Source organism: Macrotis lagotis, chromosome 1, assembly GCF_037893015.1.
Source record: "Macrotis lagotis isolate mMagLag1 chromosome 1, bilby.v1.9.chrom.fasta, whole genome shotgun sequence".
Classification (NCBI taxonomy): domain Eukaryota; kingdom Metazoa; phylum Chordata; class Mammalia; order Peramelemorphia; family Peramelidae; genus Macrotis; species Macrotis lagotis.
In genome coordinates, this window is record NC_133658.1 from 244,776,228 (window position 1) to 245,064,585 (window position 288,358).

The 288,358-nt window shown below is 37.9% G+C and overlaps 3 protein-coding genes and 2 pseudogenes across 18 annotated transcripts in view; 3 read left to right on the forward strand and 2 right to left on the reverse strand.

The window, feature by feature from the left end:
- Positions 1-12,864: 12,864 nt before the first annotated feature.
- On the reverse strand, positions 12,865-173,379 carry LOC141504764 (KAT8 regulatory NSL complex subunit 3). 15 transcript variants are annotated; one of them, XM_074210022.1, is made up of 24 exons: positions 173,288-173,379; positions 171,564-171,831; positions 168,548-168,718; positions 159,479-159,568; positions 159,089-159,179; positions 158,668-158,853; positions 147,786-147,917; positions 147,305-147,421; positions 146,919-147,020; positions 146,753-146,824; positions 146,003-146,077; positions 145,669-145,826; positions 144,715-144,778; positions 144,149-144,349; positions 143,524-143,680; positions 142,168-142,245; positions 140,381-140,572; positions 139,184-139,262; positions 138,351-138,442; positions 136,189-136,298; positions 135,661-135,883; positions 135,187-135,320; positions 96,494-96,603; positions 93,272-93,359 (listed from the first exon to the last, which is right to left on the reverse strand). In XM_074210022.1, exons 2-23 carry the CDS (start codon positions 171,776-171,778, stop codon positions 96,538-96,540), a joined length of 2,805 nt encoding a protein of 934 aa, XP_074066123.1. In that variant the 5' UTR covers positions 171,779-171,831; positions 173,288-173,379; the 3' UTR covers positions 93,272-93,359; positions 96,494-96,537. The 15 variants fall into 15 exon arrangements, with proteins under 15 accessions (XP_074066130.1, XP_074066131.1, XP_074066123.1 ...); XM_074210017.1 differs by having other exon boundaries at positions 138,351-138,505; XM_074210018.1 differs by lacking the exon at positions 173,288-173,379 and adding an exon at positions 173,175-173,278 and having other exon boundaries at positions 138,351-138,505.
- A 12,563-nt stretch (positions 173,380-185,942) lies between these two features.
- Positions 185,943-187,069, forward strand: LOC141515576 (developmentally-regulated GTP-binding protein 2 pseudogene; annotated as a pseudogene).
- A 10,027-nt stretch (positions 187,070-197,096) lies between these two features.
- On the forward strand, positions 197,097-261,160 carry FER1L5 (fer-1 like family member 5). Its single transcript, XM_074210034.1, has 53 exons — positions 197,097-197,235; positions 205,256-205,311; positions 207,043-207,134; positions 207,457-207,565; positions 210,226-210,280; positions 211,483-211,592; positions 214,894-215,022; positions 215,562-215,627; positions 221,276-221,326; positions 222,800-222,830; positions 223,624-223,739; positions 223,930-224,053; positions 224,426-224,520; positions 226,278-226,346; positions 229,540-229,583; positions 230,059-230,141; positions 230,248-230,342; positions 230,713-230,838; positions 231,707-231,884; positions 233,950-234,074; positions 234,774-234,874; positions 237,752-237,935; positions 239,061-239,216; positions 242,221-242,379; positions 243,508-243,671; positions 244,323-244,437; positions 244,626-244,728; positions 246,284-246,426; positions 246,956-247,126; positions 247,496-247,640; positions 247,781-247,858; positions 248,233-248,414; positions 248,669-248,830; positions 249,195-249,299; positions 250,891-251,037; positions 251,204-251,366; positions 251,939-251,961; positions 252,583-252,636; positions 252,852-252,953; positions 253,947-254,066; positions 254,831-254,992; positions 255,321-255,412; positions 256,044-256,214; positions 256,843-256,988; positions 257,258-257,397; positions 257,719-257,807; positions 258,157-258,252; positions 258,536-258,677; positions 259,603-259,702; positions 259,784-259,977; positions 260,159-260,268; positions 260,536-260,683; positions 260,839-261,160. Exons 1-53 carry the CDS (start codon positions 197,151-197,153, stop codon positions 261,031-261,033), a joined length of 6,201 nt encoding a protein of 2,066 aa, XP_074066135.1. The 5' UTR covers positions 197,097-197,150; the 3' UTR covers positions 261,034-261,160.
- The window catches only part of LMAN2L (lectin, mannose binding 2 like), a 48,832-nt gene continuing 16,450 nt past the window's right edge, over positions 255,977-288,358 (reverse strand). Inside the window, exons 5-9 of one of the 2 annotated variants that reach the window (XM_074210033.1) lie at positions 281,776-281,808; positions 280,499-280,660; positions 280,263-280,377; positions 264,023-264,142; positions 255,977-263,661 (exon numbers count right to left, since the gene is read on the reverse strand). In XM_074210033.1, coding sequence (XP_074066134.1) covers positions 263,519-263,661; positions 264,023-264,142; positions 280,263-280,377; positions 280,499-280,660; positions 281,776-281,808 — 573 coding nt within the window. In that variant the 3' untranslated portion in view covers positions 255,977-263,518. The remainder of the gene's footprint in view (positions 263,662-264,022; positions 264,143-280,262; positions 280,378-280,498; positions 280,661-281,775; positions 281,809-288,358) is intronic. The other variant, XM_074210032.1, reaches the window with a different exon arrangement.
- On the forward strand, positions 268,736-269,268 carry LOC141504766 (small nuclear ribonucleoprotein Sm D3 pseudogene; annotated as a pseudogene).

Genomic DNA, 288,358 nt, shown 5'->3' on the forward strand with positions numbered 1-288,358 from the left:
CATCAAACATAAGACAGATTTTATTTATACTACAAAGATCATGGAAAGGATCTAAAATCATAGAATAAAGAACATTCATTTCTCTCTTCTGGCGAATATACTTTGCCCTCCATCTCAGAGAAAAACTACTCTCTCTGTGACTAAAAGTATTGCCCTAGATGGAGATCCAGCTGGCATGAAAGATCAGAAGCTCACCACTTGGTTCCACTTCCCAGTCACACACTGCTGGTTGGCCCTCTTTCGGCAAATACACTTGTTTCTTCTTTTGGGGGGATATCCATGTTAAATCTGTATTTTGCAACAGATGCACTCCAACAGTTGCTTCTTCTCAGGAAGTGGAGCCAGCACTTAAGCGGCTGAAACAAAAAAATGAACTAAAATAATTACAACCCTTAATAGCCAGGACAAAAAGGTTTAGGGCTAGTTGTTTTTGTTGGTGTTCTTCAAAGTCAATTTCCACAGAGTCAGACAAAAGCAAAGGCCTGCTCAAAAACTATAGAAACCACCTTTCTAGATTGTCTATATTTTTCTACTCTAAAAGGTGTTGGGTTGAATTTTCTCATGTGCTCTTCTTGGTAGAGTGCTTCTCCCATAATCAATAAACACTTCAGACTCTAATAGTTGATAAACATTTATAAAGTGCCCACTACTTAACATTATTCTAAGTCTTGGGGGATACAAATAAAGGTAAAAAAAATCCCTACTCTCAAAGAATTCACTTTATTGGGGGAGTCAACATAAAAACAACTATATCCAAACAGGCTACATACAGAATAAATTGTAAATAACTGACAGAGGGAAAGCATTAGAATTAAGAAACTTAGAAAAAGTTTACTACCTAAGTTGGAATTTTAGTCGGAACTTGAAAGAATTGAGAAAATAAAGAAGAAGGAAAACATAAGGAACAGCCAAGGAAAATGTCCAGAATTTTGTGGTAGAGTGCCTTCTTTGAAGAACAGCAAGTAGATCGACAAAGTACATGAGTAGAAGCGGGGGGGGGGGGGCTAAATGTTAGATGTAAAATGACTGGTGGGGGAGGTGGGGAGGAGATCTTGACAGTTTTGAATGCCAAACAGAGGATTTTGTATTTTGTCCTGGAGGTGATAGGGAACCACTGAAGTATATTAAGTAGGGTGGTGACATGGTTTTGACAGTAGAGATGAGTCAGGGAGGCTCCCCAGAAGACTATGACAATAATCCAGGTGTGAGATGATATGGGCCTACCACTAAATAGTGGCAGTCTCAGAAAAGAAAAAAGGTTATATTGAAGAGATGTTACAAAAGTAAAATCAACACATGTTAGCAAGGGAATGGATCTGGGGAAGTAAGAGAGAGTGAGGAGTTGTAAATTGCAATTAATTGCAAGTCAGAGGGACTAGGAAAACTTGGAAAAGAGAAAAGTTGGGAGAGATAAGATAATGAATTCAGTTTAGGAAGTGTTGGGCTTAAGATATCTATAGAACATCCAGTCAAGATGTTCAATAGACAGTTGGGAATTTGAGACTGGAGGTCAGCAGAAAGGCAAGGGCTCAACCAATAGATCTATCAGTGGCATAGAGATGATCATTGAATTTATGGGAGCTGATGAGGTTATTAAATGAAATAATAAGGAAGAAGAGAAGAGAGGCCAAGACAGAGTCCTGTGGGATACCTATAGTTATCAGGTGGGACCTAGATGAAGAACTCACATAGGGCAAGCACTCAGAGGGGATCAGAAGATGAGTGAGATACAGGGACACTCTTGAAGGTCTTTCTTAAGAACTGGAAAACACTGGCACTGTTCAGCATGGCGTGACTTCATCAGAAAGGGTGCTGTGCTCTATAAGCAAGGCAGAATGAAAGCAGCTCAAAGGAAATGTGAGATGTGTTAGTTTAGAATATCCACCCCAGGAATTCACATGAACTATTTGTGCCTGACCTGTTATAGACCATTCCATGCTCGTATTGGTCCAATCAGTCAGTCAAACACACTATAACTTGTCTCTTTCATAGTGATGTCATTTTGGTCTTTTTTGATAAAGAGGGACAAGAACCAACCAACCAGATGCAGATCCATCAAAGGAAGCAAAGAAGGAGTGGTCAGATTGGTGGGAGAAGTAGGAGTCAGGAAAGCCTAGAGAGAAAAGTATCAAGGAGAATAGGGAGCTAGATAATGACCAAGGTGCAGAGAGATGAGGTTTGAGAAAAAGGTATTCGATTTGGCAGTTAAAGACCATTAGTAATTTTAAAGAAAGAAGTTTCAGTTATCTGATGAGATCTGAAATCATCATATATAAAATCCTCATCTGTAAGTATTCAAAGTGCTTCTTAACCTTCCTAACCTACACCACCACCACCCCCTGCCACACACACACACACACATTTATTCTATGGCCTAGTGACACTGCCTTGCTGTTCCTCAAAAGACACTTCATCTCCTAAAATCAGTTGTTTACTGGCTGTCTATTGTTGTTTGTCCTTTGTTCTCAAAGATCAGTGGCTGTCCACCATGCTTTAGATATTTTCCTCCTGATTTCTCCATATTCCTTTAAGTCTCTGTTAAAATCACACTTTTAAGAAGCCTTTCCTGGTCCCCCTTTAATTCTAGTGCATTTTCTCTATCTTGTGTATAGTTTGATTGTACATGGTTGTTTTCATGTTGTCTCTTGCATTTGACTGTGAGCTACTTAAGAGCGGGGACTATTTTTTTGCTTCCCATGGAACCCCCAGGGTTTAGCATAATGTCTGGGTCATGGTAGGTACTTAATAAATGCTTATGGACTGACTGACTTAGTGTCTTCCATTCTTGATATTTCACCCCTTCTTGTCTCCCTTCATCTTCTCATTCCTTCATTTTTTAAGCAGGCGATAAGCATACACTTTGTAAACTGGACTATCTCCTATTCCTCAATATGTCATTCATTTCCCCACCTGCTAGTGCAGAGCTTGCCCCTCACCCCCTGCCTAAATACATTCCCTCTTCTTCATCTCTGTACCGCTAGTTTCCATTGACTCAGTTCAATTACATTCTACAAGAAATCCTTCCTGATTCCCCCAGGGTTACTCTCCAAAATTATTTTATGCTCCTTTTTATATATTTTGTATCTAATTAATGTGTGTGTTTATAAAAACTGTGTGCATTGTTTCCCCAGTAGAAAATAATGAACTCAAGGAGAGAGACTGTTTCGTTTTTTAATCATATCCCTAGCACTGATCACATGGTTCTTGTCCCTGCTTTCCAATCATAAAGCAAATACTTAATAAACACTCAGTGGATTAAATTCAAGATACAAGGCATTGTGTTAGACACTGAGTTACAAAGACAAGAAAAAAAGTAATTATCCTTACTGTCAAGGAGCTTACATTCTGCTAGGAAGAAGCAACATCTACACAGATAAGCCTAGACAAAATAAACCAATGCCAATACCAAGAAATTAAGGAGAAATCATTATAAACTGGGAAGATTAAAGAAAGTCTTGAACCAAGCTTTGAAGGGATCTAGGGATTCCAAAAGGCAGAGTTCAAGAAGTTGTAAATTCTAAGCTTAACCTGTACAAAAACTGTACTATGGATATGAAGAACAGGAAGTAGGCTAGTTTATGTAGAAGGCATATCACAAATGCTTGTTGAATTAATGAATCAAAGATGGAATAAAGAAACAAATGAGGACAAGTAAAATCTACATATAGCAAGACTAAATGATAAGTCATGGAGGTAGAACATGTAATAACCTATATAAGAAATAAAAAAGATCAGTTTGTTTAAAACACAGTTTATGTATTTCATATCCACTAATGTGAAATTAATCTAAAAATGGGCTTCAGCAAACCCTGAAAGACTTTAAGTGATAGAATTTAAATTTTATTCTATATGCAATAGGAAGACAATAAATCATCTTGAGCAAGGGAGTTTGGTCTTTTATCAGTTGCTAGCAGTATAGGATGAATTGGAGTCAGGGGAAATTAGAAAACAAGGAGATCAATTAAGAGGCTATTATACAAGTTCTACTGAGGTAGTGTGAGATAGTGCAAAGAAAGTTGATCTATAAGTCAGGAAGAATTCAAATCCTGTCTTTATAATATGACTTTATATCCATGGGCTACTTGTAACCATAGGCAAGACCCCTAATCTCACAGTGCCAAGTAACTCCCTAAGACTATAAGTGGAAAAGGAGGTACAGATTTGCCTTGATAGAAGGTGTTTCCTCATCTAAGCGTTCCCTTTATCAATAAAATTACATGGTCTGGAATCTATCCATATCCTATACTGGAAATACAGATGACACAATGGATCAGAATGTCAGCTTTAGAGTCAAGATTTGAGTTCAAATTTTTCTTCAGACACTTTCTAGCTGTGTGACCCTAGGAAAGTCACCTAACTTTACTGTTTTTCTGTCTGTAAAATAAGGGTGCTAATAGAATATCATCCACCTCATAACATCATGAGATCAAAAAAGATATTGCATATCAAGTGCTATATAAATGCTTGCCATTATTATAATAATCTAGATGGAAAATAATGGCAGACTAAATCAGGTGGTGGGTAAGTGAACTGAAGAGAAGAGAAAAGAGGGAAGAGATATTGAGAGGGCAAAATCAACAAGATTTACCAACTGACTGGATACAGAAGATAAGGAAGAATGGTCAGATAAAAGTATGATTCTGAGAGTGGAAGCCTAGTTGGTTGGATCAATAGTGGTGCCTTCCATAGAAATAGATAAATTCAGAAAAGGGAGGAGGTTGGGAGAAAAGACAAAAGTTCAGTTTGGTCACATAGAGTTTGAGATGCCTACTGGACATCCATTGGAATCATCCAACAGACAGGATGAGAAGTTCTCAGAAGAGAAGTCCATAAAGCAAAAAGGGAGGGAGAAGAAGAGGGAAACAAACAGCTGCCTGGGACACACATATGGCAAGGATAAGGAGTAGGTTTAGAAGCAATTTCTTGTTATATAAAAATTGTATTTGTAAATTTTCTCTTCCTCTCTATTTCCCTTAATCCACCCCACTGATCCTAACCCCTCTGTTCCTTGAGTTGAGTCATCAGACCTTGGAACTAAATGGATCCTCTGAAGACTCTTTTGGCCTCATCAAGAATTCTGAAATTCCTAAGGCTCAGCCAGCTCTTCTGTGCTCCTCTCAAACTCTCCCCACCCCCGCCCGAAGACACATGCCAGTGTTCAAAGAGAATGGGTTAGACTGATTCTCACCTACACCTCATCCTGTGTTAGGTAACGGGACTGTCCAATCCTGGTTACAAAAAGCATGTAATCCATGAATAGGGAGAAGTGATGAATAGTTGAGGATAAACTCATCCTGGGATGAGAAGGTGATGAGTAGACAGTGGTGGGAAGTGCTAGAAGGAAGGCATGTTACTAATCATTCCATCATCCACCCCAGTTCCCCTCCATGCGTGGGTAGTAGGTTCTAGAATCTTTCCCTTTTCTTCCCTTGTTCAAATCACTGAAATGATTAAATACTGTTCACAAATGAAGGCTTGTATAGTGATTGGTAGGAGTTGGTAACTGAATTGTTGTTTAGTTGTTTCAGTCATGTCCAACTCTTCTTGATCTTATTCGAGGTTTTCTTGGCATAGATACTGGACTGGTTTGTCATTTTCTTTTCCAGTGTGTCTCCATTTTACAGATGAGAAACTGAGACAAAAGGGTTAAGTGACTTGCCCAGAGCCACACAGTTACTAAGTATCTGAGGCCATATTTGAACTCAGGAAGAGGAGTTTTCCTGACTTTAAACCTGGTGCTCTATGCACTATGGTGCCACCCAGCTGCTCAGAAACTGTTGGTGTCCTTCATTCTCAAAGAAGGTCAAACTGGCAATGCAATGTTAGAGTCAGGTTATAGTGTGTTCATCTGTGGCTGATCAGATCAATATGAGTTCCAAATGCACTATCATGGGCCAGGTACAAGTGGTCCTTGTGAACATTTGGGGTGGAGATGTCTCCAAATTTGTACATCTCATGTTTTTTTTTGAACTACATCAATTCTGCCTTGCTCAAAGAGCACAATCCCTTCTCTTGTGAGGGCAATCCATGCTGGGTAGTCCTGTGCCACATTCTCCCTTGCTGTTCAATCAATTCCAGAGTTCTTAAGAAAAACCTTGAGAATGCTAGTCTACTATATGCTAAACTTGATTGGATCTATATGCTAAAGGATTGTAAGTATTTTCAGCATCCTGTAAATCAGTACTCTGAGGGAAAGCTTCCACTTCCCTTTCTGGTTGTGGTTCTAGAAGCAAGAAAGAGCTTCCCTCAAAGAAATCATCAAATTCAGGACTGGAAATGACTTGGAGATGTATAGATCTGAGATCTTGGTTTTGTTTTCCTTGTTCTTTTAATAAAACTTCCTCCTATAATATCACAAGCTACTAATTTACAAATGGTAAGTCAGTCTCAGAATTCTGGGTCTTAACATATTCTCCTAGGTTTCTAGGGTGAGGGTATTTTAGTTAAAAATTTCATTTACTAAATGCTTAACGCATGAAAAGCAGCTTGGGAAATAGTTAAACAGCAGACCACAGAATCAGAATCACAGACTCCAAGATTTAAAATTGAAAGAGACCTTAGAGATCAGTGAGTTCAGCCCCTCATTTTATGGATGAGGCAACTGAGTCCCAGAGAGGTCATACAGATTGATTTTCCCAGGATTGCAAAGCTACTAAATGTTCAAGGCAGCATTCAAAGACAAACCTTTCTAACTCCACATACTATGTTCTATCCACTCCACTGTCAAGTCTCTCTTCTGACACACATTGGCTATGTGACCCTAGGAAAGTCATTTAATTTTTGAAAATTTTCTGAGACTAGATTATGGAATAGGTGCTGATCTGCACTGATACAGTCTCCTATGTATTCCTTACACCAATGAAATGACAGGTCTTGATTTTGTTTTTTTTTTAATGTGAAAAGCACTTTTCTAGGTGCCCAGGAAGCATAGAGAAAAACAAAACAGACCCTTTACATAATGAGCTTACATTTTCAAAAGAATGAGGAAAATTCCCCCAAATATTGTTTTGCTCACTTTCATCATCAGTGTTTCTGACACTTAATCTTCAAGGGAAAAGGAGACATCCTGAATCTCTTCCTTCTCCTTTCCTCCCTATTACCCAGGTAAATATTATCCAATATCTTCTCATAGCTCCTGCAGATAAAACTCAAGCTGAGGAAGGACAAAGAAAGATCAAATATTTAGTGTATAATTCCTTGCAACCAAGAGAAGTTTAGTTGAGTCCTGGCCCTGGAGTCAGGAGTTCAAATCCAGCCTCCGACACTTAAAAGGCAAGACACTTAACCCCATTGCCTTGCAAAAAAAGCTCCCCCTCCCAAAAAAAAGAGGTTTGATCTCCTAACTTGTAGACCAATATATGTTCTTCACCCTGTCTTACTGAAACAATCTTCTCTTCTTCCCTTATGTCAGACTGAGGTAATGATAGTCACAAGGCATTGGGATCTACCAACTCTTTTGCATATGTGTGTTTTTAGAGTTTTGAAGATTATAATTAAGATATTTCCATATCACTAGTCAGCTCTCATTCCCTTGTTACTGTCTCAACTAGCTACTGAGAAAGGACAGAGATGATTTTCCCCCTATATAGAGTTGGGATAATAAAATAGAAGAGTTCTCCTGCCTCCTCTTGTAGTTATGTCTTCCCTCTTACCATCCAAAAGTTTCTTTCAAATAATCCTAAATGAATCCTTGCTAATTGTAAATAACACTGTGATCAGCTGATAAACTGCCACAAAAGATTGTCAAACTCTGGATTTGAATGAGATGTTTCCTTCAACTCACCCTGAATCCTCTTACTCCATAGTGTCATCAGAGATTTAAGAACACCACCAACTGGCAAGGCTTACCCATTACCCTGTCTTTTCCTTTGCTTAACTTTCCTAAAGAACAAGTGTCATTGGATTGCCCTACCAGCAGGGGCCTAGGACAATTGCTCCAATTTAACACTCTTCTCCTCACCTTTCTTTTCCTGTCACCTGGCACAGGTAACAATTGACTGCTGCTGCCAGGAGAGGAAGATCACAGTCACGTAGCAAGACCCTTCTCCAGCATCATGAACTTAAATGTTCTTACACCAATAAAACATTTCTAAACAACTTTTGTACAAAAATTTTAACAAGGGTTTTAAAGCAGAGACTTAAAGTAGTTTCATCGCAAGTGAAATCTGGTGAATAGTTCTGTCCAGATTTCATGGATTAGTTGGTTTTCCTTTTTGGCAAAGATCAGAGGAAAATGAAGGGAGAAAGTCATGGTGTCACATAGTTTATAAAGAGGAGCAACAGAAAAAGTCAGAACACATGTATGCAATTCAAAAGGAGAGGAAAGAGTTGAAAAAGAAATGAGTTGAAGGTCAGTGAGCATAAGCTTTACTAAGCAAAACAGAAAGACTTGAGAACTCTTATGGAAGGAGTGAGTTGACTTTTTGCCAACATAATTAAGCAAGTGTAGTTTGAAATACAATGGTAGTATGTTTTAGTGATAGAGGAAAGGAAGAGGTTTCATGCAAAGTCACCAAAACTTTTTAAAAAACTAGATCTCTTGTCAAATGTATTGTTGCTTACTGATAGCTATCACTGCCTTCTTAAACTCTACTGTACAGTAATGCTTTCAAAGACAATTGAGTAGTATAGATTCTTTGCATAGGAATTGAATGACCCCAGATGATCATGTTCTTATATCTATTTTCATAGTTTTATAGTCATTCTGTCCTCCCCCCCCACCTCAAGGTTTTCTACTGTTTTTTCTGTCTTACCATCAAGTGACAGACCTGGGAAACTACATTTCAAGAAAGACACTTTAACTAGGGCAAGGCCAGGGGAAAGGAATGTGGTCAAGAAAACTGGAGATGCCACCATATAAGGATTGATTCAAGGAACTAGGGATGTTTAGTCTACAGAAGAGAAGACCTAAGGTAACATGACAGTTGCGGAAAGATTCAACTGGGCAAAATAATGTAACGGATGGAAGCTGCAAAAAGACAACATTAAATATATTGTCAGGAAAAACTTCCTAGTAAATAAAAGTATTCATCAGGAGACTGGGTTGCCTTGGGAGTAGTGAGTTCCCCCTCATTTTAGTTATTTAAGCAATAGACTGGATGTCCACTTTCTGGGGGATGTTATAGCAGGAATTTTTTTTGGTATGGTTTGGACTAGATATTGCAACTGAACAGCTTCCAAACCCATGATTCTTGTAGAACAGATTTAAAGGGAGGGGTGAAATATTTGAAGAACTACTTGGGCTTCTTGATTGTGGTTGTCATTGTTATAACTTTTTTTATTATGTAAATATTTTGTTTTCCAATTATTTACAATAGTAATTTCTATCATTTTTTGTAATGTTTTGAATTTTACTATTTTTCTCCCCCCTCCCTTTCACCCCCCCACAGAAGGCAGTCTGATAATCTTTACATGGTTTCCATGCTATATATACATTGATCAAAATTGAATGTGTTGAGAGAAAAATCATATCTTTGAAGAAGAAATAAAATATTAGAGATAGCAAAATTATGTAGTACATAAGACACCTTTTTTTAAAAAAAAATTGAAGGTAATAATCTTTGATCTTTGTTTAAACATAGTTCTTTCTCTGGATACAAATGGTATTCTCCATCACAAATCCCCTAAAATTGCCCCTGATTATTGCACTGATAGAGTGAGCAGATCCATTAAGGTTGATCATTACCCCCATGTTGCTGTTAGGGTGTATTATGTTCTTCTGGTTCTGCTCATCTCACTCAGCATCAGTTCATGCAAGTCTTTCCAGGCTTCTCTGAATTCCCATCCCTTCTTGTTTCTAATAGAATAATGGTGTTGCAGAATGTGTATATACCACAATTTGTTCAACCATTCCTCAATTGATGGACATTCATTTGATTTCCAATTCTTTGCCTCTACAAACAGATATGCTATGAATATTTTTGTACAAGTGATGTTTTTACCCTTTTTCATGATCTCTTTTTAGTGTATAGACCCAGTAGAGGTATTGCTGGATCAAAGGGTATGCGTGTTTTTATTGCCCTTTGGGCATAATATTGTTATTACTTTTGAGACTATTGAGGTCAAGTGACTTGCCCAGGGTCACACAGCTAGCAAGTATCTGAAGTTGAATTTGAACTCGGGTCCTCCTGACTCCAATATCTACTATACCACCTTGCTGTCTCAGACTACTTATAACAGGAATTAGAATTATTCTGCTTTATTCTCTAAGGCAGATTTAGGAGCAATGGATGGAAATTATAGAAAGTGGCAGATTTAAGGAGCTAGCTCTATTAAGAAAAACTTCCTAATAGTCAGAGCTGTGCAGATGTAAAATGGGACTATCTTAGGAGATAATGAGTTCCCTGTCACTAAGAGATCATCATGTGAAGATTGACCACCTTGGCAAGGATATTGTAATGGGCATTCCTGCTCTGGTTTGGTTTGGACATTTTGGTCTCAGATGTCTTTCTACTTTGAGATGCTATGATTCTTTGAGTTTGTACACATTTCTTTCTAACTTGTTACTTCTAATATGGGTCAGCCAGGTGAACAGAGCACTAGGCCTGAAGTCAGGGAGACCCAAATCTAAATCTGACATCCAACACTTACTGACTGTGTAATCCTGGGCAAGTCATTTAACCCTAGGTGGTTCAGTAGATAGATCTCTCGCCCTAGTGTCAGAAGACCTGAATTAAAATTTTTCCTCAGACATGCATTAGCTGTGTGACACTAGGCAAAACCTTTGTTTGCTTTAATCCACTGTAGGAGAAAATGGAAAACATCCAGCATCATCATGGGTCACCAAAAGTTGAATATGACTGAACATAACAACAATGCTTCACTGTAAATTAGAAAATTAAATCATTACTTCTGATGGAGCCCTTTAGAAAGTAAGCTACCTAAGGGCAGATTCTGGTTCACTTTCGTCTTTGTATTCCCAAAGTTTAGTAAAAGTTCTGGCTTAATAAATACTTGTTTGAGTGATTGTTTGTGTTCTAGCAGGCTGATTTTTTGCCAGAAATTCATGTCTCTTGTAAGTGGGGAATTGTTGGGGTTTTTTTTAATTGCCCAGATTTGTGATCTCATCATTATAGGGACATCCCATGGAGAAGACTCCTTTTACCAACATCAACAGCTGTGTTGTAATTTGTAGAGTTGCTCTGGACACTGAGAAGTAATTGTCCTTTGCCCAGGGTTCCATAGCCAGATGGGTCAGAAGTGAACTTTGAATTTCCTGCCTTGAAAACTAGGACCTCCTTACTCTTAAAGCTCCCTAGTCATTACCCCAAACTGCCTGTCATATTTTGAAATATTTTATTGAACAGTTAGAATGAGTAACACCAGTCATCTTATTTCTCAACTATTTCGATGAACCATTCTTATCTCTGAAATTTCTTTCCAAATCCCTGAACTGAGCCTTGGTAATACTATGGTCTGGAAATTTTAAAATATTCTCTAGGGAATTTGGCTTAGTTTCCAGAATGTTCTATATAGTGTCTATTGCTAGACTGCAGAGCAACATATACTTCCAAAGAAAAGAGAAAGGTTTTTGCTCCTGATTGTTACAAATTGAAGCCTTGAGTAAAAGGGAGAGGCTATTTGAAACATACCTATGGAGTGATGCAGAGTGAAGAAAGCAGACCCTAGATAACAATAAATACAGTGATTCAACTAAGTCAGCATCATTGGGCAGGAAACCACTGATAAATTGCAACAGTCAAAATGTGTGACATGGGTATAAAGGATACAAAGTCCAAGAGAAACAATCTGGCAACAATCACCAACCTTACGTTTTTTAAAAAAAATGTGCTTTGTTTAGAGGATTGAATATTTATGGGAAAGTGCTGGTTTTGTCAAAACAAAATATCAATATTTTATTTAAACAGAAAGAGAACACAAAGAACTTTGATAACAAAGTCTTTATTTGCAACAGTGATTTCCAGCATTTCTGGAGCTGTGTGCTTCACTCCATCTTCATCAACTAATCCTTGGCATTCTCTTTTCCTCCTACTCAAAGTGCTAGATGGCATGTTTATACTAAATACAAAAACTAGTTCAAATTCATCTTGTTCAGAGATCTCATTTTCTGATGCCAACTATGGTCACGTTGGAGACTTGTTGAAGGGTCCATATAACTAGACATGGTGCTTGCAGGTCTGTATGATGCTAAAACAAAATGGTTGATTCAATCAGTTCTGCATCCCCGTTGTCTGGCTCAATGCAGCCAAAAACAAGAAAGAGATGAATAATTTTTGTTTGGAATGATAGACCTATCAGTTATTTTGATTTCATGTTAACACAGCCCAAGTGACACAGACAACTGGACTCAAAATAAAAACTTCTCACACTTTATAATTTCACCAAAAGGCATTCCATCTCCTATCACCATATCATTTTTCCAGACTCCTGGAATACTCCATCTTTAGCTGCACTTTTTGAAATCTCTAATTTCCTTCAAAATTCTGATCAAATACCACTTCCTTCATGAAGCCTTTCACCATCCCCCAATTGCTAATATATCCCCCAATAAATTATTTTGTTTGTGTTTCTATGTATACATATTACCTAGCCTGTTAGAGACTTTTAAGAGTATGTCAGATATTTAATAAATGTTTGTTGATTGGTTAATTGTAGTATCTTTTCGAAGTAATTGTTTCATAATCCATCTTCAGAGCAACAAAAAACCCAAATATTGCATAAGCAAAAAATTCTTGAAATAGATATTAAGAAATAAACAAGTTATTAAACATACTAGAGTCACAAAGACAAAAAAAAGAACCCCAACAAGTGTCCTTGCTCTCAGGAAGCTTACATTCTATTGGATTATGCCACTTCAATTATAAAGAACTGATAGAAATCAGTCATTTTGTTTTGGCATCATATAGACTAGAGATCACCCATGTCTAATTATGTAGACACCCCAATTGTATGTATACCCTAAGAATTCTCCAGTACCCTTACTGGCATCAGAAAATGGGATCTCTAAACAAGATGAAGTCAAACTAACTTTAATATTCAAGATAAACATTCCATTTAACACCTTAAGCAGGAGCAAAGGGAAGTGCCAAAAGGGACTGCCTTCATCTGGCTAACTAGGGTAAGCATATCCATCAGTCTCCCTGACCAATTGAGAAACCTCTGAACAAAGTTTGCTGCCTCTTTCCTTTTATCTTCTACCTCTACTCACCAGGATTTCAAAACTAAATTGAGATTAAGAACAGATATCTCCCTTAGGCTATTCTGAAAACAGATACCCAATCACACATACTCACACAAAAATGGAAATAACTTTTATTGAAAAGTCAGTGCTGGACAGATCTGCCTCCACAGAGCTAATAAAGAATATTTTCACCTGGGATAGAGATAAGAGCAGAACAAAAGACATCCTACTTTGGATGCCATTAATCCAGGAGAGGTCAAAGTCTACTGATGAGGCTTTGCATAGGGGGTGGAAAGGGAGGAAAGGGAGGAACCAAGTCCAAAAGAGGGGCATCATGGTGATAAGAACTTTAAAAATCATGATTTAAGTTAGCACAGCGATTGAGATGGAGCTAAAATTCATATTCCTCAAAAGGAAACATCTTCCCACATACTAAGAGGCATCTCTGCCAGATATTGGCACCTGGACTAAAGTCCCATTCATCCTATACTAGCTACTACTCTGCCTTTCCTAATCCAAATCTATCAGTTAATTTGGTACCATGTATGAGGGCAAGAAAAGGAAATAAAGTTATTTTATAGACCACTATTTTAACTGTAGTGGTTTGGACAAGAAATCAGACCATTTAGTCAATGGTACTTCTTTGCTCTCCTACCCTCTTCATGCTATATTCCTGTGCTGCCTGCTCTGCCCCGCCATAGCACCTGCCCTGGGACCCTGAGGGTCTTTGAATTGATGAACCTTCATCATATTTAACCTGACCCGGACCCACCACATCATTCCCCAAACAGGTTCATGCACTGTACCTCTAAGCTACCCTTCCCACAAATCCTAAAAAAGACATACCAGTCAACTGCTCTATGATTCCACTCACCATTCCTGTGATTTCCCTGACCAAAACATCCCTCTTTGACCACCATTCTTTCATATGTATTGTCCTTCCTTTCAGGATGAAAGATTCTTGAGAGCAAGGACTATTTTGCTTTTTGTCCCCAGATCTGGATCATAGTGCCTAAGACATAACAAATATTTAACAAATGCTTTTTCATTCTTTAAAGAAGCTGACCATCAGTCACCTTATGTCTAGAACTATTGTAATCACCTCCCAATTGGTTTCCCTGCCTAGGTCTCTTCTTTCTCTAGTCCATCCTCTACCACAGCTTCCAAAGAATTTTTCCAAAAGTGCACATATAATCATGTCACTTCAGGGGTGTATTTCCTGATTCCTTCTTACCTCTAAGATCAAAAATAAATTCTTCTGTTTGGCAGTTGAAGCTATTTACAATCTGTTCCCTACCTACATTTCCAACCTTCTTGCATAAATAAGAATGCACTACCTAGCTGCCTCAGCATTCAAAGTTCAATGCAATCACAGAACTATTCCAAAGTTGAGGAATCTGTGAGTACACATAATGATAGAAAAGGAAGTCTTGGGAACAATTAAGGACATGAAGGTCTCAGCAGTCAAAGGCTAGACAATTCTAGGGAACACTGTCTTTTCTTATTTTCCTTTCCCCCTATCCTTATATTTTCCAAAGGTAGAAACCTCTTAGCCCTATCATCCCAATAAAAATTACAATTCTCTAAATATTAGTTCAATTCTATTAAGAGTAATTGATTAAAAAAAAGTATAAATGACCAATTGGTTGGAACTTCCCTGGGATAGAGCTTATTAATCTTTGATTGGTGGAGTAAATGAGCTAGCCACTTTAAGTTTTCCAATGTTATAGGGGCCAACCTAACACAGCACACCCCTTCTCCCTTTATCTATTCCCTCTACCTACCCACAAAGAACTATTCCCACAGAAATAAATTTCAAGTGGCTTCATCCACATGGGGTTATCAATGAAAGTAGAGGTGAAGCAGGTCAGGTGAATGGTTGAAACATTGCTCTCAGAGTCCAGTCTGCCAAACATCTGCAGAGAACATCACAGATTCAGCAGCATATGGAAAACATTGACTGCCAGGAAATATGTGCTGATGAGATCCCACCATGAGGCTGAACATGCCTGTACTTCAATGTATAAGAAGACTGCCTGTAGGAGCCCAAGGCATTTTTTGACTTTAAAATGATGGTTTTGTTTTTCAAAATCAAATACTAGAAATTTTAACCATGGTTTTACCTTCCTCCACCCCCCAAAAGTATATTTAAAATCATAGATTTAGAGCCAGAAGATACCTGAGAGGTCATTTAGCCCAATATCTTTATTTTTCAGATGAGAAAACTGAGACCCTTAGAGATAAAGTAATTTGTCCAAAGTCAAGTAGCAAGGAGCAAAGTCAAGATTTAAATCGAGGTCCTCTTGATCCAAATTCAATCCTTCTAATGTAAAAATCCAACATTCTTTCTCTTGTACCATGCTGCCTCTATCACTTGTTTATTGTCTAAGACCTGGAGGCAGAAACAAAAACAACCTAGAACCTCCAAGAATTGTAGAGTTGGAAAAGACCTTAGCAGTCATTAGTCTAGCCATGGCTAGGAAAGAATCCTTGGCTCTAAGCTACGCAGCAAATTGTCATCCAGGTTTTGGTTGAAGACAATCGTCTTCAAATCTTTCAGACAGTTCTAATTCAGTAAGTCTTTCCTGACATGAAATCTAAACTTGTTTCTTTGCAACTTGCTCTAAGAAGTGATTCCTAATTCTACTTGCTGAGGCCAAGGAAAAAAAGTTTAATCTTTCTTTCACACCCGAAGCCTTGATGATTGCTATCATGTCCCTCTCCCGATTCTCTACCCCTATTCTCCCCCTATTCTCTTCTTCAGGCTTAAAAATGACAATTTCTTCAACCCATCCCCTTAAGATGTGATGCTAAACCACACAGTTTTCCAGGGCCTCAGTAAAAAGAGTCATCTAGTCTTTCACAGCTATGTTTATTTAAAAAAGAACTTTATAATCAGGTTCCTCACCCACCCTGGTGAGGTAGATAAGAACCTTTATAGAAGGAGAATAACATAAAGCACTGAGGGGAGGAATTTTGGGATAGTTGTAGGTCAGAGCTGGAAAGTATCCTGAGGATAACTTAATCAGTTCAGGACTTTAAATTTCAGTGGTTGCCCCCAAGTGAAGATTTCCCTAAGTTCATCAGTGACAAAGCTAGGAGCAGAACTCTGCTCCCCACAATACTCAGGTCAGTCCCCATCTTATCATACAACCTTGACTCTTTTTCACTGGTGCTTGATCATCCTTACCCAACATCTGCCAATGTCAAAGGTGGAACAAAGAGCGGATACCAGAAGTTGCACCCTATCCACAGGGATGCAGGACATCTGGTTTAGTTACAGACTCAAAACAAAATCATGTTCATCAGAGAACAAAGACATCCCAGATTATCCCAATGGTCAAAAGATATCTTGACTGGAAGTCGGAAAAGTTCTGTTCTGATATTTCAGTATACAAAAATCAATGTTTCTTTTGTTTCAGCCTCGATTTCTAAATCCTGCAGCCTAATCACAAAGGACAAGAGTTGAGTTTTTTGGAGAGCCAGTTTTTCTAGGTGATACTTTCATGAGAAACTCTTGCATTCCCCTCCTCATCACAGCATTCTCTGCAATTTCTCTTAGGCTCTTATACAACTTTTCCATTTCTCTGTATTCGCTCTTGACATCTACAAAAGAACAGAACATATGAGAGTTAGGTATTTTCAGAGTTTAATTTTGTCACAGATGACCACAAAGAACATGTATGAAGGAATGAATATACTGGTTCATTTCTGGCTATTGTATTGTAGGATTTTGAAAATCCTGGCTCTTATACTTACTAATTGTATAACCATGACCAAGTCACTTAACTTGTACAAGGCTATTTCTTCATCTGTAGAATGAGGTTGGACTAGATGATTCTGAGTTCCCTAAAATCTAAACTCTAAATCCATGATACTTGTCATCTCCCAGGGCTTATCTTCTCTAGTCTAAACATTCTTGAGTCCTATTCCCTCATCTGTAAGGTGAAAGGATTTGAAAACATCTATTCTGAGTCCAAATCCAATATACTTTTCGCTGTTTGAAGCTTATGCCTATTATTCATTCAATTTTCAATATTCTCAACTTGATAATTCACAATGAGTCAATTATATAAGCCAGGGTTCCTAGCTCTTCATCTGTTAACTCCTCCTCCATGGATTTAGTCATACTTTGAATCATATTCTGTCTTTAGAAACATAGCAATTGCATATAGCAATTGCATGGTTTAACATAATGGAATTGTCTTTAATTTTGCATCCTTACATAAGAGTATGTTGTGATAAATCATGAATAAAAAAATTAGATGGGAGAACTGAAGCAAAGAATTTCACCTAAGAATGATTGAGAGGGAATTTAAGCTAGTCACATGGAGGGAGCAAGGATAACTGATGGAAAACCTGTCGGATCCATTGGAATCCTTATGATGACCAGAGAGAATAAAGAAGGCCCTAACACATGGGGAGGAATGTCTCTGTGGCACTTAATATGGGAGAATATATGGACAAGAATCATACCAGAGGAGCAGGCAGGAGTTCTGAAGAGAGTTCTCTGAGATTACTTCTCAAAGATATTATGTTGAATTGAGCTTAGGAGAACATAGTTAATTACATATCGTCTCCTCCATTAAATTTTGAGCTCCATGTTTTTGTCTTTCTTTGTCTCCACAGTGACTGCTACATAGGAAGAATATAGTAAGCACTTAATAAAGGCCTGTTGAATGACTTCCTGACTGACTTCTTGAGGTAATTGTAGAATAATGGGAGAGTAGAATAATTGCTTTAGATTGACATATGAGAATTAAATTCAAATAAAATTAAATACAAATCAAAAGAAATAAACTTTAGGGCCATGATGCAAATGTAGCAGCATCTTTGGAGTTGAATGAGGAAAAAAGAACATGAGTTTCATATCTATCTATGAACTCCTTATCCCAGAACATGAGAAAGCCACTAGTGGTTTTCTGACCAACATAAAGGTTTCTCAAAGAAGGTTTCAGGAGCAGTAAAAATAATAATAGCCAACAGATCCTGGTCTACCTGGCCTAACATTGGTAACTGATTTCATTAAAAACACAACATCAGGGAAAAACCTGTCAAAAGAAAATGACTCTGCTTCTTCCTTTCCTTTCCTTCTGGTTACATTGGTCTGAAGAGGAGTCAACGACACATGCGTCTGAGTAAGCAAAAGCTCTGATCAGGGACTTATAGGGGAACATGACCACAAGGAAATAAACGTCATGTGGAAAAGTGGTCATGAGCAATGAGAGATGTAAGCAGCACAGACATTGGAGTCTGAGGCAATGAAGATCCCAGAGGAAATGAAAGGAAAGTTGACAGCATCCAGTCTCAACAACACGTGAGCTGGAGAATCGACTAGTTAGTATTGTGAAGCTCTATCTATTTCCTCTCTAATGGGGTTTGGTAATGAGTCCCTTTTCTGATTTTTCCATGCCTTGTTCTTTGTTTATTGCTTACTTTTAGCCTAGAGTATTTTCAGGGGCCTGCAGGAGAACCCAGAAGGAACGCATAAGCCAAAATCAGAAGTTCCCAAGGTCTGAGTCGTGGGAGAAGGTAAAATGAGCCAAAGAGTTCTCATTATTATAATTATAATTATTATTATTATTATCACTTATAATAACTATTAATAAGACTTGCCCACAGTAACAAGTTAATAAGGGAAAAAGTCAGTATTGAACCCAAGTCTTTTGATTTCAAATCAGTATTTTTTCCAGAAGAAACTGGAAATTGTATGATTTTCAAGGCACCTAGGGATCAGTCTATCAATAAGCATTTGTTAAATGACCAGCACTAACCTAGGTGCAGGAGATTCAAAGACAAAAGTGATATAGTCCCTGTTCTCAAGAAACTTATATTTTCTCAGGTGAAATAACCTATATATCTGTAGGCAAATAAAAAGTATATACCAGGTTAACATAAAATTACAGGAGTCACTACTAGGCAGGGGTCTCTTGTAGTAGATGATTCTTGGGCTGAGCACTGAAAGGAGTAGGGATCCTAAGAAGCAAAGAAAGGGAAGAAACAAACATTTATTAATTTATTACTATGGTCCAGAAACTCTGCTAAGTACTTTAATAAATATTAACTCATTTAATCTTCACAGGTGGGTGCCATTTTACAGTTGAAAAAACTGAAGCAAATAGATCTTAAGTGGCTTGCCTAGGGTTACATAGCTAGTAAATATCTGAAACCAAATTTGAACTCGGGTCTCCCTGACTCTAGGACCAGCACTCTATCAAATGTAGCACCCAACTGCTCAGAGATAAGAAAGAATTCATCCTACATAGGCAGCTTAAGCAAAGGTATGGATACAGGAAACAGAATGTTGTATATGAGGAACAACAGGGAGAGGAATTTGGTTGAATTGTAGAGAGGATGAAGGGGAATAATGTGGAACAAGTCTAGAAAAGTAGACTGGAACCAGGCTATGAAATGTTTTACTTGCCAAACAGAGGGATGAATTTTCAACATAACTTAAAAGGATGGAAAAGTTCTTCAATATTATTAAACAAACCAAAAATACATCAACTACTGATCTATATACCCAATTTCTCATGTCTATAAAATTTTTCCTTTAATTTTACACATTTTAATTCCTTCCCTTCACAAGTTGAAGAATTCAAATAACTGTAATCTTTGTTGCAGAAGATGAGAGCTATATGGTTTTTTTCCCCTCTATATTTTTGTTCTTTAGGTATTAAAGACAAATTCAAGTATAAGCTGGCATAGTTTTGGCACAATTGCCAAAGATCTTGCTGATATCATACCTAAACTGGAAGAACTTTTCAAAGACAGACACAGTATTTTGCAGTGTTCATTTTAGTTCAATCTTTCTAAAGTGAAGCCATAATACTGGAGAGTTTTCAAGCATCTAACAACTTGAGCAACCAGGGTGGGGAGGTAAGGATAGAATTTCACAAAACTAGCCCATGAAAGTACTAAATAGCTGATTCACTCTCAAACTTCCAAGCATATCAAAAACATTTTGGGAGCTGAAGTCAAGAAAGGAAGTGGCCCACATGGGAAATTCCCAGCCTTAATAATAATTTTCCCAGGGCCAGTGGTTAAAGTGTAAGACTATAGGTTTTACTTGACTAATGATTTTCACTGCCCATGTGTGATGGTGGGAAGAGATGGTACAAAGTCAAAGGGCTTCCCCCTTCCCCTGGTAATTTTAATATCAAGAATACTTGGTAATGCCTATCCACTAAGAAAGTCCTGATGGATCGTTCATACTTCCTCCCTATACAAAAGCAAAGAATCCTGGGTCAAGTCAGTGGACAAGTCAACTATGCTGGGATCAACTTTGGTCCACCACTTTGGAACATATTACAATGCCTTATTTTCTTTTTTCCCTATGGTAAAAGCATTTTGTCTATATGTTGATTGAGGAAATTCTTTGGGAGCTACACAGAGAAGGGAAGCAAGATTGGAATCTATAATGGTCAGGGAACAAATCAAGAGTATTGATAGTTATTGTTGGAATTTATCCATTGGCTTAGATTTAAAACATAAAATACAGAAGTACACAGAAGGCTGGACTGGTTTGCTAACTTTCTGTACACATACAGTAGGAAGTTCAACCTTCAAGTGCCACCTGCTGGCTTTCACCAATAGAGCACCCCAAGAAAGGACTTGAAGACACATCAACTACAACAGGCAGAAACATTGCCTTGTGGGACAGAACACTTACTACTTTCTTCAAACAAAATGAGTCCTTTATAATATCCCTAACAAATGATCTTGAAATACCTATTTGAAAATCTTGAATGATGAGGAACCTACTACCTCCTGAGGCAGCACATTCTATTTTTAGATTAAGCTCCAATTATTTAGAAGCTTTCCCCTACATTTTGTTTAAATCTCTTTCTGTAATTTTCATCCATTGATTCTAGCACCACCCTCTAGAGTCAAACAGCCACAGAATCTACCACCCATAGAGCTGTCTGTCCTTTCATCTCAATCCTTTCCCACCCCAAGTATTCTTTTCTCCAGCTAAGATTCTCCATTTCCTTCCATTGATATTCATTTCACAAGTTCTCTATTTTTTTTATCATCTGATCAAGTTCTTCAGGAACTTGAACACTCTAGTTTCTCAAAGATGAGATGCCCAGAATTGAACACAAAGTAGTTAAATACAAGAGTCATCATAATTAGGTTGTGACCTGATGGGGCTACACAGCCACAATACACTTTGAAGGAAGGATGTGAACCTAGATCTTCCTAATATTAAGGAAAGCTGGTTTTTTCTCCACTCTGCCATGTTGCCTTTCTTATTAAATTCATGCTGATTGATTGTTTATATCATGACAAAATGGTAATTATATTAATATACCATAATTAAGTTAAATTTTTGAGAATTTATCAATATCTAACACTTTATTTATGCTTCTAGAGATATTTTTGCAGAAATAAATCATTTCCCCCTTATAATAATTTCCTTTGAATATAATTCTAGTATGAATATTTTTTATAATTCTCATTTTCAAATTTGATACTGTTTTTAAAAAAGTGGAGATTATTTGCTAATATATACAACCATATTCATGTGCCTCATTTATCACAGTCAATATTTGATTTATTATTCTTTGCTTATAAATTCTTTGTGAGAAGTATATATGCATGGACTGAGACTATCCTTGCTGAAAATGTAAGAAGGAAACATGCAGACTTTTACAGATGGTTTTCTTCAGGATTATATATCTACACATTCTTACAAAGGATTGGAAAATGTAGGGAATGCAAGAAGCCACTGTATATATAATTTGTTCATTTCTAGAGAAAAAAATTATTTGGCAGAGTAAAAAAGAAGTTTTAAATCAATGCCATTAAATTTAAATAGAAACAGGACCCACTAATCTGTACATAAGGATCTTTGTGAGCTACAAATTAAGCTTAAAATGTAATATTATCTTTGTTTTATTGTATTTCTATTTATTTTTTAAAATATTTCCCAATTATGTCCAAAGCATATGCAATAAAATTGCATACTCTTTGATCCAGAACACCACAACTGAACTAGGTCTGTATCCTGAAGAGTTCACCAAAAAGGGTAAAAATCCCACATGTACAAAAATATTCATAGCAATTCTTTTCATAGTGGTAAGGAATTGGAAATTGAGGGAATATCCATCAATTGAGGAATGACAACAAATTGTGGTATATGAATGTGATGGAACAATATTGTTCCATAAGAAATCATGAGGGACAGACCACAGAAAAGCCTGGAAAGACTTGCATGAACTGATGCTAACTAAAATAAGCTAACAACAACTTGGGTGATGATCAAGATTTGTGATGGAAAATACCATCCATATTCAGAGAAGGAACTGTGGAATGTAAATGCAGACCAGAACTTACTATCTTCAATTTTTAAAAGTTGTCATATTATGTCATTTTTTCTCTAATTTTTTTCTTTTGATTCTTCTTTAACAACATGATTAATATGAATGCATGTTTAGTATAGTTACACAAGTAGAACCTATATTCAATTGTTTTGTGTCAGGGAAGAGAGGAGGGAAGGGAGGAGGGAGAAAAATGTAAAACTCAAAACCTTGCCAAAAAAATGATTGGTGAAAACTACTATTGCATGTAGTTGGAAAAGCAAATAAATCAAATATTTAAAATTTTAAAAATGTTTCCCATACATTTTAATCTGGTTCAGACCCTATGGACCACATATTTGACACCTCTACTTGAAAGGGTTTACTCCAATAATGTTCCATTTCTATGTTAAGATCATTAAAAAAAATTCCAAGACATATGGGACTATTGAAATGATTCTGTTAAATCATCCATTGATTATGATTGTCAAGAACATTATTCAACAGGGAGACATGGACCGACCAGAGGCATTCACCAGCATCTTGGAGGATGTCCTGCATCAAGTTCAACAGAAGAGGGATTCCCTAGGGAAGAGCTTCTCCAGATGCTCCTGTTGACAGGGAGCCTTATGCCATTAACAACAAGCCTCAGAACACTGTACAATCTTCTCATTGAGATCTACATATATACAGAAAGGATAAAGCTGATGAGGAATCTATGTTGTTGTTACATGCAGTGGGATGGACAGCCTATTGAAGTAGTCCACCAGTACATTTTTTTTTTTCAGGTTTTTGCAAGGCAAATGGGGTTAAGTGGCTTGCCCAAGGCCACACAGCTAGGTAATTATTAAGTGTCTGAGACTGGATTTGAACCCAGGATTTGACTCCAAGGCTGGTGCTTTATCCACTATGCCACCTAGCCATTCCAGTACATTTCTATTGAATAGGCACTGCAGATGGAACATGAACTGAGTCCAACATTTAATAGTAGGAGGAAATCAGGCTGGATCCCATTTGGGAAATTGTGCAATATTTTTAATGATCCAAAGCCACTTCCTGATGAAAAAAAAACAACACCATCTTTTTAACACTAGCTTTTCCCACTGGTATTATATTCTCCAAAGAATCAGAATGGCAGATGATCTAGACAGCAATGGAAAGACATATATGGTGGGTGAAAGTAGAGTACTGCACTTTCGTAACAATGATTTGCATGGGAAATATTTAACTCTTGTTAAACATGTAAAACATGCATGACTTGGAATTGGGGTGGACTTGTCACATGACAAGGATAAGCTATGACAGATGAACCATCTAAAACCTACTGAAAACTATAGAATTTCAAAAGAATGAAAGGAAGTTCTCTGAAATGCCACAGACCCTCTATGGAAAACTGATGAAAAGAAGAGGGTAAGAATCTTATGTCATGGAACTCCATGTTTCCTGGACCCTCCCTCTCTCTCTCCCAGAGAAAACAGATCTTTTCTCCCAACGACTCCTTTCACACTGTACCAACTCACAAACCACCTCATCATAATTATAGTTCTTTTGCCCCAGGCACCAATTTCTCATACTCTCATTTCTAACCAATATTACTATGATAACATCTCTTAAATGAGCCAGAGGAAGAACTGGAACCCATAAGCAACATTTTTCACACACATACACACATCCCTCCCTTTGGGGGAGTGGGTGGGGTTGATTTTCCCTGACCATAAGCATCTCCACCCACGGGGGCCAGCTCAGAGCATGACTTTCTCATGAGGGCTCTACCAATTACCCAGTCCCTCCCCAACAATACCTAAGCATGGTAGTGGAGAAGACTCAAAAGCTCCTGGTAGGGAGGGAGTTACCTATCTGTTGAGAGACAAAGAAATTCACTGATGATAGTTTTAATCTAGGACAAAGATTCTTAGAATGGGGCATATTAGCCCCTAAGAGGTATATGAACTTGGATGGAGGAAAAAATATTGCATCTTAGTAGTTCCTTAGTAATTCTATGTATTTTTATACATTTAAAAACATTCTTAGAAGGGTTCTATGGGTTTCATGAGGCTGCCAAAGGAATTCATGGTACAAAAAAGTTGAGGAATCCCTGACCTAGGGGTGGCTAGGTGGCGCAGTGGATAATCCACTGGCCTTGAAGTCAGGAGTACCTGGGTTCAAATCCGGTCTCAGACACTTAATAATTACCTAGCTGTGTGGCCTTGGGCAAGCCACTTAACCCCATTTGCCTTGCCAAAAAAAAAAACCAACTAAAAAAAAAAGAATCCCTGACCTAGCAAGGGTTTGAATCCAGGGCAACCTAATCATCTCTTATCGCAAACAGGGTGAAGTAAATTAAGTGCTTCGTAAGTATTAGTTTGTTGTTGTATACCTGATAAGAAAAAGAATCAGGTAGGAAAGAACCATTTATAGATCTGCATCCCTGAGTCATTTCCTTCAGCAAGAGTAGGAAGGGGATATGACTTCCACCCACCACCATATCTGCCTCAAGTTGATTTTTTGCAATAATTACCAAATTATTCCCTTCATGTTATTTTCCCATTATTGTTTTGTATGAACTAGATCTATCAAGCTTGGAGTTGGACTCATCATTCCTAAACTCATCTCATATGTTTCCACCTATTGGATTGCACCTGGCAGCTCATAAATTTTTGTCCTTAACTGTGCTACCAATTAGTCATCTGATTCCTTACTGCCTTGGTATGATGTCTGCTTCGTTTCCACAGGCCAGGTAACTCTCACTTGTTCATTTCCCACATATGCACACATTAATTCTCTACTATAAGGGTGAGGGCAGAGGGTAGGAAGTGCCCTAATGAAATGTGCACAGCTGGTATAACTGTACATGGGAGAACAAGCCATCAGACTATGGATTGTAGGCTATGTTTTTAAGGGTTTATTATCCCTTAAAAGCATCCAATTTCCTGGACTTTAACTCAACTCACCAAGCAACCTTCTAATTCATTTGGTTCCCAGGAAATCTCTCCTGCCAGAAAGAGTAAGCATTGACCAGACAACAGCTGTATTCCAGTTTGTTTGTATTAATTTACACTGAGAAACAGCTGATAAGATGGGAATTTGACTGAATGAATCTGTTTGCAGTGAGTTTAGCTTTAATGAATCAATCCTTCACGTGCCTGTTTGCTTCTGCGAGAACTTGTCAAGTTCCAAAGTCCACAAAAGTGAGGAACCAGACTTTGGACCTGAAGTGACCCCACCTATCAAGAAGGCAAAAAAGGCTCAGACTGCAAGAATTCCTTTGTCACCTCTTAAATGTAACATCAAGGCAGTTTTAACACCACTGGGCAATTAAGTGCCTGAGGTTGGATTTGAACTCAGTTCCACTGCGCCACCTAGCTGCCCCTAAGGCAGTTAATTTCTGAACCAACTTTGAATTTCCTTTATTCTATTTCTCTGAACTGTAAAAAATTTATATAAAATGTAAGCTCCTTGAGGGCAGGGACTATCTCACTTTTGTATTTGTATCCCTGGTTCATCACTGGTGCTTGTTGATTGAATGAATTACTGATTATGAGAAATAGTAATAGACCATGAGATGTGGAGTCATTTGGGTTCTAGTCCCAACTTTGTTACTACCTTTTGTGATACTGAATAAATATATACAAAAATGAAAGAATAATTCTTGTATTGTCTACTTCATAGATGACACAGACCATTCACACACACTAATTTTTTTTTCTAGGCAGAGTTAAGTGACTTGCTCAGGGTCACCCAGCTAGTGTCAAGTGACTGAGAACAAATTTGAACTCGAGTCCTCCTGACACCAGGGTTGGTGCTCTATACACCGCATCACCTTCCTCCCACTCCACCCCCTATTTTCCTCCCACCCCTCCTTCATTCTCCCTCTATCTCTTCCTCCCTCCTCCCTCCTCCCTCTCCCTGGTATATTCTCTCTCTCTCTCTCTCTCTCTCTCTCTCTCTCTCTCTCTCTCTCTCTCTCTCTCTCTCTCTCTCTTCACACACACACACACACACACACACACACACACACACACACACACACACACACACACATTGTTAAATCTTCTTTCATCCTTCTCCCTCACTTTTTTTTCCCTCCTAAGAGACTAAAGTGGGTCCAATACTGAACCATTCTGATCTCATCTCTGACAAGGCTTGTCATCCTTATCTGCATATATAAGAATTATTCAATGGGGATTGACATTAGGACTCAATTTAAGGCCAAGGACATTCTGGATGCTAAATTTAGGTTTCTAGTATCTTATTAGGGCAAACCCAACTCCAGAAATCTGTACCCCAAACTGCCAGAGATCCTCAGCCAAACAATACTTATGAGGAGCTTTAAAAGTCAGAGGATTTTGTTTTATTGTTTTTCAGAACTGCCCAACTCTTTGTGATCCCATTTGGGATTTCCTTGACAAAGATACCACTAGAGTGGTTTGTCATTTCCTTGTCCATCATTTTACAGCAGAGGAAACTGAGGCAAGTAGGATCAAGTCTACTATATCAACCAACTGCCCCAGAGGATTTTGAATTTTATACCAATCACAATGGAGTTATAATTGGAGTAGTTGACTTTGGTTTGAATTCCATCTCAGAGTAACTGTGTGATCCTGGACAAGTCACTTAATTTTTCTGCATTTTTCTCAGTTCTCCATAACTGAAATACACTCCCTCCTATTTCCCCCTTTCTTTCCCCCCCTACTTAATTAAAAACCATCTTCTGCATGAAACCTTTCCTGATCCCCAAACTGTTAGTGGACTCCCCCCCCCAGTAGTCTCTCTGTGTGTATGTATGTGTGTGTGTATGTGTGTATAGACTTTCCCATGATGCTCCATGCATTTTTTATTTTTGTGAAGAAATGGGGTTAAGGGACTTGTCCAAGATCACACAGCTAATATCAAGTGTTTGAGCTCAGATCTATCCACTGTGCCACCTAATTGCCCCCATATGTATTTTTATATACAGTTTTGTTTCCCCCTCCCCACATTAGAATGTAGGCTAATTGTAAGTAGGGATCATTTCATATTTGTACTTGTAATATAATAGGCATTTAATATAAATACTCCTTAATTGATCTCTAAAATGAAATCTTTAAAATCTCTAAAATAACAGCACCTGTATTATAGGGTTGTTATGTAGAGCAGATGAAGATAATGAGTATACAGTATTTTGTAAACTTTACAGCACTACCTAAATGACAGTTTCTTCTACCTTTCACTTAAGGAAGACACTACAGAGCTAGGTGTGCCCCAAAGAGGCAAGAGTATGCTAAAGTCAACTCTCCATTCCATTGTAAGCATTGACACCTAAGGAATCAGCAAATAATTACAAATCAGGGCTTGATCTATTGTTTGTTTAGACTCAAATGATTAGATTAAATTCTAATGCATATTCTATATACCTACCCCTGGAGTTGCTAAAACATTTATTAGAACACCCTTGGGTGGGAGGATCACCCATTTTTAGAAAATTCCATGTCTTTACCTGATAGCTCCTTGTAGAGGCTTTCTCCTCTGGGCGAAGCAAGGATCAACATGGTGGACACACTTCCCTTCACTTTTTCTATGATTCCATTCTAAGGGATATGGAGCATTCTGTTAGAAAATTTCTGTTCAAAGGGAAGGAAAGCCTTCCAGATGATCTGTCTCCATTTCTAGACATGAGGATGAATGTGCTGACTGGCACCTGGTAAACCTTTTAATGTCTATAAAAGTCATGGTCCATTCAGAAGTGGATCCTCAAAAATGTAGAGTAAATGGAACTTCCCAGACTAAGAAAGGTGTAGGTTACTGAAGGAAATCTACTGAAACTAGGTAGGTCCAGGATATTGTCTGAGGTGGAAAACAACTATTAAGAATGATGTCTTAAAGCCAAGAGAATATAAATTCCTAGAGGGTGAAAATAATTTCATATTTGTATTTCTACCTCAAGCAATTAATACTGTTCCTACTACAGTTGTTTTTTAATCATTTCATTCATGTCTGACTTTTTGTGACACTTTATGAGGTTTTCTTGACAAAGATAGCAGAGTGGTTTGCCATTTCCTTTTCTAGCTTATTTTACAGAAACAGGGGCAGACAGGGTTAAGTGACTTGCCCAGGGTCACACAACTAGTAAGTATCTGTGGCCAGATTTGAACTCAGGAAGAGGAGCCTTCCTGACTCCAGGTCTGGTGCTCTACCCACCTACATGCTCATCTAGGACACAGCAGGCACTTAAAAAATGCCCACTGAAAAATAAATAAATAAGTGCTTATTGAATAAATGCATGTTGGACAAGCCAGACTCCTATATGCAATTAGCACAGTGTCTGGCATAGAATAGGAGCTTAATGAATGTATGTTGAAAGAATGTGTGCTGAATGAATGACAAGGCTAGACTCTATAATACCTGTGCTATCTACAATAATAATTGGTAGCCAAATGCTTGTGATCATTATACACAGACTAACTTCTATTCTACCTTAGGATGTGCCTAGAGTCATCATTTAAAAAGAGCCAGGTAAGTAAGCAGGGTTGATGAGTTATGTTCCTGAGATTATTGTCACAAGAACACTCAAAACATGGTTGTGGTGGCAATGAGAGAAGAGATCAGGTACCATGGAAATTTGCTCTTGGAAGCTATTCAGGCCAAAATATCAACCTTTCACTCTCCCACTTCCCCAGAATTAGGATGGAATACCTTCAATTGCTGGAATTGATTCTTCATCTTTTCTTGTGCTCTTTCAAATAAACCTTCAACCACTTGTCTGTCCACACCTCTTCTGACTGCATCTTTCATTCGCTCACAAGCTTTCTGGCCAGTTATATGTGCTGCTTCTAGTAAAAATAATAACCACAGTTATATACCAGAAGAAGAAAGTATTTATGGGTTGTCTTGTGTGTTAGAGAAAAAATACTGTTTCTATGACAGTAAAAATAGATTATAAAATAGAGGGGATCATAATTTGTTATTTGTATAATGATAGTCACCAAGGGAATCTTTGTTAATAGCAAGAGTCAGATTAATCAGGATCCTTAGCACTTAACAGTCTGACACATTATACAAGGTTAATAAAAATTTATTGATAATCTCACTCAATCTGGTCCTATAATAGGAAGGGCTGAGAAATATTCTTTTCATAATTAAGACAAATTTAGTCCTTTTCATTTTTTTAACTTTTATAATAGTTATTCTGGCAAGGCTTAAGACTAGCTACTTTCCAAAATTGATAAATGGTCAAAGGATATGAACCAAAAGTTTTCAGGTGAAGAAATTAAGGCTATCCATATACATATGAAAAAATGCTCTAAGTCACTATTAGAGGTATACAAATTAAAACAACTCTGTGGTACCACCTCAAATTGACTAATATGACAGAAAATGGAAATAATCGATGTTGGAGGGGATATGGGAAAACTAGGACACTAATGGACAGTGAGTGAAGTTGTGAACTGACACAAACATTCTAGAGAACAATGTAGAATTATGTCCAAAGGGCAATAAAACTGTGTATGCCCTTTGATCCAACAATAGTACTACTGAGTCTATATTCCAAAGAGATCACAGATAAAGGGGAAAGACCCACATGTATAAAAATATTCAGTGCAGCTTTTTTGGTAGTAGCAAAGAATTGGAAAATAAGGGGATGCCCATCAATTGGAGAATGGCTGAACAAGTAATGGTACAAGAATGTGATGTAATATTATTATTCTATAAGAAATGAGCAGGCAGGCTTCAGAAAAACTTGGAAAGATTGAACTAATACTGAGTGAAGTGATCAGAACAAGAACACTTTTAACAGCAATATTGTGTGATCAACTGATAGACTTAGTATTTCTTAGTCATACAGTGATCAAAGACAATTCTAAAAGATCTGTGATGGAAAATGCTATCCCCATCTAGAAAAAGAACTATAGAATCTGAAGGCAAATAAATGCACACTATTTTCACTTTTTAAAATTTTTTGGTTTTTCCTTCTATGATTTCCCTTTTGTTCTAATTCTTCTTTCACAGAGTAATTAATATTAAAATATGTTAACACAATTGTAAATGTATTACTTGCTATCTTTAAGGTGGGGGAGGGAAAGGTGGGAGGGAGATAACTTTATTAAAAAATTGAAAATTAGGGGCAGCCAGGTGGCGCAGTGGATAGAGCACCGGCCCTGGAGTCAGGAGGACCTGAGTTCAAATCCAACTTCAGACACAATAATTGTCTGTGTGACCTTGGGCAAATCATTTAACCCCATTGCCTGCTTAAAAAAAACTATCTGCTTTGTAAATGGATCTAGGTTACTAAAGACCTTGAGGGTTATATTTCTTTCCAACTCAGGAAGAGATTTGTGTGCTATCACAAGTTCAGAACTGGAGAACAGAGCTTTCTGTTACAACAGCAGTTTTTAATTCCCTCTGGAGAGGGGAGAGGAAAGTTGGAGAGAGTGAAGGATGACAGTGGGAGCTATAATTGTCAAACCCAGGGTCTATGGGACACATTGGGACTTACAATATTTCCTAGTTCAGTCAGAATCAGATTAAAATGCAATCAGGAAATATTTACAAAATAAATGAAACTATAATAGAATATAGATAAGGTTAATATGTGGTTTTCTAAGTCAATATACAGCCCTCAGCAGTTCTCTTTTCTACTTGAGTTTGAGCTTTAAGCCACTTGACTGGTAGGAACAGACAATTATGCCTACTTGAGAAACCACAAGAATAAATATCAATTTATCTCATTTCTGTTTTATTTAGATATGAAATAGGCAATATGGCTTATTGCTAAATATTTCACTGGTATTTGGTATTTTGTCCCCCCCCTTTTTTAATAATTGCTTTCTAGAAAGAGAGATCATTATAAGTGTATTCTAAGTTTGTGTGCTTGTTACAAAGAATGAGATAAGGAGAGAGAGGGATGATGTGGAAAGCTGTGGATAATTGATTACACCAAATTCAACTAGCTAAAAATTTTCTAGCCTGGTAATCAAAAAGATTATCTGGGAGCTCAGAATCTTACGAATTTTTTAATATCTACTTTGAAGTTTTCTAACTTTGCAGAGATGAAAACCTCTGAGGAACTGGGTCCCTTGTCAGACTAAAACTCTCACAAACTAAGATCATTAAGTCTAAGTTGGCAGATAACTCTATTTGCAATATTATCTACTTTCCCTACCCCACTCTCAGGTAAGAAACAGAAGGAATAAAAAAAAAAGGAAATATCAAGATGGGGAAAGGGAAAAGAAAAAAAAAGGAAAAAATACAGATGGTAAATTATATATTTAAAAGGAATATCAATTTATATATAATAGATTTATAATTTCATGAGTAATCACCTTTTTATTATTCTATTAATGTTATAGAAATGTTTGTTTTACTTCATAAATTTAAAAAATTTTTTAAAGAGTAAAAGAGATAGATCATGCCTTAAACCAGCGCCTAGAGGATGGAGAGGAGAGAGATGAAGGAACATCAATTTCACCTACTCTACATGGTGGGGTATGTAGATGAAAAGTGCTTCTATTGCTAAATTTGCTGGCATCACTTCTCAAGTGGTGGGTAACCTGCTGTTTACATTTAAATTACTGTGTTTTAAATAATTAAAGCACAAAACTGTGGGAAAGGCAAGCATAATATCAGCAGAGCAAGATCATGCATAAATAGAGAATTACTAGGAATTATTTTGTTCAAGACAAGTATCACAAATTACCACATCAAGGATAGGCTCATTACAGGAGGTGGCTAGGTGGCGTAGTGGATAAAGCACCAGTCTTGGAGTCAGGAGTACCTGGGTTCAAATCCGGTCTCACACACTTAATAATTACCTAGCTATGTGGCCTTGGGCAAGCCACTTAACCACATTTGCCTTGCAAAAAAAAAAAAAAAAAAACCTAAAAAAAAAAGGATAGGCTCATTTGTAGGAAGAAAAGGAATACTTGGAAGACTGTCATCTTTTAGCCTACTATTCAAATTGTTCTTGGAAAATAGGTGCTATGTTGTCATTCCTATCCTGCTGAAGGACTGAAGATGCCTTCAATGCCCCCCTAAATTCAAGCAACCTAGTTACAGTTCTTGTGAAAAATTTTCTTAAAATTAGAAAGGCAATTAAGCAGGACCAAAAGACAAGATAGATGATTCATCTGTTAATTTCTTCCTCTTTCTAAATGGTCCTTATTTGTGAAATAAGCTGTCATGGTGATCTGGGAAGGAGATAGAAATTTAATCTTGGGGTAGTTGATGGAAAAAAAAAAGCACAAAAGAACACTAGGCTCCCACAAGCTTTTACCTTCATAACATATCTTCAAATCATTCTGAACAGAGTTGCAGAGGGATTCATATATTTTTTTCTTTTTTCTGAGAATGTGTCCTTCCAGGCCTCCCAAGATAGCATTTATCTATGAAAATTAAGGTTCAGAAAACATGAATAAATCATACATTCAACCAAGTGCTAGACATCATCTTCCTTAAGATCAAAAGTCAAGATTTGGAAGGGTCCTCAGAGGTCAACTAGTTTAACCACTTTATTTAAAGAAATGAGGATGAAAAGGGATAAAAACCTTACATGTACAAAAATATTCATAGCCGCTCTTTTCATGGTGATAAAGAATTCGAGATTGAGAGGATACTCATCAATTGGGGAATAGTTGAACAAATTGTGGTATATGTATGTGATGGAACAATACTGTTCTGTTAGAAATCATGAGGGATGAGATTTCAGAAAAACCTGGAAAGACTTGCATGAATTGATGCTGAGTGAAATGAGTAGAACCGAAGAATACTGTACACACTAACAACATGGGGTCATGATCAATCATGATGGACTTGCTCATTTTAGCAGCAGAATGATCAAAGACAATTTTAAAAGACCTGTGATGGAAAAATACCATACAGATCTAGAGAAGAAACTGTGAAGTTTCAGCTTATTATTTTCAATTTTTTAAAAGTTGTCTTATGTATTATGTAATTTTGTTATTTCAGATGTTTTCTTTCTTCCATTTGGATCTGATTCTTCTCTCACAGCTCATTCAATTTTGATCTATGTTTACCATGGTTACAGATGTAAAGCCTGTATCAGATTGCTTTTGGTCAGGGCAGGGGAGAGGGAAGGGAGGGAGGCAAAAAAATTGTAAAACTCCAAGTCTTGCAAAAAAAATGGTTAGTAAAAACTACCATTGTATGTAGTTGGAAAAATGAATAAAATATTTATTAAGAGATGAGGAAACTGATGTTTAGAGTAATAAAAGGACCTGGCCAGTAGCACATCAACTATAAGTAACACATCACAGAGTCAAAGCCATCATTGCTCCTCCAAAATACAACAAGCATCATGAGAGGTCCTTTCAAAATTAGACTTTTAGAGGGGGCAGAGCCAAGATGGCAACAAGAGAGGATCATGTCTTAGGTGCTCTCTCATAACTTATAAACTAAGGACTCTAACTAAATTTTTGAGAGACAGAACCCACAGAGGGACCCAGTGAGGCAGTTCTCCTACTCAAGGTAACCTGGAAAAGAGCAGAAAGGCTCTGCTCCCTGGGGTTGGAGGGGCAGCCCGCCAGAGGGGTGGCCCGCCACAGCAAAAGAAGCAGGAGAGTTTCCTGATCTACACTCTGGGGAGCATCAGGCACAACTTGGGGGAACAGGGGGGGACCTCTGCCAGAGTGAGCACGTGAAGCCCAGCCCTCAGAGCACACAACAAGCAGCAAAAAGCACAGCAGCGTGGCCAAGGCAGTCCAGATCCAGGAAACAGAAGCAGGCAGAGCCAGTAAGCAAGAGCCCCCAGGGCATGAGCCCATTGAACCCAGGGAGGGGAGTGAAGAGAGACAGAAGGGTTCTGTCCTTTGCCCCTGGAACAGAAGGCTGGGGTTCTGACAACATTCAGATCCTGCTTACAGTCTAGGCCCCCCCATAGAACAGCAGGGCCCCCCCACCACTTCAGCCCTGTGGCAGAGGGGGGTGCTTATGGTCATTCACAGACCAGGAGGGAGGACAGAGGACAGAGCCTCACACACTGAGACCCTTGTGGGAGTGTCCCAAAAGCTCAGGAAGCACCCCAAAAAACAGGCTTAGGCTGGTAAAATGAACAAGCAGAGGAAAAAAGAGGAATGCCATTGAGAAATATTTTGCCTATGAGCCCAAGAAGGATCAAAATACTCAGTCTGAAGATGAGGAAGCACAAGCTCCTGCATCTAAAGACTCCAAGAAAAACAGAAATTGGGCTCAGGCCATGACAGAGCTAAAAAAAAAGACTTTGAAAAACAAATGAGGGAGATAGAAGAAAAATTGGGAAAAGAAATGAGAGAGATGCAGGAAAAACATGAAAATGAAGTCAGCAGCCTAGTCAAGGAAATCCAAAAAAATGTTAAAGAAAATAGCATGCTAAAACCTAGCTTAGGTCAAATGGATAAAACAGTTCAAAAAGTTATTGAGGAGAAGAATGCTTTAAAAAGCAGAATTGGCCAGATGGAAAAAGAAATAAGAAAGCTCTCTGAGAAAAATAAATACTTCAGAAAAAGAACAGAACTCAAGGAGATTGCTGAATTTACAAGAAATCAGGACTCAATACTTCAAAACCAAAAGAATGAAAAATTAGAAGAAAATGTGAAACATCTCATTGAAAAAACAACTGATATGGAAAACAGATTTAGGAAAGATAATTTAAAAATTATTGGAATAACTGAAAGTCATGATCAGGAAAAGAGCCTTGACATCATTTCCAAAGAATTACTACAGGAAAATTGCCCTGATATCCTAGAAGCAGAGGGCAAAATAGAAATGGAGAGAATCCACCAATCCTCCTGAGAAAGAGATCCCAAAAAACCAACCCCCAGGAATATTATAGCCAAGTTCCAGAACTCCCAAGTCAAAGAGAAAATATTACAAGCAACCAGAAGGACACAATTCAAATACCGTGGAGCTGCAATCAGGATCTCACAGGACTTAGCAGCAACTACATTTGGAAGCTCGTAGGGTTTGGAATATAATATACCGGCAGGCAAAAGAGCTTAGAATGCAACTGAGAATCAACTACCCAGCCAAACTGAATGTCCTCTTCCAGGGAAAAAGATGGACTTTCAATGAACCAGGGGAATTTCAAATGTTCCTGTAGGAATGACCAGAGCTGAACAGAAGGTTTGATCTATAAATACAGGACTTAGGTGAAGCATAGAGATTGGAGAAGGAAAAAATATGAGGGACTTAATGATGATGAAGTGCCATGTATTCCTGTATAGAAAAATGACACTAATAATACTCATATGAACCTTCTTAATTAACAGAGCAGTTAGAAGGAGCTTTTATAGATGAAGCACAGGAGAAAGCTGAATTTGAAGATAAAATATGGTGTAAAAATAGAGTCAATAGAAAAAAGGGAAATATAATGGGAGAAAGAAAAAGGAGAGGGGGAAATAGGCCAAGATATTTCATATAATAAGATTTTTCTTTATTACAATGAGCTATTGCAATGATATGGAAGGGGGGAAGGCAGGGGGAATGAGGGAATCTTTGCCCTCATCAGAGGTGACTAAGAGAGGAAACAGCATATATACTCAATGGGGTATAGACATCTGGAGTAAGGGATGGGGGAAGGAGTGGGGATGTGAATGAAGGAGGAGAGGATGGACCATGGGGGAGAGTGGTCAGATATAACACATTTTCTTTTTTACTTCTTGCAAGGGTCTGGGATTGGATGGCCTGTCCGGGACCAGAGGGCCAGGTGGATTCTGGGCCTAAGGGGTGGTATGGGGGCTCAGGGCCTCTTGGCCCCAGGGCCAGGGATCTGTCTGCTGCGCCACTCAGATACCCTACAGCAGAGTCAGAGTGAAAGGAGAGAGAAAATATAGTACATGGTAGTGGAGAAGTAAGAATGGAAGGAGATGTGATCAGCAATGGCAACGGTGGAAAAATGTGGAAGTAACTTTTGCGATGGACTTATCATAAAGAATGTGATCCACCCATGACAGAGTTGGTGGTGTTGGAACACAGACTGAAGCACATTTATTATTATTATTATTATTTGGGGGGGGGGTGCAGGGTAAATGGGGCTGGGCGGCCTGCCTGGGGCCGCATAGCAGGGTGATCATTGGGTGTCTGAGGCCAGATTTGGACCTGGGTGCTCCTGGCTAAAGAGCCAGTGCTCTGTCCACCACCTGGCCGCCCCTACTATTATTACTATTTTATTTTATTTTGGGTCTTTTTTTTTCTTTTTTTGGTTTTTGCAGGGCAGTGGAGTTGGGGTGGCTTGCATGTCACACAGCTGGGTGATTGTTGGGTGTATGGGGCCAGATATGGGCTTGGGTGCTCCTGGCTGCAGGGCTGGTGCTCCGTCCACTGTGCTACCTGGCCATACCTACAATTATTACTATTTTTTAAATTTAAATTTAAATTTTTTTCTCTCCCCTTTACTTTATCGCTCAAGCGAGTCTATAATTTTTTTAGGGGAGGGGGTATTTTGTTTACTCTTAAACAAGAATATTTTATTAACGTATAAAAAACATTATTTGTACAAAATGAGAATAAATAAATATAAATTAAAAAATAAATAAAAATAAAAAAATTAGCCTTTTAAAACTTTTGCAGCCTTAAAGGGGAAAGAGAGAGAGAGAGAGAGAGAGAGAGAGAGAGAGAGAGAGAGAGAGAGAGAGAGAAGAAAGGAAAGGAAGAAAGAGGAGACCTTGGTTTAAATAGGTAAATAGGTATTAAACGGTATACTCTGTTTCTTTTTTTCCATTTACTTATTTAATGCAGGCTTAGAATAATTGGGGCTGAGTCTAAAAAAAAAAGCTAGATTTGAGCAATAACTAAGCTCTTATGCCCAGCAAGTTCTTCCACTGGGGAAAAGAATGATTGTAAAAACTTTGCAAAGTCAGGTCAAAGATGACCCAGCAAATTCCAAATCAGAATGTATGGAACTTCCCAGGTTAGGAAGAATACAAAGCCTGTTGTTCAATTGTGTTTGATTCTTTGTGACCATGTGAACCAATTGTCCATGGGGTTTTCTTAGCAAAAAACCAAAAAATAGGAGTGGATTGTCATTTCCTTCTCCAGATTTATGCAGCAGAGATTAAATGATTTGCCCAAGATCATATAGCTAGTAAACATCTGAGGTCATATTTGAACTCTGGTCTTTCTGACTCCAGGTCAGTACTCTATCCTATCCACTGTGCAAAGCCTAGTACCCCTTTTAGGTTACACATTACTCTTCTCTATATGACCCAATCAGAATCTAAGAGCCAGAATCAGAGAATCAGAATCCTTGGGCTAAAAGGAATTTTAGATATCATCTAATCAACTTCTGCAACAGTGTTGTCAAACTCAAATAGAAACAGAAGACAATAAATTACACACAAGGATCAATCAATCTATCTTATATTTATGTTTTTAAAGCACCTCTATCTCCTGATTCTCCTCCCAATCTGAACATTCCTCCTCTTTTCTCCCTGTTCCATTCAATCACTATGAAATCCCCAGTGGCTTCTTATTGCCTTCAGGATTAAGTAACAAATGCTCTGTTTAGCTCTCTCAAAACCCTTCATAACCTATCTTCCTCCTACTTTTCTAGTCTTTTTACACCATCTCCCTGATAAGTACTTTTTAATGCAGTTATATTGGTGACATGGCTGTTCCATGAACAAGACATTCTATCTCTTGGCCCCAGGCATTCTCCTTCCATACCTGAAACTCTCTTCCACTCTGATCACTGATCTCCTATCTTCCTTGACGTCCCAACTAAATCTCATCTTTTAATTCTCACTCTTAATTCTAGTGCCTTCTCTCTATTATTTCCTATTTATCAGGTATATAGTTTGCTGTGCAGGTATTGTTTTCATGTTTTCTTCCCTATTATATTGTAAACTTTTATTTTTGCTTGTTTTGTGTCCCTTGCAATAATGGCACATGGTAGATACTTAATAAATATTGATTAATTGATTGATTGCCTTCTGACCTACAACATTTCTAACAAATGGTCATCCCATCCATTTTATTTTTGCTGTTTGCTGTTGTTTTCTTGTTTTTCAGAGTTTTTCAGAATTCTATGAGTTCTTTGGGAGTTTTCTTGGAAGAGATACTAGAATAGTTTACCATTTCCTTCTCCAGTACATTTTATAAGATGAGGAAACTGAGGTAAACAAAGTTAAGTGACCTGTCCACTTGACTTTCACAATTGTTAAGTGTCTGAGGCCAGATTTGAACTCAGGAAAATGAGTCTTCCTGACTCTAGGTCTGGCACTCTAACTATACCACCCAGTATTTCATTTGTTTAGTATTTCATTAATTTCTCTTCTCCCTTCCTTTGAAACACTGGCTAACTCCAAGGGAGCAAGGTATCAGTTTGAAAAGCCAATTTACATAGCAGATTGAGCAACATGGAATCATAAGCTCTCACCTCCTGGATCAGAAAATTATGCTTGCAAGTGTTCGAATTCCACCCTCTTTTTGTCACCACTTCTGTTATTTTCTCCTGCAGAGAGTGCTTGAAAGAATCAATGTGAAGGATCAGTGCAGAACTGGAGTCCTTCCCATTCCTACAGAGGGATGCCAAATCAGATGTTAAGAGAGAGTTAACAATGTATGGACCTGAGAACAGACATGGTATAATAAGAATGGTCTACTCACTGGCAATAATCAGCAAAAACAAGTGTGGCCTCCTTTCTATTCTATTTTATTCCTTATACTACAATTACTATTATAATATAATTATATAGTATTTTTGTTTAGCTATTATGCTATAATTTCTCATACTTTAACATACTAGAAATTTGTTGTGTTCAATCATTTCAGACATGGCTAATTCCAGTCATATCCCCATTGGGGTTTTCTTGGAAAGAGACTGGATCATTTGTCATTTCTTCCTCCAGTTTATTTTACAGAAGAGGAAATTGAAACAGTTAGGTGGCTTGCCTAAGGTCTCAAGCTATTAAGTGTCTGAAACTAAATTTGCATTCAGGTCTTCCTGACTCCAGGCCAGGTGCTCTATCCATTGTACCACCTAGCTGCCTCCATACTATAAATGCTATCATGAAATAATACAAAAACTGCACTTTTCTGCTTACTCTATGCTTAGAATGTTCTCTTTCCCTCTCTCCACCTTTTAAAAATCTAACTCAAATGTCAAGGGCTGAGGAAGTATTCCCAGATTCTTATTGTCTTGGTAATAGGTTTAAAAGATTCCTATGGTATAAAGGAACATACTTAACATTCATTTGCTGCCATTGAGAGAGCTTTAAACTAATAATGGTTAGCATTTATATAGCCCTATAAGACTTGTAAAGTGCTTTACACATCATCTCATTTAATTTTTACAACTGATGATAATGATATTTGTCCTTCATTCTTGAAGAAGACCATAACATCAGGGAGATGATGTCATGACAAGCACATGACTTGGATTTGAGTGAGGGGATGTTGTACTAAATCACCAGCCTTACTTTCTCCTCCAGAGTCATCCAGATCCAGTGGCCAGATATGGATCAGGACGATTAGAGATGGTCCTGCATGTGAGGCAATCAGGTTAAGTGACTTGTCCAAGGTCACAGTTAGTAAACTCAAATGTCTGAGGTTGGATTCAAACTGCCATCCTCCTGACTCCAAGGCCAGTGCTCTATCCACTGTGCCATCTAGCTGCCCTTAATTTTTATAACAATCCTGTGAAGTAGTATGAAAAAATAATTCATTGGATTCCTACCCTATTCCAATCAGTATTAATCAGTTTGCTATGATTCCATAAGGGTAGTGATTATAAGTTCTGTTTATTAGGCCCCAGATCTGTGAGCTGCAGACTGTAAATTCACTTGATTAATCATAAAAAGCTAACTAGAGGCCCTTTTACCCCTGTTTTCCTTTTTATAGTGACCCAAGCCCAGCATGGTATAGATGACTCAATTATATGGAAAGTCCCTCAACTAATTTTTATACCTTTGGACCATTCGCTCTTGTCCAACCTGAGCATGTGAGCATCTTACGACCACTTAGGGGGAGACAACCCAAGACATGCCCCCCTCCTCACCCTCACCCCTGATAGTTGATGCATCATTCTTTTGGCCTGCAAAGCAAAATCTATCAATTAATGAGATACTGTACTTTGAATTGCCTGTTTAGAATGTTCAGTTTTCAAGCCCTATAAAAATAAGGCCCTGGAAGAAGGGAGCATATAAAATTGTGAAGAAGAGCTGAGGTCTACTTCCTTAGAAGGTCTATGAACCCTTTAATAAAGTGTCATTGGCTCAGAGTTCTGCCTCAGTCCCTTTTATTGTAGTTGTAAATTTTAATATCCACATTAGGTGCTATTATTATTCCCATTTCACATATGAGAAAACTGAGGCTAACAGAGATTAAGTGATGTGCCCAGGGTCATGTTACTAATAAATATAGAAGGCAAGATTTGAACTCAGATCTTTGGGATTCCAAGTCCTGCACTCTCTCCACTGTACCACAGAGAAGTAAACAGTCTAAAGTCTAAAGTCTAAAATAGTCAAGGCTGCCCCATACAATTAGTTCCCCAGCCCAGAAATGTCCTGAGACATCCAATGACAGGACCTAGTTCCACACAGGATTTCTTTTAAAGATAAGGAATCTACTCTTGTGGGAGGGGGGAACTTACATAGGGTTTCTAAACAGAGAAGATTCATGAAGTGAATTTGGCTTAAACTCAGCCTAATACAAGTATTTTCTTCATGGAGGGTAAGGTGTAGGATGTTTAGGACCAAATATGTTCCCAGAGCTAGGTGATAGAATCACTGAGGTCCTGGTTTCAAAGCCACCTCAGACAATGACTACCTGTGCTACCCTAGACAAGTTGCCTAAGCTCTATGAGTCTCTTTCTTCACCTAAAAGATGAGGGAGGATGAATCCAATGATGCCCAATGTCTCTCCAAGCTCTTTGATCCATGATCTATAATCTATAATCTAAATCTATATACAGACCTGGAAAAAGTCAGCTTCTGCCTGAAACCTAGGTCTAAAAGCCCATAATAGAAAATGAACTTTCTCATCAGACTTCACATAGCACTTTGTTTTGCAAATCTCTATTACATTTATCAGTAACAATTCTCCATTACAATTATCTGTGTCTTTTGTCTTGGTCTTCTCTAGTAGGCTGTAAGCATCATGAGGGTACTATCATGTATCATATAAATTTTGTATCATTTTCAGGTTTCTGGCAATATTTAATAGATGTTGATATCACCCATCTCCAAGAGGTGAAATAATATATTTCTGCAAGAGGATTTCTAATTATAAAAAATTCTTTTGAATAGAAATCTGCTTAGCCTTGGTAAAGAAAAACAGAGTTATTATAAACAGTGATTGAAAATGGTTGAAGTAGGGGAGGCTAGGTGGCACAGTGGATAAAGCACCGGCCCTGGAGTCAGGAGTACCTGGGTTCAAATCCGGTCTCAGACACTTAATAATTACCTAGCTGTGTGGCCTTGGGCAAGCCACTTAACCCCATTTGCCTTGCAAAAACCAAAACCAAAAAAAAGAAAAAGAAAAGAAAATGGTTGAAGTAGATAAAAATTGTTGTACCTAAAATACAAAAAATATTGTACCTAGATATTCATATTTCCCAGAATCTTGCTCTTATTGGATAGACCTTTGTTTAAACACAGTAAAAATAGATACATAATGATAGTAATTGATTTTTAAAAGGTATTGATAATATAGAAACATGATTTAATATATTTTCCTAAATTTTATAGGAAAATACATTTGACTGAATTATATGACATTTTTGTCCTTTCTCTGTTGTCCATGAAAGCCTAGCTGGTTTGTTAAGGTTATCATAAGTGCCTATTTGGTCCATTTTGACTAAATGATTTGTAGAGCAAATGGGGATAGAAAAATTAATCAAATCATAATTCTCTGTTGACCATAAGCCATTCATATAGAAGAATGCTGAAGCCAGCTCAAACTGACTGTTGAGAGCTGGTTATTAAATATTCAGTGTGAGCCTTTAACCCTCAGAATCTCGTTACAAATCAGGATTTGATTATTGTTGTTTTTAATTATCTAGACTTGGGAACTTGATGGAAAAATGTTAACAATGAAGATTAAACTTAATAATGTGTTCTACATTTTTGGAGAGGTTGTTAAACATTTGTCAGCATCACCTTCACTTTTTTTGTAGGATAATGATTTATACAAATAGAATTTCTTTCCTAAACTTCTGCTAAGGGGTTCATTTCATTCTTCATAAAAAGACAGTGAGCTGTGGCCTACACAGAATCAAAACCCACTTCCCTTTCTATATTAATTTAGTTTGATTCAAAACCAGTGACCGTGTGTTTTCTTTTACTCCACTTTCTCCAAATGAAACATATTCTATTAGACTCAGATCCATAAAAAGCTAATCCTCTATAATTCTTACAAGATAATAAAAGGTTAAAATTTTCAGATCCATGTAGCATCGTAGCCTTCACACTAGTTCACCATAAGAAATTATTTAATAAATAAAATCAATAAGGAGGTCTAGTCAACTCAGGAGCTTTGACCTGACATTAGCTAACCTTTAAATGTACCAAAGCCTCTTAGTTAAAAAAAGACACACTCCAAGACCTGACCTAAACTAAAAATTCCTAAAGATGTATCTACTCCAATGTACCCAGTAAGTTTGCTTGCTAGAAGGAAGGAGGTATGCACCTACCTGAAAATGTTTCCAAAAACAGGGTCTACTCTGTCATAAATAGGCTGAGTAATGGCTTCATTCAGATCTATTCTGGCAAGAGTCCTGGAGGCATAGATGCCATCTTTTAGACAGACAGCTTTCAAAGTCTGGTGGAAACCTTGATTTCCCTTGCTCCTCTAAATAGGAAAGTGAAAAACAAGATGGCATGAAACAGCAGTTATTAAACACTTGCCATGTCCCAAGCACAGTGTTAAATATAGTACATATAAATTTTCAGAATGAATTAAATGTTGTCTTAGAAAAAAAGACAAATACAACAATGTAAGTAGAAAGAATGGAAAATTGAAACTGAATGCTGCATAATTATAGTTACCAAACTTTCTCCTTTCTGTTCAATTAAAAAAATACTATTGATGTTTTATTTTTACATAAATTTTATTTTTTAATATATACCCTGACTCTCCTTTACCCAACTCTTTTCTTTGCAGAGGATGAAGATTATGGGTGTGAACTGTTGCAAATGCTGTCAGAATCAGTTGCTGTTTTGATCAGTTTTGCTGAATTTTTTCTATTTTATTCTTAGCTACAAAATACAGCTCATTAGATAAAAAGGACATAGAGGTATGTGGACATAGAGAAGATGGCATGTCATGTGAAGAACAGAAAAACAGCCAGTTTGACTGGATTGAAGAGTGTAGGCAGAATATGGAACAGATTGTAAAAGACTTAAAACTAAACAAAGGAAATTTATGTTCTAGAGGCAACAGGAAGCCAATTGAATGAATGAGTAGGTGAGTCACATGGTCAGATTTTTGTTTAAGGAAAATTTGTTTTGGCAAGTTCCCTGGGCTAGAGTGGTGAGAGATGAGTGGTAGGATGACTGTTTGAGAAGCTTTTACAATAATCTAGGTAAGAGTTGATGAGAGCCTGAACTAAAGTGTGAGTGAAAAGAAGGGGTCAGATGCAAGAAATGTGAGAACAATAGGATTTGGCAGCTGATATATGGGCAAAAGGAAAGTGAAGAGTCCAGAACAATGCCAAGATTGAGAATCTAGAGATTGGAAAGATGGTAGTGTTTTCAACAGAACTAGAGACCTTTGGGGAAAGGGAGATGTTTTGGGGAAGAGAGTAGTTCATTTTGGGACATGTTGATTAATATGTCTTCAGGACATCAAGTTTGAAGTATCCATAGGCAACTGGTAGTGAGAGACTAAAGCTCTTGGAGATATTGGGGAGAGATAGATAGATTGGATATATGTAATTATGGATGGATGGATGGATGGATGGATGGATGGATGGATGCATGGAGGCATTTAAACTCAAGGAAGCCAAAGACAGGGACAAGTCTCAGATATAAGAAAATACTTTATAGCAGCACTCTTCACTGTAGCAAAAAACTAGAAACCAAGTGAGTTCCAGTGATAGGAAAATGAACACATTGTGGTATGTGAATGGTATAAAATTTTACCGAATTGTAAGAAATGGCAAACATGAGGAATCCAGAGAAACACAAGAGAACTTATGTGAAGTGATGCAAAGTGAAGAAAGGAGAACAAAAAATCAATATACAGAACTACAATAACATACACAATATGTTACACTATATATAATATATTGTACAATACATATAATAATATACAACAACATAAGAATTAAAGGCAGCTGACCTATGCTCAAATGCAATAAATAATTTTGTTCTGGAAGTATGTCATGGTAGAAATAATAGGGCATAGAAGTTAGGAAAAAAACTTTGGGACCCATAAAGTTGTGGAATGGACTATTTACAGAAGCAATGTGCTCCCCATTATAGGAAGTTTTCAGGTGAGGGTATTGTAGAAGTGATTACTGGTAAGTTTATGGTCCCTTCCAAATCTCAGATTCTATTTAATTCTAATTTTCTTGAATTTTTAAGCAACAGAACTCTGGCTATTATATCATAGGATCTTGAATTGAAAGGGACCTTAAAGATAATTTAGACCAATTGAATAGTGTTGGAACCAGCTCAAACTGTCAAGAGTTGATTATTAAATGATCAGTACGAGCATTTACACCTCAGAAATGAGCAACCTTTACAAATAAGGGCTTAATTTATTGTTATTTTGATTTTCTAGATTTAAGAAAGTGATGGAGAAGGTATTAACAATTCAGGATGAACTTAGAAGGGAGTCCAAAAAAATTTTTTTGGCAAGCTGGTTGTTAAATATTTAGCAGCATACACCTACCCCAATTCCTTTATTTTACAGATGAGGAAAACTAAGACCCACGAGAGTCTCCATGTTCTACAAAATGTTTTCTATTCATTCACTTCATTTTTCCTTTACTCCTTTGTTTTTCTCTTTTCATCTCCAACATCTGATAGACCATATTGCTGGGACAAGTCCCAATCTCTCTTAATCACTCTGCTCTTAGCTCATGCTCATCTGCATACTTAAACTATTTGTTGGCAAAAATGTATAGTTAGTATCCACTGTGCAAACCATTTGATTCAGCAATATCATTACTAGATCTATATCCCAAAAGTCTAGATCATAAATTGTTAAATAAAATAAGATCACTTTAAAAAGGAGGGTTAAGTACACACAAAAATAAAAATTTTGTAGTGGTAAAGAAATGGAAATTGAGAAGATGCCCATCAGTTGGGGAATGGCTGAACAAATTATGGTATATGAATGTGATATAATTCTATTGTTCTATAAGAAATCATGAGTGACTGGAGTTCAGAAAAGCCTGGAAAGTCTTTCATGAACCATTGCTGAGTGAGGTAAGCAGAACCAGGAGAACACTGTAAACATTAACAGCAACATTGTGAGATGATAAACCATGATGAAAGCAGCTCCTCTCAGCAGTTGAATGATCAAAGACAATCCTAAGGGACCTGTTCCTGAAAATGCTATCCACATCCATACAAAAATCTATGGAATCTAAACACAGAGTAAGGCACACTATGTTCACTTTTAAAAACTTCTTTGATTTTTTTCTTTCTTATGGTTTTTTGTTCCCTTTAGTTCTAATTCTTCTTTCACAACATGACTAATACGGAAATATGTTAAACATGATTGTACATGTACAACCTCTATTGGATTGTTCACTGCCTTTGGAAGGGGGGGGGAATAAGGAAGGTTGGTTGGAAAAATGGGAAACTAAAAAACTTGTAAAAAGATGAATGTTGAAAATTTTTGCATGTCATTGAAAAAAATTAAAATTTTAAAAATAAAATAGAGGCAATTTTCTGAAAAGGTATACGAATACAGGTCATTTCATGAAACCTTATGGTTGATAAGAATCTGAGGTTAGATTCAAACTTCCATCCTCCTGACTTCAAGGCCAGTGTTTTATCCACTGTGCCATCTAGCTGCATCAAAATATATACCATAGGGGCGACTAGGTGGCATAGTGGATAAAGCACCGGCGTTGGAGTCAGGAGTACCTGGGGTTCAAATCCGGTCTCAGACACTTAATAATTACCTAGCTGTGTGGCCTTGGGCAAGCCACTTAACCCCATTTGCCTTGCAAAAACATATATATATATATATACACACACACCATAATTTAGAGAATTACCTTCATCTTATCCATCTCATTGATACACAACCTCCTAGTCCATTTCTTTTACACAGACTATTTATTCACACTCTTTCTCCTATCTTTCTCCTTTCCTTTCAATTAAAAAATATTATTGATGTTTTATTTTTACATAAATTTTATTTTTTAATATATACCCTGACTCTCCTTTACCCAAAAAAACCATAAAAAGAGGAAAAAAGAGAAAGAAGTCAATTTGGCAAAACCAGTCAACACATCAAAATCATCTGAGAGATTATGTAATATTCTAAACCTATAGTCTCCCACTTTTACAAAGTGATAATGGTCTGTTTTCCTAATTCTTTTCCAGAGCGAATCTTGACCATTATGATTACATAGTTCATTTTTGTTTTGGTGGTTAGGAGTTTTTTATTCTTTCATCTACAGTATTATAATTACTGTTTATACTGTTTTCCTGAATCTGTTTATTTTGCTTTGCATATAAGCTTTCCCATACTTCTCTGAATTCTTCATATACATCGTTATATACATTGTAAATGTTGCATTTTTGAGTTGTTTTCATTTGTGTTCAACTCTTCATTATCCATTTTGGGAAAATACTAGAGTGGATTGCCATTTCTTTCTCCAGTTGATTTTATGGATGAGGAAACTGAGGAAACAGAATTAAGTGACTAGCCCAGGGTCACATTGTAAGCGTCTGAGTCAGTTTGGAACTCAGACCTAAAACTCTATCTGCTGCACCACCAAGTAATACCCTATTCTATTGGGTTTGGATACTTTTATACCTTTCTTTCCTTTCCTCATTTTCTATCTATCCTTATTCTCATTTTCCTTCTCATTTCTGTTCATTTTTCCCTAAAGCCTCTACCTCCTCAGCCATCCTAGCTAGTGAAGACTCAGAAAAGAAAGCTCTCAGTCTTAAAGTCCTTGATATTGTCCAATGTTTCATATGATTTTATTAGTGGAAATGATAATAGAGAAGATGCATTACCAACTTTGCCTTTTTACTGGCTATCTTCCATTCCTGGGATATTGTCCCTCCTCATCTTCACTTTCTGTTGCCTTGGCTTCCTTCCAGATCCAGTGTGTTTCCTTTTCTCAGTCCCACCCCCACCCCAGCCCAACTTGACAATGTCTTCCATCTGAAATTACCTCACATTTACAATATTAGTATTTATCCACACTATGGTTGTTGTTATGTTGCCTCCTTCATTAGACTTTAAGCTCCTGAGGACACAGTCTAGGTGTTGTTTTCCTTTGTGACTCAGAACTAAGGACATTGCTTTCTAAATGCTTGTTGTCTTGACTGTTTTTGCCATAAAGCTTGAGGACACTATCTGGCTTAAAGCTATAACATATGTAGTTTCATGTGAATTCCCTGAGAGGAGGGATTGTCTTGACTTTTCTGTTGGTATCATAATTTTTCTTCATTCATTCATTTATTCTCTTATTCATGTCCCATCCTCCAATTTATTCTTCAATTTCTCCTCCATCTCTCTTCTTCCAAGAAAAGTCTATTTGTTAACATATGAGTAAGTCTCTATATAACTAAGTCTAAAAGCTGACCTAAATTTCAAAAACATTCTACCAAAAAGGGGGAAAAAAGGAAAGCTACAAATTGATCTTCCTGCTTTCAGCTGACCTTATGTTTTCAATTCAATGAAAGGAGGGATGGGAACTTTGAGAGGGATGAACTTCCAAACTGCTTCTTGCCAGCCATGTGTAACTCAACAACCTTGCACCTTTTGAAGCGATGAAGCATCCTCTTGTTGGTCATTGAGCAAGAAAAGAAGATGATTGAGGTGGACCTTCAAAGAAGTAACTTTGTCTATGCTGCTTCTCTTTTCAACTGCTGAGCATCTGAGTCCCCTTTGGCCTCTTGCTGGAAAGGTGGGGACAAAAAGACTGCTGCCCTTCTTTCTTCCTTCCCCACCAGCAGCTTATACTTAAACCCTATCTGCCTTTTATGCTTTGTGAACTCCCTTTCCTAAGTAGACCACACATGATTATTGAGAAGCATGTTCAAGCTTATAAGTAACCTCATGAGTTTAAGAAATTCAAAACCTCTAAGTCCTTTGGGAAAAAACTGTCTGAATGCAAGGGGGTGATTCTTAACTAGAGAAAATGGTCACCAGTGGGGAGTTGTTTAGTTACACAGCACAGAGTTGATGGGCAATGGTAGAATGCCATTCAGTAGTTCCACAAATTGCTTCACATTCCAATGCTAATAACAACCTCCTAGAAGAATGTGACAGGAGTTATAAATTATCAATTACAGAAGTCTTGTCAATGTGGACTGTGAGTCTTTTGACATCTTTTGTGCACAGGATATCTGTCCCTTATCTGAGTCATACTGTATCTTGTGTCTTTCTCCTCACTCTTTTGGGAAAACCCTAGATATAAATCTCAACTTAAGTCTTAAGTAAATTTTCCCCTGGATGGCAAAATGGGATGCTTAACAAGTCAAAGAGTATGAGAAAAAGGAGCCCAATTCTTCTCTCTAGAGGTCAACAGTGCATGGCTTCATAGCAGGGGAAAAAACCCTTAGTGGAGTAAAGAGAGCCACCAGACTTCTCTGGTCCTAGCAGTTGGCTCTACAATGATAGATTTAGAAAGGGCTGTTGACAGGTTATATAGAAATTGCCCCCCTAAAAAATAGTAATATTCCTCTACATGCTAATTTCTGTATCTGTTGAAAGGAGAAAGAGAATGAGTAAATGGAGTGTTTAGCAAGTATGAATGTCAAAATAACTTTTTTCTCATTAAGGAAAAAAAAAGTCTGTCATGGGAAATGAGAGGAACAGAATATGATTGCTATTTATCCCCCATCTCTTTTCAGATAGTCACAGGGGCTTATTATAGTCAAGTCATGCATAAGAAAAAAGGAAATTTATTCCTCTCCATAAAATTTGGAGCAAGAAAAAGTCCTGGAGCATCAGAAAAAATGGAATATCGACCTTATTTGACAAGGATTACCAGAAAACTGGAGAGCAAAATGGCAGAAATTTGGTTTAGATCAGAGGTTCTTCACCTTGTTTGCATCATGGAGCCTATAAGGTAGTCTACTGGTCTTTGAATTCTTTTTCAGAATAAAGTCTATAAATGCATAAAATAAAATATGTAGGATTATGAAGAAACCCAATTATATTGAAATGACGTAATCAAAATATTATGAAGATAAGTTCATGGAAAAGTTAAGATTGCCTGCTTTAGACTAATTGCTAACAGACAAACTGATACACATCACAATAAGTTCCAAAGGAAACATGATCTAAGCAGCAAAGATTATGCCACAGGAAATCAAGAAGAGAAATAGATCAGGACTCTTTTATAACTATGACAAAGGGATGAATTCTTAAGAAATAGAGGAATACAGATGATTAGAAAAAAATAGATCATTTCAAATATAAGAAACTGAAAAACTTTTGCACAAAAAAAATTAATCCAACTAGGAGAAGAAGAAAAAAGGTCAACCAGGGAAGGTATTTGTATCAAAATCTCTGATCAAGGTCTGACATCCAAGATGAAAAAACAAATAATAGTAAAATAAAAGATCAAAAACCATTCCTCAATAGCTAAATGATCAACAACTATGTATAATTTTCAAGAGACTTACAATTAAAGACCAAATAAGAGAATACTTCCAAATGACTAATAATAAAATAAATGCAAATCAAAACAAATATGAGGCTTTACCTCCCTCAAAGCAAAATGGTAAAGATGCCAAAGGATGTAAATAGTCAATCTTGGAAGGCTTGTGGAAAGACTGAGAATGGTAATGCTTCTTAGTGAAGTTATGAATTGGTCTAAACATTCTGGAACCAATTTGGAATTACGCAAATAAAATGAGTAAAACATCCATACCCTTTGATAAAGAAATACCACAGTGAGGCACAAACCCCAAGGACGTCAGGGATAGAACAAAAGGCCCCATATACACCAAAATATTTATAACAGTATTTTTTATTGTAGCAAAGAACTAAAAACAAAGTAGATGCTCATCAATTGAAAAAACCAAACAAGTTGTGGTCCACAAATATAGAGAAATATTAGGAAGAGAAGATGAAAGAAAATGAAGAAAAAAGATGAAGAAAAATGAATATGATGATCACAGAAAAGTATGGGAAACCTATGAATTGTTATAAAGTGAAGTAAATAGAACTAGGAAAATAATATATACAACTATAATGTTATTTCTGTTTTTTGTTTTTTAGGTTTTTGCAAGGCAAGGTTAAGTGGCTTGCCCAAGGCCACACAGCTAAGGTAATCATTAAGTGTCTGAGACTGGAATTGAACCCAGGTACTCCTGACTCCAGGGCTGGTGCTTTATCCATTGTGCCACCTAGCCACCCCTATAATGTTATTTCTAAATAGAAAGGAAAGGAAAGGAAAATAAATGAAACCAAATGCTGTAAAATTATAATTACTAAGAAGTCTAATGAGAAGGTACCTTCCCCATTTCTTTGCAGAAGTGGGAAACTATGGATGTACAACACTGTAGAGAATATCAGACTCTTCTCATATCATTTTGGTTGAACTGTTGTTTTTCTCCTTTTTTTCAAATTTGTTACAAGGGATGACTCTTCCAAAGGGGAAAGAGGGATATATGGAAGAAAGTAAGTGATATAAAAAATAAGGTATAAATAAAAATTTATTTTAAAAAATACTAGTGTTAAAAAGGCAATTTTTTCACAAATACTTTTAACTATATAATTTATAACTATAGAAGTGCAAGGTAATAAATGAATAAAACATAAGTTAAAACTTTCTTCTTTAGGAAGATCAGAGTTAGAATTAACAGCAAAAGAAAAGATGTGAAAAGAGAGAGGTGGTATTCAACTTGTACCTAGGTGTTTGTATTTGTTTTTGAAATTCAACAATTGTTCTCTATTGTATTCTGATATATTTGCTATGGCACTGTTACTAATTAGTGAGTGGGTAAATAATTTATTCTATTCCTTTAATGGAAAGTTCTTTTTCATAGTGGAATCATAATTTGTGCTAGAGGCAGTTTGTTGTAATTAAACTAGTCCTAACCTTTGAAACATGACAGCTGTGTTCACAGTCCAGATCTGATATTTATTAACCATAGAAGATGTCTGAGGCTCTTTACCTCATCCATAAAATAAAGATTATAATACTTGCATTATCTAATGGAGCTATCATGAGTACAATTACCTTATAAACCTTAATATGTATTATGATTGTTATTCACCTATCTGGTGTCTCATTGGTAGTCTCCTTTGCTAAATTAGCATCCATATTTCACTCTACACTCACAATATCCATAAGACCTAGTCCCAGGCCTTCTTCTCTTCCTTCTCTGTAACTCTCATTTGGTGATATCATCTGCTGCAAAGGGTCAAATTATCATCTCTCTCTCTATGTAGATGATAATCGATATAGATAAATCTATTTATTTAGCCCTAATTTACTTTAAGCCCTTCTGCCCAATCACCAACTGCCCATTAAACATTTCCACCTGGCAGTTCCACAAGTAGCTCAAACTCACCATTTCCTAAATAGAACTCACCTACCTCAATGCTTTACACTTAATAAATATTTGCTCAGGGATGGCTTGGTGGCGCAGTGGATAAAGCACCAGCCCTAGAGTCAGGAGGACCTGGGTTCAAATCCACTGTCAGACACTTAGTGATTACCTAGTTGTGTGGCCTTGGGCAAGCCACTTAACCCCATATGCTTTGCAAAAAAAAAAACAAACAAAAAAACCCTTAATAAATAAATAAATATTTGTTCAACTATATGCAATCCATGCTAATTAAACTAATAATTGTTTGACCTCAGGGCCTAAATCCAGGAAACAACCATTCTCTTAGTAATAAATTCCTGAAATTGAGGACAGATCTTTTAGGGAGGAAGGATAAAGGAAGAGAACAAGCAAATATTTAATCTCCAAAATGGGCCAGTCCTTGTGCTAAATGCTTTTAAAGAGATATATTATTTCATTTAATCCTCAAAATAACCTTGTGAGGTAGGTGCTATTATTAGCTCCATTTTACAGTTGAGGAAACTGAGGCCTACAGCAGTTAAGTGACTTGACCAGGGTTACCCAACTAGTAAATGTCTGAGGTCACATTTGAATTTATATCTTCCTGATTCTACTGTATCTCCACTCCTTCTACTGTGCCACCTAGCTGCACCAAGAAGGAAGTAGTCTGGAAAACCAGACCCGTTAAGTTTCAGCAAGTATCACACTTTATACCGTTAAGTTGGCAGATTCAACACAACTCAAAGGAGGATCAAAGTGACCTTCTTCCAAGGGAGTACCTAGAATACATGCTGATAGGCAAATAGGATTTCTTCACCCCAAATTTTAATAACATCATGATTATTCTCTGGAAGATAGGGAAAAAGAAGTGTCACTCACTGTTAGACATCCACTGAGAATTCTTCGGTAGGAAGCCCTTGCATCTCTCACTCCTTCCTGCAAAGGCTCTTCAATCTGGGTAAAGCACTGGTCCACATCCTTCTCCAGTAACTGTATTCTCTCTTCCACAAATCTCCGGAGGCTACTCAAGTGAAAGTATTCATTCTGGACAGCAGAGATCACAAGAGATGTTACCCCCACAGCCCCAAGGGAAATCAACAGAAGTCTCCTATCCAGGGCATCCCCTCCTGGCTAATTAACAAAGCCATGATGGGGTCCAGAGTCTTAGGAAAAATTAGGATAACCAATATTTGGGAACCTTTTCCTTTTACATGCTGTCCCCTGACCCTAGACTTCAAAGGCTCTCATCACCCCATAATGTTTATCTGAGCACCTTGCTCCCTAAACTGGTTCTAGTCCACCAAGACCTGAAGGTCTAACACCATGGGGCCCTTTCCAAAGGCTTCCAATCCCCTGCCACCACAGTCCCTGCCTGTTGACACCTTCCCCTCCCCAGTTCCTCTTATTATTTGAGGAGTTAGGGGAACCCAGGCTATACCCAATTAGGGAGAAATGTGGTCCCCACCCCAATTCATCCCCTCAACTACATTTGTCCTGGTCATCAATTTTCCTAACTACAGACCTTCTACTCATCAGTTAATCGCAAAAAGATCTTGTAATTTTATTGGACTACAAATTCAACATGAGTTTACAATGTGATGTGATAGCCAAAAAAACTAATAGATCTTAGAAGACATTGAATCACATAATAAACTCATGGTGAACACAATGAGAATAGTGATTATTCTCTTGTACTCTCTGTCCTGGTCAGAACTTTTTGTTCAGTTCTGTATGGCACATTTTAGGAAGGATGTTGATCATCTGAGAAGGATGACCAAGATCATGTCATAGAAGATGAAGGGACTCAGAGTTTGTACCATTTAAGGGTCTCAAGAAAGAACTAGGATATTCCAGTTTGTAGGAGAGAAGATTTAGGGAACATGATTGGCTGTGTTCAAGCCTTTGAAAGGTCATCACCCAAAAGATAGATTGATTTTGTTCTGCTTAGACCTAGAGGGCAGGACCAGAAGTGGGGGTAGTAGCTACAAGAGGCAAACTGAAACATGTCAGGAAAAACCTTTGAATAATTCAAGAAGGAGTGGAAGAGGATGGGCTCCCTCTCATTGGAATTCTAAAAGCAAGGACCAGCTGATAATTTGCTAGATATATTAAAGAGTTATTGTTCCATTCATTTTACAAATGAAGAAACTGAGTCCAGAATGATAAAATGACCTTCTCAGGATCACACAGCTAATAAGTGTCTGAGAAAGAATTAGATTTCAGGTCTTCTTTGCTCTAAGTCCCACTTACCTTATAACAAAGTAGTTCAATTAAGTAAAATAAATCAGTACATTGATCTTGACTGACAATGGATGCCTCTTTTTCCACTGCCTCTCCATTAAGAAAAGGTAATTGTACTTAACCATCAGTCTTTGCTTGGTTTTTTCATTTTTTGTTAAATGAGGGAGTTGGACCAGGTGATCTCTAAGATCTCTCCCATTCTAAAGTTCAATGGTTCTACATACAAGACCCTAAGCATATAGAAATGGAAAAGAGAATGAGTTCTTAGTGCTCAAAAGAAAACAGTGAATAATTGGGAAGGGGCACTGTAATTTAAAAATCATTTATTGCCTAAACTCTCAATTTATCTGAGTTAGGTATTGCATTTTTTAATTAACCTTGCACAATTTTAGGGTTTTTCCAGATCTAAAAATAAATGACAAGATTCCCTTTCTAAACTTTTCAATAAAGGGTTGAGACCAATCATCCAAATCTAAGGCCAAGAAATTTTTGGAAAACTTATGGTTCACGTCAATCAGATGGCTACCCTAAAAGCTACATGGAACACTCATCTCCTTACCTTACCTCCTTACTATCACCACTTCTAACCTTCTACTTCTAATCACTCATTGTCTAGCAAGAAGATTAGAAATATGCCCTGGAACTTGGCTGCACTTCAAAATTAGGAGAGAATGGCATGCTATGCAGACCTTTCCCCATTTGTTTTGTGAGATACTTTCCCTTGTATTTGTAAAAATAAACCAGCCATGCAGGGGACCACAACTTCATGGTTTTCCAAAAATGTTTCCAAAAGCAATCTATTGCTGGTTGGAAAACCTGATTTCATCCCAAATGAAAATTTTTCCCAGAAAAAAAAGTTCAAATGTTCTTCCAGAAGCTACAGAGAACCAAGGGTAGATATAGAACATGCCCTTTCCCAAGGATTTCCCCTCCCCACAATTTATATTCAAAATAAAGATCACAAGAACTGAGGCAAAAAAAAAAAACACCAAAAGACTTAGTGCAGATTAAAGTTATTTAGGCTTAAAACTTCACTAAGGTTTTTGGAAAAATCCTGTACATTTTGCTATTTACTAAGCTATAAATCATGATTCATAGAATGTCAGTATACAAAGGGGCCTCATGGGTCATCTAACTCAATAATTATCTGAAGTATGAATTTTCTCTACTATGTTCCCAGCAAGTGGTCATCCAGTCTCTGCTTGAACACTCTGGTGACAGACAGCTTCCCTATATTGAGATGACATTTATCTCTCTGTGAGAGAAGACAAGCCCTTCTTATACAGGATAACTCTTCAAATATTTGTTGTTTTACCTATCTTGTCTAAATTCAATCTGTGATGTGGATGGGGGATGGGGGCAGATAGAAGATATGGATTTCCCCTTATGTGTTCCTCATGTTCACCTGTCTCTCTCTACACCAGTTTAAAAAAGTGAATATTTTACTAAACTGCAGAGTACATCTGCTTAGTTATTGTCACTTTTTATTGCCAGCTATGAGAGCTTGAACAAGTCATTTCAACCTCATGGACTAAATGTCATTATCAAATAAGGTACTCTTCTCCAGGCAATTCTCCAAAAGACTATGTTACAGGGAAGATAGCAGTCTGCACTGGTAGGAGGAAATTTCTCATCAGAAGTATTCCCAAACCAATTAATTCAAAGGTCAATTTTTACTGGACATAGACCCACATCTCACACACTACCAAAATAAGGTCAAAATGGGTATAGGATTTAGACATTTAAATATGAACAAGCAATTTTCAAAGGAAGAAATTAAAGCTATATAAAATAATATATATATAATGATAAAATGCTTCAAATCATTACTGGTTAGAGAATTGCATATTAAAACAACTATGAGGTACCTCTTCAAAACTATCAGATTGTCTAAGATGACAAAAAGGGAAAACGATCAATGTTGGAGAGGTTATGGGAGGATTGGGACATTGGTGGGGTTGTGAATTAATCCAATTATTCTGGAGACAATATGGAACCATGCCCAGAGAGAGAAATAAAACTGATCATACCCTTTAATTCCACAATTCCAATACTAGATCTATATCCAGAAAAAATCATAAGAAATGGGAAAAGTTCCACATGTTCCAAAATATTCATAGTGGCTCTTTTTGCAGTGACAAAGAACAGAAAATTGAGGGGATGCCTATCAACTGGGGAATGACTGAACAAATTATGGTATATGAAGATAATTGTTCTTATAGAACTATTGTTTTATAAGAAACCATGAATAGTCAGACCCTAGAGATGCATAGAAAGAATTACAGGAACTGATGCTGAGCAAAGGAAGCAGAACCAAAAGAACCTTGTACACATTAACAACATTGTGAGTTGATCATCTTTGATGGATGTAGTTCCTCTCAGCAGTTCAGAGAACTTGGACAAACCTGTTATGGACATCATCCACATCCAGATGAAGAAAACAAAACAAAAAAACTACAGAATCTGGATAACCACTATGTTCATATTTTAAAATTTTCTCTTATTTTTTTCTTCCTATTCCATGATTTTCTTTCTTTTCCCTTAGTCCTAATTCCTCATACAGAAAATAACTAATATGCAAAGATTAAGCATAAATGTATATGTACAATGTTCACTAGACTTTGTCATTGAGCAAGGTGGGAAGGAAGGGTGGAAGAAAATTGTGTAACATAAATATGCATGTGGATGAATGTTGAAAAACTTTCATAACATATAATTGGAAAAATAAAATAAAATATCAATAAAAAGGTCAACTTTTTAAGTTGAATTAAATAATGATCTCTCCCCATTATTAACATGCAGATAGTTAACATAGTGTGGGGGTCATTTTTACTCTCTTCCTCTCTTCACCCATCTCACCATCCTGGCCACACTCCTGAGGCCAGTCACCTCATTTGGTTTTAACACTTTCTTCAAACTTTACTACTTAGTAGTAACATAGCCAACTAAGATGTGAGTCTGAGGAGGAAAACGGAGGAGGAAGCAGCATGGTGGGTAAGAGGAGTCAAGCACTGAAACATGAATTTGAAGGACTCCTAGGCATCATTTCATCCAGTCATTTTATTTCATATGTACCATCTAGTTGCAGCAAATCTCTGATACACAATGTTTTCCTCTCCATTTTCCTGCTACCTCCAAAGAGAACCTAAAATGTGAGGGCTTAGGAGTTGAATTATCCATAACTTTTAATATTAAAAAGTTGCAAAAAATCTTGCAAAACATCAATTAAGAGACTTGCTCTAAGTCATAGATTAGGAGATAGCAGAGCTTTGGGTTCTATTCTCTCCTTTCAGTTTAGGACTCTTTCCACTCTGATCTCATCATCAAATTTCTCCTGTATTCTTTGAAATTCGTAATACCCTAGACCCCTTCTGACATCTAAAAAAGGATGGGAGATTTTTGGAAGGGTTAGCTACCCCAATCATAATGATTATTAGTGCACATAAGTCTACTGGTGCACAAAAATGAATGGGGAAAAAGAACAGATAATTTACAGGACAGTAATTGAATAAGGTAACAGTTTCCTGATTCTCCTGAAACTGTCTTCCCACTTCCTTTATCTCTCACTATGCAAAAAGGCATGCAACTTAAAAGTGTGCTACAGTAGAACCTTTAAAACCAATCACTTAGGTGGCGTAGTGAATAAAGCACTGGCCTTGGAGTCAGGGTACCTGGGTTCAAATCTAGTCTCAGACACTTAATAATTACCTAGCTGTGTGGCCTTGGGCAAGCCACTTAACCATTTGCCTTGCAAAAATCTAAAAAAACAAAAACAAAAAAACCAATCACTTGATTAGTTGGTAGAATTCCAGAAAGAAGAAAACATACATGAGATGAAACATGGGCAAGAGAACCTGCAGCATGGAGCAACTGGCCAGGAACCCCATGCCACAGTGATAGCACAGGGCAATGTGGGAGGAAATTTCCAGATTTCACCTGACTTTTGGTGAGGAAGGAGACACTATGCAAGATAGAGAGACTTTTCCCTTTTCCCTTTTGTGACTGATATGAGGCTCTGTGTGATAGTTTTCCTCTTGCAGATACCTTCTTGGAAGAAATTTTCTCACAGACTCAATCACTTAGGTACTTCAATGATGTATTTTTTGTTTTTTATTACATCTATTCAGTAACTATAATCTATTGAATGAAGATGTAGTATGTGAAGCTGGAAAGATGATAAGAATAAAAATGGGGGGGAAGGACTGAGCCTTTTCAATAAAATTATGAATTTTTGTTAATAATTCTACTTTTTTACAGCCCCTACCAAATAAGACAAGATAGACCCCCAAGAGGCTGAAAACCTGGGGAACCTCCAACTTACAGGGAGAGTCTAAGGTCAGTGACTCCCAGCCCAGCTTTCTTTCCAATACTAGACAACTAAAGCTCTTTCATATTCTTTAGGAGGTTTATAATGCCCTGGGACTCCTCATTTTATGGGGAAAAAATTCCCTTACTCAGAAAGAGTTTATCATCCAAGACATCTTATTACTTGAATTTGTCCAAGAAAAGAAATTAAAGAAGAGTAATTAAAGGAAAATCACTGACTGGTTATTTATTAAAAGAAAGTATCTGAATTATGTCCCCAAAGTCACTAAATTATGCATACCTTTTGACCCAGCAATGCCACTACTAGGCTTATACCCCAAGGAGATCAAAGGAAGAGTCTTACTGACCCATATATACAAAAATATTTCAAGCAATTATTTTTGCTACATCAAAGAACGGAAGCTAAGGGGGTCTCCATCAATTGGAAAATAGCTAAACAAATTGTGGTAGATGAATATAATGGAATATTATGGAATCATAAAAAATAACAAAAAAAGATGATTTCAAAGAAGTTTGTGACAATTAGTGTGAACTGAAGCAAAATGAAATGTACAGACCTAGGAGAAGAGTATATATTATAAAGAAAAATATCTTTGAAACACTTTTATCAATGTAATAACCATGATCCCAGAGAATTCCTGATAAAGCATGCTATTTACTCATGACAGAGAGATGATGGACTCAAGGTAACAAGCTGAGACATAAATTTTTGGACATGGCTAATGAAGGAATTTTCTTGGCTTAAGTATGTATATTTCTTAAAATGATTTTGTGGAGTTCTTTCCACCAGCTTGGTGAAGAGGTAGGGAAGTAAGGGAAGAAAATAATATTATGGTTATAAAAAAGGGGAAAGGAAAGAAAAGAGGGTCATTAAAGCATTTTTAATGTTCAGAAGAACAGAAACTTTGAAAATGGCCTGTAGAATTTATTTGCTTAAAAGGAAAAAGAATTGGGGCAGTTAGGTGACTCAGTGGATAGAGCACTGGCCCTGGAGTCAAGAGTACCTGAGTTCAAATCCAGCCTCAGACACTTAATAATTACCTAGCTGTGTGGCCTTGGGCAAGTCACTTAACCCCATTTGCCTTGCAAAAAAAAAAAACCAAACAAACCTAAAAAAGGAAAAAGAATCTACAAGTAATAGAGATTTCTAGTTTCATGCACAAGCTTCATTTTTCTATTCTATTTTATATGTAGAAATGCTGATTTTAATTTAAGTCCAAAAAAAAAAAAAAAGACTGTATATAGGTTATTTCCTCAAATGACCTTCCTCTTCCAATTGCTTCCTGTCACTTCTCTCCATCTCTCATTATTGGATGGCTTTGTCTCAGAATTACAAGAAAAATAAATTTTATTTTTCCCTGGTTCATTTTGGTTCCTTGGTTCGTTCATATTTTCCAAGCCTCTACTCATTTTTGTGACCTTCTGTTTGAATTTAACTTGGTCTTTGAAAGAGAAAGAAGAAAAGTATAAGAAGGTAGTTTTCAGTGGGCACTTAGCTCATGTAATAAATACAAACCCCTTAGCAGCAGGGGATAGCATCTAGATCTTTTCATACCATCAGACAATCCTGAGAGTTAAAAGTGTCTGTGAGTAACAGGATTCCAAAAGCTTCTGTAACATACTCAGTCACAGTCTTCCTTTTCTTCTCCAGAAACTTTTTCCTGATATAGTCTCTTAATTTTGATATTTCTAAAATTTACAGAAAACACAATTAGAAATAGCCACAAAATAAATAATAAACAAATAAATAAATGAATAAATAAATAAATAAATGGATGAATGAATGAATAAATAAATGGAAATAAATAAAAACAAACAAACAAAAAGGAATAGCAACAGAAGCACTAGCATAGTTTACCAAATAAAAAGCCTACCTTAAAACTAGGAATAAATAACAAGTATTTATCTAACATATTATGTTTTGCAAAGTGTTTTCCAAATATCTCATTTTATCCTCTCAATAACCCTAGGAGGTTAGTGTTATTTATGATCCTGTTTTTATAGTTTAAAGAGTAAGTAGGTTATATAAATAGTATATCCAAGGCTGAACATGAACTCAGCTCTTTCTGACTCCAGGCTAGGTGTTCTAGCCACTGTACCATTCAAAGAAACCAAGATTCTCTGGTTACAAACTTAACATTCTTTTCATGGAAACTGGAAGAACAGTTTGCCACAGAATGAGTCGGGATGGGAATAGCTTTTGTCTAGAGGTTACCAGGGGGTGACAACAATTACACTAATCTTGCAGAAAACAACAATTTTCCATACCTAAATTCTATAAGAGAACATGAGAGATCAACATATATAAAGTTCATCTTGTTTAACAAAATAAGAATACAACAGAACACAGATTATGTTAATATGTGCTTTTCTACAGGGATCCTAATGAACAGTTTAGTGGCTCCTGTCTCTAGTTCAGTTGGACAGTACTGGAATAAAGTATGGAGTTTAGGGAAAGAAGGTCATGTTCTAGATGGTGTGGATTAGCATTCATCAGTCAGGTTAGACCATAGGTACAGTATTTTGTTTGCTTTAATTATTATTTTTCCATATACTTGTGGCAATATAGACTCATAGGATATATAATATTATAGAATTCTAAGATCTTAGATTTAGGACTGGAAGGAACCTTAGCAACCATCTAACCTGCCTCCTTTATTTTATAGATGAAAATATTAGAGTCTGGGAGTAACTCAGTCAAGGTTACATAGGAGCTGAGTTTTGAATCCTAGTAGTCTGACTCCAATTTCAAAATAACCTCTGCCTGTCAAAGATAGGTGATGCAAAAATACATAGTCAGGAGGTTTCTAATTGAATCCTAAAACCTTAAAATTCATAAGATATTATATCCAATCTCATTTCAAAGGTGGCAACATGGTATAATAGAAAGTATTTTGGCTTTGGAGTCTTACAACCTGAATTCAAATTTCACCTTTGATACTTATCACTTCTGGGATCTTGAATAAGTAACAACTTCTCTGGATCTCAATTTCCTTATCTGTAAAATGAGTGGAATGGACAAGATGACCCCTGAGATTCCTTCCATATTTAAATCTATTATTCTAAGAAGTAGTAGAAAGGGTCACTTAGATTCTTCATGTACATGTCATTAGACTAACCCAACTGGTGAATATCAGCCTTACCTGCCTATTCTTTTTCCAAGCTAGGAATTTCATTATATACAGGTAAGCAGATAAGGTAACTCATTAATTTATCTATTTATTAAATGTCAACTTGTTCAGGGGCCTATCCTAGGCACTGGGGAAAACATTTTAAATTAGATTAAATTTAATTTAATCCTATTTAAATTTAATCTTATTAAATTGAAATTAAATTAATTAAATTTATATTAAATTAAAGTTTAGATTAGATATAGTCTTTACCTTCAAGCAGTTTATAATCTAGTACAGGAGTCAACATACCATTGTCCACAGACCAAATTCAGTCTGCTGCTTGTTTTTATCTAACCTAAGTGCTAACTAGTTCTCTTGATTCCAACAATGTTCTTTCCATTTTCTCATGTTGTCCTTACTTGTTAGATCCAAGTTACTGTGGGAACAGACACAACAGTCATGCTAAGATATTCATTTTTGTCAGTAGGTAAAGAAGTTAGGCCACAATAGGATGAGATACAGTTTATGCTTAGAAAAAACAAAACAAAACAAAACAAAACACTGAGTCAAGTTTAAACCTTGGTAGATTAAGCAGATGAAGAATAAGGAAGTGAAAAGCTCATGTTACTTACCAGTCTCTTCTTCATTAAGTAACTCCTGCCGCCAATACTCCTGAGCACTGACTGTGTACACCAGATCTGAGGCATCTAGAACCTTGGAGTCAGTAGGTAGTTTTCTCTAAAATGGAAGAAATATACACTGAATACAAAGACTCAACTATAGAAAGCAAGAAGCCAATGGATCTTACAAGACCTCTAGCAAATCCTAACAGGTTCACTACTAGCTCCTTAAAAACTCCCTGAGAGACAGGGTTGTAAAAGGATAGGGCAATTAGGGTTTTGTCCCACGGCAGGAAATTTTAGAGAGTGTTGTAACATCTTGGGAGTACATTCCTGATCCAGTTGCACCTGTGCCAGTAGTGACATGCTTCTTTCCCTCAATGGTTGTACTTCTAGTCTAAAAATTATGAGTTATCCCCAGGCTGCATTTCCTCTTCCAAGGAGAGAATGTATATACATTCTCTTGGGAGAGAGAATGAATATATATATATGTATGTCTATGTGTATGTATATCCTGGGGTGGGACAGAAAAAGTATGTGCCAAATACTCTTTCTCATACTACATGCCTAGGTACATGCTGGCGGACTTGTAGCTAGTTGGCAAAATGACCAGAGTGCTAGAGTTGCAGACAGGAAAACTGATCTTCCTAAGTTTGTCTGACCTCAGAAACTTTCTACCTTGGGCAAGTCACTTAGCCTCAGTTTCCCCATCTGTAAAATGAAATAGAGAAGAAAATGGCAAATCACTTCAGTATCTCCACCAAGAAAACACCAAATGGGGTCATGAGAAGTGAGACATAATGGAAAATGACTCAATAACCACAAGTTGAACTACTAGTCTTACAAAGTCATAAAATGGTGGTAAATCTCTCTCTAGAGACTTTAAGGTTATGTGACAAGAACAAATCTAGTATTTTGTACAGAATTGTTTGGAGATGATGCATCTCAATGAACAATTGCTAAGCCACGACATTCCCAGTGGACCACCATAGCTGTTGTAGATGATCGTACACAATACAAAGTTTTGGATAGGTTTTCATCAAGTTCCCTAAATTCATTTATAGTGCCCTCCCACCTTTTAAAACAATATTTTCTGGCTATAGAAAAATTGTGAGTCAATATGAGTCTAAAAGTCACAGTCAATCCTCCACAGCATGGGTGTCCAACCTTTTAGCCCTTCTGGGCTGCATCACTCATAAAAACTTGTCAAGCTCTGCATAAAGAATTTTACATTTATCTCTACAATCTCTTTTTACCAATGAGTATAATAATAAATACTATGAATGGGCTTTGAGAGTCTTATACAGCCCAGGTGCCATGAATTGGACACACCTACTCTAGAAGCTAGAGGACAAACTACAGTGATATGTTCCCTTGCCACTAACAAATAGGGCTATTCACTGTTTTTTCAATCATTTTCAATAATTCCTAGAAAAACTCTTGTTACTGCTAAGAGTAGCAACAGCCTTCTAAGAAACAGATTATTTTAAGAAAAAAATTAGAGATATCCTCAGGGATATCTCTAAAGGAGGGGAAGGAGGCATTGAAGAAAAATTAATTTACAAGAGTGACGATACACAGGGAGCATATGAATTCACCTTCAGTTTTTCCTTGAGAGTCCTGTTCTTTTGCAGATTCACAGTTTCATTTCTTTCTAAAATTGCCTCTCGCTGACTTTCAATCACCCGCTAGATGGATCAAAGAAATGAAAATCTGTTATTAATTATTTTTACAAATAACTATTGTTTATCCTATATAATGATGCTAATATAGTTTATCTTATATACAATATGCTACTGATATATAACATTATATTATTAATATCATTGTATTTATTATTATTAGGGCAGTTAGTTGGCACAGAGATTAGAATATTGGACCTATGGTCAGGAAGACCCGAGTTCAAATCTAGTCTCAGATACTAGCTGTGGACTCTGAACAAGTCATTTTATCCTGTTTGCTTCAGTTTTCTCATCTGTAAAGATGAACTAGAGAAGAAAATAGAAAATCACTCTAGTATCATTGCCAAAAAAAACTACAAATGGTATCACAAAGAGTTGAACATCCCTGAAACAACCAAAGAACAATATAATGTTATTAATGATTATATCATCATGCTATATATTTATAAGCAACTATGTTTATTATAACTTATTCTAGGCCATGCAACAAATAAGTATTAGAACACAAGATTTGAGCCCAGGATTACTAGATTCTTTTTCTAGTTTATCCTCTATACTATGCTGGCTCTCCAATAGCCTATTAAAAGCTAACTGAATATTCTCACAATCACAGCTGACAAGTAACTGATAAAGATGGGCTGTCAGACAAAAAGAACTTTACAAAGTTTATATTACATACTGTATTACATAAATGTATGACTTTATTATATATATTTACATATTATATACTATACTACCTATATCATATTTAAATATAATTTATATTATATAATATAATATAAAATAAATATAATTTATAACAGACTATGCAAAAAGACTAATTTAGATTCTGAAGTAAAATGTTAAGAATTAAGTAAAGGCCCTCAAAGAGAATTTAATTTGGCCTCTAGTCCAGTGCCTTTACAGAACCTCAGGGAGATGGTTGTTTAGTTGTTTTAGTCATGCCCTATTCTTCATGACCTTCATTTGGGGTTTTCTGGCAGACACTGAAGTGGCTTGCCATTTCCTTCTCCAGCTCACTTACAGATGTTGTTGTTTGTGATTCATTCTTGAAGAAGACTGACATCAGGGAGGTGATGCCATTATATATAAGAGAGTTGCTTTTAAATGAAGAGTGGCATGCAAAGTCACCATCCCCACTTTCTCCTCTGTGAGAAAATGAAGGCAAACACAATTAAGTTACTTGACTAGAGTCATATGGTTACTAAGTGTCTGAGGTTAAATTTGAAGTCAGATCTTCCTGACTCCACCTAGCATATCTACTGCAACATTTAACCTGAAATGGTCATCTAGCATCCGTTAGAATATTTCCCTTAGAAGAGAGTTCTTTGCTTCACAAAATAGCTGATACCATTGTTAAACAAATCTAATTTTTATAAGGTTCTTTCTTATAATGTACTGATATTTCATTTTTACTCAGCACTACTTCAATAATCCAGAACAAAATAAAACGTATCTACACTCTTCTCCAAGATATTTGAAAATATCTATCATTGGTCCCTGTAGTCTTAGGTCAAAATGAATGCTGTAAGAGTATGGTAGAGAGAAGTTGTCTTACTCTACCTTGCCTCAGCTTTAATTAAGCACCACTTTTATGTTAGGTATTATGAATACCAAGATAAAATTGAGTCTCTCATCTTAAAAAGTTTACAGTCTTTGAGGAGATATATATATATATATATATATATATATATATATATATATATATATATATATATATATACAGAAATGGTAAATAAGCAACCTAAGAAATCTAGCTGTTTCTATTTGAAGGTATAAGGAAAGATAAAGAGGCCAATGCTAGTTACAACTCTGTGTATATATGGACTCAGTAGTAATAGCTTTCTCAAACTAGGTCTTCTACCTTTCCTACCAGCCTTGCCAAGAACACTCTGGCACTATGCTCATGTACAGGTACTGCTGCCTAGAAATACAGAATTTTACTGCTTCTTCCTCTTTTATTTCTCTCTCAGGACTAGTAATTCCTAGGACCTCCAGACACATTATCATAGCTTTTGTTGTTGTTGCCCAACAATCATAGTAAGATTTTGAGCTATCTTCTTTACTGCCCTTCTTGGAATCTCTCTTCAATATTTAGCTCATATAGGAGTTCAAACTCAAATCCCTTTCAATTTCCCCATTTGCAAATGCTTCTCCCCATCTTCCCCACCCCTCTAAACAACTTTGTATATATTTTGTATTTGTTTATCTATATGAATAATTTCTTCCCAATAGACTCTAAGTTCTTTGAAAGCAAGGAATACTTTGTTTTTTACTTTGTATCTATTTCCTGAGCCCTAGTACAGTGTCTGGTACAAAATAGGCATTAATGATTGTTGAACTGCATCAAATTATAAAAAGGGTTTCATTTGAAAAGAAGTAATTTATACTCACATTTCCCCCTTTTCTTTCCCTAAAAAATAAGAAAAAACAAAAATCTATTTAGTAATATATTATACTTTTTAGAAGGTTTTTAAAATGTTAGAAAGTAATCATTTGACAGAAATTCTGAGTCCGGAATCAGAGAACCTGAGTTCAAATCATGCTTCTGTTACTAACAACTGCATAATCTTGGAATATCACTTAAAGTCTCTGTCTAGATTTCCTAATCTATAAAAATCTATAAAATTTCCTAAAAAGGGTTGGATTAGATGGCCTCTAAGCTTCCTTCCAGTTCTATATTTGTGATTCTAAAGAAAGAAGGCCAAATTCCCCTAGCAATAGGGACCTCAGGAGAGACAAAGCACTTCTTTATTCCCCATTTGGCTGTCAATAGGCCATGTAGCTTAGATTGTAAGCTCCTTGAGGGCAGGGGCTGCCTCTCTTTTTATTAATTGTATCCCCAGTTCTCAGCACAGTGTCAGGACCAGAGAAAGTGCTTTCTAAATGTTGCTGAATTGGACTGCATGTGTCCATACAAGATCTCTCTCTTCAAAATAAGGATCCAAGGTCTTGATGACTAATGAAAAGACAAGAGGTTTTGAAAGCTGAAAAATGATGTTGATTTAGGAAAGGGTGATTATGAAAAATAATGGAGTTGAAGGTTAGAAGGGAACATTCTCAAGAAAAATATTATCTAGAATGTGGAGTAATTTGACTCCAGTAGGGTAGTAGGATGAAGGAAAAATTTAAGTGCGATGCAACTTTCTCTCAGAAATAACTTCCCCATTTATGGCAATTACATGTCTGGTGTCCATGTTACCTAATTATAGGTTCCTGAAGTTGTCATTGTTTAGTCCTTTTCAGTCATGTCTGACTCTTTGTGACCCTTTTAGGGTTTTCTGTGGTAAAGATACTGGAGTGGTTTGTCATTTCCTTCTTCAGATCATCTTTATAAATGAGGAAACTGAAGTTAACAGGGTTACATGACTTGCCCAGGGTCACACAGCTAGTATTTTAAGGTTAGATTTGAACTCAAGTCTTCCTGATTCCAGGGTCAGAGTTCCACTTAGCTGCCCTGAAGAGCAGTCTATAAACATTGGTTGGAAAAAAATATTTCTATTGTGTCATATAAAATAGAAAGTCTGAAGAGTTCAAGAAAATTTAGCAAAGTGTATATGAATTGATGAAAAAAGTCCAAGGCTAGATTTGAGCTTAGGTCTTCCTAACTCTAAGACCAATGCTTTCTAGCAGAATCAGAAAAACAAATTGCATACCATGAGAACAATGACGTAAACAGAAAGAATAATTGAAACTGTATATATTGCTAAGATATAATGATTAAACTCGACCTCAAAGAAAAGAGAAGAAAATATATCTCCCTCTTTATTTGCAGATATGGGGGACTTTAGGTTTGGAATATTACATAGAACCATATTTATAATATATGCAACATATATTACTCACAGATTAGGATGATGTGACATTTGGTTTTATTTACAGTTCTTTTGTCTTTTTTTATTCTTTATTACAAAGCATAATGCTCTAGAAGGAGCATGGGAAAAGTTATGTTGGGAAAGGTAGGTGATATTAAAAAAAAAGCTATTAATTTTTTTTAAAAGACTGGGAATTCAAGGGAGACCTATACCTGGTATCTTAGACCTGAAACTGCAGAAGAGCAGACAGAGACCTTTTTCTTTGTCCAGTGGAGAGCTGAGGGAGGAAAAGACATCAAGACCCTGTAGTCCTGGAGATATGAGTTACCTTGGCCACAAGTATGCCTCACCACTACTGCACTCTATTTGCGCCCACAGATATTGTGTGTATTTTGTTAAAGAAAGTGCCCTGTGTTTATGGGGGGAAAGTTTTGAACACTATGTAGTTTTTTTGTTTTTGTTTTTGTTTTATACCATCTTAGTAAATGCCTCTGCTATGAGTTAATTGCATTTACTGGATGATTACATATACCAATTTAGGACTTTAGTTAACATTTTAGAAACAGGTACTTACAGTTAGCCCTAGAATTTCAATAAGTCATCCCACTGAGAATCCAACCTGCAAATCTTTAAGCACCAAATTGGAGAAGCAACCTATATGGTGTACTACATGAAGGATATAAGAGGTGGAAGGGGTCTTAGAGATCATTTAGTCCAGTATTCCTCATTTTGCAGATGAGGAAACTGAGACCCAATGAAATTTAAATGACTTATCCAAAGTTACAAAGTAAATTAGGAATAAAACAGCAACTAGAACCAGATCTTTATCTATTATATTTTTCATGCTTTAACAACTTTCATTTTCTTTCAAGGACTTAGAGCTTGAAGGGATCCTTAGAGATCATCTAATGCAACTTCCTCTTCCTCATTTTATAGGTGACAAAAATAAAACTCAGAGAAGTTAAGTCATTTACCAAAATCACACAGCCAGAAAATAGTAAAGGCAAGATTCAAATTCAGACCCTCTGACCCAAAACCCAGAGCTTTAATGCCATTGATTTGTTAAAGAATATAAATGAGCCACAAAGAGGGAAAGAAACCCAAGATCATACCTTAAATATTCTGTCAGGTAGAGTTTATCACACTTAGTGACCACCAGGGCAATATTTTGACAGACTCCTCGCTGGCAAGCTTTGATACTTTCACAGAGAAGCTCTTCATGAATTTTCTCCCCAGAAATCCTCTCAATATCACTGATCACCCAAATCACAGAACACTTATCGATCGTCTGGAAAGCACCAAGTAATACATACACTTGAATAACAAATGTAAAACACAAAGAGTTTATAGTTATAGGCAATATCCAGGAGTCCAGAAAACTGAGTTTGAGACCTCAATGTATCAGGTTCAGACCTACTGGAGAAGCAATTGTGAAATTTTAATTGTGAACATTCACACTTGGGAAATGGGCACATTAAGGCTTAGAAAGTGATAAGAGATCTTTCATGACATGACTAATATGTTGAACATGCACATATGTAATAACCTGTATATTAGATTACTTGCTTTTGGGGGGGGTGAGAGGAAGATAAAAAATACGGAACTCAAAATCTTTTTTTTAATTCTTTTTTTTAAGGTTTTTGCAAGGCAAACTGGGTTAAGTGACTTGCCCAAGGCCACACAGCTAGGTAATTATTAAGTGTCTGAGACCGGATTTGAACCCAGGTGCTCCTGACTCCAGGGCCAGTGCTTTATCCACTACGCCACATAGCCACCCCTGGAACTCAAAATCTTACAAAAAGATGAATGTTGAAAGCTATCTTTGTAGGTAATTGAAAAAAATAAAATAAAAAACATTTTTTAAAAAAGAAAGTGATATATGTCTAGCAAGATACAGCAGGAAGAGCTAGAAAGAGAAATCCCATTCAAAGTAACCTCAGACAATATAAAATACCTGGGAGTCTATTTGTCAAGACAGACTCAGAAACTTTTTGAAAACAATTCTAAAACATTTCTCACACAAATTAAATCAGATTTAAATAACTGGGCAAATATCAACTGCTCATGGATTGGTAGAGCTAATATAATAAAAATGACAATTCTATCAAAACTAAAGTACCTGTTTAGTGCCCTACTAATCAAAATTCCAAAAAATTAATTTATGAGTTTAAAAAAAGTTGTAAGTAAAATCATATGGAGAAATAAAAAGTCAAGAATTTCCAGGAATTTTAATGAAAAAAGTAGAAAAGAAGGGGCCTTAGCCCTACCTTATCTAAAATTATATTATAAAGCATCAGTCATCAAAACTTTTGGTATTGGCTAAGAAATAGAGTGGTGGATCAATGGAATAGACTAGGTGCTGGATCAATGGAATAGACTAGGTGCAATAGCAGGAAAAGATTATTGTAATATGCTGTTTGATAAACCCAAAGAGTCCACCTATTGGGATAAAAACTGCTGGGAAAATTGGAAGTTAGTATCGAAGAAACTTAGATTAGACCAACACCTCACACCCTTTACCAAGATAAGATCCAAATGGATACAGGATTTAGACATAAAAAAACAATACTATAAGCAAATTAGAAGATCAAGGTTTACCTGTCAGATCTATGGAAAGGGGAGCAGTTTATAACTAAGGAAGAGATGGAGAACATCACCAAAATCAAACTAGATGAATTCGATTACATTAAATTAAAAAGCTTTTGCACAGATAAAACCACTGTAACCAAGATCAAAAGAAATTTAGTAAGTTGGGAAACAATCTTTACAACTAATGATTCTGACAAATGACTCATTTCTAAAATATACAGAGAACTGAGTCATATTTTTAAAAAAAGCCATTCCCCAATTGACAAATGGTCAAAGGATATGCAAAGGCAATTTACAGATGAGGAGATCAAAGCAATCCATATGAAAAATTGCTCTGTCATCAATTATTAGAGAAATGCAAATTAAAGCTTCTCTGAGGTACCACCTCACACCTCTCAGACTGGCCAATATGACAAGAAAGGATAATAATCATTGTTGGAAGGGATGTGGGAAATCTGGGAACACTATTACATTGTTGGTGGAGCTTTGAACTCATCCAACCTTTCTGGAGGGAAATTTGGAACTATGCCCAAAGGGCAACAAAAATGAGCATACCCTTTAATCCAGCAATACCACTACTGGGTCTATACCCTGAAGAGATGATGAAAAAGGGTAAAAACATCACTTGTACAAAAATATTCATAGCAGTCCTGTTTGTGGTGGCAAAGAATTGGAAATCAAGTAAATGTCCTTCAATTGGGGAATGGCTTAGCAAACTGTGGTATATGTATGTCATGGAACACTATTGTTCTATTAGAAACCAGGAGGGATGGGATTTTCTGGGAAACCTGAAGGGATTTGCATGAACTGATACTGAATAAGATGAGCAGAACCAGAAAAACACTGTACACCCTAACAGCAACATGGGGGTGATGATCAACCTTGATGGACTTGCTCACTCCATCAGTGCAACAATCAGGGACAATTTTGGGCTGTTTGCAATGGAGAATACCATCTGTATCCAGATAAAGAACAGTGGAGTTTGAACAAACTATTCCCTTTAATTTAGAAAAAAAAACATATCTTATTGTCTGATCTTGTTATCTCATATACTTTTTGTTTCTTCCTTAAGGATGTGATTTCTCTCTCATCACACTCAATTTGGATCAATGTACAACATGGAAACAAATTAAAGACTGACAGATTGCTTTCCATGGGGGGGGGGAGTAAGATTGGGGGAAAATTGTAAAGCTCAAATAAAATCTTTAATAAAAAAAGAAGAAAGTGATAGAGAAAACGTTAATAATGCAGAACAAATTTTAGAATGTGTCATGCCAAGAGGAGAAATTTCAGAAAAACTTGAAAAAGTTTACATAACTGTTACAGAGTAAAGTGAGTAGAAGGAGAACATTGTATACAATATCAACATCATTGCACAATGATCAATTACAAAAGACTTAGCAGGTTTCAACAATACAATGATCCAAGAAATTTCAGAGGATTCATGATGGAATATGCCATCCATATTCAGAAAAAGAAATGATAATGTCTGAATAGAGATTAAAGCATATTATTTGCACTTTATTTATATGTGTGTGTGATTTTTTTTTTACTTTGGTCTATTTCTTCTTTAACTACATGACTAATATGGAATTGTGTTTTATATGATTGAACATATATAATACCAAATTGCTAACCATTTTAGGGAAAGGGTAAAGAAGGAGGGAAGGAGATATATTGGAAAATGTGCTTTGCATACTTTTGGGGGGTTTTGGAGAATTATGTTAAATAATATTTGATACACCTCTGTGTCTTTTTATATGCTTTCTGCATTTGTGCGTATGTTCTTGTGAGTCCTTCGTGTTGTATGTAAGATGAAAAAAAGACTATCCTATTATTTTTTGTTATGTGGTTAACTACTTGTCCAAGGTCACACAGCTAGGTAATTATTAAGTGTCTGTGGCTGGATTTGAACTCAGACCTTCCTGATTCCTATTCTTCTTAAGTATTTATTACCTTAAGTGCTGTTACCTACACTTATGGATACCTAGACACAAGTTAGACATATGCCACCACTCAAGATTTTCCTGAGAAAACTCTGGGTGAAATCATAAAGAGGCAAAGAAAGTAACATTTCTATGGGTGATATCAGGATTTGGGCACCCATCATGTTTGTGGGTGAGGGAGGTAGGAAGAATTACAGAATTTGAGAGTTGGAAGGGATCTCAGTAGCCAACTAGTCCAAACAATACATGAGAGGATTAAGGAATTATTTAGGTAAGACAGCAACGAGTCGCCTGAAATACATTATTGGACTAGTCTTCCCAAGTAAAATAAATAGACCTTAACTTAAAGATGAGGAAACTGGGATCCAGAAAGAAATGACTTTCTTAAGATCATCCTTCCAGATAATTAATGAAGAACTTAGAAAAATAGAAAAAAATAGAAAAATGGGGGTCCCAGAGAGTTGTTTGAGGGACTTGCCCAAGATCACATGGATAGTTTTATACTAGGGAGAAACCAGCAGAGATTAGCTGCAATTATGCCAGAACTCAGCAGGAGCTGATGAGGGAGAGATGATTGAGGCAGTTCATGCCTCAGTCTCAGATCACACTGTTCAAGGAAAAGCATTTTTTACCTCAACATGTAGATGATATCCCCAAACCACAAGTATGTTATGGAGCAGCAGTCCAAATGCAGTGTGGTCAGGGCTAGGGAGTTAGATCAAATTGTACTTGTTGGGGCTCTTTATATATTTTTTTCCATCTGGATCAGTTTATTTTTCCGTTATTAGTGGCCTCTGAAAATCTACCCAACTGAGTAAGGTAAGTGCTCCATCTGGCTGTTATAGATGGCTAAGTCAAAATAACTGCCACACGGGCATAGGCCAGGTGTCACCACTTCCCCATCCCCTCACTGCACCTCTTCCCCAGCCCACACCTCCACTGCCCATGGTAGAATTCTCAATCTCTCTCTCTCTCCTCTCTCTCTCTCTCTCTCTCTCTCTCTCTCTCTCTCTCCCCCCCCCCCAGCACCACCATCACCCTCCAAATTACATTGTATATAATTTGCATTTATTTAGCAAAGTAATTTGTTGGTACAATGGATAGAACAGTGGATCTGAAGTCAGGAGTTCAAATCCTTCCTCAGTCATTTATTGGCTGTGTGACTCCAGGCAAGTCAACTCACCCTCATCTTCCTCAGTTTCTTTAACTATAAAAAAGGAGAGAATAGCACTTACACCCTCTAGATTGAGGGGGAGATTGAGATAATATTAGTGAAGCACTTAGAATAGGGCTTAATAAGTGGTTGTTCCCTCCCTTACCTCTCCTCTCTGCTCCCCCAGTAGAATGTAAATTCCTTGTAAATTTTCTTTATATCCCCAAATAGCAACTTAGCAGAGTACCTAGACGTGGGAGGCATTTAATCAATACTTTTGAGATTTGAACTGAATTGAACTCAAAACGACTTATTCAGGGCTTGGACTTGAATGGGCAGAGATGCCATTTGGAACTAACTTCCTGAGTTCTTCCCCTAATGCAATAGGACTGGCTCAGCATCCCTCCTCTACTTAATTACCTATGTGACCTCGGACAAGTCATGTCACAGAATTCTCAGAGTCTCAGTTTCCTCAACTATAAAATAAAGATCCCAAGAGAGAACCTGGCTTGAAGAGAGAGGTCAAAGTTCCCTCCTCCAAATCAAAGCCAGTTTGGGCTGAATACAAATAAAAGCTGCACAGACCCACATTTTGCCCTAAATTCTAGAATCCAAATCATTCTAGGACTTCAATAACAATAACTCACATTTTTGTACTGCTTTCCTCACTACTACTTTAGGAGGTAGCAAAAATGTATAGTATTACCTCCAGTCTAGAGGTTAATAGATAGAAATAGAGTCAGGACTTAAACCTACATCTTCTGAATGCATGATGAGTATTCTTCCAACTTGCCATTTGTTAAGTCATCAAGTCAAGAGATGTTTATTAAGTACAACCTATGTACTAAGTATCATGCTAAGTAATGGGGACCCAAAGAAAGGTAAAAAACAGTCCCTGCCCTCAAGAAGCTCATCTTCTAATGGAGAAGATAACACACAAACACAAGCTCCTGACTAGGATATCCTGTCTAGGGTAAATTCAAAAGAATCAACAGAAGGAAGGCACCAACACTAAGGGGAACTGGGAGTGGCTTCCTTTAAAAGTTGAGATTTTAGCTGGGTCTTGAAGGAAGCCAGGGAAGCCAGCAGGAGGAGGAGGAGGAGGAGGAGGAGGAGGAAGCATTCCAGGGACAGTAAGAGAAAATGAATGGTCAGGAAATAGAATGTTATGCTCAAAGCACAGAAAGCTGGTCAATGCCACCATTGCTCTAGAATCATAGAATCTGAGAGCTAGAAGTCAGTATCAAATGGTTCCTCCCCACTTGTTTGAGAGTTAAGAAGACAAAGGAGCAGAGAAGTTAACTCACCTTGGACAAGTCACTTATCTCCAACCTTTCAGTGTCTTCATCTATAAAAATGATTACATTACACTATCTCCCTCCTAGAGCTGTTGTTGACCACACGACATACTGTATGTATGTTGTTTGGTAAACCATAAAGTCTTATGGTACTGTTTAAGCTAGGAGGCCTTATAAAGAGTCAGTCTCAAAATCAGGAAGACCTAGGACCTAAGTTAAGACTCTAAGTTGCAGAATAGATGCTCAAGTGCACTGATGGGGAACCTTACTCCCTGGGAGTTCTTTACAGAGGCTCAGGCCCTATCAGCAAATCTTACGGGTGTATCTACACATACTGGGTTATGTTATATAAATATATATATAAATATATATATATATATATATATTTCCAAAATATATGACATATAATGCTATCACATCAGATATATATATCCATATATGTCATAAAGGTGAGATATATATAATTAAATCACATATATCACTTAAAAAGATTATATATATATATATATATATATATATATATATATATATATACCAGGTACATATATGACACACACCCATATAGATCACATGTAAATGTGATTATATATGAAATTACATTAAAATAGTCAATCCTGACCTTCTGTCTAATGTAGACCATGGCCTGACCTTCAATTTGATTTAGATTGTGTTCTCTTCTGTTGTGCAGGTGCTGGAAACACACCTGAGACCATCCACACCAGAATCTGAGACCTTTCCACCCCTCTCAAAAAAAAAGGGAAAATGTCCAATGTGGAATTTGGACCACTCCCAAATCACCTCTTCCCAAGGACCCTGAGGGGGAATTTAAGGAGGGGCTCAGCCTCTTGATTTTCCAGACTTCTGCTGAGCCTGGCAGCTGGCTTGCCAAGACTAATTAGCAATCCACATGACTTTTCCTTAATCTCTTCATAACTTTCCTATAATTTCTTTTGTGTTGTAACTTCTTTTAATAACTCTCTATTTTCTTTTACATCTGTATTCCCTGGTCAAAAGAGTGATTCTTCACAGGCAGACAATCAAACAATTGGCAACATGAGACCAGACTTAGAATCAGAGTTGGGTTGAAGCCTCAGTAGAGACTTAATAAACTCTTGTTAGTCAACTGTTGACAGAAGACAAAAATAAGATAATACCATAAAGGGTTTTGAAACATGTATTATAATGGTATTACTTGAGTTTGCATATGCAGTTGGCATATGCAGGACTAAAACTGTCCAGGTTACGTATATGCTGGAGCCAACTCTTAACAGGTTAAAATGTCAATGTTTGAGGGCGGAGCCAAGATGGTGACATGAAGGGATTGAGTCTTAGGAGCTCTCTTATAAAAACTCATAAACTAAGAACTCTTACTAAACTTTCGAGAGACAGAACCCACAAAGGGACCCAGTGAGGCAGTTCTCCTACTCAAGGTAACCTGGAAAATTGCAGAAAGGCTCTGCTCCCCGGGGTCAGAGGGGTGGCCCACCTGAGGGGTGGTGACCCAGAGTGAAAGAACTTCAGCCTCCCGGAGGTAGCCCCAGGGCGCTGGGAGCCGAGGCTCACAGCAAAGGGGGAGTCTCCTGAGCTGCACCCCGGGAACAAAGTGGGGGAACAGCGGGGGACCTCTGCCAGAGCTAGCACAAGCACATGGAGCCCAGCCCCCAGGACACACAGCAAGCAGCTTGGTCTTTCAGCAGCCTAGACCCGGAAACAGAAGCAGGTGGAGCCAGTAAGCAGGAGCCCCCAGGGCATGAGGCCATATTGAGCTGAGGGAGGGGAGTGAAGAGAGAGAGACTGCCCAGCTCTGTCCTCTGCCTCTGAAACAGGACTCTGGGGCTCTGACCACATTCAGATCCTGATCTCAGTCTAGGCCCCCCAAAGAACAACAGGGCCCCCCCCACCTCGGCCCCATGGCAGAGGGGGGCGCTTATGGTCATTCACAGACCAGGAAGGAGGACAGAACCTCACACACTGAGACCCTTGTGGGAGTGTCCCAAAAGCTCAGGAAGCACCCCAAAAGACAGGCTTAGGCTGGTAAAATGAACAAGCAAAGAAACAAAAGGAAGACCATTGAGAAATATTTTGCAAATGAGCCCAAGAAGGATCAAAATACTCAGTCTGAAGATGAGGAAGCACAAGCTCCTACACCTAAAGACTCCAAGAAAAACAGAAATTGGGCTCAGGCTATGATAGAACTCAAAAAAGACTTTGAAAATCAAATGAGGGAATTAGAAGAAAAACTGGGAAAAGAAAGGAGAGAGATGCAGGAAAAACATGAAAATGAAGTCAGCAGCTTAGTCAAGGAAATCCAAAAAAATGCTGAAGAAAATGGAATGCTGAAAACCAGCTTAAGTCAAATGGATAAAACAGTTCAAAAAGTTATTGAGGAGAAGAATGCTTTAAAAAGCAAAATTGGCCAGATGGAAAAAGAGATAAGAAAACTCTGAGGAGAACAAATCCTTCAAAGAATAGAATTCAGGGAGATTGATGAATTTATGAGAAACCAGGAATCAATACTTCAAAACCAAAAAAATGAAAAATTAGAAGAAAATGTGAAATATCTCATTGAAAAAACAACTGATATGTAAAACAGACTTAGAAAAGATAATTTGAAAATTATTGGAATACCTGAAAGTCATGATCAGGAAAAGAGCCTTGACATCATTTTCAAAGAATTACTACAGGAAAATTGCCCTGATATTCTAGAAGCAGAGGGCAAAATAGAAATGGGAGAGAATCCACCGATCCCCCCACCCCGAGAAAAAGATCCCAAAAAACCAACCCCCAGGAATATTATAGCCAAGTTCCAGAACTCCCAAGTAAAAGAGAAAATATTATAAGCAGCCAGAAGGACACAGTTCAAATATCGTGGAGCTGCAGTCAGGATCACACAGGCCTTAGCAGCAACTACATTGGAAGCTTGTAGGGCTTGGAATACAATATACCGGAAGGCAAAAGAGCTTAGAATGCAGCCAAGAATGAACTACCCAGCAAAGCTGAATGGCCTCTTCCAGGGAAAAAGATGGGACTTTCAATGAACCAGGGGAATTTCAAAGGTTCCTTTTGGAATGGCCAGAGCTGAACAGAAGATTTGATCTTCAGATACAGGACTCAGGTGAAGCATAGAGATTGGAGGAGAGGGGGGAAATATGAGGGACTTAATGAAGATGAACTGCATGTATAGAAAAATGATACTGATAATACTCATAGGAACCTTCTCAATTAATAGAGCAGGTAGAGGGAGCTTTTATAGTTGAAGCACAGGAGAAAGCTGAATTTGAAGATAAAATATGGTGTAAAAATGGAGTCAATAGAAAAAAAGGGAAATGGAATGGGAGAAAGAAAAAGGAGAGGGAGTCAATAGAAAAAAAGGGAAATGGAATGGGAGAAAGAAAAAGGAGAGATATTTCACATAATAAGATTTTTTTTTATTACAATGAGCTATTGCAATGATATGGAAGGGGGGGAGGCAAGAGATGGCATCAGAGGCATCGGAGATGGCTAGGAGAGGAAACAGCAAATATACTCAATGGGGTATAGACAACTAGAGTAAGAAGGAGGGGGGAGCAGGGGGAAAGGGTGGGGATGTGAATAAAGGAGGAGAGGATGGACCATGGGAGGACAGTGGTCAGATATAACACATTTTCTTTTCTACTTCTTGCAAGGTGCTGGGATTGGATGGCCTGCCCAGGACTCATAGGGCCAGGTGGATTCTGGGCCTAAGGGGAGGTATTGGGCTCAGGGCTTCTTGGCCCCAGGACCAGGGATCTGTCTGCTGCACCACTCAGCGACCCTACAGCAGAGTCAGAGTGAAAGGAGAGAGAAAATAGAGTAGATGGTAGTGGAGAAATAAGAAAGGAGGGAGTTGCGATCAGCAATGGCAACGTTGGAAAAATATGGAAGTAACTTTTGTGATGGACTTATCATAAAGAATATGATCCACTCACAACAGAGTTGATGGTGTTGGAACAAAGACTGAAGCACATTTTTTGTTATTATTATTTGGGGGAGGGTGCTGGGCAGGTGGGTCTGGGTGGCCTGCCTGGGGCCACATAGCGGGGTGATCTTTGGGTGTCTGAGGCCAGATTTGGACCCAGGTACTCCTGGCTCAAGGGCCAATGCTCTGTCTGCCACCCAGCCACCCCTACTATTATTACTATTTTATTTTATTTTGGGTCTTTTTTTTTCTTCTTTCTGGTTTTTGCAGGGCAGTGGGGATCAGGTGGCTTGCATGTCACATGGCTGGGTGATTATTGGGTTTACGAGGCTGGATATGGACTCGGGTACTCATGGCTCCAGGGCAGGTGCTTCGTCCATTGTGCCACCTGGCCATACCTACAATTGTTACTATTATTTTTTTTAATTTTAATTTTTTTCTCTCCCCTTTACTTTTTCGCCCAAGCAAGTCTATCTATATTCATGGGGGGAGGGGTATTTTGTTTACTTGTAAACAAGTATATTTTATTAATGTAAAAAAAAAACATTTGTACAAAATGAGAATAAAAAAATAAATTAACCCCCCCCCCCAAAAAATGTCAATGTTATACCTTAGTAATCAGCTAAATATTGTTATAGGACTTGACTTATTTTGTTGATTGTCTAGACTAAAGAAAGATTAGGTTGTGTGTTTTTGCTAGACAACCCTCTTCCTTAGAATTCATCTGCCTCCTTATTCACTCTACTGCTAACTCCTAAACTCTTCTGCCTTTTACTAGCTGAGCTTATCCCACTGCTGGTGGTCCACTTCATCTCTGGTTTGTGGCATGTGTCCAACCCTACTGCTCCTAGCTCTTTTCTTTATATAATCCCTACCTTTAATCAACACTGGGCTTAGGACTCAGAGATCAGAATAAGAACATCACTTCATGAAATCATTAAAATTTCCAACATCAAAAGCAAGAGCGCTTTAAGATTTGAGGGAAGGGACATGATTGAAGAGGTTGAAAGAGTTGAAAAATAAGAAATTACCCTTTTCCACATTTCATCTCTTTTACTATTAAAGTCGCCTGCTCCAGGAATGTCCACGAGCACCACACCTTCAGGAATCACCCCTGATCTGGGAAGAATCACTTCTACATATTTGATCAAGGGCCAGATTTGGGTCCTAATTGATCCCCCATCTGTATTCCTCATCTGAGTCCGGATGTAAGGATCCAATTTTACAGAGAGCTCATTTGCCTGAAAAACAAAAAAGTATAACTGTCACATATCCCTGGAATTGATGGTTGCCTAGGTTTGTCAAAAGAATATTATGCTTTAACAAAAATTAATTAAAAAATATTATGCATAAATCTTGTGAGGCAAGCAAGAGAAATTTCACACTAGTCTAGCTATATGACCATGACCATGGAGATTTAATTTTTTTTATCATTCATTTTATTTTTCAGTTAAAAAACATTTTCTCTCCTTCCCACTCCACATCCAATTCAAAAGTAAAAAAAAGAAAATGATAACTATTATAACAACATATGCATAGGCAAGTAAAATGAATTTCTACACTGTTTAAGTCCTAAAAAGGTATGCTTCATTCTGCATGCTGAGTCTGTCTATCCATTCATTTTGATTAACCATTGAGTTGATCAGGTTATTAAAGTGGTTTTGCTTTACAAGGTTATTATATAAATTGTCCTTCTGGTTCTGCTCACTTCACTTTGTGTCAGTTCATACAAACCTTCCCAGGTTCTCTTAAACCCTTCTTTTCATAATTTTTGATAACACAGTAATAATATTCCATTGTATTTTATACCCTAATTTTTTCAACCACAGAATAGACATTCCCTTAATTTCTACTTTTTTTGCCACCATAAAAAGAGCTCAAGTCACTTAACCCAATATAGGCAGCCAGTTCTCTCCCTGAGCCTTGGTATTAGCCTTACCTACAAGTAGTAGAGTGGGTCAGACTAAATCATCTCTGAGAAATGCAAATTAAAGCATCTCTGAGGTACCACCTTCCACCTCTCAGATTGGCCAATATGACCAGAAAGGATAATGATCGATATTAGAGGAGAGGTGGGAAATCTGGGACACTATTACATTGTTGGTGGAGCTGTGAGCTGATCCAACCCTTCTGGAGAGCAATTGGAACTATGCCCAAAGGTCAATAAAAATATGCAAACCTTTTGATCAGCAATGCCACTACTGGTGCTGTATCCTGAAGAAATCATGAAAAAGGGTAAAAAACATCACTTGTGCAAAAATATTCATAGAAGCTCTGTTTGTGGTGGCAAAGAATTAGAAATTGAGGGGATATCAATCAACTGGGGAATGGTTGAACAAGTTGTGACATAAGTATGTGATGGAACACTATTGTTCTATAAGCAACCAGGAGGGATGGGACTTCAAAAGAACCTGGAAAGATTTGCATGAATTGATGCTGAATGAGATGAGTAGAACCAGAAGAACATTGTACTCCTTAACAACAACATGGACTTGCTCATTACATCAGTGCAACAATCAGGGACAATTTTAGGGGATTTTTGATGAAGAATACCATCTGTATCCAGAGAAGAAACTGCGGAGTTTAAACAAAGACCGAAGATTATTACCTTCCATTTAAAAAAAAAAGTTATCTTACATACTGCATAATCTTGCTATCTCTAATATTTTATTTCTTCCTCAAGGATATGTTTTTTCTCTCTCAGCACATTCAATTTTGATATAGGCATATCCTGGAAACAAATGTAAAAATTATGATTGCTTTCTTTTGCGGGGGGAGAGAAGGGAGGGTGGGGGAAAAATTGTAAAATTCAAAACCTTACAAAAAAGATTGGTAGAAACTACTATCTATATAATTGGAAAACAAAATATTTATATAATAAAAAAGAAATCATCTCTGACAGTATTTTAATTAGAGAAGCCTCTAGAAAATTCTAGAACCAGATGAAATAAACTATATGTTGCTGGTTAAAAATGGTATCACTGAGAGCATTCACACTGTAAGAAAAATGTGAAATTAATACCATGTGATATTTAGACTTGCCACAATTGAAGTCTTAAAGCAATTTGGTCATTTCCAGAAAACAATGTTGTTTAAGTAATTCTCTGGGAGCACTGTATATAAGGGTATGCTGGTATATGTTTTAGACCCAGGAATTCAGGGAGGAAAAAGTTTACACAATACACTTTTAAGTTTAAACTACATTATTAACATTTTAACATCTTAAATCCTTACAATCAACAAAACAATAATAAAACATTTATGTTATTTCTCTGGTGTTCTGACCAGGAGGAAGGATGCGGGGGAAGCTATATGTAACTGTGTTTCTCTCTCTCTCCAGTTGTCTGGTATCTGAGGGAGGGAATTTGGGAGGTTATTTGTAGGGATATGGCTTACTCTTTGATTACAAAGCATCTTTGAGCCAGGTGAGGCTACTTCCCTGATAAATTAATTATTTGATAATCTACCCAGTTACCTCAGAATAGGTTTGAGGGACTCTGTTATTCATTTTCAGTTATGTCTGGCTCTTCATGACACTATTTGGGGTTTTCTTGGCAAAGATACTGGAATGGCTTGCCATTTCCTTCTCCAGATCATTTTATAGATGAGGAAACTAAGGCAAACAGGGTGAAGTGATTTGCCCAGGGTTACACAGTTGGGAAGTGTCTGAGGCTGGATTTGAACTCGGGAAAATGAGTCTTCCTGACTCTAGGCCCAGCAGTCTGCTGTAACAGAATCCTAGAATCACTTCTAGTTTTATAATTCAATGATTTCATGATCTTGGGATCACAGAGCCCATCCTGAAAGGGAATTCAGGGTCACCTAATCCAATCTACTTATTTTGAAAACGAACCCAAAGGAAGTTGTTATTTGTCCAAGGTCACAAAAGTAGGAAGTATTACCAGAGAGATCTGAACCCAGTCTTCTTTAGAGAACTGTTTCACTTATTTAGGTTTCATACAAAGACTCTCCTTTCTGTCTATGGCTGATATGAAAATTCCAGTGACCAGAATGACACTGACAACTGGAGTTGGGGTATATTATTAGTCAAAAAGCATTTATTAAGCACCAACTCTGTCAGACATTGAGTTAAGCCCTGGGGATACAATGAAATGAAAAAGGCAATGTGTAAGTAACCTCGTACAAACAATGTAAGTACAGGATAAACAGGAAACAGTGAACAAAGGGACAATACTAGAATTAAAAAAGAATTGGGAAAAGCTTCCTATAGAAGGTGGAATTTTAACTGGAAATTGAAGAAAGTCAAAAAATGGAGATGAGGAGGGAGAGAGAGCACCAAGCAAGGGGAACAGCCCCAGAAAATGTTCAAAGCTGCGAGATGGAATGTTTTGTAGAACCACCAAGAGTCTATTGTCCCTGGATTAAAGAGAACATGTTGGGGTGACCCCACTTAGAATGGAGAAATAGAGTTCAAGTAACAGCAAGGATGCCAGAACCACTAGATGTTAAGAGTGAACAGGTAGTGTAAGGTATAAGAAGACTGGAAAGGTTGGGGGAAGAGACAGGTTATGAAGAGCTTTGGATATCAAAGATTTTACATTTGATCCAGGGGGTGATAGAAAGCCACTGGAGTTTATTGAATAGGGAAGAATAACATAGACAGACTTGTGCTTTAGGAGGTTCACTGGATCTCAATTTCCTCATATGTAAAATTGAAGCTGTGAAGTTATGACTACCTCACTGATTGTTAGAAAAATCTTCCATATATCAAATCTCAATTTGCTTTTTATTTTCCACATATTGCTCATAATTCTCCCTTCCCAGGATGAGTTTAATCCTTTGTGTCAAATACATATAGGAAGGTACCATGTCCTTCTCTTTTTTTTCCAAGTTAAACATCCCCAATTCAGTCAATCATTCATAAGCAGTTATTAAACATCATCTCTGTAACAAGTACTGTGGTAGGTGTGAAGAAGACAAAGACAAAAACAAAACACATATAAGTAAGTTCCTGCCCTCAAGGAAAGAATGATTCTATTAGGAGGAAACATCCTAGACTCTGACATACAGGAGGTGATGGATAGCCTCAGACATTTACCAGATGTGTAAAACTTGGTCAAGTCACTTAACTCATTCCTTTCCCACCCTCAAAAAAAGTGTTTCCCTCACAATATTCTTGTGGGGCAGTACAAGTATTTATTGTATTTTACTGATGAGTAAAAATGAATGACTAGGGGTGAAGTGGATGGAGCACTGATCCTGGAGTCAGGAGGATCTGAGTTCAAATCCGACCTCAGGCACTTAATTACTTAGCTGTGTGACCTTGGACAAGTTACTTAATGCCAGTGTCTTGAAAAAAAGGGGGGGGGAGAAAATAAATGACTAGTAAGCACTGGAGCTTGAAGAGTCTACTGAATTGATTCAGGTCTACTGAATCTTGGTCTTGGGACCAGTTCTTCTTGTCTACCATATCAATCTACCTTCCATAAAGATATAGATACATAAAACCAGGAGCTCTTGAACTAAAGAAGACCTCCACAGCTCTCCTCGGAGTGGCCAAACTGCAGGCAACCTAGGAACCAGGGCAGCCTCCCATAAACTATACCTTCAGAGATGGCCATTTAGGACCACCCCAAACTGTACCTCCTACCAAAGGTGCCTGACCCATCTGGTGAGGGAAAATAAAGATCTTTTGCCCTGTTGGCCAAATAGCATTTGATGCAGCATCCACGGGCATTCTGCATCCATTCTCAAGCCCTTCCTTTTACTGTTACATGTGCTAAGTATAGAGAGGCACAGCAGATAAAGGGCTGAACCTAGTATCAGGAAGATCCACAATCTAATCAGTTTCTTTATCTGTTAAAAAGAGATATTTGGGTGAGAGAGGCTCTAAGGTTCCATCCCAATTCTCAATATATTGATTCTATGATCTTATGACTTCTCTAGGCCTCAGTTTCTTCACTTGCAAAATGGGAATAATAACAGGAATTATTTCACAGGATTATCATGAGAATCAAAGGTGAAAATATTTGCAAAATGTCTTGCAAATCTTAAAATATTATATAATTGGGGTGGCTAGGTGGTACAGTGGATAAAGCACCGGCCCTGGAGTCAGGAGTACCTGGGTTCAAATCCGGTCTCAGACACTTAATAATTACCTAGCTGTGGGGCCTTGGGCAAGCCACTTAACCCCATTTGCTTTGCAAAAGAAAACTAAAAGAAAAATATTATATAATTGCTACCTATAATAATAGCTCCCACCTCAGGATTGTACAGAGGTTCATGTACAATCATGTACAAGAAGTATTTTGCACACTTTAATGTGCTATAAATAACTATTGAATTGAATTATTATTAAAATTTCTGTCATTACTTCAAGTTTTAAGGCTTCTAGAGTCCTTTCCTCCCTGCAAAACTGTAAAGTAATATAAGTATTATTATACCCATTTTACAGATGAAGAAACTAAGTTTCAGAGAAGTTAAATGACTTTTCCAGAGTCAGATAACGAGTGTCAAAATTAGATTTTTTAACTTAAATCTTCAGGCTTTCCAAACTAGCATACTTTTCACCTTAATATGCAGAAAGACAGTCAAAAAATCCACCTAAATGAGTTAAGTTAAAGTCAACCACTGAGAACTGATAATCATGCTCCCAGCGACATGATGAGTTGTGAGTGACAGCTTTTCTCAGCAATACAGTGATCCAAGACAATTCCAAAACACTCATGATAGAAAATGCTATTCCACATCTAGGGAAAGAACTGATAGAGTCTGAATGCAGATTGAAATATGCTATTTTCACTTTTTTATTTTTCTTTTCAAGTTTTTTTCCTTTTGTTCTGTTTCTTCTTTCATAACATGACTAATGTGGAAATATGTTTTACATGATTGCAAGTGAATGATCTATATCAGATTATTTGTGATCTTGGGGAAATTGAAAGGAGAAAAATTTAGAACTTGCAACATCTTATAAAAATTCAATGTTGAAAACTGTCTTTACATAAAATAAAAAAACTATTAAAAAAAGAAAAGGTCAGCCACTGAGAGATGAAAATCACATGCCTGGCTGGAGTGGCACACACATATGATGATATATAAGAAGATAAAGGAATTCAGAAATTACCTCTTCTCCCTTGAGGGCGATGATCCTGGAGGCAGGGATCTTTGCTCGAGGTTTTGCCCTCAGTAACTCCTCATAACTCTTCCGTTCTGCTCCATTTCCATACAGTACTTGCAATTTCCAAATAGCTTCTTCCACAGCATTATCCCTGTCCCAAGAGTCTTCTTCCCCATCCTCCTCCTCTGGCCTTTGCAAGAGTTTGGTGAGGTTCCGCAGCTCTTCCTTCCACTCCTATCAATGCAGACCAGGAGCACAGACCTCAGGATACATTCTCAGATCAGTAGAACACCTCCCTGCTTTGTGCCTACAATCTCATTTCCTTTCTGAAGAATCCTCCAGATCTCAAGGCCTAAGGAAGTCTAGGCTGTGCTATGTTCAATGTCAATGATGGTCCTCAAAGAATCACATAACTTTAAAGCTAGAAGGGAACTCAGAAGCTAATCCATATCTAAAGAGGAACCCCCTCTACAATATATTCACCAAATTGTCATACAGGCTATTCTTGAAAACTTCCAATAAAGAACAACTGATCACCTCCTAAGGCAACTTATTCTTACTTTGGGAAAATTCTGTTAGAACTTATTATGAATTTCAAAAAGATCTAATTGCAGAGACAAGATAGTGGAGTAATGGGAAAAAATATAAGTAAGGTCCCCACATAATACCTCCAAACAGTTCTAGAAAATGCATCAGAGTCCTGATTAGGAAATCCAATGGGGAGGGGGGAGTCATTTTTCTGCCCAGGTCATCATAAGGAGAGAGATCTGTGAACCCTAGGAACAGGAACTGCTGTAAAATATTCCATCATAGGGAAAGAACTGGCCCAAGGAAAGGTTTCCTTGTGCAGGGGAAGGAATAGATGCTACCAACATCTCTTGTTCATTATCCAATTCTGGGTCACAGACACCAAAGATTACTGAGGAGGGAATGGTACCTAGGGTTGTGTTCTTGGATGGGGCATAATCAAAGGTATTTAGGTGAGGTACCCAGCAGGGAGAAAATTGAGAAGCAAACAGTAGCTGTATAGTTCTGACCCCCAGAACAAAGCAAGGTCTTCGTTCCAGACTCCTGCCCAAGCTAAAATCAGCATTGTAATAATCAGGACAGGATTTCCAGACAAAGGTTTCCCTTTCAACCGGGGCAAGTCCACAGGTGTTTTTCTCAGATGCAAACCCAGTTTAGGAAGGGTCAGCCAGAGGTCCAGGGATCAGACTTTGTCCTGAATCAGACTATGTTGGGACTTCTGAAAGCCTGAAGACTACTGGCATGAATTGTCCCTGAGGTCCTAGAATAACACAACAACAAATTCCAGTCCTATTATCAAGTCCAAAATCTGGGGAAAAGAGGAAACAAACAAAAGCATACCACCATAAAAAGCTATTTTAGGGACAACTAGGTGGTGTAGTGAATAGAGCACCAACCCTGGAGTCAGGAGGACCGGAGTTCAAATCTGACCTCGGACACTTAATAATTGCCTGGCTGTGTGGCCTTGGGCAGCCACTTAACCCCACATTGCCTTGCAAAAAACCTAAAAAAAAAAAATAAGCTATTTTAGTGACAAGAACACCCAAGATATATGAGGGGAATTCTCTTTGCTTGTTTTTCTATACCACTTTCTGACTTTGAGAATTTGCAATGTATTCCAGAAGGCAAAAAATATAAGCTTAAAAACTAAAAATTACTTATTCAGCAAAACTGAGTATAACCCAATGGGGAGAAAAAGACAAACAGCTTTTAAAGGTTTAGAATTCTGGTCAATTGAATAACCAGTTGGGTCACATGGTGAAACATGCTCCCCTCATCCTGAGTAGCAGACTCAGAATGCAGTCCCATCACCTGTTTTTTGGACATGACCAAAACAGAAATCTGTTTAGGTTGACTATGGATGATTATAATAAGACTTTTGTTTTTTATTTCTTTCCCAGTTTGGGGGTGGAGGAAGGAGAGTAGATGGATTTTTGTTGACTGAAAAAACTCAATTTAATAAAATTAATAAATCAATTAATTAAAATAATTTTAAAGTATCTAGCAATTTTTTTGGACTGCAAGAACAATATGTGCTAACAATACAATTTTTTAAAATCAGACCTCATAACTCTTCTCCAGGATAGGGAGCTTCAAATGAAGAAACTCCTTCTAATCATATTCTGCGACTTAGGATTTTAGAGGCTTTCTTTGTAAGAGCATGAAAGCTGTCTGTCATTGATCCTTCTGATTTCAAAATATCCTCAGGAATACTGGAAGAGGAAGTGACTTGCCCAGTCTTTAGTGAGTAAGTATCAAAGGTGGGACTTGAGTTCAGGTCTTCCTGACTCCAGAATCAGTACTCTATCTGATAAGTTATTCTGTCTTTCACAAAAGCAGGTTATGACAGTCAAAAAAAGTTAATATGGGAACTAAAAATATAATAAAAATTTGAATTAAAATCAAAAGCTAATATGATCTAAGGGTGACATTATGAAAGTTGATGATTCCAAAAATAATAAAGTGATAGATCTTTCATATTCTTCCCTAGTCCAACCATATAGAGAGTACTGTGTTCCATTCGGGGAACCATATTTAAGAAAGCACAATGATAACTGGACAATATCCAGGGGAGAACAACCAAAATGGTGAGTTCCTTGAGTTCAAGTCCTTTGAAGATCAATTAAAGAAATAAAATATTTAGCCTGAAGGGACTATTATAACTGACTTAAAGCATTAGAAGTGCACATAGACAATGGATTAAACTTATTCTATTTGACCCCAGAGAACACAATGGTTGAAAGTTACAGAGGCAAAAATGAGTTAGATATTAAAAAAAAATCTTAATAGTAAAAACTCTCCTCAAATGAAAGGGATTACCATGGGAAAACATTTAGTGTTAGTTTTGAAGCAAATGGTCACTCATTGGGGTGTGTTGCAATAGGGATCCTTTTTCAGGTATGGATTGAACTTTTGGCTGCTGAGATCCCTTTCAACTTAGATTCTGTGTGGTTCTATGTGTGATCTTCTTGATCTATTCCATAAGTCCTCAGTTTCTTCACCTGTAAAATGGAGAAAGTCAGATTCCATGACCTCTAAATTCCCTTCCAGCTCTAAACATGGTATTCCTTAAATGGCTTGTACCATTCCCAAAATAATAACTCTCATTCAAGAAGACACAGACTCTTTTTTATAATAATTTAAAAGCCAACCACCATTTGTCCTTACAGTCTTCTAATTTCCCCTGGGAGATAAGAGTATCAGTATGAATAGGAGATGCTCAGAAGGGGAGGGTAGTGCTTACTTGGTCAGAAAGAAGATGGATCTTGGCTTCATATTGTTCACAGCTGCTGGAGCTCATTTGGACCAAGCAGGATGTACAGACGCTCTCTCCTGACACAGGCAGAAACATTGCCTGGTGGATGATGGCATTAAGCAGGGAACTCTTGCCTGCTCCAGGTGCTCCAAAGAGTCCAACATAGATGGGGTCCAAGGATGGCTTTTCAATCAGGGCAAGAAGTCGGTTTCTATAAGAATAAAACAGAAATTATGAGTGGCTGGACTTGAGAAAAGCCTGGAGAGACTTGTATGAACTGATACTGAGTGAACTGAGTGAACTGAACTACTGTGTGATGATCAATTATGATGAACTTGCTCTTCTCAGCAATACAATGTTCAAGGACAATTCTAAAGGATTTGGGTAGGAAAATACCATTCACATCCAGAAAAGGAACTGAAGTCTGAATGCAAATCAATGCATACTATTTTCAATTTTTACAATTTACATAAGTTTTATGGTTTTTCCCTCTCATGATTTTTCCCTTTTTGGTTTTGATTCTTCTTTTATAACATGATTAATATAGAAACAGACTTAACAGAATTATACAAGTGTAAACTATATTATATTACTCGCTGTCAAGGAAGAGGGGGGAGGGAAGGGAGAAAAATATGGAACTCAAAAATCTTACCAAAAAATGAATATAGAAAATTATCTTTGCAAGTAATTGGAAAAAATAAATTAATTAATTTTAAAAAATAAAACAAAAAGACTTTTTAATTTTTTTTTACATCATGAAATTTACCATCTCTAAGAGAAGGAAGGAAGGGAGGGAGGGAGGGAGGGGGGGGAAGAAAGAGAGAAAAGAAGGAGAGAGAGAGAGACAGAGAGACAGAGAGAGAGAGAGAGAAGGCAAGATTTTTTCCCCCAGGACATCTGTATTCTATATGCAATATGTAACATATTTCCCCATCTCTGCAAAAAAAGGGTAGGAGGTGCAACTTTTCTTTTTTTGAGGGGAGGGAATGTTCTATTTATATTATTATAGTTATTATGAAGCTACTGGAGACCTGAGAAAGAAAATTCTCACCCCCAAAGTCCTTGACACTGTCAAATGTCCTAATATCAGAAATAGATATGATTTTATTGGTGGAAATGCCATTAAGGATCATTTATCATCTGTTTTTTTTCACTGCACCATGAGAGCACCTACTTTCCAGGGCTGTTCTGAAGATAAAATAAGATAACATTTATAAAGCACTATACAAATTTTAAAATGCAAAATAATATCCAAAGATATCACCACTAGGGATATATCACTAGAAGTTCAAAAAGTAAATAAATGAGTTATTATTGCGAACAAGGGAGTTCCCCCTTATTTACAACTTTTCAAGCAAATGTCCAGTCAAGGGTGCTGTAGAAATAACTCCTGCATTGAGTTGAACTTGATACCTGAGAGCCCTTTCCAAATCTAAGTTTGTATGCATCTGTAATTTATTGCTTTGACTCATCTACATAGAGATAAAATGATAGTAACAATAACATAGTTTCCAGAGTAGAATGGCAGCAGAATGCCACCCCCTAAACCAACATCTGGGTAAAAACTCCTTGATTCCTCCTTCCTTCCTTCCTTCCTTCCTTCCTTAATATCTGATTTAAGGTTCCCTCCTCTCTCCCTTTCTCCCTCTTACATCCCCCTATTCCCAATCCTGTATAAAATACAAACAATTGATTTTAAACACATGGACTCACATGAGATACTTGACCCCACCAGGGATACCATCATCCAGGAAAGCAGATTGGATAAGTTTCTGGTAAGTGTTACTCAGAACCCTCCTGGTTCTTATCTCCAACTTTTCATCTAGAATAAGAAAAGAATATACTTACCATCTGGTATCCATGGTCAAGGACCAAACTCTGGCTCCCTAGGAGTCAAGGTTGAGAGTGAAGGTAGGGGCAAAGGATGAGTTTTCCTGAATATTATTGTAATTCTAGATTAAAGACCCCCTTCTTAAAAAAATAAAATATTGGCTTTTAAGAACTCTGACAATTTGTCATTCTTTGAGGTCTCTGTGAAAAGACTGTAAGAGTTAATTGTCATCTTATAAGAATCTGAGGCAGAGGTAAGTGTCATCTTTGAGAGACTATGGAGGAACATCCTAGGAATAAAAGAAATTCTGAGATTTCCTGGAAGATTTTGACTATTATCCTGAGAGTTGCATTGTTATAGACAATGATTCCTATCCTAAGGAAAAGTCAGAAGGTTAACTAAACTTGTTGGAGGTGACTCTAGCTATATTCTTTTTCACAATTGATACATAACTAAATGTTTTTGTGATTTTTATTATGCTGCTAATAAATTATTTAGCTAATAGTTTCTCTAATCCTATAAGACTGAGATTGGATATTGAAAGAGAGGTTATAGGAGCTCAGCTTAGATTAGTAGTTAAGCCTTTCACAGGAAAAGTTAGCTAAGTATCTGGGCACTGAACTGCAGATCTAGTTAACTATAAAGAGTAAATAAAAAATATAATTCTATACAATAGTAAAAAATTAAAATAATAATAATAATAATAATAGCTAGCATTTCTATAGTGCCTTATAATTTGTAAAGCAGGTTACAAATATTATGTAATTTTATCCTTACAACTTTCCAGAGAGTTAGATGTAATTGTTTACCCATTTTACAAATAAGAGAAACTGGAAAAAAATAGAGGTTAAATGACTTGTCCAGGGTCAATCACTTAATCAATAACCAATTATTAAGCACCTATGTTCCAAACACTATACTAAGACCTGGGATTATTTAAAAAAAAAGGCAAAAAACTCCCTGCCCTCAAGGAGATTACAATCGATTAAAGGAGATTAATGTATACACAATATGCAAACAAATATATACAAAGCAAGCTTTATTTAGGAATAAAGGAAATAGGAAAATAGTAAATAATTAACAGAAGGAAGGCTCTGAAATTAAGATGGTTGGGGGTTCCTGTAGAAGGTTCCTGTAGAAGATAGAATTTTTGTTGGGACTTGAAGCCAGGGATACCCAGCTAGGACATGTCTGAGACTGGATTTAAATTCAGATCTTCCTAGCTCAAGATCCGGCTCTCGATCCACTGTGTACCTGGCTACTTACAATTTAGTAAAATTTGCATTAAAAAAATAAGATAAAACTTAGAGAAAATTCTAAAGAAATACAAACCCTTAAGTACAAGGTGTAGAACGAAACTTCCTAAACTTTAGCTGTTGTCAATGACTATTTAATCTTTTCTTAGGTTAACTTACCAGGCTAAAATAGAGTTCAGTTCCCTCTCCTCCTTTTCTTAGGGTGGCATTCTTTAGATATTTGACACAGCTCTGCCTACAAAGCTGCTGAAGGCAACCTAGCCTTATCTCCTTTTGGAGACTGATTTGAAGTATTAATCTTCTCTGAAACTCTCAGGATAAAAAACATGCTGAGAGAAGAGTTTTAAAAGGTTACCCAGAACTAAGTTCTTTTACATAAAAAGACATAAAGAAAATCTTTTGCAATGTAGTGGAAGTGGGGAAGGTGAGGGAGAGTGAGTGAGCCTTCATTCTCAACTGAAGTGGCTCAGAGAGGAAACAACATGCACACTTAATTGGGTATAGAAATCTATCTTACCTTAGAAGCAAATAGGAGAAAAAAGAGATTGGGAGAAAGGGGTTAGGGGAAGAGGGGGGGTGTAGGAGATAGAAGAGAGGGAAGATCATGGGAGAGGGTACTCAAATGCAACACACTTTTGAGGAGGAACAGGGAGAAAGGAGAGAAAATAGAATAAATGGGAAAGGGGAGGAATAGGATGGAGGGAAATATAGCTAGCAATAGCAACTGTGGGAAAAAATATTTAAGCAATTTCTCTAATAGATTTATGATAAAGAATGAGATCCATCCCAAAGACAGAGCTATAGACAGAATATGGACTGAAGCACACTTTTTTTTCTTTCACTTTATTTTTCTTGAGGTTTCTCTTTGTGGGGGGAGGGGGAGGAGGAATTATTTACTTTTAAAACATGACTATTGTCAAGTTTTTAAAAACTAATTCGGAAATAGTAACAAAATGAATAAAATATAGAATATTGATTAAAAAAAAGATTTTAAAAAGTTTGCTTAGTAGTTTTCTGATACTCACATTCCTTAAGAGCACTTTGCTCTATTGGAGGAAACACTCTGCACTTCTGATCTACTCTTCTCCTCTTTCTTGGTGATCCTTTGAATAGAGCTTTACCAAGGAGAGACAGACAAGAGTTACAAGGATTCTAAGACATTAGGTTTTTGAGGCATTTTTGACATCAGCCTTTCTGGACTCAAGACCTCATGTTAAAAAACCCTGGTCATTCATTTCTGTATTCTTCATGTTGGGTCATGACTGGATCATTCAAGTTAGGAATCCTCTATGCTGCCTTCTCTAGACTTCCTGGTCCATCTCTTCAGGTATTGAACCACAAATTGGATTCTAATGTCCACTCTACCATTTAAATACCTGTGGGAGCTGAAACAAATCTGATCTGCCCTCTGGGTCTTTAGTTTCCTCATATATTATGTAACATGAATGGTTGGATTAGATGACCTCTAAGGTCCCTTTCATTTCTATATTTATAATTCTGTGGTATAAATATAAATTCTACGAATTTATAATTCTAATAGCTTGGAGTTTTGATTTTACTCTAGGTTTGTAAGGAACCCAACTCTGAGCAGAGGTCCAGGATAGACCAATGGGTAGGATGGGCAGTAGAGGCTAAACTACAGACTACAGTCCACTGGGTAACCTAAGTCTAAGGAGGGTTTTCAAATTTGTGGAGGAATCTAAGAGTAGGGTCAATCAGATTCCTACACAAATTTGTAGGCTTAAGGAGGGTCCTTCATTCATTCAATAAGCATTTGTTAGGAAACTTCTTTGTGCTAATCATTACTATAGGCCATGATATAGACAAAAACATTTCTACCCTAGAAGTTTATATTCTATAGGTATGGGGGTGATGTGTACCCAGAAAAAAATTAATGTAAAATAAACACAAGGTAAATGTAAAGTAATTTTCTGTAAACTAACAACCATGAGCATGAAAAGAGACCTAATGTAAGAGGTAACTCCTTAGTTCAGCCTGGAAGGAAACTAGAGATTCTAAGAGGTAGAGATGAGGAAAGAGTACATCCTAAGTATGAGTGGACAACATGTGCAAGGATAGAAGACCATGTCCAAGAACATAAAATAGTTTGTTAAGATAGGAAATGATGTGTAATCATTCCCTGAAAAGATAGACTGGAGTCATATTGGAAAGTGTTTTATAAGTTAAATTCAAGAATTGGTGTTTGATCTCTTAGGGGCAATAGGGAGTCACTGGAGTTCTTGAACAAGAGAAAGATGTAATTAGGCCTATACTTTAAGAGTGTCAATTTAGGGGCAGCTAGGTGGCATAGTGGATAAAGCACCTGCCTTGGAGTCAGGAGTACCTGGGTTCAAGTCCAGTCTCAGACACCTAATAATTACCTAGCTGTGTGGCCTTGGGCAAGCCACTTAACGCCATTTGCCTTGCAAAAACCTAAAAAAAGTGTCAATTTAATTAGAGTAGAATACCTAGAAATTGGTTAAGAGTCAAGGTTCTCAAAAGTCACTCTGTATGATAATGTCTCGGAAATTGTGATTCCCAAACCAGTGGGTTCAGTTTGTAAATAGCCTCTGTGCTAATTATATTGTGCACACTTAAAAAAAAAAAGATTCAAGGTTCTTCAAAGTAATCAAATAGTTTAAGAAGTAACAGGGGATTTAAGCTATATCAAGTAAACTGCATTCTCAATGAGGGAAATTGGGACGGGAGGAAGGGAGAGAATTTGGAAGTGAAAATTTTGGAAGTGAATGTTGAAACTTGTGTTTTGCATGTAACCAGGGGGAAAATTAAATTAAATTTTAAAAAATTTTAAAAATATTTGGAAGTCAAGTAAATGTCCTTCAATTGGGGAATGGCTTAGCAAACTGTGGTATATGTATGTCATGGAACACTATTGTTCTTTTAGAAACCAGGAGGGATGGGATTTCAGGGAAGCCTGGAGGGATTTGCATGAACTGATGCTGAGTGAGATGAGTAGAACCAGAAAAACACTGTACACCCTAACAGCAACATGGGAGTGATGTTCAACCTTGAAGGACTTGCTCATTCCATCAGTGCAACAATTGGGAGCAATTTTGGGCTGTCTGCAAAGGAGAGTGCCATCTGTATCCAGATAAGGAGCTGTGGAGTTTGAACAAAGTTCAAGGACTATCCCATGCAATTTAGATAAACACAGATATCTTATTGTCTGATCTCTAAGGATATGATTTCTCTCTCATCACACCCAATTTGGATCAAGGTACAACATGGAAACAAAGTAAAGACTGACAGATTGCTTTCCATGGGGGGAGTGGGGGGAGGGAAGTAAGATGGGGGAAAATTGTAAAACTCAAATAATATCTTTAATAAAAATTAATTTAAAAAAAATTTTAAATAATAAAGTTTGCAAGATGCTTAACAAAATAAATGTGCCAGGGGGTTCCCATGATGATTTTGAGTAGAACTAGTCAAAGGGTACAGAGCCCAGAGTCCAACCATGAGTATCCTCCCAAATTTTTAAGACATGCCACTAGAAAATCTTAACTACTTTAGTACCATGAGTTGTCCAGGCTGAATATTCTATCATTCCCTAATCTCAATTTTATTGTGTGGGCCAGTAACAAATCTAAAGAGTTTGGATACTTCTCAATTAATACAAAAATTCAAGGAAGTTGCCAAGAAGTATGTAGTAAAGTGACTAATGTGCTAGACTAGAAGTCAGGAAGACCTGAGTTTACCTCCTCTCTCAGACACTAAATAGTTGTCTGATCATAGGCAATTTGGTTAACTTCTCTGGCTCTCAGTTTACCCATTTATAAAGTTGAGAATAATAATAACAGTTCAGACTTATGAAGGTCAAATGAAATAACACACTAAAGTACAATATAAATGTAAGCTATTATTAACTCAACTTTTTAAAATAAAGATTCACCTGGAAAAATCAAGAAGGTAGGATATTATGATTAAAGTTTTGTTTTTTTAAGTAATTTTGGCTAACTCAAATAATTAGCTATTAATTATAAAGTTTTTATTCCACAGCTATAAATCTGAATAAAGGATAAGAAACAGAGAATACTAAAATCTAAGAGGTAGAGAATCACAGAAACTACTGATTAGGGATGAAACCAAGTCTTGACAAGTCCATCTCAACCACTTCAATATGATGGCATAGTAAGAGTTAGTCTCCATTCAGTACTTTACTTATATTACCATCCCCCAAATTTGTCCAGCCCTAAGAAGGAATAGAAGGGAAACCAATAACACATGATACCTAAATGTGGCTCCTGACTGACAAAGTCTTCAGCTTCTGCCATTTTATGCAGCTGGTACTCTTGCCTCTGAATATAGATTAAACCTTGCCTGGACAGGTATACACAGGATCTAAAAACAAACAAAGGAAAACAATATGAACCATCAATAGAAATAAAGGATTAATAAATGTCTGCTTCTGCTTTGTTTCTCCATTTAGATTGGACACTCCTTAAAGGGATGCAGTTTTATTTATCTTTTTATAACTGGTGGTGGTTTCCTTACTGTTCCTCACAAAATACACTCCACATCCCAACTCATATTTTTACTGGCCATCCTCTACTCCTCGAATGTTCTCTCTCCTTATCTCCAACTCCCAAATTCTCATATTTCCTTCAAGTTCTAGATCAGATCCCACCTTCTGTAAGAAGCCTCTTCTGATCCCCTTTAAAGTTAGTCCCTTCCCTCTGTGAGTGATCTCCAATTTAACTTGTCTAAAGTTTGTTTTACACTGAGTTATTTGAGTACTGTCTCCCCCAACAGACTGTGGACTCTTTGAGGGCAGGGATTGTCTTCTGTCTTTCTTTTTATACATCCCCAGAGCTTATCACAGGACTGATTGTGTGTATGTGTGTGTGTGTGTGTGAATAAATGTCTTCTTAACTTGATGACTTGAATTGTATACCAAATAATACCTAATATAGTGCCATACACAAGCCCCCCCAAAAGTATTTGATCTTTTTTACTTATTTAATTTCTATCTCATGGGACAGCTAGGTGCACAGTGGTTAGAATACCAGCTCTGAAGTCAGGAGTACCTGAGTACAAATCCAGCCTCAGACACTTAATAATTACCTAGCTGTGTGACCTTGGACAAGTCACTTAACCCCATTACCTTGCAAAACAAAACAAATTCTATCTCCTCTGATAGAATATAAAATCTTTGAGGACAGGGTCCATTTTATCTTTGTCTTTGCATCTTCAGAAACTAGGAAAGTTTCTGGTACATATAGGTCAATTATAAACACCTGCCAGATTGACAGATTGATTGAGGATGGGACTTGGATATGACAAAAAATAAAACAAGTGGCCAATCTGATTCGCTATTGACTTTCAACTGTCAAAATCTTCATAGAACAAGCATGAAAGACAACAAATGGATGACCAGAAGGCTATTTTGGAACCCTAGTATAGGCATTAAAGGAACAAAGGGATCCTCCAGCATACTAGATTTTTAATGACGATCTTCATGCTGATGATTGGCATCTATATATTTGAAATTTCCACAGCATAAACACATTATTTCATTGGCTATCACAATCATCCTATGAGGTAGGTACTACTTGTAGTCACAAAATTGTAGAACCTATAATTGGAAAAGACTGGGCCCAATCCCTATTGAAAAAAAATAATTTCCACTAAAACATACCTGACAAGTGATCATCCAACCTCTTGAGATTATTTCTATTTTAGAAATGATGACACTGAGGCTAAGTGAGGCTGTCATTCACCCAGGGTTATATAGGATTCAAACTCCTGACTCCAAATATAGTGCCAGTCCCACTACATATCCCATAACTTCTCTATAAAGAACTTGTAGAAAGACATTAACAAGAATTATACAGAATGGGGAACAGATAGGTGGCACAGTGGATAGAGCACTGGCCCTGGAGTCAGGAGTACCTGAGTTCAAATCAAGCTTCAGACACTTAATAATTACCTAGCTGTGTGGCCTTGGGCAAGCCACTTAACCCCATTTGCATTGCAAAAATCCTTCAAAAGGGGGGGGGGGGTTGAAATCATGACCTGTAAGCTACTTTCCAGATCTAAATCTATGATCCTTCAATTTAGCTTTAAGAGAAGGTAGATTCTTCCTCCTTAAAGATTTTTTAGCAAAGCAAAGATGATTATTTATCAGTTATATTGCAGTAAGGATTCCTTTCATGTGTGAGTTGAATTAAATGGTTGCTGAAGTCCCATATTCCCCCTATAAGATCATAAGATCTATGAGAGAAGGGATCATGTCTTATATAAACCTTGTGTATTTCAATGCTTAGAAGATGTTATCTGTATACTAGCCATTTAATAAATTTTTGAGAAATTTAAAAAGACAATGGGCATGATGACCTGTAGAGAGCCAGACCCTGGGAGTGATTTACACATATCCTTGGTGACCTTTTCCATCAAAGATATGTATGGATTATTACTCATTGTACTGATCCGTTGTCTCACCAGTGAACCCTGGCCTGGGATAATCTGTGGCTCCAGAGGTGGTTGTAAAATGTTTTTCTGATAAAGAAGTATGCAGATTTCTAAGAACAAATATTGTAAATTTACCCAGGAAATTGTGAAATTGGGTCTCCTTTAAGTGGTCATTCCTGAGATGAGTTTTGCTATAAAAAGTCTGAGTTTCCAAAAATAAAGTTGGTAGATTTTCACTTCCCCAATTTGTGTGTTTGGATGTGTTTTTCTACCTGACCTGACTTGTAAATTTATGTTCAGACCCACACCAGAGCTATGGTGGGCTATAGTGAGCTTGTTTCTGGAGAGGCTGAAATAGGTGAATTCAGAAATTCTGAACTGCAGTAAAACTAAAGTCAATCAGTGTAACTGAATTAGGCAGCTAACGGACCCTGGTCAGAATCACAGTAGGTCAAAACTTCCATGTTGATCTGCAATGTGGTTGGGAAGGGAAGAAGGAAGGTGGGGGCGAGGGGGGTGGCACGGGGAAGAAAGAGTAAAGGAGGAAAGAAGTGAAGAAAGGAAAAAGGGAAGAAAAGAGAAGGAAGAAAAGGAGGAAGGGAAGAAAGGAGGGAGAAAGGAAGGAAGGGAAGGAGGGAAGAAGAAAGGAGGAAGGGAGAAAGGGAGGAGGGAGGAAAGAAGAGGGAGAAGGGAGAGGTGAGGAAGAAAAGGAGGGCAAGAGGAAAGGGAAAGAAAGGAAGGATAGGAGGGAGGGAGGAAAGAAGGAAGAAAATTTTTAAAAAGCACAGAAATCAGGAAGGTAAAGAAGACTATTTAGGGCAATAAGAGAGATAGGAATACCTAGTATTCTCTTTTCCTGTACAATCAAAGGGGACTTAGGAAGAATAAACCCAGTTACCAGAGTGATTTTTTTTTTATTCATGTTCAACCCTTCTGTTTCCAGTATAGTATCTCAGATGCAGGAAGCAATGACTCTTCTGAAATATGCAAACCTTCACCTGACCTGACCACCCTTTGCTAGCATCAGACCATGACACCTCATGTGAACAATGGAATAATTTTTTTTAAATCACAGCTCAGTTTCTTACCCATGGCTTCATTACAGGTTTCTCCCTGTGATTTTTAATTGGATACACAAAATCATTTTCTTAATTTAACACTTCCAATTCTCAAGTTCCTGTGATTCTTAATTTTATCACCTATTTTAAAAAAAGAGTAATGGATTTCCACTACCTATTCAGAATTCTAGTCATCATCTAATAAGATGCTAAAGTTTTTGTAAAGCTAGATGAAACATGTCGTTAAATATCTATGCTTTCATTGAACCACCAGATCCCATGGCTCAAGACTAGATTATAAAGTTGAAAAGCTGAGGAGAGTAAAGGGAACAGGAGGGATGTGAAGTAATAATAATAGTAATCAATAACAATAATAATAGCATTTAAGTAGCACTTTAAGGTTTATGAAGCATTTCAGAAATATTATTTCATCTTCACCCTGGAAGCTATTATTTAATTTTTATAGCTGAGGAAATTGAGTTAGATGGAAAGTTGTGTTTAAAGTTTAGATCTTCTTGATGCCAGATCCAGTACTCTTAACTACCATGCCACCTAATTAATTGTGTTTGGCATACCATTAATCCCCAGATACAAGCTAACATAACAATCAACACCCAGAAATTGAAATCACAAGTTCAGAAAGACACAAGAGTGAAAGGATGGCTAGATCTCCCAGTCAGAACCTCTCTCTGAGTCTGCTCCCTGTGCTCCACAAGCAATGAATTAGAAACAGGTCCCTGATAACAAAGATATAAAACCAGAAAGCATCAGTTGCAGAAGTTTCATCTAAAACTTCAAGACTCTTCTAAGTTTATGCTTTGTGCTGTGAAAAGGAGCCAGCACCTAGATTCAGAGTTAGTGAGTTCTTCACTTAATTCCTTCCTCTACCAATGCTGGGAATAGAATATTCATTAGACTATGTCATATTTTGTCTTCTTTTGCCTGCTCCTAGGAAGGAAAGCTATAGCTAGGCCAAATGTCTTTTCTGGGCTTTCTGGAACTCCTAGCTTCAGAACCTGTCTGGGGATGAAATGGGTCTAAGAGAAGCTTGGCCTTATGGCAGCTATTCTATTACATACTGCTTTTATTATATCTATGCAAAGAATAAAATTTGACACACATTCAAGTGTGGCTTCAAGTGGCAGGCCAACCCATTGTGCCATTGATGTATGAATAGAGTTCAGTGAAATATAACAAATTCAGGGAAGAAGGGTTTTCACTGAATAAGGGCTTAGAGATATTCTGATTTTGTAAGGTCATACTAACCACACCCCTGAGTGTATCATCTTGTGCAGGAAGTCATTTAACCTCTGGGTCTCAGTTCTCTTATCTATAAAAAAAACAATTGGAATAGATCACCTTAAGTCTTCTAGTTCTGGGGCAGCTAGGTGATGCAGTGAATAGATCACCTGCCCTGGAGTCAGAAGGTCCTGAGTTCAAATCCAACCTCAGACCCAATAATTACCCAGCTGTGTGACCTTGGGCAAGTCACTTAACCCCACTGCCTTACCAAAAAAAAAAAAACCCTAAAAAAAGTCTTCTAGCTATAAAGTTCTATGATTTGGGGAAATCATTAACTCATAGGTTTTCTTCAAAGGAAGAAAACTGGTTTTGAAGTTGTATCATGGAATCATGGCATTGTAGAACAAAGAAGACTTTGGAGATGATGTAATCTATTCTATTACTTTACAAGAAGAAAATGAAGACCAGAGAGGTTAAATGACTTCTTGCCCAAGGTAATCTAGACAGGGACAGAGCTAGATAACACAATTATTTTTTTTCCTTCTTCCCTCTCTCTTTCTTCCCTCCTTTCCTCTCAACCTCCTTCTCCTCCTACCCCCTTTGTTCTTTTACTCTCCTTTTTCCCTTCCTTCCCTTCTTTCTTTCTTTCCTTCCTGCCTTCCTCCCTTCCTTCTGTGCTTCTTTCCTTACAGAGATAATGGGGCTCAGCAACTTCTCAATCTACTTCTGGTGACTTGTGAGCTTTGGTACCTTATAAAAGTCACATAGACTCAAAGATTTCTTTTTGGTGCATATCCTTTAGCAAGGGGTCAGAATTTGTTTCATCAAAAGTTACCTGAGCATATGTTCAGCCCCATCACACCATTACCCTTCCTTCCTTCTTCCTCCCTTCTTCCTTCCCTTCCTTTTTTAATTCAAAGTTCATAGAAACACTGAGGATAACTGCAAATTTTTTTTAAAAATTTTATTTTTAGTTTTTTTCTTTTTCTTTTTTTTGCAAGGCAGTGGGCTTAAGTGGCTTGCCCAAGACCACACAGCTAGGCAATTATTGAGTGTCTGAGGCCAGATTTGAACTCAGGCTCTATCCACTGAGCCACCTAGCTGCCCTGATAACTGCCAATTAAAATGGAAAAGTATTTTGCAAAGTTCATACCCCTTTCTCTGATCCACGAAGCTAAATGGGTATCAACCAGACCTTATCATATACAGGTCCCAAGAAAATAAAAGCTGTTCCTTTCCTTACCCCCAGATAGTAAAGAAGTGTGCTTGCTACCACATGTTCTTACTTTTTAAAGGGAAAACTATTAAATGAGATCTAATTCTGGGCCAAATTGAGCATGACCTACCCTGGAGACTGAGTTTGGAAAGTCATTATGGGGCTTACCTTTTCCCTAACAACAGTGCTAGAAATGTGGTTAAAAAAAAAATAAAAATTTCTAATGCCAGGGCAACTGAAAATTGTCATAAATTATTGCTTAAAAAATGACTGCTATCTCCAGATGTTCATACATGCATGACTGTGAACCTGTTGCATTCTTTCCCCAATGTAAAACTACGGTTAACCAAACATCCGGTATTACCGGCTGCTATTAGCTCCTCTGTCTGTTGGCTTATTTATTTTGCTGAGCAATGAACCTGAAAGTGGCATTTTTTAAAATGAAACCTTCTGGGTTAAACTGTACTGGGATTGGAAGTGGTGCACAAAGGGGGAGGGTTGGTCTTTATTTTTCCCACAGTCCTTCCCTTCTTTTCCTTTTCTTTTCTTACCTATTTGTTGATTTGGTTCGGGCCTCTATCCATTTTATCTTAAGATTTACTCTTGGATCATAGGCTCATAGATTTAGAACTAAAAGAGACATTCAAGATAACTTAATTCAGCCCTCTCATTTTACAAAAGCTCAGTGTTGTAAACTGAAAATACAAAAATAATCATTGACTTTTTAATAGGATACCTGGATCTCTAATGCCTTATTGCAACAAGGATTTGATAGAAACACTTTAATCTCATTGTACAAACAAGGAAACTGAGGTCCAGAGAGATAAAATAATTTACCCAAAATTATATAGCTATTTAGGGAAAGGGCTATACATTCACATAGTCATTCAGCAAGAATTTATTAAATGTATCCTTTGAGCTAGGCTCAAAGGTCTTGGGAATAAAAAGACAAAAATGACAACATTCTCTACTCTCAAAGAGCTTATATTTCATTGAGAGAAAATAATATGAACACAGAGAAGGAAATATAAACTATTTTCAAAGTTAATACAAAATAATGTTGGGGAGAGAACTCAAATAACTGAGGGGCCTTCAAGCTGGACCTTGAGGGAAGCTCAGTCTTCCAATGGGCAGTAAAAGGAGAGCATTTCAAGTATGGGATACATGCTCACCCCTTCAGTCGTCAATTTACAGATTCAGGAGACGCAGATACATGAAATGACCAAAAGTCTTCAAGACCAGCACCCCAAGCTCCTGACTGCCCCCCATCATTCTGTGATACCACATTGTTCTCTAATTCACATAACCTGCTTCTTCCCTTGATAAGACAACCCTAGGTAGAGCACAGCAAAGTGTAGAGAATACTAACCAGATGTCACTGAAGAGAAAATTCACATTTCACTCTTTAGCACCAAGAAATACCAGTAGTGATTCTGTCTGCTTTGCCTTGGAGCACAGATATCAGGCACCATGCAGTTCACATTAACTTTGTGGTCACAGTTGCAAAGTCACATTTAAGGAAAGAGAATTGAAACCAACCTGTCAGAAGGCTATTTATGCCAAACTCCTCCCCTAGATTTTGATTTCTACCGAGTTTTTCCCTCCTTTCTTTTTAAATTAGAATTTTTGAATTTAGGACTGATGAAAGGAATCAAACTGATAACCTAGGCAGAGCCCCAACTCATCCCTTCAAGTAAGCGGTTCCAGGATGGCCATCCTAGATCATCTAGCCCAAAGAATAGGTTTAAAAATTGGAAGGGTTAAAGCATAGGCACACATAGCCTTACAATCCCTACTGCCCGTGATGCTAAGACTGGTGGATTGTGTGAGCTCAGGAGTTCAGTAGAGCTAAAGCCAATTAGGTGACCAAACTAAGGTAAGCATCCAATATAGTGAACCCCCACTCTCACTCCACAGGACCAAGGGGTCAGTGGTTGCTCCAAAAGTACAAAACTAATCTAGGTCAGAAACAGAGTAGATCAGAGCATTCATGCTCAAGATAGAGAGACCCGGTCTCACCAAAAACAAAATAAGATTAAAAATGGAACTGACCTTCAAAAACCTCCAAAGGGTTTGACTTTAATAAAAGACAAGTAGAGTTGGGTTCATGTTCACCAGTTTATTGTTCATCTAGGCCTGCAGTCAATCAAGTTTGAAAGGAAGCTCAGTGGAACTGAACTCACTGAAGACTTTTTAAGGGAGCAAAGCTATACATTTCCACAATCAGCAGGAGCTTAAGGCAATGGAACTTTTGGCTCTAATCCAACAAAGGAGACCTCTCTTAGTTCTTTAAGGGAAGAAGGATCATTATCATTTGTTCTAGAAAAGTGCCTCCCCCACCTCAAGAAGGTCCTTCTTTGACAATTATGCTAAAAGACCTTTCACAGAGCTTAGAAATCCTTCTTCCAAAAGGAGAAATTAGCTCAATGGGATGTTGGTCCCAGACTAGCCTTAGTTTTTTAAGTTGGTATTTTACATTCAAATTTGTATGATAAAGTTCATCCTTAAAGTTCATCTTTTACAATTGCTAATTTGTGCTGTTTACTGAGAGGTTCTCTATGTGAAAGAGCATTTTACCAGCCAATTCCCTGATTCTACTCTTAAGTAGGAGAAATCAAATTTTATATACGTGTGTATATTTTAAAAGGGAAAACTCATTGTTCACACCTTCTTAACCAAATCCTTCATTTTATTGATGAAAAAATCAAGGCCCAGGGAGAAAGATTCTTTGCCAAAGGTTACACTCCTAGTGGGTAAAACTAGGAATTTAACCCAGGTTCTAATGAAGTAGAGAAAATATTGGACAAAGAAATGTTTTGTATTTATTAATCTGTACTGATAATGTACCTTCCCCTGTCCCCATCCCATGGTTCAAGTTATTGAGATGAAAACATGGAACTTTAACTATCTTATCCCTCCCGAACAACAAAACCCTGCCCTAGCCTAAAAGAATGTCTTTGAGCTACTGCCCCTCATCAACTTATCTCTTATTACCTCACCTCTGTTCTGTGAGTTACCTGCCCTCACCTATGTATCCCTACATCTTCCTTAAAAGCTCTCCAACTCACAGTTGACTTGTCTTCCAAGCTTGAAGCTAGCCTACTCTTGAGGAGCATAATTCCTTATATAACCTTTTCCATATGATCATCCTTTCATGGTGGCTTATGTTGTTGATGTGACAATTGTGAACCCTAAAACTGTAAAAACCTTTAAAAAATAGGGTCCAAATAGCAGAAAACATAGACATTTTAAAATTTTATTCTTAAAGATCTTACCTCTAACCTATAGGTGGTGGCCATCAAAGCAAAGACCACCCCTGAACTGCCAAAGAGTGGATCTTTTATGCCAAAACAGAGAATAAGGAAAATTATTCATCTCTTTTGTGGCCTGATCATGAAGGTGTACAATATCGCTACCCAAAACTGCTCCTCAAAGATTATCATCTTTGTACAATTGTCTGATCTTTTGTTGTCTCTTCCATGGCAGGATAAGATTCCCAGCTTCTTGATCATTGTTCGACTGAATTTGTGATGAACATAGGGGGAGATACTTAAGAGTCTTAATTTCTTACTAAGTTGACAAGATACTGATAATGTGGAGATTGAGTACTCTTCTAAAGAAATCAATCTCTTTAATAGGAATATAGTTTTTTTGTTTTTAGGATTTTTGCAAGGCAAATGGGGTTAAATGACTTGCCCAAGGCCACACGGCTAGGCAATTATTAAGTGTCTGAGGCCAGATTTGAATTCAGGTACTCCTGACTCCAGGGCCGGTGCTCCATCCACTGCGCCACCTAGCCACCCCAGGAATATAGTTTTGAGAATCTTGTTATATTTAATACTTTTCTTTACTGCTCAATCTTCCATGGTGGTTTGGGTTTCTTAGATTGTTTAGATTGCTTAGGAATCGGTGGTTTCCTGCCTTTAGAATTTCTTTCCCCTTAGCTTCTAGCTCATCACAGCAATACTTAAACCTTTGTGTCCCTGAAATTTCTTCTGGATCATTATTGACCTTTTACATGAATTCTTTATTTTTTTTATTTTATTTTATTTTTAGGGTTTTGCTAGGCAAATGGGGCTAAGTGGCTTGCCCAAGGCCACACAGCTAGGTAATTATTAAGTGTTTGAGATCAGATTTGAACCCAGGTACTCCTGACTCCAAGGCTGGTGCTTTATCCACTACGCCACCTAGCCGCCCCTACATGAATTCTTTCGTGTTCCACCCAAACCTTTAACTGGCTAAATTTTCCCTGGCAACATTTTTAGCAATCCAACCAGGATTCTTGGGTTAGCTTGGACTTCAGAAGTTTAAAAAAAAATTTTTTTTAAATCTCCACTCTGTAAGTCCTGTAGTTGCTTGTGTTTTTTTCCCCCTCTTAAGCACCCAGGAAATAATGCCATGCTTGCAGACATTCTATGAGAGTTTTCTCTCCTGGGACTTTGGGGACTAAGCAGGCCACGTGGAGGGTTAAGGGGGAAAATGTGCTCCAGATGCTGAAGAAAAGGAAAGTGACCAATTTGATATGATTGTGGTAAGATTAAACATGGGTGGGTCTTCTACCCTTAGCTAGAGCTTAAGGGACCACTACTTTGTACTACAGAGTATTTTTGTGAGGTTACTTTGGATTTTGGTTCCATGAATTCTTTTTGCCTGGTCCTCATGTACAGGACAGTGAGATCGTTATGATCTTGCTGTTGAATAATCTTTGCTATATTTTTCTTGAGACTTTCTCCTTTCCTCTCTTGATGAGACAGAGCTTTCTTTTCCACTCCTTATCTCACTAGGTTAAACTTTCTTCTTCTCCTTATTACCAAGGAAAGAGCTGGTCATGGCTACACTCTTCCTTTCTCATGGTGTGAGAATTAGTGTAAGGGGATTCTATTCCTCATTGCTTTTCTCAGAAAATTTTTTTAAAGAGTTAATTGATCTTAGGGAGGTAACTGGTCTTGGAATGTACCTTTTTATTCCCTCCTCTCTTCTTGTGGGCTATGGCTACTCTGTCTCTCATTACGGTATGTGTGTGTGTGAGGAAATTCCATCCATTGAAGCTTTTCTCAGAAAAAGGTAATTGGTATTGATTATAATGTGAAAATTGGGAATTTTACTGAGTAAGTTTTTTAATTTTGGGATCTCAGAACAACATGTGCTTTAAATCATAAAAGAAAATATGAGGTATCCCTGGGCATCCTATTAGAGCTGATAGAATTTAAAAAAAGGCCCTAAAATGATGACTGGTCTTAATTGGCTTTATGTCAAAGGTATTTAAACCCTAGGTGTCTAATGTCATGTCTGAGGAAATTAGTGTGGTTTTTTGTTTTGTTTTGTTTTTTTCCCCTATAAGGTCTTTCTCCTCAGTTTTCTCCCCTCCCATGCTATTTGACTGGATGGAGTAGTTCTACCCATCCCATTCAATCTGCTGGTATGGCCTTGGTTGTTTGACCCTTCCTTCCCCTAACCTGGATAAGTCTAGACATGCCAAGAGGGCATGAGTATTTTTAATTCATTTAATTTGGAAGAACTGCATTAATTGGGCAGTCAGGTATTTTGTAATTTGTTAAAAAAAAAGGCCTTTAGAGTGTGGAGTTCTTCCTTTATTATATGATATTTAAGACTTTATATGCATTCTTGAGTATTTTATAGTTTAAAAATCTCTGGAAAAATTACAAATGGGAAAAGTTAAAGTTAGCTGATAAATGTTAACCAAAATTTTCTTAAATTAAAAATAAAATAACAAAAGTTAGTTTTATAAATGAAGTTTTATTCTCTCTCACCCATGCATAGATGATTTCATTAAAGAGATCAACCCTGACAAAAAATTTGGGGGGGATTTTATACAGAAAGGACAGAAAATAATAAAACTGAGTCTGGCAACCAATGCAATTTCATATAGATGACATAGTTCTACATTGTGATCCTCTCATAAATATAATATTTGCTTCAAATTCCTATTGATAAGAATCCCACTTAGGCTGAAGAGAAAATATTTACAAATAATTATAGGATTGCTCCCTCCTTATCCAAGATCTCTCTTATCTGGTGATTTGTTGACCCTGATAAAGGAAATTATTGATGCTATTACAAATTTCACCAGGTAGTAATGACACAGGTCAAATCAACATTCAGATGGAGGAGATAGGGCTTGACATGGCAAACCGATATTTTCAGATTTATAACTATTACTTAGAGGTTGAGAAACCAAATTTTTTTATCAGAAATATAGAATAAAAGAGTATCAGAGATAGATATTCCCCTTTTAAGTGACTTTAGTGTCATCTGTAGATCGATCAAATAAAGATTAGGGAGATGATGGCTATATTGCAGACAGAATGACATTTTTGGGGCCTAGTTTTGTCAAGAGATTTGAGCAGGCAGTGTAAGGTCCATAACAGTACATAAAAGTGGGTAATATAATTATAATGCCAAAAAAATTATTAGAGATCCAAAGGGGGCAGTCCCCTATATAGATCATATAGATTAAAAAGAGAAAGAAAAGAGACAAATTCAGGTCCATTTCTTCTGGAGTCATCTGATACAGTTCTATGGCTTAGGATGTTGTTTCAGAGATTTTTTTTTCCAACCAGATTACTGATTAAAGAACTTCTTAACATAGAAAATGAAATTCTAGAATCCCTTAGTAAATCTAGTTGCCTTGTTGATATTCACAGAAAATTCAGTTACAAATAGAGATTAAATGGCTGAATATTATTTTTATTATTCCTCCATTTAAGGGATTCCACTTAACATTAACATTCCACTTAACAAAATAAAGCTTCTATTACAACGAAGATTTCACTGCAAAAGTGATTCCAAAACCACACACTAGCCTGACTGGCTATTAGAAATTAGGTAAATGTAGGCCAAATAACTTAAATTTCTATACTTGATTTTAATATTAATCATCTGACATGAATATAGCAATTTACCATCAGGGATATAGAAGGACAGTTTCCCTTATATATTTAGATGTCTGTTCTAGGCAGAAATCATATAGGTAGTCAAATGCCTTAAGCCAGACTGTCTGCCAGATGAAACATTTTCCAAATGTCACATTCTGGGAAACCAAGTCAGAAAGAGTTCAATCTCAGAACTTGTTGAAAAGTTGCTCTTTCAAATCTTATCCCAATGAGCTTTTCACCTGCAATGTCCAAAACCCCCCATGGATTTTCTGGCTTCTATAGACTATGGCCCACCAACATTTCTTTGATACCTGGATTTTAGATTCAAGATAGAAGGTCAAATTTCTGTCCCATGAAATCTTTTATAGCAATTTCCTACAATCAGAGATTCTTCTCAAAACTTTATTATCTAATGGATCAGAAAAAAAAAGTCATGTGGTGATAATGATCTTATAGTGATAAGAAAAACATCACAGAAAATTCATAAAATTTTATCCATGTTGCACAGATGATTTTACAACATGAAACTTTGAACATATATAGAAACAAATTTTATAAAAAAATTCTTCTCTATTAATATGCTCATTTATTATCTATGTTCAAATAAGCATGATCAGTACACAATTGCTTCCAGAATCCTTTAAAACAATTAGAATATCTTTAGATGATTCTCAAATAGTTTGCATATAGTTATACAGGTGTTCTTAAATTCCAGATATAAAACACCCAAGATACATTAGATTCCAAATAAGATGACACATGAATTATTAACCTTCACTAAACATAGTTTCCATACCCAAAATCTTATTCCCTTAAAACAAAACAAAGCACAAAAAGTTTTCTTAACATTAAGTTTATCTGAATGGGTTTTACATTTTTTGTTTACAAGTTTATTTACTTTTATCCCAAATATATTTCCATTTTAAAAAGAAAATGAGGTTCTTCAAAAATTTAATCTTATACATATGATAATTTCAAAACACTTAATGCAACTCTTATTTATGCCATAGAATGGCAACAAATTTAGATCAAAACAGCAAAGTCCTTTCTATTTGCACTTATAGTAACTTTAAATGTTTTAATATTAACTTAATATTTAATTGATTCAGTATTGCTGTAAGCAAATATCACATTATTGTAATGAATTAGTAGGCCTTACTATATCAGTACTTTTATAAAACATTTCTCTTCTGAGAATGTTTCTCTTTCTTAAAAACAACAAATATTCCTGACATTAAAAGGACAATCACAAAACTTTAAACATTACATTACTTGGGAACTTGTAAAGTAATAGATCTCCTAATTATTCAATCTTTTTTTTTTTAGGTTTTTGGAAGGCAAATGGGGTTAAGTGGCTTGCCCAAGGCCACACAGTTAGGTAATTATTAAGTGTCTGAAGCTGCATTTGAACTCAAGGGCCGGTCCTCTATCCACTTCGCCAACTAGCTGCCCCGTAATTATTCAATCTTACAGGAAAAATGAAGTTGGAATTTATCAAACCTAAATTGTATAAAAATTTATTTTTAGGCATTATAAATGAATCCCACAAAGCTTTTCACAAGCAATGTATTTCAATTACCACAGAACTTCTGAGTACCACCTTCTTTGACCTCAAGGGTGTTTACAAAAGGGAGGGTCTGTTGTTTATGACAGGGAGAAATATACCTAAACTAAATTACCCTTACAAAAAATCTTAAGTTAAATTCTTTTCAAATATTGACTTTAAAGAGTGACATCACATGATTAGCCTATTGAGTGGTAATTAAGTTAATTAAAATTAGCAAATCAGGTGGTCAAAATTGTTAAATTCCCATCGACTTCTTTACAGAAAATTCTTGATAAAGATTTATGACCAGATGATTCTAAATATTCTTTTTTTTATGATTACAAGATTTTCTTTGTACTTAATCTTATGAAATGCATGTCAAAGTAAAAAACAAACAAAAGAAAACAAATACTTTGGTTACAGGAAGCAATAATAATACACAAGGGATTTAGTTTTTCTTAATTCATTCACTGTATTTATTTACAACACAATTGTAAACTCCCAATTATTGACCAATATTTCTTAATATTAGAACATTCATGATCACAATATCATAATCCAAATTATGCATTTTCAGCTTAAAAACCTTTCAAGCTAATATAAGATATATATATATATATATATTTAGTAATGCACAGAAAATCAAAGCCATATACAGTTATCCAATTAAAAAGGTGATCATATAATTTATATAGTCCTGTTGTTTTTCCCTTCAGAACTAAATTTTGGATTAAATCAAACCAAATCTGGATTTATAGTTCCTCAACTTCTGATACATATATCCCTCTTTTTTTCTTTCTATAAAATAAAACAAAATTTTCATTCTTCAGTTTCTAACTGAAAAATAGTTAATATGAGAATAAGATTTTCAGCTTCAATTCTTTATTCTGAAATCAACACAAGTATTCCATGAAAACTCACCAAACCAGTACTGTTAAGAGAGACAATTTTTAGTGGAATAAATATTGGCATCCTGTGTTGCAAGATCTTAGGGGCTTTGATCTAGCCTCCCCAAACCCCAAGAAAAACCCAGTGACCTCTTCTCAGTTCTCCAGACCAGTGGAAAACAGAGAAGCAATACTTAGATACTTCTAATTTAAATTATTATTATTATTAGATTTTTTTAAAACAGGTTAATTAAGACCAGTCAGAAAATAATTTTAGGGCCAATTATAGTTTTCTTTAGGTACTTCATATGTATATTAAAATTTTAATTAGTCAATCAGTAAACAAAATATTTAAATCTATCACACTAAATTTTTCTTTGTTATAAGTCAGATATCCTTTTTTAACCTTTTAAAGGACTCATAATCTAGCAACAAAATATTTTTTCAAGTTCCATAATTTATAATCTTTAAAATACCCAATTAAACCTCAATATTTCTCTATTTTTTTAAAGAAACTTTCAGTTTGGAATAGCAGTTAACTTGTACTATCTTCTTTAGATTTAGAGAGAGACAGAAAGAATTGAGAGATGCCAGACAGCAAACCTCCAATGTGAATGAGTTAAGGAGAGAGAGGTAAAAGGTAAGAAAAAGGACAGCTACTGAGGGAGATTGTGCAACAAGGTTGAAGAACTGAATGGGTCAGTTTTAAATAGAAAAACAAGCCTATCTTTTCTTATTCTAAGAGAGAAATCAAACCCCCCCCCCCCATTTTACAGCTAAAAGAGGAGGGGGGGGAATCAAAGAAGGAGAAAATTCCATTTTCATTTCAGAGAATAGGATATAGCTGACCAAATTCAAATGACACAAATAGCAATCACTCAGGAAAACGAGAGAGCCAAAGCATGAGAGTAAGCGCACCTATCAATTGGGGAATAGCTAAACAAGTTATGGTCCATGAATACTATGGAATTCTATTATTCTATAAGAAACTATAAATGTTCGGATTCTAGAGACGCACAGAATGACTTATGGGTCCTTATGCTGAGTGAAGGGAGCAGAACCAAGAGAAGAATGTATGCACACACCAACATCATCATTGTGAGATGAACAACCTTGATGGAAGCAGCTCCTCTCGACAGTCCATTGAGCTAGGACAACTGAATTAGACTGGCTATGGACTATATTATCCCCATACAGAGGAAGAAAAACAAAACAAAACACCCACAAAAAAACAACCAACCCTTCAGAATCTGATGAACACTATAAAAATTATCTCTTATGTATCTCCTTCCCTTAATACTAATTCCTCATACCAAAAATGACTAATTTGTAAACATGTTTATCAAAATATGTATGCACAATGCTAACCTGACCACCACTTAGGAGAGGGGGATGAGAAGGGAGGGTAGGAAGAAATTTTGTAACTTAAAATAAACATGCATATCGATGAAAAGAAGTAAATTTTTTTTAAAATAGGAAAAAAATACAATCTACCCCAGAGACAGAGCTGATGGAATCTGAACACAGACTAAAGTACAATTTTTTTCTCTTCCTTTCACTTTATATTTTGTGAGGTTTTTATTTTTGTGGAGGAAGGGGGGTTCATGTTTACTCTTACAAGACTTAGTAATGTGTAAATAAATAAAAAAATAAATTAAAAAAATTAAAAATAAAAAAGAGAGAGAGAGAGAGAGAGCGCAAGAGTAAGAACGAGAGAGAGTGAGAGAGAAGGGAGATTGAAGAGGAAAGTTGACCAATAAGAACACAGAGGCATGACAGCAAACCTGCAGTCAGAGATAGCTGAGAACTCCATTCAGCCTATACCATAAAGGACACACAATTTTAAACAAACACCTATAAAACACATAAGCCAAGTCAGACACTTCAAACTACAGAGGCCCCTGAACTCCAGGGAAAATCCATATTGCTCTCACACTAGAGATTCCCCAAAACACAACCCAGACAAAGACAATGGGATGCCAGACAAGTCCATACATTCATCAGAAATGCCACAAAAATCAAGTGCTTGACCCTTACAAAAAAAAATGCTACACTTAGATCTCCTTCAAACACCCAACCAGGTGCTTCAAAACCAAGTGATTCTCACCAACCTGTAAGAATCCCCAAAACCAAAGGTAAAACTCCAGAGAAAGTTCAACTTCAAAGAAAAAACAACAGTTCAAAACTAGAGCAAATGAGCTGAAAAGTAACCTTCAGACAAAACCACTCTCTGTTAACCTAAAACACTGGTTTGGAATAGAGCTGGGATTTTAAAAGTTACAGATCTCTTTTTTCCCAAGAGGTACATCTAACTACAGTCTGAAAATCTGTTTTACAGCACATCTAAGTCCAAACAGAAGCCTTGTCTCACCTCAAAATTCCCATCTATCAGAGTCATGGTACCATTAATGTTAACTATAATTTTCTTAAGCTGAAAAACAAAAGTTAGTTTATTCATATGTGGATGATCTCATTAAAGAGATCAGCCCTGATACAAAATTTTGGGGGCATTTTATACAGAAAGGACAAAGAATCATAAAAACTGAGTCTGGTAATGAAATTTCATAAAGATGATATTATGGTCCTCTCATAAGTTATATTTGCTTCAAATTTCTATTGATAAGAATCCCACTTAGTCTGGAGAGAAAAATGTTTACAAATAACCACAAGATTTCTCTCTCTTCATTGAAGATCTCTCTTATCTAGAGATTTGTTGACCCAGGTAAAGGAATTTCTTGGTGCTATTACAAAGCTGATCAGGTAATATTGACACAGTCCACATCAATATTCAGATGGAGGAGAACTAAACTTTCAAGAGACAGAACCCACAAAGGGACCAGTGAGGCAGTTCTCCTACTCAAGGTAACCTGGAAAAGAGCAGAAAGGCTCTGCTCCCCGGGGTCGGAGGGGCGGCCAGCCGGAGGGGTGGCCTGCCAGAGGGGTGGCTCGCCAGAGCCAAAGAACTTCAGCCTCCTGGAGGCAGCCCCAGGGCGCTGGGAGTCTCAGCTCACTGCAGCGGGGGAGTCTCCTGAGCTGCACAGCCCGGGACCTCTGCCAGAGCGAGCACGTGGAGCCCAGCCCTCAGGGCACACAGCCAGCAGCATGGTCTTTCCCCAGCCCAGATCCAGGAAACAGAAGCAGGTGGAGCCTGTAAGCAGGAGCCCCCAGGGCATGAGTCCATAGAGCAGAGGGAGGGGAGTGAAGAGAGAGACTGCCAAGCTCTGTCCTCTGCCCCTGGAACAGGACTCTGGGGCTCTGACCACATTCAGATCTTCATCGCAGTCTAGGCCCCCCAGGAAGAGTAGCAGGCCCCCTCCCACCTCAGCCCCATGGCAGAGGGAGGTGCTTATGGTAATTCACAGACCAGGAGGGAGGACAGAGCCTCACACACTGAGACCCTTGTGGGAGTGTCCCAAAAGCTCAGGAAGCACCCCAAACCAGGCCCAGGCTGGGAAAATGAGCAAGCAAAGAAACAAAAGGAAGCCTACTGAGAAATATTTTGCAAATGAGCCCAAGAAGGATAAAAATACTCAGTCTGAAGATGAGGAAGCACAAGCTCCTGCATCTAATGACTCCAAGAAAAACAGAAATTGGGCTCAGGCTATGACAGAGCTCAAAAAAGACTTTGAAAATCAAATGAGGGAGTTGGAAGAAAAACTGGGAAAACAAAAGAGATGCAAGAAAAACATGAAAATGAAGTCAGCAGCTTAGTCAAGTAAATCCAAAAAAATGCTGAAGAAAATAGCATGCTAAAAACCAGCTTAGGTCAAATGGATAAAACAGTTAGTTCAAAAAGTTATTGAGGAGAAGAATGCTTTAAAAAGCAAAATTGGCCAGATGGAAAAAGAGATAAGAAAACTCTCTGAGGAGAACAAATCCTTCAGACAAAGAATAGAATTCAGGGAGATTGATGAATTTACCAGAAATCAGGAATCAATATTTCAAAACTAAAGCAATGAAAAATTAGAAGAAAATGTGAAATATCTCATTGAAAAAACAACTGATATGGAAAACAGACTTAGGAAAGATAATTTAAAAATTATTGAAAACCTGAAAGTCATGATCGGGAAAAGAGCATTGACATCATTTTCAACAAATTACTACAGGAAAATTGCCCTGATATTCTAGAAGCAGAGGGCAAAATAGAAATGGAGAGAATCCACCGATCCCTCTGAGAAAGAGATCCCAAAAAACCAGCCCCCAGGAATATTATAGCCAAGTTCTAGAACTCCCAAGTAAAAGAGAAAATATTACAAGCAGCCAGAAGGACACAGTTCAAATATCGTGGAGCTGCAGTCAGGATCACACAGGACTTAGAAGCAACTATATTGGAAGCTCATAAGGCTTGGAATACAATATACCGGAAGGCAAAAGAGCTTAGAATGCAGCCAAGAATGAACTACCCAGCAAGGCCGAATGTCCTCTTCCAGAGAAAAAGATGGACTTTCAATGAACCAGGGGAATTTCAAAGGTTCCTTTTGGAATGGCCAGAGCTGAACAGAAGGTTTGATCTTCAGATACAGGACTCAGGTGAAGCATGGAGATTGGAGGACAGGGGGGAAATATGAGGGACTTAATGAGTCTGAACTGCATGTATTCCTGCATAGAAAAATGACACTGATAATACTCATATGAACCTTCTCAGTTAATAGAGCAGGTAGAGAGAGCTTTTATAGTTGAAGCACAGGAGAAAGCTGAATTTGAAGATAAAATATGGTGTAAAAATGGAGTCAATAGAAAAAAAGGGAAATGGAATGGGAGAAAGAAAAAGGAGGGGGTGGGGAATAGTCCAAGATATTTCACATAAGATTTTTTTATTACAGTGAGCTATTGCAATGATATGGAAGGGGGAAGGCAATGGGGAATGAGGGAACCTTTGCTCTCATCAGAGATGGCTAGGAGAGGAAACAGTATATATACTCAATGGGGTATAGACATCTGGAGCAAGAAGGAGGGGGGAGCAGGGGGAAGGGGTGGGGATGTGAATAAAGGAGGAGAGAATGGACCATGGGGTGAGAGTGGCCAGATATAACACATTTTCTTTCTTACTTCTTGCAAGGGGCTGGGATTGGAAGGCCTGTCCAGGACCACGGGGCCAGGTGAATTCTGGGCCTAAGGGGTGGTATGGGGGCTCAGGGCCTCTTGGCCCCAGGACCAGGGATCTGTCTGCTGCGCCACTCAGCGACCCTACAGCGGAGTCAGAGTGAAAGGAGAGAGAAAATAGAGTACTTGGTAGTGGAGAAATAAGAAAGGAGGGAGTTGCGATCAGCAATGGCAACGATGGAAAAATATGGAAATAACTTTTGTGATGGACTTATCATAAAGAATGAGATCCACTCATGACAGAGTTGTTGGTGCTGGAACAAAGACTCAAGCACATCTTTTGTTATTATTATTTGGGGGAGGGTGCAGGGCAAGTGGGGCTGGATGGCCCGCCTGGGGCCACATAGCGGGGTGATCTTTGGGTGTCTGGGGCCGGATTTGGACCCAGGTGCTCCTGGCTCAAGGGCCAATGCTCTGTCTGCCACCTAGCCACCCCTACTATTATTACTATTTTATTTTATTTTGGGTCTTTTTTTTTTCTTTCTTTCTTTTGGTTTTTGCAGGGTAGATCGGGTGGTTTGCATGTCACACGGCTGGGTCATTGTTGGGTTTACAAGGCTGGATATGGACTCAGGTGCTCGTGGCTCCAGGGCTGATGCCTCATCCATTGTGCCACCTGGCCATACCTACAATTATTACTGTTGTTTTTTTATTTTAATTTTTTTCTCTCCCCTTTAATTTTTTTCGCCCAAGCAAGTCTATCTATATTCATGGGGGAAGAGGGATATTTTGTTTACTTGTAAACAAGAATGTTTATTAATGTAAAAAAACATTTGTACAAAATTAGAATAAAAATAAATTTAAAAAAATATTCAGATGGAGGAGACGGGCCTTGACATGACAGATAGACATTTTCAGATTTATAACTATTATTTGGAGGCTGAGAAACCAATTTTTTAATCAGAAATATAGAATTAAAGAATATCAAACTTAGACTTAAGTCACCAGGAGACAGGCTCTTCGTGTTTTAAGGAATCAAGATGGCAATCACCATAAGGAGGCAGGGATCTCAGTGTTTAAAGGAATCAAAATGGAGGTAGTCATGTATTCAAACTTCCTCTTGCTATAGTCAAATAATAATAAATAATTGAAATTGTACATTGAATTCCTGTAAATCTGGGAAATCAAAGTATAGCTATTTTGGTTTCATTTTAAGTGACATTTAAGTTTTATTATTTGTTAAACTTAATTTTCTTAGGCTAAAAATGAAATAACAAAAAAGTTAGTTTTATCCATTAAGTTTTATTTTCTAGAATTTTATCCATGGGTGGAAGATTTGATTAAAGAAACCAGCCAAGAGGGTAATAAAGAAACAATATTTATAAAAATCTCATCACAAAGGATTGTAAGATTTTGACAATCAACCAATCAAGTTATACATTAGTACCTAAAAGGTGTCACTAATTTGATTTATAATTTCTTTATCCTGTTCACAAGGTCTGTTCTATTGTAAGAAAAAATGATAAAAAATTCTGTAGAAGGAAGACAATTGTCTGCTCTTCTGGAATAACCACATCAGTTCCTGCTTCCCCAGCATGGTCTTTAGACCATACAGCTGTGAAAGCTAAACTTGCAAGCTTGCATTTGCAATCAAGGGAAACAGGTTGTGTGCAACAGTCTATATTGATAGAGACACAGACCTTGAAGAAGGCAGAGGCTAATATTCAGACTTACAAACCCTAAATATGAGAAACCAATTTTTGATCAGAAATATAGGATTAAAGACATTAAATTTTGACATATTCAAGTGGCTTTTAAAGTCAACTTATGTGATCTGTAAAGGAATATAAGGGGAGCCTTCTTCCTAGGTCATAGTGAAGGGCACCTGACTGTAGAATACTTGTTATAAGGAATGCTTTACATCTTTAATTAATTACTAGGGGCAGCTAGGTGATGCAGTGAATAGAGTACTGGCCCTGGAGTCAGGAGGACCTGAGTTCAAATTTGGCCTCAGTCACTGTGTGACCTTGAGCAAGTCACTTTAACCCCATTGTCTTGAAAAAACTAAAAAATATATATAATTATTTCATAACTCTATATGGGTTCATTAGGAAATCCAATGGTTTGGAGACAATCTTCTATAAGGAAGTCTGGATGTGCATTTAACAAAATTTAAAACATCTTATTTGGTAAATTTAATTAATTTAATTGTTAAAAGAATGAGTTAATACTAGATGGAGGGAAAAAAGAAAAAAAGGAAAAAAGGAAAAAAAGAATGAGTTAATCATGTGGTGTTACTCTTTAAGTCTATATTTGAAAGGAAATTGACATTTAAATTTAATTGACTATTGGGAAAATTGTGAAAGTTTTAACTGAATTACTGGGGTTATTCAATTTTTTTAAGACAAAAATACAAAGTAAATTTAAAGGTCTGGTAAAATTTTGTTTTTATAATAGGAGTACTTTTATTAGGAATTTTTTCTCTCTGGCTTAGAGACCTGAGCCACCTTAAAACCTTAGTCTTCTTAGTATGACCTAGGGAAAGTGACAATTGGAAACTTTGTGATAAAAGCTTGCAAAAGTGCAAAAATTTTCTTCTGTAAGTTAACTGATTGTAATATTAATGTCATTGATGATAAAAGGTGTCACTAATTTGATTTATAATTTCTTTATCCTGTTCACAAGGTCTGTTCTTTAATTGATGAGATCAAGGGACCCTGTATATTTTTTCATTGTTAGATTTTCTGTGGGAATTTGTAAATGTCTTTTTTTTTTGCAAGGCAATGGGGTTAAGTGGCTTGCCCAAGGCCACACAGCTAGGTAATTATTAAGTGTCTGAGGTCAAATTTGAACCCAAGTCCTCCTGACTCCAGGGCCGGTGCTCTATCCTCTGAGCCATCTAGCTGCCCCAGAATTTGTAAATGTCTTAATTGAATTAGAGTCCTCTTAAAAGTAACAGGTTTGATTTTGTTTTGTAACTGCCTCAAGTTAAAAGGAAATTATATTTACAACTATTTGGTTATCATTTATGAAAGGGAAAGTTATTGAAATTGACAATTGATTACTCTGAAGGGACAAGGAGAGAGGGGAGTATCAAAGGTCGCACAACTCCTCTGGGGTTCTAAACAATGAACTAAGTTTGCTATAGATCTGCGGATTTATATATAAACATAAGATTCAATTCCTGAAGAATGTCTTACTTTACAAGGTCAGTTAAGAGCCTCCCTTTATGTGTTCTAAGAATTAATATTTTTGTATAGAAATGATATGTAAGTGGAGAGTAATAATCCATGTGTCATCCTACTTGGAAATCTGATTTTTCTAACAGCTATTTTGTTTCATTTGGAATCAGAGATACCTGTTGAAGTTATATTAGAGTTACCTAAGATGTTCTAATTGTTTAAAAACGATTCAAAAAGCAACGGTTTGTGTTGAGGTCTATTTTAAACATGGTTAATATATAAACAATGTTTTTATTTTAAAAAATCTAATTTGTGGGGAGGCTAGGTGGTACAGCACCAGCCCTGGAGTCAGGAGTACCTGAGTTCAAATCCGAACTCAGACACTTGATAATTATCTAGCTGTGTGGCCTTGGGCAAGCCACTTAACCCCATTGCCTTGAAAATTCTAAAAAAAAAAATCTAGTGTGTGATGCAATTTGGGATTTATTGTATTTTTATATCCTGTTTTAAAATATTTCATTTAAAGCACAGTCCTTTTGTGCAACAATTAAAAAATGAGTGGTAATTTTCTGTGCATCTCTTGCAGAATCTGATTATAATCACCACATATGGCATATTTTGATCCTTTAGAGTTGGATCTACCTGAAATTCTGATTATAGGAAAACTGCTATATTGCAACTTATATTGCTACTGAGTTGGTCTTGTGTCTGACATCAGGCATGTTATATCATTGTGCCAGTACTGCCAGTAGCCCTATGGGGTTTGACATGCATAACTGCAGGTGGAGTTATGAGAAAATTCTGCTGAGGAAATGACTATCAGTATTGCCAAAGTAGGTTTCTCTTAACTGGTTATGTCCCACCTGGAAGAACTGAAGCCTGTCTCATTACAATGGACTTATATGATCTCTGCCTAGAACAGACAACTAAATAAGGGAAATATTCTTTTATGTCCCTACTTGCCCTTTATATCCTATAATCATGTCAGGTGAGCCATTTTACCTACAATTCTCTAAAATTCAAACAGCTAAGTAAGTGTTTAGCTTTGGCTTCTGCTACTAGCTATATATTCCTGGGTTAATTGAGATCTTTTAACTTCTCACAATGCTACAGGATATTCAGGCAAATGATAAAGATTTATCAGGATATAATTCTTTATCGAAACAATTCTGTTTTTATAAGGAAAGAAATATCAACATGACTAGTTAAATCCTAAGGACGGTCTGTAATCTACATTTACTGAATACACACTGTTCTAAAATGATTATCAAATGTAATTTACAAGCTCAAGTTGAGCTGGCAACTTTTAATGAATTCATTATTATATTAGAATCCAGAACTCACCCACTAAGTATAAACTGGATGTTAACTGAATAATGTCATGTATAAAGTACTGAATTTTCTGTGTATTTTGGCAGACCAGAGTTGTGGATTGCCTGGTCTGGGCGGTTCCAAATTTTTTTTTAATAATGGATATATAAGTTCTGACCTGATTATTTCCCAAGGATAAATTTATGTTATCCTTTTTCCCATATGATATCCCAGAAGGCAAAAGAGCTTGGATTAGAACCAAGAATCAACTACCCATCAAAAGTGAACATATTCTTTCAGAGGAAAAGATGGACATTCAATGAAATAGGGCTTATTCAAACTCCTGATGAAATGACCAGAGTTGAACAGAAAATTTGATCTTCAAATACAAGATTCAAGTGAAGCATAAAAAGGTAAACAGAAAATGAAAATCAAAAGGGACTTAATGATATTGAACTTCTTATTTTCCTATACAGGAAGATGAGATTGATAGCTCATGTGAACTTTCTCATTTATTAGGGCAGCAAGAAGCAGCAAATATAGGCAAAGCATAGGTGAGTTGAATTTGAAGGTAAAATATATTAAAAAGATGAAGTTAATAGTCAAGAGAGTAATGTACTGGGAGAAAGGGAAAGATTGAATGGAGTAAGTTATTTCACATAAAAGAGGCAAGAAAAAGCTTGTGCAGTGAAGTGGAAGAGGGGAAAGGTGAAGGGAAGTGAGCAAGCCATACTCTCAACAGAAGTGGCTCAGAGAGAGAATAACATATACACTCAACTGGGTATAGACATTTATCTTACCTTAGAGGAAAGTAGGAAAGGAAAGGGATGGGAGAAAAGGGGGGGGGGGGGGATAGGTGGTAGAAGGGAGGGAAGATTATGGGAAGGGAAAGTCAGTAAAGTAAAACACTTTTGAGGAGGGGCAGAATGAAAGGAGAGAATAGAATAAATGGGGGTGGGGGAATAGGATGGAGGGAAATACAGTTAACAATAGTAACTGTGGGGAAAAAATATTGAGGCAAGTTTCTCTGATAAAGACATCATTTCTCAAACATAGAGAATAGAGTAAAATTTATAAAAATTAAGAGCCATTCTCCAAATGATAAATGAGCAAAACGATATGAAGTTTTCAGCTGAAGTTATCAATGCTTTCTACTGAAATCTTTTTTAATTTTTTAACTCACTATTGATAGAAAAAATGTGAGTTGGAACAATTCTGAGGTACTACCTTATACCTTTTGGATTGGCTAATTGGAAAGAAAGAGGAAATGACAAATGTTGGAAAGGATGTAAGGGAAAATGAGACATTAATGCAGTTGGAATTGAGAAATGATTCAAAAAATTCCGTAGAGCAATTTGAAGTTATGCCCAAAGGGCTATAAAACTATGCCTACCTTTTGACCTAGCAATGCCACTACCAGGTCTATAATCCAGAAGAGATGAAAAGTAAGAAGAAAAAGAATATTTTTGCCTAAGAATATTTATAGCAGCTTTTTTCTAGTGGTGGGGAGCTGAAGATTGAGGAGATGCCCATTGACTGGGGACCAGTTGAACAAATCTGGTATGTGGTTGAGATGAAATGCTGAACAGGATGTTCTCAGTAAAAAAAAAAAACTTACATGAACAGAAGCAATAGGGAAAATATTGTATATAAACAGAAAATACTGCAGGATAATCAGCTGTGAATAACCTTTTTCTCAGTAATGCTGTGGCTCAAGATTACTGAAGGACCTATGATAAAGAATACTATTCATCCCAGACAGAACTGATAAAGTGTCTGAACACAGATTGAAGCATACTTTTTTTCTTTTTTCTTGAGATTTCTTTTGGGGGGGGCAGGGGGTTATATTGTTATGTTTACTTTTTACAACATGTCCATTGTGGTAATGTTTTTCATGACTACACATCCTTCATCTATATCAAGTAACCTGCTTTCTCAATGAGGGAGAGTGGGTGGGAGAGAGAATTTGGAACTCAATATTTTGGAAGTGAATGCTGAAACTTCTTTTTGCATGTATAGGGGAGGGGAAATGAAATAAAATTAAAGGGGGAAAAAAAGACGTACTTTTTCCAGAAACCAGTATTTCTCCAACTAACCTAAGCTGGAGGAAATTTCTTTGAGATCAAACCTAGATTGAACATGTTAGGTACACTCTTTGAATTATCAAATGGTTCAGTTTCTGTTAGGATATTTAATGTTTTCCTGTATTGCTATTTTTTCCCAGGTCCCTTCTTGTTATTAGCCCCTATCTGAACCTGGGAGCCAGAATTTAATCTTTCTCATGAAATTTATTTCCTCTAGATTACAAGTGATACATTTCAATCTAGCAGAACAGCAACCTGTACTGGAATCTGGGAGCTAGCTCTCCTTGATTCTACCTGGATTGATTCTTGTATGTACCTCTGACACCCCATCAAACGGGAACTCAAATGGGAACTGCTGGGCAGGAGAGTTCTGTCACCTTTTCAGCTGGATGTAACTTCAAAAGAAGAGACCCTTTACCCCAACTCCTGGTGAGTTTGTTTGAGAGGAAAATATAGTAGCGGAAATGGTGACAAAAACTGCTGGGAAAACTGGAAAAGAGTTTAGCAGAAATGAGGCATCTCACAAGATCTACCAAGATTAGGTCAAAATGGATATATGATTTAGACATAAAGAGCAAATTAGGGGAGCACAGAAAAATTCTCTGATAAAGAACCTATTTTTCAAATACTTTAGAGAACTGAGCAAAACTGGATGCTTTCTTAAAAACCAAGATTTACATGAACTGATGCAAAATGAAGTGAGCAGAATCACATTATATGCAGCAACCACAATATTATAATGATAATCAATTGAAACTTAATAAATATAATGATCCAAGATAATTCTGAGGAACCTATGATGAAAAATGCAGATTGGAGAATATTTTTCTTGCCTTTTTTATAAATTAAGATGAAAATGTTTTGATTTCACATGTATTAATACCAAATTGCTTGTCTTCTCAATAGGGGTAGGGGTTAGAGAGAGGGAACTTGGAATTTAAAATTAAAAAAGAAAAACTTCAAACATGGAAACCATGTAGAGTTAAAATGAGTGATTTATTTACTTTTCCAAGAAGAGTCATTTAGAGACAACTTGCTTTCCTGTTCAAGTTTCAGTTATATCAGGAACGTTAATTTTTATGATTTAATTCATCCAGCAATGTCAACTCATTGATTACTGAACAAGGATCTCATGCAAAATACTAATAGCTAAATTAATTTTAAAGAAAAATAAAAAACAGTGAAGTTCTTAGGACCCTCTGACCTCTCTTTTGCAACTCTGTAGCTGTGAAAAAAGAAAAAGAACAAAATCATATAGGACTCAACTATTTTGTAATTTTCTTTCTTTCATGACTGTTCATGGCTAAGGAATATGTTTCTCTCTCTCTATATATATATATATAAAATATATATATATATATATATATATATATATATATATATATATATATATATAGCGTGTGTGTCCATGTGTACATATATATATAATTTATTTATAGACTGTTATAGCAAAGAGTTTTTTAAAATTTTTATTTATTTAAAAAAACACTATCAAAAATGTACAGTCAAGACAAATAAATTCCCACATTATTCATATAAAAATATATAATTCATTCTGCATCCCAAGTGCCTCACCTCTTTGTCAGGAAGTAAATAGTATGCTTTATCATCTGTCTTCTGAAACCATGATTGATCATTTAATTGATTTTTTTTGTCTGGAGCCCAATCATGGGTACTTATCCATTCTTTCTTTTTAAAGACCTTCTGTATAATTATCCTCTGTGATTAGTTTACTTAGTAATAATCCCTCCTTAATCTACTCCCTTTCTCTATTTCTCTTTGAATTCATTGTATGTATGTGTATGTGTATTCTTCTCTCTTTTGATCACTTTAGATGAGAGATTTAAATGTTCTCTGCTTACCTTACCCTTTCCTACATGTTGATATGGGCTTTCATTTAACATATCCAATTATGTGAAAAATATTCCCCATCCTTCCTCTTGCCTTTTTCTCCATAGTGAATTCCTCTTCCTGCCTTGGTTATTTGGCCAGACTTCAGTTAGTTGGAGGTTGAAGGATGAATCTGAGTTCCTACTCTACTCCTAGGGTCAGATACACCATTGCTACTTGCTTCTATACTTATTCCTTGCTGAGTATACAGCCTAAGTTTTTTTTGTTTTCCTTTTCCTTGAACATAGGTGCAGGTCCCTATCTCACTGCATAGGAACTGTGATCCAGCACTAGGTAATTAGTGATAAAATTGCCAATGGACACCTGTTCCTGCTCTCTGCACAAACACAGACCCCTCTGGATAACATTAATACTCTTCTGGCCCTTGTATACAACTGTAGTCAGAATATTGTTCAATTCCCTTTTTCTGAAAGCCTCTATGTGACTACTCCATGATAAAACCCTATTCCCAATGTCCAACGATTTTTGTCAGTCTTTCTAGGCAGCATGGGACAGCTGTAAAAAAATTATGTATTATAATTTTTTCTAGTTTTTCTGGCTCATTTTCTAAATCTTTGTGGAGATAAAACTTTGTGGAGTGTATCACTGAACTGAATTATGTCCTCTCCTTGACCACCTTAGCTAGTATCTAGCAGACACAACTGTAGGACCTTAATCAAAGCCTTTCCAACAGAGTAGAATCTTTCATAACTTTTTTTCTTAGTTTTTTTTTTCACTTTAAGGCAAAGAGAGTTGTAGTCAGGGAGGAAGTGCAGTTATACCCAAAAGCTAAAGTCTGGTCCTCATTGCTGCAGAGGCTTTGGAGAAAAAGATGGAAACTGGAGAAAGGTTTTATAATAAGATCTCTAAGATCCCATACTGTGTGGCAGTATGGGCCAATGAAAAACTACAAAGTGAGGTAGTATCCATAAGAAAGGAAAGAAGCACATTCTTCTCCCTCTCAGGGGAGAAAGCATATTTCACCCAGATTTTAGAAATCTGGGACAAAGTCCCCTTTCATTTTTATGAACTCATCATTCTGCAAGAAGAGATCAACTATGAAACTCATACCTTTCAGATGATTTCCCAACACCAGGCATAGGATATCCTCTTACCATCCCTGACCTGCCATTCCCCTTCCTAATCAATCACTCACACATCCCCTCTTTCAGTTTCTGTATTGTCTTCACCTATTAGATTGTGAGCTCCTTGAGGGCTGGAGTTGTTTTATGCTTTTCTTTGTATTCCATTGCTTAGTACAGTGGTGGCACATAGTAGACACTTAATATCCTTATTGACTGATCCCATGCTAGTTATGGCTCTGGACTTTTCTAGGTTGATAGTTTTAGAACTTAGGGGAAGGGGAAAAAAAAGAAAGAAAAAATGATATAATTTCAGCTCACAAAAGACGTAAGTCTAACAACAAAGAAAGATAAGATATTAAATCGATTAAAGGTTAAAATGGGAAACAGATCTGAGAAGGGTGATTCTCAGTGGCCCCTGACAGATATGGATAACATCAATTTATATCCAAGGTGACAAAGGGTACTAGATACCTATACAAACTTAACAATCCCAGATATCTTTTTGAATACAACTACCATGAGGTCAGTTAAGGATGGACACATGGATTGATAAACTCAGCAAATAATTTTTCAGTAAAATAGGTTCTCAGATGAGGGGAGGTGTGGACAAGAGGTACGGGAGGTTTGAGGAGAGATGAAAAAAATTAGGGAAGTCATTTGTGTTTAGTAGGATAGTGGATCAATCTGATTAGAAAACAAATTTATTACCTATAGAGCAGGCATTTCAAAGGGCACAGTGAAAGGGAAGAAGCATCACAGTGGAACATGAGAGGACTGGGTTGAGGGTGATGGGAGTAATGCTCTGGGCAATAGGGAAAAGAATGACACTTGAACAATGACAACTGAGGGTTCAGAATCACTGGAGTGTATGACAAAGTGAGAGCTTGATAATCATTGGTATGAGTTCAGGAATAACTCCAAGGACTAAGTTTCAGGATGGAGTCCTCTCAAGTAGCAGGGAGACAGTGGTGAAGAGTATGATGGAATTGGTTCCCTTTTTTTGTAAGCAGGTTCCACAAAACTGGCTGCCCAATCCTCACCTATCCTTGAAGACTCAATTCACAAGATCCCTCCTCCACATGGGCTTCTCAGAACACAACTGGAAATAGTCTCTCTGTCCTGTGAATCAATACATTATGTGGCTTCTCTTCCTGTCCTTTAACATTCTGCTTTGTAGTAAAAGAACTTGGACTGAAATTTCCTCTTACTAAACAAACTTCCCAAAAGCAAGGGCTCCAATTTCAAATCTGCTGGTTAGCTCATACCAGAATATATATGATGGTTGGTGGTTCCATTTATGCATTCCCCACCACACCTGGCAGCAGTGGGGCAAGAGCTGGAAGATCAGTAAAAGTATTCAGTTACAACTTCATTAAGACATCAAAAATAATATTATAATGCCTTGTACAGGATTGTATTGAATACAGCAAAAGCCAGGAAAATCACATAATAATTCATGATCATGTTCTCAGGAAGATAATCCTTGAACCTGTGACTATCCAAAAATCACAGCTCTTAAAGTCCTGCTGCAGGCTTTCCACAACTTAATCAGACTGTCTACTACAGTGGACATTTTGAAAAAAGTGGGTCTTAGGAGTAAGAAGGTACAAGAAACAGTTCTCCTGCATAGAGTCCTAAAGGAAAGGCAAACGGGCAGATCAGGGGAGGGGGAAGAGGGGTTCTGGGGTAACCAGAAGACTTTAAAGGAGTCTCTTTTTGCATCCAACTCCCTCCCTTCCCTCTTTACCCCCTTCTGGGGTCTTCATCTTCACCAAGATAAATTATTACTGAGGTCAGTGAGATGGAAAAGGGGTTCCTGTGTAAAATCTAATTCACAAATCTAAAAATACAACTTTGAAGGAAATTTTGAGTAATTAGTCCTATCTCACCTCCTTCCCCCAGGTGAAGGTCTAGGAAGGTTCAGTATCTTTAGGAGGTCGCTCAGCACATGAATTAATAGTCTAAATAAATCAGCCTTAGATTCAAGTTCCATCATATGGAGTTTCTACAATTTGAAACAAGTCTGACAATGTGTCTTGCTCATCCATAGAGTCTGAATATTCTCCCAAATGCCATTAGCCTCTCCTCTCTAGTTCCTCTAGAGAATATTTAACCCATTTCTACAGTGATACAAAAGTACCCTCTGCTGCTGAACAGGATATGATATTCTAAGGAAATTACTGTATTAACAAGAGCTTTATGAATAATAGCTAATAGGAAGTTGGAAATAAACCACTTCCCAACATTACTTGTACTGAAGAGGAAACAAGCTACTAGACAGTTCATCTGAAAGATTTGGAGGGTTTACCACACTACAAGTTCAAAAGGAGTCAATAGAGAGCTATGGTAATTTTAAAAAGTTAAATGTTTTCTTTGGCTCTATAGAAGTGTTTAGAACACTCATACTTTTTACCTGTTCAAACCACAACTAGTGTATTGTAGAATACATATCCGAATAACACATTTTAGCTACAGAAATGGACAGCCAACAAATATAGATATTTCTGGTTAGATATAGGGTTGGTATAGATGACGTCTAAGGTTTTTTTCTCAAACAGATTCTGTGATCCTGTTTTCCCATTGGAGAAAAGGAAATACCTACCTGGTCTAAACCACAAGGTTGCTATTAGGATAAAAATGAAATAATTTCAAAGAATAAGTTAGCAGCACGCCACGGTTTATTGTTAATAGAACATCAGGTCAGTCCCATTTCCCAGCCAGGGTACATGCTCTTCTCAATGTTGTTGCCTCAGAGCTGAGGGAGGTCCTCCAAAGCACTTATTTTCTTTAATGACACAACAGACCTATTGTCCATGCATTTTACCTAAGCTATTCCTGACCCCCAATTACATATATGAGTGGGAACCCTTACAGACAGTAACAAATTCCTTAAGCTTATTTCTGTGTTGTGCTAAAGAGCACTTACTTTTTTAATCACTCCATTCCACCTTTAAAAGGAGTCTACTTTTCTGACAATTGTGGAGAACAAATTCATGTTCACCTTTCACAATTCTATAAACTTCAACTTGTGATATTTTTAACCTTGCTCTCCAACCTGGAGGACACTAATTTTTAAATCAAAACTAATATATCTTCTCTAGTTCTGTCATGTCTTTCTCAAGCTATGGCAACAAGAAACACAGAAGATACTGTCCATATACATTCAAATCAATTTTGCACAGAGACTGAATGATATGTTGGTTTGTTTTTTTATACTGTCTAGGCTGATGCTCATCATTTGTTAGAACTTTTTGGCTCCAGCAGTATCCTGAACTAATTATATCAGGGAACAGTCTCTAATAACTAACACCTTTCCTGTATCATCAAGGGAATGGATAGTTAGCTTAGAAATCAATTCCAGATAGTCTGGATCCTGTCATCTACTTTTCCCTTGGAGGTATCCCTGAAATTTCTGCCTGCTCCCATCAAATGCTCCTACAGTTTGCCTTCTGCTGACTCAGAATTTCTGTGCTACCAAGAATTGAACATTCCACCTGCACACCTGAAGAGCATTGTAAGCTACAGTGTTAAAACATGAGCAAAACTGCAGGTGCTGCTTACTACCCACCAGCCAGAGAGAGAATGGATCCTCTGTATGTGCTGGGCTACTGAGGGGATAAACTTAAAAACTGCTCTGAAAGATTTCTTTCCAAAGGAAAACCAGAGTCCTCATTCAATGAGGTTGACTGACCATGCTTTCAGTCTGACAGGGACACAGAAATGAAAATCATAATCATCCTGGGTAGACTATAGTGATGGATGTAAACTTCCCCACCACTGCCTGCAGTCACTAAATAGCAAGGTCAGTTGCTTGCTTGGAGCAGAAAAAGCTGGTTCCCTCCCACTCCCAAGTTCACTTCAATTTGTAAGGGGATTGGAAAGGAAGAGGAGATAATATATCAAACCCAAATCTCTTTTCCAGTGCCAAGTATTTAAAAAGAAGGTATTCTCTATTTCCCACATGAAAGGCCCAGAGGCCTTTTTGTTTACTGAGTTGGACCCTATAGTTATCACTTGGCTACTTAACAATCTCCAGGACTAGTAATCTCCAATTTCCAGATAAGAGAAAAAAAAAAAGTAGCCACTCCAAAAATGAATGACATTCCTGACTCCCATGCATGTCATATAAATGTCCAAAATTTAGGATGTTGGCTTAAACTCCACAGCACCCAGGTAGCAAGAGTTTTAACTTGTTTTCTCTCATCCTCCTTTGTTAAATAGGAGCAACAATCCCTATTGTGATGTTCCCCACAACTTACAAACACCAATGCTTGAGTAAAAGTTGAATGGGATGCAAAGTCCAAAAACAAAATTAGTTTAATTAACTTGCCTACTACTGCTCCCTTGGGCTGTTCCATTATTTACTTCCTCCTCTACAATCCCTCCTGACTAGATAGCCCTCTACTTACTAAAGTGTCCGATGCACAGTGAAATAAAATAGGCTTTGGATGACTCTAGCTTCACCTCACAGGTTTTGCTGCTTACTCAGTAGAGATGGATTCAATCAGAAAGGCCTAAAGATTTCAGCTAAGTCCTCATCACCTTCATTATGACAGGTTTGAAAACGAGTTTTCAGGTCTCTAGACATCCTGATTTGACTTCTAGATCAGAGAGCTATGTTGGGTTTACTGCCCTATATGCTAAGGTATTGTAAAAAGAAAAAAACTGCTGTGATGCTTAAAGAACCATATGTAGAGTGAGAAGGCTAGGCTTTCTCTCCTCTAATTCTTACACACAAAGTCTCCTCCCAATCTTGCCACAAAGGGCAACAGAGCCCTTCAAAGAGAAATAGCTTTATTACACAACCTCAAAACTGCAACATTTGCACTCATATTCAATCATGGCTGATAGGAAGGGCTGACTACCAACCTGGCTGTCACCTGACTGGTCTGGCTGGTATCTCATCATGAAAGCCACTGCTTCTTCCTATGTCACCTTTTGTTTTGATCCTGGTAACCCTACTAAAAAGAAAGAAGTTTTTTTCCTCTCTTGAGAATCAAAGCTCCTTAATCCCATGTGGTGATAATGTCTATATAGTGTGCAAGCCCCAGTGGTATAGCTATCTGCTGCATTAAAGAGAGATAGGGCTGGGCAAAGAAGAAAAGAAGAGAAGGGGGTGGCCTAGAGGCCAAAACTTGCAGATCCCAGAGGATGATATTGCATTTGCTGAATAGTGAGGTTACCTAGCCCAGTGGCTCTATAAGACTCAGATGCTTATCCTTGATGATTGAGCAGGCAAACAAGGATGGCAAGTCTCAAAGGAAGTCTTCAAGAAGGCAGGCAACAACAAAGCAATCTGAGTGTCTGCCAGCTTGTTGGAAGGCAGCTATCACAGACAATGAGAGTGGAAATGTTACACAGGGTCTTCAAGGAGCTGGTGGCAATCGCTATAGAAAAAACAAAAAAAACAAAAAACAAAACACAGAGTCAAGACTTAGCCAAACAAAATAAAGGAGTCTCTGGTTCTACATTTCAGGAAAGGAAGGTAAGGATAAAGTGAAGGATTCAGTAGCAAAGGTTAGAAGTTATACACTCATTCCTGGAGACAGCATAAAAATCTAGTTAAGAACCCTTCAGCAAGTCACTTCCTAAAACCTACATCCTACTCAAGGCAAAGCTTTTCCCATTTCTCTCAATGACAGAGACTTACTGCCAATCAACATTCATTTCCACCTCCAATATATATTATATCTATTATCTTTGAAGACTACAAACAACTCAATAAAGAATAAAGTTACTACATGCAAGATTCCAGTTATACATGTGGAGCAAGTACCAAAGTTTTACAAGTATTCACAAGTCACCAGTTATTAAAATTCTTAGAAACACCAATTCCATAATATGATATATGGATCAAGGGTGCCAGCAAAAACTACAACCCTTTCTTCATTCACAGGTCTTACTAACCCTTAGCTTCTCTTAGTCATAAGATTTTGTGCAATTCAGGTTACATAGCAGAAAGAACTCTGCTACAAAGCCAGTTGGAAGATTATGTTCAGTTCAGCTTTTCCAAGCCAAGAGTGAAGCTAGTTATCAGTCAGTAGACTCAAAACATCAGAAAAGCTCCCTGAAATTAAGGGACATATAATCATGGCCCAGTTCTGCTATATCTAGGGCTTCCTCCGATTTATTCTCAGACAGGCCCAACTTAGTCCCAGGTTCTATAAAAAACAACAGTTCAACTCAGGGAATGAAAATAAAAGTTCTCAGGATCATCTATCCTAAGACAATCCTTTCTTGGTGATTCACTGATCTCTACAAGTTTTTTAAAATAGCATTTATAAATAGTGCTTCCTATGAACCAAACATTGTGCTAAATGTTTCACAATGGTCTCATTTGGTCCTGACAACCCTAAGAAGGGAGTTGCTATTATTATCCCCATTTTACTGAAGAAGAAACTGAAACAAAGAAGTTAAAGCAATTTGCCAAGATAATAGAACTAGTTAAGTGTCTGAGACCAGTTCTGAATTCAGTTCTGACCTCAGTTTCACTTAATAGATCAAAAACAATTTCTCTTTTCCCAAAAACCTGTTCCTCTTCTTCTGTCAATAGTATCCCATTCATCTATGTTTAATTTTGCATCCTCCTTTTCTAGCTCAACATTCACAGGACATTCCCTAAAAGTGGAACCTAATGATGCCCATCAATTGGGGAATGGTTGAACAAGTTATGGCATATGAATGTTATGAAATACTATTATTTGATAAGGAACCATAAATGGTCAGACTATAGAGAAGCATGGAATGAATTACAGGAACTGATGCTGAACAAAGGAAGCAGAACCAAGAGAACAATGTACATATTAATAACAACATTGTTGAGTTGATCAATCTTGATGGATGTAGTTTCTCTCAGCAGTTCAGAGAGCCAGGATGACCCTAATTAGATAGGCTATGGACAATGCTATCCCCATAAAGAGGAAGAGAAAAAAAAAAACCTCTTCAGAATCTGAACACTATATTTACTTTTTAAAAAAAATTTTATGTATTTCTTTCCTATCTCATGATATTCTCTTTTCCCTTAATACTAATTCCTTATACTGTAAATTACTAATCTGTAAACATATTTAACACAAATATGTATGTACAATATACACATGACTGTTCACCACTGAGGGAAGGAGGGTAGGAAGGAAGGGTGGAAGGAAATTATGTAACTCAAAGTATTTTTTTAAAAAATCTTTAAAAAGTAGTCTAATAACAATATCTACCCTGGGCCAATTCCCATGATTTCAATTCCCATCACTCTCCACAGGACTCCCAGATCTACATATCCAGACCTAGTTTCTACTGAGCTATAGTCGTATAATCATGGAGTGTTACTGCTTGTTGCCTATTTCCAAATGAACTGCCCATAGCTATTTCAGATTCAAAATATCCCCAACAAAACTCATAATCCTTTGTTTATTTATTTTGTTTTTTGCAAAGGCAATGGGGTTAAGTGACTTTGCCCCAAGGTCACACAGCTAAGTACTTGTCTGAGGCTGGATTTGAACTCAGGTCCTCCTGATGTCAGGGCTGGTTGCTCTATCCACTGTGCCACCTGGATGTCCCCAAACTCATAATCTTTGCCTATTTCTGTCAGAGGCACTAACATACTTCCTATCACCAAGATTCAAAACCTTGAATTTATCTTTTCTCCCTCATCCCACCATGTGCAATCACCAAATCCTGTCAATCCTACCTACACAATCTTTCTTCCATCTCATTCTTTATATTTACACCCTTAGAGCAGAGGTCCTTATAACTTCTCATCTGAACTACTGAAATAGTTTAATTGGTTTCCCTGACTTCATTCTCTTTTCTTCAATTCATCCTCTTCACAGGTAACAAGGATATTCTTAAAGCTTAGTTCTGACCATATCACTTCCCTGCTCAAAAAGCTCCAATGCCTACCTATCATCACAAAAATAAAATACAAATGCCTCAGTTTAACATTAAAAGTGCTTCTCAATCTGATTCCAGGCTACTTTTCCTAGCTTATTATATATTATTCCCCTTCACATACTCTACAGTCCCATTTCTTTGTCTTCACATATCCTGACACCTGAAAGGCATCCCTCTCTCCTCATCTCTGTCTCTAAGAATTTCTGGTTTCTTTCAAAGTTTACCTTGAGTGTCACCTTGTACATTAGGCCCTTCTGGATTCTACCCAAATTAGCTACAAGTATACTTGCCCCAGCACTGACATAGATGTGCATACATTATTTCATCAAATAGAGTGTGTGCTACTTAGAGAAGGGCTCATTCCAGTTTCAGTATCTCCAGGATCTGACATAGTGCCCAGCACACAGAAGATCCATGAACATGAACTGAATGACTCACAGTGCCAGGTTTCCCTTTACCCCTCTTTCCCCCCCCACCCTGGACCCTCCCCCTGCTCTCCCCAGATCAGTGATGCTCTCTTAGAGAAGATAAAGGCTACTGCTTTTCTACCATCATCAACTCCAGGAAGCACTTATTTTGCCAACTTCTCCCCAAAAAGAGGACTTTCAGAAGAGTGATATCTAAGAAAAGTTTCCAGAGTTAGCAGACAGCCAGCAACTGCCAGTTTTCCCAAATACCCATAACCTGTGGAGAGTCCTCCTGAGCTGTGATCTGGAAGATTTCACATTAAAAAGCTACCTCACAGGAGTAAAATCAAATAAAGGTCATAATAATAACATCCTCAGAAGAAGCCAGGAGCAAAAAGCAATGGAACTGCAGTAAACTCGGGAAAAATTGGAGAATGAAACTGGGAAACAGCATCACGAATGAAAAAGATCAAGTGAACCAATTAGAGTGTGTGAAGGTATATGAAATAAGTCAGGAAAAGGTAGTTAATTTGAAAGGTAGTTAAATTAATACATTGTTAACTAGAGGCATTTACATTTTTCCTATGTTTAACTCAAAAAAGGGCATTATTTTCTAAATCTGTATAAACTTGACCTGCAATGCTATTGGAAAAAGGAAGACTGTTTTCAGAAAAGCTGGAGTGACTCAGATAGGTGGCTAGAGCACCCCACTAGCATTGTTAGTCGGGTCTGTGTCCTCTATCTCCCATGGGACCTCTTTCCACATTGCCAGGACTTACCTGTGGGGTAGAAGGCAGAGCCTGAGAGGTGGGCTCCTCTAGGGAGGCAGCTCCTGTGCCCATGGGGCTCAATGTGGTAACACGGCTGGGTTGGCCTCGTAGAGTTACTGTAATTGTGGTTGGAGCCTTCAGACCTAAGGAAAAAAAAGATCTGAGTTATTATTACAACCTACGACAATATGAATGGGTCTTCCTGATTAGTTTCTTTCTGCCCACCTATCAACTCAACTGTGTCCCACTACTCAAAACTCAGAAAGCAACAGTAAACCACCTTTATTGTTGTGAGCTCTTTAGAGGATGAACCAAAAGAAGGGACTCAAGAGATCATTTAGTCTAAGTTCCCATCCAATGCCAAATCAGTTGGAGGATCCTTTCCTAATTCTCTTGAGTTTCAGGCTCACTCAAATAACATGAGCAGGCAAGCTACAGACCTGAGATTTCCCTGTCATTCTCACAAGTCCTCTTAAAACTCACCTGCTGCTTGATTAGAAATCTGAGCCAGGCCAGGGAGGCTACTGGCCAACTTGGCAAGGCCCCCATTGGTCAGCAGCTGGTGGATGGCTGTAGGTTTCCCTCCAGGAGTGGCACCCAAGGAGGAGAGAGTAGTAGCCACAGGAATGGTACGAACAATGGTGCCGGTGCCTGTGGTGATGGCACCCAGGCTCTGCATAGGGGTGGGCAACTTCACACTGGCAGTCTGTGGGATATAAGTCCAGGTACTAAAGGTAATATCATTTCATGACATTTTTTGAGTTTTCAAGAACAGAGGGTTGAGGGATAGGTAAGAGAAGACCTAATAACAATGGTCCTCAGGAGGATTACGGTGAGTGCAAATAAAATAATAATTGTAAAGGACAAGACAAATAGTAAGCACTACATAAATGTTTATGACTGTTGCTTCTTACACTATTATTAACTCCAATCCCAACTTCACTGAGACAATCCGTTCCCTAACCAGTTCATCCCAGTACAACACAAATCTCTGGATTGCTGACTACTTACTTGTGTGGCTGGCCCTGGGGAAGCACTAGCTGAGAGGGTAGGAGTTTTGCTGCTGATATCTTGCAGGCTGAAGCTGAGACCTTGAAGGAGGCTACTGGCTGATGTGGACCCTAGAAGGAAAGGACCATTACTGATTCAACAGGCTTAACCACTCTTACTCTTGCCCAAAGGCTTCCCATCTCTCAACATCAACTAACCTGCCAATCATTTGCTGGTTTGAACCCTTACTTAGTATTAGCATTAATCTCTCTTCCTACTTTTCTCTAAAGTCTCATGTGGTACACAAAAAAACTTGGGTCTTACATTAAGGACTTACTCACTTTAAACTCATCCCCCCAACTAATCTAATTTATGAGACAGGTCCTTTAAAAGTTCATAAAGACTCTCCTCAGTCTGATTTATAACCTTGTCAACAGACTTTCTGCTACCAACCTCAACCTGGAAGAGGGAAAAGATCTGAGGGAAGAGCCACAGTTATATTTCAAGGCCACAACCATGCCTAGTATAGACAAATGGATCTTCTTTAAGGAGGAAGGAAGAAAGTATTTGGTCTTGCTAGTACCCAGTATCTTATTGGGTCATGCCTTTGATTTCATTTATTGAGTGTAAAAATGATTCTTAAAAGGAAATGAACTCAGATAAAGGTTTCATGTCTCAAATATATAAAGAATTTTGTCAAATTTTAAGAATGAGTGATTCCCCAATTGATAAATGGTCAAAGGATGGGGACAAGTTTTTCAATGAAAAAAATCAATATGAAAAAATGCTCTAAATCACTATTGATTAGAGAAATGCAAGTTAAAACAACTGAGATATCTTACAACTATCAGATTGGCTAAAGTAATAGAAGGAGAAAGCAATAAATATTGGAGGGGATGTGGAAAAATTGGGACACTGATTCTTTTTTGGTGGAACTGTGAACTAATCCAACCACTGTGGAGAACAATTATGGCAACTGTCTTTGTGGTGGCAAAGAAATGGAAATTGAGGGGAAGTCAATCAACTGGGAAATGGCTGATGATATATGATTGTGATGGAATACTACTGTGCTATAAGAAATGATGAGTTGGTTGATTTTAGAAAAGAGTTTAGCAAAGAGTTGCATAAAATAATGAAGAGTGAAATGAGTAAAACCAAGAGAATGTTTTATAAAATAATAGCAATGTTTTAAAATAACTTTGAAGGGACAGCTAGGTTGCACATTGGATAGAGCACTGGCCCTTAAGTCAAGAGGACTTGAGTTCAAATTCAACCTCAGACAATAATTACCTAGCTATGTGACCTTGGGCAAGACACTAACTCCATTGCCTTGCAAAAAAGAAAGAAAAAGAAACTCTGAATAACTAAATTATTTTGAATATTATAACTACTCAAATTAACTACAAAGAATCTATGAAAGAAAATGCTATCCACATCCACAGAAAGAACTGATAAATAGAACACACACACACACACACACACACACACACACACACAACTGTGTCTAATGGTCATCTTCTCTAGAGCAGGGTAGGGAGGGAGAAAAAAATAAAAAGTAAACAGAAGAGAACAAAAGAAACTTAGAAGGAAACACAAAAAAGCAGGGTAGCTTTAAAAGTGATATGTATTTATTATTATAGTTAAAACTATATGTTTGATATGGAAATTCACAGTTTTATACTGAATCCTTTTTTTTATATTGTGCTGTATACATGAACATTTATTTTTAGGATTTTTTGGTCTTCTTGTATAGAAGTAAAAATTATAAGAATTTTTTTTTAAAAGAAATGAAGGGGCAGCTAGGTGGCGCAGTGAATAAAGCACCGGCCCTGGAGTCAGGAGTACCTGGGTTCAAATCCGGTCTCAGACACTTAATAATTACCTAGCTGTCTGGCTTTGGGCAAGCCACTTAACTCCATTTACCTTGCAAAAAAAAAAAAGAAAAGAAATGAAACCTGCAGTACCCAAAATTCCACAAACAATATAATTGTAGACTAGGATCACCTACAGTAAGAAATTAGGCTGAGCAAACTCCCTTTCATGAATGAAACCTTGGCCAACTGCTAATGAAAACATGCACCAATAAAAAAGGTCAAAAAAGATCCCTCCCACAGGAAATCACCACTCCACTCACTGAACAGCACACCAAAAAGTACAGGAAAAAAAAGATGGGAACAAAGTACCTGGGAGTGTACTGCCAGGGGAGGCTGCCACACAGTGACCACTACCGGCCACCAAGCGGCTCTGCAGAGTGTGGAAGGCACTAGGTGCAGTACTGTTGGGAATAATAGAGGAAGAAGCTGGGTTCACTGATACTGCTTCAGAAGCTGAACTTGATCTGGAGAAATAGGAAAAAAATTTCAATTCCAAATTCTATCAGGATAGAACTGATGGGGACAAGCTTACAGTGTTACAAAGAACAAGGAGGGAGTCAAGTGAGACCCAAGAGAGATCAGCAGAGATCTCAGCTCATGACTCTCAATTTCTCACAAGTCCCACAAATACCCTAAGACGAATTCTACCAATAGGGCACAAAGCCAAGTATAGAAATCAGTAAGATATAAGGGAAACTTCCACATCTCCCCCTTGGGGATTAGACCATTAGAACAAGTATGAGTAATGGTAAAAAGATTGAAGATCATCAAACAAAAAAGTACCTCCACTTTTTGTAGATACAAATGTAAGATGGCCTACCCCATAGGGAAATGCTTCTTGAAAGCAAACTTAAGTGCCTAAGGTCACGGTCACAGTTTATGTGATCTATCAAAGAAGAGACCAAAAGAAATGATATTAAAAGAAAATAAATTTGGGGGTTGCTAGGTGGTGTGGGGCGGCTAAGTGGTGCAGTGGATAGAGCACCAGCCCTGGAGTCAGGAGTACCTGAGTTCAAATCCAGTCTCAGACACTTTCTAATTACCTAGCTGTGTGGCTTTTGGCAAGCCACTTAACCCCATTGCCTTGCAAAAACCTAAATAAATAAATAAATAAATGAATGAATAAATTTAGATAGACTCACTTGGCTGTGTTAAGCAGCCCTGTTAGCTCCTTGGCACCTACAGCAGCTTGCCCCCGAGTCACAGTAATGGGTTTTCCTCCTGAAATTGTACACAACAGCTTCTCAGCACAGTGACTTGATCAAGCCTACTTCTGACTATACCTCTCAGAATCACAGAGCCCTGGGAAAATGCAAGAAAAAAGGGCTGGTCTTATTACTCCCACCTAAACTGAGCTATGATTTAATGATGGACTGGGAGTCAGAAGACCTAGTTTCAAGATCCAATTCCATCCTTGCAAGCATTCATTAAGCACTTACTTTAGGTCAGACATTAAAAGGCACTGGAATAAAGACACCAAAAATGAAAAATCCCTTCCCCCAAAGAACTTGCATTCTTAAGAAATAACTAAATATGAAATATGTACAAAGTAAATACAAAGCAATTTGGGGGCTTGGGGCAGAAGACACCAGCAGCTGAGGACTTAGGAAAAGGATTCGTACAAGAGATGACACCTGAAGCTATGTCTTAAAAGCAACAAGAAATCTTAGGAGGCAGAAGAAAAGCATTCTAGGCATGGGGGAGGACCTGAACAAAGGCAAAGGGAAATGGCATTTCACATATCGGGAACAGCAAACAAGCCAATTTGACTAGTACATAGAGTGGGTAAGAAGTAGTAATATGAAATCAGTCTAGAAAAGATAGGTTGAATCCAGATTTTGAAGGGCTTTAAATGCCAAATTAAGTCCATATTATCCCAGAGACAAAAAAGAGTCATTGAAGATTCTTGAGCAGGAGAGCAAGATAATCAAATCTGTGCTTTAGGAAAATGAATTTGTATAAAATTCAAAACCTTGCAGAAAGAATGATTGATATAAACTACCATTATATGTAATTGGAAAACAACAAAATTACATAATTTTTTTTTAAAAAGGAATATAAATTTAGAAATTAGCCATTTTCCTTCTCTGGGTTTTAGTTCCTTAATAGCAAAATTAGGGAGTGAAAGTAAATTTTATTCTAACAGTCTATGACTCCAGTTTCAGAATCAACGGACACTCTCTGATTTCTTCAACATGTACTCCAATATTTTGCTTCCTCTTTAGGCTTCTTGTAAAATTGAATGAAGAACAGACCACAAAGCAGGAACCAAAAACTGGGCAGTCTGTGCTCTCTGTGAGTGCTCAATTAGAACAATAATGGCTTCTCTAGATACTTACCCTCTGTGGTTCCTCCTTGAGATGGGAGACTTGGTCCACTAGCTCCATCCCCATGAGAGACAATGGTCACTTTGATCTTGGCTCGCTTGGAAGCCTTACTGCCTGGAGGAGGGCTAGGAGGATGCTGACGCTTCAGCTGACCCCGAAGGTCTTCTTTATCAGCTTCTTCTGTTTGGTCTGAGGAGATGGGAACTGAAAAGTGTGGAAAATCAGGTTGAGGGTTCCTCCAACCCAGTAAGGCCCAACAGGCACTGCCTCAAAGAGGTATACAAACATTTACAACACACTTCCTGATCAGTCATGCCCAAGATTTTGTACCCAAGAGGCTTCCTAAAATCAATTCTGCCTTCAGCTTCCTTGACCTCAGATTCTATCTCTCCTATCTTGAATGATATGACTATATCACTGCTCATCTCTGCCCCAGCCTTAGAGAATGTGATGGCCCAGAAAGAAAAAAGGAGGCAATTTCTCTCTACCACTGCTGGGTCCAGAAAGAGAACATAAGGATGTTAGGGAGACTCTCTAATAGGGATAGGTAGCATTTACCAGTCTCTGAAACAGTCCATCCTTCTCTGATTCCATTTGTCCCTCCAATCACAAATCTAAAATTCCCCTGGGGATATTAAACACTGCAAAGAGCACAGCAAAACAGAGAGCAGGATCCCAGTATACATGAGGATCACACAACATATGGTCACTAACCCTGTCCAACCTTCTCTAAAAGTTAAAATTTCCATGGAAACACTGAGTCCTGTCCAGCCTCCTAAAATTTGTGGGGGTTCCTCTGTCAAATGTAGGAGACCTAAAAGAATTTCACTGTTGAAAAAACAGTTCCTTTCTGTACTCAGGCTAGAGCAGTTCCAATAGGGATACCACAACTCCTATTCCAAAGAGACCAAGGTTAACAGCAAACCATGAAATCATCTTCAGAGATTGCTTCTAAGCATGCAAACCTGGCTCTCTTCATTGCTTGGTGAATAGATCAAATCAAACTCATCTACAAAGATGGTCAAGCTTTCTTGATTCTCCTCTCACCAAAGTTCCCTGCATATTAACCTCTGCAGACTAGATCAGTCCTCTAGGTTTGCTGTCAACTGCTCAAGAGACTGTCCCACCCATCCCTTCCCAATTCAAGCACAAAGAGCAATATCAGCTGCTCCCATGAGGAGACTTAGAACCACAAGCATTTCCTCCTATCAGCATCACAGCACAATCAGAGCTAGAAGGATCATTCAAGACCTGGATGCACTAGCTCAAATAGAAAGGACTGGAGGAGAGAAAGGGAAAGTTTAAAAAAAAAAAAAGCTCTGAAGCTTATAAATGGTTTGCTTCCTTTAGTGGCCACAATGGGAACAGGAAAGTAGAAGCAAAACAAAGAGTATGCAGGCCTTTCTATATGTGCAAAGGCTTGCAGACAAAAAGGGGTCATGCAGATAAAGACAGAAAATGAGAACATAGAGTGAAAAAGGAAATGAAACAAAGAATAAAAGAGTAGGAGAAAGAATAAGAAAAATAAAGAGTTGCAGCATGACATAGGCAAAGACAAGAGGAAACAAATCCATTAAGAGAGAAATAGGATGATGGAGAGAGGGGCACAAAGATAGGAGGAGTTTAAGAGGAGACACAACAAAAGGCAAATGAGAGAAAAGGCTAGAGTAAAATTTCAATTTCAACTCAAATATTAAGCACCTACTTTGTGCAAGGAATCGTGCTAGACGTGAGAGATGCAAGTTGAGCAGCAGATGCAGAGAAAGCAAGAGATAGGCAAGCAAAAGAAAGATACTCACCAAAGAGACAGGAGGAGGTGCCGGGAGGAAGAGTTTTCCTCACCAGCATGTTTTGTTTCAGAAAAGCAGCAAACTGCGCTGGAATGAATCAGAAAGAATTACAGGATCATAGCCGGCCAAGGAAGAGAGGATGGGGAGAGGGAGCCATGTCTCATTACTTCTTGCTGACTGAAATCATCACTAAAGGGGTTCTAAGGTTACTGATTTCACTCATAATCAACTGATCCCTAGGCAAAAGGGAAGATCCCATTTTGATTCCCTGGCCCATCAGTGTTGTAACAGCATGCCTATTAGCGAGTCACCTCTAAACATTCCCAGAATTGCTGGACCCTATCAGATGGCCTAAATGGGAATAACAACTAACATCTTTCCTTTCCTTCTGTCAAAACCAAGCTGAAACCCCACCTAATGTTAATTCAGCTACAATCACAAAGGCACCAAGTGAACACAAAAACCCTATCACACAAACTTTGGGAACTTTTTTCTCCAATACAATCATACTAATACATGGCTTTCTCTTTTAATCCTTGTTAGCATAACTTTTCTAAGCTACCGGATAGCATCTATAGTTTGAGTTCTGACCCTTAAGCACCAGATAAAGAAATACACAGTTAAGATGATCCTGTTTGACAGGCAGTCTGAGTTCAGAAGAGTAAGGTAAAACAGGAAATAACTTCTGTTATTTCCAGGCACTCAATTTCCACAATAAAAGATCCTAAGTCAAACCAAAATCAGATTTATGAGCATAAAAACTATTGGCTTCTCTTAAGCAGTATCTTCTCTAATACTTTCCTTCTTTCCTCTTCCTTCTTTGATTCTCTGCAATGTCCACAATATCAAAAATGTCTCTTTTTAATCACATTTCAAACTTGCCCAAATCAAATGTGAAATAAATGGTTACAAATCCTTCCCATCAGAAATTCCTGCTGAGTTTACCATGGAAATCTTGACTCTCAAGCCACAGAGAAAAGGATGAGCCCAGACCTCCCCCTTTAAGAAGCTACAAGCAATGACTCAGAGAAGCTGTCAGTAGGAAGGGCAAGGATAATGATAATGAGATTGCTACACATAACCCTTGCCATTGACAAGACAAAGTAAGGAAGAGTTTCCTTCTATACTTTTCACATACTTTCCTTTAAGCTGTCCCTAAGTGATTACTTTTCAAGACTATCCTAGATATTTAACCTGTTTTAAAATGTTAAAAAGGAAAAGGGAGAGCACACTGACATCCTCCAGATTATACCTCACTGGAGATGGTTAAGGAGGCCAAATCATTTAAAAAACCCAAGATGTAAGGAAAAACTACAAAAAAAGATGGGAAAAAAACTCATTTGGCATCAGTCCTGGGATCTGTACCTTGAGCCTGTTTATGGGTCAAGACAGCCTCTGTCCGCTGTACATGTCTCTTCAATAGCTGGGCTGTGCCAATTTGACTTGACTTAGGGGCAGAAGTCACTGTAGTCATTTTGGTCTTGGGACTAGAAGTGGGGCTGCTAGACACACTTGACAGATCCTGGATAGGGTTAGAGAGATAAAGAAAAACATGTAATCTGAACTATAATAATTCAATTCAATAAAAGCAATAGTGTTAGATACTCTGAAGTATAAATACAAAAGCATGGAATTTCATGAGATTTCTTGGCATTCACAAGCAGGAATTTTTTTTATGAATATGTAAAATCTGAAGCATTAAGAGATTTAAGAGATGGGGTTAATTACTAGAAAAGAAACCAGAGGTCACAGAATATAAACCATTTTATGAATGAGGAAACAAAGGCCTGATTGTTTAGGTAACTTGCCCAAGATAATACAAGTCCTAAGTAGTAAAATCATGATTTGAACCAAGTCCTCCAATTCCATATTCAATATTCTTTCCACTTTCCACCTTGCTGAGAACCAAATTGAGAAGTCCTACACTCTACCAGCATGCTCCTATCCCAATGCGTCCCAATACAAGAATATTATCCTTAACTTGCATTACCTCAGAACCAGAAGGTGAGGCAGGCAGCTTGGCAGCAGGTGAGGTAGGCCTGCTTCCCCGTTCAGGAAGTTCAAAAGCTAAGTCCCGGCGGGCTGAATCACGTGGCTTCTTCTTCTTTTCAGCATCCTGATCTCGAGGCTCTGAGCTGCTGTGACCCTCAGCTCGAGTGAGCACACCAGTCAGAAAGTCTGCAATCTCATCCTGGTTCAAGCAAGAAATGACTATCAGTGTCAATCAGAGTTATCCCAGAGTACAATCTCAAGGACATTTTCAAACCAGTATCAATTTCATCCTACTTTTGATATTAAGATGACCTGTCTTTTCTCTCAAAGTCTGACCCAATAAGGATCCCTGAGGGGTACCTGAAACTGAAAGTCTACCACTTTTATCCACCTGAATTTTTTTCTTATTCTTCAAACTAGTTCCCCCTCCTTTCTTCTTCTCAACTATGTCTTATATTTCCCAGTAACTCTTAATATTGTGAGATAAAGATGTTTCTGAACCAACCCCTATAATATGATATAACAAGTGAGGCAGAAAGAAAAGAACATAACAGCTGTGTTTACCTGAACACATCTGTCCACCATGCTCTGAGTCAGGCCTTCAGACTTCTTCTTTGCTTTGCTTATCCTAAGAGAAAGGAAGAAGGAAATTTTATGAAGACATCTTTTGTTTTTTAAAAAAAAGTAGAATCTGCTGAAATTCTACTAATACAGAATTTTGTGGGGAATTTATTTTTATTTTAGGTTTTTTTTGCAAGGCAAATGGGGTTAAGTGGCTTGCCCAAGGCCACACAGCTAGGTAATTATTAAGTGTCTGAGACTGGATTTGAACCCAGGTACTCCTGACTCCAGGGCCAGTGCCTTATCCACTGCGCCACCTAGCCACCCCGTGGGTAATTTAACTTATGCTTAAGAAGCATAAGTTAGAAACAAATCTCTCTAAAAGACACAGTCACAAAATTCTATAGCTGAGAGACCTTAAAGTCCATCAAGTCCAACACCCTCAATTTACAGAGGAGACTGAGACCCAGAACAATGAAATGATGACATGGTAGTGGAAGAACTGCAGCTCCAGCCCAGGACACCTAATTCCTAATCAAACTGCTCTGTACACTCATAGCTCCATACTATCTACTAATATATTTATCATATATTATATTGAGGATTAAAATGAATTCTTAACAATGCATCTCTTCCAATCCCCTCTTGTTCAGGCCATATTTCAGTCTTGATCCCATTTGAGATTTTCCTAGAAAAGATATATTAAGAGGTTTGACATTTTTTTCTCCAGTTCATTTTACAGATGTGGAAACCAAGACAAAATGACTTGCCCAGTCATCAGGATTCCAACTCAGAAAGAGGAGTCTCCCTGCCTACAAGTCTGGCTCTCTGGTGCCACCTAGCTGCTCAAGCTCCTCCCACACTTGGAGGGCTTTTTCTTCCTTCTACCTCACTTGAACTATGCCAGTGACTCTGCAGTCCCACAGGAGGCAGCAAACACTTCCCAAACATACCCACCTGAGATTGTCATCAGCTCCCCCAACTACCACCATGCTATTATCAGCACGAATTTTCTCTCGAAAGTCCTCCATGGCCTCAGTATGACACTGTAGGGAGTTCTGGCCAATGACAAAAAGGACTGGAGTCTTCATATCCAGGAGAGGATCATCCACATCCTAACAAGAAAAAAATCTTTTGGATTTTTAACATTCAGTAAATACTTACCTGGAAATCCAGAGAAGGGGTAGGAAAAGGGATAGGATTAGGAAACTTCTTAGACTATAGTGGTACCCTAACTTTCCACCCCCCCCCAATTCTAAAAAATATTCCATAATCTCAATCCTATCCTTACCCCTCTGGGCCCATCCACTGTAAGCAGAGGAAATCCAAGACAGACAACTGCAGTGACATATTCCATTACTGATACCTGAAAATAATACAATTGTTGATGTAAGGACTCTTCTCCTTGGAGCTTTTGTCAGACAAGAATCCTTTAAGTAACCCAATTCACCAATTAATCCTAACCTCCAAAACAGCATTCTGATCTCTGGATCTTACTGTCATAACATCTTTGGGCATTATTTTTCACAAAGTAGGTATTTAATAAATGCTTGTTGAACAAGGGGTGTCATTTTGTAAATAGTCATGGTACCCTGAAAATTTGGTCTTGAGGTGAACCTGAAAGAATATATATGAGAAGAAGTTCTGAATGTGGAGTTAAGAAGACCTGGCTTCACACTGCTACCTTGACATTTAGTTTCTTTCTTGCTGATCCTCACTTTGATCATCTTTGGGTGGCCACCATCTACCTCACAAGGTTGTTTTGACAGTCATAGATGAGGACACTGAAGCTCAGTCAATCAACAGGTAGTATTTTTAAGTCCTACTATGCACCTAGCACAGTGTTGGTGCTGGGGATAGAAATACAATGACTAATACTCAACTCTAAAGTGAACAGTAAACAAATATACTGCAAATTTTGCTAGAAAACTACAGTGACAACCCAAAAGGCAATCATTTAGAGTTAAGCTTTCATTTTAAGACTGTAAATCATTCTAAATCTTTACAGAATGACCCTCAAAAAAGATGAGAAATTACTTACATGACAAGCTACCAAGGCTCCTGTATTCCAACCGATCAAGATGATAGGTTTGTGGGGGAAATGATTGTGAATCTTTGAGAGAAAAAAGAGACAAAAGAGAATAAGACAAACTTCTAGAGAGTTGCAGTCAATTGAAGACCTGCTTTGAAGATGAGAATATTCTTACCTCTAGTACTTTGCCTCGAACAGCCCCAATCATGTGCTCAAGACATTGAAGAACTCCTACTCCACTCCCATTGTTTAGGAGATGGGTGGCAATTGGGATGACCTATAAAAGTAGAAGATGAGCATGCCATAGTAGTAATGACTATATACATAGGCAAGTTTTAGTGTTCCTTCTCCAATTCTTCTCAAAGGTTAGCCAAATTCTGGCCCAAATATTAATCTTTCATTAGCACCATTTCTACTTCCATATGAAACCAAAGTGTTATGAATAAGCCCCACTAAAAGTCCAGAATTCTAGAAAATATCAGAAAAAGCATTATTCATTCTCTCCCCCCCTTTTTTCCTGTCTTATTCTTCAAATGCAAGGTCCTCATTTCTAGCACATACCTTGCCCAAGCAGGAGAGCTGTGACTGCCAAAAGCGATGTCTTCGAGAGGTAGGGAACATAGAGCTTGAAGGACCAGAGGAGGCAATGAGAATCAATGGTGATCCAGGGAGCTTGCTCTAAGGACAAAGAACCCCACCCACTCACAGATAAGTAAAAATTGTTTGTCTTTCAAGTCTCCATTTTTCTCCCTTTTTAATAAAAGGACAATTTAGTTGATGATACTGATCGCTGACAACAGGAACACAATTACTAAAATTACAAACTAAATTGTAATTTTCTCACCACAGAACTGGGCTCTAAAAAAGAATAAATAAGTCCTCGGGGCAGTTGCTGTGTCAGTTTTCTTATTTTATTGTTATAAGAGAGGGTTGAGGAGGAAGTGATGGCCATGGGAAAAGGATTAATTGAAAAAGACTGCAGTGTAAGAAAATAAAAGGCATCAATAAAACTTTAAAAACAAATAATGGTACTCTAGCTTACTGGTTTGTTATGAGAAAGCACTCCAACAGCAGGGTCCCAGGGCCTTTTTAGCAGAAGAGACAAGGCTTCAGCTCCTGCTGCACCAGTCTTTGTGGTAGAGGACATCAACATCCGGTCAATCAAGGTTGGTATCTAAAAGAAAAAAACAAAATGAAATGTTAATTTTAGTTAAATAGGAGGACTCTCACCAGCTAAAAAGAAGCTGAAACTCTGCTGTCTAAAACAAATCTTAGCTTCTTAGGCATTTTAATGTCATATTGTCTGCTACTAGGACTTCCTTAAGAACATAATATATAGACCACCAGCTACAGAATGTGACTGATATAAAATGCTGTTACTCCAATGATAAAATATACATATTATGGTTTCAACAGTATCTTATTTTAGTAAAAGTTCAAACTGTAGTCTAATTTCTATATAAATTTAGGCTCCAATCATGCTCATTTCTGCATAAAATGACTCGAATAAAGAAGGGGACTGTAATAATTTCCATGCCACCCAGGAAGCTCAATAATTTATTTACATAGTAGACTGGACATTTTCAAAGGTAGAATTTTTAGAGAAATAAGATTTTGAAAATACTGAAGAAACTGGAGAACAGAAAATAAAAAAGTATCTTGACAGGGTCAAAAAAAAAGGCTCAAGAAAAATGATCAGAAACTGTGCACCTAGAAAAGACTAATTCATAGAAGTCAGAGAAATGATGCCACTTAGGATTTCAAGGAAATAACTGGAGAACAATTTAATTGAAGTTTAAAAAGCAAGTCGTCTTAAAAATAAAAAAGGATCTCACTTTCTCAGTGACCAGAAAAGTTAAAAGAATGATTTTTAACTGGACTGGTAGCAAAAATCCAAGCAAAATGAAACTGGAAATAACTCACAAAAGAAGCTCAACTGATGCATTAAAGCTGACTCAAACTGTTTAAATGAAAAGCCACAACATATAAGCACAATTAACATTGAAATTTAGAGTCCAAAGACGTAGTTCTAGTGCTTGGTACAGACATTCTAGCCATGGGAATATGAATAAGTCAGAACCTCTCAGAAACTGATTTATTAGAGTTCTTTATCTATAAAATAAGAGACAGTAAGGTGGAATGGAAAAGACAATAGACAAAGAATCAGGAAAAGCTGGATTCAAATCCTGCCTCTTCTTAAATCTATGACCCCAAATAAGTCATTTAACTTCTCTGTGCCTCAGGTTATCTAAAAAGAGAGAGAGGGAGAAGAGAACCTGGGACTTTATAGCCTCTAAGACCTATTCCAGGTCTACATCTAAGATGCTATGAAAAGAATGACTACAAATAATATTTGCTTCACCAGACGGTGAAGAAAATCCTTTTTAAAAAAATAACACTTAGGGGGAGCTAGGTGGCAAAGTGGATAGTACACCGACTCTGGAATCAGAAGGACCCAAGTTCAAAACCAGCCTCAGACTCTTAATAATTCCCTAGCTGTGTGACGACCTTGAGCAAGTCACTTAACCCTACCTTGCAAAAACAAACAAACAAAAAAAACCCTTAAAACATAAGATAAAAATATGTTTCTATTTAAGCAATCCAACTCTATATACACAGTGGTACAGTGGACAGCATCAGAAGTCAAAAGGACCTGAGTTAAAGGTGGCCTCAGCCCCTTGACCATTTACTAGCTAGCTGTGTGACCTTGGGCAAATCATTTAACCCTGACTGCCTCACAAGGCCATCTCCAGTCAATTTAATCCATATCTGGCCACTGGACAAATGGCTTTGGAGGAGAAAGAGATTGGAGACAGCACAACAGCCCTCATTCAAATTCAATTCATGCTTGTCATAGCATCACCTCCCCTGATGTCATGATCTTCAAGAATGAGCAATAAACATCATCATCAACTTTTATAGTTTTTACCATGAGATTTTTTTCACATTGTATGAATTTTGCTCCCTAATGGGTAAAGTATGTATTATACTGAAGAAAACAAAAAGGATACAAGAAGAGCAAAGATCAAAAGACTATAAACCCACAAATATTTTAATGAAGCATCCTGAGTAGTTTAATATGCATATTAGCTAACAAATAAAGAGGGTAGGGAGGTGGCATAGTAGATAAGAATGCCAGGCCTGGAGTCAGGAGGACCTCAAACATTAGCTGAGCCAGTGACTTAATCTTATTTGCCTCAGTTTCCTCATCAGTCAAATGAGCTGGAGAAAAAAAAATGACAAACCCTTTATTTGGCACAAAAATCCAATATGCTTTCAGGAAGACTTGGATACAACAGAAATGACTGAACAACACTACCATTTAACAAGATTCAACCTAAATTCAAGTATTCTCCCTGTGATTTTGAGAAATGTCAGGCAGAAAAGATGGATGTAAATTTGGGCTTTCTCAGACCCAAAAATGAGCTCCCTTCTTTTCTTTGCTCAGACTTTAGCAAATCATATGACAAGGCTTCTTCCTTTTGGTCAAAAGAATTTATTGGTTTAATCTCCCCAAAAGTTAAACATGAAGAGCATAAGGATTGTTCTAGTTACCTCTGATAAACTAGAAAAATGATTAGTGTCTTCCTCATAGCTCTTGATATTTTTCACACTCAGAGGCCTTATTTTTCTGATATGTCCAAATTTAATCCATTTTGAAAACCTGGGGGGGGGGGGGGCGGCGGCTAAGTGGCGCAGTGGATAAAGCACCGGCCTTGGAGTCAGGAGTACCTGGGTTCAAATCCAGTCTTACAACACTTAATAATTACCTAGCTGTGTGGCCTTGAGCAAGCTACTTAACCCCATTTGCCTTGCAAAAACCTTTAAAAAAAAAAAAAAAAAAAACCTAGGATTTCTCCAAGAGCAAATAGTATGCAACTGTCCTTGTATGGTACAGTTTACAATAATGACACTAACAGAGGACTTTAAAGCTTTCTTAAAAATGTTATATGCATTATCTTATGGGACCACTTACTTTTTGCTTAGATTATCACAAAAGTCTCCTAACTGGTCTCCCTGACTCAGTTTCTTTACACTTCGGTATATCCTCAGTATATCCTGGTGTCAAAATTATTTTCCTTAAGTATAGATCTGATCATGTTGCTCCCCAACTCAATCAGTAACTCCCTATTGTCTCTAAAATCAAATAGGAACTCTTCTGCTTAGTTTCACAATCTGGTACCACTTTCCCTACTATCTCTGGGTTTTTGCACTGCTAATCTCAGATGTTTAAAAGCATTCCATCTCCATTTCTACTTCACAAAATTCCTATCTTCTTTCAAACCTTTCCTGACTCCCTCAATTGTCAGTGCCCTCCTGATAAAACTATTTATTTAACTATTTAACAGTTACTTGTATGTATTCACTTTTATATATGTCCCTGTTGTCTCCCCTGATAGAATGAAAGTTCTTTGTGAGTAAGGATTGCTTCATTCAATGTATTTCTATCCCTAGCACCCAAGCACTGTATCAGGTGCATTGTAGGACTTGAAAAACTACCTGCTGATTGAGTGAGCTTCAGTGTCCTCATCTATGACTCTCAAAACAACCTTGTGAGGAAGATGGTGGCCACCCAAAGATGAGGATCAGAAAGATTAAGAGAACTGATCATGGTCACAAAGAAACTAAATGTCAAGGTAGCAACATGAAGCCAGGTCTTCTTAACTCCACATTCACAAATTTTTCCAGTATTCCATGCTGCCTCTCAATCAAATTTCCTTAGTTTGTTAGTTCATATGGTCAAAAGATAAAGTGTTTCTCTTGCTTTTGAAAAGACTTTTATTGCTGTGTTGCCATATGAAAAAATGCTCTAAATCATTAATTATTAGAGAAATGCAAATTAAAGCTTCCCTGAGGTACCACCTCACACCTCTCCAATTGGCCAGTATGACCAGGAAGGATAATGATCATTGTTGGAAGGGATGTGGGAAATCTGAGACACTATTACACTGTTGGTGGAGCTGTGAACTCATCCAACCCTTCTGGAGAGCTATTTGGAACTATGCCCAAAGGGCAACAAAAATGTACATACCCTTTGACCCAGCAATACCACTACTGAGTCTATACCCTGAAGAGATGAGGGAAAAGGGTAAAAAATATTACTTGTACAAAAATATTTATAGCAGCCCTGTTTGTAGTGGCAAAGAATTGGAAATCAAGTAAATATCCTTCAATTGGGGAATGGCTTAGCAAACTGTGGTATATGTATGTCATGGAACACTATTGTTCTATTAGAAACCAGGAGGGATGGGATTTCAGGGAAACCTGGAGAGATTTGCATGAACTGATGCTGAGTGAGATGAGCAGAACCAGAAAAACACTGTATACCCTAACAGCAACATGGGAGTGATGTTCAAGCTTGAAGGACTTGCTCATTCCATCAGTGCAGCAATCGGGAACAATTATAGGCTGTCTGCAAAGGAGAGTGCCATCGGTATCCAGATAAGGAGGTGTGGAGTTTGAACAAAGTACAAGGACTATTCCCTTTAATTTAGAAAAAAAAAAACAGATAGCTTATTGTCTGATCTTGTTACCTCTTAGACTTCTCTTTAAGGATATGATTTCTCTTTCATCACACCCAATTTGGATCAAGGTACAACATGGAAACAAAGTAAAGACTGACAGAATGCATTCTGTGGGGGGGGGGAGCAAGATTGGGGGAAAAATGTAAAACTCAAATAATACCTTTAATAAAAAATAAATTTAAATTTAAAAAAAAGACTTGATTTTTGGAGGTCTCCTACCTTTTAAAGAAACATTATAAAGACAATAAACTCTTAATAAAAAAATTAATATTGATTTAATTGAAGCTGAGTGGTTTCACAGACCACAACATTGATTTAAATATGACTTCTATTTTAAATTTGACTATCTGAAGAAAACACCTTGTTTTCTTCTTCTCTAGTCTGTACAGTTCCCTGCACATCAGAGGAATGATAAAAGACTCATATCGTTTTAGATACAATCTTGACCATTCCCTTTCCAAACTCTGAAAGACAAGGAAGAACTCTAAGTGAATAACTGTTAATAAGTAACATTTACCACCAAACTGCATTGGGGCAAAGCTGCGCTTGGAGGTCAGTGGCTATAGAGCAGGGCACCTGACCAGAAAAGATGTTTACTGAAACAGCTAACGAGAAATCTATCCCACCCCATCTGATTTCCACATGACCTCTGCCTGGGAACTGACATCTAAATAAAGGAAGAAGATAGTGTTTCATTCTTTGGATATGCAACACCCGCAACAATTTCTGCCACACAGAAACTTAATAAATACTCGTTGATTGATGACCGATAGGATCATATATACCAAGCTGTAAAGGCCTTCAGAAGCCATCTAGATAAACACATTCATTTTTACTGAAGAATAACTGAGACCTAAAGTTAAATGATTTGCCCAAGGTTACCTAGGCTGCAACAGAAATAGGATTTGAACTGTGAGGTCTTGACTCCAAAGTCAGATACTTTAATTTTAAGAAATCACTTATGAATGTCCATCAATTGGGGAATGGGTGAACAAACTGTGGTATATGCACATTAAGGAACACTACTGTTCTATTAGAAACCAGGAGCAATGGGAATTCAGAGAAGTCTGGAAGGATTTGCATGAATTGATGCTGAGTGAGATGAGCAGAACCAGAAGAACATTGTCTACCCTAACAGCACCATGGGGGTGATGATCAACCTTAATGGACTTGCTCATTCCATCAATGCAACAATCAGCCACAATTTGGGGGTATATGCAATGGAGAATACCATCTGTATCCAGAGAAAGAATCATAGAGTTTGGACAAAGACCAAAGACTATTACCTTAAATTAAAAAAAAAAAAGTAATCTTATGTAATTTTGCTATCTCTTATTTTTTTCCTTAAGGATATGATTTCTCTCTCAACACATTCAACTTAGATCCATGTATAGCATGGAAGCAATGTAAAGACTAACAGACTGAGAGGAGGAAAGCGAGATAAGGAGGGAAACTGTAAAATTCAAAAATAAATAAATTTTTTTAAAAAAATCACTTATCCAGGGTAGCTAGATGGTGCAATGGATGGAACTCTGGCCCTGGAGTCAGGAGGACCTGAGTTCAAATCCAATCTCAGACAATTATTAATTGCCTAGTTGTGTGACCTTGGGCAAGTCACCTAGCTCCATTGCCTTAAATTAAAAAAAAGAAGAAATCACTTATCCAGCACCAAACAAAAACAAAATTAAAAACAAGAGAGAAAAGGCCTCTAATTAGTCAAAACTGATATCATCCATAACTTCAAGGTCAAATGAATTATTCATAGTAAAGCTCTTCAGATAATTCTAATACTCTTTGGTTATCTGATTTCCCAAACCATAAAAATTAGAATCAACAACTTAAGAGGACTGAGCAGGGTAACTAACACTAAAGGATAAGTTGATAGCTGATGGACTAACAGTGAAAGAAACAGGAAAAAAAAAGCAAAAGACATAAAAACTCAAGACTCGCTACACAGTCTGGCACCAAATAATGAAAGCACAAAAATATTTCCAACTGTTGACAATCTCCTGGTATCACAGCACACAACAGTGTCTGAGATTAGCCACTGAGAGCTTCATTGTTCCAAAAGGTTAAATGGTTATTCAAGGTCTTAAGAATTTTTCCATGCCTTTTTCCTACTTTTTCCCTACATTGAAGTCATAAACAAAATGGTATATTCATTGTTCCCAAGAGTCCCTCAATTCCTCCAGTACTAGACCATTCTCACAGCCTAGGAAAACCCGTTAATCCCACACAGTCCACTACCTCTACCTCAAAATGCTACTATCCTTTAATGATGATGATGTTGTCTGTCCTTCATTCTCAAAGAAGACCTAACACTAGGGAAGTGATACCATGAGGAGTATGTGACCTGGATTTGAGTGAGGGGGTGCTGTGCTAAGTCACCAGGCTTACTTTCTCTTCCAGAGTCATCTGGGTCCAGTGGCCAGTCGAATGGAGATGGTCCTAGATTTGAGGCAATCAGAGTACTTAACTCTGATTTGCCCGAAGTCATACAACTAATAAGTTTCAAGCATCTGAGGTCACATTTGAACTCAGGTCCTTCTGATTCCAGAACTGGTGCTCTATCCTCTGTACCACCTCTAACTGGACCTATTTTTTAAGGTCCAATTCAATTGCTACCACCTTCTTAGGAGACATAACCTGATCACCATATTAAAAAGTCTTCAACCTCCTCTTCTAATTCCTTCGCCACCAGGTACTTGTACTCCTCATCAGAAATTGCCTAGTATTGAGGTTATCTGTAAACATGTGTCTATAAGATTAAAACTCCCTGAAGGGGGCGGCTGTAGTGGATAAAACACCAGCTTTGGAGTCAGGAGTACCTGGGTTCAAATCTGGTCTCAGACACTTAATAATTACCTAGCTGTGTGGCCTTGGGCAAGCCACTTAACCCCATTTGCCTTGCAAAAACCTAAAAACACAACTCCCTGAAGGACAAACCAAGTCTTTTTTCTAAATCCTGGGGGACTAGCACAACCCCCACACACACAGTAAGAACTTGGAGTGTGCTAAATGAATATAATATATGCAATCAAGAAAAGTACTGGGTAGAATTTAATTATTTACTTTTCAAAGAATGCAAGAAGCATGAAATTGAAGATTTACAGTTTCACACAGAATCTTATTTTTTTGTGTTCTACAGTGTATAGAATTTTTTGGTGATTTAAGTTTATGATTTTTTAAAAAGAAAACACTGGTTTTACAGCCAGTATTACTGATAAAGGTCTCAGTGGTAAATTATATTCTTATAAATTTGACTCAGTTCTCTGTATAAGTCATTTCCCAGTTGATAAATGGTCAAAGGATAGGAAACAGGCAGTTTCTAGAAAAAGAAATTAAAGCTATCTATAATCACATAAAAATGCTCTAATTCAGGGCTGTTCAACCTTACTTTTAAAAGTTTTTATTGGAACACTAGACTGTATATTTTGATTAACCATTTAATGAGAATGCTACATTAGCTCAGCTTTGTTTACCAAAGCTTTTAGTAAACCCTCAGGGGGTGGCATAAAATTACACTGTGGGCCTGGCCAACAGGCAGCCCACAGGCCACATTTTGGACAGCCCTGCTCTAATTTATTATTATGGATTAGAGAAATCAAAATTAAAACAATTCTGAGTTACCATCTCACATCTATCAGATTGGCTAGTATGACAGAAAAGGGAAATAGTAAATGTTGGAGTGGTTATGGGAAAACTGGGATGTGGGAAAATAACTAATGCACTGTTCCATAGAATTATAAACTGATTCATTTCTGAGAGCAATTTGGATCTATATCCAAAAAGTTACAAAACTGTACATACTTTTTGATCCAGCAATATCACTACTACTTCTGTATCCCAAAGAGATTATAAAAAAGAGAAAAAGACCCACAAGTACAAAATATATTCCTAACAGTTCCTTTTATGTGGTGGAGAAAAACTGGAAATGAAGGAGATGTCCACGAATCAGGAAAAGGCTGAACAACTTGTGGTATGTGAATGTAATAGTTCTATAAATAAGCTCTAAAGTTCTATAAGAAATCATGAGCAGGGGGGCAGCTAGGTGGTGCAGTGGATAGAGCACCGGCCCTGGAGTCAGAAGTACCTGAGTTCAAATCCGGCCTCAGACACTTAATAATTACCTAGCTGTGTAGCCTTGGGCAAGCCACTTAACCCCATTGCCTTGCAAAAACTTAAAAAAAAAAAAATCATGAGCAGGCAGATTTCAGAAAAACCTGAAAAAACTTACATGAACTGATGCTGAGTAAAGTAAGAAGAAAAAAGAGAACACTGTACACAACAGTAACATTGATGATCAAATATGACACTCTGTTCCTCTCAGTAATCAGTGATCAAAGACAATTCTAAAAGATTTGTGGTGAAAAATGTACTTACATCCAGGGAAAGAACCATGTAGCGTGAATGAATATCAAAGCATACTATTTTTTTTTATTTTGTTTTTAAGGTTTTTGCAAGGCAATGGGTTAAGTGGCTTGCCCAAGGCCACACAGCTAGATAATTATTAAGTGTCTGAGGCCGGATTTGAACTCAGGTACTTCTGACTCCAGGGTCGGTGCTCTATCCACAGCAACATCTAGCTGCCCCTAGCATACTATTTTCAATTTTTAAAAATGGTTTTTCCTTTTTGTTTTGATTCTTCTTTCATAGCAAGACTAATATAAAAATGTGATTAACATGATTGTGCATATATAACCTATATCAGATTTTTTGCTGTCTTGGGGAGGGAGGGAGGGAGGGAGGGAGGGAGGGAGGGAGGGAGAGAGAGAGAGAGAGAGAGGGAGGGAGAGAGAGAGAGAGAGAGAGAGAGAGAGAGAGAGAGAATTTTTTTTTTTGTTTTTGTAAGGCAATGGGGTTAAGTGACTTGCTCAAGGTCACACAGCTAAATAAGATTAAGTGTCTGAGGCTGAATATGAACTCAGGTCCTCCTGATTCCAGGGCTGGTGCTCTATCCACTGCACTACCTAGCTGCCCCCTTGGAAAGAAAATTTAACAAAAATGAAGGATGAAAACTATCTCTATATGTAATTGGAAAAACTTTTTTAAAAACCTAAAAGAAAGCAAGCATTGAGGAAAAAAGTTAAAATAATTAGTAAACTATTTTAAAAGGCAGGGGAGTAATTTTGAAACAAGAGAACTACAGATGAAATGAACCTCCCTCCTTTTGGTAGAGGTAGAAGATTGTTTCAAACACTGTCAAATTCATTCCCTTTGTTTTGTTATTTTTCACTTGTAAGGGAGGTCTTAACAAAATGTGGTATATGTATATGATGGAACACTATTGTTCTATTAGAAACCAGGAGGGATGGGAATTTAGGGAAGTCTGGAAGGATTTGCATGAACTGATGCTGAGCGAGATGAGCAGAACCAGAAGAACATTGTACACCCTAACAACAACATGGGGGTGATGATCAACTTTGATGGACTTGCTCATTCCATCAGTGCAACAATCAGGTACACATTTGGGGTATCTGAAATGGAGAATACCATCTGTATCCAGAGAAAGAATTGTGGAGTTTTAACAAAGACCAAAGATTATTACCTTTAATTTAAAAAAAAACAAAGCCATTACCTTATTATGTAATTTTGCTATCTCTTACAACTTTATGTTTCTTCCTTAAGGATATGTTTTCTCTCTCATAACATCCAACCATGGAAACAATGTAAAGACTAACAAACTGCCTTCTGTGGGGGGGGTGGAGGGAGGGAAGGAAGATTAGGGGAAAAACTATAAAAATTCAAAATAAATAAAATGCTTCTTTTTAAAAAAAAAGAAAAATAACTTTTTAAAACTTCAAAATTTTTAAAATTTATAGAATTCGGGGCAGAAATGCATTTTAGAAAATTCCATTTTTTTTTCAAAAGGGGAATCCTTTAAAAAAAAGGTGAAAATCACTTATAAAGATTAGCTTTCCCTGATAAAGCAGGCTATTATTGTATTTTTTTTATTATGCTCATACACTGTAATCTAAGATCCAAAAGTGCTATTTAACAATATTTGCCTGCCTGGTATTTCTCCCTGGTAAATATTTCATCTCCTCTGACATAATATAATTTTCACCACAATTCACCTTACTTTGGAGAGGACAAGTCTCAGTTTTTTAAAGCTGAAAAACACATGACAGTTTTCAACACCTACAATCTCCTGCTAGAGGCAGAAATGATAGAAAACATTTAAGTGAAAAGGAAACAGGAAATAAGAGGCACATAATAAAGGGATGGCTTCCCCCCCCAACTTCTTTTTACAAAGGACAGAAATCCTCTATTTTCTGATGCTCTCTCTCTATAACCATTTAAGTAGAACAAAGGGGCAGAGACCATCCCTAAACTCTTTCATGCACAGACCAGTGATTCTGCTTCTAGCAGTGAAGCAAACATTAGTGGTATTCTTACCTTCCCTTTCAATGTCTGCAATGCATCAAGGTATGCTGCTAACATAGGTAGGCTCAGGGTTTCCACCAACGTTGTATGCAACCACTGGACAAGTTTAATGTCCCAACTCACACTTGCTAATGCCTGTCGAACTCTTCTTGCACACTTATCCACAGCAATTCGTCGCAGCACAGGCTCATTGCAAGCCTAGAAGATAACAGCATAGGTTACAGATGGGAACCATCACATTTTATCAACTTTATATGTTATGAATGGGGATATCACACATGACTCACCCTACAAGAGATAAGAAATGCAATAAAAAGTTCTGAGAATCAAGAAGTAATAACGAGGAGTAAACTTTTTTCAAATTCCACCTTAAGTACTGTCAATAGTGATTGAAAGATGTTACAGTATACAGGATTCAGTCTATCAAACTTACCCCTTCATTGGCTAGCCGGGCCAGTCGGTCAGACTGCAAGGCTTTGAGAATCTTATTGAACAGCTTGTTCTGGGCAATTGTCCAACCAGTCCTGGAGAATAAATTACAGAAAATTACAATTAGATATCTATAGCTTCTCTATACCCTTTAACAATGACTTGTAACCCTTGTTTTCCCTATAAGATTGCATAATTAGAAAGCACTTATTAAGCACCTACTATGTATAAGTACTATTCTGGTTATTAGGGATATGAATACAACACAAAAAAGTTCTTACCCTCAAGAAATTTACAATCTATTGAGGGAATATAAGATATAAAAGAGAAATATATTCACTATAATCTGAAGAGAAAAGAGACTAAACCAACAAGGGAATCAAGAAAGGATTACCATAGGATAGGAGAAGCTGATTCTTGAAGGAAGCTAGGTATTTCAAATGGTGAGGTGAGTAGGGAGATCATTCCAGGCAAGGAGGACAGCCTATGTAAAGGTACAAGTACAAGAATTGCAATGTTGTCCATGGAGAACAGTAAATAAGTTTGTTTAGCTGAAATACAAACTATAACAAGGATAGTAATACGAAATAAGTCTGAAAAGATAAGTGGGAGGCAAACTATGGTAAGCTTTAAAGGCTAAACAGAGTTAGTATTTTATTCCATATGTAATAAGGAGCCAGAGGAGTGACATGGTCAATCTTATGCTTCAGAAATATAGATTTGGCAGCTGTGTGGACATATTTGAAGAAAAAAACAAGATAGGAAGAACAACTGAGAGACTACTGAAATAGCAAATGCACAGGTGATTAGGGTCTGAAACAAAATAGTGATCAAGAAAGGGGGGGGGGGGAGCTAGGTGGCACAATGGATAGATAGAGTACCAGCTCTGGAGTTAAGAGGACTTGTGTTCAAATCAGGCCTCAGACACTTAATAATTGCCAAACTGTATGACCTTGAGCAAGTCACTTAACCCCATTGCCTTAAATAAATTAAAAAAAAAAACAAAAAGAAGGAAAAAGGAGGATAAATTCATAGAGAATAAAGTAAGACTTTGCAACTAATTGGATAGGGTGGGAAGCTAAGGGAGAAGGTTGAAGAAAATAAGGAATAGATTGTTCTTTTCTTTTGGTAGTTTTTTCAAGGCAACGGGGTTAAGTGGCTTGCCCAAGGCCACACAGCTAGGTATAAGTGTCTGAAGCCGGATTTGAACTCAGGTACTCCTGACTCCAGGGCTGGTGCTCTATCCACTGCGCCAAGATCACTCTTGACACTGAACTAAAAACTTAGAAGGATGGTGCTGCTCTTGAGAAAAAAAGGAAATTTAAAAGAAAAGGTATGTTTAGATGCTTTAGAAAGATAATAGGTCTATTTGGATCTGTTGAGTTTTTAACCCCAATGGAATATCCAAGTGGAAGCATCCAGCAGGTCGTTGTGAAACTGAATCTCAAAAGATATATGAGACATGTAACTTTGGAAGTTCTCTATCTAGAAATGAAAGCTGAATCTAAGGAAACTGAAGAGATCATCAAGAAAGAGAATATAAGGGATAAGAATGTCTAAGACAAAGCCTTAGGATACACACATACAATCAGGATAAAGGGGGGAGAAGTCAAGCATGATAATTCAGTTAAAAAGAACTGGGGGAACTAAAAAAAAAAAAAGCAATATCATAAAAGCCTAGGAAGAGGAGATAGCCTATAGTGTCATATTGCAATATTCCAAAAAGATAAAAGCATGAAGACTGAAAATAGGCCATCAGATTTAGCAATTAAGAAATCAGAAAAAATTAGTTTCAGTGAAGTAGTGAGGTCAGAAGTCAGCTTTCAAAGGATTGAAACATAAGAGTAAAGGAAAAAGAAGCAATGAATGTAGAGTTTTCTTCTATGAAAGGCAGAAGAAATATAAAATGATAGCCTAAGGGTTTTTAAAAACTAAAAGAGGAGATCAGCATATTGATAGGCAGCAAGAAAAAAGCTAGTAGTTGAGGAAAAATTAAAGATAACAGAAACGAAGAGGATGAGTTAAGAATAAGAACTGATAAGGGAAAAAAAACAAAAAAAAAGAAACAAGAGGAAAATAGATTGAGGGCACAAGTGGAAGAGAAGAAACCTGTATTTTTTAAGGTTTGCAAAGCACTTTCCTCATTTACAGCCTAGTGAAGTAGATAATAAAGGGATGATAATCCCATTTTATGGAAGAAGAAACAAGACAGAGATTAGGGATTCATCCAAGGTCAAACAGAGATTATCAAGAGTTGATTATGATCCTATACCAATTTCTCATTACATACCACAACATAAATCAAGATAAAAGTCAGAAATTCCATTTTGGTTTACACTTATTCTCTTCATTATGCCATTAGTGAAAGAGTATTTATAGTTCTTAATCTAATTAGATAAAATATATTAGTGTTTCCCCCACTAAAATTTAAGTTTCTTAATTTCATGGAATGAAGGGGGGGAATTCATTAAGCTCCCAATACATGCTAAACACTCAATTCAATCACAGATCTTTTGTCTCCAAGTCCAACAACTAAAAACTTCTAATTATTTAGGAACTAATCTAAAAAATAAGAACAAGAGATATTATTCAAGAGATAAATGATCAAATATTCGAGCAATTCTTTTTTTTTGGCAATGGGATTAAGTGGCTTGCCCAAGGAAACACAGTTAAGTAATTATTAAGTGTCTGAGGCCAGATTTGAACTTGAGGTACTTCTGACTCCAGGGCCGGTGCTCTATCCACTGCACCAGCAGTTCTCAAGGAAGAAAAACAAGCTATCTACAATCATAAAAAAAATGGGGGCAGCTAGATAGTGACAGTGGATAGAATACTAGCCCTGGAGTCAGGAGACCCTCAAGTTCAAATCCAGTCTCATATACTTAATACTAACCATGAGACCTTAGGCAAATGGAAAAAAAAATGATTTAAATTACAGATAAGGGAAATAAAACAACTCAGGTTCTATCCTATAGTCATCAGATAGACAAAGACAACAAAAGAGAAAATGATAACTATTAGAAGAGATGTTGGAGAACCAGAACACTAATATATTACTGGTGGATCTGTGAACTGGATGCGTCATTCTGGAAAGGTATTTGCTTTCTTTCTTTCTTTTGTATTCAAGTATACTTTTTTTATTTTTATCAGTATTTGTGATTTTTTTACCTTTTGATGACTACTCATTTAAGGTTTTTAAAAAACAAAACATGAAATTGATTTTCAATAGGGCTCTGGCAAAACCTGAAAACTATGAAGCCTGGTAACATGTAAAGAAATTGGTGTTAGTTCATTGCTCTGGTAATTAATTCTGTAACTTCAAATATCAAATTACCTAGGACACTGAGAAGTAAAGTGATCTGCCCAGAGTCATATGGTCAGTAAGCTAATAATGTATCAGAGGCAAGAGCTTAAACAGAGGAAAGACTTGGAGAGGTCTTCTGTCTAAAGTTATAATTATGCCATTTTATTTTTCTTGAGATACCACTTCACATTTTTGAGTTTGGTCAGACTTCCTTTCAAAGATAAGAGAAGTAAAATCTTATATTTCTTTAAGGTAGTACAAAATATTGTTTTCAACTTATCTTACCATTTATTATATGACAGGATGTTTTCCTTATCTGCTTTTCTTGTTACTATATTTATTCTGAAACCCAAATTGGTAACGGATGGAAATGGTACAGACACTGGAGAAGAAAAAACTCAACTACCTAGAAATTACTATCATATTCTGATGACAGCTGAGATCACATTAAAAGCCACAATGTTGACATGCCAAAAATCAAGAAAAGATTTTAAGCTGTTGCTGGATGCATGCCAAACTGGTTCCAAGAACTAAGATAACTGTTCGATGTTTTGTGTCAGCTCTATGGGAGGTCTAAAAAATTAAATTGGAACAAGAAAAATATGATCTAACCCAAGGATCAAGATAAACAGTGCCTGAAAGATATAATTAAAGAAATTTTAAAAGAGGAGACAGAATTTTAACTATAAGTCTGTAAGGTAGTTAAGCCCCACTGGGCTTTGCTAATGGTGACTGTGGTGAACTGAACTGGTTCCCCTCCCAAATGTTCCCCACTGGTTCAATTTTAAACAGGAAAATAATGTCTCTTCTTGATTTCTCAGACCAGACGCCAAGACTAGGAACTCATCTTCCCTCAAGCTCTGAGTAAGCCCAGATGAGACATTGCAGAGGGCAGGGAGAGTATTCACTGTTTATGCTGACCTCTGCCCTATGCCTATTCCCACACTCTCAGTACCAAGAAAGTCTTAAATTAGTGAGAATGATAATGTATCTTTTGGTATCCCACACAGCCATCTATTTTATGTGAAAATACATAAAAGATTTGAAATCCTAAAAAATACAGCCACTCTCATAATTCTTCCTAGGGAAATTTTTAAATACCTTTGTGAAAGAAAAACAAAACAAAAAACACACAGAAAAAAAAATACCCCTACTGAACCTGATGAACTTTATAAAAGTTGAATCTTACGTAGCTCTTTCCCTTAATCCTAATTCCTCATGCCAAAATTTACTAATCTGTAAATATGTTTAACAAAATATGTATGTAAAATGCTAACCTGAATATTCCCTACTGAGGGGAGGGTGGGTGGGAAGGAAGGGTGGAGGGAAATTTTGTAACTTGGAAATATGCATATACAAATGGATGAAAATTTAAAAAATAAACTTAATAAAATTAAAAAACACTTCTGCTTGAACATTAACAAAATTATAAGTCTCCTGGAATCTATTAAATTATCTTGCTTTCAAAAGGTGGGGGAGGGAGACGGGGAGCAATCTAGAATTCAACCAACTCAATATGAGATGTCTCTATTTTATTAAGTCTTATAACTATCCAGATATACTCATATCTAGAACATATGCTTCTGACACATATACCCAATTCTTAAGGAATTTCAAAATTAAAATGAGATATAAAATCTTATGAAACAATGACTAACATATATTCTGACTTTGTTACTATGACTTACATTTAGGCAAATATAGAAGTTTAGTAAACCTATTAAAGTGTCAAATGATTATTTATTAATCTATCTTGCTTTTTTGCAGTTTCCATGTCTGTGATGAATTATAACTAAATTATAACTAAAGGCAACTACTAGCACAATGGATAGAGCACTGGGCCTAGACTAAAGAAGACTCAAGTTCAAGTCCAGTCTCAGATACTTACTGGCTTTGTAACTCAAATGGTCATTTAAATATGCTCTACCTCACATCCCACAACTATAAACATGGATAAAAATAACACCTACCTCACAGGATTGCTGTGAAGATTAAATGAGATAACTGGAGAGTTCTTAGGTAGCAAAATGTCTGGTACTTAGAAGGTACTTAATAAATGCTTATTCCCTATTCCCTTATGTGTAGTTAAAACCGCAATAACTGTATCTCATCATGCAAATGGGTAAAAACATCACTTGTACAAAAATATTCATAGCCCTGTTTGTAGTAGCCAAAGATTGGAAATCGAGTGAATGTCCATCAATTGGAGAATAGCTGAACAAATTGTGGCATATGTGTCTTATGGAACACTATTGTTCTATTAGAAACCAAGAGGGATGGGATTTCAGAGAAGCCTAAAAAGACTTGCATGAACTGAGGCTGAGCAAGATGAGCAGAACCAGAAGAACACTGTACAGCAACATGGTGGTGATGATCAACCTTAATGGATTTGCTCATTTCATAAATACAATAATCAGGAACAATTTTAGAGTATCTGCGACAGATAATACCATCTGTATCCAGAGAAAGAATTATGGAGTTTAAACAAAGACCAAAGTCTATTACCTTCAATTTTTTTTTAAAAAGTATCTTAAGTTCTATATAATTTTGCTATCTTTAATATTTTATTTTCTCCTCAAGGATATGATTTCTCTCTCAATACATTCAATTTCTATCAATGTCTAAAATGGCAATAATGTAAAGATTATCATACAGCCTTCTGTGGGAGATTGGAGGAGGGATGGGAGGGTGGGGGGAAAATCGTAAAATTCAAAACCTTACAAAAAGCTACTCTTGTATATATAATTGGAAAACAAATAAAATAATAATTTAAAAACTGTATCTCAGTGCAATTCTAACACTGAAATGCCACTGAGAGGGTTCTATTAACAAATCAGGTTAATATACATTACCCTTGAATAAGCTCCATAGATATAAAACTGATCTCACCAAGCAAAAACCCTAAAAAATTTTAGCTGAAGAACAGCAAAGTGTGAGGATAGATAATCACTAAAGAATGTTCCTTGTAAAATGGAACCTTTTCTCTTATATTTAGGATGAATTATATAAACATTTCATTGAAGGACTGAGATAGTCTATGACAAGATAGTTTGTTCACAGTAATTACTGAATAAGTACAATAAAGCACTGTTGGAGGAACCGTGAATTGGTCCAACCATTCTGGTTAGCAATTTGGAACTATGACCAAAAGGTCACTACCGTATGCCTAACCTATGTTTTTTTTTTGGGGGGGGGGGGGCGTTGCAAGGCAATGGGGTTAAGTAATTTGCCCCAGGCCACAGCTAGGTCATTATTAAGTGTCTGAGGCCGGATTTGAACTCAGGTCCTCCTGACTCCAGGGCCGGTGCTCTATCCACTGTGCCACCTAGCTGCCCCATGTGCCTAACCTATGAACCAGTGACACCACTACTAGGCCTAATAAATCAAGGAAAAGGACTCACAAGGTCAAAAATATTTAAAGCAGTTATTTTTGTAGAGGTAAAGAACTGAAACTAAGAAGGTACTCATCAATTGGGGAATGGTTGAACAAATTATGCTATGTGAAATGTAATGGGCTATAAGAAGAGATGAAGGCAGGTGCAATTAGATGGTGCAGTGGATATAGAGCACCAACCCTGAAGTCAAGAGGACCTGAGTTCAAATATTCTCAGACATTTAATACTTGCTTAGTTGTGTGGCCTTAGGCAAGTCACTTAACCCCATTGTCTTGCAAACCCCCTCCACCCCAAAAAAAGAGATGAAGGCAATGGTTTCAGAAAAATCTGATTTATATGACTGATGCAAAAAGACGTAAGCACAATCAGAACAATTTATACAATAACTCCCCTGCAAAAACAAACAGCTTTAAAAGATTTAAAAGTTGACTGAGACAATAGCCAATCAAGCCTGCAAAGGACTTATACTGAAACATGCTTCCCTCTTCCTGACAGAGATGAGATAGACTCAAGTTGCAAAAAGAGACACATATTTTAGTATATACCACTGGATGAATTTGTTTTGCTTGACAGCTTATTTATTACAAGTGTTCTTTAGAAGGAACATTTTTAAGTATTTGAGTTCTTTCCTATTTCAATATCTGTATTTCCAAACCTTTTTTCCTCTATATTTAGGGATAAAGGAATAGTGAGAAGTTAAGCAACAGTGATTTCCCCCCCCCAAAAAAAGAAGTAGTTCATTGAATTATCTTTTAAATGCACAAAATATTAGTTCAAAAGGAAGTGCAAACACCCTCAGGGAAGAAGGAATAACAAACTGATGTGCTAGGGGGGGAAAAACTTCAAATAAAAGAGATGAATTTATACTCAAGCAATTTTCCTACATGTCTTACACTAGTGTTCAAAAAAGTTAACTTCACAAAAATAAAACGGGAGAAAGATAATGTCAACAGTTTATTGAAAAAGATCTATATGTTTTTATTAGACAACAAGCTCAATAGAGTTCATAATGTGCCATGGGAAACTCATATAATCTAATGTGTAACATTAGACTGCAATGAAAGGCAAAATGTCCAGAACCAAGAAGGCAAAAGTACCACTGTATCCTGACTCAGTCAGACTATATGTAGAATACTTTCTAATTTGGGGCACCATATTTTAAGAAAAGCTTTGATAAGCTGGTGAGCATTCAAAAACATTAGGAAGTGTCTTAGTATTTTATGGTTGTTAAAGCTTCACACCACATAAAAATCAGATGAAAGAACTGAGAATGTTTAGTCTGGAGAAAACAAGATTTGGGAGCCAGGGAAGGGAAGAAGATAATCACATATTAGTTCAACTAATATTTATTAAGTATCTACTATATGCCAGTAACTGTTTGAGGCAACAAGAATATAAAGACCAAAACAAAACAAAACAGTGCCTCAAGAAGTTTATATTCTACTGAGAAAAACAAGAATATATACTACATTCATATATTTCATGGGTATATTTAGCTATGCATATGTGCATGCTAATATATTGTAAATATACACATATTTAAAAGTATTTTTGAATTCTTACACGCACATAGAATACACATACATACTCACACACATACACAAAATTAATTACTAAATAAAATACTAAATTTCAAAAAGTACGAGCTACTAGAAGGACAAAGAAGAGTCTCATTTAGGATGCCATCCAGGCTGGATTTCATAAGAAGTGATGAATTATGAAAGGGGAAAATTAAGAAGAAGGTACTCTAAGTATGGGAAACAAACAGCCTAATAATACAGAGGCTAGAGACAGAATGTCACACATTGGGAATAGCAAGTAGACAAGTTTGGTTGGAATAGAGAATTTGTGAAGGGAAGTAACATGTAATACATTTGGAAAAGGAAGCTGAAATCAGACCGAGAAGTCCTTTAAATGCCAAAACAGGAATTTGTAGTTGATCCTGGAGGCTTTGGAAGAAAGAAAACCCCTTTGGAGATTTTCAAACAAAAACTAGATAACCACTAGTCAGATAATGCTGGAGAGAATGTTCCTGTTCATTTATGGTTGGACCAGGTAATCTGTAAGGTTCCTTCCCACTTTGAGATTCTGAAAAAAGTATACAACTGCTCCGGATTCCTTTCATTTGTTCACCCCCTAGATTTCTAAATGACAAACTCTTAAGCCTATATACTTATATAAAAATCTGATGTTTTATTATTCTACAATCTGTATATCTTCTCAACATTTATCTGAAATAGTATATTTATCTTAAAAGCAGTTTATATTTATATAATCTCTACCTCCTGAGGAGTATTTTAAATACATTTATCTCATTTGATCCTCATAACTCAGGTAAAATGAACAATTATCCCCATTTTATAGATGAAGCAGTTGAGATTCAGAAGTGTGAAATCATATAGTATTTTATGGTTGTTAAAGCTTCACATACATTTGATCTTCACACCTTGTGAGGTAAACACTAATTCTATTTTTACAGTTGAGAAAACTGAGTTCTCAAAGAAACAAAATTACTTTTCTGAGGTCATACAGTTGATGGAAAAACTTAGGGCATCCAAATTTTTGATTCCAAGTACTCTCTGCCATATCATATCCCTAGGACAGTGTCTGCCTAACTCAACCTGAATTACATGATAACCATGTGTGTAAATAAGCTTTCAACTTATGTTTTAGAACACAAGGTTGAGACGATAATAAAAATGAATACTAATTCAGAAACTGTGACTATTATCCCACTGGATTCAGTGTTTCTAAGGAGGCCTACCTGTTGACATGCTCCTCCCAGTCCTCAGGTGGGGGTGGAGCATCAGCATCAGTCCGAGCAAAGATGACATGGCGTTCACACTCATTCATCACACTTCGTGCCTTCTGGTTGTCATAAAGTGGCACTGGGGTAGAAGTGACAGTCTCCACATCGATAGGGATGTCTGCCTCACTATAAATAAACAGTATAATCAAACCACAACCATTTTGCTTAATGTACAGCTGTCTATATATCCTTTTTATATAGTCAATTCTCAATTACCCAAATGCACATTATTCACATAAAATTTCTTATTCAGGAGATTTTCATTACACAAGCTGCTCTGATAATATGTGCACATGGACAATAGATTAATTTTAATACTGTCCAAAACAAAACAATTAGGAAGGTAAACCTACTATATGTCACAAATATTCAAGTATAAATATGAACATTTTAACTTCTAGTTTTTTAATGAGTAATAAGTGCTCCCTTTCAGGGACATGAATAGCAGATAAATAAATATTTAGGAGCTCCTTTAATCCCAGGAAATTCCCTTTGATAGGAGCAATGTCTTATCCCACTCTCCCTGTCCCCCAAAGCAAGTTAGTTTAGTTTTTCCTAAAAAGATAATGAAACATTCCTTGAAACTTTGTTTCAAAGGACAAAGAATTCTGATTTTAGAAATTGTTTCCACAATGCCTGAATATAAAGCAATCATGGGGAGTTGGAGGAGCCCTCAGATGCCTGGCTGGGGAAGCCACTGAAAAGGTCTAATGAGTGCCTCATTTTGATGCAACAACCTAACCTAAATTGTCCTTAGCCAGAGTTCGGCCTAGGCCAGGACATGGCCCCATCTCAAACTTCATTAAACTAAATATAAGTAAAATCAGCTAGGAGCTAATTAATTATGCCAGAAGCAATGGTGTCATAAAAGAAGAGTAGGACTCTAGAAAAGCAAAGTCAAACAGAATCTGTAATGTATATACAGCATTGCTAAGGAAAAAAAAAGATAACACACCTTGAAAATATGAGCATTCTGGTTACTAAAAATTTATTTTCTATGGTGAGTAGTAATCCTGGCTCTACAAGCTTCAAGATTATCCAGGTTCCTCAGCTATGGTTCCTTCATTTTTTTCCCCAGTACCTAAACACTAAGAAGGGTTAGGGATAGGGGTGGAGTGGGAATGTGGGGGGGGGGGGGGGGGCAGGTTGCCCTTGGACAGTTAGGACAATTATGCAAGCCCCAGAAGGAGTATAGCCACCATAATAAATTGTAAATTGACATTCTGATGCCTTAAACAGTACTTAGTTAAACACCCAGGTCTGATCTCCCCGCAACAACGATTAATAAAATTGATTTCCTGAACATGAAAAGCTGAGCACCAGACACTGAACCTGTGACAAGACACCTGAATAAACAGTCAACCAGCTGATTTCCCTCCCTAATCTGTTCCTCTACAACCCTCTACTGCTAACCTTCATTTTCAAACTATCTAATGATTTTGCTCTCCTTTGGAATTTTCCCTTCAATCCCAAAATCAAGTATCGATCTTATTTTCTACACTATATTTGTTTTGAATGGATCCTGATAAAAACATATCTATTTTATGTAGGAATTTAGATATAAATCCTACACTAAGGCCAAGGGGGTCCAAGTCTTTCTAATACCTAGCACAAACTCAGGATATATTCATTTTGTACTGTTAGCAATGGTGGATTATAGTCAGTTAATTCTTCATAATGATTTAGAGTAGTTATTGACGTGCTACTAGAACTAAAGTACAAAAAGCAATTTAATCAACTCAATCCTATAAAAAATTCCATTACCAGCCAATTGCTAGTCATCAATTAATTCTGATAAAGTCAATGAGAAAACTGGTATTTACAGGCTGAACTATTCTAGAGAACCATGGCATATATTCAGTCAGAGCACATCTGAATTCCAACTTCAGATTTACTTCTCTAATGGTTGTTTGAAAGATTTATTTTCAGCAATTTCATGAAAGAAATTGGCCATATAACCAGAAATTTCTTTAAGTCCTAATGAGCTATAGTAGAATCAAAGATTTAGTGGTCAAAGGAACCTAAGAGAATATCTGGTCCAACCCTGATATTTGATATCTGAGGCCCAGAGAAGTTAAGTAACTTGCTCAATGTCAAACTTATAATAAACGACAGGGTGGGGAGTTAAAACCAGACTCTGATTCCAAATCCAAAACTCTTTATTTGTTCTCAGGTGTTAAATAATTCACTTAAAATTCTCCCACAGTTATATGTACCAAAATATTCATAGTGCATTTTTGTGGCAGCAAAAAAAACAAAAAAACAAACAAGGTACATAGAGAGTGTCCACTAATTGAGAAATGGCTGCATGAATTACGGTACTTGAATATAATGGATTATTAATAGCACCAGAACCAACAAAAAGGAGAAAGATGGTAAGACTTCTGTGAACTGATGCAGAGTAAATTAAGCAGAACCAGGAAAAGAATATACACAACGATAACTATAATGTAAATAAAAAGAACACTAAAAGGAAGCCAAATGCTGAGAAATTGCAATGACCAATCTTGGTCCCAGAGAACAGATGATGAAACACACCTCCCTCCTTTTGGTAGAGAGTTGGGGACTACAGGTGCAGAACGTCAGATGTGGCCACTGTGTCGGTTGGTTTTTGCTTAACTATTTTTCTTTATTACAAGTGAGGCTCAATGGAGGTGGGGGTATATCCAGTAATGACTGTGATGTAAAAACAAAAGGCATCAATAAAACTTATTTTTTTAAAGACAAAATTCTAAATATAAAAATCTCAGGCAGGCTGAATCAGCCAGGCCACATTTTGTCATATGCTGGACATCCAGGCCTTAATCTGATGTTAAGACATCATAGAAAATTGTCTCAAATCCCTGAATCTCCCAAGCCAGTCTCCTCCAGTATCCCCAGCAACACCCTCCCCATACCCCTTATCCAACAACCATGGTACCTGCTGGTGGGGCACTCTCAGCACCCTAATGGAAGAGGATCACAAACTCACATGGTACTGTCCTGGTGACGCCTGGGGGTGACAAAGAGCATGCGGGTTGGGCGGGCACTGCTGGCATCTGGGTGAGCACTCCATGGCTTGGCATAGCTATGATCCAAAAACACCAAGTCCAGCTCCCGTTCATGTACTGAAAGCTGGAAAAGCAGAGAGGTGCCCATGCGCCGGGCTGAAGTCTGGAAGTCTCGCTCACCACCCCGGTGTGACATCTCTATAGAAGCAACACTGTGGCTCAGAGTCTGGGAGTCAGCATGCCGTCAGTCTACAGCAAGAAGAGATCAAATTGCAATGGGGATAGGCCAAAATTCAATTCCAGTATTTTGAACTTTTGATTCAAATAGTCTTGTCCTTTTCCCAGAAAAATGCTAGTCCCTATATTCTATTTTCCACAATCGAGTACTTATTTCCTTTCTTGGGCTGTTTTCTAATTAGGTCTATACCTTGAAAAGAGACAAAATTATACAGCAGAAAGATAACTGAACTTTTAAGGACTCAAAGGGCCTATGTTCCACTTTGCCATTTACCCCCTATTGTAGCCTGGGGCAGGCCACTTTCTACCCTGAGGTAACTGTGCATAGAACTTTAAGGTTGCAAAGTGCTTTACAAACAGCTCGTTTTTGTCCTCCCAAGAACCCAGGGAGGGAGGGACTGTTAGCAACCTCATTCTGGAGGAGGAAGGTGAGGGAAACGAAGGCCAACAATTCAGGGGAAAAAATAAAACAACACTCCATAAAGCAGTTTGCAAGATGTAAATCACCTCCGTGCGTCAGCTATTATTGCAGAGATGATAAAGAACTCTTAAGGGTGGATAAAAGGCCAGCGCTTCTCTTTTTTCTCAGCACGTCTCACCTCCTCCACCCTCCTCAACCGGCCAGGGGCCTAACAATGCCAACCCACCCCTTCCTCTTTCCAGGATCTTCAGAGGAATTCTAGAGTACTCTCCCGCGGGGAGACTCCTCTAAAGCCTTGTCTTCAGACAGGAGGCCTCAGGGTATCACTGCTCAGAGAGCAGCGAGGAGGAAACACAGGCAAAATCTGGACAAGTGACTTGCCCAAGGTCACTGGGCAAGTGGGGGGGAAGGGGAGGCGGAGGATTAAAATCAAATTAGACCACCTCCTCAGCTCAGTGACCCTTAGCAATTCACTTCACCTGTCTGGGCTCAGTCTGCTGAACTGTAAAAAAAAAAATGAATAAATAAAAATAAATTAGGGGCTCGGACTAACGACCTCAACCCAAGGAGCAGCGATGACACTTGAACCCAGGCCAGGGGGCTCTCTTTACGAGACCCCCCCACCCTCCAAAGGCATCGGGTTCCAACCTCGTGCTGCTCCCGCGTCCTTCCCTAACTCCGCTCCCCGCCTCTCTCCTTCCTCGGATCTTCTCCCCCTCCCCTCCCCGCGCCCCCGCCCCCGCCGCCGGGCGCGCCCCCGCCCCCGCCGCCCCTCCCCCACGGGCACGCTTCCGCTCGCCCCTCCCCCGCCCCCGCTCCCTTCCGCCCCGCCTCGCCTCCCCTCCCCCACCTTCCTCAGCGCCGCCTCCCCGGCCCCTCCGCCACCCGGCGCAGGCCGCCGCCCAGAGCCAGGGCCCCGTTCCCCCGAGGATACCTCCCAGAGGCGCTACCCGGGCCGGTCCCCGGCGCCCCCCAGGCCCCGGGGCCCGGCCCCCAGCGTCGTCCCCGCCCCCTCGACGCTTCCGAGGCCTAGGCCCGGACTCTCACCCGAAGGCGCGCCGGGGCCCAGCGGCACAACGCCCGGGCCCCGTCGCCGTACGCATGCGCTCCACCGCCCTTGCCTGCCTCCGGAGTAAGCAACAAAACTCGGAACTGGATACGGCCCAAGAAGCGGGGACCGTGCGGCCACGTAGAAAACCCGGAGAGCCGCTGCTCGTGCTTTCGGAGCGGAGCTGCGCGGGTCCCGAAAACCTAGGGCGAGGAAGAAGCGCGTTTATACCAGACGAAAAGAAGGCGCGGTGTGCAGGGACGGGGGGGAGCAACGCGCAGCAGACGCCCAAATAAAAGCGAATGTAACAGTCCTGAAAATCAAGCGGGAGCTGGGAGAAGCGAAGACCCCCTCCGTGGCGGGGGTTCCGCAGATACGACGCGCTGCGTGCATTTGGGGACATTTTCTGTGAATTCCATGTTTTTCCTCTTTAAAAAATATTTGTAGGTTGGAATGGCTCTCTGGCAGGGTAAGAGGGCTGGGTGCTGGGGACAACGATGCTGTGTCAAAGAAGACAGCAATAAAAACTTTTCAGGTAGAAGATTTACGACTCAGAGGTTGTTTTGTGTTTGTTTCTGTGTTTTGTTTGATTCTGGCCAGATGTGAGTAAGGAGGATGTTCTGTTCCCAATGCAGCTGCAGCAGAGCTCACATTTACGGAGAACTTGAAGGTGGAAAAGTGCTTTTTACAAACAGCTCGTTTCTGTCCTCCCAAGAACCCGGGGAGGGAGGGACTGTTAGCAACCTCATTCTGGAGGAGGGAGGCGAGGGAAACGGAGGCCAAGGGTCTGAGCTCACATTTAAAGTCGGATCTTCTTCCAGGTCCAGTCCTTTGGGTGCAAATCAATCAAGCATTTATTTATTAAATACCCGCTATGTGCAAAGAGGCTGCAGAATGTTGGAGAGATTGGAGCCAGGATGTTGAGATCAAGTTCTGTTTCTGATTCGCATTAAGGGTGTAAGCCGTGGGAAAGTCATTCCTCGTTGTCCTAGAAAGTGATGTCATTTTTTGGTTAAAAAGGAGTTTCCTCATCTAGGGATTCTCTATTATTAAGTGGTCCTTATGGCCAAGCCCAGTGCTAAGCCAAGAGGATGCAAATACAAAAGTGAAGACAGTCCCTGCCCTGAAGGAGTTGGCATTCTCATAGATGGCAAGACACAATATTGATTTGATTATAATCCATATCACCATACACAAAAAAAAAAATCAAAGGAGCATGAATTAAGGACCAGCTAGGTGCCCAACACTGGAGAGACAAAGATAAAAGTGGAACTGAACTTGCACTTAGGAAGCTTACAATTTGACCAAAGAAGACATGTACTAATAGATACTAGATGACTGACAGGTTGAGAGGAAGAACAGTATTACCAGCAGAGGAAATCTGTCAATCATCAAGCATTTATTAAACACCTACTATTTGACAGGTACTTTGCTAGACACCTAGCCACCCTCCAGGTCATTTTTTACAGTAGAAAACACTGAGATAAATGAGAGTAATTGACTAACCCAGGGTCACGTAGCTAGTAAGTGTCTGAAGCCAGATTTGAACTCAGGAAGAGAAGTCTTCTTGATTCCAGGACTTGTTACTCTACTGCAAACTAGCTGTCCTAATAACATCAGTAAAATGTTGATATTAAAAGGATAGATATGGGGGCAACTAGGTGGAGTCAAGAGTACCTGAGTTCAAATCTGGACTCAGACATTTAATAATTATCTAGCTGTGTGACCTTGGGCAAGCCACTTAACCCCATTTGCCTTGCAAAAACCTAAAAAAAAAAAGGATAGGCCTTTAGTTGTGAGAACAATTGGGGATCAGTTGGGGATCAATAAAGAAGCTATGCAGTTTCCTAAAAGTAATCCAGTCTACTCTCTTTCTCTTGTCATCAATTTTCTATTTGTCCCAGAAATAAACTGGTAGACAAGCTCTCTAAGTTATACATCTAAACATGTTGAACTCTAAGCCACAGTAACCTTGAAATATGTTTTGTATGATTTCACAAGTATAACAAATATATATCACTTGCCTTTTCATTGACTATCAGAAGCTAGATTTGAACTTATGTTTTCCTGACTTCAGACCTACACTCTAACCACCTAGCTTCCTCTATATCACTTCTCAACAGGGGGAGAAAATACTGAAGGGAGGGAGATAATTTAAAATTTTAAATCTTAAAAATGAATATTAAAAATAAATGATGAATATATTTTTTAAAAATTAAAAAATCATTGACTTGCTTTTAAAACAAAAGAAATCTAAGCCATAGAAATTCTTTCCATATCCACCCATCTTTGTTTTTTGGATTATCAGGTTTCTCTGATAATTCCCAGGAATCCCTGGTTTCCTCCAAGAATGTGATGGAATGCTATATTCCTTCTACAGAAAACATTTCTTAGACCTCTCAGCTATGGGTGCCTTCCCATCCAAAGTTGCCTCCTGTCTGCCTTGTATGTGTCTGGTATAAGCCTACATATGTATATGTATTTTTTTTCCCCTCTGAATGTGAGCTTCTAAATTAAGAATTCTTTTATCTTATGGACTTCTTTGGAGGTCTGGTGAAATCTATGGACTCCTTAGAATGTTTTCAAAAATATAAAATAAAATATGTTAGGATTGCAAAGGAATAATTTATATTGAACTAAAAGTATAATTTTTGCCAATTCAAGTTCATGGGGATCCTGCAATCTATCAGTTCATTCCTGTGGCAATTAAAATTGTCCCATCTTGAATAAAAGGGACTGAGAAAGAACTATGAGCCAATGGCACTTTATAAAATGGCCCATGGTCCCCTCTAATGAAGTGAACTTCAGATCTTTCTTCCAGATCCCTATTTTTATAGGCCCTGATATCTTGACATTCAAGAAAACCTATCTCAAATACATAATGATTCTATTGGTTGACATATGATGCATAGGCTAGAATAAGATAGAATAAATAAAATAATATGTCCTTAGGGTCAGTTGAGCAAGGAAGAACATATCTTCTCCAACTAGACAGTCACAGGACTTCTCCTTAAGTTAGACAGGAAGAGATAGTACAAGCTGTATATATTGACTAGGTGATCATAAGATGAATGGGCTACTTCTTAGTATAGGCAGACAGTCCTGAAGAACAAAAATGAATTGAAATTTTCCATGTATTTGAGCCACACTGGACATAAGACAAAGAAAAACAAGGGTGAAGGACTTCTAGCTAGCTTTCTATGATTGATTACACAAGTGATCTTACAACAATTTATATTTCACAGCTCTGGGACATAGTAAACAGAGCTTATATAATCACTACCCTTATGGAATTATATCAGATTTATTGATATTGATTGGAATAGAGGAGGGGTCCAAATGAATTTTTCTGTCATTTCCTTTAGGTGTCTGTGATCCACAGATTAAGAACAGTTGTTCTAAATTACCCTAGTAGGGGGGCAGCTAGATGGCGCAGTGGATAGAGCACCAGCCTTGGAGTAAGGAGTACCTGGGTTCAAATCCAACCTCAGACACTTAATAATTACCTAGCCATGCAGCCTTGGGCAAGCCACTTAAACCCATTGTCTTGAAAAAAATCTAAAAAAAAAAAAAGAAAAGAAAAAGAAAACGCAAAAGCTAATTGAAGAAAATAAAACTCAAAAGAAAAATAGAATTGTGGCCTTGGGCAAGCCACTTAACCCCATTTGCCTTGGAAAAAACTAGCGGTTGATAAACCAAAGATTTCAGATATTGAAGAAAAGACTCATGTTTGACAACAACAAAAAAAAAAAAACTAAGAAAACTGGAAAATAGTCTGGCAGAAATTAGGTTTAGACCAACATTCATAACATATACCAATGTTATCTCCACATGGATAAACGACTTAGTTCTGTTTGTACTCTATTCACTGCACCACCAAGCTGTCCCTTTGCATAAAAGTCTTTTAGGCCATTATCCATTTGGCATTAGAACTAAATAGCCCACCCATCCAAGCTAGACTCTGCAGTAGAGTTTGAATGCTTGATAGCTTAATTCAAGAAAGGACCTCAGTGTCTGGCCTCTTCTCCTGCCAGGTGATCTTCGGAATCTACCTAAGACATTTCAAATGGAGTAATTCACTTTCCTGGCATGGTGCTGGTAGACTGTCCAGATTTCACAGGCATAGAACAATGAGGTCAGCTGGTTGATTGGTTGGTTCTTGTCCTTTGTTACTGAAGAAGACTAAAATAACATCAATATGTTTGAGACAAATTACAATATATTGGACTGTGGCTGGTCAGACCAATACGAACTCAGAATGCTCTACCAGGGTTGGGCACAAATAGTTCATGTGAACACCTGGGGTGGGTACTGTAAACTTACGTTTGTCACATTTCCTTTGAGCTGCTTCAATTCTGCCTTCCTTGTAAGGGCATGTCATGCTAGGTGGTCCTGTACCAGTGTCTTCTATGTACAATCAATTCTTGTACAATCAATTCTACAGTTCTTTAATTAGACCTTCAGGTTGTCTCAGTATTGCTTCTTCTGATCCCCTTGTGAGCCCTTGCCCTGTGTGAGTTCTCCATAAAATAGGTGTTTTTGGCAAGCATATATCTGACATTCTAACAACATGCCCAACCCAATGTAGTTGCACTCTCCCTAGTGATGATGGAATGCTAGGCAATTTGGCTCATAAAAGGACCTCAGTGTCTTCTCCTGCCAGGTAATCTTCAGGATCTTCCTTAGACAATCTAAATGGAAGAGATTCAGTTTCCTGACATGGCACTAATATAATGTCCAGGTTTCACAGGCATATAGCAATGAGGTCAACACAACAGCTCTGTAGACCTTCAGTTTGGCAGTCAGTCTAACACCTCTTCTTTCCCACACTTTTTTTTGGAGCCTCTCAAATACTGAACTAGCTCTGGCAATGTATCAACCTCATTATCAATATATATCTTCCTGGACTCATCCAATCTTTCTGGAGAGAAATTTGGAATTACACCCAAAGGGCAACAAAAATGTGCATACCCTTTGATCCAGCAATACCACTACTGAGTACATACCCTGAAGAAACTATGAAAAAGGGTAAAAACATCACTTATACAAAAATATTCATAGCAGCCCTGTTTGTGGTGGCAAAGAATTGGAAATCAAGTGAATGTCCTTTAATTGAGGAATGGCTTAACAAACTGTGGTATATGTATGTCATGGAATACTATTGTTCTATTAGAAACCAGGAGGGACAGGAATTCAGGGAAGCCTGGAGGGATTTGCATGAACTGATGCTGAGTGAGATTAGCAGAACCAGAAAAACATTGTACACCCTCACAGCAACATGGGGGTGATGATCAACCTTGATGGACTTGCTCACTCCATCAGTGCAACAACCAGGGACAATTTGGGGCTATCTGCGATGGAGAATACCATCTGTATCCAAAGAAAGAATTGTGGAGTTTCAACAAAGACTAAAGACTATTACCTTTAATTTTTTTTAAAAAAAACCCAATATCTTATTATGTAATTTTGCTATCTTATTTTTTTCCCTTAAGGGTATGATTTCTCTCTCATCACATTCAACTTAGATCAATGTATAACATGGAAACAGTGTAAAGACTAACAGACTGCCTTCTGTGGGGGTGGGGGAGGGAAGCAAGATTGGGGAAAATTGTAAAACTCAAAATAAATAAAATCTTTTAATGAAAAAATATTTTACACACACACAGTTCCTTGAAAAGGATACTGCCAAGGTAAATGAACTTGCCCATAGTACACAAAATTTCTCCATTTGCTGTAATCAATAGTTCCACATATGGATGGTGTTGTGCTGGCTGATGGAGCACCGTTTTCTTAGTGTTAACTGTTAGAACAAAATTAGCACAAGCAGCAGAAAATTGATCCATACTTTGTTACATCTCAGCTTCAGAGGCTGCATTGAGTGCACAATTATCTATCTGCAAACAGAAGATCATGCACCAACACTTCTTCCATTTTGGTCTTGAATTTAGCCTTTTCAGGTTAAAGAATTTGCCATCAATGTGGTAGCTGACCTTGAGGCCATGTTCATTCTCATTGAAGGCATTCCATAACGGCTGAAAACATCATGCTAAAAAGTATGGGAGCAAAGACACATCCTTGTTTTACTCCATTGGTGACTGGGAAATCTTGAGAGCATCGTCCACTATCCAGAACCCAGACATGCATGCCATCACGGAACTTACACACAATATTGATGAACTTCTCTGGGCAGCTAAATTTTTACATAATTTTCCATAAACTCTCATGACTGCTTAGTCAGATATATAAATGTTGTATACAGACCTCTGTTCTGCTCATGGCATTTTTCCTTGGAGATGTCTGGCAGCAAACATCATATCAACTGATCCTCAACCCTTCTAAATCCATCCTAGCTCTCAGGAAGGTGACTAACTTCCAGGTGAAGGATTAGCCTATTGAGAAGGACTCTGAGAAGAATCTGACCAGAAGTGACTAAAAAAGAAATAGCCCTGTGATTGTCATAGGACAATCTACTCCCTTTACCTTTATAGAGTTGGACAATGGAGCATCCTTGAATTCTTGGGAGCTAACCTCTTCATGCCATATAATCTAGAAAATATCAGTCAGTTTTTGGATGAGCAATGGACCCTCAATCTTGTAGATATCAACTTGAATAGAATCAGCACCAGTGCTTTGCCACTTGAAAGGAACCTAATGGCATTCAAAACATCTTCTTCATTTGGAACTTCAGCTAGAGACTGACTTCAACTTGAGGTGAATGGTCAATGGCTTCTGCATTTATTGATGATGGTCTGTTAAGAACACTATGGAAGTATTATGCCCATCTCTCTAGGATCATGTCCCTACCATTAAGCAATGTGAATCCATGCAGCATAGGTCTTTGGCACAAAAATAGCCTTCAGGACATCATAAAAGAATTTTAGTTTATTACTATCTGCATAAAACTGAATTTCATTTGCCTTCTTACTGAACCAAGAGTGCTGCATCTCTCTAAACATAAATAATAAATAATAAAACTTTTCTTTTGATGGAATTAAATGCTGCCTTCTTAGAAATGGAGGAACTACCCTGCTGATTATACCCTGTGGAGTTCTCATTTTCTATTGAGCAGCTTCTGTATTTCCCCCCATTTTCATCAAACCAGTCTTGGAGTTTGTGAGTGTCTTGGCCCATATGAGCAAATGCAGTGCTGTAGACCAGATCTCTAAAGGCTGGCCACTCCTTTTCTGCTCCACTGTTGCCAACTAAATGTTGGTTTAGTTTTCAAGTTGCAGCTCAGAGAGACACTCAATCTCTTGACATTAATTCTTCTAGTATTCATATTGCCTTGGGGCTGCCACTTTGGTTGAATTTGAATATTTAGAGAGAATGAGCCTGTGATCAGTCCAGCACTCTACACCACACATTATCTTTGTCACTCTCACCTTTGTCTATTCACCTTACAATCACATAAACTAATAGATGCCGATGTTTGCTATGAGGGTATATCCAGGAAGTTTTTTTGCATTTAGGTAAATGGAAGACAGTATTTGTGATGAGAAGGTCATGAGGTGCACAAAGCCTTCAGTAGAAGGTGACCATTGCTATTGCTTTTTCCAACTCCATTCCTCCCAAGGACTCCCTGCCATGTTTGGTAATCTGAGTCTACTCTGGCATTAAATTCACCCAGAATTATAAGCTTGTCCTCTTTTGGTACACTGATGATAAGGGTGTTGGCATCTTCATATAATTTTTCTTTAACTTCATCAGTGTTCGTCATGGTGGAAGCATAGGCACTGATGATGGTGGCATGGCATTTTCCCAGAAATGGCAATCTCATTATCATGAGCTTATCATTCACTCCTTTTGGTGGGCTTTCAAGAATGTTGCCTAGATTAGTTTTGATTGCAAAAGCTATCCCAAATTCACAGAATTCCCTTTCACTTCAATCCCTCCAGAAAAATGTGTATCCAACTCCAACTTCAGTAAACTGGCCTTCATTTGCCAGCCTTGTTTCACACAGGGCTGTTATTTGGATATGATACTTGCTGAGTTCTCTTGCAACAAAAGCTATTTGTCTTTCAGGTCTATTGGAACTTGTGTTGTTTATGTTTCATGTAAAAATGGTGAGTAGAACCTTCATTGAAGAAGTTTTTGTAGTTTTTTTTGTCTCATCCACATTATGGGATTCCCACCTGATGTGGTAATCAGGCCAGGGTTAGGTAAACAGACAATTTTTAGGGAACCTTTTCTAGCTCCTTCCTTACATCAGGAAGTGAGCACTGTGATCCTTAAAAGGGCTGCTCAGTCACCCAGGGGTCTGCATTCAGTGTAGAAATGACCCTATGGCCCTGGGCTACCTGTGTGCAGGGCTGTGACTACAGCTCCCTGCTGCTTTGTCACTTGCCTGTTGCCATAGGACTTTGTGGAATGGTTATGAGTGATGTCTTTGGTTGCATGCCTAAATTGGATTTAAGTGAGGTAGAGCTGCACAATGTCATCCACCTCACTTTCTCTTCCAAAGTCATCATGATCCATTATGGCAAGTCAGAGTCAAGACAACTGGTGATGGCTCTAGATGCAGTGGATGAACTTGGCATCTATGATGTCTAACCAAGCTCTAAGTGCTCCACAGCACCTGCTTCAGCTGGCTTCATGGTTATTGGAACAAATTGTTCTCTTCTGCCCATTTCACTAGTGGAAGACTTCACATGCTTGGGATAGACAGCCACATTACTCACCACTGAGCTTGAGACTCCCTCTGCTAAAGAGAAAAATAAAATACATTCAGGGTAGCTAGGTGGCACAATGGATAGAGCACCAGCCCTGGAGTCAAAATAAAGTATATTGCAAATACGGACATGGCAAAGACACAGGTACAAGAGAGGCCACGGATTAGAATTTCAGGAACATGAGAAAAAACAAGAAAGCCCATTTGCCCACCAGTGGCATGGTTCTATGGATCTTCAGTTTGGCAGTTAGTCTAATACCTCTTCTTTCCCACATTTTCCTTTACAGCCTCCCAAAAACTGAGCTAGCACTGACAATATAGGTTTTAACCTCATTATCAGTTTGTACATCCCTGGAAAGTAGACTGCCAGAATAAGTGCACTTATCGATAGTATTCTAAACTTCTTCATTTGCTGTAACTGATAATTCTATGTATAGGTAATGTAATATGCACACTCATAGACAACATAAAATCCAGTAGACCTGAAAGACTAACAGCTCTTGCTGCAAGAGAACTCCACAGGCATCTCATCCAAATAGCTGGCCCTGAGTGAAACAAGGTTGTCAAATGAAGTTCAAATTACTGAAGTCAAATATGCATATATATGTTTTGTGGAGTGACTGAAGTGAAGGGAATCGCTCTGAGGTTGGCATAGGTTTTGTAATCAAAACGAATCTAGTCAACAAGCTTATATGCCTACCAAAAGGAGTGAAAGACAAGTTCATGACAATGTGACTGCCACTTGCAGGAAAATGTCACACCATCATCATCAGTACCTATTCTCCCATCATGATGAACCCTGATGAAGTCAAAGAAAGATTTTTTGAAGTAATGAAGTAATTATAAGACAAAAGCTTGGCCTTTAGGTCAGTTTCTTTAGTATGTGGATGAAGAGTGAAGTTACAAAGGTAATGAGTTTGGACTTATAAGACCTGGGAAAATATTAAAATCTATGCCAACTTGACTAAATCTTAAAATCTGAATTCATATCAATGTTCACTTTTACAATTTCCAGCACTTATCACAAGACCTGTCACATGTTTAATTTCTTTCTCTGTTATTTTATTTTAACCTAAATTTTTAAGTTTTATAATTGATACTTAGCTGTACTCCTTTAGGACTTCTCTCACTGATTACTCCACCATACCCTGCTCCCTCCCACATGAATCCCACTCTTCCACCCTTTCAGCTTCCTTTTGTGTACTATCTTCTTCAATTAGAGTGTAAACTCCTTTAAGGAAGAAATTGTTCTTTTCTGTATTTGTATCTGCAAAACTTGGCACAGTGCTTAGCACATAGTAGGTGGTTATTCACTGTTTATTGACTACTGATTGAAATTATATACAGAATAAGTAGGAAGTAATTTGTTAGGGATGGCACTAGCAGCTGGGAGGATCAGGAAAGGGTTTACATTGAAGGCTGTATTTGAGTTAAGTTTTGAAGGAAGATAGGAATCTAAGAGGCAAAGATAAAAATAAAGTGCATTCCAAACATGGATATTGCAAAGACACAAGTACCAGAGAGGCCATGGATTAGAATCACAGGAACATGAGAAAAAAACAAGAAAGCCCATTTGTCTATACATTAGAGTGAGAAAATTGAACTTATACAATTGAAAAAGTAGGTTAGAACCAGATTGTGAAGAACTTTAAAGAACAAAGGAACTATAGTTGAATCCAGAGATAGATAATAAGTTGGAAGAAAAACTTAATACTCTACTTATTTGGCAGTTTGTCAGAGACAAGCTTATTGTTTACCATGCATGTTTGCTCAGAAGAAACCAAAAAGTAGACGCTCATTCTTATTTTTTGGAATTCTCTCTGCAACAAATCATTTCCATTTACAATTTATGGTGTTAAGAAACAAAGACAAAATTCTATAGGAAGATTTTTAAAAGAGTATAAAGTCTTTAATTTTATTTTTCTGACTTTTTGCTCATATTTGTATTCCCAGCACTTAACCTAGTGTCTGGTTCATAATGAGCTCTTAATGTTTTATCTAATTTTAAAATAAGTTTAGGCAAGGGTTTTTACATTTTATTTTAAATTGAAATTTTCATTTGATTTAATTTAAATTAAAACTTTATTTTATTTTTCAAAATTTATTTTAAACTTAGGGTAGTTTTTAAAAAATTTTATATATGGGGATGGCTAGGTGGCATAGTGGATAAAGCACCGGCTTTGGAGTCAGGAGTACCCGGGTTCAAGTTCGGTCTCATACACTCAATAATTACCTAGCTGTGTGGCCTTGGGCAAGCCACTTAACCCCATTTGCCTTGCAAAAAAAAATTTTTATATACTTTACAAAAAAATTTCAAATGCTAGCATTTCCTAAAGCCATTCAATCTAGTCAATGGTCAAGAGAAAAATTTACTGTTCTTGATTGGATTAATCAAAGGAAATCATTAATTTAGAAGAATCTGGAAGTCTTCTAAAGTTGATCAAGCCTCTCCCTTTAGAAACTGGTTAGGCCCTTGATTAAAAAGCAAGAAGATTTCAATAAATCTTTGTTTCCTTGGAATGTGATTTTTCTTAATGAGGTTTTCTATCTGAAACACAGTACTTTAAACACAGTTGTTGTTGTTGTTGAATACTGTCCTACTCTTCTGACTCCATTTGTGGTTTTCCTGGCAAAAATAGGAGAGGTTTGTCATTTCCTTCTCCAGCTCATTTTACAATAAGAGGAAAACAGGTAAAGAGGGTTAAGTGACTTGTCTAGGGTCACACATCTAATAAGTGTGTGAGGTCAGATTTGAAGTCAGGAAGATCAGTCTTCCTGATTGCTAGCCCAAGTGCTGTATCCACTTTGACACCAAGTTATCTTCTAAATCAATGCAGTATCCTAATGTTGCTGTAAAAGAAATGGGAAGCCACTGAAAACATTTTAAATGGAAGAATGACATAAAGGCTTCACTATTTCTCATCCCTGTGTTAAATCTAAAATTGTAAAAAACTTAAAAATATAGGAATAAAATAAAATGACAAAAAATATAGATTAGACAGTTTTAAGTTTTATTCTCTAAGATCTTACCTCTAACTTGTAGGTGATGGCCATTAAGAAAATGACCACACTTGAACTGGGAAAGAGTGACCACATTAGAAAGAGTTCAAATTTTATACAAAAACAGAGAATATGAAAGGTTATTAATCTCCTTTGTAGCTTGATCATGAAAATTGCACAATATTATGTTGCCTCAAAGGCTATCATCCTTGTATAATACTATCCGATTTTTTGTTGCCTCTTCCTTGTAGGACAAGTCTCTCAGCATCTTGATCATTATCCTCCTGGGTTTATAATCAACACAGAAGTCTTAATTCTTACCAAGCTGACAAGGTGACTGATATGTAAAGACTGAGTACTCTCTAAAGAAATCAATCTTTTTTTTTTATCAGGAATTTAGTTTTGAGAATCTTATTTAAGATTATCCCTCATTTTGATCACAGCTGACATCATTACACCAGCTATAGATCAACCAAATGGGTAAAGAAAAATAGATGAGGGGTATACTGGAGGAAGAGATAGCATCTCTTGGAAACCTAGAGTCACTAGAAAAATTAACAGGCAGAAAAACGTAAGCTCTACCTAATGGGGGGAGGGGGGATCAAAAGGGGGCAGTCCCCTTAAATAACTCATACAAATAAATGCAAGAGGAAGAAAGTAAACAATTACATAAACTTATAAGTTCCTTTCATCTTTCTTCCACAGATATCTGATGTCCTTCTGTCTGTCAATGACTAGGCTTTTCCAAATACATTCAGGTTACTTATAGATATCTTCCTTTCTGGTAAAAGAAATATCTAAACATAAAATTTTAAACAGGTCAAAACTCATATTTTCATCACTAGGAAATGAAATGCTGGATCTTTTTAGATCATGACAATTTACATTTTGACTTGCCCCACTGTCATGTGGATAGATACAGAAAATTCTGTTACAAATAGCAATTAACCGACACTTGCAGCCCCTCCGCTGCTCCTGCTGCCTCCATGGGCATCCTGGAGAAGATCTGGGAAATAGAGAAGGAAATCGCCCGTACCCAGAAGAACAAGGCTACTGAGTACCATCTTGGTTTGCTGAAAGCAAAACTTGCCAAGTACAGAGCACAGCTCTTGGAACCCTCCAAATCTGCTGCCACCAAAGGAGAAGGCTTCTATGTGATGAAATCTGGAGATGCTGAGTGGCACTGATTGACTTTCCTTCTGTGGGTAAGTCTCCCTTCTTGAGCTTAATGACATCCATGGCCAGTGAAGTTGCATCCTATGAATTTACCACTCTGACATGTATCCCAGGTGTCATTGAATATAAAGGAGCCAATATCCAGCTTTTAGACCTTCCTGGAATCACTGAAGGTGCTGCACAAGAGAAAGGCAGAGGCCGACAGGTGATTGCTGTGGCTAGGACAGCAGATGTTGTCATCATGATGCTGGATGCCACCAAGGGAGAAGTTCAGAGGTCCCTGTTGGAAAAGGAATTGGAATCTGTGGGGATCCGACTCAACAAGCACAGACCCAATATCTACTTTAAGCCAAAGAAAGGTGGTGGGATCTCCTTCAATTCAACAGTCACATTGAGCCAGTGCTCTGAAAAGCTTGTGCAGCTCATCTTACATGAGTACAAAATCTTCAATGCTGAAGTTCTCTTCCGAGAAGAGTGTTCACCAGGTGAATTTATTGATGTGATTGTTGGCAACCGAGTGTACATGCCCTGCTTGTATGTTTATAACAAAATTGATCAAATTTCAATGGAGGAAGTTGATCGCCTGGCACGAAAACCCAACAGTATTGTCATTAGCTGTGGGATGAAGCTCAACCTGGACTTCTTACTGGAAATGCTTTGGGAATACTTGGTCCTGACATGTATCTACACCAAAAAAAAAGAGGACAAAGACCAGACTTTACAGATGCCATTATTCTACGGAAAGGAGATTCTGTAGAGCATGTGTGCCACCAGATTCACCGAACCCTTGCCAGCCAGTTTAAGTATGCTTTAGTGTGGGGAACCAGCACAAAGTACAGCCCTCAGAGAGTGGGATTGACTCACAAGATGGAGCATGAGGATGTCATCCAGATAGTCAAGAAGTAACCTAATCATCAGCACCTGCCCCCACCCTGATCCCTAGAATGGTATCTGATGGACTGTAATCATCTATTAGCCAGAAAAGGGAGGAAAAAAGATGGGGTGGGGGGTCGGGAGGGAGGGAGTGTACCCAAGAAGGAAAACCTAGACCAACCCTCGAGTCACATATTTATGCTTCCATGAAACTTGTTCAATAGGAGGATAAGGAAAGACTGCAAAGAAGCCAGTGTAGGCCAGAGGGATTTGCACATTATGGGTCCTCAACTTGGGGATTTGCTCCCTGTAACCAGAAATCAGAACTTCCAAGCTCTGCCTAGACCCTTCCAGGCTGCTGACAGTGCTGCTCAGGTGGGCTTGTCATGTGGCCAGCACTGGCTATATGGAGCTGTGTGTGCTAAGCAGCTTTCCTTTGGTGGGGAGGAGGGTCTGCTAAGACTTCCATTAGAATCAGTTTTCTTGCCATTAGAGCCTAACAGTGATTGTTTCTCTTTCATGTATGACTGGTATGAGATTGGGTGATGCTGAAGTTTTTCCCCTCCTGCCATCCCTTCAGTGAGAGTCCTCATATCTTAGGAGATGTGACTCCTGGCTTTATGTTGTACCACTTTGGTAACCTGGAACAATCCTTTCTGAGTCTTCTCCTATTGCACCAGGCATCCTGAAAGGCTCCCAGACCACTCTGTGACTGGGGGGGTGAAGAGCAGAAATTCCTCCTCACCTGCAATAATAAAGACTTCCCTCTATTTAAAAAAACAAACAAATAGCAATTAACCTAGTTTTGTTTTTGACATTATCTTATTCCTTTTGAACATTCATTTCCCCATTTGGAGGATGCTATTTTCCTCAACAAAATGAACTTCCATAAAAATGAGGATTTTACTGCAAAAGGGAATTCCTTAAAGATATACTAAATTAATTTAGAGTTTGTAACTTATTTGATAATACTTTAGAATACAGTGCATCCAATAAATGATTTACAAATAAAATAGTTTTTACCTTTTGCTAATATTTAAAATGAATCAAAAATCCTTAACTGAAAATGTGTTTTCTTTAAAATATTTTTCAGAAGACTGCAGCAACATGTGACTGACAACAGATGCCAAATGACATAAATTTTTGTAACTGATTTTAATATTAATCACCTGACAAGATTATAGAAATTTACAAAATTAGAAACATAAAATAAAAATCCTTCATTTATTTAGATGTCAGTTTGCAGGAAGAGATCAGAATTTAAGGGCAGCTAAGGTGGCACAGTGGATAAACTATCAGCCCTGGAGTCAGGAGTACCTGAGTTCAAATCCAGCCTCAGACACTTAATAATTACCCAGCTGTGTGGCTTAACCCCATTGCCTTGCAACAACAACAACAACAAAAAAAAAGACTTTAAGTCCACCATGTGAGACATTTCCATTTGCAAAATGTCACATTTGGGAAATCAAGTCAAAAGAGTACAACTTCAGAGCATGCTGAATAGTAGCTCCCTAAACCTTATTCCAATGACTCTGTCACATGCAGTGTCAAATACGTAACCTCATAGGATTAATGGCATCAATAGAGCATTGGTACAACAACATTTCCTTTGCTGCTTGTACCTGGAGTCAGACAAAATAATGTCAATTCAACAGTCCCAAAAGATCTTAAATAGGAAATTCAAAATAATCAGAACTTCAAGTGAGTTCAGTTCCCAAGGTTCAAATATTAATTTTAATCTCACATTGGTACAATAAGAGAGTATCACAAATTATTTTATCCATATTCAAATAAAACATAAGTAACAAACTATTGCTTCTAGAATTTTTTTAAAAACAATTAGAATATCTTTAGGTGACTTTCAAATAAGTTGTATATGGTTCTATAGGTGTTTTAAATTCCAGATGTAAAAAACAACATAAAATACAATAGATATCTTAGAACAAACAAAAAACAAAGGGATTTTCTTAAATTAAGCATATTTTAATGAATTTTATATTTTATTTCATAAGTTTATTCACTTCTACCCAAATATATTCATATCATTCTTCTAAAAGAAAATGAGATTCTTCAGGAATTTAATCTTATATTTCAAAATTATTGAAAAATACCAAAATAACTCTTATTTATACCATGGAATGGCAACAAATTTAGATCAAAATAGCAAAAATTTTTCTACTTACTATTGATACAGTAATTTTAGATGCTTTTAATATTAACCCAAAGGTTAATTGATTTAGTATTGCAATGGCAATTTCTAATTTACCATGAAAACTATAAGCAATATCATCATATTATTGCAATAAATTAACTTACAGATTTGAAAATTTAGTAGGCCTTATACAAATCACATAAAATACCTTTTACAAAACCCTTTTTCTGAGAGTACTTCTCTTTTAAAAAGCCAAGTAAATATTCCTGATATAAAGAGACAATTACAAAACCTTTCTTAACATACATTATGAACTTGTAAAGTTATACATATCTCTTTCTTATTCAATCTTGAAGCAAAATATAAATCTTTAAATTTGGAAATTATCAAACCAAAATTTATCTTTAAGTATCATAAATCCTCAAAAGTTCTTCATACCCAATAAACATCTAATTACCACAAACTTTCTAAGTACAATTTTCCATGAACCAAAAGGTAATTACAAAAGGAAGAGTCTACTTAAGATAGAGAAAAGATACCCAATGACAAAGTTCACCAAGTTTTTAAGATTACTCAATATATTCCTCTTTGTCTTTATTATTAGAAATAATCTTACATTAAATTTATATTAAATTTATTTATTAAATTATAACTTACATAGTTACAATTAATAATAAAACTACATAAGGGATCAAATTTATCTTAATTCATTCTGTTTGTTGTTAATAGCACAATTTTAAATTCCCAAATGTTTAGTTTAAAAGGATCTTTCCTTACTAATAATCCTACTATTACATATAATAACATGTTTATATTAGAACATATAGGAATATCACAAAATACCATAAGCAAAATTAGGCATTTAAAAATGTTTTAAATTTTAAAATTCTTAATTTAAATTTATATATGTAGTTATTATATTCAATATATATTCAATATAATAAATATATAATATATTTAAATTTATATATATTTTAGCAATGCACAGAAGATCAACCTATATATATATATGGTTATCCAATTAAAAATGATCTTTTTTTTAAAGATTTTTACAAGGCAATGGGGTTAAATGCCCAAGGTCACACAGGTAGGCAATTAAGTGTCTGAGGTCGAATTTGAACTCAGGTCCTCTTGACTTCAGGGTCGGCCCACCAAATTTTTTCTTTGTTATAACTTAGATATCACTTAAAAAATAAAAACATTAGGACAACTAGATAGTGCAGTGGATAGAGCACTAGCCAATCTCAGGCACTTAACAATTACTTAGCTATGTGACCTTGAGCAAGTCACTTAACCTCCATTGCCTTGCAAAAGTCAAAAATAAAAATAAAAATAAGAACATCTTCCAAATTCTTTTAAGTAGATTTTTTAACCCTTTAAACTATTCACAACCCAGCAACAAAACATTTTCTGTTTTATATGTTGAGGAATTAGTCATTTCTTTAAAGATGTATTTTTATATATAATTTGTATGCAAATTCTAAATATCTTCAATCTACCTTTCAAATCATCTAAGCAGTTTCCAAAAGTAATTCTTAATTTTTAACCTTTAAAATACCACATTAAACCTAAACATCTCTCTATTATTTTGAGTCCTATTTTCTTAAAACAAATTTGGAGTTTCAAAATAACAGAGCTGAAGAATCAAGACAGAAAAGCCCCCATTGTGAAATAGGATAAGAAAAAGAATAAAAAGCTGTGCAGTGGGGTGGCTAGGTGACTCAATGGATAGAGCACCAGCCCTGGAGTTAGGAGTACCTGAGTTCAAATGTGACCTCAGACACTTAATAATTGCCTAGCTGTGTGGCCTTGGGCAAGCCACTTAACCCCATTTGCCTTGCAAAAACCTAAAAAAAAAAGTTGTGCAGCCAAGTTATCATAGCAAAGTTTAAGAAATGAATGAGCCATTTTTACTCAATCTCGGAACAGGAAAACAAGATTCTCTCTTTTAATTTTTTTCTTCAAAAACCTCAGTTTATGGCTACCATTCTCATTTTAGAGAACAGGAAAGGTCACAGTTGGTCAAATCCAAACAAAAGACAGGATAGCAAATATTAGCTTCAGAGACTCATTTCTCCTAATTAGAAAGGAGAAGGGGACTTCAGACCCACATACAGGAAAGGCCATAACTGACCAATTCAAACAACAGCTGGGAAAGTAGTGGCTAAGGGGGCAGTTAGAAGAAGAGACAGACTCTGCTGGTCAATCAGAACTACAGAAATATAAAAAGCAGTTGCAAATGGCCAATCAAAATACAGAGAATCAAAAAGAGGGAGGAATGAAATTTCCCAGTGCCTGCTACAAGACTGTCAGACCAGAACTTGGAGCAAGTTAGAAAGAAAAACAGAACCCTTTTCTCTTTCAAAAATTGCACAATTTTCCTGTGATGCCATGAGTTTTTTACAAAAGAAAAAAAATTCAATTTTCCCTATTTCCTTGTTGTGAAACAAGGTAAGAGACAGTAAGAAGGAGACAGATGCTGGCCCAGCAAGGGAATGGGAAGAGGGACTGAAAATTGGTCAATCAGGACAAAGACAGAAAGCCAGCCAGAGACAACAGAGAATTTGATTCTGCCTGACCTACAAGGAACTCACAATTAAAACACTAGTTCAGATTAGAATTGGAATTTGAAAAGTTACAAACTGTTTCTCCACCCCTCTGAAGTCACACTGCCTCTCAGGGAGGTAACCATCTTCCAATTGAAGGATCAGTCTAGGGCAGCTAGGTAACAAAGTGAATAGAGCACTAGCCCTGGAATCAGGAGGACCTGAGTTCAAATCCAGCCTCAGATACGTAATAATTACCTAGCTGTGTGGCCTTGGGCAAGCCACTTAGCCACTTAAACCCATTGCCCTGCAAAAAAAAAAAAAAAACAACCCTAAAAAACAAAACAAAAGGATTCAGGTTATTGAGAACTCTGGTATGAATCTTACCAGCAGTGACTAAAAGAGAAACACTCCTGCCATTGTCACAGGACAATCTTCTCCCTTTACCTTTATAGAAATGGACAATGGAGTGTCCTTGAAATCTTGGGAGCTAACCTCTTGATGCCATATAATCTAGAAAATTTCAGTCAGTTTTTGGATGAGCAATGGATCCCCCACCTTGTAGATCTCAGCTGGAATAGAATCAGCACCAGGTGCTTTGTCACTTGAAAGGAGCCTAATTTCATTCAAAACCTCTTCTTCAGTTGCAACTTCAACTAGAGATGGATTGATTTCAACTTGAGGTAAACAATCAATGACTTCTGCATTGATTGATGATGATTTGTTAAGGACATTATGGAAATGTTCAGTCAGCTTTCTAGTCAGCCCTTCTATCTTTCTAGTCATCTTATACCTTACTCCCAAGTTACATACTCTTCTATCCAGTGACATCAGGTTCCTTAATATTCTACCAAACAGATACTCTATCTCTTAGTTCTGGAATACCATGCCTGGAATATTCTCTTCCCATAGCTCAGCCTATTGACTTCTCTGGCTTCCTTTAAAACTTAACTAAATTCTATCTTTTGTAGATGTCCTTTCCAATTCCTCTTTAATCTAATGCCTTCCCACTGTGAATTATTTCCCATTTATCCCACATATAGCTTACTTTATATACATATTTTTTGCATATTGTCTCTCCCTTAAATTTTAAACTCCTCAAGGGCAGAGTCTGGTTTTTGCCTCTTTTTCTATTGCCAGTGCTCAGGATAGTATCTGGAATATAGTAAGCATTTTATGCTTATTATTTTATTGATTTTAGGAGGAATACAATTAACCCAAGAAACTGGGGAAAGGACTTTTTGCAGGAGGGGGCACAGGATAGAGGAGTAGAGCTAGGTGGCTCAGAAGATAGAACACAGCCCTAGATTCAGGAGGACCTGAGTTTAAATTCTAGCTCAACCATTTATTAGCTGTGTGATCCTGGACAAGTCACTTAATACTCTATCGCTCCAAATATGTATATACACACACACATATATATATATATATATATATATATATATATATATATGTACATATATATGGCTTCCAATGTTGACAGAAAATGTGGTCAGGTAAAGGTTTCAGGGGTTTGAGCAAATGTGAAAGAATTCAGGCGGCTAGGTAGCGTAGTGGATAAAGCACCAGCCCTGGAGTCAGGAGTACCTGGGTTCAAATCTGGTCTCAGACACTTAATAATTACCTAGCTGTGTGGCCTTGGGCAAGCCACTTAACCCCATTTGCCTTGCAAAAACCTAAAAAAAAAAATGTGAAAGAATTCACTTGAAAGATCAACTCTGACTCAGAAGAATTTTGGAACAAAAATGTTTATTTACGTATTGCTGTGGTTAACAGAAGCTAAGGGAAAGAAAGAATACAGGCTTTTGGGGCAGTTGGAAGTCATTGATCCACTAAGGGGATTAGCAGCAGAAGCAGTATGGGAATAACCAGTGTAAAGAGAAGTATAGGAGCATGAGAGGTTATTTGGGGGAATAGATTACTTATTGAACATATTTCTCTCAACATTTATTCTATTTCACCAAGAGATAGAGGTGAGGAAAGAGAACATTCCAGGCATGGGATATAGCCTGTCCAAGGCATGTAAGCAGGATAAAGAACATGACAACATACAGGGAAAAGCAAATAGGCAAATATGCCTTGCCAGGAAAGCATAGGAGGATGCATAATCAGCATTTGAGGAGTGTGTATGAGGATGTATAATAAGCCTGGGAAAAACATGGCCTGGAGATACTGTGAATGAAATACAAAAAAAGAGTTCCCAGAGTGATCAAGTCCTTTGATACTCTGGTGAAGCCTATGAACTCCTTCCTCAAATTCATCTTTTAAAATAATTGATAGGGGGGTGACTAGGTGGTGTAGTGGATAAAGCACTGGCCCTGGAGTCAGGAGTACCTGAGTTCAAATCTGGTCTCAGACACTTAATAATTATCAAGCTGTGTGGCCTTGGGCAAGCCACTTAACCCCGTTTGCTGTGCAAAAACCTAAAAAAAAAGAAATAAAATAATTGATAGAAATATAAGCCTTTAAGGAGCTCACAATCTACATGGGAGACAAAATAAAATAAATATATGTGAAGTAAGCTATATATATGTGATAAATAGGAAAGAATTAACAGAGTAAAAGCATTAGAATTAAGAGAGGTTGGAATGTCCTATCAAAGATGTGATTTTAGTTGAGATTTAAAGGAAGCCAAAAAAATAAGTAAATGATGAAAATAAATTTCGGAAATTTCATTTCAATGGCAATAAAAATAAAGATTTTTTTTCCCCATGTAAGTAAATGGGCCCCATGAAATCTATTCACAGACTCCTTGGGGGTTCATGGATCCCAGATTAAGAATCTGTGATGTATGAAAAGTTCAAGAGACATAATTACTGGGTAATTATCAATCATTTTATTATGTTTATTGAGCAATTAATAAAAGGATGGTTATTGACTTTCTTTAATGAACCAAAGACAGATCAGCATTTCTATACTATTGAATGAGTGTGGATGGAAGTCAACTCTGACTGGTTAACAATGAAATGTAAAAATGAATAGTATAATGAGGGGTGGGCCTAGTCTAATGAGAGGCTGGGTTCATGACTCTGATTATGTCACCTGAACAAGGACTCTTCTCAAGGCATACCACCTCTGCCTGGGCAATCTATACAAAAGGATCTATCCTCCACCCAGTCAGAAAACAATGAAAGATGGTGGGGCAAAAGATAAAATTCTATAGGTGGGATAAATTTGGGGGAAAGGTCAGAAATGTCCTTGAGAGACCAGACTTTGAATGAGGAAATAGAAAGGGAAAAAAACCTGTATTTCCTCCCATCCCCATATTAATTAGTTATTATAAGAGAAAAATAATCATTTATCTCAAGCCTCTGTATTTTGGGTACATCTTTTGAACTCCACTGGTAACTTCTGTAGAGACAATGCTATAAGGGGAGAGGCTCTTGGGCCCTTGCCATTAAGGTGCCCTTGTTTTCTTGAGAATACAGATTCTTTACTTGCCTTGCAGTTTTTTTTTCTTTCTTCCAGGTGAAGAAACGGGATCCTCTGATGTTGTGAATTTCAGAATATCAAGAGGGTTTCCCAGTTATATTAGGGGAAATATTGGATGAAGAAATATCTTTTCTAGTTATTAATCTATACCCCATCCCATTGCTTGTTATTGACATAAGGTTAATAAATTTTAAGTAAAATACTTTGCCCTTCCCTGAAATCCTATCAGGAAAATAATGGTTCTTGCTCTGGCCTGAAAGGATTAAGACCTTGAACTACCACCCCTTAAGAACATATTCCTAGTGGTTACCTCATCTCTACTCTCTGAGCTCCCCACCTCCACTTCCATCTCCCTATATCCCACTATGTTCTCCTTAAAAAGCTTGCTCACTTCCTTAGTTGGACTGCCCACCTTCCTTTGAAGAGCAACCCACTCTCGGGATGCATGATCTCCCAAACTCTCCTGTTCCTATACCTTTCCCTACTGCTTAACCTCTCATGTCAGTTTAGATCTAGGTTGTTCTTTCCTCTAACTTCCTTCTTTACTTAGGGATCAATGGTTTCCTGCCCCTTAAGTCTCTCTAATTAAATAATGAACTTTTTGGTCCCTAAAATTCCTTCTGAGTCAGAGCCTATCTTTTACGTAAATTCTTTCATGTTCCCTCTGAAATTTTTAGCTGGGCATTTTCCCTGGCATCACACTAACATTCTAGTGTACCGTGTTTGCAATCACTTCAGAATGACTACAGGAGCAAGAAGCAATCTTTGGAATCCAGCTCAGAGGTGTCTGAGACAAGGATTCATCAGACATTTATACTGCCTCTGAACATAAACTTGGTAGATCCAATGTGGAGGCAGCTCTAAGAATATATCCCAGAAGTACTAAATGACATGTTTGTACTTTTGCTCTTGTTTAAACTTTAAAATAAATACCCCTTTATGAAAGTTAATTGATGTTAAATGTTTAAATGAAGCTGAAGTACTAGTTACTGCTACCTAATAGTGGAAAGAACAGAGGCAAAAGATTGTAACATTAAAATGTCCTGGATGTCCTGGAATTCAAAGGAGTAGAAGCTATCAGTCTGGCTCTGGAAGCTATTAATTCTTTGAAAAGACTACCATTATTTTATTTTATTTTTTTATTATATAAATGTTTTGTTTTCCAATTATATACAATAGTAGTTTCTACCTATCATTTTTTTGGTGAGGTTTTGAATTTTATACATTTTTTCCCACCCTCCCTTCCCTCCCCCCAATCCCCCCCCAGAAGACAATCTGATAGTCTTTACTTTGTTTCCACGCTATACATTGATCAAAATTGAGGGTGTTGAGAGAAAAATCATATTCTTCAGGCAAAAATAAAATATTAGAGATAGCAAAAATTTATGTAGTACATAAGACAACTTTTATTTTTAATTGAAGGTGATAGTCTTTGGTCTTTGTTTAAACTCCACAATTCTTTCTCTGGATACAGATGGTATTCTCCATCGAAAATACCCTAAAATTAGGGGTGGCTACAGCAGTGGATACAGCACCAGCCTTGGAGTCAGAAGTATGGGAGTTCAAATCTGAAATTATCTAGCTGTGTGGCCTTGGGCAAGCCACTTAACCCCACTGCCTTGTAAAAACTTAAAAACAAAACAAAAAAAAGAAAAGAAAATACCCTAAAATTGTCCCTGATTATTGCATTGATGGAATGAGCACATCCATTAAGGTTGATCATCACCCCCATGTTGTTGTTAGGGTGCGCAGTGTTCTCCTGGTTCTACTCATTTCACTCAGCATCATTTTATGCAAGTAAGATTACCATTATTTTAAAAAGGATCTCTCATCATGTTGCCTCAGTTACGTCCTCCCTTCAAGGAAAATTGCTTCCTAACTGACCCTCCAGAACTAAGATTCTCCAACTTTTATGATGTCACTGTTGCCTAGCAACAGCACAACCTAGGGCTATTCAAGACTTGGGACTGGAGAGGTGCAAACAAGTGAACTGTGGCTCTAGAAGTCAGAGAAAAATGCTGCAACTCATTGTGCAGTCAGCCAGAGTCCAGCCCCCTCAAAGTCCCCCACCCAGTTTTTCTGTGACAGTATACTTCAGAGGTAAGAGCCAGGATCCTAGAAAAGAAAGGGAGAGGAATGGAGTTAAAGTAAATTCATTTGTTTAGCAGTTACTTAATGATTTACTCCAATATAGTCCAATACAACAAACATTTAGGTGCCTAGCCTTTAATTTCAAAGACTAAACAGCAAACATTCCCTATCTTCAAAGAGTTTACTGGGAGGGGGTGGGAGAGGAGAAGGAAGCAGCAAAAGGAGAGGGGAAGAGTAGGTGACAATGAGAAGATAAAAGATGAAAACCGGTGGTTCTTAAACTTTTATGTCATGGAGCTATGGGGAATGGAGTGTCATGGAGTCTGGGGAATCTCCTGAACTTTTCAGAATAGTTGCTTTATGTTTCCCTTAATAATAGAGCTTCATTAAACAAAGTTCTCTCTGGGGTGGTAGCTGTCAAGCAATCTCCCACTATCTTAAACAGATGCATTATTAAAAGAGATCTTTAAATTTACATTCTACTTACAGAGTTTTTGTGATAAACAAAAGGGGCATTTAAGAGGCAAAAGGGACAGAATGCCTAGCCTAGAGTCAGGAAGACTCCTCTTTTATTTTTGATTCTGGGTTCAGTCTATCCAACTCTGACCTCATTCAGGGCTTTCTTGGCAAAGATAATTGGAATGGTTTGTCATTTCTTCTCCAGTTCATTTAATAGTTGAAGAAACTGAGGTAAACAAAGTGATTTGCCTAACATCACACAGTTAATATGTATCTGAGGTTGGATTTAAATTCATGAAGATGAATCATCTTGATTCCTAGCCCAGTGCTCTATTCACTGCACCACCTCTGTTTGCCTCAGTCTCCTCAACTGTTTAATGAGCCATAGAAGAAAACAGCAAAGTACCCTAAGCATCTTTGCCAAAAAATTCCCAAATGAGATCATGAAGAGTCAGACACATAAGAAAAACTACAATCAAGAAATAATTAATATTATTCAGAACCTCAAAGTTTGCAAAATGCTTTGTGCACAATAATTGAGATAAGTAGGATAAATGTTACCTCCCAATTTTACAAATGAGAAAACTAAGGCTTGTGTCACAATAGTAAATGTTAGAAATAGGATTCCATGGGATTCCATTATGTCTAAAGGACAATAAAGTACATACCCTCTGATCCAGCAAAATCACTTCTGGGTCTGTATCCTGAAGAGATCTTGAAAAAGGATAAAAATCCTACATGTACAAAAATATTCATAGCAGTTCTTTTGGGGTTGGACAAAGAACTGTAAATTAAGGAGATGCCCATCAGTTGGGGAATGACTGAACAAATTTTGGTATATGTAATGTGATGGAACACTATTGTTCTATAAGAAATCATGAGGGACAGAATCTTAGAAAAACCTGGAAAGACTTGCCAGGAATTGATGCTGAGTGAAATGAGCAGAACCAGAACAACATTATACACACAACAACATGGGATGATGATCAGTCATGATGGACTTATTCATTTTGGCAGTACAATAATCAAAGACAATTTTAAAAGACTTGTGAGGGAAAATACTATCCATATCCAGAGAAGGAATTCTAGAATTTAAATGAAGAGCAAAGTTTATTATCTTCAGTTTTTAAAAGTTGTCTTATGTATTAAGCCATTTTTTCTCTCTATAATGTTTTCTTCCATTTGGATCTATTCTTTCACAATGTGATCAATATAAATCTATGTTTAGCATGGTTATAGATGTAGAGCCTATATCATATTGCTTTCTATCAGGGGGAAGGGGAGGGAGAAAAATGTAAAACTCACAACCTTACAAAAAATGATTGATTAGAAACTACTGTTGCCTAGCTGTGTGGCCTTGGGCAAACTATTTAACCTCATTTTCCTTGCAAAAAAAACCCTAAAAAAAACTACTGTTGCATATAGTTGAAAAAACAAATAAAATATTTTTTTAAATGGGATTCTAATCCAGTTACCTAATTCCAGATCAACTGCTATATGTACTGTCTAATTTAATATACTTTAATAGTTTATAAACATTTCTTGATCTCTACAATTTTCCTGTTAGCTTTAACTGAGGAATGTAGGTTCAGAATCTTATCTCTGCCTCCCCACAGGGTCTACATTTTTGATAGATCAAAGGGAAAGCCTGATAGCATTTGTAATGCTTTAAACCAGTCATATCAAACTCAAATGGAAATGGATTATCTGTGAGTTTGATGTCTTTGCTGCTACCTCTGAAAAGAATGGATAGATCTGTGCAGATCTTTTCAAATGTGCATCTCAAAGAATGACTTTCAAATTGTGTATTAGTTGGAGAATCATCATGAAAAGACAAGAAAACTGCTCTGATTGAATCAATGACAAGCATATTATATAAAACCTGATATTCTTTAAGAAGGAATTAATAATTCTTGAGCAATATATTTCTGATCAGAAGTTTATCTCTTAACTTTTAAGGGTTATAAAATATAGTCTACTATGTAAGTCCTGTCTCCAAAAATGCTGACTATGCAACATCTTTGTAGATGTGGCCATATCTATCTGGTTATCACAATGTTAGTACCTTGATCAACAAACTTTAAGATAAGGGACATTCTGGATGAACAGGGAGAAAATCCTATTATTTGTAAACATTTATTCTTCAGCATAAGTAGAATTCTTGTCAATAGGAATTTTCAGTAAATATTATAAGATTTGAGAGAATTGTATTTGTAAAAACATGTCATCTATGTGAAATCTCATAGTTTTACTGTTCTTTGTCTAAATTGTATAAGAATTCTCCAAAATGTGGTGTCAAGGTTGGCATTTGTAAGGATGCCATCAAGCCATGGGTTCTGGTAAGATCTAGAGAATTAAACTTCATTTATAAAACTAACTTTGTTGTTTTGTTTTAGCCAAAGGGAAATTACAGTTAATAGTACTATACACACAGTCTTTCAACAAATGCTAAATATTGTAATATCTTCTATTCTCATCATCTTATTGCCTGTATAATTATAAAGATGTGGTCTTCTATGGAAAATTGTGAAATTCTTTAGGTTTGCTTTCATGTTTGTATTAAGGATCCCTTGGTATATACATACAATATGTCATTCTCAATTTTTTTTTAGAGATGGCTCAAAATAGGCAGAGTGATTGAATACTTGATGTTCTTTTAGACATTAGACAAAAGATAGGAATAGCTAATTTTGGAGGTATAATGGAAATAAACTAATAATACTATTAGTAGAACTGTGAATTGGTCCAACTACTTTAAAAATCAATTAGTAACTGTGTTAAGAAAATGACTAAAATGTTCATCCATACCCCTCTGACCTTAAGATCTCATTGTTAAGCATATACCTCCAGAAGGTCAAAGATAGAAAGCAAGTCTCATAAATAATAAAATATTTAGAACAGCACTCATAGAGTCAAAGAATTGAAAACAATATAGATATTCATCAATTGAGAAAGACTACATAAGGTATATAAATGTAATGGAATATTGGTGTGCCATAAGAAAAAATATGAAGAATTTGGAGAATAGGAAGATTTATGTGAATATACCTCTATGAATGACAGAATGAAGTAGGCAGAACCAGGAAAACAATATCCATAATGATTTGTTTTTATTGCTCAATTGTTTTTCAATAATGTCTGAGTCTTTGTGACTTCTTTTGGTTTGGTTTTGTTTTTTTGCAATAATATAAATGGAAAGAACAAAAACAAAAATGAAACTGAATGCCATGTAATTATACTGATCAGCTGAAGGAAGAGAAGGAAAAAAGGGATCTTCCCATCATTCTTTTCAGAGGTAGCAGCAAAGACATCAAACTCACAGATATCCATTTCCATTTGAGTTTGATATGACTGGTTTAAAGCATTGCATACACTATCAGGTTTAGTTGATATGTGAACTGGTCCCCCCCCCCTTTCTTTTTCATTGTTAGAAAGGATAATTAAGGAGAAGAAATGGAAGGAAAAAAGGTCTATATATCAAGGCTATCCCTAATACATATCATGGGAGGTGCCTTTGAGTGACTTAAAGAGAGGAAAACAGACTTTTCTAGCCACTTCTTCTTCAACCCTTCTCCAAAGGAACCAGGAAGAGAAACAGGAAGTCAGAACAAATGATTTGGTCATTCTGTTTTCCTCTTATCTATTATCTAATATAGATATATAATTATCTAATTAGAATTATCTCTTCCCTTAAATATTGTTATTTTAAGCATAGGGGTGGTGAACTTTTTATGCCAAGGGCCATTTTGACATTTATAACATCATTTGCCTGCTATATTTGTCAAACTTTTAATTAATTCACCACTAAACACTCCTAGATTTATTGAATTTTGAGTACTGACTTCAGTAGGTCTAAGGGATATAATTTTCATGTTCAAGGTAAAATTCTTTTTTTTTTCAGATTTTTCAAGGCAATGGGGTTAAGTGGCTTGCCCAAGGCCACACAGCTAGGTAATTATTATGTGTTTGAGGCCAGATTTGAACTCAGGTACTCCTGACTCCAGGGCCAGTGCTCTAGCCACTGCACCACCTAGCCAGCCTCCACTGTGCCACCTAGCCACCCCATCCATTAGTTTCTTACAGCATTGTACTGTTCTACTATATTCGTGTATGTTCATCTTTCTAGACACAAAAGTCTTCTAATTAATCTTCTTACTTCCTTTTCTAATTTATCTTTATACTACTTCCCAATAAATATCCCTTAAATCAGAAGATTGAATATATCACTCCTTGGATCAAAGCTTCAGGGCTTCCTATTGTCTTAGGATAAAAAACAATTTTCTTATCTTGGCATTTAAAATTTTCCATAATATGACTCTCATTCACATTTCCAAATTTCATATTCTCTCCCTCATGTCCTCTGGATTCCAGTCAAATTGGCTTACTTGTTGTTCCTTGAATTCAGCATTTAATCTCCCACCTATGAGCCTTTGCTTGGATTGTCCGCGATCTGTGGAATGAATTATTTTCTCATGTTCACTTCTTAGAATCTGCAGATTACTTTAAGACTTGGCTCAGTCATTATCTCCTACTTCAGCTGTTAGTGCTCTTCCCTTATAATCAAATTTTATTTTCTTAGGGTCCTTGTATCCCTAGACATCACAGTTTAATGGAAAAAGTTATGGATGTAGAGTCAGGAAAACTTGAATTCAGATCCTGCTTCAGATATTAGCTAGACATGTGACCTTGAACAAAACATTTAAAGTCAGTTTCAATTTTCTCATAGGTAAAATGAGGATGAAAATAATAAAACCTACTTTATAAGGTGGTTCTGAGGATCAAATCAGATAACATATGTAAAGTCCTTTGAAAACCTTAAAGTTCCCTCTCCTCCACTTCTGTCTCATATATGTATATATGTATATGTTTATGTATATATATGCACATATATATAATTCACATGCACCCTCCTATTTCCAATTCTATGATATGTAGTAGGACCCTAAAGAAAGAAAAAAAAAACAAAGAAATAGGGAGAAAGGCCTCCTATCTACCTAAACCAGGAATGGGGAACCGTTTTTCCTGCCACGGGCCTTTTGGATATTTACAACATCATTCACCAGATATATTTGGTAAAATATAATTGGCCTTAAAAAGTTCCTAGATTTATTGAATTTCAAGTCCTACCTGCAGTTGCCTTGGAAATACCAGACCAATAGCACCAATGGGTCAGAGGTTCCCCATCCTTGCAAATCATCTCGATCTTGTAAAACAGGGAAGTGAAATTTTGGTGTTGAAATCTTTCATTTCTACTCAGTGCACACATCATTTTTTTTTTAATAAGGGTTTTTTTTTTTTTGCAAGGCAAATGGGGTTAAGTGGCTTGCCCAAGGCCACACAGCTAGGTAATTATTAAGTATCTGAGGCCAGATGTGAACTCAGGTACTCCTGACTCCAGAGCTGGTGCTCTATCTACTGCGCCACCTAGCTGCCCCCCCACATCATTTTTTTTAACTTCCTTTTCCAAGCATCACTCCTCTACACTAGTAGGGCACATTCATCCCAAGAAGTAAGATGGCCCACTGCAGGTATAGAAAGGAAATATCAGAATTTTTGACAGGAAAAATAAAAAGAAATTAAATCTTACTAACGCTTAATATATAGATTGACACTGGTAAACTTAGTATGAATGTCAAATAGTCCCATATTCACAGCAGACAAGATATTCTCAAAGAAGAGAAGGGAAGGGAAGGAAATAATCTTATACATCTATATATCTATACATACCTATATACATATATAAGTATGTGATATATATAATAAACATTTGAGTAGCATAGCACTTACTATGTACAAGGTTCTGTATTAATTTTTTTTACAAATATTATCTTATTCAATCCTATTCAGGCTAGAGTAGGAGCTTTATATCATTGTTGGCTTGTCAGCAACATCAATATTGTTATTAATAATTTTTTTGAGGGGTGGTTAGGTGGCGCAGTGGATAGAGCACCAGCCCTGGAGTCAGGAGGACTTGAGTTCACATCTGACCTCAGACACTTAGTTACCCAGCTGTGTGGCCTTGGGCAAGCCACTTAACCCCATTGCCTTGCAAAAACTAAAAAAACATACATTCATAAATAAATAAATGGTTTTTTTGAGAGAGAAAAGGATTTTGGGCCATTCATAAATAAAATTAAAGAAAACAATTATTTTAAAATATACTATTTATTTCATAATTAGTTCATCTTTGTTGACTTCTTTTTGTGAATTTTAAATCATAGTAATAATGTAAATAATGTATAAATAAATACAAATATATTAGGGGTACTGCTTAAATTTTTTACTGATAAGATTCATGTTTGAAAAGATGTTTGGAAACCTCTTTGAAACAATATTGGTAGACACTGAACTAGAAAGAGTGACAAGTTTATGTTTCTTCTGTATCTTATTTCCTTACCTAGATCTAAGCTTCTTGAGGTCATAGACTATTGAATACTTTGTCATTTGCCAGGTTCCTCTCCTTTTTTTTTTTTGGTAAATTATTCATGGTTGAATGATTTGTCCAGGGTCACCCAGCTCATATGTGTCAAGTGTCTGAGTCTGAATTTAAACTCAGGTCCTCCTGACTTCAGGGCTGGTCTCTATCTAAACCTAGCTGCTGCTGTGAGTTTTTTTTGTTTTTTTTTTATTGGTGCCTTTTATTTTTATACCAAAGTTATTTCCATATATATCCCCATAACCAATAAACCCTACCCCTTTTTTGCTCTTTTAATATTATTATTATTATTTAGTATTATTCTTCCCTTTTTCTTTTTGTACATCTATTGTTTCTTTTCAATCTCACAAAGATTCTGGGAAGTAAGTACTCCAATTCTCATTTTATAGATGAAGAAACTGAGACTCAGAGTGTGACCTGCCCAAGATCACAAAGCTTGGAAATATGAGAGGCAGAATTTGAATCCTAGGTCTTTTAAGTTTTTGCACTCAAGTCACTGAATTCTCTCCATTATGACAAAAAAGAATAGCTCATCAACATACAGGGGATGTATCTGACCACATGCACAGCATCCCACATTCATAGTACCCCACTTCTCTACCAAGTCAAGAGAGATGTATTTTAGCATCTGTTCTCCAGGACTGAGATTGGTTATTATAATTTACTAGAATTCAGTTGCTTTTAAGTATTGTTTTCATTAATATTGTTCTAGTCATTGTGTATATTGTTCTCCTTGTTCAGCTTCCTTTGCTCTGTATCAGTTGCACAATTCTTTCCACATTTTTTCCTGCAGTCTTTACATATATTTTGTTCAGTTCTTCACCACCTAACCCTACAATAGGAGAATCATAGAGATGTTGTGGCAAATATTTGTTTATTAATTGATTATTTCACAAGCAGCAAGGGCACTCCATCAGTAATGACTCACATTGATGCAGGAGAGTCTTTAATTCCACTTCCCTGCTACAAATCAAAGTGTAGAACAGGAGTAAGGAGAGAAGGAAGAAGCACAGGTGGGGAAATAAGACTCAAAGGAGACAAAGAACATGTGTCAGGCAATCCCTGCTAAGATAAACTTAAAGTGAAGGATTTTAAGACTTTATTAATTCTCCCTTATTTGGTCTCTCCCTCCAGATGTCAAGAAGAAAACTAGAGTTATAGAAGATGACAATAATCCTATCTGGAATGAGGTGCTTAATCACCAAAGGACAGGAAAGAGTCTCAATTCCAGGGGCCTGAAGGGATGGGGGAAGGGTGGATGTTCTTGTAGATCCTGAAAGAAGTGTGTTTGGGAGAGCAGGAGGTCAATTCTCTTTGCCCAAAGACCAGTAGATCTTAGCCAATAATAAGGTTCTACATAACCATTCCATAGATACAGTTGCTCTCATCCTTTTGCCAATTTTAGAAGCAGGCTACTTAACTCTACCTTATAATCAGCTAGGATTTACCCAACTTGAGATCAGATTCTGGGAATAAAATCATGGGTCCAAGTCTTTGCTCACCACTGGTTTTCACAATTGATATAGTAGAATCCACAATGCCCTGAAGACTTGCAACAACCATTTTTGCCATATGCCATGTCAGCACCTACATACACTTTCTACTTGGAGACTCTCTCTGTCTCTGGCCCCAGAATGTGGGTATGGCCCAGAGACCAATCTAAATGTGAGGTCCAGATGCCTCTTAGAAACCTAAATCAAAGTCAAGTCTCCCTTCATAGAAATTTCCTTTCCTTGTTTTTGTTTCTGCCCCTTTTGCAAGATACTTGGTATACCTTAGACTAGTCCATGGAGGATCCTCCAAACCTAAGGGCACAAAGAAAATAAGAAAAAAATACACAGAACCACCTCACTCACCTTGGCAGAACAAAATGGCAGAATCTGGAATCTTGGTCATTTTAAACCCTGGCCAGACTCATTATTTAAGTTCCATGGAGGTTTGAGGTGAGGCTAAATGAATATAAGATTAAATGAATGGTTTTTGTCACCAAGCACTGTCCTGAGAGAGTTTCTGATAGATGGATACAAAAGGGAGATAAACCTAGTAATGGAGATAATACATATGGGTAGTAGAAATCAACTGGGGATTTTAATCTAGAAAGTTAACAAAGATGGTGAGTAGATCCAGAGGGGAAGTTATTGTCATATACCTATTACAAAATAAAAAGTGATTTTGGATTGATTTTAGTTTCCAAAGTAAGAACTAAATAATTATGGGGTGGAAAAAGGAGAAAAAGATGGTGGATGGCAAGAAGATAGTTGGACTGGATGGTTGATTGTTATGGGAAGCATGATCTAGGGGTGGCTAGATAAATAGTGTGCTAAGTATAGGCTCAGTTTGAGGTGCCCCCAAATTAGGTTCCCCCTCAAGTTTCCAAGCTAAGTGGATTAAGTTCTATTGAGTCCATAAGTATGCTAAGAAAATGATGGTCCAGGGCAGCTAGATGGTGCAGTGAATAGAGCACCGGCCCTGGAGTCAAGAGGACCTGAGTTCAAATCAGGCCTCAGACACTTAATAATTACCTAGCTGTGTGGCCTTGGGCAAGCCACTTATAATCTCATTGCCTTTCAAAAAAAAAAGAAAGAAAATGATGGTCCCCTTTTTTTAAGGAAGCCATAGTTTAAGGGTGGGGAGTAGAACATATAAACTATGAACAAACAATATATAGGGTTAATCTACTATGATTAAGGAAGACTAGGAAAAGCTTCTTGCAGAAGGTAAGATTTTAATTGGAGATGGGTTGGTGGGGACCCAGAGTGGGGGGTGGCATGGTCATGTAACTCAAGCCATTTTCCTTGTAAGTCTGTTGACCTGGAAGTTTCAGCAGCAGGATAGATGTCAAGAAGATGTCAAGAGCTGACAACTGGGTGACAGGTAAAGCATGTCTGGAAAGCATTAATCTTGCTCCTGCTCCCCCACAGACCCTAGTCTGGCATCTAGGTCCACGTCACCTGGAAAAGGACGCCTTCCTGCAGGCCATCCTCCGAGACTTAAGCCTTGGAAAAAGTGAAAGGTGGGAGAATTCACAAAGGGTAGGCCTAAATTGGCAGCAGCAGATGGGACATCTGTACCCCACCCCAACTCAAGATTTACACAAATGTCACTAGAATGTGGGCCTTAGGAAATCCCAGAATACCAGGGCAGTTAGTGGTTAGATCCTTCATATTCTGGTGGGTTTACTGGAATTCTCCTCAACTGGAAATCCCCTCCCTAAATTTAAGAATCTAGATCATAATTCAGCCTTAATGGTGATATGATCTCTGGGGCTCTCTTCCTCCATCTCTTTCCAGCGAAAGATATTTCCTAACCAAATCTATCTGTCTCCTTGTCCCTAGGACTTTTGGTATTGGCACCATATTCCTCAGGTCATTGGTAGAAAACCCACATGAGCCCCTGATTCTAACTAACCTGCCCCTCGTCAGCCATACTACACATCCCACAAAAGTAAGTAAGGGAAGGAGGACTTATTGTTGCTTTGGGTGAAGAGAAGGAATTAAATGTTGCATGCATGTGCCTGGAGTACGAGAATGCCTATTTCAAGGAAAGATGCATGTAGGCAACCTGGGGCTTCTTGAGGTGTTGAGAACTGAAAGTATAACCTAAGTATTTGCATATTACTCTCCTCATTGGTGAAGTAACTCTAATCTTTTAAAGGCAGGATATTTCCACATTGTCATAGTTATGAAGATCAAACATGTCTTGGCACTCAAATCCTAGCAATGATTTCATATTCTATATTCAAGATCAATGCTGTGGCTAGGATGAGATAACTGGATATTGAAAATTTAGAAGGTGAAAAAATTAACACATGTGTCCCAGCTTTATAGACAAATGAGCATAGCATCTAGTTAGTGAAAATAACACCTCCCTTCTTCACAGAAGCAGGGGACCAGAATATAAAATATTACATCTACTATCAAAAATATGTTGTTGGTTTTGCTAAACTGCTTTCCTTTTCTTTATTTTTTATTTATATGGATTGGTTCCCTGGGGAGGTGAGGCACATATTTAGAAATGGAAATGATCTAAAAACAAAAAAAAATCAAAACTTTTTAAAAATAATTAAAATAGGAAATTACCAGGTAGACATTAATAATGAAAACACCCCATTTATGAACTGCTACTAGTTATTATGATTAGTAACTGATAAAAAATAGCTACCATAGTAGTTAGTAACTAGTAGTAATGTCAATAGAGGGCACTGGACTTGGGTCAAGCTGACCTGAAATCAAATCCCACTATAGAAACTTTCTAGTTAAATGACCCTGCCTCAGTTTCTACATCTATAAAAGTGAAGTATTGAACTTGATGACTTCTGAGTTTCCAGTTCTAAATTTATGATCTTACAATCCTATGATAGAAAACTGTCATAGTTGCCAGAATCTGAGTGCCAAGAGATATAGGACTATAGCAGGGTGGTAATATCTTGCCTCAAAAAGATTAGACTATATTTCTCTACTACTAAGGAGAGTGATAAGCCAATACTTTCTATTCACCAAAATTTAAATATAGCCTTAATTACTTAATGGCTGGTGCCTTGGTCAAGATGAAAGTTGTTCAAGATTCTAGCTTAAAAAGGCCACTTCAATCTGGGCATCTTCAGTCTTCCTGATCAATATTTCGTCACTGAACCCAACTGGCTTTGGAGAAGAAAGTGAGGCTGATGACTTTACATGGCCCTCCCTCACTTAAGTCCAATTCACTTGCATGGCATGGCATCACTTCCCTGATGTCTTGGCCCTTTTCGAGAACAAAGGACAAATAACAACTTCTTGTATTAATCTTTTTCTCTATTTTTATTATAAACATAACAAAAAATAAAATGAGCATTTCTACATATATTGCTACATATAGTGGCAGAATAAAAATATATAAACATCTACTACTACTTATATTAGTAAAATAAAAGTAAAACATTGTATATGAAACTGTATGTCTTGATTATGCAGTTTATAAAGATTTCAACCTGTAGCTTTCAAAGTTGTTCTGCTTGAACGCTGTTTTCTTGTTCTCTTCTATACATTTTTAAAAAGATGCTCCAGTAACTATATTTTCCTTTCTTTATGACCCTATCTCTCTCCTGCCTCACCCTCTCACCCACCACCAGCAGAAAAGAAAAAGAACCAAACCCTTGGGTCAAATATGCATAAACAAGCAAAACAAATCCCCTTATTACTGTGTTTGAAAATATGTCTTATTCTGCATCTTGGATCCATCACCTCTCTCTCAAAAAGTGGAGGCATGCTTCATTCTCAGTCTTATGGAATCACAGATGATCATTGCACTGATCAGAGTTCTCAAGTCTTTCAAAGATTTTTTTTCTTTTTAAAAAAATTTTTGGGGGTGGCTAGGTGGTGCAGTGGATAGAGCACCGGCCCTGGATTCAGGAGTACCTGAGTTCAAATCCGGCCTCAGACACTTAATAATTACATAGCTGTGTGGCCTTGGGCAAGCCACTTAACCCCATTGCCTTGCAAAAAAACATAAAAACACCTCAATAAATTAAAAAAAATTTTAATTGACTAACAGGCTGCCTTTTGTGGGGGTGGGGAAAGGAAGCAAGATTGGGGGGGGGAAATTGTAAAATTCAAAATAAATAAGTTTAAAAAATTTATTTAAGGCAATGGGGTTAAATGACTTGCCCAAGATCACACACTACTAGCTAATCATTAAGTGAGGACATATTTGAACTCAGGTCCTCCTGACTCCAGGGCTGGTGCTCTATACACTGTGCCACCTAGTCTCCCCCGAAGATGTTTTTCATAATGTAGTTATCATATAACAGTTTTGGTTTTCATCACTTTTGATATCACATATTACAGTTTCCTTAGGGCACCCTCCTTCCTGATAGCCCTAGGCACCAAAAAGAACTAGTTTGGGACCACTACCATCTGGATCCCTCAGTTTATCTCCAAATTCCTCCACAACTACTCTCCACCTAAGGTCAAAACTGCAGTCCTAATGTCATATCTCACACTTAACTACTAGTTTCATTTAGGAGAGATAGAGGTGAGTTCACTGGGGCAGTATCAAGTTTAGACCAGTTGAATTGATATCAAAAGTTTTACATTTTGCCCACAGTTCTGTTTGCTTTTCTTTTGCAGAGTACCATCACCTTAAAAATAACCTATCTGCCACAGGAGGCCGAACATAAGTCAGGTGAGCCATCACCTTGGTCTATGACCATCCATCCCCCTGAGCCTGCCTCTCTGTCACAAGTAGATACATCTACCCCAATTGGATCCTACATTAGGTCCTGGCAGCAAGCTTGAAATTAAAGGGCCTAGGGGTGGCTAGGTGGCGTGGTGGATAAAGCATGGGCCTTGGAGTCAGGAGTACCTGAGTTCAAATCCGGCCTCAGACAATAATTACCTAGCTGTGTGGCCTTGGTCAAGCCACTTAACCCCATTTGCCTTGCAAAAACCTAAAAAAAAAAAAAGAAAGAAAGAAATTAAAGACCCTATCTCTATTTTGGGGTCTAAATACCTTCTATTTTTCCCTTGCCTGCTATTAATGTTCCATTCTCTAGGGAACTAAAAAACATCAAGTTACAGAACAAGAAATAAAAAGGTCAATTTCTGGGCTATGAGAACAGTGAAAAGGGCTTCTGCGTTATATGTCAAGAGTTCTGGATTCTGTCACTTATGAGATCCATTCCCTTTTGGAAATTCTCTACTTCTCACGGCCTCAGTTTCTTCTACAAAACAAGAGTATAGCACTAGGTTATCATATCAAAGGTCTAAAGATCCTTTACAGATATTCTTCAACCCTGGATAGTCATTGTGTGTATGTGAGAAAGACAGAAATTTTCAATCGAGGCAAACATGTTTACATATAGAAATATGTGTTTGTTTATTTACAGAATATTGATTTCCTAATCATCTTTTCATTGAGGAGAATAGAACCCTAGAATTGACAAGGATGTAAGAGGTTATCTAAGATCTTCATTTTCCAAATGAGTAATTAGAAGCCAAGAGAGGGAAATGATTTACTCAGGTTTACACAGTTTGTAAGTAACAGGACTAGAATTCAAACTCGGATTCTCTGATTCCAAGATCAGATGGAGATAGAATAAGAAAGGGGTGGAAAAAGCCTCAGTAACTTTCTACTGTCAGTCCTTATGAAGTTAATCTTTAACACAATTCTAGAGTCCAGAAAGTCAAAAGGGGAAAAAGGTGGAATTCAGACAGTTGGATGAAAAGATTGTACAGAGATATTAAAGGGAGAAGGAAATTAGAGATAGGTAGTCTGGTCATCTCTCTCCCTTCCCCATAGTGGTAGGTGCTCTTGATTGAAGGATTGACAAAAAGAAATCCCTTCTCTCTGCCCCAACCCATCTGTGGAGTTCTGTGTTTCCCCAGCAATTTGGCAAAACCTTGGCATCAGCCGTAAAGAGGTTGGATGGCGGGAAGTCATGGTGGCCGGCCACCCTGTGAGAATGCCTCTGACTTCAAAGCCACAGGAGTTCCAGGTAAGGAGGCCCCAGCTCTGTCTCCCAAGGCTCAAGTTGAAGCAGTCCCAGTTTTTCCTAATGAACCCACACGTACAGCAGGTTGCCCCTACAGAGGATACCCAGTGAGAACACACTGGCTCAGAAGGACCAGAACAGTTGACAGATGGAGCTCCTCTCCCCTAATTCCTTGCCAAGGAGCCCAATGCAAATTTGATCCCTTGGGCTATATCTAGGTCCCAGAGGGCCCAGAAATATATACAAAAATTTTGCCCTGAACTAAAGCTGGGCAACTATAGTTTTGAGCATATTGGGAGAAAAACCAATCATTCCAATATTTATTGACAATCAATAAGCATTTTAACCTGGGTCTTTCTTTCATACCCAGACTTGCTACACCTCCCTTTCCACCCACTATGATATAATCCATGACACTGTCCTCCTTGCTATTCAGCCATCTTCTGATTTCAGCTGGGCATCTTCATTGACTGTCCCCCCAAGCCTGGGATACTCTCCCTCCCTTCTACCTCCTGGTTTCCTTCAAGGTTCAGTTGAAGTCTCACCTTATATGGGAAACCTTTCCTGGTCTCCCTTAATGCTAGTTGATTATCCCCAATTTACCCTTGTATATAGTTTGTTTGTGCTAAGTTATCTTTTTATTTTATTTTTTTGGTTTTGTTGTTTTGTTATTATATGTTCAGGGTCATAAAGCTAGTAAAGTCTCTGAAGTCAAATTTAAACTCGGGTCCTCCTGACTTCAATTTAGACTCTGTGAGATCACTATGACAAAAATGAAATAATCCCTGCCCTCAAGGAGCTTACATTCTACAAGGGAAACACATATACACATCTTCCTGAGTTCAAAGGCAGCTTCAGACACTAGTTGTATGGCTCTGGACAAGTCACTTAACCATACTTGCCTCAGTTTCCTCATCTGTAAAATGAGCTGAAGGAAACAGCAAACCCCACCAGTATCTTTGTCAAGAAAACCCCCAATGGGGTCACAGAGTTGGACCTGATTGAAAAATGATTGAACAGCAACAATCAATGCTGGAGGAAAAAGGAAGGCATTTCAGGTATGGGAAAGAACTTGCAGAGAAGCGGACAGGGATAGAGTATCCTTCAGAGTGCTAGGTACTGTAAGAAATACCAAGAATTAAAATATCATAGATTTGGAATTTGAAGGGTTCTTGGAATATAAGCTCCTTGAAGGTAGGGACTTAATTTTTACTTTCTTCATATCATCAGCATTTAGTAAAGTATGCAGCACATAAAAGTTTGTTGATTGACATATTGTCTTAGTGAAGAGGGGAGAAAAATGGACTTTGGGGAAAGGAGGTTTAAAGTTCTATGTGGGTTTGTTTTGTAAAGAGCTTGCCAATCTCTGACTCAGGTAGGTAAAAAAAGCTAAAATTTTAATTCACAGGTTACACAAACAGTTTGCAGGTTACCACAAAAAGTCCACAAAGTAATACAAAAATTCACAAGTTAGGTCCTTTGGAAAAGCAGCTAGGTAGTATGTTTCTTATAGGCAATAATAAAGTTAAGTAAAAAGAAATGGTTGAAAGAGAATAGCAAAGGGGCGGCTAGGTGGTTCAGTGGATAAAGCACCGGCCCTGGAGTCAGGAGTACCTGGGTTCAAATCCAACCTCAGACACTTAATAATTACCTAGCTGTGAGGCCTTGGGCAAGCCACTTAACCCCATTTGCCTTGCAAAAACCTAAAAAGAAAGAAAGAGAGAGAGAGAGAGAGAGAGAGAGAGAGAGAGAGAGAGAGAGAGAGAGAGAGAGAGAGAATAGGGAAGGAAAGCAAACTTAGATGAACATAGATCCAACCACATGATGGAGCTGAGAGCAGCAAGCCTGGATGGGACCTTGCTCAAATACATTTCTGTATTTGAACAAGGGTAGTGTTTGAGGAGGAGTTTAGCACCTGGCTTCAGGTATTCTCCAATGGGCATGTCGCAGAGGTAATCACCAAGGCTGATGTTCACTGAGCATGAGCAGTGTTCATTAGTACTGCACATGCTCCTGCTCCAAAAGGTGTGACCAAGGTCAGCCTTAAAGTCCAAAGTGGCTTAGGAAATGGAGTTCACAGAAAGACAATACAGAAAGGAGAGCACCGGGAGAAAATAAAATGGCAAATTTCAAAAGAAAATAAATGAAAGATTCTGACCAGGGCAATGACAAAATGAAAGCTATGCCTCAGAAAAATTAATCTGGTCACTCAGCAGGAAATGACCTGGAAGAGAGAGATCCTTAAGACTCTTGGAGAAATTCTGGAGAAATGCATAATGGTTCGCCTCATACTTTGGAGTTAGTGGTTTTGAGTTTTGAGTCTCAGTTCTTTCACTTTCTTAGTCATTTCTCCTTGGGATAAAGTAAGTCAGCATAGGACAAAATCACCCTCCAAGGTCCAATTTCTGAGAAATCTATGATCCTTTTCCAACAACCTGAACAAGGGGGAGGGCAAAGAAACCCCAAAGGCTTTAAAGTTGTTGCAATTTCCAACCTATACCAGATCCATGAATATTTCCTCTCCTTTATTTTCTCTAAAGCTTCTCTTTTGTTTTATTTTACTTTTTAAATAAAGCATAGCTTAATGCCCATCCAATGAGCTTATAGAAGTAGAAATATCTGTCTAGTTTTAATATTAAGAAAATGCTATTTATGCCAGTTTGAGGGCTCCTTAGGTTGTCAGGGCTCTAATCAGATTGCCTCCTATTGTTCAATGTAACTCCATTGTTAAATGTAAATTCACCAAGATAAGATCAAGCTCAGCTAATTTCCCTCCCACTCCAACTTCCAGCCTTTCCCTGACCTCAGTCACTTAGAGGGGGAGAGATTTCCCCCTTTTGCCCAAATTCTCCTGACCCTCCTATACCCAGGGAGTGGACAAGACTATAAAAATCTGGTTTAAACTTCCCTTAGGGTTTGGGATTTACTTTAGTCTAAGCCCAGCCAGCTCTTTCCTTTCTTTCTTTCTCCTCGGGGTGGGATTTACTTGAGTCAATCCAGTCTAGTCTTCTAGTTGCTTTCCTTTCACTCTTTCCCTCAGGCACCTTGTCTTCTAGTTGCTTAATGTCTCTTCTGGGGGAAAAAAAAAGATTTAATCTGTAAATTTGGCAGGTTTGTGAAATAAAAATCCTGAACTATTTTCCAACTCCAGGGCTAGGGTGACTTTTTCACTTCAAGAACTTTCAGTCTTTATGATAGTGACACCAATTTCTCCCACAACAGATTAACCAAGGGATGATTCCTTGGGTCCCTGCTTGACAAGGGACCTAGCCTAGCCTGTTACAATTTTTCTCCTTCCCCTTAGGTTCAGATGAGAATATTTGAAGCCCACCAGCTCCATGGACACAACATTGATCCAGTGGTGAAGATATTAATTGGAAATCATGAGTATAGGACTCGGATCATGAAGGGAAATAACCCCTTCTTCAATGAGGTTGGCCTAGAAGCAAGGGAAGGGGGAAGATAGGGAATAACCAGCCTTGAGTACCAGGCAACCTTATTTGTTCATTTATTTGAAGTCACATATATGGGGCTGGTCCTTGACCCCTGACTGTAGCTCCACAATATTTGAATTGTTTCTTTCTGGTTGCTTGTAATATTTTCTCTTTGACTTGGTAGTTCTGAAATTTGGCTATAATATTCCTGGCTAGTTGAAAACTCAACAAAAAAATGTTTTTTTTTTTTAAGAAAAAAGAAAATGAGAACTTCAAATCCTACCTCTGACACTTGCTATTAATATGATCTTAAGCAAGTAATTTCAACTCTCTGAGCCTCAGTTTCCTCAACTATAAAATAAAAGTTTAAATGGTTTAGATGGTCCCTGAGGTCCCTTTCAGCTCTATATCTATGATGATTCTATGATCTGTGATTCTTTGAATTTTAGAATTAACAATTCCCTCTCAAAGGGCTCCCCTCCCCTCCCCATTATCCCCTGCCCCAACATACTATACCATCTTTTCCTTTATGTTCCAGAAATTCTTCCATAATTTCCATCACATATATCCCACAGATCTCTTTGAAGAAATCATATTAATCAAGGTAAGGAAATCCTCTAGTTTCCCTTCACCTCCAGCATCATAATCTTCTTTGATGGTTTGGGAAAATAATTCCTGTCATACCTCAGTCTTGAGCAAACCATTGTCCTTCCCTTTTACTTTTCTGGGTCCCTCTCAGAGACCAAGTTTGCCTAGGACTTCATCAAGCAGCTAGATAATGGATAGAGCACTGGGGTCTGGAGTCAGGGAGATCTGAGTTCAAATTCAGCCTCAAGACATTTACTAACTCTGTAACTAACTCCATAACCTCTGTAACTTAACCTGTTTGCCTCAGTTTCTTCATCTGTAAAAAAAAGAAATGTTAATAATAGTACCTACCTTCCAGAGTTGTTGAGAGGATCAAAAGATAGTAAAATGCTAAGCACAAGGATTGGAAAATTGTAGGTGTTTAATAAAAGTTTATTCTCTCTTTACTTGATAGCCTGCTATATCAATGAACTATGGTCCAATGTTCTGGTGCCTTGACACAGGTCCATGTCCCCTTATCAAAGAGATCTTAGTAATGCGGGGGAGAAGGAAAAGAAAAAGGAGAAATCATTTTTTAGTTGTTAAATTTTTTTATTTTCACTTTGAATTTTTTCCCCAGCTCTGTACGGATTTCCTTAAAAACATCTGCTACTCTTATGGGGGAGGGGGTGGATAGTATTCTTTATCATAAGTTCATCAGAAAAATTGCTTCAATTTTTTTTCCACAGTGGCTATTGCTAATTCTACTTTCCTCCATCCTTTCCCTCCCTATACCCATTTATTCTGTTCTCTCTCTCCTTTCACCCCATTCCTCCTCAAAAGTGTACTCTGACTACCCTCTCCCACTCTTCTATCTTCTACAACTTCCCTCCCCTCCCCCTTGTCCCCTTTCTCCCATTCCTTTCCTTTCCTATTTCCTCTAGGGTAAGATAGATTTCTATACCCAAATGAGTGTACATTATTTCCTCTCTGAGTCATTTTCAATGAGAGTAAAGTCTCACTCACTCCCCTTCACCTTCCCCCTCTTCCCTCTTCTACTCCATTGCAAAAGCTTTTCTTGCCTCTTTTATGTGAAACAACTTATTCTATTATACCTCTCCTTTCCCTTTCTCCCAGTACATTCTTTCTTGTCCATTAACTTAAACTTTTTAATATATTATACCTTCAAATTCAAAACTCTCCTGTGCCCTGTCTACAAATGCTCCTTCTAACTGCCCTTATAAATGAAAAGGTTCATATGTGTTAATAGTATCATCTTCCCATGCAGGAATACAAGTATTTTGACCTCATTAATTCCCTCATAAGCTGTCCTTCCCATTCATCCTCTCCAAGGTGAACCTGAGTCCTGGACTTGAAGATTAAACTTTTTGTTCAATTCTGAACATTTCATCAGGAAGGTTTGAAAGTCTCCTATTTTGTTGAATGTCCATCTTTTTCCCTGAATGAGTATGTTCAGGGTGGCTAGGTGGTGTAGTGGATAAAGCACCAGCCCTGGAGTCAGGAGTACCTGGGTTCAAATCCAGTCTCAGACACTTAATAATTACCTAGCTGTGTGGCCATGGGCAAGCCACTTAACCCCATTTGCCTTGCAAAAACCTAAAAAAAAAGTATGTTCAATTTTGTTGGGTAGTTGATTCTTGGTTGTAATCTAAGCTTGTTTGCCTTCTGGAAAATCATATTATAGAAGCTGCTAAATTTTGTGTTGTCCTAGCACCTGAGATAACTCAGGTGTGCTCTGGCATTTAATTGAAAGCCAGGAAAGGAAGGAAAATGTCCCATGAACACTTAGATGTCAAGAAAGCATTGGGAGTGGCTAGGTGGCTCAATGGATAGAGCACCGGCCCTGGAATCAGGAGTTCAAATCCAGCCTCAGACACTTAATAATTACCTAGCTGTGTGGCCTTAACCCCAATGCCTTGCAAAGACTTTAGGAAAAAAGCATCAATACTTAAGGTTGTTAAACAATCTCTCTTAACTTTATTCTTGAATACTCAGACTTTTATAACAAAACTCATCTCAGACATGACAAGTCAGACAAAACCCAGCAGCATAGCTGATTAAATTTATGATATTTATCCTTCAAAGTCTGTAGGCTTCCTTATCAGAAAGCTTCCCACATACCTCTAGCACCCCAGATGTTTTAGGTCAAGATTTACTGGTGAGCCAACAAATCCATTTAATGAGTAAGAATACATGCATATCGCTGGTGACAAAGGTCACCAAAGACATGTGTAAATCACTCTTAGGGGCTGGCCCTTACTTAACACCTGACTCTATCTTCACAATATTTGAAATTTTTTTTCTGGTTGCTTGTAATATTTTCACCTTGACTTGGGAGTTCTGAAATTTGGCTATAATATTCCTGGCCGTTTTCATTTTGGAAGTGATCATTTATTTCAGGAAGTGAGGAAGTGATCAGTGGATTCTTTCAATTTCTATTTAACCTCTGCTTCTAAGATATCAGGACAATTTTCCTGGATTATTTCTTGAAAAATGAGATCTAGATTTTTTTTTTTTTGGTTATGACTTTCAAGTTGTTCAATACTTTTTAAATTATCTCTGCTGGATCTGTTTTCCAGGTCATTTGTTTTTCCAAAGAGATATTTCACATTTTCTTCTAGTTTTTCATTCTTTTTTGTTTTATTGTTTCTTGATTTCTCACAAAGTCATCAGTTTCCCTTAGCTCTATTTTAGATTTGAAGATGGTATTATCTTCAGAGACCTTATATATATATATCCTTTTCCATCTGGCCATTTTGCTTTTTTATTTTTAGGTTTTTTTGTAAGGCAAATGGGGTTAAGTGACTTGCCCAAGGCCACACAGCTAGGTAATTATTAAGTGTCTGAGACTGGATTTGAACCCAGGTACTCCTGACTCCAGGGCTGGTGCTTTATCTACTACACCATCTAGCCACCCCCCATTTTGCTTTTTAAGGCATTCTTCTCATTGGCCTTTTGGACTGCTTTTTATATTTGACCCAAACTTACTTTTGAGATATTTTCTTCAGTATTTCTTGGTAATTCCTTCACCAAGCTGCTGACTTGGTTTTCATGATTTTTCTGCATCATTCTCATTTCTCTTTCCAATTTTTCTTCTACCTCCTTTACTTGATTTTGAGTTCTTCCATTGCATGAGACCAATTCATGTTTTTCTTGGAGGTTTTGGACACAGAAGCTATAATTTTGTTATCTTCCAAATGTGTATATTTTTTGTTTTTATTTTTGCAAGGCAATGGGGTTAAGTGACTTGCCCAAGGTCACACAGCTAGGTAATCATTAAGTGTCTGAGGTTGGATTTGAACTCAGGTCCTCCTGACTCCAGGGCTGGTGTTCTATCCACTGCATCACCTAGCTGCCTTCCCAGAGTGTGTATTTTGATCCTCCACAGGACCAAAGTAATCATCTATGTTTGGATTTTTTTCTTCAGTTGTTTGTTCATTTCCCTAGTTTATGATTTGATTTTAACTCTTAGAGTGGGGCTCTGCTTCCAGGGTGAAGGATGCACTGTCTCAAGTTTTTGAGGATTTTTGCAGCTGTTTTCAGGATTACCCCCCAAGGATCTCAATTCCCTCAAGGTCTTAGGAGAGCCTCTGACTGCTCTCCTGGCCTGTGCTCTGATCTGTAGATGACCATAAACACTTCCCTCTGCCCTGGAGCTGTGAGGAGGATCCCTGCTCCACTAAGGCAGCAAAGCTCCTTTTCCTGAGACTGGGGCCCCAGATTGTGACTTGGATCTGAGTATGGGCAAAGCAATAGAGTCCTGCCTCAGGGAGAGCAAAGAAACCTCTGCAGTCTCCCCCAATCCCCTTACCATCCATGGGCTGAGCGCTCTGGGTGGCTCCCTGCTGGTGGTTTCCTGCCAGGTGGCTCCCTGCCAGGTGAATCTCTGTCAGGTGACTCTCCAGGCCTGCTTCTGGTCCCCAGGGGCTGAAGTCTGGTCTGAAGCCTGCACTGGACTGGGCTCCGCTCTCACTATGGGGCAGCAGTGTTTTCCTGTTGAGTTTCCCAATTGTCCTTGGCAACCCCTTGGATAAGAAGTCTGGAAACCACCATGGCTGCCATGGACCCAAGGGCCCAGCAGGCTGTTCCTGAATGACTGAAATTAGTTCACTTCCCTACTGCCTGGGCTGCACTGCGGCCCTTTCTAACCCTGGTGTAACAGATCTATCCCTAAGATCTTCCAAGTTGTCTTGGGCTGGGAAATTGTTTCATTCAGTCTTTTTGTGCATTCTGCCACTCTAGAATTTGGATACCGTCATTGTTTAAAGGTATTTGGAGATGTCTGGGGGAGAACTTGTGGGAGTTCCTGCCTCCACTCTGCCATCTTGGCTCTGCCCAGCTGAGATATCATTTATTAGTCAACTATTATGTTCCAGGCATCATCCCAAGGGCTTTACAAATCTTATCTCATTTTAGTCAATAAAAATTCTACTGCTGCCTCAGTGGGTAGCAAAGCCTGGCTCAGAGCTCCAGCAGCTCCTACCATGCTGGAAAGTTGTGAATTCAATAATAAGTTTAATAAATGTGTCAGTTGTCTGGGATTAGCCATTTAAAGCCAAAACATTTTCTTGTTTATGGTATCTCATGAAATCACACCCAAAGGGTAGAGAGTCTGCATCAGTGAAGGAAGCACCATGGATCTTTCCAATAATTAGAACCATATGTATTTGTCAAATATATCTATGAGAGGCATTTTGTATAAGGGGCAGCTAGGTGGTACAGTGGGGGGCAGTTAGATAGTACCAGCCCTAGAAGAAAGATGACCTGTGTACAAATCTGACCTCAGACACTTGACTCTTATTTGCTGTGTGACCTTGGGTTAGTCACTTAATCCTGATTGCCTCTCATCCTGGGCTTTCTCCAGTCATCCTGATCAATGTCTGGTCATTAGACCCAGATGGTTCTAGAGGAGAAAGTGAGACTTGTGACTTAGCACAGCACCTCTCACTCAAATCCAATTCTTAGGTTTGTATGGCATCAGCTTCCTAATGTCATGGTCTTCTTTGGAAATGAAGAACAAACATCACCTCTCACTAATATAGGACATATAATGGAGCACTTGATTGTAGGATAGAAATTCTAAGTCCCACAGTAATTCAAAGAAAGGAAAAATCATTGTGGAAGGAGGAGAGGGTAGCCAGGGAACATTTTCTACCCCCAGACCCTTGCCTTCTCCATATAGAGTGGAGGTCCACTGGTGAAAGACCTGCTCTAGAAGAAAAGTCACTGTAGAATATGGTTCTGGTTATTCTTTACTGGCTAGGCAATCTGAACCAGGAAGCTATTTGCCTACTCTGGGTCTTCTATTTAAAAAACTGGGGGGGGGGGGGAGCAGGGGAAGTAGCTCAGTCTCCAAGAGAGATATAAAAGAAAATAAGACCAGGAGTTTCCAATGTTCTAAATTGCTTAGGTATGGTGTTTAGAACATGGCTTCTCAGAATACTTCACTGTCTTACCCCAAGACCCTTATGCCCCAAAGCTAGTGCTTCCCTTCTCTGACTGTAAAATGAAAGAACCAAATTCCAATGCCCCCAGAGACCTAAAGCTAGAATTAAAGATAAAACTGAAAGTCCCTGCCCTGTTCATGTGTCCTACATACCATGCTCTCCTTGAGGGCAAAAGAATTTACAAAGAATCTGAATCTTTCTTAAACTTCCTCCATAGGTGATGGACTCCAAAGCAAAGAGATCCAATTCAGAGATTGGGAGGTGCCAGGTGAGTGGCAAATGACCTCCTAGATCACAGGTTCTTAATCTTTTTGTCCCATGAACTCCTGTGGTAGTGTGGTGAAGCCTGTGGAATCCTTCTGAGAATATTTTTAAATGTATAAAATTTTTAAAAATTACAAAAGAAACCAATTTTATTAAAATACACTTAGCAAAATATTTTTGAGTTCACATATTCCCTCACCCACCCCTCCTCCCCAGCCCTAAGGGATGAAGGAGAAATTGGGGAAAACTTTGCGGATCCAGTTGGGGGCTGTGATACCTGAATTCTTTACCTGTCCTAAAATCCCCTCATTTAATCATCCATTTGATTTATATTTAGTAATCATTATATTAGACACTTTTAGGCAATGGGAATACAAAGGCAAATACTAAACTGTCCCATTCCTCAAAGAGCTCGTATTCCTGAACTTCCCTGGCAAGACTAGCTCAGGGGTCACCAATTTATATTGATTTCAGGCAGCCTTACAGACTCTGCTCATCATCTCTAACCAACTACCATCAGAATCATTCCAAGACTAGGGGGTATCTAGTTCTTTTGTGGTTGTACTTTAAAAAAAAAGATATACTTAAACTAGAGAAAGTGTCAATTAAGGCAAATAAAATGATCCAGTGAACAGATGAAGAGAAGACATAGTGCTGCAGTATGAAAACAGACTAGAGAGATTAGGAATCTTCAGTCAAGAAAAGAAGTCTTAAGTGGAATAAGATGGAATTCTGTATTGTGATAAAAAGTTTTCCATGGATTCCAGATTAAGAAAACCAGAGTATACTCATTGAAGATCAGGAAAGGAAAATTTAGCATATGAAAAGGGCAGTTTCCCTCTATACAGTAAGCTTAAAGAATCCATTAACTCCAAAAGATAGTAAGATTAATTTATTAAGAGATAGACTGGTAGGAAACAAATCCATAAAAAGCAATAAAAGTTAAAACCAAACTCTCATGCAAGAGCTACAAGACACTGAAAAACTTTTGGAATAATTTCCCAGGTAAGACCATCTTTTTGATCAATCAGGACAGAGAGACCCCAAAATCCCAAGTGCCCAAATATAGAGCATTCTGGGGTTGACATGAGCAATGCAATCAGTAAACCATAGTGGGCAAGGGAAATTTAGGATGTTGGGGATGCCTTCCCTAATCTTTTAGGTCCATACAAAGGAGGACAAACTCTGGCTTCTCTAACAGAGATAGAATCCTAAACCAGAAAGGTTATGGCTCTTGACTACCTTGTGAAGTTATGGTGTCCTAATTTAGTCTTTACTTGAGAAGAAAATGAACCTAATCCAGAATCCCTTTACCACAGTTTAACCTTCTTTCACCATCCTTTCCCTACATACCTGAGTCTCCACAGTGATGAATAGGCTCTGTCTGTGTTGGTAGTGGGGAAATAGCTTCTCCTTATCTAGATAGGGCTCTACTCAAAGACTGGAGTCCCTAATTTGCCTTTTCTTGTCTATTCAGATAGATATTGGGATCATTTACTTCTCTCCAGGTAGGTGATGACCATTACATCTACTGTTCTTCTAAAACAAGTGAATTTAGGAGTCAAGATAACTAGAAATTTAGTCAGCAAGCATTGATTAAGCACCTACTATGCACCAGACCCTGGGTTAAGGCTTGGGGTTACAAAGGAAGAAACATTCCTTTCCCTCAAGGAAATTAGATTCCAATGGGGAATAATATGTGCATTCATACACATATACAAGATTCATACATGTTTAGATCCTACCTTAGTCTAGAAAAAATGTAAAAGGTTCTTTATAATATTTCTAGAACCTTTACTCCAAAAAGGGTCCCCAACTTAGACGAAAATCATAAATTGTACACATATCTCTGATATGGGTCAGGGTTTAGGCTGAGGTTTGGGGACAAGGTTCAACTGATATTAGGTAGTGGGAGTTGAATTATACTGACATTGTAACCTTGCAGCTAAAAATAGGATTGTATTTAAGGATTGAGAAATTAATTTTTGTCACTTTTTTCTTAGGTTAGGATTTAGCCCAAGTCAGTAATCACTACAGGTGACCTTCAATCCTGGAAACTAATATAATATTTCCATATCCTACAGGTCTTCCTTTGAGGGGCCTTCTTAGTAGAGCACTCTTGCCCCCGTGGAACACCATTAATGACTTCCCTTTTCCTCCAAGTTTTAGGAAGCGCTGATACTGTCACCTGATTAGAATCAGAAAGATTTTAGACCTACACCTTGGTAGTCTTACAGCCAAGGGAGAAATGGGAACCCCTGAAACTGGTCACAAGGAGCATGTTCCTCTCTTCCCATACAGCGCATACCTTCATGAGGAAGTGGCTAGGTCTCTGTCTTTCCAATCAACCCAACTTGGGGATCAGAGGTTACCTGAAGGTCACCATCTCCGTCATTGGTGTTGGAGACCAAGTCCCGGTGAGGCTGTGCACCCAAATTGACCATGGCTACTTTCTACATTATACCTGTGGGATCATGGTCTGACTTATTCAGCCCTCTGTCACTCAGGAGATGGCCTTAAGAACCTGGAGCCCCATGAGTGGGAGGTTAGAGGGCAATGTCTCCTGGCTTTAACCCAGGCCTCTGATGAGTTCAATGATCTTTCCAGGTGGATCATGAACCTCTGCATGAGACCGGTGAAGTAGACAAGAATCTCTTCATATCAGCCACAATTCCCATCCAATTAGCTACTTATTCATTCTTTATCTACTCTGCTGAAGACCTGCACCTCAGTAAAGCCAGGGGCCCCTCAATACCTGCTTGATTCCCAATATAACTTCATCTTATTACCATAGTCCTATATCCCAACTATGACTTTGTCACTGACCCTTAGAATAAGGAAAGATCAAGGTGGAACTTTCCCATAAATCACTTTGATTAGATCTGCTATGACTTTTTCAGATGGGTTCCCCTCCTCTAAGGCTGCCCTGGGTTTTCCTAGTTCAGGAAACATCCCAAGACTTTTATTCCCTGTTGTTTTCCCTGTTCATTCCATTTGGGGGGAAAGAATATTCCCAGGGAGGATAGCACCTGCTTGGGAAGTCCTATTGTATCATGTTGAAGACTGTAGAAGTTCTCTTACTACCCTATTTCCTGGTCCCCAGAAACTACTGTGGCTTCCAGGTTCTTTTCCCACACTGTCAAGGAGAGAAAAAGCTCGATGAATCCAATGTTGGAGCTGGAAATAGCTGGGAAAATAGTAAGTGAGGAACAGGCTCCGAGGGGGAGCTGGTATCTAAGTATAGTACAAAAAAAAGTAGCAAAGAGTAACAAGACCCAGGTTTTTACTATGTTTTTCTCCTTAACAGCTTTATAACCTAATGACAATCTCTTAAACTCTTTGGGGTTCAGTTTCCTTTTCTGACTGTAGTAATTTGCTCTTTGAAACTGTGGGCCCATTGCACTGAGTTTCATACCAAACATGTACCAGTGTCATCTGTACCAGAGCTGATTATTAAATTTTTAGTGTGAGCATTTACATCTTGGAATTCAGTAAACTCAACAAATCAGCGATTGGTGTATTATTTTGTTAATTGTCTAAAATTAAGAAACTGATAGAGAAATGTTAATAATTCAGATGAATTTTAAAAGTGTCCTGATATTTTTTCTCTGCTGAAAGCCAGTTGTAAAACATTTATCAGCATACCCTGGATATTGCAAGAGATGGGGAGTCTCAGGGAAAGATGAAAACATTGTCTTTTAGAGATATTTGATTCATGATTATGTCCCTCTACCCACTTACTAGAGTTTGGAACTATCACTTCATATCCCCATGATTCAATTTTCTTGCTTATAAAATGGGGGGGTGGATCAAATAAGATGACATCCGAGGACCCTCTTCCATCTTCTAAGACTATTATTTTTTTTTCTTCCCAGCACCTAGCCCAAAGCTTAGTATAGCCTAAATATTTACTATTTATTAAGTGAAATGAATGATTAGCAAAGGGAAGAGATTCTGCTTGGCCTAGGGACTTAGAAATTAAACTTGTAACACTCCAGTTAGGTTCTGGATCCTATCAACTGTACCTTCCAAGTTTGGATCTGAGGAACCTAAATTCTATTTAAACCCCAAAGGCTCAAGGCTCATTATCATCACAAAGACTATTCCTACCCAATAATCACCATCCTTACTTCATAGGAGGTCACCATACTGGCTTTCCCTCAGTCATAGTAACAGTGAACACTGCTAGAACTATTCTCCCCATGCCTTTTAAGAAGTGGTATGTTACAGTGAAAAGAGCTCAGGATTTGGAGTCATGAAACCTGAATTCCCATCCTGTCTTTTTTTTTTTTTTTTTTAGTTTTTTGCAAGGCAGATGGGGTTAAGTAGCTTGCCCAAGGCCACACAGCTAGGTAATTATTAAGTGTCTGAGGTCGCATTTGAACTCAGGTACTCCTGACTCCAGGGCCAGTGCTCTATCTACTGTGCCACCTAGCCGCCCCCCTGTCTTTTCTTCTTAAAACCTGTATGACCTCAGGCACACCACCTAACCTTTCTGAACTAGATTGTCCTTCATTTGTTTCAGTGGTTTCCAACTCTTTGTGACCCCATTTAAGCTTTTCTTGGCAAGGGTACTAGAATGGTTTGCCATTTCCTTCTCCAGTTCATTTTACAGATGAGGAAACTGAGGCCAACAAGTTTAGATGACTTGTCCAGGGTCACACAACTGGCAAGGGTCTGAGGTTTCCTGACTCCTGGCCTGGGGTTCTATTCACTGTATCACCCTGCTGCCCATGAGGGACAGATAATCTAGGATTCTACTAGGACTACTTGAGCCTAGCTTGACATAGAGATAAATACATCAAGAAGCCTAGAAAAGTAAGGTTCCTCGAACCAGTCAGTGGCAAGTTGGGAGGGGAAGTTAGGAAAGAAAATAAACTGATAAGTAACCCATAAAAGGAGGATAAAAAGCTGCAACAGCTAACTCTATTACTGAATTCCACCCCCCCACCCAGCTCAAAACAAGCGCAAAGCACCATACAGAGAAGCCCAGGTGGGACCAGACTCTGAAGTTCTCTGTTCAGGTAAAGCATCTTGCCCCTTCTTTCTGACCCTACTCCCTAGACACACACACACACACACACACACACAAGTATGGAACCAGAAGAGATGAAGAGATACTTAGCAACTGTTCCTTCATTCACATGGACCTCAGAGAGGAAAAGGGGGCAATAAAGACAGATGGGGGGGGCTCTGACTAAAAGAAAGAATGGGAGAGACCTCACTGTCAAGAAGGAATTATTATGGTCTTCTGGCAAATAATTAAAACTCATTCCCTTGAACTTTTTCTTCTTAAAACTATTTTTGTTGGAAGTTAAGACATTTTAAATACTCCTCTTACTTCTTAAACAAAATGATCTCAAAATGTTTCCTTTTCTTGGTCACTCAAGGTCAACCTCATGGCCATTAGTAGTCATAGTCACACAGTGATAATCCTCCAAGTAGTTGTGACAAGCTGGTAGGTCTTATACTCAATTGACCCCATGACTCCATGATTTGTAAATTTGTAAATTTATTCTTTAGAATTTTTCAGTGTTCTTTTCTGTCAGCTACCACTTGTTTGTTTTTCCCTTTATTTTTTTCAATTACATGCGAAGATAGTTTTCAACATTCATCCCTTTGCAAGCTTTGAGTTCCATATTTTTCTACTATCCTATCCCTCCCCCCCTCCCCATGGCAGCAAACAAACTGATATAAGTGTACATATATAATCATGTTAAATATAATTCCATATTAGTCATATTGTGAAAGAATTAGAACTAGGGGAGAAAAGATCATGAGAGAGAATCAACATAAAAGAACGTTTAAAATGTGAACATAGTATGCTTTGCTGTGCATTCAGACTTCATAGTTTTCACTCTGAATATGGATGGCATTTTCCATAACAAGTGTCTCAGGATTGTCCTTGGTCACTAAACTGCTGAGAGGAGCTGCATCCCTCATAGCTGATCATCTCCCAATGTTGCTGTTAATGTGAACAATATTCTCCTGGTTCTACTCATTTCACTCAGCATCAGTTCATGCATGTCTTTCCAGGCCTCTCTAAAGTCCAACCATCCATGTTTTCTTATAGATTGATGATAATCTAAGCATTCATAAACCATAATTTGTTCAATTATTCCCCAATTGATGGGGTATCCCCCTCAATTTCCAATTATTTGCCACTATAAAAAGAGTTACATACATTTTTGGGTTTACGTACATACATGTGGGTTTTTCACCCCCTTTTTTTATGATCTCTTTGGGATATAGACTTGCTGGATCAAAGTTTTAATTGCCATTTGGGCATAGTTCCAAACTACTCTCCAGAATGGTTACATCACTTCACAACTCCACCAATAGTACATCAGCGTCCCAGTTTCTCACATGCTTTTGTCATTTTAGCCAATCTCATAGGTGATACTTCAGAGTTGTTTTAATTTGCATTTCTCTGATTGCTAATGATTTGTAGCACTTTTTCATATGAGTTACAGCTTTAGTTTCTTCATCTGGAAATTGCCTGTTCCTATCCTTTGACCATTTATCAATTGGGGAATGAATTGTATTGTTATAAATTCAACTCAGTTCTCTATAATTTTAGAAATTAGTCCTTTTTTTCAGAAACACTAGCTGTGAAAATGGTTTCCCACCTTTCTGTTTTCTTTTTAATCTTGGTTGCATTAGCTTTATTAGTTCAACATTTTTTATTTCTTTCCTTATTATCTCCCCCCCATTTATATTTTTCTTTCTCCTTTCCCTTTATCTCTCCTCACCTGTGTTCTGCTTCTGATTGCTGCCTATCTCAAAATGTCCTTTGCTCTTTTTTTCCTCCTACCTCCTTGTAGAATAGGATACATTTCTAAACTCAATTGGAAATATATATCATTCTTTCTTTGAAACATCTATTGAGAGTAAGATTTATTCAGTGTTTATATTCTCCTTTCTTTCCCTCTACTGTGATAGGTCCTTTGTGCCTCTTCATGTAGTGTTTATTATCCTCTACTGTCTCCACCTTCCTAGTATAATTCTTTTTTTTCACATCTTTGCTTTATACCTGTCTCAGTTATCACTTCTTAGAAATGTTTTTAATTCTACATTTTACCAGCCTCACTCTTATTTCGTTGCTCCCCAGATGTTGTGGACTGAAAAACCAGAAAATCAAATATTAAAATGTCTCTAGAATAAAAATTAATGATGCTAAGAAAGAACCTGAAAGGCTCTCATGTGATCATTTTAAATAGATTTTGACTACTCAGAGGCCTCATGTGCTTGATTCAATTCAGTTGAAATTTAACAAATATTTATTAAACTTCTACTGTGTACAGACTACTGAGCAAGCTACAAAGTTTAGCTAAATCAGAGTCCTTTGACCTCATTCAGCTCAATCTCATTAAAGATATGGGGAAAAGAAAATAAAGCAATGATTGGGACAGAGAAGGGATTATTAAATAAGAAGAGAACCATGAAATTCCAGTTGAAAGTATCTTAGAATAAGGACTGATAAAAAGTTATTGAATTTGAAGAAAAGGTTAACTTGGTGATCTTGGAAAGGGGTATTTCAAACTACATGGAATTGAGGAGCAAGAGACTGGTGAAGGAATGGAGATAACAATGAAAATATCCCTTTTAGAGGAAGAGAGATACTAGCTTAAGAAGCTAGTAGGCTTGGGGGAAGTTGTTTTTAGAACAGGAAGATCTATGTATGTAGGCAGAGGGGAAGAAATCAGGGATGCAATGTAAGCAGGAGGAAATGAAGTCAAGAGTATAAAGGGTAGGAAGGCATGCAGATTATAAATTGATAAGCCATATCAGGAGTTGAACCAATGCAATGAACCTTTACAGAGTCTGTGTAAAGCCAGGACCACAGAATTACAGGACTGGAAAGGACCTCAGCAGTCATTTAATGGAACATATATCTGATAAATAATTCCCCTTCTAATGTACCCAAGTGGCCATATAGTTTTTGAAGACCTCAGGAAGACGAGGAACTCTCTGCCCCCCAAGGCAGTTCATGGCACAAAGCTTCAAGAGGGCAGAGCCCATGTTATATCTAAATTGCATCTTCCTCAGTGTCTAGTTTAGTACTCTTCACACAGTAGGTGTTTAATGTTTGAACCTAATTCATTTTTACTAAATGCATTATCATTAGTATTGTTAAGTCTCCAAGGCACTCCAGGGGGTTGGGAGTCCTGTGAATCTGAGTATCTTACCACCATACTTCCAACCTTCCCATTTCAGCTCCCCTGCATGACCAATCATATCAAGCTGCGGGTTCTTGACTGGTAAGTACCTGTAGTACAGCCAAAAAAGGCCATTTGTACTGGAGTACACCACATTTCATCTCCCACCTCAGTCCTTTTGCCCATATCTGAAATGCTCTGCATCCTTATCTCTGCCTCTTTAGAAACCCTAGTTTTCTTCAGGTCCCAATTAATATGACACCTCATATGAACTTTATTCTTTTGGTTGGTGGTGCTCCCATCTCCACCTTGGGTTTATTTTCTGTATTTTTTGAAATTTACTCATCTGTATATATGATGTTTCTCACCCCATGGGATCTTCAACAGAATGTAAGCTCCTTGAGGTCATATTTTGGGTTTTTCATCCCCAACACTTTACTCAATGGTTGATCCATAATAGTTGCTTGTCAGATGTGTGTTAAATGAATGTGAGACTGAAGTTCATCCAGGATGAAGTAATAGAGGTGAAGAGAGCACAGCCTGTCAGAGCTCAGCTTGAAGCTATCTTCATTCCCAGGAACAAAAAAGAACACAATGAAGTGATCGGAACAGCCAATCTGAACATCACACACCTCTCTTCAGTGGGAACTCTCACTAAAGGTAATCAGGTGGATCCCTCTAATGTCCTAGCTTCCTGAAAGCCAACCTCTTCCCCATCCCCCATTCCACCCCAATCCAATGGCACCTACTTTCCCTTTGTTCTCAGAATTCTCAGGCTTCTTGCCCTGCTTTGGCCCTAGTTACCTTATTCTTCATGGGGGAGAAAAGGCATTATCCCAGAACCTCCCTGAAGAAGATCCCGTGAGTCCTTCATTTCAACTTCAGAGAACTGTGGGAGGGAAGTGATTTATCAATTTGTAGACCATCACTAAGAAACAGAGTTGCAGAAACCTCTCACTCTATCATCGTCTGTATTATACCGACATTAGAACCTTCTGGAGTGGTAGATGGAGAGTCAGATGAGGACCCTATCCTGTGAATACTGAGGTCCAGAATACCCTTCTGGGTGGGGAGGGAATCACTGTGAATTTCTTAAATCAGCCCTGGGTAAGAAATCATTGGGACACTGAGTCTACACTAAGTGGGTTTGGTTTCGCATTTGGTTTTTTTCATAGCCTGCTATATTCTCTTCACATCTCACTTCTCTTTCTTGCCTCCCTTTCTGTCCTAGTTCCCTCTTGATTCAACTGAAGAAGGCTTAATTTATAGAGGGAGAGTCTTACTGGAATTAGTCACAGAAATACAAGAAAAGAAAATGAAAGCTAGTTCCCCTATTACTACTGCTGCCTTAATAGAGGTAACTATTGTCTCCTGCCTTTGTACTGGTTATTCTCCATATCTAGAATGCTCTTCTTCGGACCTTTATCTCTTAGAATTCCTAGCATCCTTTAAAATACAGGTAAAGCACCACCTTCTATAGGAGAAATTTCCAGATCTCTAGTAGCTAGTTACTTTCCCTCTCAACCCCAGGAAAAGCCTCATGTAGAATTGATTCTTTAGGTGATCTTTGAATCAATCCCTTTTGATACTAGGAATTCTAAGAGCCAGAGATATAAAAAGAACGCATTTCAGTTAACGGGTGTAAATGAAGGTTATCCCATGGTGCAAATGAAGGTCATCCCATAGAACAGCAAATATATTTTATTTGGTTAGGACCACAGATTATATGAAGGGGAATGATATAAAAGAAGTCTGTGAAAGTAGATTTGAATCTAGTAAAAGACTTTAAATGGTCCAACAGATGAGTTTATATTTGATCCTGAATCAATAATGAATCACTTGAGCTTTTTGAACAGGAGATGAAAACTGTGTGGAGCTATGGATTAGAGAAGGGAGAGACTGGAGATGAGGAGAACAATTAGAATATTATTTTGATCATTTAGATGAAAGGTGAATATGGAATTGAAAGACAAAATAATCTGTGTTTAATCCATTTGGCAGTAGGGAGTCATTGTAGATTTTTGAGGAAAGGAAATACATGATGAAAACAGTGTTTTAGGCTACCCTAAAGAGAGACCAGGATCTCTCCTGCAAAAGGCAAAGCATACCCCAGTAACTCTCCAAGAGCATCTCATCCTTGCTTGTCTGCTTCCCTATACCTTTTAGCCTTGTCCATTCCCTTACTTACCTGATTTGGGGTGGGGGGGGTGTGTTTCATTAATCAGAAAGAACTGCACCGACAAAAGTATGGACTGTGTCTTATCTTCCTCTCCTCTACCATGATGCCTGCCTTTAAGAACCAGGTTCATTTTGAGGTCACCATTGGCCATTATGGTAACAAAATGGACCTGAATTACAAGCCGCTGGCCTCTACCACCCAATACAGCCAAGCAGTATGTAATGGTAAATACCTGAGTTGCCTTCTTTTCTGTTTCTTTGACCCATTGCCCTAAATGTTCAATACTTCTACCTTCCCTGATCTCACTAACTCATCTGCAACTTTGGTACCTTAGATAGGCTTCCTAAACTCCTCCCTAGTTTCTCCTCACTACTCTACTTCTCATTCCTGTTTGTTCTCATCCATTTCTTATGAACCTCCTGCATTCATTCCTTCTACTCTGAGTTCTAAATGTGTTTTCACCTTTCTGCCCCAACTCTGATGCCAAAAAACACCAAGAATTTTATTTCTTTTTGTCTCATGAATTCTCCAATATTTAGTGATACTTTTAAAAAATAAATGTAGTGCTGTCTTGGTCATATCATTATCAGGGATACCAGTATACTGGAGATACATACCTCCTGGTCCTTAGACAGATGTTTCCTAGCAACCTTTTTAGGCCACTTCTCTCAGAGGTTTTGTACTGACATCTGGACTGTTAGACAGGACTATTGTGACTCATGGACCAGCCTCTCTTCACCTTTGGATTTGTGTGCAGTCCAGACTTCAGGACATTTAGAACTCTGAATAGAAAGAACTGGAGTCAGAAAGATTGAGTTCAAATGTTCTTTGCAGCTAGGTTAGAATGCTGGGCCTGGAGTCAGGAAGATGGGAATTTAAATCTAGCCTGAAGACACAAGTGACCTCAAGGAAGACACTTGTGTACTCAGTTATAAAATGTGAATAGTAATAGCACCTTCCTCCAAGGGTTGTTGGGAGGATCAAATGAGATCATATCCATAAAGTGCCTGACATAATAGACACTTTGTAGATGATATTATTATTATTATTATTATTATGATGATGTGTTCTAGGACAAATTACTTAATCTCCCTGGGTCTCAGTTTCCCCTCCTATAAAATGAGGAAGTTGGAGTAGAGACCTCTTATGTACTTTTCAATCTTAAATTAAAGATCAGTGGAAAGAACATTGGCTCTGAAACCAGAAGATGCAGGCTAGGTATATGGAGTGTGTTTGTGTGGGGAGTGGGAAAGGGGTGTTATTAAATTTTACTTCTAGCTGCAAATAACAGGATTCACATTTTAACTCATTCCTTCTGCCTCCGGTCTGTCCCCTTTCTGTGCTAGTACATTCTGAAGACCAAGAGAGAGTTCTAGACTGGAGATAATAGATTTAGGAGTTTTGTGTATATGTGTATGAATATGTAAATATAAATTTTATATATATATATATATAGTTATAGTTGTTATATATAGTTCAATAGTTCTTATACAGTTATATAGAGGTTTCAGTTGAAATCATAGGATTTGGCCTGAACCTTACAGGTCTCAAGAACAGTGAGAAATTTAAAGTCACTAGCCTCATTCTTTCTCCAGACTCTTACAGTGTTTTAATTTCCTTGTCTTCAATCACTCTCCCTGCCTTCTTCACTTGAGCTTAAGATTGTTGCAGGGTTTGTTTTATCCTATACATATTCTAGCATACCAATGTTAATGATAAGCACACCTCAACCTTAGCAGCTAAGTGGTTCAGGAGTGGACCACTGAGTTTGGATCAGGAAGGCCAGACTAACTGGGCAAGTCCCTTAACCATTACTTGCCTCAGTTTCCTCATCTGTGAGTCTCAGATGAAATAATAATTTTAAAACCAGATAAGATCTGGTACATAATAATTTCTATATCATTAGTATTATTAACATGAAAATGTGTTGAATGGTTAGCCATCACAGAGATCAATAATTTCCTTTGTTGTGGAACTTCTCCCTACTCTATAGGGCTCAACTTGCCTACAATTTAAATGAATATTCCTTGAGTTGAATTTAAACCTCTTAGGTAAGTCTTTAGAGAGATTCCTGATGCTCAGTCTTAACTAAGTTGCTCCATGGTCATTTAGCTGGTATGAGTCAGAGTAGAGACTTGAACCCAAATATTTCTGATACCAAGGCTCAATTTATGTTTACTCTGTCAAGCAAGTATAGGTTGGGATACTACTATGTCCACAAATTCTGTGATGGATCAGTGAGGGGGTCCTGATGCTGAATTTCTCCATTTCTGTTTATCTCTGCCACAGGTTCTTCATACCACTATCTGCCCTGGCATAATTCCAAGCCAGTAGTGACTCTGTCCTCCCTATGGGAGGATATTAGCTACCGGATGAATTCCCTCAATATCCTACATGTGGCACGGGACCGGTTGGTGAGAACCTTGGTTGAAAACATGGTGTGGGATGCAGGTAGGGAAGTCTATGAGAGGCATGAGAAGAGAGCATAACTAGAAGAAACCAATCACTTGCCTGTCCTCTTTAGGAGAAATAACCTTCTCTTTATTCCTAAATGTTCTGGCAAGGAGCTCTGAACTCAATTTGTAAGTTGATTTTCTGAAAAGCAGAATAGTAATAATGATAATTTTTATGTGACATTTTAAGGGTTGCACTTTATGTTCATTGTGTCATTTGATTTCACAAGACAGGTGTGATAATGATCCTCATTTTACAAATGAGGAAGTTGAGGCTCAGAAAGATTAAGTGACTTACACGCAGTTAGATTTGAACTCAGGTCCGGTACTCTATCCACTTCACCACCTAACTAATCCCCCTCTCCCCCCTCCCCCTCACCAAGTACAAAGATAAAAAGAGATAGTCTCTGACTTCAAAGAATTTACATTATATATTTTCCTATGAGCTATGCTGAGAGGACAGAATAGGGAAGGCTTGCCATGCCAGGCTTGGGATATATGGTCTATGGGGACCCTAGCATGAGTCTTGAGTTCCCCATTGGGATTCTTGAGAATCTGAAGATTCCCTCACCTGGCTGAGAATGTTATGGGCAAGCCAACTCTATAACTTGCCAATGGTTTAGTACCAACTAACTCCATTTCTCTCTCTCTCTGGGGTAGAGATCCAACCTGAAGACCCTGAAATCAATCCAGAACTCTAAGAACCCAGCTTTGCCTAGAGTGTGGAAGAAACTGCTTCAGGAATTGGAAGAAGACTGCAAGTAGGTAGGGGGCAGGGGTGGGGGTGGGAATGAACTGGAGGTCTGGGGTTTGGGGAAAAGATTTGGAGGGTTGAGTTGGACTGGACTATAATGAAGCTAGGAGCTAATATAGTCATATATTTGAGGAAAAAAGGAACATGCCAGAGCCAGACTGAGTTGAAGTTAATCAGGATGCCAGACTCCAATCAATCAACAACATTTATTAAATCCTTATTATATGTTAGGCTCTGAGCTAAGTACTGGGAAAATAAACAATGCCTGCTGTCTTGGAACTTTTCTTTTTAATGGAGAGACAACATCTACACAAAAAAAATATACATTCAGAGCAGGTAGCTTTAAAGCCTTATCAGGAATGAGGTATAGACAAGTGTAAAAACACAGAAATAGGAGAGAATTGTGTTTTTGAGGAATAAAATGTCAGTCACTATGGATGGATGTATATTAGTGTATGGAAGGGACTTATATGAAAGAAGACAAGAAAGATAAGAATGGGACAGGTTGGGAGGACTTTTAAATGCCAAACAAAAGGAGTTTATATTTTACCCTAAAAATCACAAGTAGCCACTGGAGTTTATTGAGTAGAGCAGTAGTGTAGGCAGTTCTGTCCTCAAGGAAAATTCCTTTATAGCTGTGTGGAATACATATTGGAGGGGGCTAAATAGAGAATACAGATAGGAAATGATTACAATAGTCTAAGCAGGAGGAGGTGACTTTGTGAAAAAAGGAAGTAATCAAGAAGTCTTGTAGAGAAAGAAACATTCAACAAATGCCTAGTTATATGGAATCAATGAGAGTAAAAAATTAATGATGATGACACCAAGGCTATAATCTGGGTGGTGCCCTTGATAGTAGCAGGGAAACTCTTATATAATTGAGGGAAAAGGTCATGAGTTCTGTCTCAGAAAAACTGAGTTTGAAATGCCTCTGTATCATCCAGTTTGAAATGTCCAGTAGGCAATTGGTGAGCTGGGACCAAGAGTTTTGGAGAGATACTAGAGCTAAATATATAGAAATGAAAATTAGCTACATAGAGAGCCTTGGAAGCTTGCCTCCAGGAGCAAAAACAAAACATTTTGGCAATCAAAACCCTTTGCAACCTAACCCCCTGCTGCCCTTCAATACAGTGACACACAGGCCTCCTGGATTGGTTCCACAAACAAGATCCTCCATCTCTCAGCTCCAGGCATTTTCTTGGGCTGTCCATCATGCCTGGAATGTCCTTCTTCAACTCTACTAACTGACCTCCTTGGCTCCTATCTTCTACAGAAAACCTTTCCCAACTCCTCTTAATTTCAGTGTCCTCCTTCTGTCAATTAATTTCCTCTTTATTCTGTATACAGCTTGCTTAGTATAATGGTTGTTTGCATGGCATCTCCCTCATTAACTTGTAAGCTCCTTGAAGGTCAGGGACTCTCTTGTCTCTTTGTATTCCTTGAGCTTAACACAGTGTCTGGCACATAAGTATTGATTGATTGATGAGATCAACAAGTGAGAGACAAGAGGGTCCCAAACAGTCTTGAACTGTTGGACATACACAGTGTGATATAAATGAAGGGGTATGTATTTATGAGTCTGTGCATATGATGGGCTTAGCAAAGAAAACTGAGAAGGAACAATAGGAAGAGAACCAGGAGAGAGCAATGTGCCAAACCCAGAGAGGAGAGAGTGCCCAGTGTTCAACAGTGTTCAAGGCTACATAAAAGGCAAGAGAGATGAGGGCAGAGAAAAGGCCAGCAGGTGTGACAAGAGATTTGAAGAGACCATTTTTTAATTGTATGATGAGACCAGAAGCTAGGCAGAAGAAGAAGAAAGAAGAAAGAATAAGAAGAAAGAAGGAGGAGGTGGAGGAAGAAGAAAGAAAGAGAGAGAGAGAGAGAGAGAGAGAGAGAGAGAGAGAGAGAGAGAGAGAGAGAGAGAAAGAAAGAGAAAGAAAGAAAGAGAAAGAAAGAAAAGAAAGAAAGAAGGAAAGAAAGAAAGAAAGAAAGAAAAAGAAAGAAAGAAAGAAAGAAAGAAAGAAAAGAAAGAAAAGAAAGAAAGAAACATTGGGAGGCACCCAGTGTTCACACTTTTTTAAAAGAAGTTCAGGCAGGAAAAGGAAAAGAGAGATAGGACAACAGCTAGCAGAGATAGACTATATTGAGGTTTTTAAAAAAAGATTATAGGATATATTGAGGTTTTTAAAAAAGATTGATTTTTCAAAAGACAAGCACATTTGTAAACCACAGCAAAGGAACCAGTGAATATAGAGAGACTGAAGATTAGAGGGAAGGAGCAATCTGCTTGGGAAAGCAAGAGGAGGTGGTAAGGTTAGAAGTGTTGGTTTTGTAAAAGAGGACCAGCTTTTCAGCAAACAAAATAATGGAGCTTTGAGTATGATCCAGGGTTGGTAAGAGGCAGCATAGCATGGTGGAGCTGACTTCAGAGAACCTGGGTTTAAATCCTAGTTTTCTTACTTCTTACCCATGTAAGCTAATAGCTGTTAAGTAAATGGGTTGACCTGGATGACCTCTAAAGTCACTCCCAAAATGTTTTGCAAAATTTCACATGTATAATCAATATCATATTGTTTGCCTTTTACTGAGTAGGGGAAGGAATGAAGGAAAGTATTTAGAAATCAAATTATTTAAAAAACATTTTAAAAAATAAATAATACTTTTATTTCAGTAATAAATAAAAAATTAAAAGATCCTAGAGACAGTCCCTCCCACCTATAGATTAATGATTCAAAGTGTTTTGAAAGTCAAGTTGTGTGAGCCAGACATAAACTCCTAGATAAACTAACAACTTTTACAGAAGGGGTATATTGCATGGATGGGGGTAGATGTCAAGTGTCAGATGTTTAATAATAGCTTCTCCCTATTCCTGTCCCTATTCTAGGAGACCTTTGCCCAGTCTAACAGATCAACCTCATGTCACAATCTTAGACCAGAATTTATGGTACCTTCGAACACTGGTTCTTCAGGAATTGGCAGATGAGGCCTCGACCATCAAGCACGAACACACGAAAATGCTATCCACAGCTGAGAACTGGTTGTATCGGCTCAACGCTGTGCTCCCAGAGGTGGGACCTCTGTTGTGACACCCTCTCTCATTCATTGAGGGGAATGGAGGGGTTTCCTGCTAGTCCCCTCAACATTGTGGGCTCCTTTCTTTTCACATGGGGTCTCATATAAGAGTCCTTAAGAAGAGGTACACTTATTCAATCAACAAACCATTTCACAAGATCAGGGATCATAGAAGGAGCTAGAAGGGACTTTTGAAAACATCTAATCCAACCCTTTCATTTTACATAAGGAAACTGAGGTCCAGGAAAGGGAGATGACTTGCCCAAAGTTCACAAAAAGTAAGTAGATGGACTTCAGTCCATCTACTTTTTAACTCAGGTCCTCTGACTCCAGAACTAATATTTTTTCCACTGATTGGTTTATGTTTTTAAATTAAAAAGCATTTCAAAAAATTGATTAATCAGCTACTACCTAAGCTTTCCTGTACACTGACCAAATTTTTAAAAGAGAAATAAACCCCTCAATATATATTAGATCCCTATATCAGCCATGTCCAAAAATGTATGTATATTTCTACATTTCAAGTTTATCACCTCTCCACTAGGAAGTGAGTGACATGCTTCATCTTATGTACTTATAGTATCACTGTATTGGATTAGCATTCTCAAGTCTTTCAAAGTTGGTTTTCTCTTTATTAAGTTGGTTTTCTCTAATATTTAATTATTCTCTTAGTTCTCACTGTCCTCTGAATCAGCTCATAAAAGTCCTTCCTGGTTTCCTCTGAAATTGTTCATTTCATTATTTCTTATGGCACAATAATATTCACAGACTTTGGTTTGTTTAGCCACTGCCTAATAGTTAATTCCATTAATTTCCGATATTTGGCTATCTTAAAAAGAGTTGTTAGAAATATTTTTAGACTTTGACTAAGTTCCCTTTTCCTCTTTCTTTGATTTCTTTGGGTATAAAGGTCTAGATATGTTATGGTATTCTTCATTAGTACTTACTATAAGTCCAATCCTATGCTAGCTGATGAGGGTACAATGGGCAACTCACCCAAAAGAATATGAGCCAAAGTCAAAATCTTGAGGAGTAAGAGACTTACTCTTCTCTGAATGTCTTTCTCCTTTCCCTCAATCTCCTTCTGTCCATTTCCACTCCTTCACCTCTTCCCTCATCAGCCTCAATCTAGTATCCCTGATGTGGTGGTTTGGCTCCTGTGCAAAAAGCAACGTGTTGCCTATGCCCGGATTCCTGCCCACACCATCCTGTTCTCCCAGGCTGGGCCCCTCTACAGTGGCAAGTTCTGCGGGAAGGTTCAGACCCTCTTCATGCAGGTAAGAAGGGCTTTGGCCTCTTACCTCTGAACTCTGGGATAAAGAACTAGTGAGAAGGGTAGGGCTCCTGAGATAAGAAGAATAATTAGCATTTCGATCATGTTTTAAGGTTTGCAAAGCACTTTACAAATATGATCTCCTTTTATCCTAACAACAACCCTGGTAGGTAAGTGATATTATTAACCCCATTTTCCAGATGAGGAAGTTGAGTCAAAGAGACTTGTCCAGGGTCACAAAACAAGCAAGTATTTGAGACCAGATGTGAACTCAGATCTTCCTGAATTCAATCTTCTGCTTCTGTTAATTACTATGATTCACAGCATCCCTAAATGTCCCTGCTCAACTGGCCCCTGGAAGTGTATAGGAGTTGGGGTGAGAGCAGATCTCATTGGGTGAGTCCCTCTCCCTGTGTTTATTAGGTAGACAGGTGAATATACTCAAAGGATCTGTGATTTCCTCAGTAAGGCGAACTCCCTTCAATTGATCAGGCAAGTCATTCTCTTAATAGATAAATCCTAGGGACACATGAGATATATAGGGTTTGATTGACTCATACAAGATCACACAGTAAATGTCAGAGGACTTGAAGATTTAAAGCTGGAAAGGATGTTAGAGTCATCAAGTCTTCTCCCTCATCCACAGCTGAGGAAGTGATTTGGTCAGGTTCATACAACATGTCAGACAATCAGAGATTTTAAGCTGGAAAGGACCTTGAAGGTCATCAAGTTCAATTCTCTAATTTTACAGATGAGGAAGCTGAGACTCAGAAAGGGGAAATTATCTATGATTACATAGGTAGTAAGTGGGAAAGGTGGAAATTGAACCAAATTTAGGACTCTACCTATATCAATCTAGCTCATACCTGAATAAGCACTAGCATTTATATATGCCTCAAAGTTTTCAAAGCACTTTGTATGTATTATCTTTGAGGAAGCAACATGCTCTGGTGGGGAGAATTTGACTCTGAAGTTAGAGAATTTGGGTTCAAAAACACCTATCTGAATGACCTTGGCATATATTCCATAACCTCCCTGGGCCTCAGTTTCCTCCTCCAGAAAATGAGAAGATTAGATGAGATGACCTCTGACGTCCTTTCCAATTCTAGGTCAATTCCAGTCTTTTGATTACATGCAGATGCTCATAACAATCTTGCCAGGTAAGGCAATGTAAGAAGGGAAAATTTGAACTCACATCTTCCTGACTCTCAAGACCACCAGCACTCTATCCCCTACATTCTACTGTCTCTATATACAAATTAATTACTGTATATGAACTAAATCTGGACACAGATTAAAATAAAAAATGAATAATGCTGCAAAATTACAAAGAACAAACTTGGACCCAAAGAGGAGATAGGAAAAGATAATTTCCCCTTTCCTTTGTGGAGGTGAAGGTATGGGTTATGGAACACTCCATATACAGACACAAACATACATAGATACATATACACATATATATGCACACATGTATAAAATATATAATTTAATGTAGGGTATGAAACATATCCCTCCATATATATATGTACATACTCATATATAGTTTTTAAATTATTAGAACCTCCATATCTCATATTTTTATTTACTTTTTTATTTTATTGGAACACTTTGCATATAACTATATATTTTTAATTTTTATTTTATTCTCTCCCTCCATTAGCTCCCCCATTCATGGAAAAACCAAGAAAAACAATACACATTATTCATATGAAGTCATGCAAAACATCTTACTAACTTAGCCATTTATGGGGGGAAAAGAAGCAAGAAAAATAATGCAAAGTTTCAATCAGAGTTCATCAGTTCTCTTATTTACCATGTTTTTAGAGGTACTTTTTTTTTTGAGGAGGAGGCAGCTAGATGGCAGAGAAAATAAAGCCCTGACCTAAAGTCTGGTAGACTTTGCTTCAAATTCAATCACAATATTTATTAGCTCTGTAACCCTTGTCAAGTCTCTTAAATTGTCTTTCTCAGTTTCCCCATCTATAAAAATAGAACTAAAAATAGTACCTACCTCCCAAGGATGTTGTAAGGATAAGACAAGATGATATTTGCAAAGTGTTATTATGTGTTGATGATTTTGCTAAGGGTTTTTTCTCTTCCTCTTTTAAAAAACATAGGATTGGGGGCAGCTAGGTGACACAGGGGATAGAGCACTGGCCCTGGAATTAGGAGTACCTGAGTTCAAATGCAACCTCAGACACTTAATAATTACCTAGCTGTGTGGCCTTGGGCAAGCCACTGAACCCCATTGCTTTACAAAAAAAAAGAAAAAAGAAATTAAAAAAAAAAACATAGGATTGCTTTACTGGGAAGGGTAAGGAAAAGGGATATGGAAAGAATACAAAAGATGTCATTAAAATTTATTTTTAAAAAATGAATAGTAAGATAGGGGGCACATTTCTTTTTTCTAATTTTATTCATTTAAGGCAATTATTGTTGAGTGACTTGCCCAAGACCACACAGCTAAGTGATTATTAAGTGTCTGAGGTCACATTTGAACTCAGGTCCTCCTTACTCCAGTGCTGGTGCTCTATTCACTGTGCCACCTAGCTGCCCTGAGGGTACACTTCTTAAGTTAGAAAGAAGTCACAAAAAAGTAACACAGACTTATAGAAAAGGATGTTCCTAGACAATGAGCCCCAATGTAAAGGGGAGTGGTGAAGATGTCTGATCAATATTCATTGATCAGGGTTTGGAGTCTTTTCAAGCACAGACAGGTAGAGTCACTTTGCTTCTCCTCCACCAGCTTCCTTCCTCACTGCCCATTTGCCTGGCTTCCCATTGCATATGCACAAAGTGAAGGTCAATGTAATTATCCCAGTTGACCATACTGCAGGAAGAACTCCACAGGTCTTCTTGAATTCATCTGCCTTTAAATTAACATCACTAAATCCTAGTGGCCAGAGATAAGGGTGGGTCAGGCTTAGAAGCTATTTCAGGAGAAGAAAGCTAGGTATTAGACCCTTCCTTCATTGCCTCTTGTGAGAAGGATCATATCTCTGTCTCAGTACTCCAAAGAACAAGAATTAAAGACCTTACTGGAGGCCAAAGAGGAGAAGGGAACAATGGCAGCCCAGCTCCGGGTGTGCATGTGGCTAGGCAGAGTCTTGGACAGCCATCACCTGGAAAAGATCGGCCATAATGACTTTATCTTCTATTCAGAGACAGTAAGAAAACTGGCTGAGAGTTGTGATGGGGTTCGGAATGGGGAAGAAGGTGGAGAAAGTTGGGGGAGAGGGAGTAAGAAAAATGTAAGAGAAGCCTGGGAGGGTAAGGTGCCCAAGAAAGGTTTTGTGTAAGAATCATGAATTGGATAAGGCAGGAGGTCTTTGGGGATTCAAGGCCAAAAGAAAGAACTCCCGCCCTTAGACAAAGGAATAAAACATTGAAGAGGTGTGGTGAAAAGCCATTTCCCCCTCTCCTATTCAATTATCTCCATCACAGATTTTTTTTTTGGAGGGGGGTTGGATTTGACTGTAATTTAATCTAGCTAGAGAACTACCCAGGAACACTCTCCAATTTGAATCTTAGAGATGCCTGGGGCACCAAGAGGTTAGTTAACTTGAACAGTCAGAATATCAGACACAATTTTGACCCAAGTCATCCTGACTCCAAGGCTGGCTCCCTATCTACTACACTAATGTTACCCTTTCCAGTTGACTCTTGAGGTCAGGCTGATGTAAAGTCTAACTGGTCCCTGCCCTCACTACTTTAAGCCCTCACTTTTCCCTCATCTCCACCATTACCAGCTTCAGCTCTCCTCACCAGCCCAGTACACTCATTTGCCTCTGCCCATACCATACCTACAAAAGCATTCCTCTTTCCTTTATAAGAAATCCTGCCCTTCCTTTGATTCAGGACTCCTCTCTACTCAGATGAGTCCTTCTCTTGGCCTCCCCATCCCCTTGAGCTTGCCTCTCTCCTCTCCTCATCTCCAGAAGAACTTTATACTCCTTGAATTCCCTGCCTCACCACCTACTCACTCCTGGTCACCTTACAATTTGACATATATCATAGTATAATGATATAAGTGTGATATAATGGTAAGGGTATTCTTTTAAATCTGAGGATCTGGATTTGAATGCTATATCTCTGCTATTTGTTAGCTTGTTTACCTTTAAGTAAGCTATTTCATCTTTCTGGACCCTGGTTTCCTTATCTGTAAAATGGCTGGGGCAGGGCAGAGAGGTGTTGAACTAGATTACCTCTAAGATCCATCCATTCCAGCTCTAAGGATATTACCCCATGACCTCATCTCATATTTATTTTGTGTATGTGCTTTATTACATCTTCAGTATGAGAACCAAGCCAAGAAACAAGGCAAGTGGGGATCAAAGGGACTGAAAAACTATCCCAGCTTCTCTGATGTCACTGGACATGAGGCTCTTCCCAAAGAGAACTTCCAAGTGCCCCAAGGATGGCATTGGCATGGGAACTGGTTTGTGAAAACCCAGATGAAGTGAGTCTGGCAGAGGATGGGACAGGAAGGACAGTGGGAATAAGGTGGGATGGTTTGGAGCTGAGTATATCCTGCCCTATCCTGCCCCTTAATCTTGCCCAGCCTCTGATTCAGATCCTGGCTATTTTACTGTGCTCTGGGGAAGACGAAGAGAAATACCAGTATGTTATTAGCAATGGGGTGAAATGGATAGCCGCCCTACCACTGAAGCTAGGGATAGACCTGGCCTTGTCTAGAGAGGACACAAAGCTGTAATTGGAAATTTTTTCATCTAGGAAAAAACCAGTGGTGGGGGTAGAAATGGAGTTGGTACTAAAGAGCATAGTCCTATGGGAAGTGGGAATCATAGTGGACATTTCAGGAGAAGGAGATCCATTCCTCAGTACAGTTCTCAAAGGAATAGAAAAAAAAATTAATCTCAGAGAATTGTCCAAGTGATAAGGGTCATGTTGTATAGCGTAGGCTGGTGAAGTACCATGAGGCTTTAGGGAGAAAGCACCCTGAGTTCCTTTATCTTAATTATGTCTGAGAAAATTCAGAGAGGATATTAAATGGGACTAAAGGACAGGGGAGAAGTCAGATCCACAGGATCATAGGTTGGTGAGATAGGTAGGAGTACAAGGGTCTGTCCTGTCATCAGCTTCTCTCCAGATTCCTTCTAGGCACAGACACCAATCAAAACCAAATACTGGATGAAGTGTATGAAAACCAGACAAGGGACAGTTGGGCAAGATGGGTTCCAGCCACCATCCCAAACACTGATATAGTGAGTGAGAGTGGTATTCTTAAACAGAGATAGGATAACCAAAACAAGGCAGAAGTTACAAATCAGGGATTATTACTACAGTGTGGATGGAATAGAGGAAGCTAAGTAGGAGTTGGAGATGGATACAATCCAGGATTACCCTCCTCCTAAATTCCTCCTTCACTTTCTCCCTATTCATCCCTCTATAGATCGGACAGCCTGTGAAGGCTAGGGAAGACATGAAGTGCCCAGAAGGCTGGACCATCAAGCAAGATTGGAATGTGGAGTTAAACCAGGCAGTGGATAATGAAGGCAGGTCCTGTTATCACTGGGAACATCAACCTAGAGGAAGGGTCCCAGATCCCAAGTTATTGTTATTAAAACTTAAATAGCACCTAAGGTCTCTTCTAGCTCTATATCTATGAGTATATAAACCAGCCCAACAGTAAAGGATAGTGTCAGAGCCAGGAGGGAAGTATGAGCCATTTCCTGATCTCCCTCAAATAAGACAGAACAATGGAATACTAAGTCTAGGAGACAGTGTGGTGTAGGAAAAAAAAAAAGTCATGAGTTTGATTCTTTTTAATCTTTCTAGAATTTCTAGAATTTAATTGACTGAGAATTAGGAGACTTGGTTTAAAATCCTGACCTTATCTGCAGGACTTGGGGATATAAATTAAGAGGGTAAAGATCCTTTGCAGGACTATGATTCTATATTCTATTATTTCATCCTAATCTATCTCAGTCTATTTCATTCTATTCCATTCTAGCCTTTTCCTTTTTGACAAACTTTAGAACAATTCTCCCTTACTATAGTTAAAATTCATTTCCTTTGCTTCATTTAGTTTTGATTCAATAAATATTTATTAGAGCCCTTCCATGAGCCAGACACTGTGCTAGGCAGTGGGAACACAAAAGTCAAAAAATGAGCCCCTGCTCAGGTAGATTACATTTTGTGCGTGTGTGTGTGTGTGTGTGTGTGTGTGTGTGTGTGTGTGTGTGTGTGTGTGTTGTTTGGCGGATGGGGAGAGAAATGCAAAGAAATTTCTGGGGAAGGTAGAGCCAAGGACTAGAAGCTCCTGTAAGGGGATGATACCTAAATTGAGCTTTGCTGGGGGTTCCAAGAAGCAGAAATGAGGGAATAAGAGAAAGGTATTTGTATTTCTCCTGCCTATGCCTCTGAATACTTCATAGTTACCAAGGTATTTCTCCTGTTCTCCAGGGCATTAGCCTTTCATAGATTCATAGACATGGAACTGGAGGCTCATCTCCTGCAGTTGTCTCATTTTTCAGGTGCAAAAACTTATATCCCCAGTAGAATGTAAGCTCCTTGAGGGTAAGGATTGATTTTCACATGCTCATCTTGCCTTTGCTTCCCCAGAACCTTTACCAAGGACCTTTATGCCTTCCCACAGGTACATACTTGGTACACACACACACACACACACACACACACACACACACATGCATGGTGCAAATCTTTGATTATATCAGTCACTTGGGTTTAGCCCAACAACCAGTAAACATGTCACAGGCAGGAGCCAAAGTCTTCTTAACATTAATACTAGTCATCTTTCATTATTCCATGCTGCCTCTTGCCTTGCCCATTGTGGGTGCATATAGGTCTGCATTTATTTGGTGTGTAAAGCAAAGTCAAGAAAAAAAGACTATATAGGTTGTTAGTGACAACCTGGAACTTAAATCCAAGTCTCCTCACGCCCCATACTGAATTCTTTCTAGCTGTACCTCCCAGGATCTATTTCTTGGTGCTTTAACCAATCTGCTTGTCCCCCCCCAGATCTTCTTTATATTTTCTATACCTCACTAGAATTGGGCAGTCAATGGGTTAATATCCTGCTTACTATAGGCTGGGAGTATGGTGTGGAGATTTCTCCCTCGGATATCCCCAAAGTCTGGTCTGCTGTGGAGAAGATCTATCATTCCTGGCGCCGCCGCCGTTGGGTGAGACAGAGATACCAAAACACTGGAGAGCAGAGACAAGAACAAAAGGTACCTCCTGGTAGGCAAGGGGGTCAAAAGGAAAAATACTAGATCCTAGAGCATATTCTTCTCATCCAGACCCCCAAACTTTGCTCCATTTCACTGATTGTAAGGTTCAAATGCAACCTCAGACCCCTTCTAGCTCTGTCACCTGGGACAAGTCCCTTAATCTCTCCAAACTGGTTAGTTTATCTGTAAAATGGTTCCTTCTTCCCTGGATTATTGCAAAGATCAACTGAAATAATGTATGTAGAGTGCTTTGCAAACCATAAACTACTTTCATATAAGACATTTTATCTGCAACTTTTGTTTATTTTATTGGTATCCTCTCACCCTTACCTCTTTTTTGTCTTCATATCTTTTCATTGCCATTCAGACAAAATTCCCACAACCTCACAGCCTTTCTCAGCTTTGGGCCATCTCTCTTAAAGCAGGCCTTTTGAGACACCAGGGGGTGATGGTAAAGGAAATAAGTTGACCCACTATCATCTCTCTGGATAAAGCTTCCAGTCTGAATCTCTTCTCTGCCTATTCACAGCAGTCACCTGCCCTATCTGAGGAAGAAGGCTGGGAATATGGCTCCTTTGAATCTAAATTTGACCCAGATCCACAGTCAGGCAGCATGTTCCGCCGTCGCTGTTGGCATCGTAGGATGGTACCCATTAAAGACATCAGTATCTCTCCCATCTTCTTCCTGGAGAGAACCTTGGTAAAAGATAGCAGACACATTGTTCTTTCTTGCTCTGTTCCTTTTTTTCCCTGTAGTTCTAGCCCAAAGCAGAGCACAAATCACTCTGACAAGTATAGAGGGGTTAAGGGTGGGAAATGGGCCACAGTCAAAGGTGCCCAGGATCCAGGGACCCAATGCCAACCCTAACTCCAGGGATCTAACACCAAACTCTACCCTACTCTTAAGCCAGGTTCTTCTCCTATAACATTGGAATGAGCCTGGGGAAAGAGTTCATTGTCCTTCAACCCCAGGATTCCCAGAGTAAGCCTTGGTTTTGAACCTGACTAGGCGAGTAGGGATCCAGGGAGAGTCTGAGATCCTTTAGTAAGAGGCCATTCTGAATGACAGGAAATGGAGAAGAAAATAAAGAAGGAACAAGAGAAAAAAGAGGAAGAGACTATAAAGGAAAAGAAGGATCTCATGACTTCAACAAAATCTTTAATGGAGAGACACCAACAACCCAGTACACCTTTGATCTACTACATAACCAACAGTGAGCACCTTAAACAGGGGGGCATGCTCAAGGTACCAGAGGTCTAACTCCTAAACAGAGAAATAGATATATATGATTGAGGGTTAAGGAGACCTAGGAAAGGGAGACAGATATGTGTTGTTTCTCTGTGTCCCCTCCAGAACCGCACTACTACCAGCTTTTCTGCTATATCTACCAAGCCAGAAACCTGATGACTCATCACATCCAGATCTTCTTAAGTAAGCACCTCTTCCCACATTGATGTCTCACACCCTCTAAGGAACTTTAAGGAGCTATAATGACAGAGGGAATCTGTGGGCTGTGCCACTGGGATGGCTTTGCCCAAGAAATAGCCATCAAGCCATCAAAAAAAAATTCCATCATGAAGTTAGGTCAACTTTCTATCTGATCAAGGCTACCAAACAGAGTTGCTGAGGGACAAAGGGTTGGACTAATAGAAGCTACAGATGCTTCCTAATTCCTAACACCATGACTTAAAAAATGGTCAAAAGGATAAACTACCAATTTAAATGTTCATGTATTCTCTGGGTTAGATGAACCCCTCACCCTTTAATTTTTTTTCTTCCCTCCTACATCCCTTTCCCTTGCCTAGATTCTTCCATTCAGGTGGTCTTCCTGAACTATGGTCAGCGTACTCGGACACTAGAGCTTTCTCTGGTCCCAACATGGGACCAGACATTGGTCTTTGACAACATTCTGCTCTATGAGAAACCCCACACTATAGAAGAAAACCCTCCCTTTGTGTGCCTAGAACTCTGGCAGCTGAATACCTATGTACGTGGTTAGTCATTTATTAAGTGGAGGCCTCCATTGTTCCTACAACTCCTGCCTCATTTTTTTCCTGTGCCCTTCATAGAGATGGTGCTTATTGCATATGCTAGGCAGATCCCCATTCCAAAGATTAGAGTCATCAAAGATGGCCTATGACTTTCCCCTTGCTTTATTTCATATCTCAACCCACAGAACACCAAGAGTCATCCCTGCCCATCTCAGTCAACTTTTTAAGGTCCAATTTTCCTGTATTCCAGGGCAAGTTGAGCTCATGGGGGAGGAGCATGTGTACACCAGTTGTCTGTTTAGATCTCCAAATGCGAGTCCTACCTCAGCTAAGCTGGCATTCCATCAGCAAAGACTCAGGGGAGGAAGAGGGAGAGATTCTGGCTGCTTTTGAGCTTATCCTTCAGGATGAGGTATGGAGACTGGCAATTTAGCTGTGAAGGGTTTCATGCCCTCCAACTTCCCAATCCCTTCCACAGGGGAAACAAAGGGCAAGGGTAATGGGTGGGTATTGGAGGAGACTGAGCATGAGAAGCGAGAACCAGGCATCAGAACACTGGTTGTCTGCTTGATCCCATGAATGGAAAGGAATCAAAGTGCAGCCTTAGGGATTCTAAAGTCTCAAATGAGCTTCCAGGGACCCAAATAGGCCCTGCTTGAGGTAGAGGGTAAACTGATCTCAACTCCAGTCAATCCTTACTGTCTGTCCTACACTCAAGATCCTCAAATCATAGAGAATTGGAGAGGTATTACAAGTCACTCTCCTTCATTCTTCAGATGGTCAGTAACCAGAAATCTCCACTCATGAGTATTCCCTGGAAGAATGGCTACTATACCCTTCCCCAAAACATCCAGCCCTCCTTGAAGAAAACTGCCATTGAGGTGAAAGGGCTGGGGTAGTAGGGGATGGATGGTCCTGAAAGATGACAATAGGAACATCTGTAGATGCCCGGAGAAAAGGCTTATGATTCACTCCAGGCAGTAGAGATGAGGAGATTTGGAATTTCCTTCTCTTCAAATACTCCTCTTGGCCTTCCTTATTCCTTCTCTCCCCATTTCTTGGATCCCATTTGTCTGAAAGGAAGTACAAGAGTTGAACAGGGGAGAGAAGGGAAGGGAAATAGAGATTCTCATGCTATCTTGCAGAATGTGGTGGCACTTGGTTCCACTTGAGGGTCAGGAGTTCAACAAAGTATACACCCTTCAAGGACCCACCAACCCGTGGGCCAAGACATGTGATAAGAGTGGAAAGAGTAATATCTTCACCAAGATCAATGCAATCTTATGGTCATGCCAAACCAGTCTTCCTTCTGTTCTTCCTATTTGCCAGTCTTTGCACTAGTCACTTCCTATGCCTAGAATGTACTTCCTCACCACTATTTCATTGAACCCCTTACTTCGATTCAGCTCAAGTACCATCTTCTATATATAAAATCTTTCTTAATTTCCTCAACCACCTTTTTTTTTTAAAAAAAGATTTATCCTGAATAAAATTCTATATATAAATATCTCCTCCTCTAGAATGGAAGCCCCCCAAGGCAGGGATTGCTGTATTTTGGAGGTGAAGGGGAGTATGGTTTTTGTATCACCAGTGAGTACTTAATAGATGTCTGTTGATAAATTGGAACCTCTCCAGACACTTGGACCATTCCTAATACCAGGGTCTTCTGCATTGTTCCTGAATTTTACAACAGTAGCACCTACTGTTGAGGAGGGGGGAGGTAGAAGAGCCTAATTTTTTTTTGTTTTGGTTTTTTGTGAGGCAATGGGGTTAAGTGGCTTGCCCAAGGCCACACAGCTAGGTAATTATTATTAAGTGTCTGAAACCATATTTGAACTCAGGTCCTCCTGACTCCAGGGCTGGTGCTCTATCCACTGCACCACCTAGCTGCCCCCCCCATTTTTTCTTTAAGAGCTTAATTATTAATCAAGTATTTATTACTGTCAGTACCCAACACTATGCTAGGTACAGTAGAGGACATAAATGAAGCTTGCAACCCAGAAGTAGAGTCCAAATTTAAGCACATGAAATAGTTTGAATTGGGCACATGAAATGGTTAGATGATAATACAAAAATGGAGACATCAGGTTTGAAGATGTATGAAAGAAACACTAGGGGTCTTACAACAGAGCAGGAAGAGCCATCATAGGTGGTTTCAATCGAGGTGGGAGGGCTTGAGCTAGGCTTGAAGGCCAAGACATGGGCCACTTCTGGTGGTATTTCCATGAGCCTTTTTTAGGATTTAATCCTTTACCCTCTCTCCCACCTTCCCACACATATGAATAAAACACACTCCTTTGATGTCAAGTTCTGATCTCCACATTTCCCTGGCTGAATTGATTACCCCTATTAGTTTATTACATAAAGTTCCCAAAGCATGACAATCCTCCTATAAAAACATGGATCTCTGTTTCTTTAATCTCTTTATTATCCCTTTTCCTATTTCTGTCCTATCCCTTTTACCTCTGACAGATCCTGGCTTGGGGGCTACGAAATATACACAAGGCAAACTCTCCCTGGCTACTGGTGGAATGTGGTGGGACAACTCTGAAGACAGCTCAGATCAAAGATTACTACTCCAACCCCAACTTTCCTCAAGCTGCCCTCCTACTCACTTTGGTAAGAAAGTAAGGGGAGGGGAAGGAAGGTATCCTTATGGAATGGGAGAGAAGAGGGGAGGGCTCTGATTCTAGAAGAACTGAGGACACAAAAATGAAAAAATGAGCCTAGGGATAGTGAGTCTTGGGAATGGGCACCAATCCTCATCTGCTGCCTGGGTCCATAGTTCCTGCCTCAGGAGGAAGCATATGCCCCACCTCTGGTGCTGAAGGTGGTAGACCAGCAAAACGTTGGTATCCAGATGATGGTAGGCCAGGCCATTGTCTACTGCTTACAGCCATATTTCTGTGACCCATGGGCTGAAGGCTATGTACCTCCACGCCTTCCTGGTATGAAACTTACTTTTCTCTGATCTCCTTATTCACCCCCCTCCCTACACATTACCCTATCCCTCAACCACCTCTCTGAAATTGGCTTCATTTTTAGGATATTGCCCCATCCACCTCTTCCAACTAGCCTTTTATCTTTAGTTAATGACCTCTCAAAGTTCTTTCCCATTCCTGAATGGATCCTTAGGATTATAAAGTCATCCTCGTTCCAGAACCAAGGAATGTCAGAGCTGGAAGGGGTCTTTCCATACCTGAAAAGGATTTTCTCTGCAATATACCTGATAGCACCCAAGCTTTGATTAAAGAATTATCTTGAAGAGGAACCCACCCAAGCAGCTCAATCCACTTTTGACCAGATCTAATTGTCAAGAAGCTTTTATTGGGGCATCAAGCCTATGTTTGCTTCTTTGCCTATCCACTTCTACCTTCTGGATCTAAGCAAAACAAGTCCAATCCTTTTCCCCCATGAGATAGCCCTTTTAAATAAATGCAGACATCAATCTTGTTGGCCCCACCTGTTTAGTCTTCTCTTTTCCAAGCTAAATATTCTCAATTCTACTTCTGCTCCATAGCAATACCCAAGAAGAAGAGAGATGTGAGTGAAGACCGTGTTATCCCACTCCTGCATACTTCATCTTTCTCCCCAACCATCAGGGGAGCAGACTGTTCCCTTTTCCCAGGTCCCAAAACCTCTTCTCTCCCACAAGTAAGGTGGATTCAACAAAGTTTATCCACTTTGATAGGAGGGGATATGGTGTAAGTAAGAAATCAGCACTAATCCATTCTTTTTCAAGGCTTCACTTTCCTCATAAGAATTGAAAATTCTGTTTTCACCATCACTACCAATCCCACCCCACCCCCAATTTCCATGGGCTTACTATAGTTAAGAAGTTAAAGCCTTTCTAGGCAGGAAGAAGAGCAAAACCTTCTGTTTCTTAGAAGAAATAGCATAGTATGGTGTCCAGGAGACTGGAGCTGGGAGTCAGGAAGATTTGCTTAAATTCTGCCTCAGATACCTAGTAGCTGGCCAACTCTGGGCAAGTCATTTAATCTCTCTGATCAGACATATTTTCTTACCTAAAAAATGGTGATAATAGTATCAGATAATGTAGTAAAGTGCTTTGCAAATCTTAAAATACTAAATAAATATGAATTATTACTATGTTAAGTAGGAGTGATGTTTTATCTCACCTCTCTCCTTTTCTCCTTTCTCTAGTTTTTTGATTTCAAGAACCCTGCTTCTTGGGTCTTCAAGTCTCTCAGTAGTAAGGTGACATGGATGAAGTCCCCATCCTTAGGAACTTTGATTAACTGGAGAACCTACCTTATGTGGATGGGAGCAGGCTGATCCCAGGAAGCTTAAGTTTTAGAGTGGTTACAGATACCTCATCTAGAAAGTGGGGCTTTAGGATTGACCCCAGCATGAGTTAGTGTGCTGGATACTCCTGATAGCAATGCCAACTTTAGATCTCCTTGTCCTGGTAGGAAAAACATGTGGATGAAGTAGATTGGTGGAGCAAGATGTTCTGGGCATCAGGAGAGACCTCTAAGATGTGGAACCATGAGAAGGACTACTATGCTCTGAAGGTAATCTTCACTCCATCCAGGAAAAGTCCCAGTATTATTCATGTGATTAGGGGTCATAGGCTAGGATCAACAATTGAGAGCTAGAAGAGACCTTAGTGGTTACTGAATCCAACTCCCTCATTTTGCAGATGAGGAAACTAAGTGGTGGGGGGGAGAATATGACTTTTCCTAAGGTTACCCAAGTCTTTAAGTGGTAGACTCAGGTTTCAAATTCAGTTTCTAAAATCCATTATTCTTTCTAATGCAACATTCTTTTTGCTTTTCAAAAAATATACTACAGATATGTGTGTATGTAAATGTGCGTATACATATGTGTGTGTTGAAAGAGAGAGGAGAGGTACATTATTCAAATGAATCATAAATAGAATAAGATATAATGATGCAAGATTAGATTAGTTTTCATAGTTCTGACACTTTATCTCCTTCTACCTATAAATGACTCCCTTCTCCTTTGTTATTTAATTTTAGCACCTATATTCACTCTGGTCATTTTGGTTCCTCTCACAAAGGAGATTAAGAGTTTGGATAGATCTTAGAGTTTCTCTAAAGGACCATCAAAGGGGTGGTTTCCCTCAAAATTCCCTTTGTATCTTTCTCCAGGGTCTCCTGTTGGAGAGGAGGCCAGGGCATTGATGGATCCCCTCTGTCCTTTACAGCAGACCCAAAAAATTGGGAAAAAAAAACCCTTAAGCTTTAAAATATAATTAGAATCAGTGATCAATCTCCCCATGCCTCCTTCCAAGTCTGCCTGCACCATACAAGTCTTCAGTCTTTAGAGAGGGTCTACATGGGGTGATTTGCCCTGGGTCTTTGTAAATCTGAGACAGCCCTGAAAGTTGATATCTAAAGACAAGCTAGTATAACACAAAAAGCTAGCAACTATGTTATCCTTGGGAAATAAGGAATAAAATGTTCCAGTCTTGGGGGAGGGCAGTTTTACCTCCCACTATGCCTTAATTCCCCCAATACAAACACACTCACATATTGTGCCAGGTATATGACTGTGAGCTAGAAGCTGTACCAGACTTCCAAGGTCTGCAGGACTTCTGTCAGACTTTCAAACTCTACAATGATAAGAAGACTAAAGATAGACCTGTTGTAGGGGAATTCAAGGTGAGGTTGAACATCAATCTATTTTTTGTCTACCCCTACTTAACCCTCCCTGTTCTCTTATTTCTTCATTTTATAGTTTCCCTAACCCAAAAAGTGATTTATCTTTCTCCACAAGATATTAATTTAATCACTCTAAGGAAAACAGCAGGATGGGTAGAGAGAAGGAATGAATAAGTAGTTGATAAGAATGGGGACATAAGGCTATTTGGGTTTATCTAATTTGACAGGTAGTGTGATACTTTGGAAGAACACTAAATATGGTGCCAGAGGACCCAGGTTCAAATGGCAACTTTGCCACCTAGATGTGATCTTATCATGGCCTTTCTGGGCTTCAGATTCCTCCTTTATAAAATTAAGTAGTTGAACTAAATGTCCCCTGAGGTTCCTTCCAGTTCTAGATCTATAATCCTATAATGAAGATGGCTTGTATTCTCAGCTCCATCCCATGACTACAGTCCTGCACACTTTCCTACAATGCTAGGTTCAAGTTCCTGAGGAAAATAAAAGGTTATAGGAGTTGGAATGAATATACAGAATCTGAAACTGCCATCCAAGAACTGCCTCTCAAACTCTTACATCTTATGATGTGTCCTTGCTTAATGACCATAGCTCAACTGACCACATTCCCAGAATCCTCTTTTTGTCATAGCTACCCCTTCATTATCTTCAGTATGTTTACAGAGCACTTTGGATGCCAGTGAAGCTTGGGCAGCAGAAGACTGGGGAATGGCTAGGTTATAATACCGGATTCTACTCTCCACCAGGGTCTTTTCAGGATCTATCCACTTCCAGAGAATCCCAAACAAGCCAGTCCTCCACGCCAGTTTCAGAATCTATCTGAGAAAGAGAGTAGACCACAGCAATGCCTCGTCCGAGTGTATGTAATACGGGCCATCAACTTGCAGCCAAAGGACAACCATGGTTTGGTAATCACTAGTAGTTCACCCCAAACTTCCCCTTTCCCTTGGATTCTGCACTCTCACTGCCATCCCCAGGGACCTAGTTCTCCTATAGGGGCTCCCATCACAGTCCTATACAGACTATACATCTTCGTTTATGCATCCCAGGATTCCTTATCACTCTAAGGTCTTTCAAGTCTTCCACTCTTGAGAAGTGAATCTACAAAAGTCAATTCCCTCTCCTCCCTATTGGTTGTTTCATGATATGACAAAGTTCCTATTCAGTGGCCCCTTCATCCCAACCTGTGCTGATCAGCTCAACTCCATTTTTATGCCTTTGCCTCTGCAACACCAGTGTGATCCTTACGTGATCCTGAAATTAGGCAAGACAGAGCTAGGTAACCGGAATCAGTACAAGCCCAACACTTTGGATCCCATCTTTGGCTCGTAAGTTTTCCTTTCTTCCATGAACCAATTCAATCCTCTTTTAACAGTAATGAGATAGCTTTGTTTGAGGGTTCCAAATAAAGGCCAACCCAGGTTGGTCTTTGTCTCTCCCATGATGCCTTGCATGTAGCAGTAACTTAGTATGTTACTAACCATAACCCTAAATTGCCTAAACAAATTCTTTTTCCTATTGCCAAAACTAGCCTTTCCTAGAATTCAGAAAGGGACTATAAGTTTGCCACTCCAAGTCAGTCTGAAACTATTTAGACCTTACAGGCTACAAGTGATCACTGATTAAGGGATAGTAATTAAGGTGATGTTATGTCACATATATCAGTGTTCTCCAATTCCGCTAATAGCAAGTTTAGACCTGGTGTACAGGCTAACTTGTTTGTAGCAAGATGCTGGCAAGGATTACCAGGAAAACTCATTTCTATTAGGAGCCCAGACACATATTTAGCTGGGATAATGGAGATGTAGTCCTATCTGGAAGATAGGGAACACATACTGGATTTTTTTCAAGATATTTTCTGGTCCTAGGACTTAGAATTACAGTCTTGAGTCTTTTCCTCTCTCTCTCTCTCTCTCTCTCTCTCTCTCTCTCTCTCTCTCTCTCTCTCCTTACCCCCAGAATTTTTGAGCTGAAGTGTACCATTCCCCTGGAGAAAGATCTGGAAATTACTCTTTTTGACTATGACTTAATTACACCTGATGACAAAATTGGATCCACAGTCATCGATCTAGAAAATCGGCTCCTGTCCAGCTTTGGTGCTCGTTGTGGGCTTCCTAAGTCTTACTGCCTGTGAGGGGGGAAGTTTGTTTCCAGCATTCTGGGAAAGTCAAGGGAGGAGTGACAATAGAGATGCAGATGGGGTGATTCCCATTACTTCATGGCATAATCTCTATTACAGAGTCCCATTCATAAAGCCCTACAGTTTATGCTGAGCAGTTATTAGGAAGCCTTGACTAGTGACCCTCCAATTCTTCAGGGCACAATTCCTATATAGCTCCATGAAGTTCTTTTTTTTAAAATTATCTTTTATTTATTTATTTTTAAGTTTTGTTTTTTTTTTGCAAGGCAATGGGGTTAAAGTGACTTGCCCAAGGCCACACAGCTAGGTAATTATTAAGTGTCTGGGGCTGGATTTAAACTCAGGTACTCCTGATTCCAGGGCCGGTGCTCTATCCACTGCACCACCTAGCTGCCCCTGCTCCATGAGGTTTTAATCCTAATCTAATTTTATTAAAAGTTTTTAAAATTTAAGGCAATGGGGTTAAGTGACTTGCCTAAGGTCACACAGCTAGGTAATTGTCTGAGGTCAAATTTGAACTCAGGTCCTCGTGACTCTAGCCGGTGCTCTATGCACTGTGTCACTTACTGCCTCCCAATCTAACTTCTGACAGTTTTACTCCCACATTCATCTCCCCAGATCAGGGCCCTTTCAGTGGAGGGATCAACTAACCCCAAGTCAACTCCTGGAGCGCTATGCCCACAGGAAGGGGCTACCCCCACCTGATTTCAGCAATGAAGACTGTATCATATTCAATGGGAGAATCTTCAAGTTATATAACTTTGGTAAGGTGCAGTACTTTCATTCTAAAAACCTATCTAGGCACCAGTATACAAGATGGGCATGGAGAGTCAAGGAGACAATCTGGGGAAATGGTGCATTTGTGGTTACAAGATCAAAAAAAAGGTTCCTGATGCCCTTTATTTTTTTCCTTAAGGTCATCTCTATGGGGCGGGGGGGGGGTAATTAAATTCCAGTTTCTACATGTACTCATACAGGCAGGATCAACTTTGTCAAATCTAACCACTGTAATCTCTTTGTTCCATACTTCCAGAACAACACACCCCTCCCATTAAGTACTTAGGTTCTCCAAAAGAGCGCCTGGCACTATACCTCTTGCAAGCTCAGGGACAGGTACCAGAGCATGTAGAGACTCGAACTCTATACTCAAACACCCAGCCTGGTATTGATCAGGTATGTGGTTGGGTTGGCTTAAATGAACACAGCTTATTTTATGGAAAAGGAAAAGAGTAAATACAGGCATTAGTCAGGGGAGAGCAGACACTTCTATTTAGTAAATGTGCCATTAAGTGGGGAGAACAATGATTCATGAACACATATGCATGAGCAAACATGTTTGTGTTCATGTACTTATAATCAGATGGGACTTCAGAGATGTCTTTCTAGATACCATTTTTTAGGAACTCAATTCCAAAGATTCCAAGACTTCTTAGAGGAATAACACTATGAATGGGGATAGCAAATGCCCACTAGAAATCCTAACTCTGGTTCTAGGGGAAGGTACAGTTGTGGGTGGACATCTTCCCCTTGCATCTTGGGCCTCCAAGGCCTGCAGTCGATATCAGTATTCGAAAGACCAAATGGTAAGTTACATTTCTCTTTACACACATCGGCCACAATTAACCAATTAAATACTACTTCAAAAATAATTTGGGGAATATTTTCCCTGCCTCTCATCCCACCTTTTGACTGAATTAAATGTCACCCCCTGACCCTTATCCCACCTTTGGGCTGAATTAAATGTCACCCCTCCACCCTCTCCATTACTGGTTATGTGTGAAGATATCTTCCACCAGACAAGGTGGAAAAACACCTTGAAGCCAGGACATCATAGGTTCTGCATGCTCTAAATTTTGAGCCATGCAGAGAAACAGCCAGCCCTATCCCATGGTAATGGCTCAGTAGCCTGGCCTCAGAATGCAGTGATTATAGGTATGAACTGCGCTGCATCATCTGGGAAACAAGAAATGTGGACCTGAAGGACATCAATGTAACTGGAGAAAGGATGAGCGATATCTACATAAAAGGGTGAGGGCATGGGGATTGGGGAGGAGATGGGAAGCAGACCAAGAATTAAGTATGGTCAAACATGTCCTAGAACCCTCCAGTTTGGGACTGTCTCTCTTTAAATTCCTGAACTCATTCAAACTATCTGGGTTCCCCAAGTCCTGAAGATGGCACCTTGGCCCTTTCATCCATATCCAGCATTGAGTGGTGCCGTTTTCACACTGGACTAATTTAGGGGGTCAATGGGTGCATGAGAAGGAGGTTTGAATGGATGTGTATCTAGGATGGTTCATGTTGGTTATAGATGGATGCTTGGCATGGAGGACAACATGCAAAAGACAGATATTCACTATCGATCACTTACTGGGACTGGAAATTTCAACTGGAGGTTCATCTTCACTTTTAATTACCTGCCCACAGAACAGGTCTGCATTCTAAGCAAGAAGGTAAGGGATAAAGCTGCATAAACTGCAACTCTTTCTGGGCTTTGACAATACATTCAGACAGGCAATACAACTCCATTAGCCAAATCCCTGTTATTCCTTGAGGACAAAGTCTTGAGAATAAAATTGGAAGGTTCATGAGAAGCAACTTCTCAAACTGCCTAAACCACGTCTTGTTCCCCCTTTCAGTAGAGGTGCTCACCTCATTATTGACTGATAAAAACAAGCACCATTTGCTGAGTTTTTCTCTTCTTTCCTCTCCTCCATACCTCAAAACAACATCATCATCCTCTCCTTTCTTCCATTATGTTACCTCCAGTCTCTAAGGAGTAGACAGTCCTTCTATCTTGCCAAGGCTTGATTCCTTTCTCCCAGTTTCTGGATCCACCTTGTCACTGGCAATATTTCTTTCCCCAAATTTCTTCAGTTCCCTTATCTATTGGCTACACCACTGCTTCCTACAAATATACACAAATACTATCTAGGTGTCTCAAACTCACTTTTAAAAAACCCCTCCCTTAACCCTTCAAGCTATTGTCCTATATCATTATTACCTTTCATAGTCAAATTCCTAAAAAATATTTAATTACTTTAATTGCAAAATGAAAGTATCCTCACTCCTCATTCTTTTGCAAATATGGCCCCTGACATTATTATTCCAGTGAAACCACTATAAAAAGTTACCTAAGATTTCTAAATTGCCAAATCCAATGGATTTTAGCCCTTAATATTCTTGAGCTCTCTGACATCTGATTGTAAGCTACTCCTTCCTTATGTATATGTGTTGTCTTGCCCAAAAGAAAGTAAGAACCTTAAGCTCAGATCTGTTTTATTTTTGGATTTCTAGTACCTAGCACAGTGCCTGGAACATAGCAAATGCTTAATAAATTCTTGCTAATCAACCAAAGCATCTACCATTTATACCTAGAAATTCATCTGGAGCCTGGACTCCACAGTGGAGAAGACTCCACCCCAACTTCTAATCCAGGTTTGGGACAATGATAAGTTCCTTCCTGATGACTTTTTAGGTAAGAGATTGAGTTAGGGCTTTGGGACCCCAAGGGCAAAGAAGATACCTTTCACTGATGTTCTTTTTCCTCTGGTCTCAGGAACTCTAGAGCTAGACCTATGTGAAATGCCAACTCCTGCCTGGAGTTCCAAAGAATGCACCCTTAGCATGATGGAAAACAAACCTAATGGGTCATTTAAGTTGTTCCACAAGCATGTCTCCCTCTTCAAGCAGAAAACTACCACTGGTTGGTGGCCTTGTCAGGTTCTGGATAACGGCAAATGGCGTTTGTCGGTAGGAACTTGAGAGATTTCAGTACAGGGTGGGGTATTAGGGATATTGGGTTGCACTTTTAATTTCTTGTTTATGAGCAACAAGAGACAAATTCTTTCCTTTTCCCTCTCTGGGTCCTGGGAGATCTCAGATTCCTGGTGAGTGATCTTATTAAGTCCTTAATTATCTATGGTCTTTCTAGGGTAAAGTAAAGATGACCCTGGAAGTGCTGACAAAGGAGGAGGCTGAAGAAAGACCAGCTGGAAAAGGTCGCTCTGAACCCAACCAATACCCTACAATTCATGCACCCATGTAAGAAAAGGCAAAAACATCCAAATAACCTTTCCTTTCCGCTTCATCCTCAACTAACAGCCTAAGAACCTAATACCATGGGGAGTGCTGAAGAGAGCAGAATAACCTGGCCAGTTAACACTGGTAACACTAGATAGAAACAAACCAAATAGATATTTTAGGTTTTTAAAAAAACCTCTTTACTCCAAGCTACTTCTACCTGAAATTTGTTTTTCTCTCTTATCCCTAACCCCTGGTTTATTATGCATTTCCTGAATGGTGAGACAGCCGACCAGAAACCTCATTCCTGTGGTTGCTATCACCTTGGCTCAGTATCCGCTATGTCTGTTGGAAACGCTATCGCTGGAAACTTGCATTCACTGTTTTAATGCTATGCATACTTTTCCTGGTGCTAACTTTTATCTATTCTACTCCAGTAAGTGACAGAGGGGAAGGGAGGGAGAAACAAAATTGTAAGATCTTAATCTTCTATCCATAATGGCTTTACAGGAATAATCCCTTAGGGACTGCCTCCCAAGAGAAGGGAGTTTACAGGGTACCTTAATTTAACTCTGTTCCCATTCCTTCCAGAACTATTTAGCTATGAAGGTGATTAAACCTGAGTTTCGAATAGCTGCAGCTCAACCTAAAGTATCTGAAGTCATTCTCCAAAGGACACCAGCAACCCCCGCCAAAGGCTCTTCTGAGTTTCACAGACTACAGATACAAGTTAATCACAAAAATTCCAACTACTTGGATATTTTTTCCGATCTCTCAGCCCCATAAGGGCATTCTACCCCACTTTGGGGCTTTCCTGTCCACATCCTTCCTATCATCAAATCTTTCTTACTCTTATTGTTTTGAAGCCCTTCCTTCTATGGTTATTAAAAAGAAAATAAAAATTTTAAATTTCCCCATTTCACCATCTATGGGCCATAGACTCAAAAATGAAGTGCAAATAACTTAAGTGATCCATAATAGGTCATAAGTAGGACAAAGTTCTCACCCAAATAAAAATGTCAGATGCCAGATAGTTTCATTAGAAAATTCAAGGTGTTCAATGGTAAGGGGAGTGATAAAGTAGCAAATGCCATGTAAAGGCTAAGTGGCAATTCTTTTTTGTGCCTGTTAACTCTCACTCTTGCCAGATTCTGAAAGTGTTAAAGTCTGCTTAGGGAAAGAAAAAAGTCCTGGGTACTAAAAATGTATTCCAGAGCTGCTATTGCTAGCCCATTAAACTTTCACCCTAGAGAACTTTGCTCCCTTAAGTCCCTGGCCAGAATAAGAGCTGAGCCTAAAGAAAGACCACTCCTAGTGAACATGTGTACATTCAAAGGCTGACATCAAATATCTCTAGGCCTTCAAAACATTGCCATACATATATCTTTCTTTTTCAGGCTAAAAAGTAACAAAAAATGGTACAAACTGAACATTTGATTTTCCAGCTTGTTACATCTAGTTACACTCTACCTTCTTAAAGGTTAGGTGTAATTCAAACTCTGGATTACAAATTGGACTCTAACCCCCATAGGAATGCCTATGAGTAGGGTAAGGTTTCTGTCACAGAAGAGAACCAATACTTTGAGCAAATAAGATTTCCACTGGAGTATAATAACTCCAACAGGATGATGAAGAGAAACCTATTTCAAATCAACTAAAACTTCATAGCAGGCCTGCCCAAACTGGAAGAAGCTGAAACCAAAAGCTGTTTAAATAGCTTAAACTATCCCCATATAGGAAGAGGACCAAAACTTCAGATTGAATCCCACCTAAGGTTTTATTCATAGGCCTCTGCTCCTAAACTGTAAAATGGTAGCTTCATTTACCAACAGGGCTACTAGAAAACAACTCCAAACAAAAAGGACCAGGATTTGCAGATGAATCCCAGAACTTTTTCTATCCTGAGATTATTTCCATATGGGACACATTCAGAGTCTTAGGCTCAAAAGTCCCCAAAGACCCATCCCCAACTGGAAAGGCACTGAGGCACTATCTCATTCTTTGTCCCTGTTAGTCATTTTTAGCATTTCCCTTGTGAAAGACACATAGAACAGCATGAAGGCTTCAGTCCCTTTTTGGATGAGACTTTGGGCTCCTAACCAAATTATGTCAATAACAAGAAGGCTAACTCACTAGCAGATAAGACAGCAGGGGAAGGTTTACAGAGAACATTGCTCCTGATAATAGCTAATTCTCTTGAGCTGAGATGGAAACTCAATATTCCTAGGAGCAGCTTTTGTTTCACCCAAAAATGAGACCCATAAACAGAGAACCAGCTTAGACTGTGGAACGAAGCCTTCATACTTTCTGAACATTCATGGCAAGATTCAGGGAATCACCATAAACGTAAAACATGCAGAGCAAGTGTCAGGACAGACTAATAGTAGCTGTTGAGTATAAAAACCTGGGGCAGTTGGGTCCTTTTATACTCTTAGGGTAGGGAAAAAGTATCCTGAATTTCAACGAGCTCATTTACACAGTGACCATTCCCCAGCAAAAACATTCGAGGTATTACAGATAGATGGCTGGGAGGCTCACTGCCAGACCACCAAGTAAACTCAAGAAAGACCCATAATCACAATAGGGAATGGAAGACTGAGGTAAAGCTGCACTGAAACAAAAAATATACTCAACCTCCAGATCCTTAGAGAAATGTCAATGTCATACTTTCTTGCACTTCCAGCCATCCATGGGGAGAGAAAGTCTGTCTCCAGCTGTGAGAGAACTTTGAAGGAAGGAAAGGGGAACAAAAAGGGGGGAAGGGGGAAGGACAGGGGACATCATTTATTTCTAGGAAAAACTCACTGCAGAAAAAAGATAGTTTAAGATATAATAAAGATCAGTGAATAGATGGCTGGAAGTACCAAGAAATTATTGATTTCTAGGAAGAAATCTCAGTGCTTTGGGGATTTAGAAAATGAAGTTCAATTCCCCTTTTGCTTTGGCCTTCAAGGTATCCTGTGCTATAAAATTTTGGCCTGTGATTATGATTTCACAAAAACCCCAGAGTACATTCTCCCCACCCCTCTTGGCTCCCAGGTAGTAGGACCTCAGGGTAAGGCACATCACAGCAGCACAGTCCCCATTATAAATGGGGTTCCTGTCCCAGAGAGTGGCAGTGTCCCTGGGTTTGAAACTCCAGTTACAAAATAAAGTCAAGGGTTCTGAAGTCCAAGCTGGGAGAAGTCCTCCTGTTGGGTGGCATGTTGGGGCCAGTGCTTCTCACCCAGTGCCTAAGGGTTAGAGTCACAGTGGTGGCGGCCACAAGAGCTCAGTAGAAACGCTTTCGACTCTGGTCCTGCCATTTGTTGTAGACAATGATGCCGATCACAAGAGCAAACACAGCAGCCACCAGAGAGAAGAAAACGATGAGGAAGAGGGCCAGACCACTTAAGGGCTCCATTGGGAGTGTCACTGAGGAGTAACAAGCAAGAGAGAACTCAGTCAGGAACAGTATAGTGGGGACAATTCAGTCAAGCAGAAGTAAGGGTATTTTCATCCCTGAGTTTGTCTTAAGAATCTAAGGTGCAGGTTTTCTACTTCTAGATATCTCTGTTCTCCCTCCCAGGAACAAAGATAACCACCCCAGCCCCTCCCTACTGCTAAAGTGGCCTCATAAAAATGAAGCTTACAGTACTTAGGAAGTATTCCAGTTTCCTTAGAAGGAAACCAGCCTTGGAATAATTGTGGAAAGTCTTCTCTGAGTTGGGAAGCAGAGTGATTCCTCCCATCTCCCAACCTTCATCCCACAACATAATTCCCCTCAATTTCTTACCCTCAGGCAGTTTCATATTGTCCACCGAGGGCAGAAATACATCTCGGTGCAGCTTTTCCTCTTCTGGTGTTCGTTCTACTGTCAGCTCAAAAAGCTTCAGGGAGATGATGTCATGGTTATCTAGTGAAGAAAGAGTAAAAGGATCTGTTTAAAGGAAAATAAGAAGACACACACACAAAATTATCTCCCATAACAAGGCATTTTTAAGAGACTTGGAGCCAAATCTTTAATGGGACAGTTAAAAGATAATACTGCCTCTGGAGAGATACCCCCCCCCCCATGTAAAGATTATCTGACTACCTTCTGGGGCGGGGGGGGAGGCAAGATTGGGGGAAAAATTGTAAAATGCAAAAAACAAAAAAAAGAGATAACCCTCATAGAACGTGGTAGCTTTCTTGTGCTACCACACAAGAATGGATCCCATCAAAATCCTCCAGAGGGAATTTGTATAAACTAGAGACTAGAATTCCTGACATATCAATAACTGAAATGATTTCTACTGTTGCTATAGAAAAAAGAGGGTTGAGTAAATGTCCATCTGGGTAATAACTCATCAATGAGAACAAAAGTCCCATGATCTGTTGGAACTAAAACTAGATTATAAAATCAGATGACCAGATCTCAATACTAAACACAGTGATCATCAAAATTATTTGACACTGGTTAAAAACCAGGTCAAACAATGGAACATATTAGGTTCACAACATAAAGAAACTTCAAAATCCAGTGTCCAATAGATTCAAAGACCCCAAGTACTCAGGTAAGGACTCAGTATTGGACAAAAACTGATGAGAAAACTACAAAGTAATCCAGCAGAAATTAGGTTTAGATCAATACTGGTATAACCTCCAAATAACCTAAGTATAAAGAAGCATATCAAGAGCAAGAAAAAATTACTCTTTGGATATGGAAAGAATTCATGAATAAACAAGGCCACAAAAAGTGCCACAGAAGATAAAATGGAAAATGCAGCAAAAATTAGAAGGGTAGCAAGTAGCTGGGGAAAAAAATTATGATTCTCTGATAAAGGTCTCACATTGAAGAGCAAGAACCATTCTCCAAATAGATGGTCAAAAGATATAAACAGATAGTTTTCAAGGAAGAAATCCAAAGAAATAGAATGCTCTAAATTATATATGGAAAAAACATGCCATTATTAATTTTTGAAATGCAAATTAAAGCAGTTCTGAAGTTTCCCCTTATATTCATCTGATTAGAAAAGATAACAAAAATGGAAAATGACAAATGCTGGAGAGGCTGTGGAAAAGCAGTTACTTTAATACTGTTGGTAGGGCTGTGAATTGGTCCAGCTATTCTATAGGCATTCCCAAAAAGTCATAATTTTCATAGCTGATCCAACAATACTATTACTGGATCTGTACTCCAGAGATCAAGGAAAAGGATATACATGAATAAAACTATGTATAGAAGTTCTTTTTACTGTGGTTAAGAACAGGAAGCTAGGGGATAATCACCTATTGAAAAATGGCTGAACAAATTATGGTATAGGAACCTATTCTATTGTGCCACATGAAATGTTGTAAGAGACCTACTTCAGAGAACCATGTGGAAGGTTTTAAGAACTGAGGCAAAGGCAAACTCTGAAAGTCTTAAGAACTCTGATCAATGATACAATGATCAATCAAAATTCCAGAAGAAAAATGAAAAAAACTATACATAAGATACAGGATGAAATATGCATATTTAGGTATAATCAATGTGAGAATCTGTTAGTCTTCATAAATTATTAGTGGAGTACTTTTTCATATTTCATTGGATTTCTTCCTTTGAAAACTATCCTTATTCTCCTCCCTCAACAGAATATAAGCTCTCTAAGAGCAAGGACTATTTTTTACGTTTTGTCCTTGTACCTTCAGAGTCTAGTATAATGACAAGTACATAAGGGGAGTTAGATAAATGTTCAGCTGATTACTGATTTTTGCCACATTCAAGAAGGATTCTAGTAAATAGGACAGACCTTGAGTCTACCTCTCAAGAGAAACTGGGGATGTCTAATCAGAAAAGAATAACAATTGTCTCCAAGTATCTGAAAGGCTGTAACAGGGAAGAGGGATTAGAGTTCAGTTTAGCACCAGAGGGCAGAAGTAGGAACTTCATGTAGTAGCAATAAAGAAACAATTTAATTAGAAAAAAAATTCGCCCAAATTAGAACTATACAAAAGAGAACTATCAGAGAAGTAGCTTGTCTCCAGCTCTTTGGAGGTCATCAGGGAGAAGCTTGATAACCACCTGTCAGGTAAGGTTCTAGGAGTTACTCCTTTGCGGGTGTGGGTTGCATACTAAGGTCCCTTCTAACTCTAAAATTCTTAAGATTTTAATCAAGTTTGGGAGCAGAAGCTAATACAACAAGAAACAAAAATAAAAGTATTAAGTGTGATAATCTAGAAATGTTCATTGTTCATTTGTAGTACTTATCCAAAATATATTTATATTAATAACTCCAAGGACTGCCTATCCAATTATACCACACATTCAGGAAAATAGGCATTTTTCATCCATTTAGTTTTCCTGTGTGGATTCCCTTTAAGAAGGGTTCTTTTTTTTAGGTTTTTGCAAGGCAAATGGGGTTAAGTGGCTTGCCCAAGGCCACACAGCTAGGTAATTATTAACTGTCTGAGACCAGATTTGAACCCAGGTACTCCTGACTCCAGGGCCGGTGCTCTATCCACTGTGCCACCTAGCCGCCCCATAACAAAGGTTCACATCTTTTTTTTTTTTTTGCAAGGCAATGGGGTTAAGTGGTTTGCCCAAGGCCACACAGCTAGGTAATTATTAAGTGTCTGAGGTAGGATTTGAATCCAGGTACTCCTGACTCCAAGGCTAATACTGTATTCACTGCGCCACCTAGCCGCCCCCTTAATAAGGGTTCTTAACCAGAAATCTGTGAATCTGAACTCAACTTTCTTAAAAAAATGTTAATCATTATAATTCAATATAATAGATATCATTCATAAGCCTATATATTTTATTTCTTTAAAATATTTCTACAAAAGGGGTCCACAGATTTCACTTAATTGTCAAAGGGGTCCATAGCAGGAAAAAAAAATACATGTCCCGATTATACATTATAACATCAAATTGCTTGCCTTCTCAATGAGAGAGGTGGGGGGAAGGAGGCAAAGAATTTGGAACTCAAAAATTTTACAATTAATGTTAAAAACCATGTGATTGGGGAAAAATAAAATTTTTAAATTTTCAAAAATTAAAAAATACATGTCTTTTTATGTGATGATATTCGAACAAACTTGTCCCTTTGATTACATCTATCAAAGAAGTTTGCATGAGCTGGTGGAAAAGAATTGGAAATTGAGAGGATTTCCTTCAACTGGGGAATGGCTAAACAAGTTGTAACCTATGAATGTAATGGAATACTATCATGTTATAAGAAATGATGAGCTGGTGGAAAACCCCAGAAGGACTTAGATGAATTGATGCCAAGTACAGTGAGCAGAACCAGAAGAACATTATATACAGTAATAGCAATACTGTATGATCAACTCAGCAATACAATGATCCAAGATAATTCTACAAGATTTGTGATGAAAAATGCTATGCACATCCAGAGAAAGAACTATAGAGTTCTGAATGCAGACAGAAGCATACTATTTTCATTTTTTTCTTTCTCATAATTTTCCCCTTTTGTTCTGATTTTTCTTTCACTACATGACTAATGGGAAAATATGATTGTATATGTAAAACCTATTATCAGATTGCTTGCTGTCTTGGGAAGAGGGGAGGAAAAGGAGAAAAATTTGGAACTTTAAAAGCTTTCAAAAATGAATGTTGAGGGGGCGACTAGGTGGTGCAGTGGATAGAGCATCGGCCCTGGAGTCAGGAGTACCTGAGTTCAAATCCGGCCTCAGACACTTAATAATTATCTAGCTGTGTGGCCTTGGGCAAGCCACTTAACCCCATTGCCTTGCAAAAACTAAAAAAAAAAAAAATGTTGAAACTATCTTTACATGTAATTGAAAAAAACCCAATATTATGTTCAAAAAAAAAAAGAAACTTGCATGTTATACATGGGACATACATTGTTGGAGGAGAATCTATAAGTTGCATTTTACTCTGCTGAATGAGAAGCCTTTTTTAAAAAGTTCAACAAATAACATGCACAGAAGAATGCCCATTTCTCAGTCAATTGTGTAACTATGAAGATTTAACAGCAAAAGGCTGTTAATTTGCTTTTTCCTATTTTCTTCATATTTACTCTTAATAGATGTATAGATCATTCTCATGACTATTTCTGTAGATTTGTTTTGAGAAAGCAGGCATTTGATTTGGGAGTTATTTATATCTTCTAAATCACCTTTTCTTTTTTTTCTTTCTTTAATATTTTATTTATTTTGAGTTTTACAATTTCCCTCCCCATCTTCCTTCCCTCCCCTGCCCCCCCATAGAAGGCAGTCTGTTATTCTTTACATTGTTTCCATGGTATACATTGATCTAAGTTGAATCTGATGAAAGAGAAATCATATCCTTAAGGAAGAAAAATAAAGTATAAGAAATAGCAGAATTACATAATAAGATAATGGGTTTTTTTTTTCTAAATTAAAGGTCTTGGGTCTTTGTTCAAACTCCACTATTCTTTCTCTGGATACAGATGGTATTCTCCATCACAGATACCCCAAAATTGTGCCTGATTGTTGCACTAATGGAATGAGAAAAGTCCATTAAGATTGATCATCAAGCTGCAGCTCCTCTCACGTTCATGCCACCACAGCCAGAGCCGGAGCCGGGGCCAGGGCTGGAACTGCAGCCTCCCTTCCAGAATGTCAATCAGGGTCCCCATCAAGGTCCTGCACGAGGCAAAGGGCCACATCATCTCGTGCGGGACCAACACCAGTGAAGTGTACTGGGACAAGCTGATCAAGGCAGAGGACCACATGAACTGCTGGATGTCAAACATCACAGTCACATACAGAGATGGACAAGTTGCCCAGCTGGAGCAGGTTTACATCTGGGGGAGCAAGATCTGCTTCCTGATCTTGCCAGAAATGCTGAAAAATGCTCCCATGTTGAAGAGCATGAAAAACAAAAACCAAGGCTCGAGGGCTGGCTGAGGTAAAGCTACCATTCTGAAGGCTCAGGTGGCTGCCAGAGGCAGAGGATACGGAATGGGCCGGGGCAATATTTTCCAGAAACGAAGATAATCTCCTCTGAGGAACAGAACTCTTATTTGTTGTCTGGTTTTAGGGGCTTTTGGAGCTCAGTCTTGGGATGTATCAGCTCTTTTTAGGGGAGGGTGGGGCACTAGGCTCACCAGGCAAATAAAGGTGTTTTAGAATAAAAAAAAAAGATTGATCATCAGCCCCATGTTGCTGTTATGGTGTACAATGTTCTTCTGGTTTTATTCATCTTGCTCAGCATCAGTTCATGCAAATCCTTCCAGGCTTTCCTGAATTCCCATCCTTCCTGGTTTCTAATAGAACAATAGTGTTCCATGACATACATATACCAGTTTGTTAAGCCATTCTCCAACTGAAGGACATTTACCCAATTTCCAATTCTTTGCCACTACAAACAGGACTGCTATAAATATTTTTGTAAAGTGATTTTTTTTTCTCTTTTTCACCATCTCTTCAGGGTATAGACCCAGCAGTGGTGTTGCTGGATCAAAGAGTATGCACATTTTTGTTGCCCTTTAGGCATAATTCCAAATTTCTAAATCACCTTTTCAATATGTAATTTTCCCCCCAATCATTCAGTATATCTTCCTTTTTTCATGTATCTTATAAAATTGCTGGTTTCAAAATTGGGCTGCCTCAGTCCAAAATGATTATTTTCTTATTCTTCATAGTCTGGTTCAATTGTTCTTCCTATCTTCATCTTCTTTAGTGTCACATAATATATGAGGACTGAAGTGGTAGAATCTAAATATGGTGAAACCACTATCACAATGACAGAGAATAGTTTAATAGAGAAATCCTGACAGATTTGTTCTATTTTTCTTTTGTTTGTCTTCCTTCCAGTTTCATCTGGGATGATCGGGTTTAAATGGGTCACATGCCAAACATTCTGCAGACCTTTTTTCCTTTCTTTTGTTCAACTCAGTGATTTGTGATACTATTACTTATGATTTTCCTATCCTCTTCCAGAACATTTTATGAATAATATAAAACCAATGGTGTTGTGACTGCCATATCTCTACTTGGCAAGAGGATCAATTATTAGTTAAAGTGATTTCTAGGCTTTCTGGGCATCTTCCTCATGGTAACTGCTCTATGCCAGCTAAAATGTAGAAAATAATGATAAGATAATCTCTTTTTCAACATCAAGTATATTTTGGATAGGTCAAATTGTAGCTATTATATCACACATATCATGTCTTTTTTCTCATCTTCATAGTTTCTTCTCTTTTGGTGTCAACTTTACATTTGCTCCAACTAGATAATCATCTGACTGTATACTGAGATATAATCTAGAAATGATATATCAGTATTTTTTGTCTGTTCAGTACTTAACTCTCGCTCCTCTAGGTTTCTGATTATCTATGAATCTTTGACCTTTTTATTCTTTAATATCAAACCATTTAAAAAATTTTCTATAATTTCCCTTATACCCACATTGCATTGAAGTTAGTAAAAATTAACAGGTATGTTGAACTTAGAAGAATATTGTTAATTTCACCAAATTTCTTTGGTGAAGGTCTAAAGGAACTGTAGAGTTGCTTCTTTGTTTGGATCAAAATTTAACAAACTACAATTACCTCCATATTGGACTTTTTGCTCACATTAAACAAAAGAATTGAAAGGCAAATGTCTCCAAGAAAAAATGTTTCTTTTCACTTCGGGGTATACAAGGAAACCAACTCTTTCATTTGGGTCTTTAAAGCGGGGCAGCTGGTAGCCCAGTGGATAAAATATAGGGTCTAGAGTCAGAAAGACCTAAGTTAAATCCAGTCTCAGGTACTTATTAGCTATGTGACACCAGGCAAGTTACTTAACCATTGTCTGCCTCAGTTAACTCTTCTGTAAAATGGGGACACCAAATAGTGCTGACCTCCCAGCATTGTTGTGGGGATCAAATGAGACAATAATGGTAAAGTGCTCATCACAGTGCCTGGCATCCTGTAAGAACTACATAAATATTAGCCATCATACTCAGAAAAGTACTATTGGCCATCTTTCCATTTAGATGTGAATTCTTTATATCTTCTTACATACTACTATATGGTTTGGTTCCTCCAATAACACATCAATTTATTAATCACTATCCAGTAACTTCATAAGTTAAAGCAGAAATGGTACATTTTTATATAATCACTTAAAAACCATGCTATTTTTGCTGCCTTCTGTCCCCTTCAGGTTTTTTCTCTGCTAATATTGCTGGATGGAAGCTGCAAAGGTCTGAAGGCCATTCATAGGTTGCATGATCAAAATATTAGTAAAAAGTCTTTCTGTATTTACTCAGGCTGATCCAGCCCAATCTGTTGTCAGAATCATACCTGAAGCCTTTGTGAATTGACAAAACTTTCCAAAAGAAGTTGTGCTCCAGTAACACATCAATATTGTAATGATGATAAACCTTCAAAGCCTTAACTACTGATTAGTACAGTGATCCTCAAAAATTCTAAAGGACTCATGATGAAAAACGTTATCCTCACTCATGATGAAAAATGCTATCCAGATTGAAGTGTAATTTTTTTTTCTGGTTTCTATTTTGGGAAATCAGGATAATGTGGAAATGTTTTGTATGACTTTCATATGGATATTGGGTATTATAGTTTTGCCTTCTCAATGAATGGAAGGTGGTAGAGAGAGGGAGAGAATTTAGAACTGAAAGTAAAAATTAAAAATTAAAATTTTAATAAACAAAAGAAAAGAACCTGTGCTCCACAGGTATAATCTTTGACAACCCAGTGTCATCCTCATGCCTCTAATAGGCATTAATACAGGACCTTCTTCAAAGTTATTAGGAAGAAGAGAAAGAAGAGGAGGAGGAAGAGAAAACAACAAAAGAATTAACAAGACAATTAGGAAAGTTTTATGACATAGAAACCAAAGGAGATTTCAAGAAATTTATATTGAAAATGAACACAAGGAGCAGCTAAGTGGCGCAGTGGATAGAGCACTGGCCCTGGAGTCAGGAGAACCTGAGTTCAAATTCGGCCTCATACACTTAATAATTGCCTTAAATAAATAAAAACTTGGACTTCTGGCCAAGATGGTGGAGAGAAGACAGGCACAGTTCTAAAGTCTCCTGATCTTTCCCCATCTATCACATGAAACAAACCTCTTAAAAGACATCTGACCCACAAAACCCAGAAAGAAAAGCCAGGAGAAAGAACATCTACCTCAGGATCTGTCTCCCGCAACAGCTTTGGCTGAATTCAGGCTGGTGAGTCTGGGCTCAGAGGGAGGATCAGACCTGGATCAGCCAGATTAACAGCTGAATCGGAACCGGGAGTCTGAGGGCTGGAGAGCCGGACCTGCTGGATCAGCGGTGGGGCTGGACGAAGGGGGCTTGGGTCCACAAAGAAGCAGAGGCGCTGGTGTTGTTGCTGTCCCCCTGGAGCTTGGGGACCAGGCTGGGGGAAGAGTTCTAGCGCAGCTCTCCTGCGGACACCATCCCTAGGCTTCTCCGGTCTGAGAAACTGAGTGCAGGCCTCCATTGCACAGAGGCCTCTTCCCAAAATACTGCCTCAGGCCCAGGTGTATGAGGAGAAGAACCAGCCCAGCCGAGGAATGACCTCAGGCCAGGGTAAAGCCCACCATTGACAGAAGGCAAAAGAATTCAATAGCTCCAACTCTTGCCTTCGGGCAAAGGGAGAAGGCCTGGCAACCAAGGTCACAGACACGCCAGAGAGGGCAACCAGCACCTCCTACTGGCCAGCCAGAGAAACTGCACTCAGTAAAGCCTTCAGCAATCTCAAGCCCAGGTGAACCAGCCCCCCCCTCAAGGTCTTAGCATAATGAAGAAGGGTCAGCGGAAAGGTGGATCCATAGAAAAATTCCTTGAAGGGAAAGACCCCAACTCAGAGAGACCTGGAACCTCTGAGGAGAATACAATCTGGTCTCCATCACAGAAAGACTTCCTTGAAGAAATAAGGAGCTTAAAAATTTGGAAGAGACATTAATACCTTGCAACAAGAAAACAAAACCTTAGAAAGTACAATTGGACAAACACAAAAGGAGACTAAATCTCAGATCATCAATTGGACAATTACAAAATGAGAATAAATCTCTCAGATCATCAACTGGACCAATACAAAATGAGAATAATTCTCTCAGATCCTCAAATAAGCAAATGCAAAAAGAAATTAATTCTCTCAAAACCTCAACTGGTCAAATGGAAAGCTCTTTCAAAAGTAGAATTGACCAATTGGAAAAGGAGTGGCAAAAGGTTAATGAAGAAAACTCCTCCCCCCCAAAAATAATGGAGTCTACAGAAACTAATGACTCCATGAGACAGCAAGAGTCAGTTAAACAAAATCAAAAAATAGAAAAAATAGAAGCAAATGTAAAATAACTCATTAACAAAACCACTGACCCTGAGAATAGATCAAGGAGGGGCAACTTGAAAATTATAGGACTTCCTGAAAACATTGAAGAGAAAAAAAGCTTGGGACTTAATATTACAGGATCTAGTGATGGAAAACTGCCCTGATATCATGGAATCAGAGGGCAAAGTAGTTATTGAAAGAGTACATCAATCCCCACCAGGAAAAAGATCCTAAAATGAAAACACCAAGGAATGATATGCCCAAACTCCAGAACTATCAGATAAAAGAGAAAATCCTGCAAGCAGCCAGAAAGAAACAATTTAAATATCAAGGAGCCACAGTAAGGATCACGCAGGACCTAGCTGCATCAACTTTAAGGGATCGAAGGGCCTAGAATGAGATATTTCGAAGAGCACGGGAGCTTGGAATGCAGCCAAGAATCTACTTTCCTGTAAAGCTGAGCCTTCTCTTCCAGGGAAAAAGATGGACATTTACTGAAATGGAAGAATTCCAAAAATTTCTGATGAAAAGACCAGAGCTAAACAGAAAATTTGGACATCAAACAGGAGGTTCAAGAGGCACATGAAAAGGTAAAAAAAAAAAGGGGGGGGCGGTAAAAGGAAAAAAAAATGCAATCCAGTAAGTTGAAACTGGCTATATCCCAGCATGGGGGGGGGGGGAAGATTCTCATAAACCTTGAGAAATGTAACTCTGAGAGAATACACCTAGTCAGAAATGATGGACATTCATGACCTATCCATGAGACTACTATCTAATGGGATGTAACTGGCTTTAACTCCACTTGGGAGAAAGACTCTAATAATTCTCAGGAATTTTTACTCTATTCAATAGAATATACAGAATTAAAAGGGACAGACACTCAGAATTTTCTATGACTTAGATATAATGACCTAAAAAAAAAAACACTACCTCCCTAAAAGGGGGGACAGGAAAGAGACAAGAGTTGGGAGGGGATTGAATGGGGTAAATCTCACTACACTAAGAGGTACAAAAAACCTATGGTAATAGTGGGGAAGAAGGGAGCAGAGGAGAAACACCTGAATCTTCTTCTCATCAGACTTGGCTTAAAGTCAACTTACACATACTCAGTTAAATTATAAAACATCTAACCTTTAAAGTATTAAAAAGGGGAAAAGGGGGGGGATGGAGAAAGGGAAGGGGAGTGGGGGAAATAAGGGGAAATAACAAAAGGAAGGGAAGGGAAAAGGGAAAAAGGGAAAGGGGAAAGAAAGGGGAGGGTGTGATATAGGAGGGCAAACACACTGAAGGGGGTGGTTTTCAGAAACAAAAGACTGGGGAATATGGACAAAAAGGGGGAAGGGGGAAAATACAAACAGAGGGAAGATAGCATGGAGGGCAATAAAGAAATAGTAATCATAACCCTGAATGTGAATGAGATGAACTCTCCCTTAAAACATGAGCAAATAGCAGAGTGGATTAAAAACCAGAATCCTACAATATGCCGCTTACAAGAAACTCATTTGAAGCAGAGAGATACATATAGAGTAAAGGTAAAAGGTTAGAGCAAAATATATTTTGCTTCAGCTGAAGTAAAAAAAGCAAGGGTAGCAATCCTTATCTCAAAAGCAGCAGCAAAAATAGATAGTGTTAAAAGAGATAAGGAAGGAAACTTTATCCTCCTAAAAGGTACCACACAATAAAGTCATTTCAATATTGAATATATATGCACCCAAATTCTTAGAGGAGAAGCTGAAAGAACTACAGGAAGACATAGACAGCAAAACTCTACTAGTGGGAGACCTCAACCTCCCGCTATCAGATCTAGATAAATCGAATCATAAAACAAACAAGAAAGAAATTAGGGAGGTAAATAGATTGTTAGAAAAATTAGATAATGGTAGACTTACGGAGGAAACTGAATGGGAACAGAAAGGAATATACCTTTTTCTCTGCAGTACATGGAACTTATACAAAAACTGACCATGTACTAGGACATAAAAACCTAATGATCAATTGCAGAAAGGCAGAAATAGTGAATACATCTTTCTCAGATCACAATGCAATAAAAGTCATATGCAATACTGGGCCAAGGAGATATAGACCCAGAACAAATTGGAAACTGAATAACCTCATTTTAAAAAATGAGTGGACCAAAAAACACATTATGGAAAGAGTTAACCATTTTATCCTAGATAATGATAATAATGAAACAACATACCAAAACCTATGGGATTCATTCCAAGCAACTCTCAGGGGATATATTATAGCTCTAAATGTTTATATGAATAAATTGGAGAAAGAGGATCAATAAACTAAACATGCAACTAAAAAAATTAGAGAAAGAACAAATCAAAAATCCCCAATTAAATACCAAATTAGAAATTCTAAAAATTAAAGGAGAAATTAATAAAATTGAAAGCAAAAAAACTATTGAATTAATAAATGAAACCAAAAGTTGGCATAATGAAAAAACCAATAAAATTGATAAACCTCTGGTCAATTTGATTAAAAAAAGAAAGAAGAAAACCAAATTGCTAGTATCATAAATGAAAAAGGTGAACTCACCACCAATGAGGAGGAAATTAAAGTAATAATTTGAAATTATTTTGCCCAACTCTATGCCAATAAATTTGATAATCTAAGTGAAATGGATGAATATTTACAAAAATATAAGTTGCCCGGGTTAAATGAAGAAGAGATTAAATACTGAAACAACCCTATCTCAGAAAAAGAAATTCAACAAGCCATTACTGAACTCCCTAAAAAAACATCTCCAGGGCCTGATGGATTCACAAGTGAATTCTACCAAACATTTAAGGAACAATTGGTTCCAATCCTATATAAACTCTTTGGAAAAATAGGGAAAGATGGAACTCTGCCTAACTCTTTCTATGAAACCAATATGGTACTGTTACCTAAACCAGGAAGAGTTAAAACAGAGAAGAAAATTATAGACCTATTTCCCTGATGAATATAGATGCAAAAATCCTAAATAAAATCTTAGCAAAACAATTAAAACAAGTCATCACTAAGATAATACATTATGATCAAGTAGGATTTATTCCAGGAATGCAGGGTTGGTTCAACATTAGGAAAACTGTTAGTATACTCAATTATATCAACAACAAACCTATCAGGAATCATATGATCATATCAATAGATGCTGAAAAAGCTTTTGACAAAATACAGCATCCATTCCTATTAAAAACACTAGAGAGTGTAGGAATAAATGGACTGTTCCTTAAAATAATTAGCAGTATCTATCTGAAACCATCAACAAGCATTATATTCAATGGGGAGAGGCTAGAGGCATTCCCAATAAGATCAGGGGTGAAACAAGTGTGCCCATTATCACCACTACTATTCAAATTAAAGGAATTAGAATTGGGAAGGAAGAGACAAAACTCTCACTCTTCGCAGATGACATGATGGTCTACCTAGAAAATCGCAAGAAATCATCTAAAAAACTACTGGAAACAATTAGCAATTTTAGCAAAGTTGCAGGTTATAAAATAAACCCTCATAAATCCTTAACTTTTCTATATATGTCTAGCAAGAAACAGCAGGAAGAGCTAGAAAGAGAAATACCATTCAAAGTAACCTCAGACAATATAAAATATTTGGGAGTCTATTTGCCAAGACAGACTCAGAATCTTTTTGAAAAGAATTATAAAACACTTTTCACACAAATTAAATCAGATTTAAATAACTGGGCAAATATCAACTGCTCATGGATAGGTAGAGCTAATATAATAAAAATGACAATTCTACCAAAACTAAACTATCTGTTTAGTGCCCTACCAATCAAAATTCCAAAAAATTACTTTAACAAGTTAGAAAAAATTGTAAGTAAATTCATATGGAGAAATAAAAAGTCAAGAATTGCCAGGAGCTTAATGAAAAAAAGTACAAAAGAAGGTGGCTTAGCCCTACCTGATCTAAAATTATATTATAAAGTATCAGTCATCAAAACTGTTTGGTACTGGCTAAGAAACAGAGTGGTGGACCAGTGGAATAGACTAGGTGTAAAAGCAAGAGATGATTATAGTAATATCCTGTTTGATAAACCCAAAGAGTCCGGCCATTGGGATAAAAACTCCCTCTGATAAAAATTGCTGGGATAATTGGAAGTTAGTATGGAAGAAACTTAGATTAGACCAACACCTCACACCCTTTACCAAGATAAGATCCAAATGGTTACAGGACACAGACATAAAAAACAATACTATACGCAAATTAGAAGATGAAGGACTAGTCTACCTGTCAGATCTATGGAAAGGGGAACAGTTTATGACTAAGGAAGAGTTGGAGAACATCACCAAAAAACCAATTAGATGATTTTGATTACATTAAATTAAAAAGCTTTTGCACAGATAAAACCAATGTAACCAAGATCAAAAGAAAGGTAGTAAATTGGGAAACAATCTTTACAACTAATGATTCTGACAAAGGACTCATTTCTAAAATATACAGAGAACTGAGTCATATTTTCAAAACAAAAAGCCATTCCCCAATTGACAAATGGTCAAAGGATATGCAAAGGCAATTTACAGATGAGGAGATCAAAGTAATCCATAGCCATATGAAAAAATGGTCTAAATCATTAATTATTAGAGAAATGCAAATTAAAGCTTTTCTGAGGTACCACCTCACACCTCTCAGATTGGCCAGTATGACCAGGAAGGATAATGATCATTGTTGGAAGAGATGTGGGAAATCTGGGACACTATTACACTGTTGGTGGAGCTGTAAACTCATCCAACCCTTCTGGAGAGCTATTTGGAACTATGCCCAAAGGGCAACAAAAATGTGCATACCCTTTGACCCAGCAATACCACTACTGGGTCTATACCCTGAAGAGATGAGGAAAAAGGGTAAAAACATTACTTGTACAAAAATATTTATAGCAGCCCTGTTTGTGGTGGGAAAGAATTGGAAATCCAGTAAATGTCCTTCAATTGGGGAATGGCTTAGCAAACTGTGGTATATGTTATGTCATGCAACACTATTGTTCTATTAGAAACCAGGAGGGACGGGATTTCAGGGAAACCTGGAGGGATTTGCATGAACTGATGCTGAGTGAGATGAGCAGAACCAGAAAAACACTGTACACCCTAACAGCAACATGGGAGTGATGTTCAACCTTGAAGGACTTGCTCATTCCATCAGAGCAACAATTGGGAACAATTTTGGCCTGTCTGCAAAGGAGAGTACCATCTGTATCCAGATAAGGAGCTGTGGAGTTTGAACAAAGTGCAAGGACTATTCCCTTTAATTTAGAAAAAAAAAACAGATATCTTATTGTCTGATCTTGTTACCTCTTAGACTTCTCTTTAAGGATAAGATTTCTCTCTCATGACACCCAATTTGGATCAAGGTACAACATGGAAACAAAGTAAAGACTGACAGAGTGCTTTCTGTGGGGGGGGTGGGGGGAGGGAAGTAAGATTGGGGGAAATTGTAAAACTCAAATAATATCTTTAATAAAAATAAATTTAAAACCTTAAAAAATAAATAAAAACTTAAAAAGGAAAATGAACACAAATATTAGTTTCTTCATTCAATTACAAAACAGGTACACATCTAAAAATATGAAAGAAATAATTTTATGAAAAATATTAGATCAACAGTTGTAAGTACAGTAGAATCATTAAGAAGTATGCATAAGGGGCAGCTAGGTGGCACAGTGGATAAAGCACTGGCCCTGGAGTCAGGAGTACCTGGGTTCAAATCCAGTCTCAGACACTTAATAATTACCAGAATTATGCATAAACTGAGAAAGAGCACTGAAACTGGCACAAAGGTCATCAGGCATCTTTATGAGAAAAATGGCATTAGAATGGTAGAAACAAAAGTTGGACTAGACTCCAGAGATTAAAATGAAAATGAAGAGAGAGCAAGCAAAGAGAGAAGGGGTGGATTTATTCAAAGAGTACAGAAGGGAGGAAAGAGAGACTAAATATTAACTAGAAGGATAGAAAGATAAAGAGAATCTTTTTTTGAGGAGACCTGAATACATTTGAAGGCAGAAGTAAGAGAGCTTTTGAGGAAGGAAATATTAAAGATATAAATGCAAAAGAGAAGGTCTAAAGGAACTGTAGAGTTCGAAGTATAGATGAAGGGGTAAGTTTTAATAAGGAAAGATAAATCTCTTTTATACAACCAACCTGATTTACCAAATATTGCTTTAGCAGAAATAATACAAACCAGGAAAAATTTCTTGGCTTCTCCAAAATGGACACTTGTCCAGGACTTTAATTACCTGGCCTCTGGATGTAGGAAAGTAAGAGGAAGATACCTTTCTGTTTCTGCCTCTTCAAATCATATGCTCACTTGGACTGCCTTTCTTAGAAATACCATCAAATGATCTACTGTGAATAAATTAGCTATTCTCAACAATATAATCCAAGATAATTCTTAAGGACTTAGGATGAAAGATGTTGTTCTCCTCCAGAGACAGGACTGGTAAAACCTGAATACTGAATGAAGATACTTCTTTATTTGATTTATTTCTCTTAGGGGATTTTTTGGGGGTCCGTGTTTTCTTTCACAGCATGACTTATTACAGGGAAATGTGTTTTGTATGACTACACATGTCTAACTATATCAAATCATTTGCTTTCTCAATAGGGTGGGAGGTGGGGGAGAATTTGGAACTCAAAATTTGAAAAGAGAAGGGTGAAATTGTTTTTCAATATAAATGGGAAAAAATATTAAATTTTTAAAAAGAATCTCATCAAGGTCATAGTTTGGAGATATGACCTAAATTTTGCTAGAATGCTTGTGATGTACCTGAGAGGTCTCCAGTGACAGAAGAGGTACCAAAGAAGTAGCCCCGAGGCAGGCGGACTCCAGGCACATCAATGCAGTCCCTCCATTCATGTTTGCCATCAATGTCCAACATGATCTAGAGAAAGACAGATGGATAAATCATGGGCTCTGCCCTGGGAAGGGAAAGCACAGAAAAAGGAGAGATGTAGCCCACACTTACTTTCTCCAAAGCCAACCTGTCAGGGGCAGGGACTCACCGTCAAGCGCCTCTTGACGTAGCGAATCACCAGGAAAGTATCATGGTTGAGATTTCGAACCATGGCTGTGCAGCCCCCCAATTCCGTGGGCCTCCCATCCCGCTCATGGTCATAGCTGAGGGAGCCATTGCTCACCATGGCTGAGACATATGGGAACACCCGCTGGAGAAACAAAGGAGAAAGAAAAGAAGACTCTGTCAGCAGAGATCTTGAAGGGATACATGGAGGCACATGTGCATAAAACCCCCCAGAGTAATGAGAAAGGCAGAAACAAGCAGTAGGAACCACCCAGCCTCACAGCAAACAAGAGAGGACAAAATCACAGTCACCTTTTCCATTCCCTGCTTAAACAGCTAATCAAGGCATAGATATCTGGTCTGAGAGGGAAAAGTCACCTACTACATGACACTAACTTCAACATGTGCCTGGTGACATAGAGGCTCCAAAGTCTTAGTCCTACCAGGGTTCTCCAACAATGTTTGGAGTACTTTTTATGCTGCCCTAGTATTCCTTGTCTTTTTATTTGTATAGTTTGTCCTCCTGATTTGATTCATGGGCAGGGATTGTGCTTTTTGTTTCTTGGCATTTCCAATCAAGTCCACTAGAGTGGTAGGTATTCAAAAGAATTTGACAGCTAATTGATAAGTTATTTATGGAAATTGTTCTCATTTAAGATGATTCCTTCCAACTTTGATACTAGAGAATACTAAAGAGATTTAGATTTAGATAGTCCTGCTAGTATTAGTGTTGCTGAGTTAATATCCAATTTGATTAATATCTTATTAATGAAAATCCTCTGTTCTCTCAATCCGTTTAAATCTAAATAACTCTACCCTACAAGATTATCCCACAGAATGTTAAAAACTGCCAAGTTCCTAACAAATAGGGTATGTTCTCATCTACTCCATAGTCCCTGTCCTCAAAAAAAATATTGAGAAGATGCTATTAGCTTAACACCTAAGTATTTCAACAAAGATTTCTATTAACAATTCTTTGAATAGAGATGGCTGGCTACCCACTCCAGAACAAGCAAGCCTGGAGACGGAGAAAGGAAGGAATGATGAGATGGTTACAGAAATATAAAACATGCTATATTTTATCTGATAAGCTTCCCATTTGGAGCTTGATGTCAAAAATCAACATGCAGGTTTATGCTTCAAAACAAGGGCAACGTTTAGTGGCACTTGGTACACTGATACAAACTCTATACAAGACCAAATGTTGAAGGGACATACATGAGGATGAGGGATGGGAATGGTGTGTCAAGAATTGGGTACCTGGACTCCTGGAGAATATCTCCTCTTCTGGGCCTGGAGGGGACCAGCAGTTATTTCAAAAGAGAGGGCACAGAACAGGAGACAGGGTCAGAAAGAACAGGCCACTGAGGAAGTATGGCCAAGCTATAGAGGATGAGTATACTAATCTCAGACTGCTCCACCCTCCAATCCCTCCCAAAGGACCAAGGGATATACCAAAACATGCAAGGAGTAACAGATAATCTAGTCCCCTCTCCTATCTTAGAGAATCAGAAAGTCTGAAGTCTTTCCTGAGATTGGGGTGCTTCCATATTACTGGAAGGGGCTGAAGTTAAGTGGAATTCTTCTGACGTTGAAATGACCTTTATTTCTGTTTATGTCCTACTGTTTCAGACTTGGGATTCCAGTCCTTGTCAAAAACACAAGAATTTCACAAGAATCTTTTAAAAAAAACTGATAACCACAAATTAAGCCCAAAGAGACAGCTCTTTACCCAACTGAACTCTTATTGGCATACACCTATGATTTTTTATGCCACACTATTTGCATAAAGATAAAATTCAAGTTGGGAATAGCAGCATGGCAGATGTAGAAAAACTTTTAGTTACACAGCTTTAATTTAGAAAAACTGTCATAATTTTGTGACTTTCCAAATAGAAAATACTGAAATAAAAACTCAGGCCTATTCCAATGGGAATGAAGGGACAAGGAGTAAAACTGGAAGTATCTGGAAAAGGGCAGAATGGCTTACTTAAAATTAGAGCATCTCATCACCATTCCATCCCCATGGTATATAAAACCAATGGATAGTCTCCAATAACCTAAGTCACACATTAATTATCATGTACAGGGACAATATAGATGAGAGATCGTACTAAATCTTTTAAAAAGCTGGAAAGGCTGATCTCTGCTTCTAGAAAGTGGGTTCTGTGATTATACAATTAGGTTTAGTCTACTCTAATGTCTAATTATCTTAATCTTGTAATCATGTAGTTAATATTAAGACTTCAAATGCTAGTCAAGTGACTGAAGCCAGTCAAGAGGTCTGATAGGAATAGTATACCACTAATCCTCTACATGATATAAATTTGGATTTGTTGCTCCATCCAGCCTGATTGCAACTCTCTTAATAGGATGTAGGGTCAAGCTATATTTAAGGGTCCACATATGTAACTTAATCTGTGTAGACAGACAATTTGCCCTGAAAAATCTAGTTGAGAGGCACAGATATCAGGTCTAAGGAGCTCAGAAACCTAATGAAGGATGGCGGAATATTTAAAGTCAATAAAATGGAGATCTTCTTAGATGACTTAAACAGGACATAAATATCTATAGACTTGATTCTTCTGCCAACTTTGACATGAATAGAACCTGCTGAAAAACTCCTTAAATCCAACTTTTAAGGATCTATACCCTACTCTTGCATTCAGAAAAGGTCCAGAGTGAAGTGCGGCAACTGGTAAAATGAAGAAGTATAAAAACAAATAAGATCACACCTAAGGGAACAGGAGCATATTTCCTCAGGGATATAGTCCTTTTAAACAGAGTTAATGATAAAAAAAAGTATAAAAGTTTGAAAGGGAACACTGATAATAATGAATCAAAGGATCAGGAGAATCATGTAATTGAAATGCAACCATATCACATCTGTTGACATATATAAGTGCATATAGGTAAACTGTATACATTCATATGTCTATGCACATGACCAAGGATATTAGATATGTGCATGTGTGCGTGTGAATAAGGCACTTGTGATCAATCTTTTTTTTCTACAAAGAAATGTTCAGTCATTAGAAAAGACAAAGAGGAGAGTTTAACTGCACAGTGACAGTCTGAGGTTTCCCAGAACAAGTAAAATTGGTTTATTAGAAGAGTTGTAAGGTGATTTTTTTGTTTTAGGTAGTTTCTATAAAAATATCAACTCTTTTCCCCATTCATGCTGAAGAAGCAGAGAACATTTCTTGAAATCAACAATGAATTTTTATAGGTATAAGAAGAATAATCTGTATAAAAGCTGGTTAGGTCTATGGTTACAAATCCAAGGTACTAGTGGGTCATTCATAATGTTACAATAAGAATCTTTTAGAGGAGAATTCCACAGTCAATCAGACCTGGGTAATTTCTGGTAATGAATGTTCCTATGATAAATAAGATTGCTAATAACATGAAAAGGAGAGGCATTCTCAGTTTTACTATGGTGTGCTGTTTCTACTATGGTAGAAAATGAATGATTTACATATGACCATCCATAACTCTAAAAAATAAGGTATTAGATTTGCTAAAGAAAATCATTATGATAGAATCTTTGACACTGAATTCTTATGGAATGGGATGAGATAGATACAAAGAAGAAAAAATTCACAAAGGAATTATCTCACAGGTATGTCTCAGCGTAGGTGTGTGTGTAAGGTGCTAAGAAAGGCATTTGAATGCTTAGCAAAATGTTTTTAAATTTCAAACCACTATAATTAATATTTTTTAATTTAGAAAAAAAATTAAGGTACCAAAAATGAAGCTAAAAGGAGTAAACTCAAGGGACAGGGATATAACTGGGACAAGTACTCCCTATTCAATACACTGGAAAGCAATTTGGCAAAAATTAGACTCACACTGAACAATACTTGCCATACCACGATAAGCTCAAAATATATAACCTGAATGTAAAAGGTCATGTCATTTAGATAAAATAGGAAATTTTGATTATCTGAAATTAAAAAGCTTTTGTGGAAACAGTCAATGCAGGTAAAACAAGAGAAGCAACAGTTAACTGGGAAAAAAATCTTTGCAAAAAATATTTCTTTTTTCTTTTCTTTTTTTTTTAGGTTTTTGCAAGGCAAATGGGGTTAAATGGCTTGCCCAAGGCCACACAGCTAGGTAATTAGTAAGTATCTGAGACCGGATTTGAACCCAGGTACTCCTGATTCCAAGACCATGCTTTATCCACTATGCCACCTAGCCTCTCCAAAAAAATATTTCTGATAAAGTTTGATATTCCAAATACACAGGAAATTCAAATATAAAAGAAAAGAAGAATAGGAAGATGGTACAGTGAGAAGCAATTTAACTAGCTCTCTCACCCCAATGCTCTAAAAAACAAGAAAGAACACCAGATGAGTTACCTGAGTAACAAGAGGAGGATTAGACAACTATATCTGACTATTATCCCAAACCAGAGGAAGAAAAACAAAACAAAACATAAGGAAAAAAACAATCCTTCTGAATCTGATGAACACTTAATAAAGATTATCTCTTATGTTTCTCTTTTCCTTGATAATAATCCCTCATGCCAAAAATTATTATTTTTTTTTTAAAGAAAACAGATTTATTTAAAGAAGTTACAACATAAAAGAAAGTGATAGGAAAGTTAGGTAGAGATTAAGGAGTCTGGAAAGGTATAGGAGAGCAAAAATTACTAATTTTTAAATATGTTTAACAAAATACATATATATATGTAAAATGCTAACCTGACTATTCCCTGCTGAAGGGAGGGGGTGGGAAGGGAGGGTGGAGGGAAATTTTGTAACTTGGAAATATGGATATACAAATGGATGAAAACAAATAAACAAACAAATAAATAAAAACAAGAGGATTAGACTTTTTTTTTCTGATTCCCATGACCTCTTAAATCGCTCCAAAACAAATTATGCCCCAAATATAAAACAACTTGAGCTGCCTCCATAGTCTAGGACATCCAGAAACCAAAAGAAGGCTAAAAAAAATAACATAAACTGATGCTCACTCAGCACCCCTCCTCCACTTCTCATGCTACCTGCAGTTAGATTGTCTAGCAGTCCTAAGAACCTGACACAAACTTACAGCAAATCCATCCCCACACCTTCTCTTCCTCATGCAGAAGGCCACTCAGCACCAGTACTGCAAAGTTTTAAACTGCCAGTGCTTGAGGAATACACCTTTTCAGCACCAATGTGTCAGCTCCCTGAATTGCTAGGACAATCCCTACCAAAAATGCACAAAAAATTTGTAAAGATTCAATTACAAAGTGCTCCTTAAAGAAATAAAGAATAAATTAAATAGCTGGAAAGATATTTGGTGTTCATTGGTAGGTCTCGTCAATATAATAAAAATAATACTATTACCAACATTAATTTACATTTTTTTTATTTAAAGCAATGGGATTAAGTGACTTGCCCAAGGTCACATCACTAGGCAATTATTTTGTGTCTAAGGCCACATTTGAACTCAGGTCCTCCTGACTCCAGGGCCAGTGCTCTATCTACTGTGCCACCTAGCTACCTCTAATTTACATTTTTAATGCTATACCAACCAAATTATCAAGATGATATTTTATAGAATTAAATAAATAACAAAATTAATTTGGAATAATAAAAAAATCAAGATTATTAAGGGAAATGCTGAATGAAGAAGGAGGAATAGTATTTCCAAAGCTCCAATTGTTATAAAGTAGAACTCATCAGAACTGTCTAGTATTGATAGAAAATAGAGAAACAGATCAATGGAAAAGTCTAGATAGGAAGAATCAGAAACAACAAAACTTAAAATCCCAATGTTTGATAAAGTGGAAAATTTTAATTATTGAGGAAAAAAATTCTTATTTGATAAAAATTGCTAGGGGGAAAAAAAAGAAAGGAGGCTGGTAGAAATTAAACAGCTTGTACTACACATCCCAAAACATTATAATTAGAGTGACCTCAATATTTAAGATCTTATTTTTTTAAAAAATTAAAAGGAAAACAGATCACATAACTCTTAGAGATGAGAGTTGTATTCTTAACCAAATCAGAGATAGAGGCAATAAAAGTTAACTTTTATTACTTGAAATAGAAAAGCTTCTACAAAAACAATGCACTTAGAATAAGAAAGAAAATGGTAGAATAGGGGGAAAAAATATTTACATGAAATTTCTGATGAGGGTTTGGTATCTAAGGTATGGCAACAATAAGAAAATATATATAGAACTAGGGGCAGCTAGGTGGCGCAGTGGATAGAGCACCGGCCTTGGAGTCAGGAGTACCTGGGTTCAAATCCGGCCTCAGACACTTAGTGATTACCTAGTCATGTGGCCTTGGGCAAGCCACTTAACCCCATTGCCTTGAAAAATCTAAGGAAAAAAAATATATAGAGAACTAACAGTCATTCCTCAATCAAAGGATATGAAGAAACAGTTCTCAAAGGAACTGTGAGGTATTCACAACCACATGAAATGTTCCACATCACTAATAATGAAATAAATGCACATCAGCACAATCCTGAGGTTTCACCTCACACATTGCCAATTGGCAAAAAAAATGACCCCCAAAATAACAAGTCAGTGCTGGAGGGGTTGTGGAAAGACCAGTACATTAATATGTTAATGACGGTAGCTTTGAAATAATACTATCATTTTATAAAACAATTTGGAATTATGAAAAAAATTAAATAAAATGTCTATACCCTTTGAGCCAAAGACTCCATTACTGGGTTTATCTCCTAAGGAAGGCATCAATTTAAAAAAAAAAAAGCTCCCTACACAGCAAAATATTTATAGCAGCATCTTTTGTGATAGCTAGAAACTGGAAACAAAGTAAATTTTCTCAGTTGGGAATGGCAAAGCAAATTGTAGTAGATGGATTTATCCTGGAATATTACCGTGCTGCAAGACAGTATGTATGTGATGAACACTGAGAAATGGAAAAATCTTTATAAAATGATGAAAAGAGAAGAAAGCATATCAAAGAAAATAATATATATACACAATAAAAAAAATAAAAATAAAATTATAAAGCACAAGCAGGACTCCAAAGGAGTGAAATGAGATGATATCTGTAAAGCCATTCTTTCATGGAATATATATATATATGTATATATATATATATATATATTGCATACATTTTCAGACTTTTTCAATGTATATATACATATATATATATACATATACACAATGTAACAGTCAATTGAGCTGTTTTTTTTTCTTTCTAAAAAATACTATTTTTTTATATGGGATGGCTGTGAGGGGGGAAAAGGAGGTATATTTGAGATAACTATGACACTATAAGAAAGAGGATATAGCAATAAAAACATTTAAGAAAAAACATATCTGATTGAATGGTGATAGAGAAATAAAATTTGAAAATTATAGTGGGTATTTTTTCCTAGCTAAAGTCAGCACAGACCACCAATAGAGAAGGAATTCAGACAGTTAAGGTTCATAATCTTCCACCAAGGCAGGAGAGCTAGAACTTACAGTTATATACATGAGGTGGCAAGTGCTCCATTCTGTGGTTTAGTTTGCTGCTGTAACTCTGGCACTACAGTGAAGAGCAGACTCTGAACATGAGCCAGTGGTCACTCTAGTCCTATAATGTATAGAGTATTCCAGGTAGTGATCATGGATCAGGGGGCAAGTCTACAAGTCTGTCACTATGATCCAGTAGTAACTTCCAGTAACCTAATAAGGTCACAAGAGTAATAAATCATAGACCCAGGATTCAAAGTCAAATCTTCTGACTCCAAACCTAAATGCTACCTTAATCATTGGGCCTCTATCAATAGGGAAGTCTGCTCCCATTTTAGAGGTAGGATCCAAATGTTTTTAACTTCTTAATGTGTTCACGTCATTAGTTTTCAATCTTTTGCCACTGCA

What these genes read in the sequence shown, in the direction of transcription:
- FER1L5 (XM_074210034.1), top strand. Translation starts at nt 197,151, where the DNA reads ATGCTGCAACTCATTGTGCAGTCAGCCAGAGTCCAGCCCCCTCAAAGT. An exon ending in GATCATTTACTTCTCTCCAG is followed by an intron (nt 222,831 to 223,623) that starts GTAGGTGATGAC and finishes CTTCCCATACAG; the next exon opens with CGCATACCTTCATGAGGAAG. An exon ending in AGCTTATCCTTCAGGATGAG is followed by an intron (nt 248,831 to 249,194) that starts GTATGGAGACTG and finishes TTCATTCTTCAG; the next exon opens with ATGGTCAGTAACCAGAAATC.
- LOC141504764 (XM_074210017.1), bottom strand. Translation starts at nt 171,778, where the DNA reads ATGTCACACCGGGGTGGTGAGCGAGACTTCCAGACTTCAGCCCGGCGC. An exon ending in CAGTGGATGGGCCCAGAGGG is followed by an intron (nt 145,827 to 146,002) that starts GTAAGGATAGGA and finishes TTTTCTTGTTAG; the next exon opens with GATGTGGATGATCCTCTCCT. An exon ending in GATTTCTAATCAAGCAGCAG is followed by an intron (nt 135,321 to 135,660) that starts GTGAGTTTTAAG and finishes TTTTTTCCTTAG; the next exon opens with GTCTGAAGGCTCCAACCACA.